We start from the raw sequence: 288,358 nt of genomic DNA, 5'->3' as shown, positions 1-288,358 counted from the left end.
GCTTCTTCTAACAATTCTACATAACGCATGGTGAAAATTTTTAAAGTTTTCCAAAAAAAGGGGTTTTTTTCCTCAATATTATACAATTTGGTCGTTCTTTTTTAGCTTGCATGATAGTATACTTGAAAATAGTAATATTTTTCAAATAAATTTTTTCAAAATTTTTAGTTATAAAGGAATAGTTTGTAATTTGCTAAAATTGCAAAAAGGTAGCGTAAAAATGAATATTTTCCGTCAAGATTCCCACGAAGTATTACCACCGCGTTAGTCCCGCCTCCTGCCGACTGAGCGGCGCTGACATCGACTCTCTTCATCGAAGCTCCTTGTTTTATCTATTACTTTTTAATGTGGTAGAGAAAATAATCATTTCCAAAAGTACGTTTTGAACTTTATTTTCCGTGATTTTCTACTAATGATTATGTAATTTAACAAAATTTTTGAATTTATAGTCAATAGTTGTTATTTTATTGTGTACTATAGTGTTAGTTTAATTTAGTTTGTGTAAAGTTTTTATAAACAATGGGTAAGTATGTTCATCTAAAAAACTACCCCTTAGCATTTGAAGATGTTCTCGAAAAAGGAGTAATAGACGGTAATAATTTACGATATAAATTTTTATAAAATCTAAAATTTCATATTTTATAGTCCGAGATTCAATTGAAAAATGTATTCATTCCGAAAGGTAAGTTAAATTTTATTAATTTTATTGTATAAACTGTGATACACATAAAAAGGACTTATTTAAAAAGAATAAACCATCACAGTAAAAATTAAAACGATACATTATTTGAAGCGATACCATAAGTTAAATAATACAAATGATGCAGAACCAAATACTGATGGTGGAGAATAATCCATTCAACTGCAACAAAACTCGCATTAAATTTATTAATGAGTCAAAAGAAGGGCTTAGCAGCTCATTTCTTTTATGTTTTATGTGCGGGATAAAAAAGAAGCTTTACACTGAAGAAAGCAAAAAGTCTATTGAGATAAACTCTGCTGTTGTTTCTGTTATCTGTCGGTACCGGATATACACAGGCTGAAGAATTATTGTTATGTGTGGATATACTATTTATGTTAACAAAAACATTCCAAAAATATCAAGAACCCGTAAGTGACATGGCATAGCAGTCTATGAAGAACGCAGGTAAAGAAGAATTAATTTAGTTACAGCTTCAGGAGAAGTAAATAAAGACTGAATAAAGACTGTAAACGCTAAACGCTCGAACAACATCAATTACGATGCATCATCCGGAGTGGTACTGCTATAAAATAATTGTATACAATAAAATAAAATACTCGTGTATACAGGGTAATTCAGGTAGGTAGCGAAAGCCGATCAGGGTAATGATAGCAATTCGGTTATAATTTATGAGTGACATTTCACACGAAGAATATAAAAGAAAGAAGAATTTATTGGAAACTTGCAAGATGGATGCATTAACAGAAATAAAATACAAATTCTTACCAGAAGCTAAAGTACCAATCAGATATGGATCCAAGAAAGGTATCTGTGCCTAACTGCATCGAGATTTGGTGATGTATGTAGGATGAGAAATGACACGTCTTGCTTAAATAAAGTTAAATCAATCTTGTACTCGAAATTTGCTAGAAATAATAACACTAAACATGGCCAAGACTATGAATGACTTGCATTAAAAAAATTTGAAAGTAAATATAACTTGCCAGCAAACTCTTGAGTTCTATTCATCCGTAGGATGTATGGATTCTTAGTTGCAAGTCCAAATGAAACAATAAAAAACGAAAATGCCATCGTCGAGGTGAAGTGTTCAGCGAATTTCAAGAGCTTACATCTATTCAACGATGGCAAATTAAAATTTCCTAAAGATTTTTCTAGTCAGGGCTGTTTTATTTATTACACTATTAGCCATATTTTGTATACTTCAATCATTATTTAATATTATTATTAATTAGGTATTACATATTATTTCATTTACTTATACAAGGTGATGCAGACCATGCAGTCCATTTTTTTAAACAGAAATATTAAAAAAGTTCGAATGAAAAGTAATAATATTCATAAAGGAACCACATTTATTCAGCTATTTTTTTGTTTAATTTTTGTAACTACCTGTTTTCAAATAAAATTACTTACACGGTTACTCTGAGACACCTGTATATCAAACGAACGCATAATAATACAACAAAGATATAATTTATAAATGTTGTACCGAACTTTTCACATTCCTGTATTGCAAATATATCTATTTTAATATAAAATGAAGTTATAAATGTTATTTTCGTTTCAAAATGATATAAATGTTTTATGCGTCGCAAAATTATTTATTGCATTTGAAATTGATTTTTGCCTTACATTCAATTGAATTATAAACCCATAATCTTAGATGTTCTCAACTTCTTTCTCTAATTTCTCTATTAAAAAATTAATATTCTATTCATATCGAAAAAAAGCATTAAAAAACTGATATTTGCGTAATGTAAATTGTTGTGAACCAAAATACTTAAAAAAAACAAACGTAGTAAAAAAGTGGGCTAAATAACTAAAATAATAAATAAATTGGAAAGTCAATAAAAAGATTGATTGTGATTCGTAATTAAGAAAAAGTGTTAATAAATAATAATATTTAGAAGAAGTCGTTTAATTTCTTCATTAACAACATCGACGAGAAAAAGAATCGTAATAAAATAAACACGATGTTTTTTTTATCTATAAAGGGTCGGGCCTAGTAGAAAATAAACTCCGCCTCGTTGCTTCCGAACGTCCGTCGTCTGCGCCCCTCAGAAACTGACCGACCTGGTAAAGTGGGCTCTTAACGTTTATATTAAAATTCCGGCCATTCCCGCGGTTCGGACTTCTAATCGCCGATAGCCACCGTCGAGGGTGCGCGTTCCTTCGCCGTTGTAAAAGAGAAATAATAAAGCTGACGACGGCGGCCGAAGCAGACCGGCGCGCCGTCTTCCAACGAAGGCTGGTATTAGCTCGCTGTGTGGCGACTGTCAATTGTTAACGACGGCGCCACCGCCTTGTTAACACGATATGTCCATTACCGGACAGGTAATTAAAAGGGCGAGCACTTTGTTTTGAAGATCCGGTCCGGTTACCATTGCTTGTTCTCTTTTCATTTTCTATCAACTTTTAACCAACAATGTACAGATTAAGAAAAAAAATTATCTTAACTTCATCAACTTCTTATTAAATCTAAAAGATTAAATCCGCCAAGAGAAACCCTATATTGTATATTGTCATCATGCAACTAATAACATCAGAAAACTTTCACGAAACTGTCAAAAAGTTTCGAGATCCAGCTTAAACAAGTACTAATCAAATTAATGGTCATTCACTTGTTTCTCGGCACTCTGTTTCGTGTCGGGTCCGTAATAACAAGCTAATAAATTGTCATTAAAATAGTCTTTTTTTTTTTGAATCACATTTGTATTAATTAATTTAATTTCCTGCCGTGTATCGTTAAAAGTTTTAAATAGCGAAAAACAAAGCAACTAGACGAATGCGTCTAATTAAAGAGAAACTTAGTTGGTTCTAAGCGCGTATCGAGTGGGGGCGCAATTAATGGAACCATTTAGGTATCGCTAAAGTGTCGCTCTCTAACGGCGCGGATGCGAACCGTGTCGGACACCGAATGACAATTAAGAGAGGCATGCATTCTTTACGATTACTACTTTTCACGATTTCTTCCTTTACATTTCCTCATTTAAATCTACATAACATATTTGATTTTAAATCCAACAAAACATGTTACATTATATCACTTCGAACCACTTTCTGAAGTAGGTTGCAACATGGCATCCGAAACGTCAAACCTTTTCTTAAAAAACGCACGAAAATTTCTAGTGTTAGTTCTAGTTTTAGTTCAATTAACTAAAAAATTTGATGTTTAGAGCCTGGAATGGCTATAATGTTCATTGGAAAGTTGTATTGGATGTTTGATATAGCTAGGACATGATTTGAGAAGCTCACACATTCTCTAACTGCTAAGTTCACGAACAGTCGACGCGGGAAGTTTGAATATTTAAGCGACCAAACACTAGACCTGTGTCTAGCTGCATTATTGAGTGAACTGTGCTGTCGCCGGTTGAATAATGCACGGGCTTTTAGGGTGTCAAAAGCGGCCGTCCCACGTGGACGTCGCCCGCACGTCACTTTACACTACGCCCGGACGTGTTCCCACGTGTTTCTCAGAGACTTCATCATTTTCGTCGAATCTTACAACAACAGTTTTTCTTCGAATTAGAATACACAAACTATATTTCTTTTTTTTTCTTATCATAAGATATCAGAAAAAAATGAGACTTCCAACATAAAAGTTTTATTAAGTAAATCCTTTTAGAGGTTTTATTTTATTGAACACGCACTATACTTCAAATACACATTTAAATTCCGATCAGTCTTTAAGAGAGCGGAACAAACTATTTCCGCCATTTAGTGCCAAAACATGTTCGCACTTTAATGCCATTAAGAGTATTACCGTGTTACAAACGAAACGTTACGGTATAAAGAATTCTAATCTTTTTTTCATTCGTTTTACAGACGCCAAACTGCCGAAGAAAGGGAAGCGGAAAGACAAGCGGCCAACAGACTAATGCTGTCGTTACAAGCAGAAGCTCTCAGCAAAGGATACATGCCGGAGAACTCTTCGCAACCTGCCGGTCCATCCGATACGGCTTTAAGCGCTTTACAAAACTTGCAACCTTGGGCCGGTCCATATAACACACCACAACCTGCTTTGGCAGAATCTATGTGCTAATAAACTGAACCAATGAGGACAATCAAGAAGAGAATGTGCTCTAAGTTTTGTGAAAAGACAAAAAAAAGACACGAAAAGCTGTGTAGTGCAATAGGTTGTTCTGTTTGTTCCCGTTAATATTAATTTTGCTTAACAAAAAATTAAAAAAAACTTTTTGTGAGATTTTAGTGTGATTACTGTATAAAATTATTATTATTACTTATTATTATTATTGTAGATAAATTAAGAAAAAAAAATAATTATAACGCTAAGAGTAGAACATGTTATTAAAGATAAAAAAATAAAGTATGTATTATGAAAAAAAAAAAGAATTTTTTTGGCAATAAAATCTTTTAAAGCTTCCAGTCTTAAAAAATCACAGGGGCACAACCTATTTCTTGTGCTACCTGTTTTTTGTTTTCCCATCATCACAAGACGATATTATACTTATAAAAATAACTTTAGGGGGGCCATTTTAACGATATATACTTATTCCTTCGGACAATAATCACCGGAAATTGCCATCGTGTTGAGTTCGAAATGATAGAGAGGGTCGCGATTATTACTGAGTTTTCTACTAAATTGGGGAAAGAAGTTATTTTTCAATGTCGATAAGTTTATAAACATATTAATCCTAATTTATTATATTTTGTTTTTAAAAAATTATTTTGTTCAAGAGCTCTATTTTATATAGTACCGATGATCAAAGCAGCTATTTTGTATTTTTCATTTTTCTTCCTATTTTTGATTCTTTTCTAATTTCCTGCACTGGAAATAAAATAGTAGTATACTTAGTATTAACTGGTTCAACTTGTGAAAACATGCTTTAAATGAGTCTTGTTGGTGCACTACATATTGTATGGTGGACAAATTAATATCAAGTGCTTTAGTGCATAATGAATAATCTATTTTTTTCTAAAATAGGCTATCTTAATTGTGGCAAGTAGAGGTATCGGACAATGATGACTATATTTTTGTGGTCTAAATCGGAAGCAACACAGAAATTCTATAGACTCAGCTTTCTCATATTTACAAAAAATTATGCAAATATTTATAACCACTCCAATAAGACAGCTAACAAAATCCTTTATAAAAATAATGAAAGAATTGCTCCACATGCCAGACTCCAAGATGAAATTTAACATTACACTCATAAATATTAGACCAATAGACATAGATTCCAAGAGCAGGCCAAGTAAATGTCGAGAACTGCACTGCATGGATTATATATACTCCTTATACAAAAGATTTCAGGCTTAAAGATGGTCTTTAAGATGTCTGGAATTGTACTGGCTTGGCTCCAAGAAGAAATTTAGGGTTACCCATAACTTCCACATTCAAATAAGAAGTTTGTAATATCAGAGGCAATTTATGCACCATTTAAGAATTGGTCTGAAATCGCATGTACTTACACGTAGTGAAGTTGGAATTGCAATATTGGTTGCATGATCCCAAAAATTACTGAAATTAGATGCACAGATTCTATAATTTAAGGCTTTTCTTAATGATTCCAAGAAAAAATAAACAATTACAACTTACAGATTAATGATATTTCCTACCAGCTGCAATAATTTTGCAATCTAGACAGCATTTCAGAATTAAGAAAAAACTTGGAGTTATATTACATGGATTTTAGACTCAAGGTCTCGAAGTAATTTTAGAGGGAAAAATAACATTGCTATTATAACATTCAAAGAGAAACAATAATTTTCGTAGATCGTAGATCAAAGTCTATAAGAAAGTTTTTTACTAGTTTGGAATTGTACTAAATAGATCTATTTAGAGGCTTTAATAAGAAGTCACACATCACAGATGACATATTGCTAGATCTAGTAAGAACAGAAATATACTCCACAGAAAGAAGAAGTTTCGAATTAAGTTGCATAGATTTCAAAATCTGAAGAAAATGTCTGAAATTGCACTGCATTGATGCTAAATTGCCAGAAAAATTAATGTTTGTTTCCAAGAGTTTATAAAGCCTTCTTTTACGCGACCCATTGAATTGTTCTTAGTAAACAAGGTCTAAAATTACACTAACCATGCCAATAGTAATGTTCTCATAAATATCACGTTGTAAGTTTATGGTACTATTGGTGTTAACCTATTCATTAATTTTGATTGTATTATATCTCACGCCATGCGTTAAATTTCATGGCAGTCGTTTGATTGCTCTGCAAACTTAGTCCAGAATATCTATTTTGTAACAAAAAGTTATAGGATAATACAAAAATATGGGGTATTTGGATTTGGACGAAGAACCATTTGAGGATAGCGGCAGAAAACGAAGATGAAATTGACATAGTAATGTTGGAAAAAATTAAGTATGAAAAACCTAGGTTTGTGTCTAGATAAAGTATCATTTCCTGTTATGCTTTGTCTGATATTAAAGATAATATAAATAGTATCAAAAATTTTTCTAATAATAATTTTTAATCAAAACCAAAACGTTTTATAATTTGCTATCGCATCATTAATCAATCACAAACTTTCTAGGGGAACCACTTGAGTGTACTCCCCAACCCGTTTGAAATTAAATATCCGTGAGAGGAAGCTCCGATCGCCAACACCGGGAATCATCGGGGGATCAATTAACCCGGAGATCCCGAGGGAGTCGTCGCCGGCACGTCGTCTATACCATTGTCCGTGTCCAACGTTCCCAATCGTACAGCAAAACTCAATGCATCTGCCTTCGACGCCAACGCCCATTGTAGTTTGTCGTATAGATAGAACTGTTCTGATTAAGTTAATCGATAACGAGATTTGAGAGATTCGGGGGCGTTGTTGTTACATTTGATATCGTCCTTTGGGATTTTCAAACGTAACTATTCTACTATCTATGTATGTACAGTGTGTTAATTAATTATCGTACCCGATGTCATCATTGCAAATATGCAACCAAATACGCAAATTGTGTATTGCAATACCAATACTGTAATATTGGTTGCATACTTGCAATAATGACGTCGGATACGATAATTAATTAACACATTGTATAATGAGATTTTTTAAAACTTGTTAGAAAAAAGAATGGTACTATTGTAATTAAAAAATGGTTTTTGTTTTATTGGAATTGTGTTGGAATAATCATAGCTTTTAGTTAATTAAATTTTAAATTTTTTATTAGGGTAACGATTTTAATCTATAAGCGCTTAATGGCTGCGATTGTCTATTCAGTGTAGCTACGCAACAAAAAAAATGAGCGTAACAGAACGCAACGTGGAGAGGGATACGATGGAAATTGAAAATAAATTGACATTAAAAGCACGGACCGGTGGGCACCGAACCGCGTAATTTTTCCATTTGGCATCTTGAATTATTTAGGAACTAACGCGCTTCACCTAAATATTCCAATAGCAATCGACTGCATCCGCCGTCGGACGCCAATGTTACCGTTCAAGAATTAAATTCGACCGATGTAAATACTTCCGGGACTTTAAATTCAATATCAAATATACCCTTAAAAAAACTTTGTTTTTGAAGAATAAGTTTGAATTTCGTTGTTTTAATAGGAACTTTAGAGAGGGGATTTAGAGAGCTCGATTGGTCAGTTCACAGCCTTTCAAGCTTTGACTTATTGGACAGGAAATTCTATCGGACAAGCGATTACAGCGTCGATCATCACGCCCTCATCTCGGATTAAGTTATTTGCCATCGTTGGGGTTCGATGAGGTAACAAAACTTTATCCCCCTTTAACCAAAAATAATATACTTTCCACTTCTTTCTTTATGTTTTCCAGTTACAAAATTACTGTGGATTCGATGAACAAATTTAAATATTTTATCGTGCACGAACAAAGACAACTCGATTAAATTAGAGTTTCTATGGATAGCTGACACGTGCAATGTGTGTATTTGGTTAAATTGCCACCGAGACAAGTTCGGGTGCAAATAGTAAAACTATGGAATAGAGAAGTGCACCAGTTTTGGTGTGCACTTCATGGAACATTAGGGTATTCTATAATGCAACTATTCAAATACATGTGGAGACTGTGAAAATGTGCACACGGTTTCAATGTTTCATAGACAATTACACTGGAAAAATATTTGAATAATGGATTATTTCGTTTCACGATCCATTCTCCCCACTTGCTCGTTCAGTTATTTAACCACATTCGTAAATCTATATTATACAAGAACATTTTTAAAATAGTTTGGAACAAAGATATAAATTTTATTGTAAAATAAGTAATGATTTTTAACAGATTATTATTTTTAAAAATTATGAAGAAAAAATCTTTTTAGAAAAGTGGTACTTTATTAAAGTAATATTATATGACAATTCAATTTGTATTACTTTTTAAAACTTTTTTAACTTTTAAGTAGCAGACCCAAGCATATCCCCAGTGGGCAATATGTATCACGCGCATGTTTAAGTTGACGAGGAGGAGGGTGTGTTGTTTAATAACCCTATATTCAAACTTACTTTCTGCCTGTCAAGTTAATATGTCAACTTGATACATATAGCACACTCGGGGTTACATCTTAATCCATAATCTTCAGATTCTTTGGATGTCCATATTTACAAAGTTCGAGGAAAGCTCTTTTCTTAATGGGGATCCATAAAATCAAAATTTATTTCTAAATTATTTACCTTGAAGGGACGACGCCATTAGAACGCGATAGGAGATATCAAAAATTGTCCCAGAAACGGTTGACCGGCAACCTTAACCTCGTCTCCAATGTACAGGAGAGTAGCTGTTTAGTATTGAAAAGATGGGTTATTAGGGGTGAAAATCGATGTTAACTGATTAGAATTGAAAAAGCTGTGGTGAATCCATGAGCCCCCTCAATACGTCAAATACACATTATGAAGTCTCCCGGCTTAATCACCTCTTCGGAATTACACCCCACTTGTCGGACCTTAATATATTGGACGATTTTGTGTTGAACGTTATGAATAGTAAAGCCTGCGCTATTCCCTAGTTCGATTTTCCTAAGACTGCCGTTAACAACACATATACCAAATTGAAGGATTTCCACTGTGTTAACCTAGTATTCTCTATGTCCACACTGGTTCAATACTATTAGCAAATGTGTTGTTTTCTTAATTTTTCTGAACCTCACTATCCATTGAAGAAGAATCAGGTTTCCAGTATTTTATTACTTCAAAAGTAGTCCTATTTTGTAGATCAACCAAATGTGATATGTTTTGGCTCATGGTGATATCTAAAATCATATTTAAACTGGATGCCCTATGAATTATCGTGGCATATGACGAGCACTATGTACACAGACATAATAGCTTTACTCAACATTAACAGGCCTTCCTCGGGCCAAAACAAATGTTACCAGTCTGTTCACAAATTGTCAGAAATTGAGCACCGTTTATAACCTTAGCCAATATTCTATCCTTGGTGTCATTAACCTTAATAAACATAACAGACCTTTCCCAATCCATCTGGCAATACACAATGACCATAACTTTACGAAACATTTTTTCAATCCAGCGATCTTCGTGGTCATAATGTGGTTAAGAATATGAAACGCTTGTTTTCCTGCAATCTTGATGAACACTAAAAGACGGAGTAATCTTGTAGTGTTATTTATCATAGCACTACTATCAAAAATAGGAGAAGATTCATCTATTCAACCAAATGATGATCCTGAACAGTTGGAAATACCAAAATTACTACCGCATGTGAACAATTTTTCATTTAGGCTCTTGATAAATTTTTACGATAGATAAATCCTGCTTTTAGCCAACGAGAGCACTTTAAACCGCTCAGGAGGATGGTAAAATCTTACAGACCATCAAAATCTATGTCTATTCTAAGTCTCTCCACCATTTCTTAAAATCTTGATTTTTGTTACGAAATCCGATAACTTATTGTAGAACCAAGCATAACATAAATGTAGAGCTACTGCCTTGGTCAATTGATCTAGAATTTCTTGATATAGCATATTCTTTACGAAAAGTGAGGAAAGAAGTGGAAAATACAAACGTGATGTGTGGAACATTTTTGTACACTGATATTATAGACTATGTAGATAATATTATATGATTGAATTGTTGTTTATGTATCTCAATTCAAAATCCTATCTAGGGTGACGTAGATTCGGCGATAACCGCAGATGTGGGGTTGTTTCGGAGCTACTAGCAGCCGTCGTTCGTGGGGCCGCACAGAGGGCGTAACAATTGGATTAGGCCTTTAGCGTCAAGTTTGAGTAATGGTCGGTAACCTGTTCGTAGCGGGCCATAGCAGCAGCTCTAGCGGCACCACCACCACCCCAATTCGTACATCGGACGGCGGTGGCGGCGGCGGACCGGGGCAGCCCCCGGTAGCAGCTGATTAAAATGTAATCTAATATTGCGAGCCGGAAAATATACGCCTGGGCGGGCGAAATATTTCCGCGTTTCAATTACCATTTTATTGCCTCCATTGTCTGCCAACCGGGGCGGCTTATCTGATTGCTCGGTGTTCTACGCTTTCCCCCGCGCTTCAGCTTTAGCCGGCGGTGGTGGTGGTCAGAAGCGTTCCCCCATCCTTTACTATCTCACTGCGATCACCGATAATTACTTTCCGATTGAAACACCCGAACCACCCGCGAATGTATTACTGTAGAAGCTTGATAGTACAACAACATTGATGATTTCAAAAAAAATTATGTTACAAAAAACATTGATTTATATTTTTAGGTTTAATTTTTTAGATTACAAACATTTTCATTTTATAAACATTTAGTATTATAACTCGACTATTTATATAGTCATCATACAAATGATCAAATTTAATCTTAACAATTAAGTATTCATTAAAAACAATATTAATTAATCGGTATATTTGTTACATTTTTTTTTAAACAAGTTGACGTCCTTTAAAGTAATTGTAAACTCTATAACTGATTAAAAAAATGATTGAAAAATATTTCTTATTAACATTTAATTAGATATATATTTTATAAATTTTTGTAGTACAGCGCCACCTTTAATTCACCAGTTCAAATTCATCAAAAAGTTCATGTAGATGACATTTTCTATAAGAAAACCGTTAGATTAAGAAAATTAGAACAATAAATAATCTTATTTGTTTAATGAATAAAACTAAATATTTAATATAACATCATTACAGTATTCTTTTGTGTACAGATTTGTATTAAATCGTACGCGCCATCTAACGGAACGATCAAGCGTTATGCATTACTTTGATTCCTGTCCAATAGAGGCACAAAACTTGTGAATTACGGACTAATATAATATTGAAAAAATATTGCGAAAGCAAATAAAGAAGTTTTTCATAAACAATTCCTCTCAATAAAAATTTTGTACAACCCAATTCTTTTCTGCCTTCTATTTTTTTGATCTAATACAACCCAACCTGCGTTTTTATAAGTCTATTCACTAGGTGTGACTACCACTATAGTTTATAATCCAACGTATTATCCATGTACGTCATTTGTTAGAACAGTACAGTCACACATATATTGACTACAGTTGGAAGAGACCAGTTAACAATGTCCAAATAAGCAAAATCACTTTGAGGCAATTATGAGTCATTTATGAAGCAACAAGTTTTACCACGATTTTTGCCTAATCATTAAACATTTCCTGAATGCGCTAGCTCTTGGGATAGCTTTTAAGGCTCAGCTTTCTCATCACCTCATGCCCGGTCCTTATCTACTTGATATGGTTAGATAGTGGTAATCTGCCAGTTAGAATCACAAAGTATCCTGTAGATAATGAGGTATGCAGGATTATTTTAGCTGGCACTGCAGAGAATGCCCAAACCACTTCTGAAATCTGGTAATCCTCCTCGCCGAGTTTCCCCAATAGATTAGAGCCACTATAAAAATTTTATTGCTGTATTCCAAATTATCGGAAAAAGGCGATGCTGTCACTCTGTATGTTGAAAGAATCATCTCGACCAAATTTTATCAAAAAAATTTTTTGTCCCATGTGTAACTTTTGTGATATGTGATTTAGTTTAGGTTACATGGAACATCCGGTATAAACAAACATTTAATTAGGTTATCCAGTTATGGTCTTTAATTCACTTGTCAGTGGCTATGTTGGTTTAAGAATTAACCCATCGCATTTTCTCTTGTATCAATATTTTTTGTATGAAGAAAAATTTCAACTAACCAAGACGTTAAAAATCTTATCTACCCTCACAATAAGACCGTTTTATATCTATCTTTTCTGTTAATACAATCTAATCTATAATATTTGAAAAAAGAAAAAATATATTAACTAAACCATAATTTAATTATTTAATTTTATTAACAAAGATTTTAAATGAACGATAATAATTTTATACTCAAAAATAATAAAACCATTAAAAAATCTTTTTAAATACTTAACCAAAAATAACCTATTCTTCACTAATCTCGATAAGGATAGAAAGACCATTATGTTTTTTGCTGTCGGTTCAATGTCCCACTCCCGAACCGTCTACTTTAGACCTTTTTTGGCCTGCCTTGACTAAATAAACTCAAACCCAAACAGTTTTCGGATGACCTTCTAGCCGAAAGCGTCGAAGATTGTGGCTTGTGGTACAAACGTTTAAAATGCTAAAAAGATTAACACGTAGTAACACAACAACGAGTCCTGATAAAATTCACGTTTTCAAACCGGGATCTTATGTTTGGGCGAAAATGGATAGAAAATTTTGGCCAGGTATGTTCAAATTATAATTGTTTATAACACCAAAATACTATTTTTATGTACAGAATATTCGCTTTGAAGATTTATAACATAAACAAAATTTAGAATTAAAGTAACTTATTCTGTTAGACTTTTTATAATTTTCAAAAAAGAAACAATCGTCCAAATCTTCATTTTTACTACTGAATAGAGCACAGCGTTGCCATATATTCACGATTTGGCAGTAGAATGTCACCAGCTTTGAAATACTAACTTAAACAGGTACCCGGTGACCCTCTTTTTTTTCTCCCTAAATGAGTACGCATTGTTGTATCAAATTTAGATGGGGTAATATCGCGGTGTTGTCGTGTATCGTCGTCTTTGATTGTAGGTCACAGTATGAACATGAAAATGCATAAAAAATTGGACGAAAGATGAGCGTTTCCGAAAATTTTTTGTTTTAAAATCGGAACTAGATTGAATATAAGCATGAGTTTTACATTGTATAATTTTTTAGGCGTCCATAAAGAATTTGCAATTAAACAAGATATATTTATAATCATATAACATTTCATATCTAATTATAGTTTCCGTGAAATAATTTTTTATGTTTCTGAATTATGTCTCCTATTGAAGGTATTATCGTATCTCATCGAGATATCGGTATGGAAACAGCTGAAACAGGAAAATGTTGGGTGTTTTGGTTTGGAGATCATCGTGTTTCTAACGTAAGTCGTTCATTAAATAATAGATAAGGTCCAATAAAAGTCATTGTTTTTATTTTATTTAAGAAACATTGTTTGTATTTGTTTTAGGTATCTTGCAAGATATTAAAAGATTTCTGTCAGGAATACTTTAGGTACATTACAATACCAGAAATGTATTGCAAAAAGTGGGTTCAAGGGATTGCTGAATGTCTTAGGGTAAGAAGCTAGTTTAACATATAAATATATTAGGGATTACCTCAATTAATCTGACAATCCCTAGACGGCGAAACAATTCGGACAATTTTGCAAGTTTATCTTTTAATGGTTTCTAACTTATTCCTAAATTCATATTGATGAAATAACTCACTGAAAGCTTGCATCTTGCTTTTACATAGGTCATAATAAGAACCATTTGCAAGGTTTTTTCCGCCATTTTTTCCAAGGATGCTCAAAACAGTAAATAATACTTCTCTGGTTAGTCCATCAAGATCTCAGTTCTCCACCAACAACAGCAAACTAGGCATGTAGTATTGATTGATATGAGGCAACAAGTTTTGCCACGATTTTTAGTCTAATCATTAGAAAGACATTTCTCTGAATGCCATAGTTGTCCCAAGCACATCAACTTTGAAGGCTCATCGCCTCATGCCCAGTTATTATCTACTTGATATTGTTTGATAGTGGTACAAATAGATCTATGTAGAGGAATCTGCCAGCTGAAATCACAACGTGATTATTTTGGCTGGGTGGTACTGGAGCGAATGCTCAGACCAGTTCTAAAATCTGGTAATTTTTATCATGGCACTTCCTCGGAGGAGACAAACCTCGTAGTACTTTGTACAGTTTCTCTACAAACCACAGGATGAGGTTGCTGTAGCTTTTGAAGTGTTTTTTGGGTTACTGGGATTTAGTTGTACGCTTGCAGCAAGTCTATATGATGACCAACACTGTGATATTTTAGCTAAAATGGGGTAATTTTTAATTTCTAAATTTTGACATCCGCTAATCTTTGGAGGTATAAGCATCGAAATCTGATCGCAACCGATTATCCAAGAGTCGTATGGATGTGATGTCTTCTTCATTGTTTCAACTTGATGCTCTGCAAAACTTTTGAAGTTTTTATAATTTCATAGTATTTGGTGAAGATGTTGTGGAAATTGAATACTCTCTCATAACCTGCATATTCGACAGCCGTATTGCGTCTCCAGATTTTCAACGACTCATAGTGTCTGATTAGTCACTAATTGTGCATTTCGAGCAGTATCTGTAATGGCACAAGAAGTCAACCGCAATGATATGTTGTCGTGGCGAAGTCTCAGATGGAGAGTAAGTCTATCAAGTAATCGTTTTGTCACTGGCCTCTATCATATCCTTCTGGTTCCAAAAGTTTCAATAAAAAAACTTTTCAATAACATCGAATACAAAAAGTATGTACTTTTTTAGTCATTCTTTTCAGAAAATTATATGAGTCATATCTGTATCACTTGCATATCGTTTGATTCCTCTCATTAAAGGGATTTCTTTAATTTATTTAACATCTATTTTAGGAAATCGGTTTACCAGATACACAAACGCTATCAATACCAGATTTAAAAACTTGGGCTAAATCGAATTTAGAGAATGCTTACCTCACTAAATACTGTACGTTTTGAAACTAATTTAAGATTATTTGTTTAATTATTTAGCCTCATCAATTTTTTTCAGTTGTAACTAATTTTGTCAAATCTAAATTGGATAAAATTCGTTCTGAAAACTTAAAGCCAGCAAATGATGAATATGACACTTTCACTAGTCGTTGCATTCCATCAATGGAAAGCACAATGGAAACAGAATTTTCAGTCGCGTTGCCTGTAGAGGTCTCAAATCTTGAAGATAACATCGATAGTGTGAAAGAGTGTGCAAATCACATAGTTCGCCAAATCATCGCAGATTATAATATGGGGAAAATATCGACTCTTCGTATTTGTATGGGTTGTTATAGCGACAAAATATCGGATGAGCACCCCATATTTAATGGTTACTTTTGTACAGATTGCAACGTAAATTATTACAACTCCATTAGAGTTCATTTTAATGTTAGTTTGTTTTAGAAACGATTTAAAAAAACGTATTGTAAAATAGTCCCAAATTTAAAGAAGGTGCTTACCAATTTGAGATATATTCAACAAAAATAAATTAATATTACTTATTTTAGGAATATTGTACCGTTTGTGGATTTGCTGGAGATATGCTTGTATGCATGAATATAAAATGTAAATTGTAATTATCAAATTTCAAATATCCTCGAGATTTTTTTTTTTATTTCTATATTTTCTTTCAGTGTTTATTGCACAATTTGTATTCAAGATTTAGCTGAGGTAGATGCTTACGCAGTTCTTTCAAAAAAAAAGAAGTGGTTCTGTTTTCTTTGCGCTCCTAACAGAACGTGTAGAGGAGTTTTAGTACCAAGAGATGGTTGGGAAGATAATGTGATTATTAGATAACGCAAATTTTTATTATAATACATTTTGTTGTTATTTTAGGAGAACATGATCGTCCCAACCCAAAAGCAAGTTCTTTTTTCAAACAAATATAGCAATCAATCATCAGCATTCAAAGATAAGGAAAAGAAAGAAAGAAGGTCTTCTAACATAAAATTGAGTAAAATTTATGAGATATTTTTAAATCATCAACTTTATTTATTATTTTGAGTTTATCTTATTTTACGTCGTTATTTTTCAGTTTTATCAATCATCGAAACTTTTAAAAACAAATCGGGATTTCACTATTCCGGAAATTCCAATGAATGCATAGAAATAACTAAAAGTAATTATCCCGAAATGATGCAATTATTAACTTCGAGAAAAGCACCAAAAGAAAATTTATTTCAGAATGTTATGCCTATAAATGTGTTAATATGCGACCAAAGATCTAGAAGTGAGAATATATGCCCTACTAAAATAATGTGCGAATTTTATCAATTGATTAAATGTCTTAATCAAATTCAAGATGATCCTTGCTATTGGATATTTGAGTGGAGTAAAAATATAGATGTGTGCCAACGCGTTAATGTCACAAGGTAAATAAATAAATTTGAATGAGAAGAATATTAAGGAAATCTGGGCGTATTTATTTTAGGTTTTTAAAAGAATATCCAGTATCACATTTAGAACAAAGATTAATTTGGTGCAATTTTCCATTAGACACAGAAAATATAGATTTATGTTTTCGAAACATTTTATTCACTGGTAAGTTTAAGTTATTGCAATGATAATTAATAATTATATATTTGTAGAACCATTTTGTTACAAAGAACAACCAAAAATAAGCAATTTTAATGGCGATACAACAACATAATTAAGCATCAAGTTTATATTGGTTAAAAGATAGTAAATATTTTATAGTTTTAATAAATAAATAAATGTTCTATCGTTTTAATACTTAATGTGTAATGTGGAAAAAGTATTTTAATCATGATATCAACGATTAAAAGATACTGGAGTAAATAAATACTCTTTGAAGCAATTTGTTCCAAATATTCTTCACAATTGTAATAACTATTCAAGATATTAGAGTCTCTGCCTGCAGTATCTAGTCTTTTGCAAACAGTATTTGGTCTTCTATTTGCAGTGTCTTATATTTGGATGCAGCGTCTAGTCTTTTGCTAGCAATATCTAATCATTTTCCAGCAGTATCTAGTCTTTTCCAAGCAATAAGTAGTATCTATACACTCAATAGAGATATTACTATTGGAGTCTTCTACATGATGCCATTAAGATTGTTCCAGCAACACAAAAGTTGTGTACTGAACGCCAAAAAAAGTCAAAAGCAAAAAAAAGTGTCAAGCTTCATAATTGCTATGATATATATTTATTTGGACTTCCAATACTGGGATTTTAATAAGTGGTATGAACTTCGTGCTTAAAAAGTACTTGAACCTTGAATTTGCACAGGAAAAGCTGTTTTTGTTTTAATTAACAAAATCTGTACAATCCATAAGAGTGCACGAAAAGGAAGAAATGTTGAATCTAAAAATAGTAAAGACAAGGTTATTTCAATACTTTGGAAAGAGAATTAATAAATATTTGAAAGCGTTACTACAAAATCAATTTTGCTTTATTAATATATTGATTCATGTTCTTCATATTAAATTGAAACTTGAACAACAACGTTACGCGTACTTGTTTTATAAACATTATTATTGCAAAAAATTAAATAAATTGATTCTAACAGTAATGTTAAATATTCGAACACGCATTTCAACAACGAAACCATAATCGCCGAGGTCAAATAAATTGAGCTATGTTGAAATACAATATTAAACATGTTGAGTATGAATATATCTTTTAAAATGCTAAATGAATTTGAGTGAAGGTCAAAAAATCCATAAATATTAATCAGTATAAAAATTGTTTAACATTTTTGGAATAAAATTAGAAAAATGAGCGCCATCTGTTGCTAAATAAATTTGTAAAGAAGAAAACGGTAAATTAAGAGATATATTTTTTTCTTTTTAATAAATAAAAAGTTACCCAGCTTCATATAAATTGAAAATGAAATATTGTAAAAGTAATAATAATAAAAAATGAGATTAATATTATCAAAAAAACTTATCTTGAAAGATAAGCAGCGACCTCTACAATAACTAAATGTAACTTGCCAATATCCCAAACGTCAACGAGTGAATCACATTTAATTCCATACGTCTCTTCCCATTTACACCAAAACGACAGAAAAAAGGCTCCGTTTAAATACACACCTCAATTCATCAAAACAAAGAAAATAATAATCAACAATGAAAAGATGTTTTAAAAAATGTCAGCAAATAGTTTGTACCAATTCGGTTATAAAATGTGCGTGTGCAACATGGTATAGTGAAGTAGGAAAGCTGTGAGCGTTTCGTTTCTTCTTTCTGTGTAATTCGCAAACTTAAGGTTAAAAAAATTCGTAAATGAAACGATAATTCATCCCTGTTATTACCAAACGCACTCTAAATATAAAAAAGATATGGATTCGTTAAGAAAATGGTTTTATAGACCCAAGGTAAGCTACTTTTCTCCTTTTAGAAACATTCAACTTCCGTCCCTCACTTTATCGCGTGTTTTGCAATACACGGAAAAACTACTAATACAGAGTGTTTTAAAATTGAGTAATTTTATAATAAAATTAAGTACTTTTTTAGTAAAGAATTTAACAAATGTTTGTTAAACATGACGATAATACGACCGAATTAGCAATTTTTTTCCCTTGCTCCAGTCTACATTATCGTGGCTATGATAACATGATGATAACGTTATTATATTGTTAAATAAAAGTCAAGGTTCCATGTAAATTAAAATAAAAACAAAAGGAACACCATAACCTCAATTCTTTAACTTTCTCTTTGAATCCACTGGTTAAAAATGTAAAACAGTTTTTTCTCTGCTCCTCGCGCGTGTCATCATTTAATTCAATTCCACTTTCTTTTTCTTTTCACATCACAACCATTTATTAACGCATTTCTATTAATTAAGTACACCTAATTGTTTTGTTCTAATTTAATAAATTTATTTTAGAGGGATGATAAATCACTTTTGGCCCAATTTTTCTTTGCTGATGAAGCTTTAAACATCATAGCTGGCGAACTAGATAGTTTTGATGGAAGGAAAGATCCCGAAAGATGTTCTGCACTTGTTAATCAACTACGTCAATCACAAGATAAAGTCCTTACCATTACTAATTGTATTATGGATGATTTAATTGGAGATGAAAGAGCTAATCGCGATTTTAGAGTCAAATTTCCTGAGGATGTTTTACAAGAAAATTTAGCTGGACAACTTTGGTTTGGAGCTGAGGTAATTTTTCCATTTTACCTTGTATGTTTAATAAAATAAACCTGTGTAGTACCATAATTTTATTTTTATCTATAATCAATACAAAGGAGTCATCAAAAATATGTTTGCATGGTTGGCACTTAGGGTTTGAGTCAGTAAGCAACTTTTTCAGAGTAAGGTGGTCTTCCAGAACTTACTCTAATGCAGTTTACGCCTTTAACCATTTAAGGATAGAATATTTTCCAGATTGTCATATCTTTTTGTCTCTTGATTTTCAAAATAAGTTAAAATTAGTGAAAAAAGAAATTCAAAGTTTGCCTGATACTTAATCACAAGTTAACTCATTCATAAGAAAATCAAGAAAAGTATCATTGCACTACAAACATTTATTTACTCTTTTTTTAACATATAACAAATACAAAGAATAAATATGTATAATAAAAACATACATTTTCCTGCGCGCCAGATCCTCAGAAAGTGTAAGTGAGCTTACACATAGAGACATCCTACTGCAACCCAAGGTTTATATATTATATAAGAGGTTGCCTAGACTCCTATACTGCAATACTTTGATTTTAGTTTGTGGGCGAGGATGAAGAGCGGGAGTGTTTCGTGACGTAAGTGGCAGTGGATTGCGCGCGCAACCTCAAGCTCATGTTTAGTGAGAGATGAGGTGTCTTCTCTAGTATAACATAAATCAATTACTACTTTAGTTTCCCTCAATTATTTTATCATAAGTAAATTTATATCAAAAATTAAGTAGAATTATTTTCCGTTTTACTACCACAGTTAATTATATACCACACTAAATAAATTAAAGGAATTCAATTACATTATTTTAAAAATTTGAATTATTTTCTGCCAATGACGTAATGCGCAGTATGGTTGCGTATAAACCTAGACAACCTCTTATATACAAACCTTGACTGCAACCCACACATTACCTCTGGTTCATAATTATAGTCAACTTGAAGAAAACCCTGAAGTTTTTACTTCTTTTAATATAAGACTTACTTATATCCACAAATTGTAAAACTGTTTACATATCTTCATATTCGGAATTTTATCCTTTCGTAATTAATAATGTATTGATTGAATACGTGATATATTTATTTCAAATTATATTTACATGCCTTTTTCATATTGTCATTAGTGTCTGGCTGCTGGTTCATCAATAATGAACCGCGAAGTGGAAAGTGAATCAATGCGTCCTTTGGCAAAAGCATTAACGAAAAGTTTAGAAAATGTAAGAAATCTGTTACGCGAAACCTGCCTTCGTTGTAACCAACCCAATGGTCCCCTAAAATTGAACACCAACGAAGTTGTAACAGAACTACTTTTAGAAAGTTTAAAAATTTTTGACCGACTCTTTGCCGAATTTGAGCTATGTTATGTAAGCGCAATGGTACCCGTGAAAAGTACCCAAGAATACGAATTACAGCAACTAATTGGGGTACTTTTTTCCGAAACGCTTCAAAGAGCGCTTAAAATGGGTTTGTTAACGCAAGAAATGGTCGACGATTGCGATCCGGCTTTGATGTTTACAATTCCTCGTTTGGCGATCGTCAGTGGTCTATTAGTGTTTCCAAACGGTCCATTATCGATAGATAAACCGGTGGAGGAGATGAGTGAGATGTTTCGGCCGTTCAGGACGTTATTGCGTAAAATACGAGAATTGCTTTGGACGTTTACGCGACGCGAATTGTTCGTTTTGGAGAAGATCTTGTGTGATAACGAGACGAGCGCGGACTTTAAAGTGGCCGACTGTAACGCATCGGATGAATTTCTAATGGCCAATTACGGTAATTTGTGTAAAAGTTTCGTGCCGGACTGTAGCGTTAAGTTAAAAAAGAAAGATTCCAAAGAGTACCAAAGAAACCGTGATTACGATCATTTCCAATCGGAGAAATCCAAACCATCCACGTCGGGTTATTTAATTTCAAACACAGTCGATCATGATAAAATCGTAGCGGCGATTTCTTCACAATCGGATTTAGAACAGGATCAGCAGCTTAAAGTCGAATCATTACCAGATGACGATTCATTAGAAATTATTACCGAAGCGGCTGCTACTTTAAATTCAATACTAACCATTACTGACACGACGAAACCGTCGAAAAAGACGAAAATTACCTGCGCCAAACTACATTTAGAATCCCCGGACGATTCCGGAATATGCACCGAAAATACCAGTTTGGATCGTTCGCCAACGTTCGATTCAAACGACGCAAATGCGTGTTGTAGTTGTGTTTTACCGTCGAAAGTGTGTAATAAATCGAAAAAACGCGTTAACAATAATAACAGTAATTCGTTTAATAACGGGAACGTTAGTCGGACTTGCTCTAAAAATGTGCCTGGTACTAGTAAAACTCAAAAGTGCGGCTGTTTTAATAAGGGATATCGGGAAAATTGTCGAATTTCGGAAGATGATAGTTCTAGCGTGGTTAGCAGCGATAGTACCTCTTCGTTTAATAGCAATTCGGCAGATGATGAAGAAATTGCTATGGCCGTTCAAGCTGCCGAAATTGCTACTAGAAATGAAGTGAGATCTAAATTTAGGTAAGTGACTCATTTACAGGTTACACGATACATTCACAATATCAGTTTCAAGTTATTACGTTCCTCATTAATGAATAATTGTATCTGTCAGCTCACGAAATTAAAATCTGCGCACGTGAAACGTTAATCTAATCGATTTGCGTTCAACTCGCTATTTTTGTAAAGAAGGAGGAGGAATACGATTCTGAATTTGAAGCCAAAGGTTATTATTATGATTAGACATAAACTGTTCGCAAATGTGTTATTATTGATCCTTGACGGAAATGGGACAATTAATCTACATATGTTTAAGGGCACTTTCAAATTAATTGATTTTATAATAAACTTTTTTACGGCGTGTCACAAAAGTCCGGTAGCACGGTATTTTTATTGATAAACACAGAACGGAAGCAGCTAGAGACGTGAAATTTGGCATAAATTTTATTCAAACATTAATAAACAACTATGTACTTTGTTTTCATACAGCCGTGCAGATGTTTGAGGAATGCAGCCACCGTGGCGGAGAGGTATTCGACGTAAAGATCGTCCTTTGTCTTCTGAAAGGCGCGCTTCAGACTGTCGAGATTATTGTAGGGGAGTAGTACAGGCACTTGCTCTCAAGAACCGACCACACGGAAAAGTCTAGGGAGTTCAAATCAGGCGAGTAGAGAAGCCACTCCGGAGGTGATAATGGAATATTGTCCAGGGGCGTTGGTTAAAGTGTGACTGGCTCCAAGGAAGCACTTCCTTCATCAGAATCTCATCAAGGTACTTCTGGGAGTTGATCTTGACTCCCTGTTCCATCAAAGTATAGGTCTTTTGGATTTTCAGCCACGAAGCCCCAAACGATGTTTGACAATCACATTCATGGCTGATATTCAGCTTCATAGCCATGGACATTATTCTGTATACGCTTGACCATGGTGGGAGTCACGGTAGTTTTTGGTCTTCCACTTCTGGGATTAACGGATTGTGCATTGGATAAAAAATCTAGGGGAAATCTAGCTGATTTTTTCGATCGCCTTCTGAGACACACCTACGACGGACAGCATTAACTGAAAACGCACAAAGGAATCCTGTGGATTTTTGCAGGAGTCTTTACTAGCCAAATATAACTAACAAAGTTCCCACATCGCACAGTTATGCTCCCGGACTTTTGTGACACCATGCAATATTGTGTACAATTTTTGATCAGAAAAATATGGAAAATCTCTTGAAATTGGCGCTCTTATAAATTTATATTCCTCTTTTTAACATCTACTTGCTTCATGTATAAAGCGTGTATCTGATCAATAATATCTGAATATATTAAGTATCACAAAGAGAAAACGTTTGTTTGCTTTTGGACGCTAATTGGTTAATAAAACATAGATATTTTTGCAATTATGGATGATTATATTTGTTACGCTTAGTTTCTTCCATCAGCTTCAACGCAAAACATGTGTCATCTTCGGGAAACGTGTTTTGCCCCCAAGGCTATTGTACAGATCAATTATTTTTTTATAGCTTTCATCATATCCTCCCGAGATCGCGTTAAACCTAAATAAACAAATTATGGTTCCATGATTAAAAAAAAAGAAATAATAATAAATAACTATTTCGCTGATTATTAGAAATTTAAATAGAATTAAATTTATATATATTTTTTTTTAATTTTAGATCAAGTGAAGATTTGATCCACCGCCTTTACGTTTGTATAGCAGGTGTAGCGGATCAACTTCAAACAAATTTCGCAAGCGACCTTCGCAACATCCTTAAATCGGTATTCTTAATGAACGTCTCCAACGATCCGGATCCATCGCGACAAACTGATTCCATAGAATATCACCCGACGGATAACGAAGTAATCGAAAACGAAGAGTTTTCCGTCGACCCAGACATCCTCGCCCAAGAAGCCCTTTTCGATACAGTTTATTTTCAAATAAACGACGATGGAAGCTATGACGGTAATGCTTTAACGGATCAAACGGTTGAAGATGTCGGTAGAAGTGCCGTCGTTGAGGGTATTATAGAAAACGGCGAAAGGAGCGTTGATGGAAGGAACGTTGTTCCGGTGGAAGCAGGGGTTGGTCCGGAAAGGCCGCCAATTTGGATACCGGATGTCGAAGCGCCGAAATGTATGAGTTGTGGGTCAAATTTCACCGTCGTTAAAAGACGACATCACTGCCGGAATTGCGGAAAGGTTTTTTGTTCGCGATGTTCGTCCAACAACGTTCCTCTGCCGAAATTCGGACATACAAAACCGGTTCGGGTCTGCAATAAGTGCTTTTTGTACCATCTGGCGCCTTTTACCATGTGAGATTAAAAACAAGTTAAGAGAAAGAAAGAAAGAAATCATAAAAAAAATAAAATGGGAGTAAGACATAATAAAAAAACCGGATGTTCTGCTATTTTTTGTAAATTTCTTTTATATTGTGCAATTTGTGAATGGATTTTGTGTTTATTTTAATTTCAAAGCTTTAAGTACTTAATGTGTTTGTGACATGTGCGTTTTTACAACGAAAAATCTTGATTTGCAACCACACAGAAAATAGCCCAAATCAATAAAAACTAAAAATTTCTTTTTGATATATTAATATTTCTCTAATACATATTAATATATTAAAAACATTTTTAGGTCCATTTCAACCTTCAGTATACATTAAGTGAAAACCATTGCACAATTAATATAAAATCTCATTTATAACGTAGAAATTTTTATTTAGAAAATTGTATATTTTCTTAACAAAAGAAAACAGTACTTAAAAAAAATCAAATTTGATTTGTTAAATTTACGATTATGTGCTTAAAGAAACGTACTTTGAACTTTGACAACAGAATAAGACTACAACACCTTTCTTAAAAGTTGTAAATAAATCTAATCCTTAAAAACGATAAAATAAAGAAAAACTTGAAAAAGTGATCGTGATTCAGCTAATGAAAAAACTAAGCTTTAAGGCAATTTCAAACAAAGTTCTTCTTCAATCTTCTTTTAACTTGAAAAAAACTTCTTAAATATAAATTACTGTACATAAAGCTATAGTGTGATTTAACCGTTAAATAAAATAAAAAAATATATAGGGTGTTTCAGATTATCACTATATTACAGAGAATTTGGAAACAATAAGAGATATTGATATACAAATCTTTCTTGTAACGAAATAGGTTTTTAATAAAATTATGCTAAAGCTTTTTGTATTGACAATCGCAAATCATTCATAAAGATATCATGCTTTGAAGTTAAATTTTTAAAGTTATCAACATATTATTTTTTGAATTTGGTATATTTATTCTATAGGGTTATGTTTCCAAATTTCCAATTCTGTAATCTCAGAGAAATGATCAATTTCGGTCCGATTTTTAAAATTGTTTTTGTACACATTATTGAAAAGAGTTACAAATATGTTTGTCGGTCATGTTCATCATGTACCACGAATATTGTTGCCTAATTATTCGCATCCAGCGGAAAAGCACAACTCAAACATTTCAAAATCGCATAGATATGTATGGAAATAATAATTTCAGAATTCTCAGCTAACGTTTCTGCGTTATGAAAGAACCATTTAATATTTTTTAATGGTAATCTAACACATCCAGTCACATCATGTACCATAACATTTTGGAAGTTACTCACAAGTTTTGACGCTATGATGAGTGGAGTATTCGACGACGAATTCTATAAATTCTGATAATTTCTGCAAAATCCTCTCCCATTCTGCAACCTCCATTGTCTAGACACCTTCAAGATTTTAAAATCATCCATGACATGATACTCTCAAGCGACTGTTCCATCAAGGGTCCGAAAATCTTTCTGAGGACATTACGTACTTTGACTTCTCCTGGTTCCTGACTTCTCTTTGCAACTTGTTCCAGTGCGATGAAGCATTCCTCCGCGTTTCTTTCTACAACTCATAATTTCAATATCATCGGCGTATTCCAGCAGTTCTTTCGATAAAAGATTGTGCCGTCCCATCTTATTCGAATTTCTCTGATTACCTTTTCCTGGATGGATTGTTAAGTGGAATTGAATTAGAATTATTTAAAATCGCTATCGTTTCAAAATTTTCTATAGTAAATCAATTATCTGAGACACCCTACGCAATAAATTAGATTAAATTCGAAAAAAAAACGTTTTTACGATATAAAATGTGTTTCTGATTTAACCGTTGGTTGTGAAAACATCCGTTGTACTTTAATAATTATTATATCTTTTGTTTAGCACTTACAAAGGACAAACACCAAAAAAAAAGAAAAAAGAAACATTCTAACAGTGAGATTTTTGGATGAATAAACTAATCTGTTTTTAAACCAAGTACTTAGCGATCTGTACGTAAAAAAATACCTTCAATAGAGCGTTTCTGCATTTAAAATGTATTTAAAAATTTGTGACAAACGATTAATGTCTAATTATTAGACAACGTTTTTCTTTTCCATCTTTTTTTGTGTTCTTAGGACGACGCAGTACAAAACATCCGAAAAATATTAAAAGGAAGGTTTTAGAATGATAATAAAAAAATAATGACCGAACGTTTCTCCTTGCCTTAGCCGATTATTGTTTAATTGTACTGAAATATTTTGTGATAAACGTGTATATTTTTATTTAAGGGTTTTGGGGATTATTCATATCTCTAATAAACTAATTTTTACTTAATTTTTTTCGTTTTAAAAAATATCTCCAACAAGTTATTGATCTAACTATCTAAGGAAACTCATTTCCCTTTATTTCCAAAACGTCACATTTTCCATCATTTATTTCCTTGTTCGCTGACGTTAATCTTGAACGTTTTGTATTAAACTTTTTAAACATCTTTTTTATTAGTAAAAAAAAATCATGGATGATCCTGACTTAGGAGAATTAAACGATGCTCAAGAAGAAGGTGAGGATGATTTGGATCCAACAGATCCAGATTATCCTTTTCTTGTTATTGAAAGACACTATAATAAGGTAAAAGAAAGATTTATTGTTTCAAATTTTTTTGTAATAAAATTTTTTATAATAGACTGTGACTGAACTTGAACAAAATCCGGAATTAATACAATACGCCGAAGAATTCACCAGAGTTTTTGAAGCTTTGTTTAGAACTCACGAAAGCGAAAAAGCTTTAACGGAAAAATGCGAAGAACTCGAGATGAAAATCGCTGATGATGAGAACCAAATCGAACTCGCTAAAGAATTAGCGAAAACCGATAGCAAAACGATTAATGACTTGAAAGATCAAATTAAATATGCTTGGAAAATGTGCGATGGTGCTCACTCAAGAGAACAAACCGCTCAAGAAATCATTGATAATTTAAGAAAGCAAATCGATGGGTTAAATGCTGAGATTGAATTTAAGAATCGGATGGGGCAAGAAGAAGAGTAAAAACTAAATATATATTTTTAAATTGAGCGATAAAGAAAAAATTTATTAATTTTCCAGACAAACGGAAGTAAGCAAACACAAAGATGGACTACAAAGAGAAAGAGATAAATTGCAATCTGAAGTCGCGAAAGTAACCGAAAAATTAACCCACGCTTTAAGTTATCAAGAAGAATTGGAAAGAAGAACTTCCCTCGCGGATTTAAAATTAAACGAATTTGCCGAACAAGTTGAAGTAATCAAGAAATTTTTAATCATTTTGGTTTAAACATATTAAAATAATTTTTTTTAAGGAACAAAACGTTGAAATAACACGTTTAAAAAAAAATAGAGATCAATTAGACAGTGATATACAAGAATATATGCAAACGATCGAAAAGAAAGATGGCGATATTAGTACCTTAAATGATACGATAACTTCTTTACAAAAATCTTTATCTAAAGCAGAGATGCATATAGCAACACAAAAAGTTAACACTGATAAAGCAATGAAAGAATACGATGAGATGTCAAAGAAAACGGCAAAAATGCAAGACGATTGGGATAATCTCTGTTTTAATCATGAAAAATTAAAAAAAGAGTTACTCCAAAAATCGACTGAAATTCGGGTATTTTACTTTTTTTGAAATTATTAAAAAATTGAAACATTATTAAAACCTTCCTTTTCAGATGAAAGACGATGAAACTGCAAAACAAAGAAACGAATTATGGAAATTAAGTAAATCAAAAGATCAAGCAGACCACAAACTACAAAAAATGGAACAAGATCGAGCTGATAGTAATATCGAAAAAGATAAACTTCGACAATCTATAGCGAATATGACGAGAGAAATCGAACTTATGAAACGATCTTCTGATCAAGACAAACGAACGTTAGATCAAACAATGCGAGAAAAAGATGTTATGACTAAGAATATAACGAGAATGCAAGGTTTAATTTTTGTTTTAATTTTAAAATTTGATTCGTTAAATTATTTCATTCTTCTCATTAGCCGTTGCAAAGGATCATGTTAAATTAATTAAAATTCAAGAACAAGCCAGAAGAAAATTAGCAGAAGAAATCGATAATCACATCATGGAAGGGAATAAAAGACTTAAACAAATCGGTTATTTGGAGAACGAACGCGATCGTATGGTAGACGAGCAATTAGATTTAACGAAACAAATTGAAGATTTTATGGACGAACAAAAAATGAAAAAGGTAGAGGTTTATGAATTAAAGAAAAATATTGCCGAACAAGAAAATAAAATGCGGATGCAATTGAATCTTTTTGATGCCGTTCGTGCGGAAAGAAACGCTTTGATAAAAACTTTACAAGAATCGAACGCAGAAACTGCAGAGTTAAAGGGAAAACTTAAAATAAGTACTCATCAAACCGAACAGCTTAAAGAAGATATTTCTATGAAGGAACAACTGTTTATAAAAGAAGAGATGATTTTAAGGAAAGTCAATAAAGAAAAAGAAAATTTGAGGTAAATATTAATTTGTTTCTAGTTAAAAAAAAATATATTGAAGTGTTTAAATCAGAGTTGACTTGGATAATGCTAACGAAGCAGTAAGAAGCTTAAAACAAGAGATTGCTGAGATGAAAGCTGAAGAAAAACGACTCCATAAAGTCATTATGGTAACTTAATAATTTGCGATAATCATATAATTAATATTAACTTCAAACAATTTCTTTTAAGACTGCCGATAGATTAACACGCCAACAAGCTAAAGATTTAGACCAATTAATGAACGAACGAGATATTTTAGGTTCCCAACTCGTAAGAAGAAATGACGAATTAGCTTTATTATACGAAAAAGTAAAAATTCTCGAAACCACTTTACACAGAGGTAAGATAAGTTTAATTAAAAAGATCAGATTGACATTCAAATCTTATTAGGGGAAGCCCAATACGATCAAAGATTGGAAGATATTCGACTTTTAAAAACAGAAATTCGTCGGTTGCGTCAAGATAAGGGCTTACTGACTAAAAGCATTTCGAACATGACCGATTTACGCCAAGAAGTGTTCCATTTGCAAAGGGATTTAGTCAAAGAACGTTTAAAGTGTAAAGCTCTTGAAGAAGAATTACAAAATCCTATGAATATTCATCGATGGAGGAAACTTGAAGGTTCCGATCCGGAACTATATGAATTATTACAAAGATTACAATTACTTCAAAAGTAAGTTATTAAAACATATTGTATAAGTTAATGAACCAGTTTGGTAACACTGTACTATATTATATGGTGTAGAGAAAGGTTTGTAAATTTCGAAGGGGTTCAATACTATTGTAAATTTGTTAAACTTTGTTGTAAAAAGTAATGAGACTGAATTTTTTTCTTTGAAAAGAATTATAATTCAATTTTGTCTCCCTCAAAATAACTTCTTTCTGAAGTCAGACAGCGCTGGAGACGCTTTTTCCAATCCTCATAGCAGTGCTGGAACTCTGATACTGGAATAGCCTTCAGCTGGTCGGTTACAGCCGTTTAAATATTTTCACAAGGAAAAAGTCACAAGGACTCAAGTCAGGCGAATAAGGAGGATGAGGAACTACAGGAATGTTTTTACTTTCGTTTGTTGAAATTGCTGTGTGACAAGACGCATTATCGTGATGCAATACCCAGTTGTTCTTGACGTTTGGTCTCACGCAAATGATCCTTTTTCGTAGTTTTTCAAGAACCTCTCATTAAAAGTGTTAATTGACCATTTTGCCTTGAGGCACAAACTATTTGTGGATGATTCTCTGGTTATCGAAAAAACAAATCAGCATGCATTTGATCTTCGACTTGCTCATTCTTGCTTTTTTTGCAAAAAATTTAAATCTTTAGACTTGTTTCAGGGATTTTTCCATAAATCGTTTATTATGATTTTATCGCCTATATCCGTTACTTTACGGACCTACTGTATACTGTGTAATTACGGTGCCAGAGGCCGCCTAAGATACAAAATTTTCGGTAAAGCTCTTTTGACACCTATAGACATAAAGCAGTACTAAGGTTCATTAAGGATCTACATTTGGCCTATCTTTTGGAGGACTAAAGTTACAATAGATGTTATAGGTTGCGGCGACGAGAGGGGCCATTCTCCTCAGCCCCGTTGCAATGATAATAATATCACTAGAACTAAAAACATTCGTGTTTAGCCATATCTCTTTAGATGGCTAAACCCGAATATTTCTAGTTCTAGGTTTAGTGTTCTACTTTTAATTCAATAAAAATTTATAACTACATATTTTGACCATATCTTGACGTTGAATATGAGAATTGTTATTATTGCCTGTCAACAATATCGAATCTTTATACAGGGCTTCCCAAAACACCCGGGACGGAGCTATAAGTTTTGAACGAGTACAGAAAAAAATTTGGGAATCACTAAAGAGTCATAAAAACTACATTCTTAGATAGTTTAGAATTTCCATGCAATGTGGAGTTTTTTAAGGCGATGACATTTTTAAATAGCAACCCATGTTAAGTTTTACCTTATTTTAAAGGTAATGAAAAAAGAAACAGAACCCCATAAACCAAGACTGTTGATTTAGAAATCGGTGGTCGTTGACGAAAAGAATCATTGAAGACATGCCGCACTTCATCGTAAGATCTTGTTCTATCCCCAAAGCCATGAATCATTAAAAGAGCGATTCTTTCTTTTTCGGTCAGTTTTTGCGCCATTTTTTAGAGTTACTAAAAGTGAAATTTAGAAAACAAGTATGTTGAAAACAGTCGAAAGAAAACCTCATAATTCTTAAAAGAATTAAGATATCGGGTTTTGGATCATGGGGTTGTGTTTCTTTTTTCATTACTTTTAAAATAAGCTAAAACTCGACTATTTAAAAATGTAGGGGTGCTCGTCCCCTAAAAAAATTCCACATTGCATGAAGTTCTAAACTATCTAGGGGTGTAGTTTTTATTACTCTTTAGTGATCCCCAAATTTTCAAATTTTTTTCTTCACTCGTTCAAAACTTATAGCTCCGTCCCGCGAGTTTTGGGAAGCTCTGTATACATTTAAATGTTGTTTGAAACAGCTACCCAAAAAAAGATCGAGTTTGTGCGAAATTATAAATTTAAATTGCATGGACTGGTAGTGTGTTAAAAAAAAGTTTAATTCCAACAGAATTTGTAATTTGGGGTTATATTACCATAGTCCATATTATTCTAAATTCTTTTTTTATATTTAGGAGACTTTTAAGACAATCTGAACAAGCTATAGAACGTGAAAGACAATTAAAAGAAGTAGAAAGATTATATTTGAATTTAAGAAACGTAGTTGAGCGTCAACCAGGTCCTGAGGTTATGGATCAGCTGTCAAAAACACAACGAACGCTGACTATGAACTTAAACAAAATGAAGGTCGGTAAAGTAGAAATCAACATCTAAAACATTTAAAAAAGAAAATCCCTAAATAATCAATAAAATTTCTATTTTTTTTTTTAGTGTTTAGCATCCGAATTAAATATGACTGAATTACAAAATATGGAATATAAATTGGAAGTTGAAAAATTACGCGAAGATGTTAAAGATATAAAACGAAAATATTTAAAAGCAAAGAAATTAAAGTGTACATGTCGACGTACTGCGGCCATTGAAGAAACTAGTAAGACAAGTTGTTCGCAAGGCGACGAGGTGAAATTTGCCGGTGGTGGATTTCGAATGTCTGTAACAAGTGTGAATTAATTTGTTTTAACCAAAAAAAATAAAACAAGTAATCAATTTGAGTGCGGGATTTCAACAGTGTTCGGTGTTTTTATTTTACGTACGAAAAAATCGCGTCGTTTTTTTAGGTTAAAAATGCCAAAATCGTTGGAGGTTTGTGTTGATAATTTTGAGTCTGCGATGGCCGCTTTTGCCGGCGGTGCAGCACGCATTGAATTGTGTTCAGCACTATCAGAGGGCGGTTTAACACCAACTCCTGGACTTTTGATGCAAATCCAAAATGCAAATCCCACAAACATCCCCATCTTTTGTATGTTGAGGTGTCGCGGTGGAAATTTCATTTACACACCCGAAGAGATTGAAATTATGAGGGAAGATGCAAAAGTATTAAGAAAATACAAAACCGACGGTTTCGTTTTTGGGGCATTACTCGAAAACGGTGATGTCGATATGAAAACATCAAGGGAAATTATAAAAACTTGTTTTCCATTACCGGTTACGTTCCATCGTGCTTTTGATTTAGTAAGAAAGCCTACTATCGAAATAGAGGTTATTATCGATTTAGGATTTACAAGGATTTTGACGAGTGGGAAACAAGAAAATGCTCAAATAGGAGTCAAATTGATTAAGAAATTAATGGAACAAGTTGGAAATCGTATTATAATAATGCCAGGGGGTGGAATAACTGTAGATAACTTAAAATTTATTATTGATAACACCGAAGCTACTGAATATCATGGTTCATTTTCAAAACGCAAACCTTTGGGAGATGATCCTAACACTCAAAGTGAGGAGGAAAAAAAACCTTTGGAACCGTTATATTTAACTGATGAGCAATTAGTTGCTCAAGCTGTTGAAATTCTTCGACATAATTAAATGCTAAATTAATTCGCTCTAATCCTGTCTGTACAAATAAAAAAAAATATAACTGAATGTTGTTGTTGATAAAGTACGAAAAAATTATTTAATTAACAATAGTATTTGAACAATGCACAAAGTTGTTTAATAAATTAACTACAAAAATTCAACTGACATAACCTAACTGAATGTTTAAATGTTAACGTTTTGGTTAAATCTAAAAATAGGACCTAACATCATTCTAGTTTTTAAGTGGATATTAGAGTGTAAAGAGAGAACGAGTTTGTCGCGTCGCAATTCGATAAATTGCAGGATATATTTTTCGAATGTGTATGTACTAAAAATTGGATATGCATATTTTTAAATTAACTGTATTTTCGGAACTAACTATGTATATCACACGTATTAACTTACTAATTAAGAGATTAAGTTATATTGTTTATTTCGAGATGGATACTTATTGAGTATTAATGAAGTTTATATGGGGCTTATATTTCCAGTTTATGTGATCAAAAAATAAAATACAAATTGTTGTTCTAAGAATATATTTATTTGGCTTTGTTTTCAAAATCTTTTGATGACCCGTAATAATTTTAAGAAACTTTGAACTATGCAAAATTTGCCTGAAAGATTTGATTTTGAAGCTTGATATTACTGCAGTTTCCTTTGGTGATCTAATGAAAATGAGAATCTTTAAAAGAATTACAAGAACCAGAAAATGAAAAGGCATACAAATGTGTACTTAATCAATTAAGAAAGGATTTTTTGTAAGTAGTATAAAAAATTATTTGAACAAAATTTAAATGTTGGGTTGTAATGATATATTTTACAGGGATATGGCTGGAGAGAAATCCAACACAACAATTATTATACATCATTTTAAAGAGAAAGCTTTGAGCTTTAAGTTAGAACAAGTCCCATTGCTTAATTTCAATAAATACGGCTTCCAGGCGTTTTTAAATTAGCATCTTTTTTGACATTTTTAGGTTATGCGAAAATGTAAGTTTTGTTTCAACATTTTTTTTCTTAATATTTTTCCAATCCAACCCAACAATTATTATAGATCATTTTAAAGAGAAAGCTTTGAGCTTTAATTTAGAACAAGTCTCATTCCTTAATTTCAATAAATACGGCTTCCAGGAATGTTTAAATTAGCATCTTTTTTGACATTTTTACGTTATACGAAAATGTAAGTTTTGTTTCAACATTTTTTTTCTGAATATTTTTCCAATCCAACCCAACAATTATTATACAACATTTTAAAGAGAAAGCTTTGAGCTTTAAGTTAGAACAAGTCCCATTCCTTAATTTCAATAAATACGGCTTCCAGGAATTTTTAAATTAACATCTTTTTTGACACTTTTAGGTTATACGAAAATTTAAGTTTTGTTTCAACATTTTTTTTCTTAATATTTTTACAATCCAACCCAACAATTATTATACATCATTTTAAAAAGAAAGCTTTGAGCTTTAAGTTAGAACAAGTCCTATTCCTTAATTTCAATAAATACGGGTTCCAGGAATGTTTAAATTAGCATCTTTTTTGACACTTTTAGGTTATACGAAAATGTAAGTTTTGTTTCAACATTTTTTTTCTCAATATTTTTCCAATCCAACCCAACAATTATTAAACCTCATTTTAAAGAGAAAGCTTTGAGCTTTAAGTTAGAACAAGTCTCATTCCTTAATTTCAATAAATACGGCTTCCAGAAATGTTTAAATTAGCATCTTTTTTGACACTTTTAGGTTATATGAAAATGTGAGTTTTGTTTCAACTTTTTTTTTCTCAATATTTTTCCAATCCAACCCAACAATTATTATACATCATTTTAAAGAGAAAGCTTTGAGCTTTAAGTTAGAACAAGTCTCATTCCTTAATTTCAATAAATACGGCTTCCAGGAATTTTTAAATTAGCATCTTTTTTGATACTTAGGTTATACGAAAATGTAAGTTTTGTTTCAACATTTTCCGCTGATGCGCATTGAAGTTTTCGAAGCTCTACCTACGATCTGAGCAAAGAAGAACTTTTAACTAGGTGCATCGGAGGCTTTACTCAGAATAGCAACGAAAGCCTCAATGCAATGGTGCGGTAGATCGCACCGAAATCTGTTGCAGGTGGCAAAAAAGTCCTCGATCTAGACAGACTTAGCTACTTGCTACTATAATGATGGCTACAACAGTATAATGAAGATAATGAAGCTTCAAGCCTTGTTATAGGCCCAACCTGCCATAACTTTTGTGAAGAAGCCGATGCGTGCCGCGTTAAATTCGCTGAGCGGAACTTCATAGATATGGTTAAAGAAGCAAGAAGGGCTTTATTATCAGAACGCAAAGAATCGGATGAGGCCACTACGTTTGAGGAAGGGCTGCTTTACGGAGCAGGCATATGTGTCTACAAAAGGTAGATATAGTACATATTGTCTAAATGTGCTCCATTGTGCTGCACTCCTTGTGGAAGCCTGCCTGTTCCGGAGGCTGGTATTCTTCTAGTTCATTCATCAATCCATTCGTCAGTGGGTTGACGTCATCTGAGCGTTTTTCTAGCCTTCAGATATTTTGTTGTTATTATTATTAATAGAAGTTTCTATGAAATAGAGTAGGAAGGGGGAATAAAGAAAGGATAGTGGATAAAACCAGCAATTTGATACATAGAATAAAATAAATGATAATATAAAACTACAAAAACTTTATTTAATATACTCCTAATAAATTACTTATTGGTTTCCCAAATATTCTAACACGACTTAATCCACCATCTGGAGATATAATTATTTTAACATGCGTAAATGGACTTTCGTTGTTTAAAATATCAATATTCCCAAATTGATGGATTTTATGTGCCGATAATTTTGAACTTGGTAAAATCGTTTTCCATTCAAATTCATCACTATTTAAAATTCCTCCTTCAATTTTAACACAATCCGGATAATTTCCTTTAAAATGTGCTGTATCAATTTCTATTCGTTCAATTTTTCCGACACAACCCAAACCGAGTATCGCCCATTCATTTCCGGGTACTTTTAAAATGTTGTTTTCGTCGATTTTTAAAATTGGAGGACGATCAGCTCTTCTTGCCGTTTCCCAGCCGTCTCCCATGTCTTTACCCCTTCCGGGGCGAATTAAATTTTTTGGATGCCCATAATGGGCGTTCGAATAACTATGGCAATAACCTCCGTTTTTTAAAGCGATCAAATCGATTTCTTCTTTTTTATTCATGTCTATTGTGTAATGAACATCACCGTAAACTCTTAATCTTGCTATTCCACCATCCGGAAACATGTTTAATCGGATATGGGTGAAACATTTTTTGGTGTCAACTTTAAAAAAGTTGTGGCGAGATTCTAAATAACCAGGATTTAATGGTGTCATTGGAATAATTTCAGTCCAATCATCTGTGTGGAGTTGATTGATTTGATCTAAATGTTTTTGACTACATTCTGTACCAATGGAATTTAGAGGTCTTGAAGGAAACTTTTTTACTTCTAAAATAAATGTTAATATTTTTGTATATTAATTAATAATATGAATTGTGTGGGAACCAACCTTCTAATGTTAAATTAGCTGCTTGAACTGAAAATTGTGGTGCATAATTTCCCGTGAAGAAAGCAGTATCAACTTCCACGCCTCTTATAACACCTGGAAGTCCTAATTTAATAACGCACCAATCATGACCGGGTTTACGTTTTCTTCGAGTTTCCCACCCGTCCATCCATTTCCCGTAAGTTGTAAAAACGCCAACTTTAAAAACTGGATCTTCATTCAATAAAAGATTTTCAGCCGGTGCAAACCAATCGTCAGTTGCAAATACGATTTTTCCTCCATTCTAAATAAATAAAATTTTTTGCTTAATTAATATTTTTAATTTTTGATTTAAATAATTTTTGGTAGTACCTTCTCGCAAATTAAATCGGTTAAATTTTCAATTTCATAAAAGTCGTTTGAAGACATCGTTTTCTTTCAAAGTTTTTAATAATATTAAATATAATTGTCAGTTGGAAATCCTTTTATATACTCTGCACTGTTCGGCGATATCTGGTTTAAAGAATGTCTTATCGAAAACTTAATTGTTTACACGCCTAGTACGCTTTGACGAAATTTTCCTTATTTTAATGATAACAAAGACGATATTAAACGTTTATGGAAAGTTTACAGGTCAATAATGAGTCAACAGTGTTTGTTTGATTTTTAAGATTTTAGTTTTTCCACTTTCTTGGTTTTAAATGCGTCAATTACAACGCATTAAATAAATATAATTGAACCAAAAAAAGTGGATGAAGGTCAATGTTGTGTTATCTTAAAAGGCTTTAATTACAATTTTTTCGTTCTTGATTTCTGTCTCGTGGTCAAGGTACGAAGAGTCCAGTTCATATTTATTTAACTTTGTCCGGACGAATAAAAAATTTTGTTTCTATAAATATAAAGATGAAATTCTTTTTCTTAATTATGTCTGAGTTCAATGAGAAGGTTCTTTTTAAATATTATCTTTGTATATGTTTCGAAAAATAAACATTAACTGTCGTTGTGTAATGTAAAGATAATTCGGATCTTATTCTAGGTCGTTAACCAAAATAAATAGTAATGTGGAGTATCATGAATTGGTTTCAAAGATTACCGTTGATATATAATTTTATTTTTATAAAGTCCGTTATACTAAACTATTTTTGCTATATTAAATTGATTACAAAATGTTGATTTTTTAAACATTGCTATTTTGATTCAATAGTTTCGTTGAATTATTAGGAAACTTCAATGAAGTCTTGTTTATATGCTCTTTCATCGTAAGATTCCAATGATCCAAAACGACATTTAATGACATTTAATATTTCAATAGGCAAAATATTAATTAAATATTAAAAGTGACATGCGTAAGAAAATAATTGAAACCTCAATGAAACTCTTTGATTTTGTACTCTTCGCCTGTCTGTGACCTGGAAGTTCTTTTCAGCGTAAGGCTACCTTTGAGGCCTTCCAACTATTGATTGCCTGTTTTAAGTGGCTTTTTTTAGTCCATAGCTGGGTAATTAGTGGAATGGAAACATTATGTTACACTGCTGACATTTTGCAAAAACTAAGGATTTTAATCACATCTTCTGGCAGAATATATATAGAGGTAAAATAATGATCCATGTAAATTGAAGTGTCTACTGATAAGGTATTTTGCAACTTCAGTACCATTCTTTTACCTACCGTTCTATTATCTTTATTTTTTACAACTTTTCAGGTGTTGGATAGAAAGCCGATTCCGCTGAAGACCCTTTACCTTCAAACAAATATAAATCAAATTAATACGTCAGGATTCTCTGCAACAAAATTTTTTATCCCTTTCGGCTTTGTATTACTTTTCACAAGTTGTTTTGACACATCTTCCTGTGTGAGGTAAGAACTCTGAAATTATTAAATGTATTTTCCAGTCATTAGATCGTGTAATACTGGTATATGGTAGCCTATATAGGTAGTAATAGTATTTTTCTGTTCACGAGTAGAACGTGACATTTGTACAAAAAACACATATTTACAAAGAATTCTGCGTTTAAATAACGCTCAAAATATTGTATTGGGTTTTTGACATTAAGGTAGCCCTCTGAGATCTTCACTGCTGTTCGTCTTCTTCATCTGGTGTTGATGCGATCGATATGGGTCTAAAATCAGTTGAAACCTTCAGAGTTTCTGGCCTTTCTGCAGAAACATTCTTCGCCGAACTAGACAAACGTTGAAGCGTATCATCATTAGAGAAGCCCTTGATATTCATATGGTTCTGTAATCAGTAATCACCTCAATTTAAGTCAGAATTTTTCTTGTTATAATCAGAGACATTGAAGTCCAATAATATTTTCTATTTACGCATTGCAGAAATATAAAGCACAAAAAGCGTCCGTGGTTACTATACTCTGTTTTTAAACCAGGAGGAGTATTTTAAATTTGTCACCAGATTGACCTTGCACGTGATTGGTTGAATGCGAGGAAGGTTCACACACAGGCAATTTTGAATTTTGATTTTGAATTTGAAGGTTAGGTAATTGATAATTCGACAGTTTCGTGTCATTATTGTATATTTTGTGTTCTTAAACCCTTTTTTATTATATTTTGAAATAAATACACTCATAACTTCAATGTTAATTTGTATGTATAGTGTTGACGATAACAAACGAAAATAAATACAATAATTAGTAAATAAATAAATAATAATTATTAATTTAAATTTACCGCCAAAATATCTAGTGATATTTTCTGGTGATTTTTTCCAGTGTAAATCTGACTTTCGCGTTTACTCCTCCTGGTTTAAAAACAGAGTATAGTTCTAGTGCAAGTGTTAGTTCTAGTTTTAATTGTTATTCAGCGCTAAGTTGTATATTTTTAAGTTTCGGGTTTAGTCCTGTGTCTTCAGACGCTGAATGTTAGGTAAGGTTAGTTTTGTTTACAAACATTAATTATACCATGAAGTATTCTTTGGCAATTAGTAATGGCAATTAGTAGTGGCAATTATAGCGTGAAGTTTTCTTTTGTAATGTCAATTATAGCGTGAAGGAATGTTCGGTAAGGTTAGTTTTGTTTACAAACATTAATTATACCATGAAGTTTTCTTTGGCAATTAGTAATGGCAATTATAGCGTGAAGTTTTCTTTTGTAATGTCAATTATAGCGTGAAGGAATGTTCGGTAAGGTTAGTTTTGTTTACAAACATTAATTATACCATGAAGTTTTCTTTGGCAATTAGTAATGGCAATGGGGTCATACACGATTTTTTTTTTATTATATTTTCTGAAAATTTATATAAAAATATAGTTACCGTTATTTTTTTTTTAATATTTTCGAACAAAGTCATTGTTAAAAAAATTATTGAAAATTTATATACCCATTTGCGCTTTTAAAATTCCCGCGTTGATGACGTACGATTCTCACTTTTGCGTCCCCTGCTCCCCGCTCAAATGCGAGGAAGAGATGAACGTCATTTAGGTTGTATTGAAAAGAGATAGAGTGTTTGTAGGTTATGTTTATTATGTTTTGTTTATGGATGTAATAGAGACACTGTATTACATCCATGGTTTTATTTTGACACTGTCACACCGCAAGCGCTATCTAACGGACAATTTAACTTGTTTTAGGCAGTGCGGTTCCTACGTCACAGAAAAGCCGCGAAATTATTTCGTTTGAATATTTGCTATTTTTCACTTCAAATTGCGCAAAATATAAAATTGATCAAAATATTTCTTTTACTTTGTGTTCATGCATATACTTGCATATATCGTTTGACATAAAAATTTTCTCTAAATTTAATAAGTGTGTATGACCCCATTATAGCGTGAAGTTTTCTTTTGTAATGTCAATTATAGCGTGAAGGAATGTTCGGTAAGGTTAGTTTTGTTTACAAACATTAATTATACCATGAAGTATTCTTTGGCAATTAGTAATGGCAATTATAGCGTGAAGTTTTCTTTTGTAATGTCAATTATAGCGAGAAGGAATGTTCGGTAAGGTTAGTTTTGTTTACAAACATTAATTATACCTTGAAGTTTTCTTTGGCAATTAGTAATGGCAATTATAGCGTGAAGTTTTCTTTTGTAATGTCAATTATAACGTGAAGGAATGTTAGGTAAGGTTAGTTTTGTTTACAAACATTAATTATACCTTGAAGTTTTCTTTGGAAATTATACTCTGTTTTTAAACCAGGAGGAGTATTTTAAATTTGTCACCAGATTGACCTTGCACGTGATTGGTTGAATGCGAGGAAGGTTCACACACAGGCAATTTTGAATTTTGATTTTGAATTTGAAGGTTAGGTTATTGACAATTCGACAGTTTCGTGTCATTATTGTAAATTTTGTGTTCTTAAACCCTTCTTTATTATATTTTGAAATAAATACACTCATAACTTCAATGTTAATTTGTATGTTTAGTGTTGACGATAACAAACGAAAATAAATACAATAATAATTAAATAAATAAATAATAATAATTATTAATTTAAATTTACCGCCAAAATATGTAGTGATATTTTCTGGTGATTTTTCCTAGTGTAAATCTGACTTTCGCGTTTACTCCTCCTGGTTTAAAAACAGAGTATAGCAAAAACAACAAAAACAATTTTTAGTAACGATCTACATTTAATTTTTTTGTAGTGGATAGGCAACACATATTACACCTTTTCAAAAAGATCTTTATATTTATTTAAAATTCTTTATAAATTAGTACATATAATATATCATTTTATTTAAATGTGACGTTCTACATGAACACTAACAACAAATAGATATTAAATTTTTTTTCCATTCTAACAATCAATAATATATTTTTTAACGTTAAATTTAACACTCATTTTCTACACATTCTAGTACTTATTTTACAAATACGATGATATGTATCCTGAATATAAATGTGTGAATATATTAAGCTTACTTAATTACGTTTTATTCTTTCTTTTTAATAGCAGTCGCCAACCAACAAGCTAAAACGATTCCAATCACCTTAAATAAAAAAAATCATTAATCATAAGAGAAGAAATAGATTTAGTATTGTTTTTGTTTACTTCGATAAAAGCAATGCCGATTCCAACTCCGATTAAAATAGAAGCATTTGAAGAAGTTTTCATTTTCAATTTTTCCAAGCACCCGGTGGAGTACAAAATTGGATCAACATTTTGAGCATTTTGACATTGATTGAAATCCGGTGGAGTGTCGTCGGGATTCAAGGCGTGACAACAAGAATATGGACGTTGGCCTTTTGGCCAATCGTCTGCTCTCTCAATTCCGCAACATTCAAGCTAAAACGCATAAAAAGATAAGTTACAATTTAAATTAAAATTTTTGTTAATTTGCCTACTTCAGTTTGTATGTGATCCCAAGCCATTCTATCAGCTTTGTTACTCAAGTACTTATCCATAGAAGATTTTAAGGTGTCTTTCATTACGGTTTCAAAATCATTTTTGAAAACAGCCGCTGCTATTCCTACTGCGAGTTCGACGATAAGGATTAAGAGTAGACATAAAGCAAACTGAAAGAAAAATAGAAGATTATTATTATATACTAAATAATATAAAATAGTACATGATTTTTTTTGCAGACCGCGCACATTAATAATAGCAGTCATTAATTTAGACAGTAAAGGCAAAGAAGACGAGAGAATGTCTGAGATTTATTCTGGAGGAAAGGCTTGGAAAAGTGGCTGAACAATATTTAATACTTTAAATCGTTATTTATGTTGCTCTGTTATTCGTATTACACCATTCAAGACAATGGTTATAAAGTTATTTTCAGTTAGTTGTGAAAAATTAAGTCAAAGCCAGGAACCAGTTTTTAAGTTGATATCTTTCGTGTGAGTTGCAAAAAATGTTATATAGTACCTTCCTAAATCCAGCATTTTTATGGTATCACTGTACAACTTTTTCTTGCATTTATTTGTTTATTTGTTTTTCCATTTAGCAAGTTTTTGTTTTTGGTGTCATCTTTCATTACGACTCTAATATTTTCTGTCTACACCATTTTGCCATGCAATATCTTCATTAATCATTCACTTTTATGTCTAATTGTTTACATTTTCTGTCATCTAACATCCCATTCATTTTGGCATTGTTGATCTAGCATTTCTTCTTTGATTTTTGGTAAAAAATCTTTTTGCATCTAGTTGTCTTCTACATCTAGTCTTCACCATTGTCTGTTATTGTCTTCCAAACAACATCACATTCCTTCTGGCATCTTGTTCTTTATCCAACACATTTATTTATCAAGGTAACCAATCTTCCAGTGCATTTTTTTTCACATAACTACTTATCTTCCATCTACTAGGTTTCTCTTTCCGACATCTTACATGTAGTGCTAATGTTTTGGTATTTCCAAACTGTTCAAGTGTTTTGCATCTTCTTTCGCCCACTACATTTTTAGCAAGAATTTCATTCATTAAGGTTGACACTTTATCAGCTAGTGTGGAATTGTAAGTTTGTGTAGAGTTGAAAGGTTAAGAAAATAGATGTACATAATCTTGGGAATATCATATCACCAAAGTTCTGATAGAATCTCATCATTTTCGCGATAAATGTACCATGCATTAATTATTTCGAATTTTTCATGTTTCTATGTTTTGAATCTTTTGTAAAATCAATCAAAAATTGTTTTAAAAAGAAATTATTTTTTCAAACACATAATAAATGAGTCATGCGTTTATATATTTTTTCTTGGTAAGCATATAATCAATTTTTCAAAAAATCTAAATTAGATCATTATTATATCCTTTGTAAAAATGATTACACAACACATTTGTAACACCAAACATGACATTGTGTGGGGAGTGGGAGTCAACCTTTACCTTTATTGATATGCAAATTTAAGGTGGGGTGCTTTTGCGCAGCATTTTTACACCAAACCGATGGAAACGCACGATACGTTTTCCACAAAGGTCAACAGTAATTTTATTACATTAGACACGATAAAAATGTATTTCGGACACATAAATTATTACCCCGTGATATATTCAGGTTTTTGACCCTTTTTCGGGTCAAATCGCCACATTGAACTTTGACCCGAACGTCGCGCCATCTCCTTATCAGATCTGCAGAAGGGGTTAATCACGTTTTATTTTTAACTTATCACCTTAACGGTCGGTTAATGGGTTGTTTTATGAGTTACCATTAAAACGCGATCTATTATAGTTATGTTGTCACGTTTTGAATAAAATTATGCATTTCAAATGATCAAAAAAAAATACTTACTGCTATAAGAAGATAATAAGATTCTTTAATGGCTCCATAACAACCTAAGAAAGCTATAATAAAAATGATGGAACCAGCAACGATTAAAACGATGGGTGGTGCTAAAATTCTTCCTTCCATAAAATGACTAAACTCTCCAACATTGGCGTAAACAACTCCTCCAGCTATGATTAAACCTAATCCAGAAATCTATCAAGAAATAATAATAAATAACATAAATCTCATTTAATTAAATAAAATGAAATTTAAATCACTTACTGCAAATATTAAATTAAATAAAAATAGCACGTATTTAATGAAATTGCTTGAGCAAGTTTCCATCATATTTTTTAAAAGATTTTTATTTAATTTTTCGCACCTCTTTATTTCTTTATTCTTCGTTAACGTCTGCTGGTGGAAAGTTATTTGAAAACTGTGGTGGTTTAACAATTTCCGCGGTAGTTCAACGATTGGAGAAGAAATGTTTGTATTGGTATAGTTTCCATAGCTACCACTTCTTTGTGTAGTTTACTTTAAGGGTGAGAGTGCAGCGTAACACCCTTCGTTCTAGAACAGTTTTACTTTTGTCGATTAGATCAGACCTATATTTGGAATTTGCTTTATACTGAATTTAATTTTTCTTTGAGTTTTCTTTAAATAAATATAATAATCATTAGATTTGACACACAACTTATTTATTATTAAAACAACAACGTTATAATCAATTGAAGTGCATAACAAACAGAAAATTAGATTCAATCCAAACAACAAATGTCGATCGATACTTGAACATGCAAGACGCAGGGTTTGATGACTCCTGTTTCAGGTTGCATTATATGTAATATTTAGTGGTTTTAGTCTACATATAGAAATGAAACTTACGAAGTATTCTAAGGTTTTACGGAAATACAAGAAATACGATTGATTTGAATAATCTTTTTTTTAATTTTCCATCTAATCTGTAATTTTTAATCCCTATCCCATATCTTTACTGATATGATATTATATTAGACACACATTTTCAATTAGCAACTTCTCCACAATCATTTGAGTAACGCAAGATTAAGGTGTAGTTAATACAGAATAATTAGTTTATGAAACTTCTACTCTCTCCTAGTGCAGACGAGTTATCTCATATGCCATTAATGTTGTTCTGTTGTATTGATAAATATCTTATCTTTTCATCTTTATGCAGTAACTATTTTTTTCATCAGTAGTACTAAATTGTCTACTGCCAACAATCTTTACCCATCTGGAAGAAGTATCTAGTCCTCTGCCAGCAACATCTAATATTCCATCAGCAGTATCTAGTTTTCTGCCAGTATCATCTAGTCTTCCATTGGCAATATTTAGCCATTTATCAGCAGAATCTCCAAATCCAGCAGAATCTAGTCATCTACAAGCAGTGCCCAATCATCTGCAAGTAGTATCTACTCATCTTGAAGCAATATCTAATCTTCCATTAGCAGTATTTAGTCCTCTGCCAGCAGCATCCAATCATCCATCAGCAATATCTAGTTTTCCATTAGTAGTATCTAGTTAGAAACAAAAAAACTTCTACTACACCTCTGAAAAAGTTCTTTTAAATGAATAAATTGATCTATTTTGAGATTGTATAATTTAAAATTTTGACAATATTATAATAAATAAGTAAAATAAGAAAAAGACGAGCTTAGGAGAAAAACTTTATTTTTATAATTTATTTTAAAACTAAATAAAACACACAAACTTTAGAGTAAGTACAAGTAGGTCTTAAAATAGGTAAGAAAATACATTCAACTATTGTTATGACTAGGCACTGATTTATGTTAAAATTACACATATAATACAGTATCATATTTATAATTAATTAATTCTGTTATTATTTGGTAATGTTTAAAATTTGGGTAAAACGATGCATTCTTTTTTACTATAGATCCTCCATTAAACTTCACCAGTGCTTGAAGTATATTAAAAGTGATGCACCACACAACATTAAGATATTTGGCGATACATATCCCGATCCACTGAACTTGAAATCATCAGATCTAAAATATACACCAGTTTTAATAAAGTTGATTTACACTCACAACAAATAAGAACTAGGTAGCAACATACATTTTTTAAGCTTTTATTAGCACAAAACAGCAGAAATTGAAATAAATTGAAAACAGAAGGGATAAAAAAAGAAGGAAAGACGCAACAAACGTAGATTTATATTTACACGATACAAAGCACAAATAAGGCACTAAGAATAAAGTAAAAGATTTACAAGATGCCTATTATTCCGCATCCAACTCGTGAACCTGCAGAACCAGTGGTGTGCGATTCATCGGTATCTTGCAATCCAAGATCATCTTCCCCAGAATGGACCACAACAGCTCGTCCCAAAATTCCAGTTTCACCAGTCAAACAAATGATTTTATCGGTAATATCTACGGTGGCAATTCCATTTGCGCCCGCTTCAATATTTCCTAAATCACCAACGTGACGATGTTCAGCGTCAGGAGCACCATGAGTTTTCTGAATCAACAAAAAAATTATTTAATGTAAATAATGCTAAAAGTAATGCTCACGTTGTATGGATTGAAATGAGATCCTGTTGATCCACATCCGTCGGTTAAATCTCCCTTTGAATGGATATGGAACCCATGTTTACCGCGGGTTAATCCTTTGATAGTACCCACAATATGGACTCCTCCACCACTTAGTTCAGTGAAAGTAAGTGATCCGGATACTCCACTTACACCAGTTGTAATAATAGCAATACCTTTGTTCTGAAAAAAAAAAACAAAATAGTTTCAAGAAATGTATCATGTTTGTCCATATTCAAATATAACTAAAAAGTTTTTATTACGTTAATGGTAGATAATCAATTTTGCAACTCTAGTCTATCTTAGATACCTTTCGCATTAAACAAAAATTAGCAAATTCGAAGTACAAGTAGTCTTTAGTAATCAATATGTTGTTTTCTGCTTAACACTCAGAGCTTTTTTTTTGCATCAATCATGGACGATGGCCATCACATCTTTTGCGTCTTTTCCAACCACTTTGTTGTTCTGCCTGCCTCTATTACTATTTGTAAATCATCACCGTTTTCAGCAAGACTTTCATGGTCTTGTTGATTTTGTGGAGACCTATTGCTCTTATCACAGATGATTATCGCATATTCATTATTCCTTATTCCATAAAAAATCTGTGGAAGTTTTTTAGGAAGCCTGGAAACTGGCTCTCCATGTTTTCACTGTTTCTGATTAGCAAAGATTCTATTTTGTTGATTTAGACTCATTACCAGACAAGAAAAGATTCAAAATTGTCCAAGAAAAAAAATTGAGATATTGTCTAAACACAGTTTAGTGAATTATATTAATCTCATAGGTTGAGTACAGTTTTTGAATGACATTTAAGTGATTTAGAGATGTTGTCTAAACACGGTCTAGTGAATTATATTAATTTCATAGGTTGAGTACAGTTTTTGAATGACATCTAAATGATTTAAAAGTTGTCTAAACACAGTCTAGTGAATCATGTTAATCTCATAGGTTGAGTACAGTTTTTGAATGATATCTAAATGATTTAAATGTTGTCTAAACACAGTCTGGTGGATCATATTAATCTCATAGGTTGACCAGTGTTTTTCTACAACGTCTAAATCATTTGGATAGAGTCCAAAAACAGTACTCAAATTATGAGATTAGTATGAGTATAGATTACGCAGGGCCGATTCTTGTTTTGATCACTAAAGCTTGAAAATCTAAAACTACTAAAGTAAATAACTTAATTGCTTCACTTCGAAATTATCTCTGATCCTCTTACCATGCACATTGTTTAATCACATTTAGTAATAATGAAGACGTTGGATGTGTGTGGCGTATCTTTCGACAATATTAATGAGAGATCGTTCCGAGAGTTCCAGTTTAATTAAATTGATCGAGCAGAGATGTTTTTGGTCAGAAGTAATAGCGGGATTCTTTTGTTGTTTTTTTATTATATTTGCATTTATGTAGGTCAGGCACTTTCTTACATCATTCAACATATTATTGACCGTTTTGTACAATGCGGAACATGCGCAAGTGCGGACCTATAAATAAGCTACAGGTGGTTTTTTATTTTTTGAACAAAATTTTATTTTCATCCTAAACATTATTCTTTACAACAAGGAATAGATTAGATTATTATCAAAATGCCTCAAGCAATACGTGAATCGATAAGAAAGGAGTTTAATGTGTATACAAATAAGATTACAAATTATTCTTTTTATATAATTGTAAACTAACAGTAGCGATAACAAATTGTTAAAATCACAATCGCTAAATAATATAATTCTTTTTGTTTTGTAATTTGAAATTTAAATTATTTCATGAGTAGGGGGAACATGACGAAATAGGAAAATTCCTTCTGAATCATTAAAAATTCTATTTTAAATTAACAAAATAATAAGTTAAATTATAATATGAAAATTAAATTATGGTATAAATAAATTGAAATCAATAAAAATTTTATCAACAAATAAACTACATAAATCAAAATTAAAATATATCTTTTAGCCATCAATTACTTACCTCAGCAGCGCAAAAAGCAGCCAAAAACCCGAGCAAAACCACTAATTTCAACATCTTCTTAAATTATTCTTCTTATTAGTTCTTTAAAGGGATGTTTTTCGTATCAATGTCGAACGTCGTGTGAAGCTAAAGTTGATTTGAAAGAAAGTGAAAGTTATTGTGAGAGAGAGACTATAAACGGGCGATGTGTGAGATGTACGATTCGTTACGATAAAATGATAAAACAGGACCGTAAGCGCGTTTACTTATAGGTGTAATCAGTCGAACCGGTTCTGAACTTCTGGACAGATAGAATGTTTGTAGCCGTGGTTTTGTTGCATAAGTTGTACCCGAAGGCAACTACGATGTTGGTTTGATGAATTGATCTATAATAGAGTTCTAATAGAGAGAGGTAGTTGCGTTCGTTCTACGCATACGTCATAAAATCAGTACCGTAACAACCAAAAAAAAAATCAAATCAAATATTACCTATAACATTACAATTATTACTTAATCAACATTATTAAATTATAAATCGTAAAGATTAATTAACATAACCGAATTTATTAAACTTAGTAGATGATAAAAAAATAGTAGACATTCTTTTAGATAGGGCGAAAGTTCTAATCCAATCCTGGACTCTCTGTGTTATTATACACCGCTCTGGGTGTGTTAATTAAACATAGATGACCTACAGAGAGGGCTGTTTTCAAAACGATTCGTGTGGAAACGGGGACGCGATGGGTTAATAAAAAGTGGACGTATAAATAAACAATGCTTTTTCCCCAAAACGAATCAATAAACTATGAATTCAAGTTGTAATAATAGGTTTAGTGATACTGAGGGAAGGATGGATATAGTTAGTTAATCAATTATTTATGAAATTATTGATACATTTTTCTTCTAAACCAATTTAATACACCAGACTAAGATCTTTTATTCGTAAAACCATTCAAACTTGTCAATAAGGGTTTTTGGGCAATCATCTCTAAAAGACTAATGGTAAGAATACAGTAGTGAGGTTTCTTCATTATAAGTTGCGAAATTATTTTTGGAAAGGGCAAAGAAGATTCGTGAAAACAACAATAACACCGAATGTAATGTACAACTTTTCATGATAACTAAAGAAAGATCTTGACAGAAAGATCACAAATACATTTGATAAAATGTATCCGAATTATTCCCCAAATATTTTAGTTTGTTATATTTTGACAGAAATTTCCTCATGGTTGGTATCTGTCTTTGGATTCCTCACCTGGAAGAAGCAAATCTTGAAAATCAAGTCAACCCTAAATTAAATCCTTTGTTGTGTAGACATTTTGCACACTAATCAATAATATAATGACATAATGTTTTGTGCATCAATTTGGATCTGTTTAAAAATAACTGAATCTAACTGATGAGATCATCACTATTGCAAATTATGATTAGATTGGAAAAGTCTTGCAAAGTAGACAGTCTTGCAGAAGAAGATTGATGTGCCTTTCAAAATCGTTCAAATCACTTGAAGATTATGAATGCAGGAAAGAGCATTATTACAACAAGGAACGTTGTAATGATTACACATAAAGCTTCCGTGCCATTAGTTTAACGTCCCGAATCATTTGAGAAAGTTTCTTGATCTCTCTCCAGTATGCTACTGGCATACTGAAAGGCAAATATATTATCCAAAAGTGTCCAAGAAAAAAAAAAGCATGTTCAGAATACTATCCTTGGCTAGAATTGTGATTGACGGATAGCAGGAATAAAAATAAAAAGGGAAGTGCTTGTGCTTTTCTGTAGGAGAAGACATAAAATAACTTTTCAATCAAGCTAAGAAATCATGAAAAGGTGAATGGATGAGGTTCTGTAAGAGAGTAAAGTGGATGAAGAGTGAAAGTATCCACAAATTTCGCGCTATACATTTTATGGACTTCAATGATAATGTCAAGTATCTGGTTGCAAAGAATTTTCAACAAAGTGCATTCCCAGAATAAGTATTTTGTATTAACTTGGGTGCTAAAATCTGTCCAAATAAAGCAGTAAAACATTCTTTCTGCGTTGCAAGCCATGTAAAGGAAATGAATCAAGAACAAAGTAATTTCCGATGAAACATTTAACATTTCCTTTTAGTAAATAATTCGTAATTCCAATTAACGATTAGTTTATCATTCTTTAAAGGCCTTAACTGATTTCTAAACTTTATGAATTTTTATTAAATTTATGAAAATTCTTAAACATTTTTTAAATTTGATTTAAGCTTGGTTTTATTCATTAAGATGAATCACGTTATTTGGAAATTTGTTGGGTTGGACCGGAAATATCAAATAGCACAAGGATTTCCAATAACTAAGAAATCTTAGAATTTCATGCAAATTATGTAAATAATACTCGACAAACAACATTTACTTAAAATTGGGCGATTGTGAATCTTGATGTTTATTTTTTAAATGGAAAGATTATGTTTCTGCATTAATCTTGTATTGACTAAAATGAACTGTATCTCGTTACAAAATAGAATATTTCGTGTTTTTGTTATTTTTTAAAGATGTAATGTTATAGGTTTGTTTGTATAAAGTATAACGAAGGTTTTTTTTATCTGTATTTAAAAATACCTCGCATGTAATCTAGTTGTTATGTTGTTTGTTAGGCGTATTTTGAAAACAGATTTCAAAAATAATTAGGCAGATAGACATCATTAAAGAGGCATAAAAAACAAGAAATCGTTTGATTTTCACCTTGATTCCTACATCTTTACATATATGGCTTTTACGTACTACGATTAATTATATTGTTAGGACTTTGAAGGATTTTTCAAGGTAACTCGTAGAACACAATGGTGTGTTATTTTTTAATTGTAATGCCCGAAGAATGTTAGTTAAATTTAGTTTAGCGATAACATACTTTTCTCACACACACTCAAATTACGGTATTTAAAGCAACTTTTTTGACTCACCAAAGTCAATAATAATTACTATTTAAAAAAAAACTCTTTCTCTTACACAATCAAGCCGAGTACTGGTTAATGGGAAACGAGTCATCGTTATTATGCTGACATCATGTTGTTAATATGAATAAAAGGTTTGGGTGGGGTTCATATTCATGTTCTCCCTCATATTCTAATAATACATATTCTATCCTACTTGGACTACTGTATTGTTTTTTATGTTTAAACAAGATTTTGTTTACAAGACCATTTCTTGTTTTAAAATAAAAATAGAACTCGTAAAAAAATTCGTCCATGGTCAATCCACTTTCAGTCGCTTGAACCTTCTTAAGACGAGATGTCTTAAATTGGTGACGCCGGTTAAGATTTACGTAACTAGCACAATTAAAATTACGTGGAGAAAATTTTCATGAAGTTGGTATTTATTAAATACTTCTTGTGTTAATATTTTTTAAAGCTTCTGACTGTCAAGGTTAAATTATAATGCAAATTAATCCGGGTTATCCCCAGTTTACATAACAATTTTACAAAGAAAAACGCAACTTCTCCAATTAATTACTTTATTTAATCTAAAAACACAAATAATAGGAATAAAAGAACAATTTTTTTGTACGGTGCCTATTGAAGTGGAAATTTGCTGACCTACTCTAACATATTTAGCATTCCAATGGAACTGCGTTTAAACGTAATAAAATTATCAAGTATCATTCACATACAATACTACGATTGAGCAAGGACAAAGACTGAATAAATACACCTTATTCACGGCTCGTTCGGTTTTACTGTTAAAATAAGAAACGTACACAAAACGAACAATTTTCTCAACAACTCTCGTACGCATTACGACATCCTTACAAGTTTCTTGCTGTAGACGGACCAAGTCCGAACGGCGCGCATTAATTAGTATACTTAATTATACGTTTGTATACACCTTTCGATTCTCATAACCTCCTGATCCGAACGGTGATAACATCAAAAAGGAACAATGTAAAAAAGTTGATTTTGCACAAAAAAAAGGATAGATTGAATTAAAAAAGATTTAATGTTTAACGAATGTAAGTGATGGCAGCACAAGCGATTGGTTTCGATGTAGAACCGGTTGTGAAACTTTCAGCAGTTCCTCCTCTTCCTAAATCATCCATCTCTTCTGTTATTACTATTGATCTTCCAACAATTGATCTAGCTCCCACCAACGAAATTATTGGATCTATAAATGTAAATTCAGTTCTTTCAGCTCCTTCAGTTACTTCAATGTTGCCTAAATCTCCAGCGTGACGAAGTGGATCCATTGGACCACCATGTTGCATCTAAAACAAAATAGTTTAATGATAAGAAATTGTATAGATGTTTGTATGTTATGAAAATAGCTTGTAGTAACTAACGTCTGGAGAACATTTTGAAATGGTCTGTTCTAAAAATGGATCATCGATGGACTTAGAGGTATAGAGGTATAACTATGTCAGAATACATCAATTTATTTGATGGTATTGGTTTACGCAAAAACATTAATACCAACTTCGTTTACACGGTTACCTTCTTATTTTAGAGGACATCAATTTTATGCGTTGCCTTAGACTTGCTCCATATGAAATTTGGTTTGTAGCCTTCATTTAAGTTTACTATCAGTCGTTCCTGACAAAAGATGGCAAAACATACACAAAAAGATCAATAAGAAGATCTTCAAAGCGATGGAAAGACAACTGGACCTAAGTATCATAGGAAAAGTAGAACCAAGAATGACGAAACGACATAACAAGTCATAAGGTTTTCGATAAGAAAAAATAATTGCGATGTCTCGATTAGTTTTAGAGATACGAATTTTTAAATATAAACAAATTAACCTCTAAAAGCATGAATTACACGCAAAGATGTATTCAAAACATTGTGGCTTCTAAATTTCTTAGAATAAAGAAATGATTTTTGGAGTGTCAACTCTGGACTAAATTTGCGTTAAAATGCTTCTTATTTCATGGCGATATTTCAATTAGTTCTTGAGATACGATTTTTTAAACATTAAAAAATTACGAATTACACGCAAAGATGTATTCAAAACATTGTGGCTTCTAAATTTCTTAGAATAAAGAAATGATTTTTGGAGTGTCAACTCTGAACTAAATTTGCGTTAAAATGCTTGTTATCTTATGGCGATATCTCAATTAGTTCTTGAGATACGATTTTTTAAACATTAAAAAATTACCAATTACACGCAAAGATGTATTCAAAACATTGGGGCTTCTAAATTTCTTAGAATAAAGAAATGATTTTTGGAGTGTCAACTCTGGACTAAATTTGCGTTAAAATGCTTGTTATCTTATGGCGATATCTCAATTAGTTCTTGAGATACGATTTTTTAAACATTAAAAAATTACGAATTACACGCAAAGATGTATTCAAAACATTGTGGCTTCTAAACGTCTTAGAATAAAGAAATGATTTTTGGAGTGTCAACTCTGGACTAAATTTGCATTAAAATGCTTCTTATTTCATGGTGATATTTCAATTAGTTCTTGAGATACGATTTTTTAAACATTAAAAAATTACGAATTACACGCAAAGATGTATTCAAAATATTGGGGCTTCTAAATTTCTTAGAATAAAGAAATGATTTTTGGAGTGTCAACTCTGGACTAAATTTGCGTTAAAATGCTTGTTATCTTATGGCGATATCTCAATTAGTTCTTGAGATACGATTTTTTAAACATTAAAAAATTACGAATTACACGCAAAGATGCATTCAAAAAGTTATTACATCTAAATTTCTTAGAATAACGAAATGATTTTTGGAGTACTAATTTTGGATTAAATTTGCGTTAAAATGCTTGTTGTTTTATGACGATATCTCAATTAGTTCTTGAGATACGAATTTGAAAAATCTAACCATTTTTCTATCGCTGTGTGTAAAAATCGTGTACTTTGCAATAATTTGCTGATGCAAGTTTTAAACTTGATTAGATGTCATATAGATAAGTTAATTAAACTTACCATATATGGATTATAATGTTCCCCTAATTTTTCACAACCTTCTCTCATATATCCAGATCTATGGATATGTATTCCATGTTTACCCGATGGTAAACCAGTAATGTTCCCACTAATCATAACGGGACCACCAGGTGGTTCACTTTGATAGAAGAAAACTTCTCCTTTAATAGCATTTTCGCAATCTTTAAACATTGCGATTGCTGAATAAACTCCACTGTTCTAAAATCAAATACACATATAAATGAATGTTTATCAAAATAAAACAAAAAGAAACTTACAAAAACATACGGTTCCATAATGACTTCATACAAATCGCTTTGATAGTTTTCAACGGCCGGATAGGATTTGATGACTAAATTTCTAGGTACTCTAATTATTTCAGGATCAGCGCCGATAAACTTTCTGGGAGGGTTCAAAGGAACCGAAGAAATCGCAGAAAAGGCAATTAAAAACACTCCGACACCCCGCAACATAATGATTTAAGAAATCGAAATTGGTCTTGATCGATTCTCTTCCTGCCTGTAAATGGTTAAATGTTCTTGTGCCAACTCCTTTTAAATACTGGTGGGTGGAAGAACGGTTTTTCGAGACGTCTTTAGCTGGTATTAGGAGGAATAATACTGTTGAAACAAAACGTCGATAACCAATATGTACGATTTGACCATGGTTCGAAAATAACTAATCATTATTTGTAATGCCTTATGTTGTTTATTCGTGAACAGAAAAAATTACATGTATTAAGCTTTCGGTATGGATTACCTTGTATTAGACATGCTATCTTAATATGTAAGTAGAATATAACAAAAAAATATCAGCAAAAATTTTGCTTAAAAAGTTTTAATTATAGTTCTTAATCTTAATCGCTTCTAATTTATCAATAAACCATTTGAAACAATACACCTTTCATAACCTTCCATTACGATGAATCACCTTGTTAAGCGAGGACGATAAAACTCTTGGGAAGAATGTTATTGAAAATTTTATGAGCAACGTCTATTTTTGGCAAACACGTTTTAGTCTTTATAACAAAATTTTTTTTTTGGTTGTCTCCTCCTTTTAATATTTAGTTTCGCCAAAAGGATCTTCTTCAAAACTACAACGTCGATTAAGTATTCTTGTTGAAAGTTGGAAAATGTTAATTATTTCTTTTATCTAGGTAGGTATTACGTGAGTGCAATAAATAAGGGACGAACAGTGTCAAGTTGTCCGTCTACTTCAACTGTTATTTGAAACTCGATCGGACTCCTTAAAACAATAACGGTTCAGACCTCCATGTGACTGTCCCAGTGTAACAAATTGATAAATAATACAAATCTATTTATAAAACAAATAACCCATTTTTATTTACAAAATACAATACTTTAACAAAAAAAAACAATAAACTTAAAAATATTAACAATAACTAATAATTTTTTAATTTTCATCAGTAATTTTTGAACGTTTGTTTCGATTTAAACTAGAATTGGTACTCTTTTTATTGACAACTTTAATAGGTGGGCGTATTTTTGAAGGTTTCTTCTGCAAACTATATTTAACACCATTTTGGCAGTGGTTTGGATATTGATTCGTGTTACTGCACGATGCCAATTGGTATGGATTGGCTGCGTTACACATCGCTTGGTTTGTTTGATATCCGCAATTTCCGAACCAACATGCGTGTGGTGTAGTGGGAATTAATGTAGATTGTACTGTTGCATATGGATTAAGAGCAGTCATCGGAATTGGTATTCTTAACGTGCCTTCTGTGGCTATGATTCCAGGATTAAAGTTGCAAATCGTCTAACAAAAAGAAAATAATAAACCTACCATATAAATATATTATATATTTAACTTACTTCTTGTTTATTATCGGATTCTTCAGACGAAGACATCTCATCCCTAAAATCTTGAGGAGAATCCAAGTTTTCATTAATCATTTCACTTTCACTGGATGTATTTTTCATTTTATCAGATACAATCTAAAAATTAAAAAAGAATTTAAATAAATAAAGTCTGTTTTGCCCATCATTACTGGAGGACACCCCGGACGTCTTTTTTGTTTATTCTTGACCAAATTACAAATACTTTTTTTGACTTCCATTTGTGTTTTAGTAACTAATTCGTAATCCTCGACAGTTTCGATTAAAGTAACTGCCGCCATTCTGGCAACATCGAAAGCCCTGTTTCGTTCATCGATCAAAGCTGCGCGTTCATACACTCTGGTTTTTCTTTCGGAAGCTAATTCTTGTTCAAGATCGTCACATAATTTAGCGTATCGTTCTTTCTCGATTAATAAATCATTGCATGATCCTTCCAAATTAAACATCATTCCTTCAAGTTTTTCTTTTTTTAACGTTAATTTCTACATAAAAAAAAAGGGTTCAATCGTTTTAAATGATTTTTTATTTCTTATTAAATCAACACATACTTCTAATCCATTCACCATAACTTTGGAGTTTTCTTTTTCTCGGTCCAATTCTCTGATCGTCATTTCTAATTTTTGTTTGGATGCTTCAAGCGCTGAAGACATTTTTTTAATTTTTTCCGTGTCTTTTATACATTCTTTATCTATATCTTGTGGCGAATTTCGTCTTTCTTTCTCTAGAGTTGATCTATAAGAATAACTATAACATTATAACGAATTTTGTATTAGAACTCACTTTAATTCTTCAATTTTGGTTTCTAATTGACAAATTTTTTGGTAATTATTAGATTGGTTTTCATCTCTTGAGTCAAGTACATTCCGGACGATTTCTAATTGTTTATCTAATTGTAAACATTTTTCTTTGACAATATCGTTTTCTTGTTCTTGCAATTTAATTTGTTCATCCTGGAAATTTAAGGTATAATTTGAATTTTTTTTTGTAATTAAAAGATACTTTTGATAAAAGTTGTTCGTGTTGAGAATTAATCACAACGTCTTGATGTTGCCGAATAAATTCTAATTCTTCTATTTTTCTCCTTTGCTCATCCACCGTTTTTTGTAATTCGTTAGTTTTGTTTCGTAAAATAGTTGATGTTGTAACACACAATTGGTTTTGTTTTTTAATAGCCAAAGTTGAATCTTCATTTTCTTGATATTTCATTATTCTTTTCGTTGATTCTTCTACTTTTACACGTAAATTTTCGGCTTCACATCGCCAGCGCATTATTTCATTTTGGGATTGTTGTTCTTTTTCCTTTAAAATATTTAATTTTTCCGTAAGTTCTTTAGGAATCTTATTCATATTTTCTCGATTATCATCTAATTCTCGTTTTAATTTCTCAAGTTCTTCTTGTGATTTTTTCAATTTCAATTTGCATTGTCCTAATTCCTTTTCGCATTTACTATTTTTGTTTCTAAGAACGATAAAACTTTCGTGTTTAATTTTAATTGAATTTGATAATTTATGGTTAATTTCCGTTATTTTCTTTGTCATTTCTTTTTGTTTCTTTAATTTTAAATCTAATTTATCTTTTTGTTTTATTATATTTTGTTTTTCTTGGTCGTTTTCTTCTAATTTCTTTGATAACATAAACAGAGATTCTTTTAGGGATTTAATTTCTTCTTTATTCTCATCGTAACTGTTTGATTCTGTATCGTCAGTTACTTCGTTATTTTTTGTTCCTTTTCCTCTTTCTCTTTCTAAACATCTACATAAATAATCCTTTTCTTTTGTCATATCCAATAATTTACCGTTAATCTCATCGATTTGAAACTTCATCTTTTCGTTTTGCATTTTAAATTGATTAATCATTGATGTACACTCTTCGTTGTGTTCTAATACTGTAGACAGTTCTGATTTTAATTTCATCACTTCCTCTTCAAGAATACGTTTCCTTGTTTGTTCATACTCTGACTCCTAAATACGTATTTTATTAAAATACAATTTATGTTAATTTTAATAATATCTCACTAATCCTAACGGTGAACTTGAATGTGATTTTAAATTTTCAACATTCGATCCTGAACTGGATAATTTATCGTGAAAACTTGATGTATTTGAAAAATTTTGAGGTGGTTGAATTATATCAGGACATGTTAAGCGATTTGCGTCAAATTTCAAAACATTTCTTCTACCAACTGGTAAACTTTTCGTAGATTTTTCTGAAATGTATCTACAAAACCAATTTTTATTTAAAACATGCACTTCGATAGCAATAATAAAATGAAATACGATTTATCACAACTTAATTTTTTTTGCAAAACCACACTTTTCGAGTTCAAATCGATGTTAGATTTAGACGAATCACTACCACATTTTTGTAACATCATCATAAGACGAATGTCATTTTCGATCTGATCTAGGCGATTTGTAAGTCTCTATGAATCATAATCACATATTGTTTAAAATTAACTTTTAAAGCATGTTAAATCTTACCGAAGACATTGTTAAAATTAATAATCCAACAATACAAGACGTAAAATTTTAAACTTTTCAAATATATTTTTCATTTAACTGCTAATTTTCTTTAGTGCCCATTCTATAAAATGTATTCGTTTACATTGTATCCTACACAAATTTAAGCTTGACTTCAAAGTATTGATGACACAGAAACTTCTATTTTGACAATTTTGAAAAAGTACTATCAAATATACCGTTATTAATAAAGCTTTCTTGATGTAAATCTTGTATTGGTGTGACAGTAGTGAATGGAGATAATGAAGATAAAGAGAAGATGGGACCCAGAACGAGGTTGTTGATGGTGTTGAGAAAGATATTGAAAGGAGAAAGGTTTTCGAACGGGTGGAGGACGGCCATAATAAGTACCTTGTACAAAAAGGGAACAAAAAGGATAGTGGAGAATTATAGAGATATCAGCTTACTGAGTACGACGTACAAAATATACGCAAAGGAATTGCTAACGAAGCTAGGAGAGGGACCTTTTGGCAGATGATCTCTAGATTATGAAGTACAGGTGGTTCAAATTCGATTTATTAAATTCGTTATTGTTGTCTGATTACAAAAATATAGGGTTTGGCAGGTCTATTTCTTATTGTTTTAGAATAAAGCTAAAAATAAACTTTTTTAGTGTCGTCAAAGAAATTAATTTTACAGTTCCCTGTAAATCATAACTAAAAATTAAAAAAACATTTCTGATATTTGAAACAAATACATTTGTTGAACTATTTAATTTATATTTGTTTTGCACAAAAGTTGGAATAGATTGCATTATTTCACGTTTTTTTATTAATATTTAATATTATTATTAAATGACTTAATAAATTATTGATAGATGGCGCTCATATATTGCTTTAAATTCAAATAAACTTAGTATCCAAAAATTTTCTGAAGTGTCAAATTAAAAATCCTGTTTTTTAAGATAAATTACGAAAAGTTTAACATGTTAGAATGTTACATAGTAGAAAATATAGTAAATTTTATATAAATTTTTAATAGAATAATTTTTAGTTTTTAGTACCGTAATTTACAGGAAACTGTAAAATTAATTTTTTAACAACACAAAAAAAAATTATTTTTAGCTTTATTCTAAAACAATAAGAAATAGACTTATTATCATCAAATTCTCTGTAAAAAAGTGTCCATATAATGTCTTAGTTATAATACTCCACCTATAATAATAACCAAGATAATTGCACTTGCTGGTTTTACGATATTTTCAGCCTTGGCTCCTAGGGGAAAAACAAAAGATAATAGCGCTTTGAGGTTTTTGGCATTAGCAGTTTCCCAAAAAACAAGATCATGACATGTAAGCTACTTTTTTTCTAACTCATAGTTTCTGACAGTTTCGGATATCGAATTTGAACCACCCTGTACAAAGTACGAAAAATATAATTGCACTTTCAGATTTTATACTTTAAAGCACAATTTGTTATTATTTAATAAAATCATCGATAACTTGAACATTTATTCCAGAATAAATAATAAATCCAAATTAAATTTGAACTTCAATATTACTTTGAGTGCCATCTATATTTAAAAAGTAGAAACAAATATTTCTACGTGATTTAGAATTTTATAGGTTATGTTATGTTATACGCATGGGATATTTTAAACACAAATTTAATTTTATATCTCTAGTTTAATGAGAGAATTTACTGATAATGACTCTAATAAGCCTTTATAATAAAATCGAAGAATTATGTAATAAGTAATAAGATATATAATCGCTGATAACTCTTAGATTTTTGGGATTGTCAATATTACATCCCTCCTGTGAATTAGTACTTAAAAATAGCAATAATGTTTAGTAAAAGGTTAATAAACCGGAAACCGATCGTAAATGTAATAAAACTATCTTGTAGTTCCGTTCACGTAAGTTGTAATACATTAATTAATAATTTGTGTTGAAAATTAACAAAAGTTAGGTTAGATTATATTATGTAATAAATTATTTTTCTTATCTTTTAGAGTTTAAATACTAAACATTCTAATGTAAGATCACCGGAAGCTGTGTTTTTAGAGAAAACTGCTGAAGTACCCATAATTTCTGTAACAGAAAAAGAAAATGTTGACATGATCGGTCCACCTGATCCTATTTCCAATTTAAGACCCATCATTCGAAAACGATCCCTACATGAAACGATTTTACAACAAAAACTTAGAGAAATACAGGATAGTACTCAGGAATGGAACCAAAAATTTTGGAGCGAACATAATACTAAATTTGTTAAGGTTACTTAAGATTTTTTGTAATTTGAGTGTTATATGTAAATCATACACATTTTAGGAAAGGCAAGTTTATATAAAAGCTCATAGAGTATCACAGGAAGAAAATCGTGCTTTAACTGCCGATGAAATGAGCGAATTCTATAAAAAATTTCTTGATGAAAATTGGAAAACACATGTTACCTATAATTTTCAATGGTACAAGAAAAATTTTGAAATTCTTATTTTAGCGTTTAGAGTTTATTTGGAAACGCTATTAAGACATTCATAGCAGGTAAGAAAAAAAGGAAGCAATGAGCTTTCTTAAGTTTATTGAAACATTTCTCATTTATTTACCTTTTATTAATAAAAATCAATGCTGTATTCATTACTATGTTATATTGATACTTGGTTGTAATTAAGTTGCAAGTTTCTGCGTTTTAAAAGAATGACATTAGTCTAAAAAAGTTAAGGTATAATTCAAAAATCATCATGTCGCTTAAAAATCGTCATTTTGTTTTTATCGACGGGAAATCGAAAAAAAAAAGTGCGGAAAACTGTAAAACTTACCGAAAAATCACTTTAAAGTTTCGACGTGACGTCACCAACATATATTTTCGCAGCACATTTGGTTAAAACGCATATTTTCGGGTGAAATACCCGAAATATATATTTGTTTACCATCTATAAACTAAAGATAACCTAAAATCTGTAACTCTTTAAACGTTACATTCGGACCCACCTAATTTACCGATTTATTTTAGAATTTTGTGTAGAAATCCCACTTTGAGTTAGGTTAATTAACATTTAAACCAGTGCGAATTTCTCAAATGTCGGGTTGGGCTTGGAGCAGAGGGTGGGTTATAAATTCCGGATTGATACTTTCTAGTTCTAGTTTTTTACTAGTACAATCATTAGAACTAACATAAGACCTAGAACTAGAATCAATCGGGTTTAGCCGTCTTGAGAGACGTGCGGCTAAACCCGAATGTTTCTAGTTCTAGGTCTAGTGTTAGTTCTAGTATTAACACAGAGTCTACTGACACACAGTCTATTTATAGTCATTATGCATCGAAAGCCTAAGAAAAACAAGGGTGTTTCATCCGAAAATATACGTTGTAATCTCACCTAATTTAGTGAAAATAACTTTAATTATAAGTTTATCAGATTGATTTTGTGCTTGACTATAAAATAAACAATTCGTAGGTTAGGTGTTGACCGGTTTAATAGGAAAATGTATGGTTAACATTACTTGTGACGTCCCAGTAAACAAGAAACCTCTGTGAAACATTTCAATTTTAACGTACAGTGAATTAAATGAAACATCTTAGAAGTACGTTTCATATACGTGACAGATACGATTTTTACGAAACGTATCTAAAGATATGTATCAAATACATTTCAGTAGAAATATTTATGAAATATCATTAAAATATGTAGCAGAAACATTTCATTTGAAACATTTCGCTACAAATGTGTCTGAAACATGTCTGGAATATCTTCAGCACCGCCTGTGAACGTATGTACAAACATTAATTAATGTTTGTAAACAGAACTAACCTAAGGTAACATTCCTTCACGGTTTAATTGACAGTTCAAAAGAAAACTTCACGCTATGATTGGCATTACTAATTACTAAAGAAAACTTTACGCTATAATTAATGTTTGTAAACAAAACTAACCTTACGTAACATTCCTTCACGGTTTAATTGGCATTTCAAAAGAAAACTTCACGCTATGATTGGCATTACTAATTACTAAAGAAAACTTCACGCTATAATTAATGTTTGTAAACAGAACTAACCTTACCTAACATTCCTTCACGGTTTAATTGGCATTTCAAAAGAAAACTTCACGCTATAATTAATGTTTGTAAACAAAACTAACCTTACTTAACATACCTTCACGGTGTAATTGGCATTTCAAAAGAAAACTTCACGCTATAATTGGCATTACTAATTACTAAAGAAAACTTCACGCTATAATTAATGTTTGTAAACAGAACTAACCTTACGTAACATTCCTTAGTCACATCGAAACTTTAATGTGATTTTTCGGTATATTATATATATTGTATATAATATATTATACTAATACATAAATTAATATATTATATTATATATATTATACAATATTAAATTATTGTTTAAATCCGTAAGTAAGTTTTATCACAACAAAAATATAATTTAAAGTCAAATTACGAAATAAAAATTAAATCAAATTTATCAAAGTATGCTATCTTATTCAGCTAATTTCAGTAAATATAGTAAATTTGACATTTGTTGTGAAATACCTCTTTGAGTTCAAAGTGAAAATGTTTCCGCCAAAAATAATACTACTCTGGTTCTTAATAATTCCTTTTTGTGATTGCGTTGAAATCATAAATGAGAACGTTTATAAAAATATTACTTTAGAAAATCAAAATGTTATAATTATCGAGGATATCAAATTTGTGAACAATGGAGAAGATGGGGTAAATGACTACACTTACACGTTAGATCCTAGCGTTCAAAAAGCTAAAGTAACGTTTTCTCAAGATTACCTTAAATATGATAATCGTACCTATTTAATTAAACTACCGAAAGTGATTTTAAAAAACGAACGATTTACGCTTGAAGTGGTTATTGTTGTTTTGGATGAGCTGGTATTGATAGATTCGCATAGTACACAACGTTTTATTCATTATAAAGGAAACTTAGAATATTATTCCGTGTATAAAACGAAAAATTTCATGATTGTTTATGAATTACCGGAGAAAAGATGTGAATTTGTTGAAATTGAACCGAAAATTCACGGTAATAAAACTCGGGTTTCTAATCAGTTGTTCGATGTTCAGCCGTACAGTTTTTTTCCTTTACAAATTGTTTATATGAATAATTTGCCATTTTATTATGTTACTAATTTTGAAAGAAAAATTGATATTTCTCATTACGGATTTATTATAATTGAGGAAACCGTTACTGTTGTTAATAAAGGTAAATAAATTTTTAATTATATTAATTAACAAATTCGTGCATAACGTTTATTAATAATATATTTATTGTAATAGGATATAAATCCAAGCAACCATACCAACCAGTTCCGAACTACACCAGGACAAAATTACGTACGCTGTTACCAGAATTGGCCTTCAATATAAAACTATTCGACGGAATCGGGAATAACAGCAAATCTCAACTTTATTATTCCGATTATGGCACTCTCTTAGTTTTTGAATCTCGCTATGAACTTTTCATGGCTTGGAAAACGATTTATACACTAAAATACACCGTTCCTGCCTATCCATATCTACAAAAATCGGACGATATTTACGTTTTAGACATGGTTGTAGTGGACGATGTTCTTCCAAATGCTTTCATAAAAACTGCAAAAACCAAAGTGTATTTGCCAGAATCGTCGAGATTAATTTCTGCAAATATAACCGAGGATGCTGACGTGAAGATTGGGGACAAAGAAATTATAACAACCGCTTTAGCACCATCAAGAGAAATCGTTGTTTTTGAAAGTTTTGATTTGGTTAATGGTTTGGCACCGAATTTCCGTGTGGTTTATAAAAGGGGGCCGATTCATGTTTTTAAACCTGCCTTTTACATCATTACTTACGTAGAATCAATTTTTCTGTTTTACTTATTTGTTAGTTATGTAAAATCTGTTTTGGTTTTACAAAAGTCCTAGTTAATTGATTTTCATATACTAGTATTGCGTTCCAGTGAAATTATTATTTATTTTGTAGATAAATAAATTTATTAATTTTAAATCAATGTGTTTTAGTACTTTTCATTAAATAAAAATAAAAGTATATTCTCATATATGTATAGTCCATTATATTAGAAATAGGTAATAGTATATACAGAGAGAGAGTTTTGTATATGAATGGTGTAAACAATACATTACAGAACAATGATAGTAACAATTATAATAACAAGCTGTACAAACAAACATCAAAATTACAAATATAGTGAAGTATAGTGAAGGGTTGCTACTCTAGAACCTAATGGGCATTGCTCTACCAGGTGTTCAATAGTTTGTCTTTCAGTACCACAGTCGCAATTTGTGGAGAGTATTTTTCTCCACTTGAAGAGTACACCTGCCGCAATTCGTCCTCATTCTATTGAGTAATGCCCAGATTCGTGTTGGTTGGTCGAAACCCTCTAGCTTGCTTGAACACATGGCATAGTCCTGTTGGCAAGCGTTACACTCTTCTCTCCACCGCTCAATTATGTTGAAGTTATTTCCATCTAGCATTTTTGTAGTTTCTCTCTACCACGGGGTACACAAGATCCAATGCTATCGATGTAAGTTCAGGTTCAGGTTTTGCATGATGGTGTTTCTGAGTTTTACAGCTGTTTTCCCAAAGTGTTGTTTAAATCTTAGCGTTCCAGGTTCTTGGTGACATTGGGCAGCAGTCTCCAGTCGCTGAAATACATCCCCAGGGTAGCCAAGACACTTGCTAAAATTTTCTCAGCACTCCAATTTTTTATGGTTTGTAGCAAGCACCCAGGCATCTGCGTATTTGAACTTCTTTGATATGGCTTCGCGAATTTTTACTATGTAGAGACTAAAAAGCAGAGGAGCCAGCACCGTTTCTTGTGGAAAGCTATTGTCCAGTTTCATTTGGGTACTAGTCTTTTCGCTCATGATGATTTGCAAGCATCTGTTAGATAGCATTAAAAACAATACAACTTAATAATAGTAACAATAATGAAAAAAATAATAGTAACAAGAACGAAATATTAATTTACCACGACATTACTAATACCATAACCACAAGTTATTGAGAAATTAAATTAGAATTTATTGTTTTATTCTTTTATTTTCTTTTAAATTCTTTAATTCCAATTGGATATATATTTGTTATCTACATTTTTACAATATCAACCTTTAATCTGAGATAAATCCCCACCGAATGCTAATCAAATTTAAGAACAATTTGTATTACGGCGAATAATGTACAATTAAAAAAATCCATTATGGTAATTGGTAGATATATCTAATCAAAAACAAATATCGTCAAGATACAGCTTCGAAAAAATCCAGTGTTATTGAGGACAACAATAAAGGTGTTATAAATGTTATGGAATGTAAGTGTAAAGTGTTACAGCGAAAATTGTTAAAAAATAAAAAATTCCTACAAAATGATGAATAACGAAGAGATGGAACCTCTTAATCCCTTGTAAGATTTTTTGAAATCTTGAGTTTTAGGAAAAAATTAAGAAATATATTTTTAGACGTCCTGAACAAGAAAAAAAGAAATGGGACGTTTTTGAAGATCCACCAACTGCCGTGGAATCTGGTTCAACCGTTGAAACAAAATGGATTGATTTTGGTGAAAAATTCGGAAAATTTTTTTGTTATATCATAGGATTTATAGTGGTGTTAGGTGGAGCCGTTGTTTCGAAAGGATCATTATTATTTATGACATCACAATTAAGTGGTAAAACAAGACCGTATTGTAGAACACAATTAGGTAATTAAAATTGAATGCTTACCTGAGTACATGAGATGAAATTTTATGATAACATTAACAGATTAAATGTAGCCAATTCATTATTTCTTTTCTTAATTTAATTTAATTAAAGTCAAAACTGTGTATTTAGTTAGTACACTAATGTTTTTGTTCAATAGCACCCTGACAAAAAACGCATAACATCCTTTTTTGTCATAGGTGAGACCAAAAACGAATAATTAATGACAATGATGAGATAAATATCTTCCTAACATGTACAGTTATGATTAACCACTATTTTCAAATAACTGTTATATCATAACCGCCTTTTACAATTGTAATCCTGGTGCTCGCAGTGTTAGGAATTTCTATTGAATTAAATCCATGATGTTTAAAATAAATTTCGAGTTTACACTCACTTAAAATTTAAGTACCGTTGAGATACAAATCTCTTGAAACCATTAAGAAATTCGTTCCATCTCAAATCTGATTAAAATTTGATATGTATCACTCTTGATGAAAATACAAACAAATACACATATTTAATGAATAGGATGAAATTTATTATTTTGAATTATATCACGATTGTTGTATCATTTTACAATATTCTTTGAAAATCAATGTTAATGATCTCTGTGATATTTGTGCTCAGTCTGATAAGCTGAGCTAATAGTAATTCAACTTTAATGCATAGTACAAGTTAAAGTATTCTGCTGTAGTGCAGTTATTCTGCTCAATAAGCAAACTCAGTCATTTAATCCCCATAAGCGCAGTGCTATGTTGAATTACATATTGTGTCCTTACTACATTTGTTCTTTCAAATTCTAAGGTCTACCGCTGCCAAATTGTCGTAGCAATTCAGTTTTTGTTTTGTGGTACATATAAATCAAACTATAAAATATCTTATGTTTCCTCCTCAAAATTTATGCCATAAAACGCAAAAATTGTTTATTTTTAGCACATCATTTCCGATGAGATTATAAGCTACCAACTTTTGTTTGCATGTTTATAATTTTGTATATCTTATTTTTATTCAACTTTAAGCACCTTGTATTTTTCTTCCAAATTCTAAATGTTACATAAATACTTTTTGGGTCTACTGTAAAACCACTTTCTGGACATTATGAAAGAAGTTAGTCTTTTTCATTATCATACATTCTTTAATCACTATTTTTCCAAAATTTTGCATGTATCACATTGGTACGATATAAAGCTAAATGGACTTTAACCCAAGTCCATTTCTAATAGAAAAAGAAATGTCTTTTAGAGTAGCAATATAGTGGCGTGAACCCAAGCACCATGCAGAAGACTGGTAGTTCTGTTTGACAAACATTTAATGAAGGACTTCTCTAACAAGCCAAAATTCCGTAAAATATGCAGATGTCTATCAACACCAATTCTTTGAAATTTCGGCACCAAAGCAATCTTTGAGTCCATTAAGATTATCGAGTTCTATTGAAGAAGATGCCAAACTCGATTGTTCTAGTGAAGAGCAATTTCAAAACCCAAGATTCTGGAAAAAATATGCAGCGGTTAAATGGCAAATATGTGGAAATTTTAGGGTAGTGCAGAATCTGCCTAATGAAGTATTGTTGCTTCCTCCTCCTCTTGAGCATGGCGTGAGCTTGAGTTAAATAAATTTCCTAGGCTCAGTGATACCAAAATTAAAGAAGGAATATTTGTAGGTCCTGATATAAGACAATTGATCGATCTCTCACCATTCTGGACATATTGATTGATGATCCCTTTTTTTTTAGAATGGAGTTAATGTAAAGTTAAAAGAATTTTTGGTTTGTTAACAAAGTAAAGCAAAATACTGAAATTACTCCAATAAAGTATCATCTTCGGTTACAAAATGTGATTTTTATAATTGTAAAGGCACATAATAAATTTCCAATAATTTAATAAAAATCTAGAATAAAATACAATTCCGTTGTAAAAAATGAATCACAAAATCTAATTTATTATCAAGATATTAACTAATTACATCCTGTTTAATTCTAAGAAATACTGATCGTACAAAAATCTAGACTAATCTTATAATCAAAGACCATTAAAAAAATTACATCCTGTCGCATGATAACTTATCAATCATTCGGAATTATTTGTTACAGATGGCAATAAACAATTTACGGTAACTTTACCATTGGAAGAGAAGGCCGTTTGGATGTGGATGATAACGTTCGCATTTTTTGTACCGCAAGTCGGCACCTTTATAAGATCCGTACGAATTTTACTGTACAAAGACTGGAGAAAACCGACAACTGCGCAATTCCTTGGGGTTTTTATTAGCGAAACTTGTTCTACAATAGGAACAGCAATTTTAGTTTTCGTCATTTTACCTTCTTTAGATGTCGTCAAGGGCATTATGCTTACGAATGCTTTTAGTTTCGTGCCGGCTGTTTTAAGTAAGTAGGTGACGTACATTGATCGATATGATTTATCATGATTTATTACGCATTTCTATCATAAAAATATAACTATCTTTAGATTATTATCGTTGTTTAGCAACAGAGTTTTAAATCCTTTTTATTTTTCATTTACTTTCTAGAATTTTTTAACATTAAATTTATTAATAAAATGACACATGATTAAAAAAAATATTTATCATGGTTCATTCATAAATTAAATGAATGAATTAAGAACATTATTAGATTGTTTTGTTGTAAATTGTTATCTGGATGGCAAAAAACAATGTTATAAAACCTATCAAGTATTAATTTTTTCAGGTTTTTCATCAAAACTTTACGATAAATACAAATCGAAACGTCGACCATCATATGATTTCACAAATAACGTTTCTGATCCGGATGTTTTCTATAGATTAGGATTAGATTTACTTTGTATCCTCATCCAAGGAACGGTATTTTTCATGTGGCCAATTGTAGAAGATGATCCAGTTCTTTGGTGTATTCCAGTAGCTGCTATTTTTATATCTGCTGGATGGTGGGAAAATTATAGTTATGATAGCGATAATGTAAAGAAAAATGAAGATTCTAGAGAAAAAGAAAGTATAATACGACAAATTCTTAAGGCTAACAGAAAATTCTCCAATAGCAGATATTGCGTGTACACTTTTGTTTCATTATGGAAATGTTTTATCTTTTTTATGATGATGGTTTTTACTGAGTACAGTTATGAAGGTGATGTAACTCATTTATTTGCCAATGATGTTTTTGGAGAACATAACATAACAATTCGTGAAGTTAAACCGCTTCTGATGAATCAATTATCGATTAATGAAGCAGTCTCAATTGGACCTGGAATATTAATAAAATCTGATGTAATGACTCCGGTTTGGCTGTTTATAATTTGCGTATGCTCAACTTATTTATGTTATATATTTGGAAAATTCTGTTGTAAAGTCTTTATTCAAGGATTATCGTACGCATTTCCTATAAATCTTGTCGTTCCTGTTACAATATCCGGACTTGTGGCAATGTGTGGAGTTCACAACGAAGATGAATGTTCCTTCACAGACACCATCCCACCATATTTATTTTTTGACTCACCACCTATTCATTACTTAAAAGATTTCGTCGGACAACAACACTCATGGATGTGGCTACTTTGGTTGTTATCGCAAGTATGGATCACCTTGCATATTTGGTCACCAAGAAGTGAACGTTTAGCAAAAACTGAGAGACTGTTTGTGCGACCAATGTATGAACCATTCGTCATAGATCAAGATTTAGCGATGAACAGACGTATTCTTGATCAACCATTGAAAGAAAGTAAGAGACAAGAAGAGTTTGATAGAAGACAAGCTCTATTGAATTTGGAAATGAATAGGAGTGGGAGAAGAATGGTGCCGGTTGATGTGGAGGAAGATAGTATTTCGAGGATATATGCATGTGGAACCATGTGGCATGAAACGAAAGATGAGATGATGGAGTTCTTAAAATCAGTTATAAGATTAGATGAGGATCAATGCGCTAGAAGAATTATTAAGTCATATTTAGATTATCCAGTTCCGGATTATTACGAATTAGAAAGTGAGAATCAATTAATAGTTTTATGGAGTGGATGTGTGGTGTAAGTTGTTTACTAATTTATGTCTGTTTTTTTTCTCTTCGTGCTAATTTCCAGCTTTCATTTTGCTAAAATGACGTTTTTGTGCAAACAGATATAATATTGAAGCAGAAAACTAAACTTTTAAACGTGTAAAATATGGTCATTATCAACTTACACCCACGCAAACCAACCAATTGGTCTAATTATTATATTTAAAAAACACATTTTAAATGATTTTTCTTATAGCTCACGTATTTTTTGACGATGCTTTCGTAAGAGTAACTCAAGATGACCCAGACCCACAAATTAATTCATATGTGAAAGATTTAATAAATGCCGTTGATGATGCAGCATCAAAGGTTCACGAAATTAATATTAGAGTAAGACCGCCGGTACGATCAGTAACACCATACGGTGGAAGATTGGTGTGGACGCTTCCAGGAAGAACTAAATTAATCGCCCATTTAAAAGACAAGAAGAAAATTAGAGCTAAAAAACGATGGTCTCAAGTTATGTACATGTATTACCTTCTTGGGCACAAGTACTTAAAATTATGATGGTTAAATTTTTTATGATTGTTTCAAATATTTTGTTTTAGATTGATGGAGCGTGATGATTGGGATGAACACAAAAAAACTTTACGTTCAAACAACACTTTTATTTTAGCTTTAGACGGTGATATCGATTTTCAACCAAAAGCGGTTCGTCTTTTAGTCGATTTGATGAAAAAAGATATGAACGTAGGAGCAGCTTGTGGGAGAATTCATCCCATTGGGAGTGGTCCTATGGTGTGGTATCAAATGTTCGAATATGCTATCGGGCATTGGATGCAAAAAGCTACGGAGCATGTTATAGGATGCGTTCTTTGTAGCCCGGGTTGTTTTTCGTTGTTCAGAGGAAGCGCTTTGATGGATGCCAGTGTTATGCGAAGATACGCGGTGCAATCTTCCGAAGCGTTACATTACGTTCAATTCGATCAGGGTGAAGATAGATGGTTATGCACATTGTTGCTTCAGCGTGGATATAGAGTTGAGTACTCAGCTGCTTCGGATGCTTATACACATTGTCCTGAAGGATTTAATGAATTTTTCAATCAACGCAGAAGATGGATGCCTTCAACGACGGCAAATATTTTTGATTTGTTATTAAGTTCTGACAAAACTATTAAAGTAAATAATAATATATCGAGATTATATATTGGCTATCAGGTAATTATTTTATTATTTTGTATATGTATGTTATAATAATATAAATATTATTTTCTAGTTTGTCCTTATGATTGGAACAATTCTTGGACCGGGAACAATTTTCTTGATGTTGGTTGGTGCTTTCGTAGCTGCTTTTCAATTAGATCAATGGTCGAGCTTTATGTGGAACGTCGTTCCAATTATGATCTTCGTGATAATTTGTTCGATATTTACAAAAGATACCATTCAATTATTTGTCGCTGGCATATTAAGTGGAATTTATAGTCTAATTATGATGGCTGTACTTGTGGGTGTTATACTGCAAATAAACAGCGATGGTTTTCTTGCGCCATCCTCATTATTCTTCTTTTGCGTTGCTGGAGAAATGATAATAGCAGCGCTGCTACATCCAAAAGAATTTAATTGTTTAAAATATGGCGTGGTTTATTATGTAACTGTACCTTGCATGTATATGATATTGGTTATTTATTCAGTTTTTAATATGAACAATGTATCATGGGGTACTCGTGAAGTAACGGTTGCGCCGCAAGCTCAAGGGGCCCCACCTCCAAATCCTCAACCAGCTAAAAACGATAATAAGAGTACAAGTAAAGTCACGAATTTGTTAGGATCAAAGAACGACGATACAAAAGGAGGATTTGAATTTTCTTTGGGTAATATTTTTAAATGTTTATTCTTCACCACTCCGGATAACGCGGGAAATGAACAATTAAAAACGATTTTGGATAAACTTAACAGCATGCAAGAACCAAATACGATTGAAAAGAAAGAAGAAATTTACGACAAACCCCCGTCTATTGAATCGATTGAAAACTTCGAAGGTAGTTTTGTCGATACAAGCGTTGACGAGAACTTGGAAGGTAGTTGGATGTATGATGAAAATTTCAAACGGGGGTTTGTAGAGGTGCTTGCACACAATGAAGTTGAATTTTGGGAAGGTATATTGGAAAAGTATCTTCATCCCGTTGACGATTCCGAAGAAAAGAAACGTATTGCCGCCGACTTAAAAGCGTTAAGGGATAAAATGGTTTTAGCATTTTTCATGTTAAATGCTATATTTGTATTAATCGTGTTTTTATTGACTTTGAAAAAGGATTATATTAACGTTAAATGGCCATTGGAAGTTAAAGCTAATTTTACTTATTTGAATGATGCAAACGAGGTAATGATTAATAATGTATAGTAAAGTTTATTTCAATGTAAACCATTCACCCAGTTATATTCCTTCCAGTTTAATGAATAAAATTCAGTCAGTTTCATAGTAATATCTAGCTTAACTCATTAACTGTTTTATTATAATATAATTTTTTATTGTAGATTAGAATATACAAGGACTATTTAAAATTAGAACCGATTGGTGGTGTTTTTCTGATAGCTTTTGCATCTCTACTATTTATCCAATTTATCGCTATGTTAATTCATAGATTAAAAACGTTTGCTCAAATCGTTGCTAACACAAATATAAGATTATTTGACAGATCGGTTGATAATTTAACGGAAGAAGAAGTCGTTGCGATGAATCCAGTTGAGTATATCAAAAAATTACAAAAATTAAAAGGTGCTGATGACAGTGATGATGAAGATGATGCGTTTATGTTCGTTGCTCCAGAACGGAGGCCGACTGTTTTTCGATTACAAAAAAGTGCTCTTAAACAGCAACAACCAATAAATGATTTGGAGGAAGCGTTTACAAAAAGAACAGAATTAATTGATAGTAAGTTTTTAATGATAATTAAATGAAAGGTGTCTGAATATGATTTTTTTTAGATTACAAAGGACCATTACCTAGAAAAACTGTTGAAGTTATCGCGGATCGAAGAAGAACTATAATGGAAAAAAGAAAATCTGTTTATATACAACAACCTTCTGTAACGCTTAAAGATGGTGGCCATATGAATAGAGGATTTGTTAATGATGAATTCACCTCGTTCGCTTGATACTTTGTTGCGTGTTTGGTGCGTCTCGTAATAACACAAAATTTATTTATTTGAATACATACTGCACCTAATTATGAAAAAATGATACAAGAATCGTTTTTTTTTGTTTTCATTTACAATGTAGCATATTTTCTTAATCAGTAGGCAGATATATTTATTGTTCGAGTGTATTATCTATATCTATCAATAGGTATTTATCAAAGTAAATATTTCCAAGGAATTGCGGCGGTAATCTAAGTGAAATCTAAGGTCTGTTCAGTTTGTACTTCAAAGATAACATCAAAAAAATTGTCGATGATTGTTATAGTATTAAGTTTATCATTTATATTTTATTGGTAATTATCCTGTATTATAAAGCCCTTAAATAAAATTTTTAATAACAAGTTTAATACAATAATTTGTGTTAATCTTAATTTTTTAGATGATTTTTGAAAAACCCCTTTGTTTCGAATATACAGGGCGAACAAAATTTGCGACAGTAACAACATTTTATTATCAAAAAGTACATGTAAAGTTGCTCAATCTACAATAAATGTTCGAAATGACTTCCTCCAACCTGAATTCAAGATTCAATGTTCTCGTCATTGACTGTCGAACTCTTTCAAACACAACAGCAACCAAACTGAAATGTGGTGGTGCACCATCGTGCATAAACCACATTGCAATTCTTATCGCGCATCCTCCAGAAACTCAGGCAGCGTTTCTGCCAAAAAGTTGCGATACACCACGCCAGCAAATCTTCCTGGTAGAAATACTGGTCCAATTAGATAATCATCACCTATTCCAACACAAACATTCTTTGTTTATTATGAAAATTCTTTATTGTATTTCTTGAGAAACTGGCTTCATCGGTAAAAAGAATCTGTGTCGGGAATGGAAGGATGCGAACTAATGTTTGCAATATCCATTGACATAATGGATGATGAGGAAAATCCATTATGGATGGAGGAAAATCAGCAGATAGTAGTGCTTGAAGGCGTTGAATGGATACAACAAATTGTCCTCACGAAAAGTGGTTGTTTAGAAATCAGCTCTCTCATGTTGTAAAGTAATGCAAATAAATTTCAACATGTGGTGTGATAAGAAAGCGATTGCATATTAATTTAAGCTGATATTATGAATGTTTGGCAATGGGGTACCTCTAGCACAATAAGTTTTGATAGTTCGCAATACTTTGCAATGACTTTTTGTAGAAATAAAGTTACAAAAGATGTCTAAACATTTTTTCAGGTTCATGGTAAGAATTTGCATTGAATATCAGAATCCTAAATTGTATAAAGCATAATACCTCTGTAAAAAGGCACATATAGTGGAGAGCATTCAAAAGATCTTGCAATAATGAAAATCGGTTTTTTGATAAACTTGTTTATTGTCTATTTATTTATTTGAAACAAATATTTCTTTCTTAATATTTCTAGATTAGTGAAACAACACGTGACTTTATCTCAATTAGGAATCCTACTTACTCAAAAATTAAGCTAAAATTAATCATCCTGTCAATCAGTGCTAGATAGGTAATATAAAAATAATTACTTACAGGAGCAGATAATTGTCTAATTTTCAAGAGTTTAAGCCGAACAATAAATCCCGTTTCAAACTATAATTAATCTAATCTCTCTAATTTTTTTAAAGTTTTATTCTATTCAAAACTAACACTAATAAACTCGTCGAATCGAAATCATTGCAGTATTAGTAAATCCCTTTAATCAGTTATGATTGTTTATTAAAACTTACTTTACCTACTACGTTCATCTATTAAGAAGAGATCAATTTTCATAACTCATAAAATGAACGAAGAACAGATTCCTTTGATACGAGAGTAAGTTGCAAATATTAAAATATGTGTATTATTAAGGTTTTAACAAAAATTATAAAATTTTAAGAGTTGAAGAGCAACATAAATGGGATATATTTGAAGATCCTCCCGTAAATAAAGCAACCGGCTCTTCGGTTGAAACAAAATATGTTAATTTCGCGGAAAAATTAGGAAAATTTTGTACGTACATCGTAGTGTTTTTGGTGGTTCTTGGCGGCGCAGTTATATCGAAAGGATGTTTGTTATTTATGACATCGCAACTAAACATTAAAGAAATGCCGTATTGCAACGAAAAGCTGGGTAACAATTAAACACTCCTAAACATAAACTTGTATTTACTTTTATTTTCTAATTATAGACAGAACTAAAAACTTTTCGGTGGAAGTTCCTGAAGAAGAAAGATTAGTATGGGTGTGGATGTTAATTTTTGCATTTTTCGTTCCACAACTTGGAACTTTTATACGATCGTTGAGAATCATGCTATATAAGTCTTGGAAAATACCGTACTTATCACAATTTTTATCGGTTTTCATCAGTGAAACATGCTCAACAATTGGAAATGCGATTCTTGTGTTTGTAGTCTTACCGAAATTGGACGTACTAAAAGGAATTATGTTAACAAACGCATTTTGTTTTATTCCAGCAGTTCTCAGTAAGTACACAATGCAAAATTAAAAAATTAATTGCACGCGTCGTGATTGTTTCGTACGCAACACAACTACGTTTTTGACTTACGTTTGAAGTGACCAATTGTGAGATTAGCGATGATTTTTTCTTTATTCAAGTTCAAGTACTTCAAAACTATCAGGCGATTTCAATTGGTTTTGATGATATGACTTTTTTAAAGACGTTTTCTTCAAAAAGTTGTTTTAGGGACTTTTGGCTATAACGGATAATCCCGTTTCAAATCTGCTTGTAGATACTATATTAGAAAAAAATCCATCAAATATCTATGTGGCTAACATTATAAATTTGAATTGTTTCAGTTGTTGCATCAAAATTTTTGTTGGCTTACGAAGAAAATTACGTCATTAATAGTTACAGGAATGATTTAAAAAGTGCTGATGGTACGCAAAAATTAGCGTTGGATCTGCTCAGTGTTGTTATTCAAATATCATCTTTTTTTGTATTTCCGTTAATTAGTGATGATTCCGAAGTTAAGCTAATTCCTTTGGTGGGAATATTTATTTCGATAGGATGGTGGGAAAATTTTACTATGGATTATAAGAATTTGCGGAGGGGTTGGTTGAGGAATTTGGTAAAAGCCAATAAAAAATTCAGCAATAGTCGTTATTTTACTTACTCAATAGTATCAATTTATAAGTGTGCTTTGTTTCTTTTGTGTGCTGTATTGATAGAAAAAAATCATGGAAATGGTGCCGCAGCAATGTTTGACAATTTTATTAACGCATTTCATTCTCATAACATCACCGTGAAAGAAGTAAGATTTTTTATTTCTGCATATACAATCGTATTATTATCACCATTATTATTTATAGATAACTCCAATCGATGTATTGAAAGACCTTTACTTAGAAGATGCAATATCCCCCAGCATGTCAACAAAAATTTTAAGCGATGTCATGACTCCGGTTTGGGTTTTCTTAATTTTCATTGGCTCAACATATATTTGCTACGTTTTTGGAAAATTCGCATGTAAAACATACATTCAAGGTTTTGGACTTGCCTTCCCTATTAATCTTGCTGTCCCTGTTACAATAACTGGATTGATAACTATATGCGGTCTTTACATAAGTGATGATTGCGCATTTAGCAATAGTATTCCTCCGTATCTTTTTTTTAACTTACCACCACTTTATAACTTGGGCGATTTCCTTGCTAACGAATTCAGTTGGATTTGGATACTTTGGTTGTTTTCGCAAGTTTGGATAACTGCTCATCTTTGGACTCCCAAAGCAGAAAGACTTGCAAAAACTGAAAGATTATACGTCAGACCTATGTATGAACCGTTTTTAATAGACCAAGATGTAGCGATGAATAGAAGACGATTAGATGAGTTACCAAGAGAAGCTTTCACTCCAGGCGAAGTTTTGGACGCTCAGATCTTGGAATATTTATCAAAATCTAAAGATCCAAGCAATATAGTTCCGATATTAGAAGAGGATAGTATCACAAGGATTTATGGATGTGGAACTATGTGGCATGAAACTAAAGAGGAAATGATAACATTCTTAAAATCGATTATTAGAATGGACGAAGATCAATGCGCTAGAAGAATTGTAAAAAATTATTTACAGATTGAGATGCCAGATTATTATGAGTTTGAAAGTATGTTTTTATTTTTTTTTAAAATGAACTATATTAATTTATTATTTTATGCAGCGCACATTTTCTTTGACGATGCATTTGTAAGAAAATCACAAGACGACACAGATCCCAAATTGAATCGATTCGTAAAGGATTTAATCGAAGCTGTAGATGAAGCAACATCGATTGTACATGAGGTTCATATGAAAGTAAAGCCTCCTGTAAAATATGTTACACCTTACGGTGGAAGATTAGTGTGGACTTTACCAGGAAAAACCAAACTTATTGCTCATTTAAAAGATAAAAAGAAAATTAGACCTAAAAAAAGATGGTCACAAGTTATGTACATGTATTACATTCTAGGACACATGTAAGAATTCTAAATATAATAGTCTTATGTTCTTCATATTAATCTTTTATAGGATTGTTGAACGTGATGATATTGATGAATGCAAAAAAGCGTTAAGAGCTCACAATACTTACATATTAGCCTTAGATGGTGATATTGATTTCCAACCAAAAGCGGTAACTTTACTTGTGGATCTAATGAAAAAGGATGAATCATTAGGGGCTGCTTGCGGAAGAATTCATCCAATCGGAAACGGAATTATGGCATGGTATCAAATGTTTGAATATGCGATTGGTCATTGGCTTCAAAAAGCTACAGAACACGTTATTGGATGTGTACTTTGCAGCCCCGGTTGTTTTACTTTGTTTAGAGGAGGTGCTTTAATGGATGTAAGTGTAATGAGGAAATATGCAACAACATCTTCGGAAGCTTTACATTACGTGCAGTTTGATCAAGGTTTGTATTTTACTTGCTTAGGTTTATTTAGTGAAGGGTTGTGATAAAAAACAATTATATGTATATGATAAATTTACAGGTGAAGACAGATGGTTATCAACACTTTTATTACAAAGAGGATATCGTGTTGAATATTCAGCTGCATCAGATGCTTATACTCATTGTCCTGAGGGTTTCAACGAGTTCTTTAATCAACGTCGTAGATGGGTTCCATCAACCACTGCTAATATTCTTGATTTATTAATTAATTCTGATAGAACAGTGAAAGTTAACAATAACATCTCAAAATTATACATTGCTTACCAGGTACGATTTGGTATTTTTACGTTTCGTTAATTTTGTTAATAAAAAAAATATTTTTAGTCATTTTTGATGGTTGGAACAATTTTGGGACCAGGAACGATCTTTGTGATGTTAATAGGAGCGTTTGTAGCCGCATTTCAAATGGATCAATGGACGAGTTTTATATGGAATAGTATTCCCATTATGATATTTGTGATAACATGCACTTTTTACCAAAAGGACAAAACTCAGTTATTTATAGCGGGAATATTAAGCGGTGTTTATTGTCTAGTAATGATGGCGGTGTTGGTTGGAATAGTTCTCCAGATAAAAGACGACGGCTTTCTTGCTCCTTCATCGTTATTCTTTTTCTGCGTAGCTGGCCAAATGATTTCGGTTGCGATGCTACATCCAAAAGAATTTAATTGTTTAAAATTCGGCTTGGTTTATTATGTAACTGTACCTTGCATGTACATGATACTTATCATATACTCAGTTTTTAATATGAACAATGTATCATGGGGAACAAGAGAAGTAACGGTAGAATCATCCGCTGAACAAATCAAAAAGAAAGAAAAGAATGGCGCGAAAGGTGCAATAATTAATTTTCTGGATAACATTTCGAAAAAGCTCTTTGCTGAAAAAGAACTCGCCGAAAAAAGTAAACTTGACGCTGTATTAGATAAACTGGAGATGATAGAAAAAGGGAAGGAGCCAGAACCCGAACAAAATATTCAGGAAAGTGTTGAGAATGAAACTGCACCAAAATCTCCTTTGATTAAGAATTCTAAACATGTGCAACTTTTCGGTTCGGTGCCAGAACATAGCTGGACCAGAGATAATTGTTTAAAATATTCAGCGGCTTCTCGTTTACCAGAAAATGAACTGTTATTTTGGGAAAATCTCCTTCGTAAGTATTTGGAACCAATAGACGACAGCAAAGATAAAGCGAGAATAGCAGAAGACTTAAAGGATCTTCGCGATAAAGTCGTAATGTCTTTCTTTATGATAAATGCTATATTTGTGTTAGTTATATTTTTATTAACCGTAAAGAAAGACGACATTCATCTTAATTGGCCTTTCAATGCAAAATCAAATTTTACTTACAATACCGGCGAAAATGAGGTAAATATTAATTATTGATAACACTTAAAATTATTATACATTGTACATTTTCAGATTATAATTAACAAAAAATACCTTGAATTAGAACCGGTTGGAATTGTATTCTTAGCCATGTTCTTCCTCGTACTAATCGTTCAATATATTGCAATGTTAATTCATAGATTTGGTACCTTTTCACAAATTATGGCAAACACCACATTAGATTTTAATATCTTTACCAAATCGGTAAGTAATATAGAAAGTTATTTTAAATTGAGATTATGGTAACTAATTTCTAGACTGTCAAAATGAGCCAAAGCGATATTATGAAAATGAATCCAGTGAAATTCGTAAAAAAATTGCAATCAGTTAAAGACGTGGACGATGACGAAAATGAAGAATTCATTGGACCGTCTTATAGTCAAGCCGCTGCAATAAATAGGTTACAGAAAGCCAAAAAAGGTGGTGATAGAGTTAGTAATGATCTTGAGGAAAACTTTAGGCGACGAACAGAAATAAGAAGTAACTTATTTATTTAGCATGGTTTTATTTACTTATTTGATTATTTTTTTAGATTTTTCAAAGTCCTCTGTGGCAAAACTAGACACCAGCAAAATTAGTACTGTGTCAAATCTTAATTCAAACATACGTAGCAAAAGTATACTTAAAACCAGCAGAACTTACGCAAATTCTTGACGATTCGTGACGTAGTTGTATTAAATGTAATAAATAATTTATTAATTTACAATTAAGTTTAATTTTAAATAAAGTGTTTATTTTAAAATCATATAAATTTGTTTAATTTATTTGTAATAAAATATTTTCTGCATTATATGTGAAAATTTGTTTGTTTGAGTTGGTTGCTCATTTTAGTTGCCACTTCATACAATCATCGTGTGGTGTTGGGTCGTCATGGACATCAATTGCACTATCCGAAAAATCAAGATTTTTCTGCTTAAAGTCATGATGTTGCATTAGCAGAAAGTAATATTAAAAAGCAGAGTGTCAGAAAAGTTCGTATATGTTCATATCTGCAGAGTGGAATCACTGTGCCATTCATCGAGAAGCATTGGTTACCCAAAGAATTCCTGTGAATGTGCAGCATGCAAAGAACATTGTGCATAAAAATGGAAAATGCAAACTTTTAATGCATCATGGCTTACGAAAGATGAAGTACTAGAGCGATTTTGGAAGCAACCCAATTACGAGAAGATGTTCTTAATGGAGATCCATGTTTAGTTTTGAAAAGATATCTCCACAAAATGTATGCCATTTAATAGTCTTAATGATTTGAACATAATATTATAAGGAGGAAATATAAATTGTTTCCAGGTTTAATACAAAATTGAAGTAACTGAAATTTCTGCGTTTTTAGAAATACTTATTATTATAAATACTAATTATGAGCCGTTTACAAAATTTTCAGGCTCTCAGAAAAAACTTTCCTCTTCGTAATAAAAGTAAGGCATGAATACGGAATCCGTTTATTATAAAAGAATACCAAAAGAAACTAAAACAAACAATACTGCTTTAAGTGAAAAATAAGTCACAAAATTGACTTCTTAATGTGTATGCCGTAATTAAGTTCCAAATTGCTCATAACTTGATGATTTAGGGCTTTAGACCGAAACTATTGCTTCATCAGTCATTATCATTTTTGATCTAATAAAATATTTTTAGAAATTATGAAATAAAATTGAGAGTACTCGGCGTCCTTTGTCGTAGATCATGATACCTACGCGTGTTACTGTTTTATTTAAAATACGTTTACATAACAAAAAACGTTTGATCATTTAAGCTGTTCTAACACCACTTGTCTTCTTATCATTATTTTTCAGGCGTAATTTATTAATAAATAGTTCAAGGTGTTTATACAGATCAAGATTACCAGTTAGAATATTAGGGTATTGATTGATATACTTTTATTACTTTAGAATCGGATTTTATCAATTATTGATAGGATATATAAGTACAGAAATGTTATAGTGGTAGACAAATTGCGATTGGCTTTCTTGTTAGAAGATGACTTATCATTTTCATTCTTCAAATCAAGCGTAAGTGGGAACAATATTCTAACATAAAATAAATCTTTAAACAATATATCTTTTCGCAGTGGTCGAAATGATGATAAATGGGATGTATTTGAGGATCCCTTAGAAATATTGGATACCGATTCAGATCAAGGAAATGATAAATGGAAAGGGGTCCAAAAAGTTACCAAACTTTTGATATGTATCATTACGTTTTTTGTAGTTTTAATTGGCTGTGTAATATGTAAAGCAAGTTTACTTTTTGTAACAGCCCATCTTAATCGTAAACCAAAACTATATTGCCACGAAAATGGTAGTGGTATTTTTTTTTTTTTTAATTTATTTAATTTGATCCTTTTAATAATGTAGTAGCTGATGGTGAATTAGGTGAATTTGTTATTACACTCTCAGAAGAAGAGGTTGTAACCTGGATGTGGATTCTTGTTTTTATTTATTTTGTACCTCAATTGGCCACGTTTTTAAGATCGTCAAGAATTTTATTATTTAAAAAATGCCTGGTATGTTGGAATTTGTCTCCGTTTTCTTGGGCGAATCTTCATCAACTATCGGCAATTCGATTTTGGTATTTTACGTTTTACCTAGAATGGATTTTATTAGAGGATGCCTTATTATGAATTGTTTATGTTTAATACCAGCAATGCTATGTAAGTTTTTTTTCTATTTATATAACTCAGAATATCAAATGATTGATGTAACATTGTTCAATTTAAATTGCTTTCTTAATTAATCCATCTCATTACAGCACTTTGGTCAAAGTATACCGATAAAGAGGTAAACTCAAAATTGATTTGCTTAGATTCTTCTTGTGTTGCGATACAAATAATAGGAATAATATTGTTAACTGTTTTCTACGATGGACAAGATGTGTGGTATCTCCCACTATCCGTCATTTTTATATCATTTGGGTGGTGGGAAAATTATTTCAGACACAAAACGATTTATAAAACTAGTGTTTTTAACGATGTGGTTGTATCAAGTAAAACATTTCCAAACAGTCGATATTTTACTTACAGTATTGTTTCGTTATGGAAATGTATATTATTTTTTGGAATGATGTGTTTTATAGAGTGGATAATGCATGGGAAAGTAAACCACTTGTTTTTATTTTTCCAAAATGCTTTTGATGACTACAATATTGTTATTCAAAATGTATGAATTTTTAAGGAAAAAAAATCATTCAACAGTAATGTGCTTAACGAAAATCTCATACTCAATACCCACCTATATATTAGACTTCATTTCAGATTTTTTTAGATATTTGTAATTATTGTTCAGAAATATGCTTCTCTTTGACGCGAAAAAGTTGACATTTAGTATCACCCATTAGCATTTATGGAGCTTCATGCAAACAGCTACGAGCTATTAGAAGACTTTATCTCCCTCAAGCTTCGTTTGATGAATTGAACAATAGATTCATCAAGGTTTTATTAAATCCCATTTTCGGCGAATCAGGTTGTTTTACGGATTATGCAACATTTACAAATTTTAATTTTCGTGATTCCTATCCGCAATTTTGTGGTGCTCACAATCGATTTTGATGATTACGTAAAAGAGTCTGCGTTTAGGTAGTAGGGAACATTTGCTTGGGTTGGGTTGAGCAATGTGGTACTAATTAGTTGATCTGCTAGATTGCTGGACTTACCAAACCTCGATTTATTCAAATGACATTTGAAAGCAAGTTTAGGCCTTTCAGTATATCACTTTCTTTTTTCTTGATTCCAATATCTCCTGCTGAATACTAACATCTTTCATTGTTAGCAAACAATAGTATCAAAACTTAATATTTGTAGTAGATTTCAATATATCATACGCTTAAACCTGTTCAATTATTCCGGATGGCTACACTTCCACATCTTTTAGTGACTGGAGCAAAGGTTAAGGGAGGCGAGGGCCTAACATGGGATGTAGAGACGTAGAAGAAGAAGAAAAGATCGATGTCATCGGTAACTTAGAAAGGAAGTATGCTACCATGAAAAAAACTTTGGAGATATGAAAGGGAATAGCTGAATGATAAGCAGAAAAGAAAGAGTTAAGTTTAATCAGACTGGAAATGTTGGCAAAATTATTGAGAAATAAGTGAAGGGATCATAACAAGCAATTTTTGATCAATGACAGTTCAGCAAACCTCGAAAAGTATTCTTCACATTCATCATATTTCGTTTTTAAAGTTTCTCCTTAGCTCTTAATCGCTCCGAATACTTTGTAATTTGTTCCAAATTACTTCTGATCGGTTCCAATGATTTTCACTTGCTCATTTTCAAACGATGTTGAATGATTATCAGTTGCATATCTAAATGTTGGCTCCCAACATGCAACGTTAAATAATTATGTCTCTTTGTTATATTATTATAATGTTCTACATTTCTAGAAAAAATAAACGGAATTCAATTTTCGTTTAGCACACTACTCTTGGATAACTTTGTACAATAACAAAATAAAATAATTGATGATTTTTTAGATAAACGGAAATGTTACTAACACAACATCTAATATTACACTTACTAACAATTTAACACCAATTTGGATTTTAATATTAAGTGTTGTTACTACTTATTTAACATATATTTTTGGAAAATTTGCGTGTTAAATTAATATTCAGCGAATATCTTATGCGATTCCATTACATTTATCTGGAGTAGTAACAACACTAGGATTTTTGATACTCTCTTTAGAAAACAACAACAACATTAAGTGTGATTCCCTACAAACATTTCCTTCATATTTATTTTTGAATAACCCAAATGTTTTCGAAATAGAAGATATTTGGTTAATATTTATGGGATTATTTTTATTAGGGTCATACATTATGACAACTTGTCATATATACATACCACAAAATAAAGTGTTAGCGTCCACTGAAAAATTATACGTTAGACCGTATTACGATCCTTTTCTAATTGATCAAGATTTAGCAATGAATAGAAGGCTTTATAATAAGTTTCTTGATATCGAAAACGTTTCAAATAGTAAAGAAAATGTAGTACCTATGTTGTATGTTTGCGGAACTATGTGGCACGAAACTAAAGATGAAATGTTAACGTTCCTTAAATCGATTATAATTCTTGATGAACACCATTGCTTAACCCGAATTGGAAATTATTTTAATAAATCTATAAATTATTATAGATTAGAAAGTAAGAGTTAACTGCTTGATTAGTTTCTTTTTCAAATTTGAATTGGAAATTTTAGGTCACATTGTTTTTGATGATGCTTTCACAAAAACATCACAAAGAAATCAAGAAGCACAAATGAACGATTTTGTGAAAGAGTTAATAAATAGCGTGGATAATGTGGCTTCTTTAGTTTATAATAATGATATTAAGCTAAAAGATCCAGTTAAATACGTTACTCCTTATGGGGGTAAATTGGAATGGATTTTACCCGGAAAAACGAAATTAGTTGTTCATTTAAAAGATAATAATAAAGTAAGATCGAGGAAAAGGTGGTCACAAGTTATGTATATGTATTACATATTAGGTCATCGGTAAATATTGTATTAACAAACTTTAATTTAAAATTTAATGTTCGTTTTAGTATTATAGAAAGAAATGATTTAAACAACACTCAAAAAGAATTAGAAGCGGAGAATACTTATATTTTATCGGTTGACGGTGATATACATTTCAGGCCAAAAGGTGTTGAAATGTTATTGGAACAAATGAAACGGGATAAAACATTAGGTGCGGCTTGTGGGCGAGTTCACCCAGTTGGAAAAGGAATTTTTGCTTGGTATCAAAAATTTGAATATGCAATTAGTTATTGGCTGTATAAAGCATCTGAAAATATAACCGGCTGCGTTCTTTGTTGCCCCGGATGTTTTACAATCTACAGAGGGAGCGCTATCATGTCAATCTTAAAAAAACTGAAAATCAGATCTAGTAAAGCTGTTCATTTTATGAAGTTCGATCATGGTGAGAAACTAATTAAATGTGCGATAAATATAAAACAATTATATATTAGGTGAAGATAGATGGATATCGGTGTTATTAGCATTATGCGGATATAAAGTTGGATATGTTGCATCTGCTGATGCATGCACGAATTGTCCAGAAAGTTTTGGAGAACTTTACAATCAACGAAGAAGGTGGATTCCTTCTACAACAGCTAACATGTTGGACTTATTATCTCGAACAAAATTAGTAACGAAAATCAACGAAAATGTGTCTATTTTATTCATGATTTATCAGTACATATTTAACATTATAACTCTTCTAACACCATCGTTGATATTTTGGATCGTGGTTAACATGAACAAACACTTGTTTAACATCAGCCTCTCTTTGAGTTTAATAATAAACTTGATTCTAGTTTTGATATACATCGCAGTTTGCGCATATGTAAAAAGTGAAAAAGTTCAGGTTTGTATTATTAGATAATAATGGTGACTATTTGAGATTAAAATGATCTGGAGACTTAGCTCGCCAAGAGATAAGTTGTTAAGTAGAAATCTCAAGTAAAAATCTACCTATAAAGTTATTAAAATATAAAAAACTAATTGAACCTAATTTTTTTAAGATACAACTTGCTATTATTTTGTGTGGAATTTATTCACCATTAATGTGCGCATACTTTGTCAATGGGTTGTTTGAGTTATTGAGTATCGGATTTACAACTCCATGGACACTTTTCTTCTTTATCTTCCTAATTCAAATATTGATAATAACATTATGTCATCCACAAGAAATCTACTACTTGAAATATTTACCTATTTATTACATAATGATTCCGACGATGCTCATAATTTTATATATATACTCCGTATTTAATATGCACAAAGTATCGTGGGGAACGCGAGAAGTAAATAAAGAAACAATACTTGAAGATGTATCGGAAAAATCTTGGTTCGATGATCACGATTTAAAATATGGAGATTTAGGAAGTCTCTCAGACGAAGAAAATTTATTTTGGACTCAAATTCTTGAGAAATATCTTTATCCACTCGATAATACTAAAGATAAAGATAGAATCATAGATGATTTGAAAAATCTTCAAGAAAATGTTATTAGTACTCTTTTCATTGTAAATAGTATGTTTATATCGGTGGTGTTTCTATTGACATCACAAAATATAACCATACCATGGCCATTTAAATTTATCTCAAACGGGGAAAGCTACGAATTAGAACTTATTAATACTATTCTTGTAGTTTTTACGCTGTTACTTTTCACGATTCAAATAATTGCATTTTTTATCCATCGTTTTGGAACCTTCGCTCAAATTATGAGTAACACAAAATTAACACTATGCAAAGTAAGCGAATTAAATAATAAATAACAAATATATTTTGATCTTTATTATTTTCAGGATAATACGCAAACAGATCCAGTCAAATTAACGAAAAAATTCTTTCAAAAACATAATCATTCCCACAGAAAAAATAATGGACAAACAAATTATGCAAATAGTGTTTATACAGATCTGGAGGATGCAATTAATAACAGCAATAATAATATAAATTGTAATGGAATGAATAGTAGAAACGATCACGTAAATTTTGGGTTCATCGAAAACGTTTGATTAAAAATACAAATTCTATAAGTTCGTTGTGATATAATAAGAGAAGAGGATAAAATTTGTTATTCGAATTATTATAAATAATAATATTATTGTATTAATAAAAATAAATATGAACATTATAAACACATTTAGTTAAAATGATTAAAACACAAGCTAAAACTGTACACGGAAACAATAAGAAGACATTTGAATTTACATTAATGAAAATTTCTTCTTCAGTTCTTTTCATACAGTTATCATTGGAAGCTTATTTTGTAAGCATGTCTTACAAGTCCTACAAGTTGGTAGTCTTAATAAAAAGTAACATTAATCATTGCTATCTTGGAATGTCTATAAGTGACGACCAGTATTTTCAAATTGCTGGTATGTCGTTTTCTTTTGATTCTCATCATTTCTGGAGATCCAGACTCATAACCGCCAGACGATAGAATTTTTACATAACTATTTTGGATAATAAGGTGAACATGTTAGTCATCATGTTGGCTCTCGGACCTGGCAAAGTACCTAATCTTATCTCAAGTATAACAAGCCTGGGGTCCAGAAATACAAGTAAATTAAAAACAACTTCACGACAACTGAAAGAATCATTACAGACACATAAAACACAAGTACCCAAAAATTCTTAAAGAATCTGCACCTCACAGCTGGTAAAAATAACTCTATTTGAAACCACATAATCCACAAATATGGCTATAAGGAAGAAAGACGGCAAGAAACCAACTAGAAAAAGTATTAAATATCTTTGCTGAACATTAACAAAATATATTTATTCCAAATACTAAAATAGCAATTGCTCATAACCAATCATAAAATTATCTTCCAATCAAAAGAGAGAATATTTTCGAAATCAAGAACATTATTTATTGATTAAGACCAAAAAATGACCAAAATCAGCATAATACAGAAGCAAATTCTAGATGAACCTCATACGTAAATCCTTTACATCCTCAATGCTGTGGTAAAAGGTAACTCTGGGATATTGTACCGAGGAAGAAGTTAATACCAAATCATTTGAGAGCAGCATGGCACTATGGAAAAGATAGATGGTTAAAAGAACTATAATAGATAGCTTGCAATATAAAAACTACATCATTGCTGTTTTCTTGGATGTTTCTCAATGATGTTTTCTCAAGTCTGTGATAAGATGTGGCATGACGATCTCGTAACAAAAATAGAAATGGTATTCTGCATCTTCAGAGTTAATGATGTCCCTAGTCCCTTAAAGTTTCATATTAGATTTAATTACATCGTCATAATATCATTTTCTGAGATTGTTTTAGATTATCCTAAACGATTTATTTAATTAAGGGTTAATGTTTGATAATGTTCGTCCAACGCCTGATTTCTTAAACGTCCCAGAACATGTTTTTAAAATAATTGTTACAATGTTTAGAAATGTTAGACTGTACATAATTTTTTATTATTACGTGGCAAATCTTAGAGGACCATGCTTTTTAACAACAAAAACGATTGGACTACCTCAAGCTGAATAATTGACCATCATTTTTCAACTGTAGAGATTAGGATTTAATAAAAAAATGTGTGTAGCATCTGAATAATTACCATAAAGTGATTTTGAAATATTTTATCCCGTATAGAAATCAATCCTGAACTCTAATCAAAAATTATAAAGAAAAACTTATTCTTAATAAAACCTATTCTGACATCATCAAACATTCCTTTCTTTCTGTAATATAAGTATGAAGTAATAAAATATTGCTATCACAATTACAAATGTTTTTAAAAATTAAGTAATTAAAATATTACAACAGTCTTGCATATGTACGTTCATTTAATAAAACGCTCATAATTAATTCAGTTATTATCATGCAATTACATCCTGTAAATCGCTTATTTAAACATTAATTATTTTATTACTTATGGTTTTTTAAAAGTAATCTTCAATATTTAATTACGTGGTTCTTGTTTATTCATCTTTACGTTAAAACAATATATTGATCTAAAAGATGCAACTATACTTAGAAACTTCAATTAGCAACAGTTCTCAGGTAAAATTATATGTAATTTATAGTTTCCGGTGATTTGTTATTTATCTGTTTAACGTAGTCAAGAGTGTGGTTCCCAGTTACGTTGATAGCATATTAACGTAAATATTAAAAACTCAGACAACAAGTGTCTTATCAAGTACTTTTGTTAGAATATAAATTATCCATCTCGAACAACCTAATCTCATAGCATTTCAATTCATGCAATAGAACGTGTCCGATTAAACTTCTTGATACAACATGACTTTGAATCAAAATTATGAATCTTCAAATAAAACGTAAGTTAAAAAATTATTTTAATTCAAATAAGACATATATTCTTTTAGTGATCAAATCGATGATAAATGGGATATATTCGACGAACCCCCAGAATTATCAGATGAAAACCTGGATGAAGAAAACGAAAAATTGAAAACATTAGAAAGGTGTACCAAACTTTTAATATACATCATCACTTTTTTTATGGTTTTATTTGGTTCTGTAATATCAAAAGCAACATTACTCTTTGTAACTGCTCAAATTAGCCGTAAATCTAAACCGTATTGCAAAGAAAATGGTAATTAATGTTTTTATAGTTAAGATTTGCTTTTCTCAACCTCCATTATTAAATAGTCGGCAGTGAAGGAGAATTTATGGTCGAACTCCCAGAAGAAGAAATTGTAGCTTGGATGTGGATTTTGATTTTTATTTATTTCGTACCTCAATTAGCGACGTTTCTAAGATCATGGAGAATTTTGTTATTTAAAAAATGGAAAATGCCTGGTATCTTTGAATTTGTCTCCGTTTTCTTGGGGGAATCTTCATCAACTATCGGTAATTCGATTTTGGTGTTTTACGTTTTACCTAGATTGGATTTTGTAAGAGGATGTCTCATCATGAATTGTTTTTGTGTAATTCCAGCCATTTTATGTAAGTAGTTCTTTTATTATTGAGTTATTAAATAAGACAGATGGATGAAAAGATACATAAAAATTACAATAATGGATATCCCCCAATTGAAAATTAAATCCCATTGTTATAAAAATATAAGTGGGTACTTCATAAATATTCCTATTGTAATATTTATTCAATTATAATTTTACTTAAGTCCGGATGCTATAATCGGATTTTAAGAGATCAATAATGTTTATCTATCATGTTGTTGTTACGTGTTCCAGATAATTGATTTATTATAATACTTTTGTTTTATTTCAGCTCTTAGCTTCAATTTCTCCAGAAAAGATCGGCCAATTTCTAAGTTTGTTTATTTAGACACTTTGTGCGTCATTATCCAAGGAACGGGAATAATATTATTAACTATCTTTCATAACGGCCCAAACATTTGGTTCCTTCCTTTAGCAGCCGTTTTAATATCACTTGGATGGTGGGAGAATTATATCAGATTATACATTTATGAATCGACTCCTTTTAAAGACATAATAATATCCAGTAAAACATTTCCAAACAGCCGATACTTTACTTATTGTATTGTTTCGTTATGGAAATGTATCTTATTTTTCGGTATGATGTGTCTTATTGAATTGAGTCAATATGGAAAAATCGATCACCTATTTTCATCTTTCAAGAATGCTTTTGACCACCATGATATTATTATTAAAAATGTAAAGATATTTTTAGAAATGTGTATCGAACTGTTCAGAAATCAAAAACAATAGTCAGTTGCCAGACGATTTGTTGCATAACTTTGCTATCTTATTAAAATTTTGGATACTTATTATTATGGGAGATTACTGATTATGTTCTGTTCAAAAATTTCGGGTTACACTTAAGATAAATTAATGAAACACTATATACGAAAAAAATCGCTTTTAGGCAAATGTATTTTAGCTGTTCCCACTTGTTCTTGTGATGTTGTGTTTGATTCATGCCGCTGTTAATCTGATTCATGTACACTGATACGATAAAAACGCAATAAAAATGATCGAATTATGCGAAAATAAATGCTCAATATGATGGCTAACCAAGGATGAATTTACCAATCACTTAATCAATAAGTTGTTTTGTTCTCATATAGCAGAATTTTTAAATAGAAAAACCACAGGGATTTTTTATTGGAAATGTAACTATTCCATTTATATAATGTTAATACGTTCAACACCACAACAAAAACAAACTACTGCTTTAATACAGTAATTATAAAGAAAATTAACATAAAAACGTATGAGATAACACCTAAGAGGAGGCAAATTAGCGGAATAAAACTAACGTATCATTTGGTGGGGATAACGCTTGCGTGTCGAACGATATTATATCATTTAAGAATTATAGTAAAAGAAAATTATAATTTATGGATGATGATTAGTGGGATGAAGAAGTATTTTATCGAAGACCAAATCCGAATGTTGAATACGTTAAGAAAGTAGTTATAGATTCGTTGAGACATTCAAGATTTTTAAATTTGTCATCTCCAATAAAGTGTGTCTTATCATTTTTCCAGCTTCACTAATATAGATGGCGCTCCATGTTTCGCCCAACCTCGCTCTTGCTCAATTTGTTCATCTTATCTTTCCAATTTTGTATTTGATCAAATATGGTGTTATTTGTTTTGAAGGTTATATTTATTTTATATTTTCTAAATATGTTAATAATACTATTAGAGATGTCTCCTTGAATCTTGATTGATCTGTTTACAAAGATGTTCTATTAAATACAAAATGTCTAATTAAGATCATCTCCGTCATTTTTCTCAACTTGATGGATCAAATTGTATTCAGCAATAATTTTAATATATTTCAGACACAGTATTTCAAAATCTCTCTAATTTTTGTACCAGGCCACGCAAGCATGGTTAGCAATATAGTGGCAGATGCACAACCATTTGTGATAACCAAACAAAGAATTTGGTGTTTATACGAGATAAGGCTTCGTCTATTTTGAAGAAATTTTCAGGCATGAGATACTGAAGCAAGCAAACTTTTATTAGTTGATTTAATGTTTAAACTTTTTAATGTTTAATAAATGTAGACATGACACAACACACTGTGTCTCCACCTAAACCCAACCCAACCCAACTAGCTACATTGATATAACAAAATTAGAAGGAAATTATTAAAAGATGTTATGGACGATGTTGAAAAACGTCCAGGATATTAAGTATCAGGAACTATGCTAACACTGACCTCTCTAGCCGATTAGTGTACTTAGAAACAATGTAGTAGGTGACCAGAGAGTTTATAAATGTATAAACGAAAAGTGATACATTAGCCCACAACTTATAATTCAATAAGATATCCAAAAATCAACTAGTTTTGTACTTGACTGGCTTCAAAAGTTTAGTTGCATCACAAAATTTCTGAACAGTTCTGTACATAATAAAACATCAACATTAGTACTCAATCTTATCTTTTTAGACAAACGACGATTCTTACAATTCAGTAATTACTAATAGTTACTTGACACCAATTTGGGTTCTAACCTTAAGCATAATTGCAACTTATTTAACATACATTTTTGGAAAATTTGCTTGTAAAATTAATATTCAACGAATATCTTATGCGGCGCCATTGCATTTATCAGGAGTTGTAACAGTTCTAGGAATTTTAGTGCTCTCTATCGAATACACCAATAATAATAATTGTGCTTACTCCAGCATAATTCCTTCATATTTATTTTTCAATGACAGTATTAACTACGAAGCACAAGATATCTGGCTAATATTTATGGGACTATTATTATTGGTATCATTCATTTTGGTAACTTTTCATATACGAGCTCCTCAAAATGAATCGTTAGCTTCCACTGAAAAGTTATATGTTAGACCATATTACGAACCATTCTTTATTGACCAAGATTTAGCATTGAATAGAAGACGTAACGATGAGTTTGATTATCGTGAAGATAAAGAAACATTTTCAAACGATACAGAAAACGTGGAACCTATGTTGTACGTTTGTGGCACGATGTGGCACGAAACTAAAGAAGAAATGATAACTTTCCTTAAATCGATTGTGTATCTCGATGAAGATCATTGCTTAAGACGAATTGGAAACAATTATGTTAAATCTATCAATTGCTACAAATTAGAAAGTAAGCTTCAATTACCTACATATCATTTTTTAAAAACTAAACTACTTATTTTTTTAGGTCATATTGTTTTTGACGATGCTTTTACGAAAGCGTTGCAAAGAAATCAAAAAGCACAAATGAATGATTTTGTTAAAGACTTAATTAACAGCGTAGAGGAAGTTGTTGCTATGGTTCATAAATGTAACATTAAGTTAAAAGAACCAATCAAATACGTTACTCCTTACGGTGGTAAACTAGAATGGGTTTTACCCGGTAAAACAAAACTGATTGCTCATTTAAAAGATAATGATAAAATACGATCGAAAAAAAGATGGTCACAAGTTATGTATTTATATTACATATTAGGTCATCGGTAATATTAAATATTTCTTTCAAAAAATATCAATAACCTTAATTTAACTAATTCGTTTTCAGAATTATGGAAAGAAACGACTTAAACAACATTCAAAAACAGTTGGAAGCTAAAAATACGTTTATTTTATCGGTTGACGGTGATATACATTTCAGACCAAAAGCTGTTCATATGTTATTAGAACAGATGAAACGAGATAAAACGTTAGCAGCGGCTTGTGGAAGAGTTCACCCTGTTGGAAAAGGAATATTTTCTTGGTATCAAAAGTTTGAATACGCAATCAGTCATTGGATGTACAAAGCATCCGAAAATGTTGTCGGTTGCGTTCTCTGCTGTCCAGGATGTTTTACAATCTTTAGAGCTACTGCTGTTATGTCAATCATAAAAAAATTAACAACAAAGTCTACTAAAGCAGTTCACTTTATCAAATTCGATCACGGTGAGAATATAATTCTTAATTAATATAACTAATGATAAGGTTTATACTACAGGTGAAGATAGATGGATATCAACATTATTAGTATTGTGTGGATTTAAAGTTGGATATGTAGCTTCTTCCGATGCTTATACGAACTGCCCAGAAGGTTTTCGAGAATTATTTAATCAACGAAGGAGATGGATACCATCAACAACAGCTAACATACTCGATTTATTATCACGAACAAGTTTGGTAACAAAAGTGAACCAAACTGTATCTATTTTATTTATGATATATCAATACATATTCAACATTATGACCATAATTACTCCATCGATGATCTTTTGGATAGTGGTTAACATGTGCAAATTTGTGTTTGATATCAGCCTTTATTTAAGTTTTGTGATAAATCTCATTGTAATTTTGATATATATTGCAGTTTGTGGATACGTAAACAATGAAAAAATACAGGTAAATATACGTCGATATTTCTTTGTTGGAAAACTACCTCCAAAGCCACATTTGAACAGTCCACTGATAAAACAATTAGCTATTAACTTTGTGGTCTAATAAGTGGTAACAATAAATTAATAATTGATTTTTGTTTAAGATACAAATTGCTCTTATATTATGTGGAATTTACACACCATTAATGTGCACATTTTTCGTCAGTGGTTGGTTCGAATTATTGAGTACAGGATTTACATCTCCATGGACCCTTTTCTTTTGTATATTCTTACTTGAAATATTATTAGTAACACTATGTCATCCGCAAGAAATATACTACTTGAAATATTTTCCTATTTACTACGCAATGATCCCAACAATGCATATGATTTTATTTATATACTCGATATTTAATATGGATAAAGTTTCCTGGGGAACTCGAGAAATAAATAAAGAGTCAATATTTGAAGAAGTATCAGAAAAATCATGGATTAATGATAACGATTTGAGACATGGTAGTATTGGAAATATATCCGACGAAGAAAATATGTTTTGGATGAAATTGCTCAATAAATATCTTTATCCGCTTGATGATGCTAAAAATAAAAATAGAATGATAGACGACTTGAAAGATCTTCGGGAAAAAGTTGTCAGCACCCTTATTATTGTGAATGGTATGTTTATATCAGTTTTGTTTCTATTAACATCGAAAAACATCACCATTTCATGGCCATTTAATGATGATGGAGAAAACTTCGAATTAGAGCTCTTCAATACTATCCTTGTACTCGGCGCACTTTTACTATTTTTAATTCAACTAATCGCAATTTTTATTCATCGTTTTGGAACCTTCGCCCAAATAATGAGTAACACAAAACTAACACTATGCAAAGTAAGTGAATTAAGTAATAAATAACAAATATATTTTGATAATTATTATTTTCAGGATAATACGCAAACAGATCCAGTGAAATTAACGAAAAAATTTCTTCAAAAACACAATACACAACGTGCTAGAAAAAATAACGGACAAACAAATGATCCAAATAGTGTTTATACAGATCTGGAGGATGCAATTAATAATAGTAATAATAATATAAATTGTAATGGAATGAATAGTAGAAATGATCATGTAAATTATGAGTTTATCGAAAATGTTTGATTAAAAATGGATAAATTCTAAAAGTTCGGTGTGATATTCTGTTCCTTTTGTTGTTTCTTTCTTTGATTCTGCGCATTTATTTAACATTCTCTTAACGTTTGCCCTAAAAATACGTCTGGGTGTAATAACTTTCCTATTAAACTATTAAAAACTATCGATTGCAAAACATAAGGTAATCGTAATCACAACGTTGTAACAGTGTAAATTTTCGTTATCTTTAAGAGATTGATTTCTTAACCAGAAATTAATCGTATAAAACGTTTTATATTTACGCCCTGATGTTAGTCTATTTTAAACAACCAACAGTATTAAAACTGTTTAAATGTGATTTTAACCACACACCTTAAGCGATTTTTTCGGTTTGAAGTAACGCAGATTGTGTAAAACCTTGGGCATTGAGTTATACGAATCCTATCAAATCTGTGCTCCTGACGAAAATAATTCGATATTGTAGCAATTTGTTTCTACAGGAAATGGTGGTGGAAGTAATATAGAAGCGGCGAGGCAGGTCTAAGGATTTAAACATTTGGTAATTTTTTGGTAGATTTTAAATTTTTTCCACCATTTTTAAACAAGTTATGACGTCAGCGCTAATTTTTTCAAATAGCAAACCCAACTTCAAATCCTACTAGGAAAGTAAATGTCTTTGCAAAACATTTACAAAATTATACTCCAAATACTAGAACAGCAATTGCTCATAACGAGCTTATTCAGGAAACACTGGCAGCTCCCTATCAAATGGACCTTCCAATCAAAAGAGAGAATATGTGCGAAATCAGGGACATTATTGATGGACCTGATCACCAGCACACTTCAAAAGTAAATTCCAGATATGCTGTGGTAAAAGTGGAGTATTTTCCCATACACTGGAAGATGTCACAAATAATTATAATCTTCAAGCCGAATGAACTAATTGTAAGATGACGTCATATGGGCCCATTAGCCTTTGATGTCGAAGGCACTGGAGAGGGTTTTATTGAGTTACTGTGTATGAAACTCTATCAAGGAAGAAGTTAATACCACATAACCAGTTATTCATTAGAGGTCAACATAGCACCATGGAAAATGATACGTGGTCGTAGGAACTGTATAAGATACCTTGGAGAATAAAAAGTGCTGCACTACTGCTTGATGATATGGTTGCAAAATCAAAAAGGTGGTATTCTAGTTTCAGATTATATCGATTTATTAATATAAATCTTAATAATCAATACCATATTCAAAAATTATAAAGAAAAACTAATTCTCCATAAAACCTACTCGGACACCATCAAACATTCCTTTCTTTCTGTAATATAATTATGTAATAAAATATTACTATATTCTTCAATATTTAATTACGCGATTCCTCCTTTCATTTTTACGCTATAACAATGTATTAATCTAAAAGATACAACTATACTTGGAGTTGTCAGGTAGAATTATATATAATTTATAGTTTCCGGTTAGTTGATTTGTATCTATTTTAATGTAATCAAAAATGTGGTTTCCAATTAGGTTGATAACAAAGCATTGTAAAAACTCAGATAACAAGTGTGCCTATCAAGTACCTTTTGTAAGAATATAAATTAACCATCTCGAACTTCATAGCATTGAATGTAGCATGGCCGATTGAACTTCTTGATACAACATGACATTGATTCAAAATTATGAATCTTCAAATAAAACGTAAGTTAAAAAATTATTTTAATTCAAATAAGTCATATTTTCTTTTAGTGATCAAATCGATGATAAATGGGATATATTTGACGAACCCCCAGAATTATCGGATGAAAGCCCAGATGAAGAAGACGAGAAATGGAAAACATTAGAAAGGTTTACCAAACTTTTAATATACATCATCACATTTTTGATGGTTTTATTTGGTTCTGTAATATCAAAAGCAACGTTACTCTTTGTAACTGCTCAACTTAGCCGTAAATCTAAGCAATATTGCAAAGAAAATGGTAATTAATGTTTTTATAGTTAAGATTTGCTTTTCTCAACCTCCATTATTAAATAGTTGGCAGTGAAGGAGAATTTATTGTCGAACTCCCAGAAGAAGAAATTGTAGCTTGGATGTGGATTTTGATTTTTATTTATTTCGTACCTCAATTAGCGACGTTTTTAAGATCATGGAGAATTTTGTTATTTAAAAAATGGAAAATGCCTGGTATCCTTGAATTTGTCTCTGTTTTCTTGGGGGAATCTTCATCAACTATCGGCAATTCGATTTTGGTGTTTTACATTTTACCTAGATCGGATTTTGTAAGAGGATGTCTCATCATGAATTGTTTTTGTGTAATTCCAGCCATTTTATGTAAGTATTTTTTTTTATTATTAAGTTATTAAATAAGACAGTTATGATGGATTTAAAGACTATATAAAAATTACAATGAAATATGAATGAGAAATATAAGTAGGTACTTCATAAATATTCCTATTGCGGTATTGTCTAGTATTTGTTGTGATATTTATCCTATATAGTTCCTATTGTAGTATTTATTCAATTAGTATTTTTTGTAATATTTATCCAATATATTATATGATATCAATAATTTAATCAATCAATAATTTTTATCTATCATATTGTTTTTATGTGTTCAAGATAATTTATTTTTTATAATACTTCCGCTTTATTTCAGCGCTTAGCTTTAATGTCACCGGAAAAAATCAGCAAATTTCTAAGTTTGCTTATTTACATACTTTGTGCGTCATTATCCAAGGAACAGGAATAATATTATTAACTATCTTTCACAACGGCCCAAACATTTGGTTCCTTCCTTTAGCAGCCGTTCTAATATCGCTTGGATGGTGGGAGAATTATATCAGAAACATAAACATTTATAAATCGACTCATTTTAAAGACATGATAATATCTAGTAAAACATTTCCAAATAGCCGATACTTTACTTATTGTATTGTTTCGTTATGGAAATGTATCTTATTTTTCGGTACGATGTGTCTTATTGAATTGAGTCAATATGGAAAAATAGATCACCTATTTTCATCTTTCAAGAATGCTTTTGATCACCATGATATTATTATTAAAAATGTAAAGATATTTTTAGAAATGTGTATCGAGCTGTTCAGAAATCAAAAACAAAGGGTTTTATTGACCTTATAATTCAATAAGGTGGATGTTGTCTTCTTGATTCATTCCCATTAACGCACATACAAAAATTAACTAGCTCCGTACTTGACGCGCTTTAAAAGTTTAGTTGCGTCACATAATTTCTGAACAGTTCTGTACATAATAAAAACATCGACATTATTACTCAATCTTATTTTTTTAGAAAAACGACGATGCTTCAAATTTAGTAATTACTAACAATTATCTAACACCGATTTGGGTTCTAACCCTGAGCATAATTGCAACTTATTTAACATACATTTTTGGAAAATTTGCTTGTAAAATTAATATTCAACGAATATCATATGCGACGCCATTGCATTTATCAGGAGTTGTAACAGTTCTAGGAATTTTGGGGCTCTCTATCGAATACACCAATAATAATAATTGTGCTTACTCTAGCATAATTCCATCATATTTATTTTTCAATGATAGTATTAACTACGAAGCACAAGATATTTGGCTAATATTCATGGGCCTATTATTATTGGCGTCGTTCATTTTGGTAACTTTTCATATACGAGCTCCTCAAAATGAATCGTTAGCTTCCACTGAAAAGTTATATGTCAGACCGTATTATGAACCATTCTTTATTGATCAAGATTTAGCAATGAATAGAAGACGTAATGACGACTTTGATTATCGTGGAGATAAAGAAACATTTTCAAACGACACAGAAAACGTAGAACCTATGTTGTACGTTTGTGGCACGATGTGGCACGAAACTAAAGAAGAAATGATAACTTTCCTTAAATCGATTGTGTATCTCGATGAAGATCATTGCTTAAGACGAATTGGAAAGAATTATGTTAAATCTATCAATTACTACAAATTAGAAAGTAAATTTCAATTACCTACATATCATTTTTTAAAAACTAAAATACTTATTTTTTTAGGTCATATTGTTTTTGACCATGCTTTTACAAAAACATCGCAAGGAAATCAACAAGCACAAATGAATGATTTTGTGAAAGACTTAATTAATAGTGTAAAAGAAGTTGTTGCTATGGTTCATAAATGTAATATTAAGTTAAAAGAACCAATCAAATATGTTACTCCTTATGGTGGTAAACTAGAATGGGTTTTACCCGGCAAAACAAAATTGATTGCTCATTTAAAAGATAATGACAAAATAAGATCGAAGAAAAGATGGTCACAAGTTATGTATTTATATTACATATTAGGTCATCGGTAATATTAAATATTTCTTTCAAAAAATATCAATTATCTTAATTTAATTAATTCGTTTTCAGCATTATGGGAAGAAACGACTTAAACAACATCCAAAAAGAATTGGAAGCTGAAAATACGTTTATTTTATCGGTTGACGGTGATATACGTTTCAGGCCAAAAGCTGTTCACATGTTATTAGAATACATGAAACGAGATAAAACTTTAGCAGCGGCTTGTGGAAGAGTTCACCCAGTTGGAAAGGGAATATTTTCTTGGTATCAAAAGTTTGAATACGCAATCAGTCATTGGATGTACAAAGCATCCGAAAATGTTGTCGGTTGCATTCTCTGCTGTCCAGGATGTTTTACAATCTTTAGAGCTACTGCTGTTATGTCAATCATAAAAAAATTAACAACAAAGTCTACTAAGGCAGTTCACTTTATCAAATTCGATCACGGTGAGAATATAATTCTTAATTAATATAACTAATGATAAGGTTTATACTACAGGTGAAGATAGATGGATATCAACATTATTAGTATTGTGTGGATTTAAAGTTGGATATGTAGCATCTTCCGATGCTTATACGAACTGTCCTGAAGGTTTTCGAGAATTATTTAACCAACGAAGAAGATGGATACCATCAACAACAGCTAACATACTCGATTTATTATCACGAACAAGTTTGGTAACAAAAGTGAACCAAACTGTATCTATTTTATTTATGATATATCAATACATATTCAACATTATGACCATAATTACTCCATCGATGATCTTTTGGATAGTGGTTAACATGTGCAAATCTCTGTTTGATATCAGCCTTTATTTAAGTTTTGTGATAAATCTCGTTGTAATTTTGATATATATTGCAGTTTGTGGATACGTAAATAATGAAAAAATACAGGTAAATATATATCGGTATATCTGTTGGAGAACTGCTCCCAATCCCACATTTGAACAATCCACTGATAAAACAATTAGCTATTACCTTTGTGGTCTAATAAGTAGTAACAATAAATTAATAATTGATTTTTGTTTAAGATACAAATTGCTCTTATATTATGTGGAATTTACACGCCATTAATGTGCACATTTTTCGTCAGTGGTTGGTTCGAATTATTGAGTACAGGATTTACATCTCCATGGACCCTTTTCTTTTGTATATTCTTAGTTGAGCTGTTATTAGTAACACTATGTCATCCACAAGAAATATACTACTTGAAATATTTTCCTGTTTTCTACGCAATGATCCCAACAATGCATTTGATTTTATTTATATATTCAATATTTAATATGGATAAAGTTTCCTGGGGTACACGAGAAATAAATAAAGAGTCAATATTTGAAGAAGTAACAGAAAAATCTTGGATTAATGATAACGATTTGAGACATGGTAGTATTGGAAATATTTCCGAAGAAGAAAATGTGTTTTGGGTGAAATTGCTCAATAAATATCTTTATCCACTTGATGACGCTAAAAATAAAAGTAGAATGATAGACGACTTGAAAGATCTTCGGGAAAAAGTTATAAGCAGTTTAATTATTGTAAATGGTATGTTTATATCAGTTTTGTTTCTATTAACATCGAAAAACATCACCATTTCATGGCCATTTAATGATGACGGAGAAAACTTCGAATTAGAGCTCTTCAATACTATCCTTGTACTCGCTACACTTTTACTATTATTTATTCAACTCATCGCAATTTTTATCCATCGTTTTGGAACATTTGCTCAAATAATGAGTAATACTAAACTAACACTTCGTAAGGTAATCTAATTAGTTAAGTGATAAGATAAAGTATTAGACAGTGATTTTTTTAGGATAACACCCAATCAAACCCCGTAGAAATAATCAAAAAAATCCAACGAAACCAGAATACTCGACATACAAAAAATTTTACAACTAGAAGGCATGAAGAAATCGATTTACCGAAGAGTAATATTTACACAGATTTAGAAGATGCAATAATTGACCAAATGGGCAATGATAAAAATTGGTTTGATAATAATGATAATTTAAATTGCAATAGAGTGGAGAGAAGAACTGGTGATGTAAATTATGGTTTCATCGAAAATGTTTGAATGTAGTAAATAGATATATACATAATTTATTTTTTTAAATGTGTAGGTAATATAAAATTATCATATGTTTTGCATTTTCTTTGTATCATAATAAATCATAAACGAAATTTAATTTGTTTTAATTGAAGATAATGAAAAGATAAAGCAATAATTACAAATTAAAACTAATCAGATGTGTTTATCGATAAAGATATCTATCTATACTATTCAATTATATGCTGCCATGATGATAATTTGTATAAAAACACCATTATTAAATGTATTTTTTGAAGTACATATTTCCTAAAAAATCCGCAATTACGAATTCATTACAATTTAATTCTTAGAAACTTTCATATTTATCTTAATAGTTCAATTAGAAAAACTTTTAGCTCATGATTTTTTCATATATCCGTTAAGATCCATGTCTAATCTAATCTAAAACCCTGTATTTCCACAACAAGCTGTTTTTACCCAATCAGTTGTTCCAGTTAGAAAACAGAGGTAGCACATTGCTCACGAAAGTAACATGTATATGCCGATTGAATTATAGTACTTGTAGTTCGCGAATATAATAGTGCATAGATAACAGTGAAAATGATTCCAGAGGAGAAAGATCCTTTGCTTTCAGAGTTTACGTGAGTGCCCAAGAAAAATTATTGGAAATATTTGACTTGAATTTTTAATATTTTCAGTCGACGTGAACAAGAAAAGAAAGCATGGAATATATTCGAAGACCCACCGCGAATTACACCAACTGGTTCTATGGTGGAAACCAAATGGTTAGATTTTGCCGAAAAATCTGGAAAAGTTTTGGCTTATTTTATTACTTTCGTATTTGTGTTGGGTGGAGCTCTTATTTCAAAGGGGACGTTAATATTTATGACGTCACAATTAAGTGGAAATGAAAAACCATATTGTAATAGAGATATAGGTAATGTATTTTTTTTTCTCTTTGCATAATGTTCCTTAACCAATAAATTAGTGACAAATTTTATCCATGGGTTTAAAACCTTTAAATTTCGCCGCGTTGACATTATCAATCGAATACTTAGGCTTAGCATTTAACCTCCTCCGGTGAGATTAACTCTACATACTCGTGCATCAACTTCCAACCGTTTATCACATATTTCGCAGATTAAAACCAAGTTCAGAGAAATATTGGCTATGTAGTGGAAAATCTATATCTCCCTACAGGTCTCGAATTTTAGACCATTGCTTACGTTCCCCATGTAATACAGTAGTTCTTTCATCCGGAATTGCTTTTTGATCATCTAGCGTGGATGCAAGGTCTCCTTTACCTATAAAGCAAAGGATTGGATGACTATAATCTATTTGTATGGGTCAGGGGCGTGTGGTCTGGCTTGCCACCTCAAGCAAATGCCGTGTCCCAGCATAACCTTCAATCTATCAGAGCTCTCTTATACTCGGGGTATTCCATATCCATGACCAAATGTCTACTGTCTCTGTTATGGACCAATATGGACAAGCCCTTATTACATCTCAACATATAACAATATCATCTAAGTTCCCTTCTTATGCTTGCAGCATCTCCAACACCACGTTCCTCCTATCCCTGTTCCCAATAACCTCCATCAACCTCCTCCAACTTCATTCCCAGTTCCAGCAAATTCCTGCTTTGCTATTCCTTCAGACTCCTCGGTACTTATATACTTGGCGAGATTATAAACACGGCCCAGTTTTCGAATATTTTCGTATATATTCTTATAAGTCGTCTTTTATTTTACTATTTTTGTCAAATATTCTATATTATCTAGGTGCAATGTTACGAAAACAAAATAGCAATCAATTTAATTAGATTATAACGAAACATTACCGAAAATTGTACCTGCACATGCTTAAAATCATGTAAACAGGATGATTGATAAGATATAATAAAAAAAAATAATATTTTTTTAATGATCTATTATCAATAACCGATCGGTGATTAATTCATGGCATTTTGTTTTTTTTTTAATTTGTAGATAAAAATAGACAATTTTCCGTTATCTTGCCGGATGAAGAAAAAATTGCGTGGATGTGGATACTATTATTCACGTATTGCGTACCACAAATTGGAACTTTTCTAAGAGCAGTTCGGATGGTGTTGTACAAATCATGGAATAGACCAAAACTAGGCGAATTTTTAAAAGTATTTATTAGTGAAACATTATCAGCAGTTGGAAATGCAATTTTGGTATATCTTGTTCTTCCAAAAATGGATGCCGTTAAAGCGATTATGTTGACCAATGGTTTGGCATTTATTCCTTCGATACTAAACTTTCTATCAAAAATAAAAGGACCAGATATAAGTTTCAACATGATTGGGGATATATTAAGCATTATGTGTCAAGGAGTCGGCTTATTTCTTTTGCCTATAGCGTACTACGACAACGATATAAACATGTGGTTCATTCCAGTTGCTGCAATCTTAATTTCAATAGCATGGTGGGAAAATTACGCTTTAGCAACAACTTCTTGGTTGTTTATTAAAAACTTAACAAACACCAATAAAAAATTTACTTTAGAACGTTATTTCACATACACAATTGTTTCACTTTGGAAATGTTTAGCATTTTTCATAACAATGGTTGTAATTACGACCTTGAAAGATGAATTCCCTGTCCAACAACTATTTGATTTATTTCCTGAAGCATTCAGTCCACATTACATCAACGTTACCGAAGTGCCCAATTTTTTACGTAATGGAACATTGGGGGAAGCTATTGCAAGTGGATCTTATCAATTAATTGAAAGCAGTCATTTAACACCTGTTTGGATATTCCTCATTTCCATGTCTTTCACTTATCTAAGTTACATCTTTGGTAAATTTGCTTGTAAAACACATTTGCATCAATTTTCCTACGCAGTTCCCATCAATTTAACTATACCAGTAGCGGTATCTATTATTATTATTATGTGTGGAAAGTATAATACAGATCCATGCAGTTTCTACAGCACGATACCTCTATATCTATTCTTTAATAGCCCCGAACCAAGTGAAATTCAAGATTTTATTCAAAACGATTATCCTTATTTATGGCTATTTTGGATAATATCACAAGCGTGGATAACAGCCCACATATGGGTTCCAAAATGCGAAAAAATGGCAAAAACTGAAAGATTATATGTTCGACCTATGTACGAACCTTTCGTACTAGATCAAGATTTGGCGATGAATCGAAGAATCAACGACGAACCGATCAGATTAAAAGCAGATAAAAACGAAGTCGGAAATGCAATGTTAGATGATGATGATGATGAAGACTTCATTGAAGTGGAAACTAATCGAACGGAAGAATATCAAGAAGATATCATACCAAGAATTTACGCTTGTGGTACGATGTGGCACGAAACTACTGACGAAATGATGGAGTTTCTTAAATCGATATTACGAATGGACGCCGATCAAAATGCTAGAAGATTAGTAAAAGAATTTGGATATAAAATTGATGATTACTATGAAATGGAAAGTAAGTATAATAAAATTTTCCCATATTACTTTCCTTTGATTCTCGTGTCTTCTTATGTTTTGTCCTTTTCTGTTGCTCTATCTCTTGTGTAAATAGACTTCAATGTATAAAAATGTGTGCCATAATGTCCGCTAGATTTTCAAAGTTATATAACAGAGGTAATATTTGTTTATAGCACATGTATTTTTTGATGATGCTTTTCTAAGAAAGCATAACGATGATCCGGATCCTCAAATTAATTCTTGGGTGAGAGATTTAGTTCAATCAGTGGACGAAGCAGCAACATATGTACATAAAGTACAGGTGAAAGTGAAACCTCCTGTAAAATATACGACCCCTTACGGTGGTAGATTAGAGTGGACACTACCCGGTAATACAAAGATGATTGCGCATTTAAAAGACGCTAAAAAAATAAGGAAGAAGAAAAGATGGTCCCAAGTAATGTACATGTACTATCTGCTCGGTTATAAGTAAGTAATCAAAAAATCGTAATATAAAGATATTAAGATACATTTTTCTATAGATTAATGGCTTCTGATTTGGAACAACATCGGAAAGTTTTACGCGCTACCAACACCTACATAATGGCTCTCGATGGTGATATCGATTTTCAACCCAAGGCAGTACATCTGCTTATAGATTTAATGAAAAAAGACGTAACTTTAGGAGCTGCTTGTGGGCGAATTCACCCACTTGGATCTGGTGTTATGTATTGGTACCAAATGTTTGAATATGCCATTGGTCATTGGCTTCAAAAAGCGACAGAGCACGTTATTGGGTGTGTACTTTGTAGTCCCGGTTGTTTTTCCTTGTTCAGAGGAGAAGCCCTTATGGATGATAATGTGATGAGACGCTATGCTACTAAATCATCGGAAGCTTTGCATTACGTACAATTCGATCAGGGTGAAGATAGATGGTTATGTACCTTATTGTTACAAAGGGGGTATCGGGTTGAATATTCAGCTGCTTCTGATGCTTACACTCATTGTCCTGAGGGATTCAACGAATTCTTTAATCAAAGAAGACGATGGATGCCGTCCACTACAGCTAATATTCTTGATTTACTCATGACAGCCGGTCAAACAATTAAAGCCAACAATAATATTTCAAAACTTTATATTCTTTATCAGGTAACTATCTAATTTATAGATCACAAATTTATTTCTAAATATGTTTTGTTTTAGGGTGCTTTAATGGTCGGTACAATTTTAGGACCAGGAACGATTTTCCTCATGTTGGTAGGTGCTTTTGTGGCTGCTTTTCAAATGAGTCAATGGCAAAGTATGTTGTGGAATCTAGTTCCATTAATAATCTTGGTTGTTACTTGCTCATTAGTTTCCAACGACAAAGTGCAGGTTTGTTTAATAATAATACCATCGATTAAAATTACTAAAAGAAAAAATGAAGCTGTTTGTTGCAGCAATTCTAAGTGGAGTATACAGTTTAGTGATGATGGCAGTATTAGTGGGTATTCTTCTCCAAATTACCAGTGACGGTATATTAGCACCCTCATCACTGTTCTTCTTTTGTGTCGCGGGCGAAATGATATTTACGGCACTGATGCATCCCAAAGAATTAAATTGTTTGAAATTTGGTGTGGTATATTACGTTACAGTACCTTGTATGTACATGATACTCGTTATTTACTCAGTCTTCAACATGAATAACGTATCATGGGGTACGCGGGAAGTCACAGTTGTTCCAACACAATCTCCACAAGATGCAAAAAATCCAAAAAAACCAGAACCCCAGACTACAAGCAATAAAATTTTAAGATTTTTGGGAGCCGGCGAAGAAACAGCAGGCGGAATGGAATTATCTTTTGGAAATTTGTTTCGGTGCTTATGCTGCACACTGGCACAAAACACGCCTTTAAATATGATTTTGGAACGATTAGATAAAATGGAAGAAAGATTAAACATTCAAGACATTGAAGAGTGCAAAGAAGAAGAAATCGAAGAAGAAAATAGTGAAGATCAGTCAATATATTCAATGGATATAAGTAGGGAAGATTTTACTGAAGAAATATCTGGATGCACGTGGTTGGAAGACGAATCCATCCAAAGAGGCGAAGTCAATTTCCTTACTTCGAAAGAAGAAGCATTTTGGGAGGGAATTTTGGATGAGTATTTACATCCTATTGATGACACAGCTGATAAGGTACTTAACACTCGATAAACGTTTCATTAAATGTTCTAGCACTGATAATTATCAATTTTTACACTTATCTATTAAAATTATTTCAACACTATCTTTTTATTGATTGAATATTGTTTTTAGAAACGGATTGCAGCCGATTTAAAAAATCTTCGCGATAAAATGGTATTGGCATTTTTCATGATAAACGCAATATTTGTATTGGTTATTTTCTTGCTGACGTTAAAAAAGGATCTTATTCACGTCCCTTGGCCATTCGGTGTAAAATCCAACTTTACGTACCTGGAAAGCGGAAATGAAATTAGAATTATGAAAGAGTATCTTCAACTGGAACCTATTGGAATAGTTTTCTTGGCCGCTTACGCAATATTGCTCGTAGTACAATTCGTAGCCATGTTAATTCATAGATTACAAACCTTCTCTCAGATTATTTCAAATACTTCATTAAATATTTTCGAAACTCAAGTAAGTGCTTAATGAAGTTTTTATGAAACATCTTATTTAATTTCAATTTGTTTAGGTAAAACACGTCGATGCAGAAGAAAATTTAAGCATGGATCCGGTGGAATTCGTGAAAAAGATTCAAGAACAAAATGAGGAAGATAATGAGGAAATCAATCTTCCTCCAGGTCGACGACCAACCGTACGGCACCTGCTAAATCGCAGAAAAGGAAATTTAGTCCTAAATTTAGAGGAGCGATTTTTAAATAACCTAGATAGAATTGAAGATTTACCTGGATTACCTAAAAACACGTTGGCCGATTTGCAGAAACGCAGAGTAACCATTTTCCGAAAATCTAATATTCCAACGAGTCGAGTAACATTTGCAAACTTCGGCGAAGAAGTTCATAATTTCGATCCTAGTCCTAAAAATCGCAAATCGGCGATGAAAAGAGGAAGTAGCATATCCCCAGGAAGCCGTACTGATAGCAATGTTAACACACCGCGAAAGAGCACAATTTCAAATCCGAGTCAAGTTTTCTTTGGAGATAGATTCAATGACGAAATGTTTGGAAGGCCATCTACCACGGCAAGACCGAGCAGTATTGAAACTTTTAATCGTCCCGATGGTAGTATGACTTTTGATAATAATGCATTCGAACTTGGTGAAGACATAGATGTCTAGAATTATTTATCATTAATTTTATTGATATTATTGTTAGATTTAAAATAAATATAAGATTAAGAAAATACACTGTTTTTTTTTGTGGTCATAAACTTGGTTATCTATATTAATTTTAATCATCGTCTGATTTTTATTATAACCAATCTATCACAAATCAGATATGGAAAGAACTTATAAACAAAATCGTAGTGATAATATTAATACATCATAAACAGCATTGAGAGGAGTTGTGCATACATTCAGCGTTTTATTGAAAAGTTACCAAAGATAACTTTTTTGAGCAAATACCAAGATCATGCTATATAACTTACTCAACAGGAAGCTGGAAGAAGATGCCAAAGGGGATACCGCTACAGGCGCAAGAGACCCCCCTCCCGTGAGTCAAGTTGTTGTAAAAATGAATTAAGAAAGACGAGGGACCTAAATGAAGGATGAATCTTCCTACTTAACAGGAGGTTGAATGAATGTATCGGAATCTCCAACAAGTTCATGTGTTTCCCCCGAAGTATTACCCTAAAGGGTGGTCGCTTGAAAGAGAGGGGACGATTGGACAACAAATTTATATTAGTTTTTGACATCTTCAAAGATTTTTACTACATCAAACCTGGACATGAAGTGAGCACCACATATGATTATCTGGTCTTTGTTTCTTTCTTGTGACCAACAACCATGGCAACAACGATTTAACATAAAAATCAAAATGGCTTCAAACGTAGAAATTTTTTTTGATGAAATTGATAAAGTAAGAATAATTAATCCTGTTGTTGCAAAGCTATCAGAGAATTTAAAAGACGAGTCTCGATTTTTTATAGAAAGTAAGTTCTATAGTAGCTAAATGTTAGAAAAATAGTAATAAAAGAAATCAGTAATAAAATTTTTCAGAGTACGATAAATTTGAAGACATTTCAAATGAATTAATAACAAAATTAGAACACTTGGCATATGATGTGGAATCTGAAAAAATTAAAGCGATTAGTGCACAAAATATATTGCAAAACATACTGAAAGAGAAAGAAAATGAACAACAGGAAATACAAGTAAAAAAAAGCATCAAAAACCTAGTTAAGTCACTTAGTTTTAATAACTTTTAGAGCGTATTAACTGAAAGAAAATTAAAATTAGAAAGATTGAAGATCTTATTAGGATCTTTAAGGAAAACTGAGGATGGACAAAATGAAACCATAAACATATTTCGTAAACTATAAATACAATTATAAGAATATAAAATCTCGTTTTATTAACATGTTTTCAGTTTTTCTAAATTATTATTATAAATATGTGAAAAACTAATGATAACACATTTCCAGGAGAGAACAAAAAATAAACTTAAATCAAAGTGTTAAACTAACATTTATGCATATTTTGTTAAGTGTCATGTTGATGTAACAAAATAATAATTACTTTTGCAATGTATTACTTTTTGCTTTGTTGAAAAACGGCTTTTCGAAACGACTCTTGATCCCTCGTGTGATTCTCTTCGTTTTCCACAAGTGGACACGTGTATGTACATACATAATTACAAAACCATAATTTTCTATAACAAACACGTCTATCTATTTATAATAGTTTTAGCAGATAATTTCGATAGTGTTTTATGCTGATGTGATCTTTTTTAAATTAACGGAAGGCACCTCTACCGTGGTATAATACAAAAAAGGCTCCATCGTTGTACTTACAATATTTGGGCCTCATTTTTTTTTTAATAATTTTTTAATCAACTAATTTTTTAAAACTAATACCAAAAAAATCCTCTCATTTCCATTAATATATATATCGTTTAAACTTTACACCTTCGCACTAAACTTATGGAAATAAACAGTTATACCGTCGTTTCAACTGAAGTTGACATACTTTCACCATCAGTCTTAGCTTTTTTACACTGAGTTTGCACGTCCGAATCTGATGCGCACCTTTTCATTATGTTTGGCCTAAAGGCAACTATTATCGCAGTCATATTATCGCAACCTGTACCATCACCCATTGTATCAGGTGCTAAACAATGATCAAACATCTAAATAAATAAAAATTAAAGAGTGTTACAAAAAAATAAATATTTAAAACGTACCTCTTCGCATATTTGTGATATTTTATCTGGATTCTCCTGCAATCTTGGCCTTACAAAATCAACAACTTCTTGACTAGACATAAAATTCCAAATACCATCACAAGCCAATACCATAAACTCATCTTCAGCTGCGTTTATCGTCAATGTTTTTATATCTGGTAAAGCGGTAATCATTTGTTCACGATCAGAAACGTTTTTATTTTGTTTGTACTCATGATCTCCAATTGCTCGCGATAAATTCAACCCACCATTTACTCTACCATCAGAAGTAACTTCCCCGCCCGCTTTAATAATTCGATTTAATTCAGGGGGATCTTCCGGTTTGTGATCAATACTCATTTCTATCGCTTGACCATTTCTGCAAACTATACAGCGCGAATCACCCGCATTTGCTACGTACAATTCATTATCTTTGAGAAGAGCCACAACGGCGGTACATCCGCTATCAAAACCGGGACCATCACCCATCCCTCTAAAAAGGAGGTTACCAACGTTTTCATCATCATCGTCGTCATCCTCATCGTCATCATCGTCCTCATCTTCATCAGAAGTTTTATCGGAATTTTCATCTTCACCTTGAAGTTCGTTTTCATCGCCATCATCACTAGAATCAACTTAAAAGAAAAGTAGATTTTTGAAAAATTTTTGGTTCTTATTCTCTTACCATTTGGACCTTCAAAAGTTTTATCTTCTTCATCTTCTGAATCGTCATCCTCAGAATCTTCTTGCAGTAAAGTATTGTACAATTGTGTTACTGTTCTGCGAGTAGTTCGACTTCTCAATACAATAGTATTTTCCATTCCACGAGTCTTCATTAAAGCCTTACCTTTACCTAGAATTGAAACTAAAGTTAGAATTGAAATTTCATCATGTGTGGTAGCTTTATAGTAACACCTCAATTTAAATATATGCGAAAGATGGACAGAAATGAAGTGTTTAACTAGATACCTAATCAAATGATTAATAAATGACCAACAGTAAAGATTGTTGATTACAATCTAGAAGAGAATCTGAATTATGTTTATGAATCTTTTTAACATAGAATTCTTAAACAAAAAATTAAGAATGCTCTTTTTTAACAAAAGAAATATTAAGAAACTTGGGAAAAAATCAAGAATCATCATGTGGCTAAAAAATCGACGATTTTTTTTAATCAATGTGAAATGACCCAAAAAACACATTAAAAATAAAGAGAAAGTGCGGAAAAGTGACTAACAGTAGATTAACTTCAGTTATAAAACTTCTAAGATGATAACTAACTTCAAGTTTAAAATGTCAATCTCAATTTTAACATATTTTTAATCTTCATTAAAAATCCTTTAAAATGAGTACAAACACGACATATTTATCTTCAATGTTAATGAAGTTATGGTCAACTTCCGGTTAAGAATGTCAACGTCAATTTTGACATATTTGTAACCGTCGTGAAAAATCCTTTAAAATCACTCCAAACAAGATACGTTTAATTTCAAAATTACTCGAGATAAAGAATTTCCGGTTTGAAATGCAATGTAATTTTGACATATTCTTAATTTTTATAAAATATCTTAATATTTGTCACAAAAACAAAAATATAATAAAAAATCAAGGTTGGTATTAAAATTTAAAAATAAAATTGTTACCTTCATTGTTGCTAACTTAGGGTTTAATGCTTTTTATTCTAACTTTTTTGCTTTTTGAGATAAGTGCGTCATCTTTGGACTCATTTTAAAGATTTTTTAATGAAGATGAAAAATATGTCAAAATTGACGTAGACGTTTCAAACCGGAAGTGATTGATTTAATGATATTTTCATTAATATTAAAGTTAAATATGTCGAGTTTGGACTCATTTTAAGGAATTTTTTATGAAGTTGACAAATATGTCAAAATTAAAAGTTCGAATTTTTTGGTTTTTTGTCCAATTGTTTCCAAAAAATTCCAAAATGTTCAGCTCAACCCCAGAACCAACCATGGATACAGTAAAAACAGATCGAAAATAATTTGCAAATAAAGCGCAAATATCGTCAGGTTAGTAGCAACGCAGGAGCCAAGTGTCATTACTGTCGGTATCCTACCCACGCCTTTCCTATGTTTAAGAAAAAACCAATTTTTTTTTGGATTACGTGCAATATTAGACTCAGTACGATTAATATAGTTTTAGTTGTCAGTGCCAACAAGAAATTTAGGACGACCCCTTAATAGAGAAAACGTTAATAATCAATTAGGTTACCCTTCAGTTGACAGGCTGGGTCTGTCAGACTGGCCAAATTCATTTTTTTATTGTATCTTTCCAAATTTTCTTTTTATGTTTTTTCTTCTGGGTACCTTCTTATTTTTACTAAATAAAAACCCATGTGTTCATATAACTTTTTTATCATAAATTTTTTGTATTCAGGGAAAGTCTCTCACTCTCAAGCGCTCATTTCTTGGGTTGTTATTGAATAGGAAGGTAAATTTCGGTGAAAATAAAAAACCAGAAATAATAACATTCTATAATAGTATAAAGAGTGGTGTTGATGTACTTTATAGAATGCATCTAAAAACGTTGCACAAGCCGGTGGCCATTGGTGGTATTCTTGGGTAATAGCAGTAGCAATGCATAACCATGGCAACCAGTTGTTTTACATATTTTATTAAGACAATGATTAATTAATTAGCTACTGCTATTTTTCTACCTCAAATGAATGGAAAATCATGAAACATTAAGATAACTTTTCTCGAAAATTTTCTTATGTAACCAATATTAATATTGACTGTACTAGATTCAGAACAAAGTCCTCTTCCATATTTGGTAATAGAAATGGGGCATTGCTATTTGAAAAAAATATCGATAATGTCATTACTCGTTTAAAAATGGCGACAAAAATTTTAAATCTATACTAAACAATTGCAAATAATTTAAATTTTTAGACCCGTCACAGCGATTTTTCCATAAACTGTTCTTAACTGTTTTAATGAATTTTATATATATGAATTTGGGCAATTGCTTTTTGATAACTATTTCTGCTTTCAGCAGTACAAAATAAGACGGACTAACAGTAGAATACAATAAATTTAATATTTTATTGTGGGAGGAATAAGCATCAAACTTTGGGTCTGAGGGACCCAGCCCATCGAACAGTGTGATTTTTAAACCACCCATCAACTAGAGGGTTTAATGGCAAATGATAAGCCATACAAAATACGATTTTCTTCTTCAATCTATGGTCATTGATGGAAGTGTTAGAAATTTCAAAGAAAGACGACGCTGATTTTTGTGGATCAAGGGGTAAAGATCAACTCCCAGACCCTACCTTGATCAGATTGATGAAGGAAGTGCTTCCTTGGAGCCAGATACTTCGAATTTTGAATACATATTGTTCTTTGTTAATGTTTAAATAAAATTTATACCAAATTTCTTGTCTCTATGTGCTTCTGTTCTGTTTTTATCAACAGAAATACCATGCTACTAGACTTTTGTGACACCCTGTAATGGATATGCAATGAATTAAAGAAGTCATGAACGAAACGCTGTTTCTCTCTAATATTGGTTACATGCATGATAGAGCTCCAGCTCATTTTACTTGTAATGTGAGAGCTGGACATAGACATTTCAAGTTAAATTGGTTATGTAGGATCAATCAAATACCTGATAAGAGCTTATAATCTTAATTTTTTAAGCATTTTTGTAGAGTTCTTTAAAGATTTAAGTTTATGTAATAATATTTGATGAAGGTAATTAATATAAAATAAATTATAAATAATAAATAAAAAAATTCACTCGTCTCATCTGAAACAAAATCAAGTCAAAAAAATTAACTCAAAATAACTCACAATGAAAATATATTAAAAAATAAGTTTCAAACCTTTTTTTTTATCAACAATTTTTCCATTTTGTGGTGAAGAACTACTAACAGCATCCCCATTTTGATTAGAACTTTCACTTTCAATGATCTCCTCTTTTGTTGTAGTTTTCATATCTTCAGAACTATCAGGTTTATTACTTCCCTCACTAGTAACGACATTATCCGGTTGTTCTTTTTCAGTTTCTTCATTTCCATTACCGACAGCATCGCTAGATGTGATTTCTTCTATTTTAACACTACTTGTACTACTCACAACATCGCCTCGAGAAGATTCAGGAGGTTTCGATGTTAAATTACTTGCAGTGGATGATGTTCCAGGTGAATCGACCGGTTTTCTTGGTTTTAAAAGTGGAGATAAAGGTAATTTTTCGCTATCTTTTAAATTTTTCAATTTATTCGAGGTGTACTTCTCGATGACTTGCTCAATGGGCATAGTTGCTTCTTCGTATAAATGATTAACATTTTCATCGTCTTCATCGCTAACATCATCTTCGCCATCGTTTTGGACAATTTTTTTTAATGTAGCTTTAACTTCCGGTGTCGCTATTGTTGCATCAAAATTAAGGAAGGCTTCTTCAAGAGCTTCCTGGTAATTCCCCGATTTATATTTCTCTAGCGTTTTTAGAAATGCCGGTAATTCTTGTGAACAATATTGGGCGACTTCGCGTCCTCCATGACCATCATATACAGCAAAATATGAAGCATGATTATCAAAATCTAATATGCAATTATGGGCATCCTAAAAAATAAAAATAAAGGTTAAGAATTTGTATACAGGAAATAATGGTAAAAAAAAGGATGAGTAATTGCCTCAATAAAAGAATTGTAGTAAAATGATTCATGTTAAACAACATTAGAAAGAATTTGAAAGGATTTTTTGATTAAAAAAAAGTTGTTTGAGGTTAGTTTTTAATACACACTTCTGAAATGAATTATTAATCGAGTAATTGCAATAAAAATATCTTTTTTATATAAATTAAACGAATTCGAATGGAGATAGGTGAAATTAATGATCTAAACGAAAAAAAAGGGTATTTGAAGAATCTAGCCTAACCTAAAAAGTCAGTTATTAAATTAATGACGGTAAACAATTGTCAATTTCCATTTACCTCTTGACTCTCGCGCCAACCTTGCATCGAACTGGCCCCGCATCTTATTTTATCGTTGGCCTCGTCGGTGGATACCTTCTCTGTGATCGGTTCAGATAAATAAGCACCCATATTCTGCACTTTATGACGTCCCGTTCGACAGTTGACGCGGAATTATAAACACGTTTCGATCAACTAGTCTCAACCGGTACGAACGACGACAACTTGTGTTAATTTGCATCCATGCCGAACGTACTCCTACAGCAACTGACATCATCCGGTAGAGGCGCTGCACGCGATCGCGCCAAAACGTTGTAATATCCGGCCAAAACAAAGACCGGGAAATTTAAAATTTTATATTTAATTCTAAATATTTATATATACGTGTGTTATTAAATAATTGCATTTGTAGAACAAAAATGATTAGTAACCAAAATATTTTTATTTCAATTTAATTTAATTGTTTAAAACAGAAAAACTTTCCATGATTACTGGCGGCCTCTGTTATCACGATCAGGAAATAACGTAAATAATTGATTTTGCTTCAAGATGGCGCAAATCTATATCTGGTTATTTGAAATAAATAGTGAATGAACGTTTTTCGATTCTGGCAAATACACGATGCTCCAGTAAAAAGATACTAAGAAATAAAGGGAGAGGATAGAAGAGATATACTCGAAGACGGGTTGAAGGTGAGGATGAGTGCGGAAATGGGTGAAGAATTTTATACAGCTATAACCTAACTACATATGTCAACCAAGCTTGCAAATCGACCTTTTTAGATGTTGTTGTGGGAATTCTTTCAACTTCACGGCTGTGATATGAAGCATGACAATAACAGCATTGTCTGGTGGCACTGTTAATATTTGATCAAACCATCTTTCAAACACTTGAGCATTCATTTCTTAATGGTACTTAATAGGTTGTCTTTTTACTTTCGAAGAGTAATAAGCCATTCTCAACAAAACCTCAGATATGCAAAATAATAAGGCGTCTCTCTTTCCCTACAGGATTACGTAAACCTGTATTCAGTCCCTCTTTAAACGATTGTGGTCGATTTTTCATACTGTCATCTATAACACTGGTCTACAGTGGTTTTGTTGTCTTAGATATAAGATTGATTTTGGATATATTTATGCTCACAATTCATGAAACTATCAATGATTTTGTAAGATTTGATACATTACAAAAATCGGACAACAAGAAACAACATAACAGATATATTTATAATGTCAGTTTTGTTTTAAAAAATTAGGATACATCGAAGTAAGTAGAGAGGAAAATGTGGAAAACATGTTATATTTCCATAAAACACCTTTTACAATCTCCAATCCCATCGACCCTGATACCTTTTCTCCATCATTTTTAGATGCTGGTGGAACCGCTTTCCCTGTTCCTCACTATAATTTTCTAAATTATTCGGAAACTTTTCCAAGCTTTACTTTTCGGAACATTTCTTTTTTTTTTCTAACACTAATTTTACATTTTCATATTCTTCTTTGATGTTTGTTGAATGGGCAATTGGAATTGATGCAAATTTATTTCCATTGTGCAGTAAGACGCATTTTAAACTTCTTTTACGGTTTAGGTTTATATTCTTTTAAACCCATGTCTAGAAGTGTAATACGCATCATACGCAAATCGCGTATTGCAATAAAAATACTGTGATATTGGTTGCATACTTGCAGTGCTGACGTCGGGTACAATAATTAATTAACACACTGTACTCAACAGAGGAAATACAAAGAAGGAGAGTAGTGTGATTTAGGTCTAAAAAATTTTTTTTGCATTTTTGACTGATTTGGAATCTTGACTAAACAGGCCATCTTTTAAAATAACTTGCCAAGGGTGTTGTAATACTCCTTTTTTTAGAAATCGTGTGTCAAACTTAATAGACAAAAATTCTTTTAACCTAAACTCGATCAAACTAATAGTTTTTTTTTTGCAAAACTAACGACTTTTGTTGTTTGATTTGTGATTTCTATAGTAGCATGGTTCACAAGGAATACATTATTAAAAAAATCACTATTAAATTGGGAGAATTTCTGACCGTAGTACCTAAAGATATGATGTACGGGAACGATTTTTAACATTTTTAAAAATATGTCTATTACCACTTAACTAAGAGACATGGAATTTTGGTTGGCCTCTCACCCGGTGCCTGCTTGACGTTGAGTTTCAGGACACCTGTATACATTATATATATGATATAACATCATAATTATCTACATCGATGGCCTCAACACATTCAAGTTTATGTAAACGGCAAATACAAGGACATCAGATATCTCAACATACCCTACTGGTGAAGACGAGGATAAGCGAAGGGGCAGTTCGCGTGGTCAGGTTTTATAACTCCAATTTCAGATAAGCATCCGATTGTTGTACCGTAGGTGGTGAAAGACCGTCGGACCATCTAACTTCAATCCCATCCGAGGTAGATCGATTCGCACCATTCGCTAGAGGGGGTCCGTCGGCCTTGATGTTTGCTCGACCGACCCCCTCAACCAAGTCTTCACCGCCGCGAATCTTAAAAGCAAACCCTCCATATCTCCCCGAGGTAAGAAAGTGGCCATTGAAGCCGCCTCCACTTTTCAGTGTCGGCACTTACAAAGGCGCGCTTTCAGTCTATCGGTCCATATAACGGCCACGGGAAACGAAGTGCCTACTTTAATATAAGCAAAGAGATTCTGATCAAACGATAAGCTTCCGAGAACGTTATTTTGCGAATTTTACCGAATCATGTTATTGATATATAAAGAATTGTGCTGGCTTTTTCAAGAAGACAAATAACGTAACAAGATAAGACGAGAAGTATGTGAGACAATTGCCGGATGCTTTAGGAGTTATTCTCCCGTCGTTACATTATTAGATTTAGTAGTAACTAAATGATGTATCATGTAGCACCTCTTGGGTATCTCGTGCGCAAATAACGCGAAAAAAAAGACAGGAAACGAACCGTGAAATTAGAAAAGAACGGTCGCATTGCGTGGGTGTTGTGGAAATGTGACAGTTGTCGTGTTAATTGAGACTCTTTCATTAGTTTTCTGAGCTTGTAACGGATATTCCACGAATCTTATTCATCCGACGTCTACACGCAATCTAAAAGTAAATTTTATAATTAGGATTAGATATTTTAATTAAATTTCTTTTTATTTTAATTTTATTTAAGTAATAAGACTTGATAAAATCTATCAAAAACACCTATATATTACAAAATTAATCAATCCTTGACGGTCTTTGTATATGTGAATCGAGGGTTTGACCTTCCTTGAAATTCGTATTCGAGGAATGATTGCGTTTGAATGTCGCGAAAAATAGCGTTAAACACCTCACGTTGACACGTTGACAAGTAACTTTAAGCGAAAAGCTCCCCTTTATCCGATATATTGGCTTTATTTCTCGTTTATTGTTTTCTTCTATTGCGAAACAATGGAGGAGTGTATTTTACGATTTGAAGCAGTGGTTCTCAATCTTTTTCTGACTACGGAACGGACATAATATTAAGAAAATCTGTTAACTTGGTAAATTATTATTTAAATACATACGGGAGAGATTGTGTAAAACGAATTGCCGGAGATACAAAAAAAAAGATATTATTGTTTGATATAAATGTAAAAAATTAAGAATTTGTGTCATTTCCGTTTTTTATAGTCAAACTAACACTGATAAAATTAGCACTGATGGACAGTTACATAATTCATTTATTGAAGGAATTAGATATTGGAAGTGGTAAACTGAGGAAACTTTTGCCCAAGACCACAAGGGCTTATTTCAGAAGCATCTAATGCTTGGCATATGCCAATATAACGAAATGTTGTGATAAGAAGAAAGTGTGCTGGTATTGTACGACTAAAGGACAGGCAGATTGTCCCAGCAAAAGCAGAGGAACTACTCCCCATGACATCCGCATGTCCAGATCATATGAGAATGATTCAGGTTTGAACAGAAAAAAAACTGAGTACAGGGTTGGGTTGGGTTGGGTTGGGTTGACGACCGGTATACGATGGTTATTTTATCTTCGCTCGTGACACGGAATGTGGAAGAATCAATACATTGTCTGTGCAGAGAGAGAATTAAAAATTGTATTGGAATTATTGCAGTACTGAGCCAGACTTTGAATGATGGGAATATTAGTATTGGGAATGGATGCGAATTCAAAATCGCCTATGTACTGTGATAATTGCAATTTTAGTGAATAATTTGTATGTCATGACTTTGAGTGGGTGTCTTCTAATTTTTTTGGTCTGTGCGAAAATATCTAAGACATTGCAAAATTGATCATTGTCCTTCACCTTCTCTCGATAGACACTTGGTATGCAAAGTCAATTCAACCGTTGATCAGTTATTCTAGACCTGAGCCAGGTTTAAATCTTATTCATCATTTCACCTTATTCATCATGAAGAAGTTAAGTCTTCTATCTCGTATTCATTATTTGCAGACCACAAACTTCTAAAGCCACTTCCTTGACTGTTTCGTTCTTTTTCACATCTTCGTTCCAGAAGATGAGATGAATGGCATACGTAGCATGCCATTCATTGTTGTGTTGCATGCGGAAAGATAGGGAATAGTGAAGAGGCGTTATGACTCGTTGGTTTGTTGCATCAACTACCGGTGTTGCGAGACGCACGTTACAGCCGTCGAATAACTGTAGGATTTTGTAGGGGTGTGGGGGCGTCTGGGCGGTTTATCGATCGAATTTGGCGGCGGCGCCGTGACGTTTTGGTCGCTTTCGTGGCGGCCACCGTACGGACGTACGGGAGGCGGCATTTGACAGCTAAGTGTTCCGCTGTGCGGCGGCAGTTAAACATGGCACCAGCTCCGTGAATTCCGCGTTAGTGTTTTGCAAGAGTTCGGCGGTGTTTCCGACTGGTACATCGTTCCCGTTTGATTGTTTTGGTCATCCGATAGGACGTGACGATTGAGTACGACGCAACAACGACGATTCAATCTGGAATTTAGTCGCTAAAAGATTTAGAAAACAACATCTTGACGCGGATTTCGTTTGGAAACCGAAGGACTCAGGTAAGATTAAGTATTTTCATCTTCAATAATCTTCCTTTCGGGGATATTAACGTGTCAGAAAGATTTGCTTTTGTCGAGGATAAAAATAATCGTTGATATTTTGATTTGCCGTCCGTATTCGTTTTGGCGGGTAAATGGTTTGCTAGTGAAAGAGTTATATAATTTATAGTATAACATTATATATATCGTTATATTTATTTTATGAGTAATACTTTAACAGTTAATTAGAACAAAATAGTAAATTTTTAGTAGGTATGATAGAAATGTAAATATTCAACATAACAACCAACAAACATTTGACTTAAAATGCGAGATATTTTCCAAACGTATATTTAGGTATATTTTAACAGCATCCATTTTCATCAATCTGATTGATCGTTCGAAATATCAATTTAACTTTATCAAACATATTCACTTGATTGAATAATCGAGTTATATTCAGGAATTTACATTATTGATGCTTACAATAAACAGATTTTTGGTGAAGTTCAAAAAATCAACTGTATAGATATTAAAAAACTATTTTTAACACTTTCAACTAGTTAAAAATTTAATATAAGGTTAAACGTAATTAGGTAAGTATACTATAAAAAGTTAATAATACACTGTCGTATTATTTCAAATTGTCCGTTAGTTAGAGCCGGATGTCATCAATCATTTTGTTCTCCGTTTAACTGCAAGCGTTACGAACACTTTACATAAACTGTATACTTTATTTCCAATATTTTACAAAAAGGATTTTTTTTTACATTTTATTAAGCGTTTTATCGTCGCCGGATTTATGTACTGATAATAACAGCAACGCTTCGTAGTTGTTCCGTTTGCTGTAACATAACACACAAAAAAAAAGGCAATACGTCGGTGGCAGTTCAAATGAGGTGTAAAAGCCTCAATTTTCTTCAAAATTGCGAGACTTTTTTATGCGAGCGTTTATATGGCCAATAATTCACATTGTTTGCCTGAAAAAAACAACATGCTATTTTCTCATATCGTTGCTGTCAAATCAAAAATTGGTAACTGGAAATTAAAGGGAAATACGCTTATATTTAAAAATCTATCTGTAACGTGGATGATAACAATCGAAGGTTTCATTTGAATCTCGTAATTGTTTTATGATAATGCTTTGTCATTGTATCTCAGTTTCCTTTCAAAATCTTCCTCATTTACATGATTTATACTAATTAACGAACTGTTATAAATGTTATATTCCTAGTTGAAAAGCTTGCTTAAGTACTTCCATTCGATAAATCGCTATTATTGTTGTGGAACGGCGGCTAATATTAATGTTTTGAATATTATACTTGTATAATAACAAATTCTATGCAACGAACCCATTCAAGTGTAGGAGAATTTTAGGTCTGTACACAACATCAATGCATGCGCAGGATGAATAAGGTACTTCTAATCAGTGGATTCTAAATTATTAATGCGATACTGGATACGATACTGGGAATTAACCCAACTTCACACACAAAAGTAATATATATCATAACATATCACATTGATGCTGAAAGAAGTTCCTAAAATTTCGAGTATTATTTGATATTTCCATTTTCATTACCGTCATATCTAAATATTCTTATGTGAAGGGTAACCTAGGTTTCGTATTACTCTCGTTTTCTGAAAGCAAACCTTTACCGTGTTCCTTCACCATCCTCTCGTCTAACTCTTGCTTGCCTTTTAGTCAATACGCGATATTTCGTCTTCCTTCTAGCTGCTTTGGATACGAGGAAAATGTCCTTGATAATAAATTCTGCAGATAACCCAACAGGGACCGGTAAGGTTCTTTTTTGATCCACTTCCACTTTCAACTTTTTTAGTCTTAACGTCATATTTTAATCTTTTAATTTACGAGTTATCCCATTAATTCAAAAAAGGTCATTATCATCAATAGTTTCCAGTATTTTACATCTCCATTCCGTACTTTTTGAGGATTTGGAGTTTAAGTCCCTCCAATTAAAATTGCTGTATTGGCGAACTTTGAGGTGATTGACCTCATTAAACCTATTCTTGCCTATATCAATTAATGCGTGGTTAAAGATAATGGGACACTAATTCGGATTTATAAAAACTTTTCTATGTTAATGTAAGCTTAACATCGATAAATACACATTCATGATTTAATAACATCAATTCTGGATTAAATAAAGTTGTATTAAAGACCATTATTTGGTTATCTACTATACTTAATTACGACTGCGATTGATTAGGTTCCCTGAAATAACGACATCCCTTGGTCGAACACTCGATTAATGTCACGTTTAGCGTCCATTAGTTTATAATCACATCAATTGCTTGGTTAATTTAATTTTTGGAAATCTTAATTATAATTTCAATCGATTAACGTTTAATTAGCATAGAATTATAGATTAAAGACAGATTTTGTGTCAAAGTAGGAAATGATGTGGCTGAAAAACTGCTGAGAATACGATTTTGTCAAAATTATATTTCAAAGTAAGTCTGAATAAGATGGCCAATTTGTTAAAAGCTATGGATCTGAATTTGGTTTCCAGAACCAGAATTAACCTCATGGGCTGAAACCAACACCAGGTCGAATACGTTAGTGTTCTTGTAAATTCCTTGAGGATATCTATAGACTTATTGTTGAACGAAGCGACATAGATATCGTAGTGGCAACCATTCGAATAACCAATCGAATCATGTGAAAGCACGACTTGGTTCAATTGGAAATAGCATGGAAAGAAATAAAAAATTTAACATTGTGGGTAGGGACAACTTTTATAATCAAACAATACAGATTATGATAAAATGGTGATTAATGTGTTGTAAAGTCAGTATAATTAGTACCAATCTCTGAATCTTACGAATCGTCATTTACAGTCGCTGAGGAGTGCCCCTGTTGATGATTTCAATCCTCCCTATCGTATAATGGTCGTCAAATGTGCACCTGAATCTGCCAATAAAGATACCGACGATCGTCGAAAGCAGCGATGTGTAAATATACTTGCGCTTGGCATTTGTAAATAAGCAGCAAGTAGGTATCTGTAAAATTCTAATATTATTTCTATAAGTTCAATTGATTTTGTGTCATTCTGCTCATATTATATATATGTATAGAGTATTTTATATACTCTAGGAAAATGATACGTTAAAAAAAGTATTTCTTGTAAGAAAATCTTGGTGTTTATCTTTTCTTTAAATCCAAAACTATTAAGAAAGGTTAAAACTAGGATAACCCTAAAAGTTTGTATCCTGGAATCTAGAAGGGATTTAAACCAAAACTTTTACTTTCGGTTGATCCTAAGACGGATTTGTAACAAAAAACGTAAAAAAGGGTCGAAAATTCACGGCTTTTTGTTTCCCTTTTTTGATTTATTTAACAGTTTAAAGATTTTCACTCTTGAGAAGTTCAGTTGGACTCTTTATATTTGCTTAATCTTTGTAGGGTTGTGATATTAGATGTAATTAGTTTTAAATTCAATAAAAAATAATATTGTAAAATTTTATTTGTAGCAACGTTTTCGTAATGAATTCCTTTATAAGATGACAACGTTTTAATTAATTCTGGGAAAGGAAATTTTATGATTTTCAATTTTCAAGGCGGATCGCAAAGAGGAAAACACCCCCTCCGGGTATAAAACAACATCTTCAGAAGACGAATAAAAATTAAACGAGATTCTCAAAGGGGCACTCGGCTTCCTTCTTCCGTCTGGTTCTTGCTTAGAAAATTAGCGGTCTTCTGTAAAGCCGACAGGTCTACCTCTCACCCCATGGACGATTTCAGGCAAGCTAGGGAAATTACTTTTAATTAAAATCAACGTTCATAAGTATTAATTTTAGTGTGGCAATTGAATCTTTGACGTTACAATGACTTTTTTAAAGTATCCAGATGTTTATTTTGTGGTAAACTTTAATGAATCGTTTTGCAATGAAATTGTTTTTAATTGAATTAGACCGTTAAAGGATAACGTAGTCTGGATAATTCCCTAGATTGCCGTGGAGCCAAACGTACTGTTTGACTTTTTTATTAGTTCTTATCGGTTTTGTGGAGGGCGTTCCAGGATTCCAGGTGAGCTGCGAGAAAGAGGCAAAAATGCAAATGTATGGTAAAATTGGCGGCATGGCGCGAAATTAAAACGAGAAAGTTTCCGCCTGTGGGCAAATTTTTATTTCCCATAGCAACTGAAAATTCCTGCCCGGAGTTCATTTTTGGTCTCGCACCGAGGACTGCGTAATAACTTTCGTAAAATTGGAATTAAGCGGGATTTACGTTAGCCGAATACAACCAATGGGAATAATATGCATAATATTTATGTATTTGTATTCCATTTGCTCAATCTAGATCTAAAACCATAAATACTTTCCAATAACAGTAACATAATAAAAAATGTCTTTTTTTATGTATATTTCATGTGTAAAAGCTTCATAAATTGAAATCTAAATGTTATACGAGGAAAAAATGTTATTGATTCAAAAATTTAATGATGCTATAAAGCTCTTCTGGGAATTTTATGAAGTAACCCCTAAAAAGTCAGGTATAGCAAATTTACATTAAATTAAATATAGGTCGTATTTCACCGTGGTGGTGAGAAATACTCACTCCCCTGAAATTTGCTAAGGGGCCATTCAACCCCCCAAAAGTGCCCCTGTGTCCTGTGTTGGTAACTGGTTGTAATTTTAAGGGTCGTGCCACTCGGCAACGACCTCGTCGAACTCCTCAAATTCCACATCGACAAAGTTGAAAGCCTTTGGAACACCCAATACACCGGCATTAAGTGGAAATTTATAGGTTCCGTAAGGAGCGCCTTTGCAGACGGCGCTTCTGTAAAGCTCATTGTCATTCGGGTCCCACACGCGCGCTCAAACACCCACTTCCGGTTTATCTGGGGCTCTACCGAGGTCGCTGATGTAGGATTACGGTAGTACGAACTTTTAATCGAATGTGATAAATGTTTATTTTCCCTTACTCAGTTCTATCTTGAAAACAATTTGAGAAAAACTGAACAAATACAGAACAATTTTATAGAAAGAGTTTTTCTTAAATTCGAAATAGAAATGTATTACACATTCTTCAAAGAATTTAATAATAATTGAATATGGCCCACGTTATTGTTTAGAAAACACTTCGAAGAAACCTTCTATTCTTAGCATACGTGGGTCCGTGCATGTTTATCCTGAACGATTATCAACACGCGAACGGTTTTGTAGATGATTTGTCGAGCAACTTGCCATTATATTCTGAATTTCAATGTGAATGTAATTGACACCGGTAACAATTGAAGCGATACTGTAGCTAATAATTACAGCTTGGAGAATAATATATGTTGATGAATTGAGCCCTGATTACCAATAGGTATATGACGATTAGGATGAATAACAAAAAATTACACACAAGTAAAGAATAATGCAATTAAACATATTTCCGCCGATAACGGTACATGCTCAAATTAAAACGCAAGTGTAAGTACTTGTTTAGTTATCTCCTCGAGTTCGAATTAATCCTAAACATAGATTAATACTGCGAATTGAACTATATCACTACATGCAAATTTACTTCCAAGTGTATCATGAGAAGGACTAATATTTCAATGCATAAGGTGGCAGGAATACTGCAACAGCAACTTTCACGTGTACGAAGATTCCGTACACGTGGAAGTCTAATTTGTCTTTATAGAATGCGATGCCCCGTGCGATGATAGCAATAAACCTCTCAAAAACACTTTTACCCTTGTAGAGTTTATAGAATCTATATGTTTATAAGTAGCGTCATGGAAAATATTTTGGCAATATTTTCGTGGTTTTTGTTGCCACTCAACTCCTTTTCTCTCTCTCTTTCTACAGCTTTGTTTTTGTCCACTACTGGACCTAAATCATTATTGCATCGTCATTGCAAACTTTTTGGCCAAACTTTGGCTACTCAGCTAGATCATTTCAATTATCAAAACCCAGCACTTCAAAAAATCGTTTTTAAGCCAAGGTTTTTCAAAGTATCCAAAACATCTCACTCGGCAATAACCACCACAACTTTCAGGATAGCAATATTGTAAACTTTTAAAACAATAATAATGTTACAAACCTAATTAAACGCAGAAACATTGATTTTATATTATCTTTATATTATAGACTTATTACTAATAATGTAGCAAACACCGATTCTAAAATAGACTAAAATACTTTTTTTCTGAATGTTGATCGTTTGTGTCACGTAAGATCCACATCACTATTTATGCGGCTTATTGAATTATGTAATAAATAAGTTATACTCGTAGACATTGATAAAGAATGATTAGATCGTTTCCGAAGTGAAATTATCTACTGAATCAAATATTAATGACGCTTTCAATTTGCATGGTTAGAAAAGAATCATTATGTATCAATTTTTTATAGCTATAGCTTTATATGTTAAGTATATTTTATAATCAAAGTACATTAAATTAAAAACTAAACTCATTACTCATGAAAACTTGAAACTTTACGTTTAAAAAAAGCAAGTTACACTGGGAATCATAACATATCCTGTGAAAAAAATAAAGGGAACCTACTAACGAACTCGTGCTAATTTCTTGTGAATACACGAGAAATTAGAAAAATTGCCCACTGGTTGCCCTTAATTAAACAGCCGCGGGCACATAAATTAATAGGTTGCAAACCGATCGCGTTTTTCTTTTAGAATTTGCATACACAGAATTTTCTATGCAACTTGGTTTGCTACCGGAAGTGGAAGAACATTTTGCCGTTGGCAATTCTGAGTGCGGAGTTATCCGGATTCGGATGGAACAACGTGTGTCATGGCGCGGGAAAGCGCGGCTAGAGAACCAGATAAATCGAATCCTGTTTAACTTCCGTTCTGGTTCAATTGCAAGATACCGAGTTTCTCGAACAAGTTTCAATTGCCGGACCGCGCTCAGGAATGACATTTGTCCGATTTCTGCGATTGGAATTGTCTTGCTACAGGGTAAAGTTTCGCTCCCACTTGTGGATAAACGCTACAGATTGTATAGCGGAACTTTGTGGTTTCTGGTTTAGTTAAACTAGTTATGGTAAACTTTACCGTAAATATTTTAATAAACAGTTATAGTTTTCGAGTAACAAAGCTGTTAATTCAAAATTAATTATATATTATAAAATATCTACACACTATCATATGTTCAGTCGTTATACTAAATAATTTAAGATTTGAATTTAACATTTACTTTGGTTTCCTCTGCATATAGGTGGATTTCACATTATTTATTGAAGTAATATTCATATTATCAGCTCGACTAAAGCAATTATTCATTAATAACGAACAGGTATTGATCTATCGCATTTGTGTTTATGGAGTTTCGTACACCACTATGACAAATGATCTTCACGTTAAATATTACCAAATATGCAGGCTAAAAGAATAAACTCATAAATATCAGTTAATTTCGAATGTGAATGTGAAGTAACTATCAATCATACAATATCAAACCTCTCTACCAGATACGTGTTTATTCAACAACCGCTAGATGCAGGAGCGTTGGTGTTAAAGCTTTATTACCACGATAAAGTGGTAATTTAATCATTCTTCCTTAGACGTACTTTACTCGGTAATCGCTTCCACTATAATGTAAACAATTTATCGTTTGAACGGCACCTGTTGTCTTGGCACTATACTATTACCACCTGCGTCACAATGAAGAAATAATGGATTTAATTGTAAGTATTCGTACTTTTTTTACATATAATTTATTTATCTTCGTAATATAACGTATACTTTGAAAATATCAATCCTAATATTTGCCTTGCGGCCCTAGAATATTATGTTGACTGAAATAGGAGAACTGTACTTTATTTTTGGTGACCTTATTCAACCACTGCATATTTAATGTTATAACAAATTAAGTATAATCAATTTTATGGTTACAATGAAACAAAGAATTTTGAAATATTCAAGAAAAAATGTCTTACTTTATAATTTTGATTATATAATCCATCAGATTTTACTGCATTTGCTTTAGTAATTATTAGGTATACACTTTTTTAGGACAAAAAATTCAGGGACAAAACACGATACTGGAGTGATGCCAATCAGCATTAAAATTGTCAGCTTCACCGTAAATTTCCACCAATTGCCGCCAGTACGTGTTTATAAAATCAATTTTAACTCAAAATATCTTTTCTCAATTCTGGTAAATTTTATAAGCTGAAGTTATATGATTGATGGTATTAGTATAATCAACAAGATTACGACTGAAAGCAGATAATTGTTTTCTTAAGTCAGAATCCACACTTTTTAGTTAATCATTCATATTTTTAACAATCTTACTAATTACTCTTCAAACTACTCAATCTTACTCCGAATTGGGTATAATATGAAATAGTTGCAAGTTTCAAAATTAAATTGACATTTTATCTTGTTTCTGCTTTCTATTATTTTTGCACATGCATTATTTCCATTATTTATTTATTGTTAGTAATTCTTCTTAAAAATTTCTGCTAAAAAATGTCGTCACACGGAATTATATTATGCTTGTTTTCGCCATTTGCTTATTGGGAACTCCTCCATCTACACACTCTACTATGCACGTTTGTCAATGCTCTTTAGACACTTTCTGCATTTTACTCTATACTGCTACTATGCTACTTTACGTAAAAATAAGAGTGATGATATCAATGTATGCAGTGAGATGTACTGTGTACTGTGCACGCTATATGTTCTGCATTCTGTCAACACTTCCACATTATTGTTATTAATGCGTTTTCAATCATTCTGGTTTCTATTCTTCCATTTAGTTGTCGTTCCTAGGCCATTCTATTGCGGGCATTAATATTTTGTGATTTATTTATAATATTTGGTCAACCATGCATAATGTGACTCGCGGTCTTTGATTCTTCACTCTTCTAATACAATCTTCATTTCTATTTCGCGACGGCTTATCTTGTATAGATAGCTTTTGCATTTCCATTACGCATTTAATTTCAAGTATTTGATATGTTAAATAAAGATGCATTTAGAATGGGTTTAAAATTTGAAAATTGTTTTTGGTTTTTGGCGCAATATAATTAAACATACGTCAGTACATTTAATCTCGGTTATGATCGATATTATTGCGACCTCAATTCAATAGTTACAACAATAAATAATTAATAAACTTGTAATTACAGCGGGTAAATAGAAATATTGCCATAAATTCGTTTATTATCGCGCACGGCAAATTTTATTTTCTTCCTGTTTTCTATTTAATTATATTTTATCGAGCGCATTTATGTACTTGTCGCATCGCGTTAACGTTAATCCGAAACGTCTCGTTTCGCATTGGATTTACGTCGTAGACGCCAAATTGCGGATGAAGTTGTGACATTTCCCACGCATAGATAGAAAATGTATATTTTCATACCCTCGGTCTACGTTGCGGCTCGGTAATTGCTGATTCAAAATTAACCGCCGTTGTGCCGGCTTTCATACCCCAAACGCTAATTGTCTAGCAAGTGACACACACACACGCTAATTGTATGCAAATGTTCTTGCCTTGTCAACAACGTCTCTAACAAACTACCTAACGAATTAAATATGCGTGGTTGTGAGAAATGTTTCTTAACAGGTTTTAATTCATGTAAATTTGTCTTAAACAATCACATAAATCTATTTTAAAACATTCCGAAATCGTGTTAATTTAAAAATATCGTGTAAAAATTCGTGCTTTAAATCGTTTATACACCGGCACAAATTTTAAACAGATATTAACATTTATAAATACACGATTTGAATCACGTTTATGGACTTGTTCGGTAGTTATTTTTACGTCATTGAAATCGGTGGATTTCGTGACTTGATTGCACACCTACGAATTGCAAAACCGATTTAATTGTAATGTCATTTTTTTTTGTTACTATATCGGAAATAAAATAATCTCGATATAACGGACCTTGTCTGAGGATGCACGGCTAAAGTTCTAGGTTCTAGGTTCTAGAACTAGAACCTAGAACTTTAGCCTTTAATAACTTTTTATTAAACTAAAACTAAAACTAACACTAGACCTAGAACTAGAAACATTCGGGTTTAGCCGTCTTAAGAGACGCACGGCTAAACCCGAATGTTTCTGTTCTAGGTCTAGTGTTAGTTCTAATGCTAGTATTAGTTCTAGTTTTAGTTGTTATTTAGCGCTAGATTGTGGTATATTTTTACTGAAGTAAAAGTAGAACTAATTAATACAGAACACAACGATGGGATAGCTGTTCGAATTTGTGTGTATTAAAATTATACATTCAAACAGTTTAAAGTGCAAATTAAAAATTATTCATATCTTAGGACACACGTTTTACTGTATTTAGATTTTCATGTAAACTATTTCTTGAAACCTCTCTGTATTGTACTTTTGTGTGAGTTGCAATCATGGTGGAGGCGCCGGATCGTTGTTGCAACGACAAGCTGCATCTTCACATGGTGTGAGAATGAAGAGACGTGCCTAACAAGGAGAGAAGAAGAGATAAGGGTTAATGTTACATCGAGGCGGACTCATTGTTCGCACCGTGACATTCGGGGAAGGCTTCGTCGTCGCGACGCCCGTCTAACTCGCTGACGGGCTCATTGTATTCAGCACGAACCCCTATCGATTCCTTGAGGTCGACCTGTGCACGCCATTTCGCAGTCCGATTCTGGGTTTATTAATTCCACAGATAGGGTTTGAGCACCCTCGCTTCGATATCGGGTACGCGTTGCCATCGGAAAATCCCCGTTAAAGCCGGTTTAATTGGTCGGTAATTTATAGACGGTTCGTTCAAACAGCAGTTGTGTCGATTCTAGCTTGTGATAGTGACTTTTATTTTAGTTATTCCTATTAAAATCTGTGGCACCCATTAGAAAAATGGTTTTTTTTTTGTAATACCAATTTGTTTTGAAATAAATTAACCGAAATGTGTTAAAACCCCCGACGGTAAACGTCAAATCACCCCGATCAACGCAATGACAAGAACGATAACAATGTTTTGAAAACAGTTTTAATTTCGCATTGTAATTACATACAATCGCGTATAACATTTTATTTCGCTTTCTACCTGTTATAAACTCTACATGGTTCAAATTCTATACTTCGCTTGACGTTTCATTATTTTTCATCACGTATAGGTCTAGAAAAATAATAATCTAGCGTTTTATTTCAAGTCATATGAAATAAAATTTACCGATTTCTTTTTCTCGTCATTTGAAATTGTGGAGGGAAACTGTTTACCTAAACAGTTTCGAAACGACGGACTTATAAAATGAACGAAGGCAATTTTTCGTTCAAGCTTCACATTCGTACGTAGAAGTAAATATTTTGCATTTTTTACGCGACCTTCTTTATAACTTCCGACTTATATCCGGTAGCAAAACGATGGTAACGATCGGGGCAAAAAGCTCCTGAAGCGAGAGGAAGATTAAAAAACCCACGAGAGGGCGAGCGAGCCCTTGAAGGTTTACTCATATATCTCGTACTGTTCGTGATAGTCAGTCCTAAATAAATAACAATCTGTGTCGTGGGACAAGATTCACACATTTAAGTTTTTCTACCAGCTTTATGTGAATAAAGTAAATAGAAATGTTGTGTGATATCAAATAATATGTTATTTGATTTTCTAGGTTATATTCTTCATCAAGGAAAACTAATAGAAACTCTTGTTTTATGTTCTTATTGGACTAAGTCTATGAAGAAGTCATATCTAAAAGTTTATCTAGAGCTTAATAGAAAACCCTGAGCACGTGTGAGAGTAATACGTCATAGCAGCAGCGAAAAAGGAACACGTTCTTGTGATAACACTGCGTTCGAGTAATTGGTAGCGTGTTCGTAAAAATAATCATTTATTTCAGTTATCTAGCAATTAATCCAATAACGATTTATTGCTCGATATCCAAGCCCCACTCGCGGTTGCACTCGCCGTCGCGTCATTCACAACAGCGTAATGATACTTACAGGCAATTTATATCTGTTATTTTCCGTAGGTTATTTTTAAACGTGTTTGACGACTGCCATAAATCAAAGTTGTATTATCGTGGATCGTATTTCGACCCGGTTTTATTGCACTTTTTACAAGAAACTGTTCATCAGTTATATTTTATGATGATATTAATTTTCTTTACTAGACGTAAAATAGTTTTATATTTAATGAAAACACCTAAACATAAATGATATTTATTTGAAGTTCCGCCGCATCCACCATATTTTATATTTTTCAGTTTTAGACGTATAAAAGAAATTTAGTGTGTAATCAAATAAAGTACCACTTTCGGTTACACGACTTGATCAAAATTTTTTTTTGAATGTTTATGCGGCGATAAATGAATCGATTTCCACTATCATAATAGTAAATACTACATCAAGATTATGATGAATGTATATATTTTGATGGACTACACGAGCTTTTCTACTGCGGCTATTTAAATACTCATGTCCAAAGCACACTCGACATTTGATTGCTAACCTGAGCCTGTGATTAGAATGTCCTCACATTCCCTATGTATACGGATCTTCAGCTACCTTGAATAGTATCGGGTTATTCCAGAGCGACTAGCTTTGATGCAAGGCTTTACATTCCAATTGATCATGTGTTATTCACGGTCACATACCCTTTAGTACCATTTATCCAAGACAGGCATTATAGTTGCCATACTATTCAATTCAATGTAGACGATGTAAAGTCTATGAGTCTATAGCAACTCATATTAATGGGGAATTCATTATCTGCATACCAGTCTAGACTAATCACTTGATTAAACACATAAGAAGGATTCTGCAAACAATAATCTGTCACTATCCAACCCAACCCATCCCAGTTAATCTGAAAAGCACATTCAAATCTACCTCAACATGATCTTTAAATTGTACACTTACGGATATTTCTACAATTTAATAAGTAAGATTAAAAAGATATACTAGAGAATGCTCTAGTAATAAGAAAGACAAATTACATAATTGTCAAATGTTACATAAACAGGTCCAGTGGTTGTCCCAGTAGACTAATAAAGCTTTTCTTAGTTCACAATTCTGATCATGATTATGACAAAATAACACATTCCTTGTTAAGAACCACATCTTGCATAGCTAAGTGTGTAGTAATGAAGAGATGTTTCAGGAAGCTATTTGAGAAGGCTCTCGGAGAGGAAGTGACATTTATTTGCATCCATTTAATTAAGAAAGGTCAGAAAATAGCTGTATTCCTTATATTTGCAACATATGATAATATATTGATACCATTACTGTGTCAAATCAGGCATGATACATTGTGATATCACTACTACTATTTCTTATTGGGTTCCTACTGGTTTGTTCACTGAAGCCTGCGCAGAAGGACTCAATGAGGCAGTAAAATACTATAGTATTCAGTAATGATTTTTACCAATGAGATAAATACATGGTCTAGTTAAACTTAATCGCATTATTTAGCTATAGATTTTTATAGCCAATCCTCCTTTATTTGAAATTAACCACAGACCTACAAGTGCCCAATTGTAATTGTAGGTCTTAGAGAGTTGATGTAGTCTGAAACAAGTTCTTTATAAGACAACTTGTGTCTTCATTCACAGACAAATAATGACATTTCAGCCCTTTAATTACCAATGGTTTCTTCAATAGTGTACGAAGAATAAGCATGATTATAACCCCCTTTTGGAGACAATGCTACGTTATGAATGAAGCCATAACCGCGCACAAATTTAGCAAGCTCCACTTTTTGTTCAGGAACAATCGCTCGTATAGTTGGTATTAAAACCTTTTCTAGGAATGTAATATATCTTGAAGCTGTAAAGGCGGGAGGTGAAACCTTTACGAGAGCTCTTGGACCAGCGTCTTAACAATTTAAAATCCATTGTTGTGGAAAATAAAATAAGAATAGGACTGTGCATTCACCGTACTTTTAATCCGATAGAAGTTTGCAACATCCCCACCATTTACTTTTTTTTGAACATTATTTGATAAAGTAATAAAATTGATTTATTACCCCTTGTTAAGCACTTTTTTATAGACATCATCGGTTCTTGCCCGGCTCGAAACAGGTAAAGAAAAGGTTGTTTACAAAGGACCACACATAATGCTAAAAATAGTTACTACAATTTTCGATTCGGTATAAAACCGGATCATTCAAGTATAAAAGAAGTACAATAAAAACTTTAGCATCATCTAAAAATCGTTAAGTAGTCTCACATGTATTGAACAGATAATTAAGTGGAAATTAGATCGTCGTAATATTTTTATACCTATTTCATATTTTTAGCAAGCAATTACTAATAGGATTTAGTTTTGGCTAATCGTAGTTTAATATGATTTATTAAAGCACCATTTACCCTCCTACTCGTTTATAACCTATATCTTGTTAGGATGATCCGCCCCCTTCGAAAAGCTTAAGCAACGTGTCGTAATTACATCCCCGCCCATTCAATTAACGATATCAAATGTGACCGCAAGAACTAAATTGAAGTTCGACTGGGGTGACCTTTCGAACTTTCGAAAAAGACCCCATAATCTCCGGTGTCGAACTTTACGGCTTAATTGTTACAAGGGGCCTCGTCACGTTAGATCCCGCTAATGAATATACAACGGACATTAAGCGCTTTGTCCAGAATTATTCTGACACCGTCGAGGTTATCCTGCCCCGGGTATAAATCAAAGCTCTGGTTCGCCCGGGCTCTCTCTGTCTCTCCAGTCCCGGAACTCACCAGGACTTCTCGAACTTTGATGGTCGTTTTGCATCTATCTCTCGACGCCGCTTTGCCATTCAGGCTTTTGCATTCGGGGGATCTGACGTTTCTATATGAGTAATTGTATCCGCAATGAAAAAATGAACTATAATTTTAAAGCACTTTTTAAAGATGATAACTTTTAAAGTGAATTTATTTTAATATCCATATTGTCTATGCCATAATATGGATATTAAAATAAATTCAGTTATTCCATTTTGAGAGTTTACTTTTCGATCAACCTTTTCAGCGTTTAAAGATTGATATGGAAATGAGAGAAAGAACTTTTTGATAATCATCACCACTTCTCATCGAGTACGAAAGAGACGTCGTTTTAGCACTAAACAACTTCAAAAAGTCTACAAACACAATCAACTTGTTCACTTCTCATTGTAAAGTTGGTGAAGTTTCTTAGCTCCTTGTATACAACAAAGTAAGAGCATACCAATCTTAATTCAATCCATGGACAAGAGTAAAATTATTGAAGTCGCGTAAGAAATAACATCTCGGGCATTGCTCCACTATAGTTATGTTTTGCTGCTTTTATCATGTAATGTTCACTTCTAGAAAGTCAACTTTAGTAAATTGGAAGTTGGTTACACATATATCTTTGGAGTTTAGTCATTTTATTAATGATATAAGCTCATTATTTTCATTTATCGAAATCTTCAGTATTACAATTCAAAGCTTTAACCATGTAAATATAACAAAATCGTAGACATTCCGTGACCGGTACCATTACGTATTTATTGAAGCATCAACGCCGCAAATTATCTAATCATGTGACGTAGTAAGTGAACACGTTTCGTTAAACTGATATTCGTACCTCGGCCAACGAACACGAGCGAGCATGTTTCGTGTATCTGTTTCCGCTATTTGTTGAGGTTTCGTGAGGTCTTGCACTTATATCCGAGCTAACATTCGGGTCGACGATTTACTAGGGAATGGGTTGGGTGACGATATGAATGGGCTCTCGGTACGATAGAAGAAGATGGGAAAGCCACGTCCTTTGACAAATAAACGAAATTTGGCGTGCACATCTAGTGTAGTACAGCGAGAGATATACGACCGAAAGAAAGTCGTACGTTTTGTAATTGTATAGCAAAAGATAAAATGAAATTCTCTCCGAGCGAAGGTTCGGGATTTTTGTAAGACACGAAATGTGTTCATTTAAGTTCAATTTGGTCGAATCGTATTCGCGCGATTAAATTCAGTATGTTTTAGTTATTGATCTCGCTTTTGTAAAATTACTTTTTCTTGCTGTTGGAGGGTTGAGAAGGTTTTGTTAGTTTAAAAAGGAATGAAATAAGAAAAAAGTTGGACAACAATGCATCACGTTTGACATTTTCAAAGTGGCTACTCGGTATATGCTTATGAACTTTGAGAACACGACCGTTTGGATGATTTGTTGGTTCAGAGTAGAAAGTCGAGGAGCGCATGATACCAAATCAATGTCGGGTGAAAGATTGTGACAGTGCAAATTACCCTGATCGATCAACGGTCGTTAGCCCCCATAATAATCTAATTCAAGCCAACGCCTAAATTATCTTGCCACTAATATTTCAGGGATTACTTAACAGATTGCTTTCTCATGTTTTATTTCTCTGGTTAGAGAGTAAAATTAATGCAACAAACTTTAATATGTTTTATTAAGGCGTTAATATTAATTTATAAGACACAGGTATACATTACAATAGTTTATGAGCACAATTATCTCGACATTAATTATATCTTTTCAAATAAACTATATTTTCGAGTTATTTTCTTGTAATTTTAACCAAAAATAAAAGAAAACAAATTGAATTGGAAATATTTATAATAGGGTTATACGAAACTCTATTAAAACTTTTTGCTACTGTTTTCGTGGCTGAGATAAATTACAACACTGTCCAATTAGCTTTATTAGACACAAGAATAAACAGTATCAAAAATTCTTTTGGTCCTTTACGAGTAGTGAAAATAATACCTCCAGTAACGTTAACGTATTTCGGGGATCTAATTTCAGATAACGTAGCGTGCTGTAGCGTTTTTTTTTATTTACTCTTTCGGCGTGTTTAATTATTCAGGCAGTCTCTTGTATGTATGTTGTGCGCACATTTATGTTAAGTAGAAGCGTAAATATTAAGCTAGATAATTAGAATGGAGCGTTGTCATCATTTCGTATAAGCAGGAGGAAAATTTAATACTTCTCTTCCGCTTTTATGTTAAGCATTTAAAAATTAAGTATTAAAACAAAATGAATTAACACATTTTTCTTTATAGCGGTATAAAAATAATATCAAATTATAAAGTATATCCTCTTTGTTATATATTTCCCATTATTTTTCTTTTTGTTTGGCAATTATCCCGACGAGAGTTTCCGTATCCTCGTTTTTCGTGATGGGTTTTATGATGAGATCTGTAGACGTCAAAGTCATTGCATGTGCGGCAAAGGAAACGATGAACTTTTACGATGCAATTCCTTGGTTTTACTGCGCTTATTTAGGAGCCCTTTGGTTCCTTCCACTGGCTGCTCGTGAAATGGAGACAACGGACCATTACGACACCGAAATAGCGCCACTCGTCATTGAAAATGCAATAGACTTTCCGCCTAACACCTCTAATACATTTGCCGGATAATAATTAATTATTCGAATGGCGTACTTCGCTTTAGATTTATTTTATAGTTCTAAAAACCATTAAATTCTTAACCAATAATGTGCATTGAATTTAAAAATTCAGAAGTCATCCAGAATATAACGCAGATGTTTTCAATAAAAATGTTTTGCAACTTAATCATACCTCAGCAACTAATTTCGCAGCTTCATTCCAAACTCGAAATGTTGTGTTATTTTTTACACAATACATGGTTTCCATTTCTAAATGAATTTTGGTGGATGCGCATACAAACATGGATAGGGATGATTTGAATACTTTGGAAACTTGGTATCTGCGTATGTAGTGAAAAATGAGTTGCTGTAAATGAAAATGTGCTGGATAAGAACACTTAAGTTATCATGAAATTATTTAATAACATTTCTAGGAGATAAAGTCAGTACTAGATAAACGAGACGCTTTGAGCATAATAAATAGGTCTTGATATTGATTTAAGCGTTTTTCAATAAGCAATTATCTTTTTAATTAGTTACAAAGAAGTACTTAATGGTTACAGGAACTTGATTATGTAATGGTGCTGTCACAAAACATCCATTTTCGGTGCAACACCAAATGTTAAGGAATTTGGACTTACATGTGGTTTTCTCAAAGGTTCCCAGAACTTCTGCAACAATAACGATTAATAGCATGTTAAGCAATTAACGTTGTTAGCACAAAAAGTGATGCATCGATGGCATTAATGAGTTATTATTATTTAGTAGGTTAGGAGTAAGAAACCTATTTAGTAAGGTTACTATAACAAACAATAATAAATAAAAAGAAGAAAATACGATACGACACTGTAACGTCGTCATAACGTTATAGTAAATATAAACGTTAATTATTAAAAATTCTGTTGAGTATAACTCCCTAACAAAACCCAATAATAACATACATAAGTTATTACAGAATGATAAAGATGAGAAAATGAATAAAAAATATTTAATGAAAATTCGAACGAAGCATGGACAAAACAAATCCAAAACGAGGAAGAAGTCCTAATGCAATTCGTATCCCGAACATTAAAACCCAATAAAATATTCAATAATATCTAAAAAATTTAATACCTAATATTTTATGAACGTTTTAAAATTGAAACAGGTTACATTGCACTTATTGGTCGTGTTGAATGACACAAATTCATATTCGTTGAAATAATTTATGAATCTAGAAAAGAAATTATAACCTGACGTAATGTTTAAATGTTGTTTTTTAGAAAGTTTTTAAATTATATTTACATTGTTGTTGATTTTTATCTAACTTTTAAGTGATGAATGAGTCAACTTTAAATTCTTTTTATAATGTTATTTGTACATTTATTTGTAATAAAATTCTTTAAACCCCTTTTAATAGGCAATGTTGACGTAATCTGGCTTAAATTTAATCCTTGTACCTTAAAAAAAAATGCTAAAACCTCCACGTTTTTGACATATTAAAATTTACCAGTTTAATTACACGTTGGTTATCGTGTTTTTCAAACATTTTCGTGTCCATAAAACGGTCGTTCCTCCGACTGTTTCCACATAATTTTTAATAACCCCCGTAGCCGTCGATAGAAAGGACATTAAGTAAAACGGGCACGTCAACGCCAACCTCGGGCACCGTTATTAAACATCATAAATCCGGCGGACAAATCGCGTACTTCGTATTTACCGGGCTCATTAGCCAAACTTACGGAGGTTGGTTTCGTTGCGACCAGCACCATCGCGTTCATTTCCCCAAATGTTCGTGGAAAATTTAATAATAGCCCGACACGGTTTTTGGAGTTTAACGTCGCTTGGAATTTGCTCCTTGAGAGCTAGAGCGTTATCTTCTCGCCTTGGAACATTCAATAGACTCTTGTCTCTGGGCAAAACTACACTTACGGTACGATGTACAAACAAGATTAACCTTCTAATTTGATTATGAGGTGGTCGCGTTGAATGTGATATTGTCTCGCCTTGTGAATACATATTCCTTATTATGACGAACAAGATTAATATGGTGGTTTGGTTTTTCTGAAATGTTAATTTAATTATTAATGTTTTGACAGTGCCGTTGTCTTTTAGTAACAATAATGAATAGAGCTACTATCTACATATATGTGGTATTATCACAATATTCTATAGAATATAATATTTATTCCTTTATATTTGAATTTATTTGGTTAGTTCTCACCCTTTGCGCCATTTTAAGGATTTTATCCTTATCTGGGGTTGTGAAGTTTTATTGTTGCCAGTTGAAAGAGATTATAGCCGAGGTTAAATTGTAGCAACATCAAGATTGTTGGAAATAAAATGTGATGGAAGTTCACAGTTTGTGAATTTACTTAAAAAATTATAAAATTAAAGAAAAGGTCAACTTTTATTTCTCGTCCTTTATATTGATTTATAAAATTTTAATTATAAAAGGATTAAATGTTCTTATTCCAGTAATAATTTTATGACTAAAATATCCATAGCTAAATCAGATTCGGAATAATCTACAAATGCTAATTCAAACCGTTAATATCGAGTACAATTTATTGGGCCAACTATCCTGTAAGTTCTACTGATAATTTCCATGAGTATTCGCGTTTATCAATTTCCCGTCAGTATAAATTTGCGACAAGTTAAAATTGATTTACAGTTTCCGACGATACTAACAATAGAGATTGCACTATCGCATTAAATCGTGATCGCATAAAAGTATGTGAGTACTTAAGAATATTGAATCGATTTCTACTGAGGTGTAATTACCTTACAATTTTATTTATTTTTTAATGTGTTTGAATTATACATACAGTTAACAGGCAATTACTGTAAAAGGTGAAAGTAAATTCATACAGTTGTCCAAGTAAAAAGAGCAAGATTAGTTTTCTTTTAAAATTTTTTTACATCTAAATGATATTAAATTAGCATCACTTCTTATTGTCTCTCCTTAGGTTGTGTACACCATTATAAATAATTTATTTCTCATCCAACACAAGACGTGTCGTAATGAGACAACAGCTCAAGACGCGACATCAAATAATCTGCAAAAATCATAGAAAAATATCGCCGTCGCTTCGTGACGTTTAACTAGAACAGCAGTACTTTTTTTAACCACTTTCTACCTGTTCGTTTCAATTACTGCCGACATGATATCGGTTACATTTACATAAGCGACATTGCGACGTTCAGTCGTATAACCCTGGGGTTGCTGGTTTAACGTGCAAATTGAAGAACGGAATATTGTCTTTATTTTATGTCCAGGTTTTTTTAACTTATTTTTAAAAGAATAGTGGAATTGCAGCTAAAGGATATCCATCAAAACATAACAATCTAAAAATGAAAATAACATTTTATTTTAAACTGTTGCCAAATGCTTTCTACACATTCATGTTAGGTTTAGTTATTTCCACCGTCGGGTAATAACCAAGTTTTTTCTCAATAATAGAAAAAGTCATGGAAAATCTGTGAAAAGTCTTCAATATCTCACCTTATAAACCGCTTGGAAATTAAATAAAACATAGAATCACTGCAAAAATGCATAAAAACCCACTGAAATTGTTGCAGAAATTCCTGAAAATACTTCAAATTCTATGAAGTCTTCAATACTTCATGAACTGTTTGAAAATTTTATGGAAAGATGTTGGAAATACTTTGAAGATTTTTCACAATTCTTGAAGATAATCTAAAAATTCAGGAACATGCAGAATCCTCAGAAATTTGTGGCAATGGAAATCCTTAACATCACAAGAAAATGCATAAAAATCCACTGAAGGTGTTGCAGACATTTTTCATTCAAAAATAGTTCAAAGTTCTTGTAAATCTAGATCCATCTGCAATACAACTCAGTAACTCATCTCGTCTAAAATATTTGAAACTTCCTCAAACCTGTAGGAAATTTTTGTAACCTTTTAGAAACTTTTGAAAATAGTTTTTACTAATCCAAAGTCAATCATCAATCAGTCCTGAAAATAATAAGGAATTTCTTGAAACATTTTTGACAGTTCCTACAATAGCAAGGAAATTCCTGACAGCCCTGAAAGTCTTAGGGAATTCTTGAAAACTCCAGAAACATTCTTTGCAATTCTTCTAACGTTTAGAAATGCCTCAAATCTTTGGTAAACACTCGGACGTTCTAGAAATTTTTAAATAAATTTTTAATATTCACATGTTTCTCAAACAAATCTCAAGATTCATAGAAATTTTGAACACTCTTTGAAAATCTGCAACACTCCGAGAATCTTTAAAGTAATTGAAGATACAGTCGAATGCATATCAGAAACTTTGAGATATTCTTTGAAATCCTAAAATCCTCGGAAATCCTTCAATTTCTAAGTTATCGTCGTTCAAACATTTTTTGAGATGTTCTCGAGTAACTCCCAGATACTCTCATTTCACCGTTGGAAGTTATGAAACCAACTCAGGAAATGCTTCTAGGAACTCTCCAAATTATGATGCATCTAATTAAATCAAAAAAATTCTTGCGAAACCAAGCAATCATATTATTATCAAGAAACATTAATTTCTTAAACACAAAAGTTACTAAAAAACCTCACTTTAATTTTCCAAAAAGGTTTTAGATAAATGCAATACTAATACTATTGTGGTAAATATAAAGTAATACACAGTTACGTAGGTACAAACGCATTAATTATAGTTTGATTATTATTGACTCAACAATCCCTAATGGTAACATAGCGGTTGTACATGCAAGGGTAATTGGTATATAATTGGTATTAAAATTTGTATGATCAAAATGTTAATTGTGTTGACGTTTCCTAAACTAAAACTAAAACAACAATTATGTTTATTGCGTAATAGCGTGAACGTCGAAGGCGGTAATTATTTTCAGAATTTCCATATCCCGTAAAAGAACGATATCGATCAAGCCACTAGAAATATCTTTCAACAGGCTGCGGTTCTAAACTTAGCGAATACGTTTCCGTGAAGCGCGGAAATGTTGAAAATGCTGGAACGCTATTAACCCAGTACCTTATTTTAGCAAACAGTATCAGCCCCCTTTGGGCAATAAAAACTCGTTAATTGCCATTTTTATTACCTTGTTATTCATTTTGTTACGGTTAACGTCGAAGTTATGTACGCTTTATTTTGTTTGTCGAAACTTTTGAATCATTTGTACCTACCTGGGCTAGGTCATAAAGAATAAATTTCGAGCGTTCCAGCTGACGGTGCCGTACTCTTGTGCACACGGAGCTCGTCAGTTGGGCCGAGTCGTTTGTGCAAAAAGTGAAGGGTTTCGCAAGCTCTTTGCGTTGTAATTAACGACTTTGCAGCCTGTAAAACAAACCATTCTAGCATCAGCACGTTCATCGTAGACCTGTTATTTTGGAATATGCATTTCCTTTGCTATAGTTACCTTAGTTATTGCAGTAAGTACTACCTCACTACATAGTTTTTAGGTATAAATTATTTTTTCCGACTTATTTTTCATTCTCTTTCGTTGAACACCCTTATATTTGCGAAAAACACAAATAGCGGAGTACTTCAAAAACGCCAAGCAATGTTCCGTATAGTCCCAAGAGATTGTACTGTCGATTGCCTCCAGCAATTGAAGGTTCTTTGACGGTACAGTATCGTCCACCCTATCCAGAAAGGTGTACGTTTGCGACCGAAACATCCCATCCTCACTTCAGCCATTATCTGAAGCATCTCCGGGTCTCGGGAGATGTCGTTTCATGAGCGCAACCCTCTTCAATACATTCGATAACATTTCTCGCACGTTTTTCCTTTGAGACTTCTTCATGAGATAAATCAGTAACTCCACGGAGACGATATGGTCCGTTTCCAATTCAAATTGTTCGTACTTTTTATTATAAATAAATTAAGTATGCGTAATTATTACCAAGTATGTTTAAAGCTTTAAATCTAGGTTAGTTGAACATGAGTGACACTTTAATTAAACTGTCGAATATCTTACGTGTATTACTACGTGTAATTCAAGTTCTGTAACTTTGTATGTTTAAGTGTTAGCCGACGTGAGAGTTTGAATACTGTTGAAACGACCAAGTTTTGCTTTAACACTCACGCGTTTAAGCATTAGTGTATTTCAACAAAAGATTATTTGAATGTACTATAGTACTATAGAAATTAATATTAAAAATTGTTTATCTTGTAATTCTATTTTGCCGAATTTTCTTAATAAATTAGATAACAAGTTTCCTTTATCGCTATAATGTTGTTAATGTACCCGATCAATCATTAAGATAAATTACATTTTACTTTTAGTTGTAACCCACTATCGGGTTTAGTTATATTAATTATGGTTGCATGTTAAGTGAAAAATCTTATACGTAAGTGTTGGAGAGGTATTATTAACACATTTTTATCCGTCACAATATCAACGGTGTGAAAGTCTATTAGATTGGACTAAATAGCTCTCGATGCCAAATCCACTATTCGAGCTAACGAGAATTGTAGCTAACCATAAACTAATTACGCACGCACAGAACGTCACATGCACCTGTGATAATTCCTCATTACTGAAACATACCTTCACCTCATAGGTCACTGGTTTTAATATAGCCAGAACTACTAACATAGCTTAATATGTAATAATACGAATATAACGTAAATTAATATATTTTATCGATGGTAATTAGTCATTTATTTAGTTACAAATTGTATTTGACTTAATAAAAAAAGTTTCAAATACGGTTTGGAATTCAGAAATTACACTTTTTGAGTCTTTTTTTGGGGAGTTTGTCTTTATTATGATGAAATTTAATAATATTTAGAAGTAGAAGTGGGCCTCTTATGTAACCTCCCAATATATACTGTGGGTATGATACAGCTTAAAGATGTGTTTCTAACGCGGGCTATGTTTGATCATTCTTCTGCGAAGGCTTTTAATTGTCTTATAAGCGGGATAATGACACAGAAGCTGTTTGTTCATCTCATCACCTGTACAGCTCATCAAAGCTATAATGGAGAATACTGAAGTAACGGCACTAACAAAGAATGAACTAACAAATATTTTCATAAAAACACATGGACTGAATCGTTCTATTTTAGTTCCGCCTATTTTGGGTTGAACCAAACTCGGTTCGAGCTAACGCTTGAATTCATCATAAGACAATTGGACATCGGAAGCAGAATTTGCTGAACAAAATAGCACAACTGGCTGTGTATGCTGTCGATGTGAACATTATGAGTCGTACGAAAGCATTAGCAGAAGCTGCATATTCTCAACCATAAGGACATGCCAAGGGGATGGCTTTGGAGATAAACACAGAAGAAACAAAGGTATTAGATACATACTAGAGCAGATGGAAGATCAGAACAAGAAGAGTTCATCAGAACACAAAGTCTGAAATAGACCGGACATGGGGTGAGAATGGAGGAAGCTCCACTTAATGCATGAATGCAAATAAAGAAACCATTGGAACTCGGGGAAGACGCAGTAAGTGATGACATACGAAATCTTTTGAGCTTTCGAGGTTGGGGGAGCTGCATCGAACAGAAGGAATGGAGGTATAGGTTAAGAAAGGCCAGGGCGGGATTGGGTTGAGCCATAGACTTGGAGTAGAACCATAGAAGAAGAAGTCGGTAACCTGTAATTTTGTCTCACCAATCTAAAAACTGTATGGGTGTTAGATTTTTGATGATCTAAACATGATTTTGACAATCATAGACATTAAAGATTAAAAATGTAAATAGGCACTTTTATTCCTCTTTATAAAGAATTACATAAAATCAAGATCTTTCATTCTCTAAATTTTCCTTGAAAATAAAAAGTTCCGTATTTTAGGTCACGGCTTCTCGAACTTATTTACCTTCGGCGTATATTATTCAGATAAGAATTTTCCAACAGTTGATATAGAACCCCCCATCGTGTCGGTCGGTCGGTTATGTGGGTTAGGAAGCGAGCTCGTTGTTTCTGGGAAGTGCATTCCAACAGTTTTCGCTCCGAAAAGAATTCACCTATTGTTATTTTCCATTACTGTTATCATAGCAATGTTGGTGGTTGTTTGTTAAAGCAATTTGTTGAATTCAGCTTTTGGAAAATGTTGGGGTAATTAAAAATCATTGTGGAGATTTTTAAACAAGTATTGCATAAAAACAAACTGGGAGTTAAAAAATTCTGTTTCATTGAAAAAGGTATTCGCAAAAGAGATGATTTGCTTTATGAACTAAATCAAAGCACAAAAAAATTTTTTTTTAATGCATTGGTGGATTCGGCAGGAAAATTGAATATTTTCATTTTATTTATGCAATTAATAAATACAAATATCAAAAGCCTTTAATGAAAGAATAAAATTATATTTAAAATTGGCGCAATCAAAGCTTTTCCATAATTGCCACAAACAAAACCCTTTGTGTGCAAACGGAATTTTCAGGGACGCTTACGAAAGCACGTCATGGAGAAATCTGCCCGGATTCCGGATTCGTATTCACGGCGGGCAATTCGCGGCATGCATCGTCGCCGTGTAGGAATGGTAGGGATGGAAAAAGGGGGTTGCTTCGCTGCGCAGTCCCTCTCTTTGGTCGAGGTCATGCCGACCCCGAGACCTTGACTTGTTCTCGAGCACCTCGCGTCTCCGAAATCGCGATGACGTCACTTTTAGCGTCGCGACGCCGCCGCCGTCGTCGACAACGACGTCGCAACCGTTACGGCTGACCACGATCGACTGATCGAAATCTGTTCAGTCTGTTAGATGTCGCCGCAAGGTTATTGGATAAACGGTTCGAGGGTTTGCGAACGTATTGTCAACAGAAGCTCTACCTCTGGACAATCTTATAACCATTTGATTTTGCTTTCTCTGAGGACAACGATGATGTTGAAACATTTTTTATTTCCAATGATTGAAAATTTCAAGAACATAAATACTTAGTAATGCCTCTATTCCATATTCGTAGATAAACTCGGGGTATTCCCAGAGTTGTATATACGATATATAAATCAAGGACTGTAGTTCTAGATAGTGTGATAGTTCTACTTTTAGTTCAATAACAATGTACAAGAATCGAGTGCTGAATAATTATTAAAACTGGAACTAACACTAGAACTAGAAACATTCAGATTTAGCCGTGCTTCCCTTAAGCCGGGCTTTCATTAGTAAAATTAGCGGTAGAATATATTGGGTATGTACTAACTACCTATCTTGTGAACTCTCAAGATTGTGCATGTGTAAAACTAGAACTAACACTATATCTAGAACTAGAATAATTCGGGTTTAGCCGTCTTTAGAGACGTGCGGCTAAACCCAAATGATTCTAGTTCTAGGTATAGTGTTAGTTCTAGTTTTAATTGTTAGGTTGTTGTATATTTTTATTGAACTACAAATAGAACTAATACTGAACATAGGACTAGAAACATTCGGGTTTAGCCGTACGTCTCTTAAGACGGCTAATCTTGAATGTTTCTAGTTCTGGGTCTAGTGTTAGTTCTAATGCTAGTGTTAGTTGTAAAAAAGTAGTTTGTAGCTAACATAGAAATTTTCCTTTGTGGAAATGCACGCTTAAATGAATAATATGCCGAGTTGATTTATAAAAAAATCTATACGTTATAAATAGATCTGTAATCAGCATTAGCATTGAATTCCATCATTTTCTTTCTACGCTGAAAAGTGATCCTATCAATGTACATAAATAAGAAATATGCGAGGAAACTGGAAATTAATTATACATCAACCTAATAATGGTTGATCTAGATTGAAATAATTTGTGCTCATTTTCAACAATTTTCTTTTCTGAAATAAACTGAAAAATACGTAAATGTAACCAGTTAAAACCAAACTACTTAACTTGTATAAGTGCTTATATAACTTCCCTTCTTTTATTAATCATTAAATTTAAACTTTTTCATAACAACAGTTAAAACTTAGTTTTAAAATTAAGCGCATTTCTCAAAATCTTTTTAAACATTTTATTTTATCAACAAGACGTCTCATGGGAATCTGAGATACTATATAAGAAAATCATTATGACCTTTATTTAAGGTGAATTTGAGCTTTAATTTATGCGTAACTATATTTTATTACATTTTCTCGTTAGAAAACCTGAGATGAATATCGTTTAGTATTACCCAAGGTACTCATTTTTCATAAAATGTATTTAGTTGGTGCGCTTTAATCGAAATTGCATAGCTCTCGAGGGTAAAAAGGGCGCAAACTACGCGAAGAACTTATCCTTTGTTATATAATATTGGTCTTTGTTGCACAATTGTGTTACATTTTACTCCTCGAATCATTCCGCCCAATAAATTGAATAATAACTTAATTTTCTTCAATACATTTACGAAATTTTCGGCAAAATCTTTTAATTTATGAATTTATACGTAGCGTAACGATTCGAACATATAGGACAATGTTCCATAGAGCTGGTTAGTATAAATTGACAAACTTTCAATTCGAATCATTATTAATTTACCGCGACGGTGAATTACGACTGGGGAAATGGGATATTTCGTCTGGTCGTTCGTTTATTTGGGCCGTATTGTATTTAGGCAGTCGTCGGTCACGGTTGAAGCCCCAATTAAAAAGTGATTTATGCGCGTTTGCTTTTCGCGGACCCAACAAAGGTCGATTTGGATTTTTAATTCCGGCTCAAAATTGAATTGATTGCGCTTCTATTAACGCGAGCAACAAAAACGTTCGTCGATAATTCTGGGAAATAATTATCGTTCGGCTCTTTGAAGAAGTTATTATAGTTTTTGTAATCAACTAGGTGCCAATTAAATTTGTTTTTTACCCTTCAATTTACGCTTGTTAACAATGTAGAGTATTTAGATCGCAATAAAAGATACGGTTTAGCCCGGAAATAAAATGGGCGTACCTTAATTTAGATAATCGAGAAAACGTTGAGATTTTTGACGGTTAAAATGCTGGTTTAATTCTTGTTAAAGTACAAAGCAACCACTACGACATGCAATTATGGAAACTATAAGTGCACGCGACAGAATTTACATCTTGCTGGAAATGAATTTATGCACGTTCTTGTTTCGATTGGACTCATGATTTCTTGAATTGAATATTATCATGCTAGATAAAAAAAATATAATAAAGAAAATAATTTTAAATTTTGATCTGACTACAAGTGACTCTAAACAGTAAAGCTTTCTCTTAAACTTTATATCATAACACGATCGTATTTTGCCTTTTTGAAACTACGCTAACGAAAGTTGGCTCATGGATGACCGCTCGCCCTAAAAATTAACTCGTTCCTCTATGACAACAAACGCGCGCGCAAACTTTTGGTGAACAACACCAAAGTTCCAATTATTCCACTTAATAGATGTTGATCTCTTGTTGAAACTTTGGCCGCTACCCAAAACTTCGCCTACGTGTTAGTACGTTCCTATTTTACTTTTTGTTTTAATTTTTTAGTTACTCCGCGTCATTTCTCGGATCCCTCTCGTAGAGCAGACCTCCCGTCGTCAGAAGACAGAGAAGGAACATTAAGGATCTTGAACATTTACCCTCTAATACCTGTCTGAATGTTGTCGCGACATCCAAATTTTACCTTAAGTGTTATTGTTATGTTTGATGAGATCACGAAAGATCCCAACGACGAGACATTGTCATTATGAAGGAGTAATAGTGATGGTGCGGTGGTGCCCGTTTCAAAATGCAAATTAACTTATCATATCCATAACCTTACTTTGGTAAATGTGAAAATGTGCAGTTAATTTTATATACTTGTGTGTCAATTCTTTAAGATCTAGTTTGTGTGAACCATTTTCATATTTAATTATTTAACAGCTTCCGCTTTAACGTAATAATGTCGAGGTATTATAATAACTGAACTTATCTGCCAGATATATTTAGCAATAAGACGTAACGACCTCACGAATCGGTTATATTTGGTCTCTCAAATATTTTAATGACTAGTTGAGTAACAAAAGGTGCATGCAATCTGTCCATATTTATGGGATTGTTATAAAATGTTTTTTCTAAAAACCTTAATCATGTTATATAAATTACTGCATAGAAGAATATTTCAGATTTATTGTTTTATAGTTTGCATGATGTGGTTTTTGATGTCTTGAATTGATTTTCTTTTTTTTCTCAACATTTTTGTTATTCAACTCAAATGGTTTTCTATACTATTTTTTGATTCCATATTAAAGTAAATAATTAATTTACTTAATTTACATAAATAACACTCCGCAAGTTTTTTAAACTTTACCTTGAATTTCCACATTCCACATATTTGTATCATATTTGTTGCATAACCCCATAAGAAATGTGTATTGAAGCCAACGGGTAAAAAAGGATAAAATGTCTATGAATTTCGATGAATTTCAAGAGAAACTAAGACAACAACTAAAGAAAATGAAACAGATGGCGCGCCAGCAAAGGAACGCCGCATCAAGTCGGCAGAGAAGACTTTGTAAGCCAATAGATTACATATATTACGTATGTTCCTGAAAGATACAAACCCAGAGGAAGTGAGTACGTTTATAAAGATAGTTTAACAAGCTAAAATCGACAATACACCGTTAGATTTTGCAAAAAATAAAGGAGGTTCTTGATTTAGACTGTATGAGGACAATCTAAAATTTGGAAATACTGGCTTGGAATAAAGGCTGAACTCATATTTAGCGAGCAAAATATGGACGAGCTGTTGTAGATTACGGACGTCCATGGCAAAACAACCTTTTAGTTCCCAAATAATCGCATTCATGCAATCCAGAACCACGGAACTCAAGAAGGTTACGTCTAGCTTCAAGCGAATGAGACAATTTCCAACGAAATCTAAGCCTTTTTGAAGATACAATCTCTGATAGCAGTGGAAGAACTGTTGTCACTAGTCATTCTAAAACTATCGAATAGGATGAAAGCAAGCATTCTAAAATTGGTGTTAAGAGCTAATTTTACAATATCTCGTACGGTAAACAATTCTTGACCTAATCCTCGCATCGAAGCACAAAGCCCTATATATACCACTGAGAAATATTGAAAGACTTCACTGCTGACAGCGACATCTCATTGGATTCACTATAAACGATCACCACAAATAGCTGAGCACTAGCTGAGCTGAGCCTCAGTCGTCCTGACGATAGCAGGGCTTACTCAAAAAAAATGGGGTACTTAGAATTAGCAAGGTACAAACTTAGAAAATGCAGTCCTAGAGTTCGAAGAGCTTAAATACACTAAAACACTATTTAAAGCTGTCATTTATAAAAGTAAGAAGAAATGAGGTTAAGTGAGCGGCAACACCGTAATCTCGTGGCCCTGGTTGTTTGTAACAGCTAACAAATGGGTCAATAATGCTTTTTTGCTATCAATTATTAACGCGGCTGTTTATCTCACCTCTCTGAGCATGCGGCGATCTATTATTAATTTCAACCTGTTGATTATCGATTATTATCATTTGGTTTTGAAATTCATTATGTGATAAATTATTTAAAAGTCAAGGCATACATGAACCTGTTAAACGCGATTCTGTACTATGTAAAATGTTTATGTTGATTTTCAAGCAATCAATATTTCTGGATTTGGAATTACGTCCTACCTATAATCGAGATGCGCATATGTATAGCTGCTTACTGAGAATTAAGTAGATGTACAACTTGGCAATATTCTTAGTGACATAGCAGAAAATGATAAGTCAACTCTCCATCGATTAGTTTTTGACACAATCAAGCCAATACTTGAAGCCAACTTGTGTGGGCTTCAATACAACGATTTGGAATTTGGCTGAACGTCGTATCTAGTGGTGCTTTTATGTTTTTAATATATTATGCATTATTGGTGCATCCACAAGTGATGGTAATAATTGGTATCCATCAAAATCGTGATAAAATAAAGAAGAAAAAATAAGTTTTTATTTTATGACAACTCACGTAACAAATTATGATAAAATCAGAATGTTGTTATCTTACTATATAACGAATAAGATTTGTTGAATATGTTTTGTATCATCATCTAGATTGACACATATTTAAAGTAAATAATGGCTTTGCTGGAAACGTTGCTGCAGCATTTCTAGTCGTTGCAGAGCAAGTAAATTGGTTTCCCAGGATTTCCCCACTAAAATGTAGGTATCGAGGGACCTCGTATATATTTGATACTCGGCCCAGATTTCTGCTAGTATCAGAACAATATACGGCCTCTCTGGAACTAGGTGAAGGTCGGATCTGATTATTTGATGCAAATTCTCTCAATATATCGCGAAGTTTAAAATTTTATTAGACTGTAACTACGAAATGTGGCACGAATGGGAACATTAACCTATATTTTCTATCAATTTTCATCAAAATCAATTCTTTTAGACGTGTACAGGCTAATTTCCATTAATAATTCTCTTGTAGTAACATTCACTTTGCGACATGCAACGTCGATAAAGGTTAATGTTTAAAATAATGTTGGTTTCGGTGCAACCTAAAAATGATTAAAATTGTTTCTCTTTCGTTGTGTGTGTTAGTCGGTACTGTTTACATGGTTGTGTAACTATAAATGGAATGTTGTTGAATCTAATTTCTGATTGAATCCAATAATGACAACAAATACGCATTCTAAGTACAGTGAATTAGTATTTTATCATTAATTCTCATTTTATTTTGTGTGGAAAAATGGTGTATAAGCTACATCATTGATTACTAAGTTCCTAGTGTAATATATCACGATGTGTATTTCTGGGTCCTTTTCCGACAAATATCTCGTTTACCATATCGACTATGCGATTATGGCTCAGAAATGACACGCCCACTATTCGGTTGCTTTTAACCTACTTCATATATCCGTAATTTCCATCTTATCCATCTTTTTTAAAAAGAAAGTGGCTCAAACAGCGCCAGACGCCAAGACCATGATGGATTGGCATTACTTGGTGGCACTTTCAAACGTAAGCGATGGCTTAAGTGCATCTCGCACAGATGTGTTTGTTCGCAAAAGCGATTCTGGAGACGAAAATGGAGAGCTAAAGTCTGTTGGAAACGAAGTCACCACTATGTCGTCGTCGTCTTTGCAAGCGTTGCCTTGTACCAGCTTTTATCTTGAATTTGATCTAGAAAAGTAACGGAGATAGATCTGTATGTGTAGTTTGAACTCAATTTAAAACATATCATTTTTTAAATTATTTGTATTAAATATTCCGTGTATTAAATAAACTGTAAATATTTAATAGTAAACTATTAAAACCAAATGGTTATTTGATATAAATGTAGGTTGACTCGAATCGCACTTAAAACGTGCGACGGTTATCTTTTAAATTCCCATTGTGAAGGTTCTTGCAATTAAAGAAATTGTCCAGAACGTTTCCGTTATGATCTTTTTCTAGCAATCTTTTAATGGAGCTTAAGTAAACGACTTGCTATTACGTAAGTGAATAAAAAAGATATTTTCGCAATTATAACATTTCTAAAGCTACATGAAACTATGCTAATTTAATTAGATATATTTTCTATGTTCGCAAAGAACAATTTCATTTATAACTAGATATCCAACTTTATTAAACAAAGAGGAGCTCGGTGAACGTATAATAAAAGTTACACTAAACTACCGTCCTCACAGTATTTCAATACGAGGCCTTAGCACCTGGATATAGTTAGCCAAACAATAGCTCCGCAATTAACCTACTTATTCAATTCGAGTTTCATCGCTCCATTTTTCTGTTCATTCCGGAAGTTTGCGTTTTGTCAGACTGCTACCAAACTTTTTATTTCAATTGGGTTATTTAGTATAGTTTCTTTTGATGATTGTTGAAAGATATAAAAAATTAAATAAATTGAGTCAGAAAGAGTTGTAATAACGTAAAATGTTGTATTTTATAATTTGCTGGTTGAGGGTAGATTTAATTTGTACAAACTTAAGAAAAATTAATTTAAAAAGCTGAGGGTGGAGAAACAATTAAACCGCGCTACCGCTTTTTAATACTTTTTAGTTTAACCAACCCGAAGAAACCGCAGAAATGACGAAGCTTGCTCCAATTATCGGGGTTCACAATAAAATCCAAACTTCCGAGTAATAACGGACTGCCCGACAGCGGGCTATTCGTCGGAATTACGCCAGTGACTTCTTGCTTCCGACCGTTCGCTAATTGAATAAAACTTTTTGCCCTGCGAGCTCAGTCAGGTAGGTAAAGTTTAAAGGTTAATTTATCCGTCGAAGAAGTTGCGCCTGTAAGTGTCCGTCAATCTTCAAAGCGCGCGCACTTACCGAACGAAAATATTTACTTTTAATCCCGTCTGTTCTTGTTCCTTCTTGGCATAGACTGTACACCCAACAGCTGGTCACGTTTCCTTAGGGAAGATAAACAAGTATCTTTCGAACGTGATCCTGAAAATTTAAAGAAAACAGTTCTACTAAATCCTACTGCATATAACACAGGTTGATCTTTCTCGTATAGTTCTTTTAATATAACTAACTTATTTTAGACTATCAAATTTTCATATCATTATTTACTTTAAATATTCTTTGTTAGAATGGATTTCGGAATATAAATATAAATGTTAACCCTCATAGATATAATCAAATTCTAGTTATTCCCCAAGTTGCTCTATTCCATATACAAAATTAAACTAAACCGAATCTTTCCAGTTCTAGGTCTAATGTTAGTTCTAGTTTTAATTGTTATTCAGCGCTGTCATCACCAGATAAATATAAATTCGAAAGTACGCTAAAAAAATATTAAAACGAGGTATTTTACAAATATATTCCATATGCATATTTCTGTACTCTTATTTATATTTAATAAAGTATGATTAACGTTAACAATTAAATGAAAAACTCACAAAAATGCTTTATAAATGGAGTTAAACAAACAATATATTGTATAACCATTCATAACCATGAAATATATTTAGATATAAACGTTTAATCAATTCGTTGCACTTTAAATTGAAATAAACGATCTCATATACATATATCTATAAACATTCTCTCTATTCCTCAAAATTTCATGATTCACTAACATTAATAAATTCCTTTATTTCAAATGATGATAAAGTAATTTCGAAATTGATTGATCAAATCAAGTAGGAAAATTTGATCAGAACATAACCTTGTTGCATACATTAGTGTTGTTCTGTTGTCGAACAACCAGATCGTATTGATTTTTCATTGCGATAAGGTACTAGATTAGATTTGTAGTTCGGGGTCCGAATTATTGTTCTCGGTGGAATCGTAGGACCTGAGCAGGTCAGCCCTTCGGACCGTATCTCCGAAGAATTTATGGCCGCCGTAATGCCGACGGAAAGGCGGCGTTATCGAATCAAAAAAGCGGGAGACATGAAAGGGTGGATGGCGTACATAAATTTCAAGCTTTTACTTCAACCTAAAGCATTCGCCGTGAATCATGTTAAATCCTAATTTGCGTCTGAGGACAGATGGCGTGGAACGCTCCCATGGGGGCCGTTAAAATGCACTGGCAAATCGCGATGTGTTTTATTATTAATGCCTTCTGGAAGTACCCCGTATCTCATATAATCGCTTATATCACCATAAAACAACGTATGATTCGTATCTTTATGTATCTTGATAACGTCAAGACCAAAAACGCTTCATTATGGAAGTTTCCTTTCAAAAATGTGAATACATATCACGAATTGTTATCTAAACCCTTATTTATTTTATTGCGATGGTTATTAGTATACAAAAGCGGTTGCTGCAATAAACTCGCTTGAATTGCGAGTGGGAGAGACACGTCTATTCAACTATACCACGTGGAAAAGTCTTTGGGTCAGCGCACCGCGATAAGGGTCGACCACGAATCCAGCCTGCAGTGCAGCAGGACCCGATCCCTTTGGACCAATATTATCTTAAACTCAGGTCGCTAAACCCTGGATGGATGCGGGGGTGGTATCGGGGGCAGGCGTGGGATACCGTCGTCCTACTCAACTACTGCAGCTGCCAGGTTCCCGTAGACAACAAGTAGGTCCCCGGTACGTCGTCTTTACTGCTTTGCAGCGGGTTCTAAAGGGCGACGTGCGCATTCACTTCGATACGACCACATTATGCGACCTGGCTGGCGCAAAATGAATACTAATTTTGCAGTTTCGACTGGGATGTCGGAACGTATTCCTGTCACATTTTGGAAATACATTGGTCCTCGTCGTGTTCGGTGTTCTTGTCGATACCCTGCGACCGCTATTGTTGATAGCACCTACGAGTCTAAATAAAAGATTGGCTAGAATACGGCGTACGTGTTGCAGATATTATACTTCAACAGACTCAGGTTCAATACCTTTATTACTATATAAAGGATATCTACACATATAGTTTATACACAAACGATTTATTTTCAAACCGATTTCATGGTTTCAAATGACGACAGATAGGCCAAGAAAACCTTCAATGCTAGTAGCCTGCTATTTGCAGAATTTGTGAAATTAATAACGCCCCAATATAAATAACACACCATAACTCAACCCAACCCAATGCTACCCAACCCAACCCAACCAGAAAACATAAATAATGCTTTCATATCATTGTGAAAACTAACAATGATGAATAGCAAAATAGCTAGCACTGAACGACAAAGAAACAATGACAACTACACCAGAACTATGTATCTAGAGATTACATAGTTCGAGAGATACAATGTGGTGCAGTATTACTGAAGTTGGGCTTATAAACCTTATGACCAGAAACTTATCGTTTTTACGTGAAGCGTACTAGAAACAAAGTTGCAACACCATAGTTGACTCTACCCCTCTTTTAAGCGTGGCAAGGAAGTATGGTACTGCATTGTTAATTTCCTGCGTAATCTTGGATACTCTATCAACGCTTTGAACATTGCAAAATTTTTGAGTCAATTCGATTAAAGGTGCTTCAAAATGAACTATATTGGATTTTCACGTCATGTTCTTTGCCGTATTCATTAATAATTAAGTCAAATTGTTAATGATAACTATGTTAGTTTCAGTTTCTTTTTAAATTATTACAGTTCTGTTTCCAAGGTATTTCGTAAATATACAATTCTAAATATAATTTTAATCGAATCTATCTTTCACTTCCGGCAATAATTACCAGAAGTGAATTATAGACTTCGTTAGTTAGGACTAAACTAAAAATGTATTTTAATTCTGAGTTGTAATCGAATTGGTTAAGAAGATAATTATGGATTCTTTTTATTAAGAATATAAACTTAGCTAATTTATAGGTTAAAGTGTAGAAATGTTTTTTTAACAATGAAACATTATTCAAAAAAATTGTATGTTATGTTTTTTTAATTCCTCCCATTTAGCATAGTTAAGTTCACTTGGAAACGCGATATATCAAAAAGCTCAGTTTTTAAAGCAACCTATGCAAACACTGAAAATGAGCTTACCACGACAAAATTATTCACAGTTATTTTTTTCGTTATTACGAACCGACTCGTTGTTACGATTATAAACCCATTCGTGATGAAACGAAATGGGTCCATCACGTACAGTAGGGTTCGTAAAAATGTGCTGGGGCACAGTCACGTATCTACAAGGGTGCACTTGAACCCATCGCATCGAACAAGTTTTAATCGGTTTCTGGTTTTTGTTTTTTGTACCATTCCCGATTTTTTTTTACAACTTAGGACTTTTTTTTTGTTAAATTTCACTCGGTTGATTTGAAAAAACAATGTAACTCGTTCGATTGGGAAATAAAGAAAAGTTAATAAAAAATTGCTCACATATTTTTTACAAACTAAACTAGCGTAAAAATCCGGGATATTCCAATTTATTGCATTACAGTGTATTTAATAAAAAATTGTATAAACGTGGAATGTATAGAACACAAAAGGGTTTTAAAGTTCAATGGCTTCTAAACATAACATGACTGGGAATTTAAAACGTGCTCATCAGGGCGTATCACCTATAAAAAAATCAGCTGGTTTATTAATTAAATTAAATTGTATTTTCAGGGGTTTATGGCCTGTGAAGGTCGATCGTTCACCTTTTCAGCAATACGCCGTGTCGGTATTTTTAAACAAGTTTTGATTGAGTAATATGACACAATCAATATTGTTTTGCAAATTAGAAGTCCCGCATAATATTTAATTATTTATGGTAGTAAAATGTTTAACTTTTATACTTCTTTGTTTTGAAATATTCGAAGTCAAAAATGAGATTGAATCAATGTCAAGTAGAAGTATTATATTATCCCTCTTCTCGAGCAACTGTGTCGAGTGACTGTGATATATGGATTTCTGTCCAAGTTGAGTTAAGCATGATATATCCATAATTCAGATGGCATACATGCATTTAAAATGATACGTGTAGGTTGTTCTAGTTTTGGTGTAATTCGGTTAGTTTACATTATTGAATTACATAAATTAACATTAAATTATTGATGAATAATTTTATTTTAAATTTTAAATAAATTTGTTTTCAAATGTTAAATCCCTAAAAACTTTTTTCTCTGCGAATCCCCCATTTCGAAACATCCAAAACCATTGAACCCTAATTTTACGTCATCATAAATGCAATTTACCGATAATATTGGGTTTGTGAAAATAGGTTTTGGCTACCCAGCTACTATCCGATTTGGGATATTTTCGTATATTCCAAGGATATCCCATTTCAAATTATTTTAGTATGCGGTTCGCCTAACCTAGAAGGGACGAAAATTGCCGTTCTTAATGTAAACGACCATGTTTCATGGTAATTTTCTACGAACATTGTTTTCTAGCCTGTATTTCTACATTAAATTTATTACTTCGCTTACTTGGAAATAATTTAATAACATCAAAAACACACTTCTTTAATATTCTTACTCCTAAAAATTTTGAAACAACATAAAATTAAACGTCACCATTACCATACCTCTCGATATAGCGTGTTCGATTTGCCGTTTAATTGATTTTATTTAGCACACCTGCCGTGCATCGTGTGCTGCTAGGAAGTTAGTTGAAATTGCTGTAGAGGCATTGGGAACGATTCTGCACACCGTGTGTGTGTGTTTAGATTTAGCACGGTGAAATTGCTCAAGGCCATCAATCGATAATGAAGTGCACAACCTTAACAAGAGGTACAGTTAAGTACAGGATTATATCAAAACTCCAGCATAAATTATACATAATATCCTCACTGCAGTCTCCAAATTTATCCTCATATGTAATATCTTGTTGAATATAACTCATTATTGATCATTTAACATTAATGACGTAGAATAAAATTGCGTAAAAGCGTTATGAAACGAGATCGTTAATATATTTTAATTATCATTGCTAAACACTAATATTAACCAATATTCAGCCTTAGACAAGGTCTTATAATATTGAAAATTTATGCAAAATAAATTAATTTTCATTTTAAATAGAGCTGATTCCAACATGTTACTTTCTGCAACTGATATTTTGATTCAAGAATCATATGGGTAAGTTTCCCGATATTAATACAGTAATAATTCGTTTAGAAGAGAGTTTACTTCTGCACTGTATAGAATAGGAAAGAATGTGGATATTGACAGTGATGGAAATGATGTGATGGGCAAAATCGTTTGGCTTTACCAAACAACAAAACCGTACTTGAACGTTAGATCATTAGATATATCGTAGAGTAGTCCTAGATACAAGCTCTTTGTGGAGATCTTCAAAACTCTCATATCGATTTACTAAAATTCCACTCTGATCATTTATTAATTCTTTTGACTCGATTACATCTCCTACTGTATATGTATAGAAGATAGATCAATTTGTGTTAAACATTCTCTATTCTAATCCTGTAGAGATATGGTTTTAAACAATCTTTAAATTTATTCGATTTTAATTTTATTCAAAAATAAATGTTAAACCGTGATTAGTTTGTTTAGAATAAGCACATAAATTTTAGTTGCTAAATATTTGATCATTAGTATAATAATTTAAATTGGAATACAAAACATTAAAATAAAAACTTTGAATTATCAATGTATCGCATCGTAATCTCTCGATGACAACAACTATTTATACTCTTGTAATTGAGTGCATTTGCAGGTGGCATATGTGTACGAGTTGTTTTTCATTAAATGTAATCAATAACGATTCCACCGATCCAGAGACGATTTCGAATCTTGTGAAGCCATACGAATCCTGCTGTTCGTTACTGGCGACTAGAACAAAGATATCCTGTGCCTGACAGCTGACCAGCAACCCACCGCAGTAAAAACCGAATCGATAAGAGCGAACTTATCTGCACGTCAAAGCTGACGGTACATTTGTTAAAACGTTGAATGTAGGTTTCGCTTAGCTTAAACACACAAGGTTTTATTTAATTTTATGAATTAAATGTGGATTTGAATAATATTTATTATATCTTTACTATATTTTTTTTAACGTTATCATAACGTACGTCTTTCAGCTATTTAAATTCTAATTAGTATTCGTGTTTATATTTATACTCATTGCTTATACATTCAGCTATATAATTATATTTTTACACGAAACTAAATAAGATATTAATATTAATTTTTACACAATTAGACTTAGTAACCTATTAAAATATTAGGTACATTTCATGCTATCTACATTATTTAGGTCCAATAAAACAGTCACAAGCTATTTAATTAGGTACACGTTATTAAAGCATTGCAGATATTTCTGTTCAAATGTAAAATGAATACAAAATGCGCTTTAGGTTTGTTTCCTTTAATCTTTCTAATTACGGTTTCCATTATATAAATTGTCACGTTTTTTCCTACTGTTTATAGATTCTATAATAATTCCTATTTGCGTTTCATCTTTTAATTACTTCAGCATAAAAATGGTTATGAATATGTTAATAAGTAATTTAAAATCATAAATATTTACATGGGAAGTTAACAATCATCTTTGTTAATTTATTGCAATCGATATGGGTCAAAATCATTAAGAATTAAGAAAGTAATCTGTAATAATTTAATTATTCCCAAACCAAAAGTTTTGCTCGGAACATATCTTGTCTGTTTTCTGTTTCAACCTATGTAGTACATAACATAGTACTTAGAATGGTCTATTAGGCATTGGATATTGATTGCTTAATACTTCCACCTAAAAAATAACGGACACATGGCTAACCCGGAATATTTCCCCACTTCGAACTTGTTTACGAAGAAGGTTGCAAGATGGCATAACCCGAGAGTATCTAGTTCTAGGTCTAGTTTTAGTTTAAGGTACCATGTAATTTTGTAAAAGATCGAGTGCAGAAAATATATCAAAATTTTTTGTACGCATCAACTTGCTCATTACGTTAATAGAATTTAGTGTTTTATCCCAAATAGCTAATGAACACAGAATCTTAAATTGTTTAACACAATTTAATAAACCCAAGACCTCGTCCTTTATTAAATTATTTGGTTATCATCATTGCCTCGTATTCATCCCAAATCGAATCTCAAAGCTTTTAAAGCTCTCTTAACCTTATTCTCCCATTTTGTGACACTCAATGGTTTGATCTTCTAAGGTTGATTTTGTCATACAATTAACAACAAGATTAACTTGAACCTTTATGTTCAAGCACATTAGGAAACAATTATTATAATAATCTTATCCTCCTGATGATATTAGAGTTTCTGTAAAATTGTTAGAATTGAAGTGGTGTAATAAAAAGTGTTAGGGTAGTTAGATTTAAAGACAACTTTTTTCTTTCTCGTCACAAATATTTTCCGGTATAATAGCGACAAACTTTGAACATCCAATTTTAGGATTACGGCAATGGTCGATGGCGCAGTGGGATCACGACGGCGCGCCGCTTGTCGACGGTTTGGGTGGAAACTCGCGCATCTCCAGTGCGGACGCTTGCTTCCAATTAACTTTTCCCACGCGTACTACCGCCGCACCTTGTCTATTCTATGGAATACCCGCAGTGCAAGGCTCGATTCATGTTCGAGAACGCACCTGCTGCCTTCTCTTGACCGACCGTTTTCCATTTTACTTTTTCCTTCCTTTTATAGCTAATCCTCTACGAGTTCCTTCCACTTACTCGAAACGTTCCAGGAAATTGGTACCATAAAATTAATTACTTAATGAATTCGTACTGTTGTTGTATTTACTTTAAATTGGAAGCTACTGATGAATTTCAACTAACTTGGGAATTTACTATTCCACGTTAATTTAGATTACATTCAAAGTTTACGAACATCTTCTTAGTGTAAATATACGAATATTTATCTTTATATTATTGAAATTAAATTTATATGGATTTTCAGATCAATATTTTTTTTTTAACAGTTTTGTATTCACGTTCTAAACCGACCTTTAGTTTGTGATGTTTCAAAGGGAATATTGCGTGGGCTTTAGTCGTACGAGGGTTCAATAAAGGTCGACTGTGTAGGTTCATTCACAAGTTTCAACCCTCGTCCTCTGATCGCAGAGAGATATAAGCCTACGTTGGATTTTCTGTTGGCATTCGGTTTATGTTTAATCTGCCCCCAGGACAGAAAGTAATCGCATTCGATGCTTACTTTGCCTACCTGGATTTAGAATAATAGGATTGCGAAAATTAATCCTTAAGAAAATATTTTATATTTGTAAGCAATAAAGATTTAATTAAACCTGAAATTTTGGTGGATGCGCCGGTAATTAAGATAATTTGGAGAAAATTTTATTTTAATTAAATCTAAATCTTTATTATCAACGTATAATCAGAGATTGGCTCGCCTATTTTCCTCTTTTCGTCGTTCTTTTCCGTTTTTTTATGCCGCAATATGTCTTCGTGGACAGGCTGATTTACGGGAACCATTTTTCGAACACAGATAACCCTCAAAGCTACTTTTGACTTTCGTTCATCACGCCAAAATAACTTATTCTAACTAACCGACGAATTTATTTGCATGTTAAGTCTGAAACTTGTAACTGTTGACCTTTTCATCTTTTGTAATCGAGCTGGAACCAACACAGTTCTCTTCTATTTGTAAGATGATTAGTATTTTGAATAAATTTTAAAAGGGTGGTCGAGTAGTTCAACGACCAGCAACAGATTGCAGATATCCTGTTGGATTAGGGCCACTAAGGTCCACGTAATGTCGTCTGGAGTGGGGCCAGATTCAATTTCGGCAAGACCAAGGCACGTCCGTTCCAGTGATTGGCGTCCACATGCAATACACATAGTAATCCGGATTTGCAATCAATAATAAGATTGGAAATTAATACTACATAATGGGAGGAATGTATCATGTAAAACAAAATATGGTATAACATGAAACCCATCAGGTAAATGCCACTTTGATTAGGACATGTTAAATCTCGTTTAAGCTTCTGACAGGTTACTATGAATATGTTACCGTAAATTAGTAACACGAATAATTATTGTTTGTAAATATACAAAGTTGTGCTTGTATAATATCTTGAAAATACATGTTTCATTTTCTAACAATGAAACAAAATAAATGACTCTAACAACGTTAATAGCGTTAATGCTAATGACAATCGATATTCATTAATATTGCATCTATTAAACTTTCCTCCATTTTAGACCAATAAACCCGGGATTTGGTTTACCCAGATCAATTTACAGTTCACAGTTTCACATATCACCGCTAATAGTACTAAATTCTTGTCGAAACCTCCCTTTCGAAGTTCGTTTCAAATATTTATGATATCGTAATGGAACAAACATTGTTACGAAAGGTAAATGTATATAATTTAAATGTGTGTGATCAATATGTTGTAAATAAAAATAGGCTATTAACATTGAAAAAAAATAATTCGAAAGAGTTTGATCTTAAAACTGTAGATGAAGAATATCGATAGAAAAATTTACCTCAAGATGCACAGATCATAAAAAATTTATGTTTTAAAAGCTTAACTTATTATTATAGAATACTTTTTTCTGAAACCAATTGATTATAATCGAAACTGGAACATTTATCGTTACTTGGAGATTGGGATTGATTAGGTTAGATTACGTAACAATCTAAAGTAGATTAGGGTGCAAATGGAGAAAGAATTCATTGATAACGATAAGATCAATAAGATATAAGATATGTTTTAATGCAGAATGTAAATATTAGTTTCTTAATTCTGACTACTTATAATCAGAGGCCGGACAGTTTAGGAAAGTGACTTGAAGATATGACGTGGATAATATATACATTGCTTACAATGCATATGATTTGAAACTTAAATGAGATGTGCATATCAACAGAATAGCGTATTATTCACTATGTCAATGTGTTATAAACTATTCGATTTTCCACAATTACATAGAGACTCAGACACAGTAGTAATTGAGATCCCTCACTGAATTGGTTTAATACACCTAACAAATATATTTTATATATATAACTTAAAACTCATTTAACCGCGTAATTGCCATTTAAATTAGAACATATTAAACTGCGCTTAAACTTGCTGAAAGATCGGCATGAATAAATTATTTTAGTTTAGAGGTTGTCGTATATGATAATTGGTTATGAATTTTAGTAATGTTTGTGAAATATTCACAGCAAGTTCAATACTTATATCTTTTTAAGTAGAATACGATCATGAAATATTGTGACAGAAACGATTTTCTTTTCAGAGCACGTACTGAACCAATAAAATATTTACGATCACATATGAACTGTGAGTTTACCGTAAACATTCCAACTAACACTGTTTGTTATTCCCAATATGCTCGACGTACAACACCTGTTCACAACTTCCTTCTGCAAGCGTTCTGACAGTTCAAACTTTACATCAATTCGTGTAATCATTATGGACAGGAAACTAGGTAACCTTTCACGTAACAAGCTTTGACTTTCCGGGTTATCAATATTAAAGACGCAACTATTAATTTTTGTGGTTCACTTCTCTATAGAGTAATGGAATAATGTCACAAAAATAGACTATGTGTGCCTAATATAAATCACAAAGTTTATTTCTAAGTTTATGATGATTCTTAAATTTTGGATTATATTTAAAGGAAAAGGCAAATGGAGGTAACTTTACGTGAGCGAATGCAATTTATACGCCTGGTGCATGGAATCTCCGAACTTTAACGTCACCGACTGAAAAAAAGCAGTTGTAACGTTTGAATTGCAGAAAATAACTATTTAGGAAAGGTTCACGTCACGAAGGACGCAGATTTAAAACTTCGGGGTCGGTTTCTCTGTGGGGTGGAACTTTGAAAGTCGTTACGTGATTGGACCCTAGGTTGGATATAATTGGCATTTCTTGGGCCAAGGTTTCGCAACACAATTAAACTTGAAATTTTTATTTTAAAACCGCTATCGAACGACCGAAATAATACAAAGGGCGCCATGAAATATTTGACATGCAAAGTTACCGTCGTCACGATTCCCCCTTTTCAGACAAAACGCCTATCATAAATATATAAATTTTTATTTTCATGGACAACCGTGTCATAAATAATATTCTCGTTTATGGATATGATTATTAAGTGTTTTTATGTTTCCTGTAAATATAAACACACCGTTATATTTAAATAAATCAACATAATGGTCGCAATATATTAATTAGGGTTTAAATTTTAATTGGATCGATGCTAATTTAAAATACATTTTGAAAATTATTGTTGTGTTAATTATTAATTTTTGACGGTGGAAATGCCTTAACCATCGTAAATCATTTATATCAATTTCATTTACCTACTTTCACTTTCGTTATAAATTGAAAAACGACTGAAAAGACCTCAGCCACGGTAATTTATCGCCTATTTAACGCCTGGATATAATTAAGTCTCAATTTTCCGTTTAAATTTCACACCTACCACACGAGCTTTTATTTTTGCTATAACCTTTTTATTTTTAGCATATAAATTTGTTTCTCGTAAAGTTAAAACATTATTGTAAACCCACTAGAATATTTCCTCTATGCAGTTACGGTTTTATTTATGGAACGGTTTCCTATTGATCATTGTAAAATATGACCGATGTAAGAAGTTATAGGGTGCTAAACTTATAGTGCACATTTTCACAACAAACTATCGAAGAAATAGAAGATAATTCAAAAGACTTTTATTGAGGGATTTGTTTACAAGATGTTTAAGTTTAAAAATGTTTTATTTTATTTAATAGCTTTATAGATATTTATAAGATACATTATTTTTAATATCTAAACACTGCGAATCGTCTGTACAAGAAATTTGATTTATATCTCTCATGGCTGAAATATATTCAAAGGAGGTTACCTTGACAGTATTTTATATTTAACGACTTAGGTTGTAGCGCCACGGCCGCGAGCAACCTCGGCTGATATGTCGATAACCACTTACAGAAAAAACTTCGTAACTTCATTATATACATATTCTGTTTGTAGACCAATCCTACGAAGGATTAGTATTATAACTAAAAATAAAACCAGAAAGTAGTGTTATGGCAAGCACCTTCAATGTTAATGAGTTCTATTCATTAACAAGGCGGATTTTTTTAAATCCATGATCACACTGACATAAAAGACACCTTATGCACTCACAATATAAGGCAGTCGTTACGATATAACGATTTACTATGTAGATCCCTTATGTAATGATTGCCAAGTCGTCTAAATAGTCCTCGACCATTTCTATTAAAAATGAAGATAGATTCATCGAGTAAATGGATGTGTAGCTATACAGACTATTTATTAATACCATTTTTAATGGATTAATGAAATAATATATATAAGCGTGAGTTCTTAAATTTGAAATTATTATTGTTTCGAAAATCATTTCTTCTAAAATATTCAGAAACGTGATACCAATTTTCTATCTCAATTTTTTTTTACTTTTAGCATTCGATATCGTTATCCCATAAATGCGATAGACTGGTTCAGCTATACTTTCGTAAATTGATACCCATTATTCCTGTGCTCAAATCCTTTAGTAATTCGATCCACTTTATGGTTCTCAACTTGACATAATAGGGATTTTATTCGCAAAGAAAAATTATATCGCTGGAATAATTCGAGTTTCGTTAAAAAAAAACTACGCGATAGACCTCGCGTTGGATAATTTTCGTTATTTTTATTTCGTCCCCTTTTCGACCATATTTTTACCACGTCGGATGTAATATAATCCCTTTCTGGTGTTTTTATCCATTTAAACTTTCTTGTGTCTCCCTCGAAATCTTCGTTCTTTTGTCAGCGTTAAAAATATTGCTTCCGTGAGTTTGCCTTTTGAATTCTACCTAAAGTTAGCCTCAAAAAACTTTTTTTTTAGCAAAAAATAAACATTTTCTCAACTTTATCGATACACTTTCAGAATTTGTCAAATACCGGATGTATACAGTGTTGACACGGGTGCTTTAAACTATCTGTGCGTACGATGGATACGGTATCGGAAGTCGTATTTACATTTCCCAATGAAATGTAACCCGATTGTACTATTTGACCACGGCGTGATGTATATCCTGGGGCAAAATGTGGGCGCCCTACGAATAATTTTGGCTTTCCGTTCTATGCGAATTTACGTAATCCCTTAACATTGACCATAATCTCTTTTATCACTTTGACGTTCGCGCGGTTCCACGCTTAAATTAAATTACATGCAAATTGTGACTACAAAAGGTCCTTACTGTCACTATATCATGTATATTAACAATATATTCAGTATAATTTTAAACGAGCTTAAATAATTTCTGGTTTTTTAAATAAATTAAAATATTAATTTTGTTAATAATTAATTTCAGATGACTTGATGGCAGCATTACGACATCTACCATGAGCCCCACGAAGACGGAAAATAGGCGAAGTTGCGTGCGGCCACCGCACTTTGATATATTGTGAGTACCTTTACAAAAGTTTGTCTTGACACCTACCCGCAGAGTTTCTGATTTTATCCTTTGACGTGTTCATGAATTCACAGAAAATGAGTCACATTTTTATTTTAGCACACACACATACTACATATGCGGTCAGGGTAATTTCAAATTAAATTTATCCAACCGATTAGTTATCTGGTTAAATAGAGGCTGACTTGGGTTGCCTTGGTTATAAAATTAAATTAACGATCAATATCCAACTAACCCATTTATTGTAGTTCCATTAAGGTGATAATATTGGGCTAGTTAGAAACCGTTAGTGTGTCCGTATTGGTCAGTTAAATCTATTATAATAATGGATTACGTAAAACATATTCTCTATTTTCATTTCATATCCTTAATGAAAATTTAACTATACCCTTATCATAATAATAAACACATAAAGATCAGGAAAAATAAGTACAAGTAATTACGTTAACAAGTATTACAAGTGTTTGTCTAATTATATAACAATTAAAGTACAGTAACTTCGTTATAATGTTTCCTGTTCTAGGTCTAGTATTAGTTCTAGTTTTAGTTCAATAAAAAATATAGTCTAACGCTGAATAATAACTAAAACTAGAACTAACACTAGCATTAGAACTAACACTAAACCTAGAACTAGGAACATTCGGGTTTAGCCGTCTTAAAAGATGTATGGCTAGTTCTAGATCTAGTGTTGGTTCTAGTTTTAATTTGATGTAAAATATACAACTATCTAACGTTGAATAACAATTAAAACTAGAAGTACCGTCCTTGATTAAATTTTTAAATTTCATTATTATAAATATGAGGTACCAGACGAACATTATTCGGATTATCATACAAATTTATCCCTGTCGACCCGGACGAGTATGTTACATAAACTCGAACCCTCTTTGTTTAGGATTGTGTAACTTTTTGTGTACCCTTCCAGCTAATTCTTGATTAAACCCTCTGAAAATAGTGAGTTAATCAGTAATCATTTATTTATTTCTATGTATTTAATGAAATTTGTAACAAACTTTCAAAACAATTTTCGTTATAGGAAATGTTTCAATGTATCACGATAAACCTGTTTAGAGAAAACATATATTCCGTTTAAATTTACAAGCGCAATAAGTTACCAAACCGTAGAAACGTATCTGTGCTCAAGGTATTTTACGAGTTCAGGTAATAAGAAGCAAGTTTCATGAACTTTCGGAATTTACGTGTCGGGCAACTTTAACCGTCTAGACAATAACAATAAGTTGTAAACGAACGCCAGCTTCTAGACGGTGGCTGAAACAAAATTAACCTTATTACACCTAATGGAGACCTTCGTAAAAGCCGTAACCGAAGGTCCGTAAAGCTCTCACTTTATGGACCTCAAGTTTTTGTTAATGCTTATACGGAATCTTTTTAGGCACTGTTCTAAAATTTTTAAGTAACTTAATGAACTTAATAGTTTCAGTGCCATCGCATTAATTTGAGTAAAAATTCTTTTTCAGATGGCTACCAAGAGCAGCAATGAGATCCGTGGAAGGAGATCCATCCGATTGCATTCTTGTAGTCGGTGTTTCCAGACCAAAAATGGCAGCCTGCATCTTAGCCGTCATGCTCCTTTCAATATTCTTCACTCTTCACCTGATCTATGATAGTGCTTTACATACCTTTCAAGCAACTAACGAAAGTCCCGTCGGAGTGATAGCTGTCGACGCTTCTGTTGATATTGTTCCCGATCGTAATTCTCCACCGTTACTTTTACTGTCCAATAGACCTTACCCAAAACCTGCCCAAAGATTACCTCAAGCAATTATCATTGGGGTTAGAAAATGTGGCACTAGAGCCCTTCTGGAAATGCTTTACCTCCATCCGATGATTCAAAAAGCTGCCGGGGAAGTACATTTTTTCGACCGAGATGAAAATTACAATAGAGGATTGGATTGGTACAGAATGAAAATGCCACATTCTTACGATGGACAAATTACAATTGAGAAAAGTCCTAGTTATTTCGTGACACCAGAGGTGAGTTTCATTTTATAATGTGCAGCTTTTAAGTTTATGAGTAGCTATTAGTAATGATTAAAGAGATTACCGTTTCAGTATAATCTGTTTCTGGTGCATTAATAAATTAATAAATGATGTAGGTAGAGGATAAAGAAAAATTAAATGAAATTTATGATGCTTCGGGTGACACAATTTTTCATACATGAACTCTAACTAATCGTGAGTTTAAATTTTACATTCGGTCATATTAGATCGTTGAAATGACGTGGTTACCCAATAAACTACAGCTTCGGCACGAACTTCCTATAGCTTGACCCAGATTTCCGACCGCGATACATTTCGCCAATATTTTTAACATCGATGTGCCACGAACATACGTACCTACATCTCTCACAAAGAATTCATAGAGCTTTCCACTCGACTTTTGCTCTTGACAGCTTCAATCGTTTGAATGCAAACAGATTGTGACCTTGGTTCTATATAACGTGTGTCAAGCTTATACTGAAAATCGGTCAAATTTATATCTGTGCATGTAATCGACATCATATTATATTTATAAATCGGATTATTAAATTTAATTTAAAAACATTAATGTTCTTTTTATAATTAAAGTGCATCAAAGACTTCGATTGCAAAATGATTAACGTGTGGCTCAAAACTTTCTTCGATCTAGGAAGTTTGATTAAGCAATTTAAAATTTAAATTCACTTAAAGTTACGCTACTTTGTCTAACGGTGGAATACATTATGTAATAATGAACGGGTTAAGCGTCTTTTTCGTAGCCTCATAATTCTATAAAAAACTCTCATCTCCTTTACTTTAAAAAAAATTAATTTTCATAAATATGTTAGATCAGATATTTCGTTGTGATTTCGCCTTTTGGGTGAGCACATTTGACATTTTCTTTTATTTTGGTAATGTTTGTATCGCGGGTATGTGATTTATAGTCTATATGTTGTTCCGCTCCTACATCCATCTTCCTGAACGTTGAAGTAGCACAGACTACATATTCATGAAACAGGTACGGAGATAATCTCGATATTAAATTTTCCGATATAGTCGCTCGACTCCACCGGATGCAGCTTTCCTGCAATAATAGAAGAGTACGCTATTTCCAATGTTTCAATAGACAATCCTGTTTAATGGATCTCTGTCAGATTTAACGGAATAAATGAAGATATATGCCCCTTTGTGTGTATGAAATTTAATATTCGTATTCTATACAATCATTATTTGTATTTTGTTTTTGTTATTCGAAATGAACGACTTAATATTTCGGTTCATAACCATTTAAAAGAATTGTTTACAAAGATTTAGATGAGAATATTATACGATTACAGTAGATAATAGCTTTCTGTATATAAAAGGCCATTTAGAAAGTTTGTTTCATGCCGAAAAATAACTGTTTCTGCATCTCGTAACGTCAAGCATATTGTAATTTATGAGCTTGTACAGGATGTCCTACATTTTTCGAGAAACTACTATTATAGTATTGGGAATGTTAAGATAGGTTAGTTTTCTTTTTAAACCCCAATTATAGCGTGAAGGAATGTTGGTATAGGTCAGTTTTCTTTTGAAATCCCAATTATAGCCCGAAGGAATGTTATGATAGGTCAGTTTTCTATTGGAACCCCAATTATAGCGTGAAGGAATGTTATGATAGGTCAGTTTTCTTTTGAAGCCCCAATTATAGTCAAGAATATATATTTTTATAAACTCGATTTGAAAACTGGCCTCAGCGATAGCCCGTCTCCTGGTTTATCCCAATTAATTTCGAGAGGATTGTTCAAGTAGTGGTTAATCATAATAATCGTAAAAATAATCAAGGCTGGTTAATCCAAAGCAAACCAGTGCGATTTGGATGCTCATTTTGTTGTTAAGATTTCCTCCAAGCTTGATGTACATTGCCCGGTTGGACAAATTTGATCCATTTTGAATCAGAATTACTTATGAAGTATATAATAAGAACTCCTTATATAATAATCAGTTTTAAACTCAATTTGCCCAATAGTGTCAACACCTAATTCGTTCTGAATGTTTACTACTAGAGGAACGCGTACTAAAACTTATAGTCTCTATACTGCTATCTATACTGCTATTTAATATTCTTTTCTGAACTATGGTTAAACACTTTCTTTGCTGTTGCTGAATTATTTTATTGCAGTACCAACTGTGTCGTTGTGATTAATGTTATCGTGTATTTATATGATTATATTGCTCTTATTCGCCGTTATAACATCCGTAAAGCTATCTTAGCAACATTGTATTAATATAAATATACGACAAATTGGATTTTCATTCCTTGTGCTCTTACTGCTCTCTTCCCATGAGAAAGTTGCCAAATAATAATAATTTACCATTAAATTGAATAAACAAATAATTAAAATTTTCGTTATAGTCATTTTTGATACATTTTTTACTTTTAGAGAATACAGGAAATAATAATCAATAATAATACATATTGGATTTAAATATAAAACAAATAAATAAATAATTTAAATTTTAAATATTGTTAAATAAATGATTAACAATACATAGTTATATGGTAACGTTAGCGTTTTATAAAGCAATTTTTATTTTAAATAAAATTTTAAACAACGTTTCCATTGTGGTACAGATACTAGCTTCGTTCAAACAGAAAAATAAAATAAATTCAATAGTTTTTGCAGTAAAATTTAAACAGTTTTAAAAGCTTTTTGTCAAATAATGAGTTTTCACAACATTACTTAAAGATAAATTTAAGATAAAAAAAGTTATTTATACACGTATTTTAAAGAAATGATAAGATTGGTCTCAAATTGACGATAATTTCATGTAATGGAAGAAGAAGCGCGCATTGAGGTTGGGTATCAGAGTATTGAACAAGATGAGTTATTTTGTTATGTCTTTAAATACAATATGACGTCACACCTTATTCATATAGAGTGTCCTCTACTTTTACAACGGGTTTTAATCAAATTATCCAAATTTAATTCTCCTACATTGAGGGTACCTCAAATATCCAATTTGTGACCTGCTTTATTTCGTGCTTCTACAAGCTATCTTTTGAATTGAATTTTGATTTGATTCAGGTGCGGTGTCTTTCTAGTTGCCTGTTTTTAAACAATTAGTGTCTATCACTTAGCATCACTTCTACATTCACTTAGCAGCCGATTCATTTCTTGAAACACTTTCAAAGGTGGTTGGTGTGGATTGCTCCTGGTTACTTCTTTCTCTTCACAAGCGTACCCATAGGGGGATTCCCACTACGATAGCGTAGTGTTGGGGTATGGTTTCGGATTCAAAAACTTTTCACTCTCCCCAGCAAGACAACATTGTGTAAAAGATACATTATGTAAATAATAACCATTTTATACTTCGAAGCTACCGGATTCGTGTAATAGCTCGTTTCATTATGCAATGTAAACGCTATTATATTGGATCATTTAAAACTTTTTGTTTACATTCGTTTAATCATTACATTAAACTTATAACGATATGAGTAACTTTTACATCATTTTTTTCTATTGTTAAAATTGATAAATTTATTTGGTTTAAAGTACATTAAAACTAACTTTTAATTGCAAAACTCTTCCAATTTTAGTTTTACAAGTTTGGTTCTGTAACCTCGCTACATCATTATTTGTTGGAAATAGCCCAAAAGCTTTTTGCGATACTGCGCCATTTACACCTGCCCTACGATGCGATATTTAAGTCCTACATACTATATATAAACGATAGTGCAAGTAAGTGGAATGATGGGAGCTGGTGTAATTGCGTTAAGCCCGATGAAACCTGGGGGGAACCGCTCTCGGGTGGGATCCGATGTGCATGACCCCGCCAAATTCGACTTTGCAGTTAATTTGAACGAGCACGCTCGGATAATCAAAGCGGTCACATTTCGTTGTATCCGAGCGCCGATCGCGCGACTGATACCTACAACCGATAAACACGTCGACGGTGTACTTGTTCGTGCAAGTTCGCTGTGGTATACCGCCAACTACTTGTTACAAGCTGTGGCAAACAAATGTTACGCCGTTAATTTATTTGTTTACACCACTCCAAGATACGACCACCATTTATGTTACTATTTGTTAATGCTTCCCTACATTTACTACCTGAATAAACTGAAAAATCAGACCATTTACTACTTCATTTACTTCATCTGTTTTATTCACGTTGTTGATTAAATATGCAATGAATTAATTAATAATGTAGCATCACCAGGAAAACGTTTTGTTAAAAATGTTACTCTTTTCGTTTAGATACCATACATTCGTTAAGCTTATTAACTAACTTGTAGCTGTTTTATTATTGCTAGCTTTATGTGGTATTGATTTAATATTATAACTGCTATAGCTGATGTAATAAAAATCTAAATTGACGCATATTTTTTTGCGATGCGAACATCTACGTCTCTACAAGTAATCTCAATGTATATTTTCGGTTATGTCTCAATATTATTTTACCTACGTTATCAAGTGATTATGTACTTAACGTCAAAGCAATCTGTAGAGATATTGCCAAACAGTTCATAGAGCCCTATTCGTGGTATAACATGTCTTCTAGCTTACGTCTTAATTAATAGACCTATAACTACAAACGTAGCAACATATCCGATTGAAATGCTGTGAGAGCGTTACACGAAATTAAACATTTTCCTTTCACAGTTCTTGAACTTGCATCTCTTGGTGAACAAAGGTATAATTAATAAAATTAAACGGTTAAGATGAACAGATTTAATGATCAACAAACTAACTAATTTTGTCAACATAAAAGCATCATTGACTATATTAAAATTGTAATTACATTAAACTATATTAAATTGTAATTTATTTCTCTTTTAGGTTCCCGAAAGAATAAGGGCAATGAACGCAAGTGTAAGATTATTGTTAATTGTACGAGAACCAGTCACGAGAGCCATCTCGGATTATACCCAGTTACGTGCCCATGCTGCCTCATCAACTCCTGCCAGCATTTTACCAACACCTTCACCTAAAACTTTCGAACAACTTTCTCTACACTCAAACGGAACAATAAACGAAGCTTATAAACCTTTAGCGATTTCAGTTTATCACAATTACGTTCATCGATGGTTGGAAGTGTTTTCCAGGGAACAGATTTTAGTGGTAAATGGTGACTCTCTAATTGAAGATCCGGTTCCTCAATTACAAAGAATAGAAAAGTTTCTGGGTCTTGAGCCGCATATTGGCAATCATAACTTCTACTTCAACGAAACAAAGGGGTTTTATTGTCTGCGGAACGAGACCAGTGACAGGTGTTTGAGGGAAACAAAGGGGAGAAGACATCCGAGAGTCGATCCGAATATCGTAGCGAAATTGCGGAAGTACTATGGGGAACACAACCAGAAGTTCTACGAACTTATCGGCGAGGACTTAGGCTGGCCCGAAGAGTAGTAGATTATGATGGAATATAGTTTTAGGGCTTTGTTTCATCCTAGCGGGATTACGCGAGTTTGACGACGTAATGTATACTACTTTTAAAACCGGGTCGAATGATTTATTTTGTTTATTTTCGCGTTTCGTCGCCGGCAACCGGCACAGAAAACTTTGGGGCTGTAGTAATACAGATTTTCACGTAATCCAGTTTGTGTCTTAACCTTTACAGAAACTTGGAGCTTTGGAAACTTTTCAGTTTAGTTTCGACGATTTCATGAAAGTTGAACACAAAATACCAAAACTTTTAATTAATTAACTTGAAATATTTTTCATGAAATATAATTTCGTATATTTTATATAAAAATCAATAATACGACTTAAAATGTAAAAGTTTCTAAGAAATGTATTTTAATCTACGCTATTTTACTGAAATGGAATTGCGCTAATTTTCACGCCTAGCAAATCTATTAACATTTTAGATCGTTTCCACGTATCTTTCATGTATTATGTATTCATGGAAACCAAGGGGTTTCATAGAAAACGTCCATATTCTAGCAAAAATGTACGCCTTCTTACTATTTGTTTCCTTTTTCGAGAATTTGTCGTCGTGCTATACAAAAGGAACGTATATAAATTTATTTTATGGGTACCCAAAGCTCCTTAATCTTTTGCAATTTTACACTGGAAAAATTTCTTGGAAACATTGAATTTTACTAAACAGCAACGACACAATCGATTTAATTTTTAAAACATATTTTGTTGTTGGTTATGATCTGATCAGATAAAACGTGATAAAAGACCTCTAAATTCTTTGTGCCGGATAGCCGAAGCGTCGATCTGCCTTTCAACTTTTCCCCAAGCTTTAGTAGTTTTATTTCGGATATCTCTCTTCTGTCCGTGTGTGCTTAGGAAAGCCTCCTGAGCGATGCCCGCCTTGCGTACGTGAATGTGCTGAATTTCGAGCGCATTTCCTCCGGGCAAACTTCGGAGGGTTTATTCTGTTTGCGAGATTTCAACTGAAAAGGGGGATGAAAATGAAATTGTATTACAATGGGCGATATGACAAATTTAGTTTTGGGACGTGAACAAGATATAAAACCATACAGTTATTAAACTGTTCAAATAATTTCTTAAAGCTGATGTCGTTCAGGATAGATACATTTTATTTCATTACTTTAAAATTAAATTAACTCAATAGTGAGAGAAGCACAACGGTGCACTATTTGCTCAATCCTACAGAAACTGTTTAAAAAAAATGTGTGATGACACGTCGTTGTGTAGGTTAACTATTTGCCCCAACTTCTGGGCGCACAAGAATACCAAATACATATCATCGTACATATCAAAAATGAGCTGTTAATCGTAGAACAAAATTTAAAAAAAAACGATACTAAACACGTTATTTTAAGAGATGTTATAAAAACTTCTATATAAAATCTACGACGTATACAAATAAAGACGAATTTGTTTATACAATATAGTCATATTATACAAAAAAAAACAGTGTACGTGAAAAAGAAAGTGACGTTTTTGTATGTATCTTTACCAAAGTCTTTTAACTTAATTAATGAAAAAAAAAATTGTGGACCCGGTATTTCGTTAGATCATATTGATCGTGCCTTGAAGTTTATTTTACAATTCGGTAATCCACATTGGAGGTTGTTGATATTATGGCATTTCTGCGATATGTACCGCCCACACTTTGAATTGTTATTTCAAGATATCCTCGTCTAAACACTTTTTTTTCGCCACTTGTGGTTTATATTGCTGTGTATTAAACCCGGCGTGTGCTGAATTGCGCCAGTATCGCAAAGTTTTTATTCAAATTACGTATGTTTTATGCATTCGCCGGATTTGCACGAATACATTTAGGCCGCGGGCAAAAATCGCTCGCGAGCTTTCAATGCAAATAGGTCTGTTTTTCAAAGGAAATGCAAAGGTCAATTTGGAAACTCACGAAACTAAATCCGTAAAAATAACCCCAACAACACAAAAAACCAACACTTTAAATAACACTGACTACGAAATGACAATAACTCCTAATAAAATTATTAACCTGTCGTTTTGAATATTTTCAAATTGACTTTTGTTGATTAAAATAACTAATTGGATCTAATTTTTTAACTTAATACTTGAATTTGTAGTAATAATTTAGTAAGACCAATATATTGAATAACACCAAGAAAGACATCGAAGACGTATATAGCTCAAAATCTTACACCATCTTGGTCTATCATTAATGAATCAATATATAATCTACCTAATATTTATTACATATCGCAGAAATTGCATTCATATACTTAAATCTCCCTTAAGATACCACAGAGATAATTACAACGACAAGCCATAGCTTGTCAGCAAACAATTTTATAAACCATTTCTAAAGGATTATATTAGACGTTACACTATACAAACATTTATAAATTTAAATGAAGCAATAGATTCATTTTTAAAATCCCAATTAGTGAAATTAGTTAATATTATACGCGACCCATCGGTAGATAAATGATATATCATTTCGAAGGGTGTAGTAGACAAATGAATCTGAAATGAACACAGGTTTAAAAAATCAGACACGAGAAGATTAGAGTTCTTGTTTTATACATTTTGTTCTAAATTTTATAGGCGATTTTAATTCAGTATCAGTTCAAATATTTAATTGTTTTGTGATAATAATAACTCTAGAAACCATGATGAATATAGATTTTGATGAAATCAACCATGATTTTTACAATAAAAGGATACGAAACATATCATCTTTTTCACTGCAATAAATTTTATCATAAATCAACTCTACATTTCTTTTAGTAACAGCATTAATACTTGTACAAAATTTAAAAATGATACTTGTTGATAATCTGGTATTTCAGATATCTGCGAAATATAACCTAGTTAAATCTCTTCTCGTAAGAAAATTCCATCTTGATGAAAAGATGGAGAACTTAGTGCTGATCATCACACTTCTCATCTTTGTAGCTTTTCCAAATTATGTTCTATTCTTCTAATTCTATTCTTCTGTTTTGTTCTAATTCTATTTTACAGAATTCTAACATTCCACACGCTAAGTTTCAAAACTTATATTTGTCTGCACTTCCTTGCTTTTGTAATTTAATAGACACCAAACTGAATAATATCTAAACATTGCAAATATCTTGAATAAGAAGTCTTGTAATAAAAAATGAGCAGTCTAGCGAAAGATGTTTAATTATTCAATTGAAATCTAAATAATAATAAACACAATTGCACTATAGTCCATAGTGAGTTTTGGCCCTATTCGATTTTGGGCTAAATTGCCCCAGTTCTGCAGGGCGCTCAAATCCTCCCTAACATTGTCCATTCATCATCCTCTTGGTCGATGACCCTTTGGTGATTGAGTGAGTACCCTGCGCGCCACTCTCTCTGCCAGCATTCTCCACACGTGTCCCAGCCACTAGTTGTAGTCATTCCTGCTGTTATCTTATCTTATAGTTCATTAATTGTCTCTAACCTCCAAGGTTTGTATCATATTTTGGCCTATATATCCTTCGTAAGATATTTCTTTCAAACCTGTTTAATAACTCTAGGTGAAGATTATTGAGTGCCCATGTTTCAGATCTTTAGCTGACTATTGTTCAGCTCTTGTTACAATTAGTTTTCCCAGCGCAAAAATTGTTCTATTCCCTGCTAGTATTCGGACTTTTATTTCATTATCGATGTTGTTGCTTTGATTTATGATGAAGCCTAGATATTTATTAATAAATATTATAAATAAATATTTATTGCTATATTGCAAATTTGAGCTGATACTGAAAATTATCATCAAATATTGACTAAAAAAGTATCCTCTATCAATTCGTGTCTTAAATCGAATAAACTTGTGTTATCATTAAACATATCAAGAAAACCTCTGCAAAAAGGCTGGTTTGTGATCAAGAAAGGATAACTATTAAGAAAAAAAATGTATATTGTAAAGAAAATGAAAATACAATTTGAAAAGGCTGCATAGTTAGTATATTAAGATTATGGAACTTCATGCATATCAAATTCGATAATGGTCGAACATATCAACATTGTGATTTATAAAATATATATAAATATATGTAAATATGTTTTTATTTTTGTACACAAGGAATGTTTGTTTTTTAACACTCCATTTTTAGTGTTTTAGTTTAGTAAAGTCATAACGAACATTCCTTGTACGTGTAGATAGAAATATACCAGGTCTACTACTCGTTAAGTTTTTTCGTGTGTCCTATGTGATTTTTCCGTGAATATGTGCGTGTGTATGTACTTCCTCTAACATCTTCGCTTCTATTTCTTATTGTTCATAGATGTAAAGTGTTAAATTTTTCTTTATCAGTTAAAGATGAAAACGATTTAAACAAAAAAAAATGAAAATCTATGTCTAGTTCTAATAGTTAACAATTACATTTTCTCAATGTTGTATACATGTCTAGAAAAACAAATAATTTAAACAAAATTTCTACAAAACCTTTCCTGCTTGTATGCTAGTTACCTTATTTGTTTTACTATAACAAAGAAAATTAAGTGTTAAAATGACAGTATTTGATTGTTTAGTGTAAAGAGAAGATATTTGTGGTACGTAGGTAAATTTTTATAGGTAGATAAGTATTAGAGGAAATTTAGACATGTTTGAGTACGTTATTTATTATGAAAAATATAAAATTTGTTTTTTAATATTAATTATATTTATACGATTCGTTGTAAAAAACCAAACATTACGTTATTTGCTTTAAATAAAAAATAATTTTAGTTTCGATTTAAATGTATCGTTGAATCGACAAAAACCTCACTGTTAATATTCGCACAGAACTAAGTACTAATTATTGAAAAACTAAGATAAGATTTAACTTATTTCTTTTTTATATATAAAAAGAGGGTTTGTAGAATCTAATTTTACAAAATGAACAGAAACTAACGGAAATAGTGTATTCGCACACACACTTGCTCTTGATTTTGTTTAGTAATTTATTAATTAAAGTAAATGGCAATAAATTTATTATGTAGTGGGTGTGCGAATGGTGTTTTAAAACTGATTTCTACCTAAAAGATATGTATTTGTGGATAATAAATGTATTGAAAATTCTGTTTATTCGCATTTTATTACAAGAATCCTCGTAAAATTAAAGCGGATGTGAAACGGATGCAAAAAATTATATATGATAACCTTCAGGAGATTTATTAAATTTTGTATTTATTGACTCCTTGCAAAACAAAAACATCGATATTTGCATTAAAACGTCAGGTTATAATATATGATAACCTTCAGGAAGTTTATTGAATCATTAAATAGATGATCTATAAATATTATTATGTTGTCTTCAGATTCAGTAATCATAATGTTGGTTAAAGGTAAAGTTGTTCTTGTATCTGGTGGAGCTTCAGGAATTGGATTAGCTTGTATAAAAGAGCTATTACAAAATGAAGTTTCGGTACGTTTAATGTTGTGAAAAAATCACGTTTTATATCAAATTATTTATTGATAATATTTTAAAGGGAATCGCTTTGGTTGATATAAACGAACAAAGAGGAATTTCAATTACGGATGATTTAAATAACAAATACGGACAAGGAAAAGTAATATACATCAAAGCAAATCTAATAAATAAAAACGAATACGAAGATGCTTTTAAGAAAACCGTTCAATGTTTTAAACAATTAGATATTTTCTTCAACAACGTTGGGTTATTTGAGGAACATGATTACGAAAATTGTTTAAAAATAAATTTGGTAAATCTACATTACTTTCTTAAATTTGTATTTTTTAATTGTTTTTTTTTGTTTTAGCTTGGTTGTATTCATGGATTAAAGTTAGCTATAGACGAATATCTTCCAAAGTATAAAAGTGAATCCACAGCAATTATAATTAACACATCTTCGGTAGCCGGACTGATGCCTTTTGCAGGAATTGAAATTTATAGCACAACCAAATTCGCCTTAATAGGTTTGACCAGAAATTTTGGGTGTGATTATCACTATAAAAGAACAGGAGTCAAAGTAATGGCTTTATGCCCTGGAGCAACAGATACAGCTATATTTAATCAATTGCCTACAAGGATGGTTTATGATGATAATTTAGAAAATCTTCTAAAATATACAGTAGATATGCAAAAGTAATTTCTATGTTTTTTAATTAATGATCATAAAAAATGCATGTTTTTATTGATTTCTAGACCTGAAGAATTAGCAAAGTGCTTTATTCGGGTTATCGAAAAAGAACATAATGGTTCTGCTTGGTTTATTAATGCGGGAAAAGAAATTGAGGTTGAATATCCAAAATTGGTATCTTTCTAAGTAATTAATCTTGTATTATTCTATAAAGGTATTGTGTATTTTCATGGATTAAACTAACGAAAAGAAGTGTTTTATTTTTTACATATCCTTTACTTAATATATCTGCAAGAAAGATATACAAAGCGATTAGATAGTAACTTAATACCAATAAATAGTTTTTATTGAATTTCTAAGAGTATCGACGTCAAATTGTTGAAACGAGGCGAAGCGTCTGGATAATATGTAATAATTTAGTTATGCCTTATAAAATATTAGATAATAAAGAAGATATGATCAAATTATATGGTTGTATAAAGATACAGGAAATTCTGGATTGACGGATATTCTTATTAAATTTATATTCCCTAATAGATACACTAAAATAATTGCCAGCCAAGCTTTTTCTTGGCTGCCTTAAGCTGCCCACTTACTCAGACAGGTCAGATATGTTATAGTTGGAGTGCTGGTTTATTTCGTGTGACATTGAAATGTTCTTAATGTCAGCATATCATGTTGTAAAAGTAATTCAAATTCTAAACAAAGCTACCTTTATAGATTGAAACAGGTAAGTACGCAACTGCTAATATTCCAAAACTAGGCGGAATTAGATAAGTGGACTTAAGATCATTTCTGTTTAATTTGGATTATAAAATGACACAAGAATGGTATACACAGGTATAGGTCAGTGTAGTATGCTACGCTGATAATCATGGCACAAATGGAAAATGATTGCTAAAACAGCGTGATATATTGATAAAATAAAAGTTTAAATAAGAAATCCGTGTTAGAGAGAAAAGCAGGTATTCCAACACCAATAGATCAACAGACCAATAGATCTAAATCAAGTTTACTAATCTTTTGACTTTTTCAATTTTGGAGGTCTCTTTTGTTTGTGGTTCTGCCACTTCCTCATCTTTAGTATCTAAGATAATCATGATGAAGTGCAAACACATTTAGTCAAATACATATCAAAACTAAGACTTTTTTGAAACAGCTTTCATATTTTGACAAATTCACTATCTGATCTGATTTGCAAATGGTGACCATGTAAAACCACCATTGATCAAATATTTGTATTTACAACATTATATGATGTCAACGTTCGATCAACATTTCTTCCATTTTTTTGGTGCTATTATAAAAAGTGATTATTTCGGAGTTTTCAGATCGTCACAATTCTTATTGAAAGTCGTCTCTACATTTTATTTGGATCTGTTAACCTATTCTTTCCTCCTTCTATGTAAATAGTGATATATTTGGTTATACGTGATTTAAGAATAAAAATATGATTTAACGTAAATTTAAAATATGATCGACTTAATAACAATAAAACTCGTTGTTGTACTTGATTTAAACTTTATTGTAAGTTTATATTAAGTGGAAACACACAGTTTAACAATCTAGAGTACATTCATTTAATCGTGTTCACTGCGGATGGTAATTAGCAGTAGAAAAGAAATACAAAGAGAAAAATATAATCAACAGCATACATCAATAATTTATATACACAGTGTTATACTTAACAATAATTATCTAAGCGGTGATTCTGATAGAATAGAAACATAAATAAATAGTAACACAATTTGCTCTACAATCAAAGTACACTTTAAGTAAGCGATTGAGATTTTTTTTTCATAAAAAGAAATTAGAAAGGTCAAGAAAAATTAGCTCTAATAAGAAGTATTTATGTAGCTAGGAACTATTTTAACTATAAACTCTTTCTTTCATCTAAAACAGATTCAATATTATTTTTACATGTTTAATATAAATGCAAAATTACAGTGAGAGATCGACATATTTAAATTAACATATAGAGATATACTAAAACGTATGTACAACCAAATTGTTTAAAAAAAAACAATTTCCAATCAGTATAAATTTTTAATTAATTACATAATATCCGTAATTCGATTACATTATTGAGAACAAATGCATTAGTATCTTTGGTAATAATCCCTTTAAAGTGTTATTAGTAAATTACAATAATCGCTATATTAATTATGGTGCCGTGTACTAAGTATAAGCAACAACAATGTTCAATTTTCTACAATAAAATGGATCTACCATCTTTCTACATCTATTAACAAAGAGAGAATACTATTAGATAACGTCCTCTGTGCGGAGATTTTTTCTTTAATATTTATATACAATTTGTTCGGGCGGTACACATAATAATATAAAGATTTTTCACCTAAAAATTTATAAAAAATAAAATAAAACAATTTCACTAAAACTTACCGATTAAGTAAGTACACAAACAAATAAATAAATTAAATCTATGGGCATATATTACTTCTTTTCGTTGTTTCGTTAAAAATTACTAGTTAAATCCGCAAATCTATAAAAAAACAAACTACACATATATTTAATTTCGATTTTTTTTTCTAACACCCTGTAGCCTATTTGAGATCTCTTATGAAAGATATATAATCGATTTTGTAAGATCACGCTTTTTTTTTCGTTTTTCTTATAATACAAAAGTCGTATTAATGATTAACACAATAAGGGGTTAGTTAGTTCAGAGGTGGTCAGTTTTAAAAACCGTGACGTTAGCTGATTTGGATTACAACTTAAATCTAAAACAAAACGACAAATGGTAAAAAGATTGCGCCGGTATAATATACTTAAAAGAGAAAACAATGTTTGGTCACGTTAATGTAATACTTTTTTTCTTTCCCTTGCGATTGTTTCGACGATTTTATACATACTAATATATATATATAGCACATCATTTTCGTCATCAACTACTACGTATTAACACCTAATAAAATACTGTCTATTTATTTTTTTTAATTATTTATTTTTTTTTTTTGACTAGGTTTTTTTTTTGAGGGTGGATCTACTCAGGTGATAATGGAATCATTTTACTGTTCCTGACTTTATTTGGAAAATACCGGGCGTAAGTAATATTGCTATTGCTAAATTGCTTTTTACTTTTTATCGTGTTTAACAAATGATTTAATTTATGATTTTTCCGTGGTCGTTTTTGCATAAATTTTCGTTGGGTTCTATTAAAAGATTCACAATTACACGCTTTCTGCCAACCACTAACGTCGATATTTAACCTCTTGCATTCTTGAGCGTAGGCCATAAGACTTTCACAGTAACATTTACCATCCGGACAATCACACATATCCATTAAACAAGCGCTATAAAATTGTTCCAAATTGTTTTTGGTGCGGCATCTTTCGAAGCTACTCGAGCTGTTAAAGAAATCGCAATATTTTCTATCATGTTTTCGCTTATTTGTGCAGGTTTTCGGTTGATGGGCGTGATTAGAACAACTTTTCCCTACGCACCAGGCGTTTCCAAAGTGTTGAATAGCATGTTCGGAAAAATTACGTCCTCTACGATCTTTTAGATCATCTTGTGAGTTTACGTTGAAATTTCCACATAATCCACAAAGCTTATTCTTGTACCTTGGAGGTACGGTAACTTCCAAAAAACTTCTTCCATTCCATACAATCTTTATCTCGTCGCGTAATCGCAGCTGCAATGTATCGTTAAGCTTGTCGATTACAACTTTATCCTTTTCGTACGGGAACGGGATTTTCACACCATCTATTTTAGCTACAAGCTTTTGGCCTAAGTTGATTCGTAAACCAGAAACTTTTATGGATACTCGTTTTGTAGTGGCTGAACTGCTTGATTTTGTTTGATAAGCGTTCGCCACACGTATTGAAAAGCTATGATCTTTACAGTCAGCTGTTAATTGATATTTTCCGTTTCCTTTAAAAGTATAAAATTGGCCGTCGAATGTCTTGTAGTGAGGATCGCCAAAAACTACACATGTGCCGGGTTCTAAAAAAATTAAAAAAAAATTGATTAATAAATAAAAATACATTAATAGTAGGAGATAAGATTAACAATCCACGTGATGTTAACCAATTAAAAGCAAACGAAGTTGAAGATTGCGATCCAAACTACCGGACAGTTTTACGATCCAGTTTCAAAGTTTTAATGAACTATTTTTCTCTGACGCGAAAACGTAATTTACGCCCTCCCAAGAACTAGATAAACAGAGCACAGTTAAGCGTGAGTTATTCAACAAAAATATCAGGTTTCTGTGGCACATAAATCTTCATTTTCGCCACTCCACCGGCTCAGTTTCTAGTCGCTACCTTCAGGTGTTCTTTAATGCGAGATAGAAAACGCTTATTCGCCGTCGTTTATTACATACACGCGTTCAGGTTGACAATTTACTAATCCAGTTTAATAGGCACACTTCCATTGCAATAAACATGGTGAACGGTAAATATATCGCAGCGAAATCACAACAAAACTTTATCGCATGTTCAATTACATTATTAAAGTTAACAGCGTTCGCAAGCACAACAGAATAATTTCGTACAAAATTTGTTGGTGCTTTATGTAAACCTGTTATAGTTCGACTCAAATAACTTTGCAGATAAAGTTGAAAAAGTGAGAGCTACGCAGGTAAGTCAGGAATATAACATTACATTTAAGTCATTGCAGAAGTTTGACGAGCAAAATCTTCTCTTTATTATCTCGCTGCCACAATTCACCAAGTTATAAGTGTCAACCAGTCTAATCTTCATGTTCCACATTTTAATATAGTTTGCGTTAGTTTTACCCGAGTGTTTTAGTTTAAATATGATCACGAAATAATTCAGTCAAAATTGTAATTCAACTATAAAAAGTTGATAAACTTTTGGTGGAGGAGCCGGGTTTCATAAAATTCGAACAATTAGATACTTACTTTCAATGCATTTAGAACAACATTCCTTAGGTTCGTGAACTTTAAACGATCCAAATGGGCACTCCATACTTTCGTTACACATAATTCTATCGCAAGTGATGAGTCCCCCGCTGCATTTACACATTGTGCAATCATCTAACTCTTTCACCTCATCTTCCTGGAAAGAAAGAAAAATCCATTCAAACAAACAATTTAGTTTCTATTCAAATACTTACTTCAAGCGTTTGACCGTGGAACGTGCACTGCAGGGTTCTTTCTTCGTAAGATTCGAGTTCCTCTAGATTTCGACATTCCTTACAACAACTATTCGGCGGTAATTTTTGGTAGATAGGCGGACAATCGAGTACAGGACAGGTTTTTCTGTTGCATATCATGGTGCCGTTTTTGCACGTACATTTCGTGCAATGATCCAAGACAATAGTTTCGTCTTCTTTAAAAAATTTCTTGAATGCTAAACAAGTGTTAGGGACCGGAAACGAGGTTACTTCGTTTTTGCCGGAGCATTTTGGACAACATTCGCCTTCGTTACGCCACAATTTAGATTCGGGACAATCCAAAACAGGGCACGCTTTCTTTGTGCACATCATCATTCCACTTGATTGACTGCAAGGACATTTTAGACAAGGATCCGATAACATTATTTGACGACCTGATAATCCTCTATGATTCTTGAGTTTTGGACAATCTAAAAGTAATTAAATTCAAAAATATAGAATATAATGTAAATTGTGCAAGTATAAAAAGGCGAGTTATGAAATTAGTAGCTAAAACATATAAATCGTATATAGCCTCCAGCAAAACCTGTCCATTATTTATAGCACAGGTTTGGAAACGTGCGCACTTGCTCCGGCTAGAAAGTAAAATGTGTCAAATTACATACGCGTAATCGCGCCTCTGACAAAAAAATGTATACAAATTAGGTGAAAGTGCGAGAGGCTTAAGGTGTAGCCACAATCTCGATCCTGCTGCCACTTGGGTGCGAGAAAGTATGGAAATCGGCACACGTCTCCAATCGGCGCTTAATTTGCGGTATTTATTATTGTGAACGATGTACATAATGCGAAGGATACGTAGCTACGTATGTGGCGCTTAAACGAACACCTGCGGTACTTGGCAGAGATGGAGTACATAGCATTAAGTGTGGGAGTTACGGCCGTAATAAACGTATAAAATATCAACCTGCGTACTGTGTAACTCACTGATTGTAATAAAGATAAAAATGTAACGATATGCATTAATATAAAAAGATATTTACTTTGTTGCAGAGTAGTGCTTGGTACAAATTGTATGTAATAAAAGTTAGATTTAAACACAGCATAAACAATAAAAATGTTTAAACATAAAACGTTATAGCTAAAAAACTAAACTTTTTGCTGTGTTTTTTAAATTGCTGTTATATAGATCTCAAGTCAACTAGATATTTCAGAACCACTTGTGTTTACAAGTACATTCAAGTTCAAAATAGCAGAATCAATATAACAAGAAGCAGTCTGGAATTATACTGAACAGAATACAAACTCTAGATTCTGGACTATAAAAAATTGTCTTCGACATGATTTAAGCCGTTTAGTATGCTGCACATTTATGGACATCAAAAGCTTTAGAAAATAAAATACAAGAATACATAAAATACAAAATTGAATACAAGAATGTGATTCACAATATCCTATATCGAACATAATACATCGTTGTGATAGAGCATCAACAGTGTCTATTAAACAAGATGGTGAAGTAGTTAGGTTTTCATGTTATACCTTTGAAGAGTATGTTTACCTTCTTTCTAACACTGAAGAGCCACTAAATAAATATAGTGGACATACAATACCTAGATCTGTCACATGATTTAGAAATGAAATAGAAACTTCAAGAATTGTATTAGTATAATATATCTTGATTTGTCAACAGTGAGCTTATGGCTGCGTAATATGAAACCTTATTCATGGTCTATCGTGGTCTCATTGAAGCTATTCAACGTTGCTTTATATATTGCTTGGCATGTAATGTTCACCACATAATTTATTGTTGTTGCAGCATCTACGGGGTTTTCAAACCAAATTGAATTTCAATGTAACAACATGTAATAACGCCATCAACCACTAAGCTTTATCAAAATTCGCTCGAATTCTGAGATATCTTGAGATATCGTTACGCTCATTTAGGCCTATTTATTTTGATTTGTCGTAAAGTATAATACTTTTATGTTAAAATATGTTAATACATATTAACTACGATATCGTTTAATTAGTTCTTTTTATAGAACAGCAGTTCGATGTGAATAAATTTTAATGGTTTTCACTATATAAAATATGCTTGAATTTCATTCAACATAAATAAGATAGAGGGATTCATATTTAATGGTATAACGTACCAGGACAGGTTCCACAACATTGTCCTGGTTTTGGAGGTGATGGATTTTTGCACGGTGTCCTACATTGCACCTCGATCTGCGTGACAACACCGGCGTGACAGTGATACACCATACAAGGATTGTTTGGATCCTTCCACTCTGTATTGCTGGCATAGTAAATCCCTTCGTACATGCATCCTGCAAAATAGATCGACGTTACTCATCTCGAACCCGGATATATCAGTCGTATCACCGACCTTTGCATTTCGGGCAGCATGAATTTGCAGTCTTTTCCAATGCATAACATCCATCGATCGGTTCGCATTTTGATTTACATTGGACGAAACCATGCTGAAATAAATAAAGTAAAATTAATACGTGTCAACATTTCTATGTGGTCGTAACTATATTTTTATATTATGTTTTACCCGATAAATTTTATTTTAAGTTTGAAAGGTCTCATAAACGCGTGATGTATGTTATGCGTGTGGGGTCATTTTAGGGATGTTAAAACTGGCGCGCATCATATCGAAAGCGAAGATAAAATTTATTGCGCAATCTACAGACTGGATGGGTTACAATAAATACGTCCAGTTGTGGAATTTACGATTATAGTAAACCATCGGAATGTCTTGATTTCGAATGTTCTATTTGACTGTATTAATTAACCCTCTTTTAGTAGCCATTAAATTGACTCTAAAACCATACGCACTTGAATTTACAGTTACAAAAAAACAAAGAACCAAATAATTAATTTAGTGTTTTAGTTATCTAACTACTAAATAACGAAACTTAAATCGGCTGTAATAATAAATCGATTCCGTTTTTTTTATAATTAATTTGTTTTTTTTACCTAGAAATTTGCAATATTTTTTATTCTCTACACTTTATGTTATTATGCCATGTATTTACAGTTTATTCAATAAATCGTATCAATGCTATTTTGGATAATTGTAAAACTATCAAAAAGCGCGTATTCACTACATCAGTAACATAAATATTTAGGTAGCGCGTATACTAAAACGCAAATTTTATGACAAATCGACAAAATACATAGGGTATTATTTTACAATAAACGTAAACAATTACCTCAAAATAATACTTTTTATCTTCATCATTTAACCGGTAATGTTAATTTGTAACCAAATTGCTTTTAAAATGTGATAATACTGAAACATTCAATTTTACATCGAGATGTTTGCAATAAATATCAAGGTTTTAAATGTGAAAAGACCCTTTTACAATAGAGTTTATTTTAGCAAAAAGTGTGTATTGGGATGTATTTTACGACAATATCGATTTTCTTGCAAATAAACAACCCATAAATTACCCCTCTTAACTGTTGATAGTCCAGTGTGTTGTTCCTTCGATTTACGTTAAAAGCTTTCGCTAAAAATAAATATTTAGCTTTAAAATTTTTTTATCTAAAAATATATAAAATATTGAGTAATTATTCAATACATAAGAAATTGATTTAATTTTTATTAAAATTATGTATGTTGGTTATTTTCAATAAATAAAATGATACAACCCAAAATATTTAATCGACCGTGGAATGTGGTTTTAAAAGGTAACTTGTCGTATTTAAATATTTACATTGCCAATACTGGGGACCGTGCTGTTGGCCGTTGATGCGATCTGGTTGAAATTCCTAACTTTTAGCGAGTCAGTGTCACCTCTACGGTCGACTGACAGTGCTTTTAATGCTGATTTATGCGAAATAAATCAATACGAAGTCTCGTATAACTTCATCACTGATATTCCATTGCAAATTTCGTCTATATTACAAAAAAAGTATATTGATTATATTACGATAATAAAACTGCAATATGCAAAAATATTTTAAGATAAACATTATTAAAAGGAAGAATTTACCCAGGAAGTTCTTATTAAAGAAGTAGCAAAACGCATTGTTTTAATATTAGCTCAAAAAGAAATTAAGTAAGAAAGGAATGGAAAAAACAACGCGGAAACGAAGCAAAATAGAATCTTTTTTTAAGAAAGAGATTTAATTTCAAAATCAGACATATAAAAAGTTGATCCTGCTTGCTCTACAAAATAATGCCATAATTAACATTTTACTCAACACCTAATTCTTGTATTGCCTCTATAAATAAGGGTAACCTGATAGCGTTCTATAAGAAGACGCGATTCCAATGACCAACCTTCTATTTTTGCTCTGTAGCCACTATTGTTTCTTTATGGCGAAAAAGTGTTCTCTGGGCTTTTCCAAACCTCTAAAGTACTGTTATAAAAGATCACCATATCTTAGTATTATGAATATGTTTCTTCAATATACTTCGCCCAAAAATGGCACCAACCCAACGACAAAGAAGAAATTTAAAGATAACTGTGTAACAGGATAGAAAGGAGACTCATATTTGTTGTTCAATCAACTTAGCATCAGATATCATTCGCATTGCTTTATATGATAATGACATATTCCAGATTATAGTAAATAAAACTAATTTGCCTAAGCTGCTATCGCTTCAATTGCTGAAGAGCATAAGAAGTCAAGCCGATTTTTTTGATGTTTTGATGTATACCAGCTCACACACTTTTGAGCCAAATAATTGTTTTTAAATAAACACCTTCTCCGACTCCGAGATGTCTCTAACGTGATAAATGTCTATTACAAAAAAGACGAGTGGCAGATACCGAATGCGTGAGATACAAGAAAGTTGAGTGTAATTATGACAAGAACACTTTCTAAGGTAGTTTACCGATGTATTGATATTTACTTCCTACCGCGACACGTGAAAGTTACTCTTAATGTTCTCTTGGGAGATAGCGATGAAGTTATTTCAAATTATGCACAAATCTTTTTGGTAGAATATTTTACTTTCATCTATATATTCAGATTTTGCAACCAAAAATATGGAATGCCATTTAAAACATTGGTCATGACCTTCAAATTCGAATTTCTTCTTGTTATTCAGGGTTTTGTTCTGCCTTCTATTAAACCATGAGATTATTTAAAAGTTTATGCAATACGTTTTCATTCCCCCATTCCCCATTTATGTATTCTAATGTATATCTATGTAATCTTTCCTGAACTTGATAATACAACATCTATCCAAGATCTCCTTCATGTTTATCGTATGCAAATAACGTTGTCAATCTGTTGCAAAAGCTGCAAGTTTTTCTTGTGGATGTAAGTTTTTAAACTTTATCTTCATAAAGAATGTGTTGATGAGAATAAAACATTGTTGTACATCTCCTATGTTTTCTACAAGACACTAAATTACATTAAGTAGTGTTTCATTTATCTTCATTGGTTTTATAATAAACTCTTCCTCCACCCTTGCTATTCTGTCATAAACACATCCTCTTCTATTCCTATCATAAGAACAGCACTAGCAATCAACTCTATTTATTATAAACGACAACACTGGTGGCCCTTATTTAAAAATCCTGCCATAGCCCAGCATTCTCTCCTTAATCCTGCCTCACATTTCACAGCAATCGTATTTATAATTATTTAAGATCAGTTTCTGTGAAGTTTCAGTACCAACATTTATTTTCACAAATGTAAGTAATAAGATACGAATATGGATGTTCGTAGATGTATATATATAGTTCTGATGACGTGCAATAATGAATCTCGATCTGTGCCAATTCATTTGAATATCAATTGGTGTTCATAGTTACAACCAACCAGCTATAGTACAATGTGTTTGCCTAACTCGATAGTATTGTAGTTATAGAAAGCTTATTGTAGTGGTGGTTGCCAACCGGAGCGTGTAGTTGAAGCATGTTATTAATGGCAGAGAGTTGAACCTAATATTATTGATTTTTGTTACGTTATTGATTTAATGCAATACAACAAACTTTTATGTAAATCATTACTACATCTAAATTATTCTTAGTTTTAAACATCTAAAGTGATTTTAATCATAAATATTACAACAAAAGATATAAAAGATCGTCCCACTTTTTTAACCGACTGCACATACATCAAATTTTTTTCTAGTAATTCCCCTTACGAAATCAATCATTACGTAACTAATCGTTTTTTTCAAACGTAAAACCATAGTCACGAATTCCCGGGCGACACCGATTCAAATTGACAGGCGAAATAGACATACGCGTTATGCAATAACGCTTCGCCTACATTTTTGTGACCTACGACAAGTCGAAAAAAATTAATCAACTCTCGGGTTTTAACGTAATAAAATTTTCGAGACCTGCCAACCTTGTGACATTTTAGATTTCAATCGATAATAATCTGAGCCAGGTTTTAATCTACCGCTGCAAGACTATGACGAATGGATGTTGAGAGGATAATTACGACATTGATTATACGCATGCATAAATATCAAGCTTTCGAGAACGTATTGATGTCGTATTTCGTAATTTGAGAATGATTACACTTTACAATGGTAGTTAGTTGTCTTAGTTAAAATCCTTGAGGTGTTTTTTTTCTGTCAATAAAGAGGCATCTTAATTTGAAAAGTAATCTTCATTTTTTATATTATAGCGTAAAAATGTAATGATAATAAAGAAAGTGTGAATTTAAAATTTATGCATATTTCCATATATATATATTATAAATAAGAAAGAATTAACATTTGGTTGAAAACAGGGACAAGCAGCATGCCATAAATACCAATATCGGATCGTAACTGTTAGCGCTAACGACATCGAAGTGTTTGGCCACCTGTTCATAGCCATTCGATCTCCTATAATCGTTAAATGGCCCATTAAAATTTATTATAATTTCCAATGAGACGAAAAACGAAACTTATGGCTACGGAGAATCACTACTTTGTTTGATTACCATATTATCATTTTCTACGCTAAATTGATCTGTGTTGGTTATCTTAGGAATTTTTATTATCCACACACATTAACATTACAAAAGAATAACTGGTCCGAAAATATTTCCATTAGAATGATTCAAAAAGAATCAGTTAAATAAAAATAAGAATGTCGAAGTACTTAATACGAATATTGTTAATACTCCCAAATCAAGTTTTCAAGTTAAATTGAAATTCCAACAAGTAAACTATTACCTAACATCTGGTGTTGACGTGCTCGAACTAAATTAATTTCACTAAAGCAATAACAATCACCAATATTATTGGTATTGTAGATACCTGCGGTACACCACGAAATTACATTATAAATGTTTATGTATGATATGGAATAGGGCGTACAATTAGCATATGACCTATATCGAGAGCTAAATTGGCCGTTAACTATTAATGACTTCGGTATAATAATTTATGGTCAGATATTACCATCAAATTGTCAATTCCGTAGCGATCATTGAATTACCGACACTACGTCGCGGAACATTAGGGGAAAATTACTCGAGTCGGTTGATGTTATGCAATCACGTTAAGATGATGACGAAGTTCTAAATACAATGGGTTCTATTAAGCCCGTAAACTATTAAAGTCGTTTATTTAATATACGCAAAACTTTGTCCTTTCAATAAAAATTAATACGAGACTTTCTATAACAACACCTTTCTTGTAAAGGTATCATTTTAGTAAATTGAGGAATGAAATCTATCTTAAGTGTAACGATTTTATGTCATTGCATCACTTGAAGCGAGGGAGAAACATCGAAACAAGTTCCCAATCGAGAACAAAAGAATTGCCGACTTTGTTATAATAGCTTCCAATCACTGCGTGTACAGTAGTTGGAAAACTATCAATATATCCGGCGGACGGTATCTGAACTTCAGTTCCGGTTTATCGGGAACGAATCGTGCAATTCCGTTTCGTTTTGTTTTCCTTGTGTATCGACACCGGTCTTTGAAGCTGATGCGCAGTGATTCTTTGTTTCGCTCTAGCTGCGTTCGAAACGGAAGCAATAATCGGGAGGAAGCCAAGGGACGTTTATCAATTTTGCGCGTGCCACCAAAAGACTAGACATATTCTAGTTCTCTTATTATGACAACAAATTGATTTATTACTCTAATATCATACAATTTCATATATAAGTGAGATTATATTGCCACACAAGATGGATTTTATCCACGTGTTCTAAGTGCGACGTAATATACTTGGAGTAGCTCATAAAAATGACCGGAGGTTCGGTCCTATTCCAGCTTGCATACAAATTGCCTCAGAAGCAACGTTACACGTTTCAATTCTTCGTAATTAGGCGTTGGAGCTCTATCGGGAACACACTCGAACTATCGAAGCTGCTATGGTCAACTGGTAGTGTTCCCGCGTTTCCAACTCTATTTTATGTTTATTGTTTCCAAATTAGGACGGTCTTAAGTGTCGACGCACGTGTGAACTATAAAGCGGAAAGTATTAATGACGGGAACTATTTTTAGGTGTGCGTTACCTCGACGAGTTATATCGATAATCTGGGCATGTATAATTAATAGAAATATCTTAAAATGCAAATTATCAAACGTTATAAGTGTTAAACCATTTACATTCGTAATGTTTACATAATAAATTAATCTGATTAGATTGGATAACAACTAAACATTTAACAACTTTTCTCGTAACATAATATATTATTCTTTTGTAATACTTTATTTGCACAAACATTAGAATTAGAAGAATTTTTCAATTGATGGGAGTCCTTCAGAGAGGCCTGGATGATATTGACGGTAATTAAATATGTTTTTGATGGCACAGTTTATGCCGCTTATATAATTCCAACTTCCAAATCTGTGCTTTACTTGTATTTTAAGTTATAGTGGAAAATGGGAAAGCGTAGTTTTCTCGTGCACCTATTGTTAAGAATAATGGTAGATGAGTTTGGTAAGACGAACATGGCTTAACAAGTCGGGAGCACTAAATCCCTAATGGAAAAGTTAGAAAAGTATAAGTTTAAAATGGCCGCATTGTAAGAAACCAGATGCCTTGAGAAGGGAATTACAGACTTGAAGACTCAAACCATCTGCTATAGCGGGAAGACTGAAGGAATAAAAACTTTGGAGTGGTATTCGTTATAAGAGGATAGTTTGAAAGCTAGATGGGTAGGTGCTATGGACGAAGACACGAAAAGGGTTGTGGATGTGAGGTGTTAGAAGTGGAGGGCTAGGGATAGGCAGGAATAAGGATAGTCAGGAAGAAGATTGTTAAAGATAAGAGTATGAATTTGACATGGATATAGAAAGAATCTAATAAAAATCTGTTGAGAAAATATAATATATAATTCAGGAGGACTCGCAGTCGGGGCGATTGGGATTACTACAAATCTCTGCGTAACTACACCACTGAAGAGGGTGAGGAACAAAAAACGTGCTTATTATGCTTATTTGACAGAACAAGGAAGTTGCATGTCAATATCAATTTGTGTTTAAAAATGTAAGTGAGGCAGAGGTGCGGTCTATTCTGTCTTCTATCACATCCGCTTCAGTTGGGTGTGATGGTATTTATTATTGAATATCATTTCTTTAATATATCTTTGATGATTTTGAGATCCTGGCAACACATTTCTGTGACAAATTTGAATTATGCTACTAAAATATAAGAAAACTGATTCATTCTCTCTTTATGAAATAAAACTTATAATACATGATTACTCCAGTTAGGCTCCAAAGATCAGCGATCCATATATATCAAGGAATTTAATGTCCCATTATATAAATCGGCACTATCTTTATGGTAGACGAAGGAAGAGATTGAGGTTGTAAAAGTTTACAAGACGGGATTACATGGACGTCTATGCGAGGTAGAGAATAGAGCTAGACGTAATTGATAGTAGATGTGGGAAGTCCTCTTCAAATATCTCCGATTAACCTGATTGCTTTAAAAGAATTATGCAATAATACCTGGATTAAAATGAATTACCCAGCTAAAAATGTCTCCTAATGTCTCCTCTCATAGTAAATAAACTAATTGGATTTTTATCATAAAAACACCCCGAAGCTAAAAAAAATTGATGCAAGATGATAGAGTTTTCTATTAGATGTACGTTTTCTCTTTTAAGCAGCATTTAGCATTCTTTATTTTAGTTTATATATCTTTGTATTCGTATCAACTAGAAACTATAAACTGCATTTGTAGATAACTAACAACATAAAATAATTTACAAAACATATTTTTAAACGTCAAAGCTATTAGTAAGGAAAATATTTACATGAAAGTTTAGATTAGTTCCCAACAAGTTGGATGTGTTTTCGAAGGCGTGTTAAACATAATTTGTTTACTATCTGATGTAAATATAGGTGAATACTCTTTCGGATAATGCACTCTTCGCAACAAAGTTAAGTGATATATCACGTAATGTTTGATTGTAACACCTCGATGTCAATTAAACAAATTAGATTAAATTTCTTCATGATAGTAACATTATAACTAATGGTTGAGTACATAATACTCAGACGTGCCCGTATTTATATACGTGTCGTTGCACCGTTAAAGGTTTATATATTCAAATCCCCAACTTTAGTATTCGTGATTTATAATCAACGTTGGGCGTCGTTGTAGAATTTGCAATTCATACTTCAATGCTAAAAGCACTTCATGGCTTAATTCTCGCCCGCAAGATATTGTTGCAAACGAAGATGGCGGTTTATAAAATCTTATATGAAAATGCATAAAATAATTTTCTTGGCATTGTTCTTAATTTACATTGATTTAATTTTTTTATGATACCATCTACAAACTTCATACAACATCATAAGTAAAAAATGTTCAAAATCATTTCAGTAATATTATTTTACGAAATTCCGTATGAAAATATTTCCTGGTGACTATATTGAGCCAAAATAATATACACAAAAGCTAAAGTTTGCAGAGGAATGCCCTCCTATAACAAAGTTGCTCTATGTATCTGACGTGGTTTACTTTCATCATAAGGATGTGAATAATATAGCCAAAGAAAACAAACATATGAGCAGGTATAGAGGTGGACTCTAGTTGAAACCCCTACCACCCTTACTATATCCATTCATACATAAACCAACGTAGGTAAAATAAACCATACTAATTATAGAGGTCCAACCTAAATAATTGCAACATTTGGCATTAGCGGTTTCTGTTAAAGTGTACATAAAATTTCGGCTAGACGTTTGAGTGAATAGTTGTTGCGTTCTCTAAAAATAACGAAATTAAAACGAGATTGTTTGGCTCGGTGTGTATCGTATCACGTCGAAAGCAGTAAAAGTGTAAATCTACCGAGAACTCCACAAAACATATATACAAATAAGTCGCACCTATTTGAACTCGTTTCAATAACACAGAGAACCTGTCATTCTTGCGAGATTATTTGGCAATTGCTATTTCACCATCAAATTGATCGCTTGTTTATTTACGTTTACTTTGAACTTTTGAGTAAAGTTAAATTACAACTATTTATTATAGCAATGATGAACGTATCCAATTGTCACCAAAATCCTCTTCGATGACTCGAATATAATTTGATAGGGATGCTACGGTTGCTCGGGCAGCAGTTGAATTACGACCTGCGTTTACTGCGCCATCTCCAACAGGAAAATCAAGCGTGATCGTAGCGAAGCAACGAGAAATGTTCCAACGAACCGTATCAGATTTCCAGTTCGCTCTGGGTCCTTCTAATTATTATTACCCCTCGTTAGTAATATTGCTCCTATTGAGCGCTTACCAAGAAACCCGACTCTGCGCCGCATAACGGTGGTAGTTCGTTATTGCGAGCAAAACGGTGTCGAGGATTTTTCTGGCAGCATAAAATTAATGAGATTTTATCCCGAACGTCGCAACGCTAGCATAAACAAACCCACCTCAACTAGAAAGATTCAAAAAAAACATATTCAAGACATTGAAGGAACTAAATTACGAAAAATTCTACTGAAATCTTTTTTAATATAACAACCATCTTATGTAGGCGTTTTATAGAACGGAAATGTATAGCTACAATGGTTGTGAAAAGAAAGCAACTCTTTCAGGTGGAATACACATCTGAACTAATGTACTATGACGTGTAGGGTGTAGGTGGCATTCAGCGATATCAACGACGTTCCTGAAGGCCTGAAAGCGGTCCCCTGAAAGGCATCGTTCACATTATAGCGCTGCACCACTTCACGTTACGCAGAAACGGGTCACCGATTTGGCGCCTCTAGAACTCAATTAACGCAGAGAGACTCTATGTAATTATTCTGTGTTACATCGATACTAATAGGTATCGAGTACAGTATTTAATGATCGATACTTATCATATAACAACAGGTTTATAATCACATATTGTATCAGAAATTGGAAATAAGACTATACTGAAAAGTTATACCACACTAATTAACATCAAAGTGAGTAAAACGAATATGTGCTTTTTAAAAACAAGTCTTATTCTGTAGCGATCTTTTGATAACTACTTCATAAAAAGTTTCCCCTTAGTTCCGAAGCTGCTTTAATGTTCGGGAAATTTTTTTTGCCGGGCTTTAAAAAGCAAAAACGTGTAGTGATGAAAAAGTATTTCAGTTTTGAAGCTATTTCGGTTCAGCTTTGCAAACATCTGGATAATTTATCGACGAAGTGGAACTTAATTCGTAGGCAGTAAACATAAAAAAGGCAGGGAAAAAATCGAATTGATTTGATCTTGATTTAATTATAGACTAAATCTCAATAAGTACGTATAATAACTAAAATCTCAAAGATTAAGATTATTTGTATATATTAACTAAAGCAGATAAGATTGAGATAATCATGGAAACATTATGTCGTATTACAAGCTTTAAACTTAATCTTAAAAATTAATCTAAACTAGAAATAAAATGGAGTAGCAAAATATGTCTTTCCTAGACCCATATAATCCAATCCAATCACATCAATGTATTCAGATTAAATCAAAAGGATACTGAAATGGAGCAAATCGTCGCAACCCAATACATTTTTCAAATCAAATTAATCTAGATCGGGTAAAATTGATTGAAATAGGTTTTAATTTAATTTGTAAAGTGGATTTGCATGAGCTGTTTTGAAAAATAATTATTTGATACAGTCGTATAATTTTTAATTAAATTGTAACAGTAATCGTTAACAAGGTGTGACGAAACCTTGTATCAAAATACAAAATCAATACTAAAACTACATAAACTTCTTTTTGATTTCTATGTACATGAATAATCTTATACAACACTTTAACGAGATATAGCCCTTTCTGTATTCCATTTCTATTATTTCAATTTTTAGTGCGATAGGTCTTAAAACATTCTCCAACTAGAACTCCGTGATATGGACTTGAGTTGATAAATAGCCAACATTTCTTTTTTTTAGTTTTGTCTTACCAATAATAAGTCTTGATCTTTATGGCTGTTGCATTTGGTGTTTGAGAAATCGACGGAGCGAGGTCTTCATGAAATCTCATCTTTCTGTTCACTGCTACTACTCTCATGATCATTGTCTACATTTGATATCTCTAAGTTTTATGCATCTAATAGTAAGATTTTTTCGACAGCACTTTGTGATAATTAGACGATCAAAATCTGTAGTTCAAGATCTTTGTGACATTAATTGTCCTGGCCGCAATATTGTCTTAATCTCAACCCATGAGATTCCTTCTTCAGGGGCAACATTACAGAGTTTTAATCATCGATGTGATTGTACATTAGATGTGCCTTTTTAATCTGAATATGGAGTTTTCAAAAATCCTTTTCTGTTACAAACTTTTTACCAGGAAAATGTTTTTTAGTAGATAGAATATATTAATAAAGAGGTTGTGGTGGTGCAACTTGTGTATTTTATTTTAGTAAGCAGTACATTTTCCTGGTTAGGTTGTGTTGAGTTGGATGATAATAATAAGAATTTACCAGATGTTAAACGCAAGGCAAATTAATTTTTCAGAAGCAATTCAAATAAAGAAAAAATATAACCTAATGCATACCTAGATTATAAATGTAATCAATATAGCATAAAAATTATAGAGTTAATTTGAATCCCTAAAACCAATTTAGTGTCTGCAAGTAACTAAAATCCGTATGAACATCTAAAATAAGATTCTATATGTTGTTACAAACGCCCGATGGGGGTCTTACTACTTTAGGAAAAGAGCTTCCGATACTAGACAGCTGTCAATACCAGAATCTTCGTTGTTCATTTTCGTACTTGTAAAGCTTTTGGTTTATTTTAAATAAAATGGAAATTGCTAAAACGTAGAGCAAAAGCAAAGTCTTTTTTCTACTATTATAGTTATTTTTTTCTAAATATAGTGTTTTCAAGAAAAATAGAAAAATTACTTACGACACACATACACGAGAAGCAATTCGGAGTTAATATATCCACCTCCACTGGGGTTCCTTCTCTTCCACATCCAATCAAATCGCCCGCTGAAAATAACAGAAAAAAATTCATGTCAAAACTCTATGAAATAATGAAATTAGCGTATTATTAAATAAATTGTTTGAAAATTTACATACCCTACCCACGTGTTCAAGTGAATAGTGTCAACAGTAACTTTTTCAACGTTTCCGTTTTAATCACATTTACATAGTGTCACGAAGTTGCGTGAGCGGACTATTTTTGTTTTGTTCGTTGTCCCTTTTCTGGGAATGCACGTCGAACTGATATAAATGTCTGGTAATTAAAGTATAAGTCATGCTCGGGTTTACTTCAATTACATGGGAGAAGTTTGTTGGCTTACCGAGTGTTGTACAAGAAATTGTTTCGCAATTTGCGTCTAATTGCGTTTTCTGTGTGTAGGTGTAAGACTGGAAGCCGGTCAACTCTAAATGCATTTAGCTCATAATGGAAGATTAATGACGAGAAATTCACGTTTAGTTACCTATATTATTTCTAAGTTTCGTGTAATTTCAGTACGAATTAGCGATTGTCTCGAGTAATCTCAGTAATATTTTATTACGCTATGTGGTACCTGTTTTCCTGATAGATCAATACTGTATACTCAAATAATAAACAGAAACATATTATTTTTCATAAATATTTACATTATTGTATAAAACGTTTTGATAAATATTGAATAACAAGTGGATGATGTAAAGTAAATATTTATGTAATTAATGACGTAATTCTCTTAACTACCGACGTCAGATTTATGTACTTTGTGATAGAACCCGTCATAGATAGCGCTATATTGCGAATAGCTGATGAAAAACATCAATCAATATGATGTATCTCTTGATTTCCTGTATTTCGCGCACCAATGCCAAAAATCTAACTAAGAATGATCTCTATATAGACGTCAATCGTTACGACTCTATGATTCTTTATAATGATAATAAGGCGGTGTAGGTAGGGATCGAAATTCGGAAATTCACGCCCAGTGTTTAAAAAAGTAGCTCACGCAAATTTCAATTTACATAACACGAAATGGCGTAAACACGTGCTATTTTTGCTTCGTTCTCGAGAATGCAGAAAGGTGAACACACGAAACCCGCTCGAGTCCAAAGCAAAAATCGTATATACAACGATAAATGGACGTCGGTACAGTCCTTGACCCATTTGAACGGACAAACTCGTTAGGAGTTCACCATCTAGGAATTCCCAAACATTCTTTATTAGCAGCCGTCGGCGATGAATTTCGCCGTTAAAAAGTGAGTCCAATAAAAAGTTTTTGCTTTTGGAATGTTAAAAATGTTGTGCTACAGGTTAACTGAATCACAAAATTTGATTACTGAACGTTTTTTTCTTGTTTATTCATTGACCTTAGTACTACGTCAATGTCATCCAGTTAATAAATCCCGATAAAAAGGCTACTAAATCAACAGGTCGATTGTCTTCTAGAGGCTACAGGTGCGTGTATAGTCTCTAGCATCAAAAGAAAAAAAATACATACATCATATTTATTTACTTGCTTCGGGCGATTCTTTACTGTTCGGTATCCCATCGCAGGTATAATTCAGAATGGTACTAGACCGTATGGTTATACAGCATTCAATGCCCCTTTTATAATTTATTATTCCTACACCACGGCTATTGTTCTCTAAGGATAATTAAATAAGTCATAATAAGACACACCCACTTGATACAAACGGTTCGACCGGCACGGTTCTTCAACCTCGCCGATGGGCTGCACCTATGTACACCTGTTTAATGTAGGGCGTCGACCAACCCATCCCAATGAAGGTGACCACACACTCTGACTATCTTAATCGCAAATCAAGAATTAGTTGAAATAAGAAATTTTGTAGTTTATTTTAATTAGTCTTTCTATAACATACAAATTAATACATCATTTTGTAATTGCGAAATTCAATTAATTGAAGACAAAACCAGTTAAACTGGCAAATCGGAACTCTTCTTCAAATGAAGTTCTACGTGCCAATTGTATCCAGTTTTCTTGCATAGTGTTAATACAGGCAAATATGGTGACATAATAAATCTAGACTTTGACATAGTAAAGTTTTCCTTTGAAAGTTGCAAGTGTTATCTTGCCCTTTTGGATACATGGGGTTTCATTCGACACTCTATTTCTTGTCCCAAACTCTGATTTCGATATATACACCGTTATGGCTAATGCATAAATATAATTGTAGTTTATTCTGGACAACGTCTACATCGATATTATCCACTACGCTTAACCCTGTATTTAACTTGACAACTGCTCATATAGTTCACGATTAAAGCCATCAAAGACAGTTGTGTTTCTTTTTTGGACACGAGGGTTTATCTTGATGTAGTTGGCTCAATTGACAAACTCAGTTCCCTTCAAAGGTAGCAGCTTTGCAGGTTCAACCTTTTGCACAAAAGATATTTTACTGTCATGGTCAACAAAAGTTAAACCTGCAAAACCTCACAAATCCTAAATTTCAACCCTAACATGGAAAGACTTAGTTCAACCTATTCTCAAATTTTAAGTATGTTTAGACAAATAAATTTTATACAACTTTTTAGAATACATACAATAGCTTTTATGGTTATGGATTGTCAGCACAGACTAAGATGCTGCATCTAACAATAGATCTTGTATTCCACATCTCTATGCCACAAGTGACATTCAATATTTGTGTCAATTATCTCTGATATTGTTGCAATAAAACGAAAATTTCGGAAATAGGCAATATTTTCAAGACGATATTTATACCATCACGACAGGTTTAGCATACCTGGGAAGAATTAAAGTATCTTTCAGAATCCGTATTAAATTCACAAGCATCTAGGCTGTCTTAAGCAATCAATACTTTCACAATGATTATGATATAATTCACAATAATTCTCTATAACCAGTTTCTATGCACTATAACATGTTTACTTAATACAAATTTCATAGAATTAAATTAATTAACAAAAAATCAATAAAGATTTCCAAAACTTGATAAACTCATAAATAAAAAGTAATAGTTGTGGTTATCTGCATTGCTGCAAACGAATCGTTTCATTATATGGTGCAATAACCCACACTGACTCTTATGCTATTTTCTTTTCGCAATAAATTTATTTGGGAGAACGGTGGCCAGTGAGACAATTTATCGACGGAGTTCACGGCTCGATATTTACAACAGTGCGGCGTGTTACTGATACCGTATTGGCTCAGGTCCAAATTCCTTTTTCTATCACAAGTTCATGTGTATAATAAATTTATTTTGGGCTATTAATAGAAAATTGGACATATCAGCTTATTGTAATCGAAGGGCGCGATTTATATACCAATCATAATTTTTTTTTAATCTACCCCCATTTTGGATTTAAAAGCAAATGGCTAGGAGGTTTTGCTAATAAATTATTTAAAGTGCGTTTTTATCTTTTTAGCATGCCCCGCAACTTTCCACATTAACAAAATCTACTTCCCTCTGCTCGCAATAAATTCTCAAGCGCTTCCACTGACAGCCACGTGGTACACTGAAAACCAAGGAAATTAACATAGGGATAGAAACGAACTTTGGTAATTTATTTCGAAACGAAACCAACGCGCATCGGCCTCGATTTTTATCACGGAAAGTTCGCATAGTAATAGATCAGCGCATACAAACACATCCCGACGTGAATTGTAAACCTGAACTAACGACGGCAATCTTTTCCCGTCGCTATGTTTATTGACGAGGGCCAATTTAGTACACCATTTCCTATCTCGGCAGAAAATGCCAATCCTGTATGTAACCTAGGTCCTGGCTTTTACGTAATAGTTCCGATAATGGATGATGTATCGGCTTGATGGTCTGTTGGCGAGAAATTTTTGTTCTATATACAGAGAAGAATTTTGTAAACAGACGTTTTTTATCTACACAAAAAGTAACCAACATCTTAAGTGTATTAGTGCTTTAACAGCACTTGATATGTATATCGATTTTGGGCCTATTTATTATTTAGTTTTTTTCGTCGTTAAAACTATTGATGTGAGTAATCACGAAGCAGTAAAGGCGAATGTCGATGGTTCGGACAAACAGTTCTCTGTGAGATCTACTAGTGGGTCACGTGAAAAGAGCCACACGTGCGCCAACTGCCGGTGTGTAAATTTATCGGTTAGATGGAGATTTCCTGAGGCGTGTGGAGTGCGGTAGGGTTAGACACTCCCTCTTGGCCTCCTCTAGATTCAATATAGATCGAACGTTAGACAGATTTACCGGAGAACTCTTGATTCCGTGGTCGGCTTGCGCCATTACCTGTTACACTCTCGGAGACAAACGACTCGCCTGAATCTAACCGAAGAATGCTTAGACAATGCGAGGAGGGACGTTGATAAATCGGCCGGTTGGGAATTTTATTGCCCAACTAAGGATCGTGATGGTGGAAGAAGAAGCAATTTTCGGTCATAAACAGTAACTCTTAAAAGAACTTAAGATCCGTAACTTCCTCTTAATGGTGGGGTAATCTGATATTTTCGCGGTCGATTTTGGCGCCTTTCTGTCTAGTCTGGTGTTTTCCATCTCACTATGGATAGGAAACTGGATGTAGATTATATCATAAATTCTTCAAAATTGTTAGCTTACTATTCGCGATAAAATTTTTTTAAATAATTACGTCATCAATGGAACGACCAAGGAAAACGAAACGCAAACATAACTATAAAGTTATATTCTTGCTGTGTAATTAAAAAGCTATTTCTGTTCTGATTTTCCTTGAACGGGATCGCCTTACCATTAATTGTCAGCAAGTGAGGTAATTAATGGTTGCTCACGGACCGCGCGATTGGTGCGTAGACGACGTCGTGCTTAACGCGTAAATCCTTAACCTTTCAACGATGACCTTTGACCGTATTGGCCCGCGGGCTTCATAAATTGCACGCCACTTTGTAAATTAATTCTGAGAGCACCAACGGAGTTTGAGCGTTTACCGTCCAGTACACTACCACTAAAAATCACCATAAAACGAACCGGAGAGCGTATCACCATGCTCGTAAAACACGACGGCTGAATTTCAATCTTTATTCCGGAAATAAACTACCATACAATTGATTTTCGCGGTTCGAAACGATACATTTTCTTAGAACTATAACCAGTTGTGTTTCCTTGGGATTTTCATCATCCTATTATGAGTCTTAAAAGTAATAACAAGGTTGACTTATTTTCCAAAACTCTCGATGATTCTTACAAATACATAATTCTAAATACCTAATTTAATTCCATTGTTTATAAATCGATACAGTAAATAAATCCTTCTAAGGCGATTTTAATTGTAGAATACGGATTGTTCTAAGCCGATTATTCCGTATTCGATGTCATAATAAATTTTGCAGAAAATGATATTCCCTGCTTACATTGAAGGATAAACGCGAAGCCACGTTAAAACCGTCATTATTTTATTGCGAGATTTGCTTGTGTTCATGTGTCGACAGATCAATTAATTTATAAAATTAAGTGGCTCATAATTGTCGATAATTGCCGTGAGCGCCAGTATGTGGTTATCATCTATGCTAAAAAAAGTCATTAATTGCGTAATAGACCATTGATAAATAGACATGTAACCGCATCAAACTAGTTTAGACGACGATATATTTAACTTCTAACAACATTTTAGTATTTTAAGAAGAAATTTTGAAATTAGAATAAAATATACTAGAACTAGCAGCAATGTGGCGCTAACCAAGTCCTTCTACTACCGTACAAGTATGAAATAATAATCAAGATAATAAGCCAATTTATATGCCAAGCAGCAGGACAGTGAATAGCGGCTAAGTATTCCGCACAGGTTCCTTCCAATTAAGAACTGATATTTTATTATAATCACTATGTACTTTAACACGCGTCGACGATCGGGTTTATAGCATTAATCCGACCAACAATACGTCTTATTTCTAGAGAATTATAGCGTTCGTAACTGAAAAACTCTAGCTGAATTTATCGCTCAATCCTTCACTCGCACAACGAACGCGGATAAACGGCGTTTCAACGACCATTTTTGGCTTGGCGCCTTGTCTTGTCCTAAAACGGCTGGTGCCGCGTACAAGTTGCACTTTTCTGCTATCTATAACTACAAATTGCGAGTAAAAGGAGATATATTACGACTACTTATCTTAATGCCGCTTGATCTTACACCTGAATACAAGTTGCTTAATAAATCTATAAGTTGAACTTGCAGATAATCGATGTTAATCTGAACATTTCCTTTTTCGATGCGACGCAAGCAATTTTTCGCCAAAATAAATAAATCAATAAAATAGAAAAAGAAAATAAACCAAACATATAATAAATTATTTCGAATGGGGAGTTAATTTTTGATAGGGTTCCAAAAAATATGAAACTCCACTATTTGACAGAACTATTCCCAACGCGTATAAAACATTTTTAATAAAGGACATGAACGAACTTTGTACTTGTTTTATTTTTTATATTTTTATATAGTAAAACAAAATTGTACAAAAGCAGAAATATACCTACTAATTATTTTTCAAAAAATGAAAGCGTTACCGATTTCATCAATCTGAAAATACCTCACCCATCGCTCGTATTTACCTAGTCAGTCTCCTACAGAAAAAGATTTTTGGCAATCTCTATCAGCCAATCTTCCGAATCATCATCACACAAGTGATCAATAGTCAACATGGATGTGATTAACAATCCTCAAACTGTACCTGTGTAGTCATATCAGTTTTAGGGTGTTCAAGCCTGATGCCACTCATAGCAGCTTTATGCTCGGCTATTTCTCAGAGTCGACCATGGCATAGTGAGGCTAGATAAGGGATGCTTTATGAGACTACCCAGAAGTTTGCACATTGTTTTTATAACTTCATTCTGACATGATTATTTTGGTAAACGGTGATCAAGATGGAAAATAGAATTTCGGTTTTGCAAAATCAAATAATTGATTTCGGCAAACAAGTATTGAAATTCTGAAAGCATTAACTCTTTACTTCTTAGCCACATTTTGTTATGCGTGAAAAATCCCTATCACTTCAACTTTACTTATGAAGGTAAAATGATGTATAAGGATTGATACGCTAATTATAAGACGCTTAATAATCACAAATTACTAAGATTGATGTATAAATTTAAAATTTCAATAAATAAGTGCGAACTTTGTAATGAAGTCTATTTATCGCGAAGATATAATTTCCACTACTGAATTAATATGATATTTCTACATGAAAAGGTGTTGATATGAAGTAATTTAAAAACAAATTATTTAATAATTAGAGTGAATGGAGCTTTCAATGATGTAATGGTAGAGTACTCTGTTTTATCCAACCTTGGATTAGTTTTACTTTGTTTATGATCATATTAACGTAAACCTATCACTTATTGTTTTGAAACCTAGATTGCACCAATTACCTCTAATTCTTGTTGCGCACTACTTAAGTCGGTCGAGCATTATCAAATCGCCGCCGTCGTGCCGTTCAAGGCGAACACCTGTGAGTACTCGAGCACCCGGCAAAAATTTCCTCAAATTACAAGTTAACCGGTATCTTTGATCTTAACATTGGAGTATCAGGCGAAACACAACCAGTAGAATGCGACGGCGTAATCTAAGACGGCGCCTCGGCGCCGCTGTAACTCTCTCGAAAGGTGCACAATTGTGTCTGTAACATGATCCAAAGCCGGATCCAGAACGTGAGCACAGCGGGAACGCCGTCGTTGGAGACCAACGATTCAGGGAACAACAGAACGAAAGGGAGAACCTACAAAAAGGACGTCAGTGGATGGGGACAACGACGTTGCCAAATATTCACAATGGGTACCAACTTGTTAATGGCCACTAACGTTGCTTAGCTGGTGTTAACCACCCTCCATTTTATCACTCTCCACAAACTCAGCAGCAAATTGTATCCTATTTCGGAGAAAATTTATGACGACAAACTTTAACTCAAAAGACATTTACAAAATATGAGTTTAATTTTAATATTCACGTCATTAGAATTTCTAATTGTTTGAAAAGTTTTATAACATACATATACTATAAATTTAGTGTCCATTACCTAAAAAGCAACTCAAGCATACTTTATAATAATGGAAATAAATTGGCCAGATCAACTAAGTCCGGAGGAACTGGAATTGTGTCCTTTGTTACGATTCCAGTACTCGTAAAAGCTTCGAGTAGTCCGTAAGTGTCGAACTTCACTAACAATGAAAGTAATTGTCCATAGTTACGGTAAATTGGAACTACTCGTATTCGTCTCAAAAAATATGTCAAAAATTAATTTTTTAGAAATTGATGATATAAAGTTATTTCTTGATAATCTCTGTCGTGTATATATAAAATGAAAAACAATTTCAAGAAACAGGTGCTAGATTACGAATTTTAATTAAATTAAAAAATACGTTGATTAAATCACCAGAAAGATAATGAAATGAAAAGAAAATTGCGTCAATGGGAAATAAGGTAATAATAAATTTAATGCAAATACATTGACGTTGTTAAAGAGTGACTTGTTTTTTTAAATCAGAAATTTGAGATATGCAGATTCCCACATATCGGAAAGCTAGGATATGAAGTAGAACCTGTCTGTAACCTGGAAGAACATAAGTGTGGCTGACATAATCAAACTTCTGCAAACTAATGTAAATGCTGATATGGGCCTATCCATCTGGTACTCCTGCAGGCGTCATGTATACTTAAGAGAGAAGTTTATAGATTACGGTTAACCAATAATTGGGTCCCTCGAATTATAAAATTCTCAATTTAATTAAATAAAACCATTACTTCCAAAGGGAAACGCCTATATGTAGCACGTGAACGTTTCGCAGAAAAACATGTATTCAGATCGAATGAAACTTGAATAATTCAACAGTTGTAAAGATGATAGTTTATTTTAAAGAATCAGTGCTAAAATAAACTAGCATCTTTACAACTGTTGAATTATTCAATTTTCATTCGCTGCATCCCTATAAGATGAACCAGGAGAGAAACATTGCTAATGTATACGAATGATTTTAAGAAGAATCATAATTCCGCTTGTCAATCTGCATGAATTCAATCCTACATTGCTACGTTGTTGTATAAATAACGTTTCATCCACAACTTTTTATCCACAATAATTTACAAGACTCTACATCTTACATTTCTTACCTGCCTTACTTGTTATGACAATAAATTTTTTAGACTGTCTGACATCCTGTCTGAGCATATCATCATTCTTACTCTTTTGAAAAGAGGAGATTGAATAGCTTGTTAAATGAAGAGAAGAATGAATAAAACTTACAGGCTGAGTCTTTGATTTTCATGATATGCACACCGGCTACTGGACGAATAGTACTTCAGATTTGACATTGCACCTTAACGTTTTTAGAAACTCATTTGATCAGTAGTATCAAGTCCTAGAACCTTGGAAATGTTATGGAAATTATAATGTATTGTGTTTTGTATACAACTTCTCTAAATAGTGATTGGCCCATTTACACCAAAGCGTATGTAGGTTTATCTTACGTAATAATTTGCCGTTACACTCACAATCAGTGTAGTTAAGATATCTTAATGAAATACCTTACACTTATAAAGGAAAGTAGGTGCTTTCGCATGAGATAATAATTATTTAATACAACCTAAATTTTTATGGTTTTATGAAAATAGCAAATGTCTATAATCATCTTTAAAAAATTGCCAAAAATTGAATTCTTAAGATATCTACCCACTTATAAAGGAAAGTATTTATATTTTCATGAATAAAACCGTATTTAAAAATCTTTTTTTGTTCCCGAGATAATAATTATAAAACTCAACCTTAATTTTTATTACTTTTACGATAATCTGCTATAATCCTCGCCTTAAAGTAGTCTTTCTGCTTCCAAATATAGCTAGTTTACTTCTACCGATGGTTCAAGGTGATTTTAAAACATTTAAGACTTATTATTGATTAGTTGAGGATTTTTAGAATAACTTCAATGTTCTCTGTTAAAGTCATAATCGTGAATATTATTAAAATTATTTAATATTAAATCAAGTATGTATTTAATAAAGTAGAATATAATATCAATGTGGTGCTTAGGTTACAGAAGGGAGTGATGTGAGCGTTGATTAAGGAGAGGGCCAAGGTAATTTGTCATTTTCCCGATAATTGATTGTCTATCTGCGAGGAGTCACCGCAACCGGTACGTAATTTATCACTCGCACACTGCACTCCGGTTTCTAGTTACCTTAAATAGTGAACACAAGCACGTTCTTAGATAAACCGAAGACAGATGGTATCGCGACGCTTTAATAGCACGCCGAGAGAAACCTTAAATTACCGAGAGCCGAGTCGAGCCAATCTAGTAGGTTTCGTGTACCGCTGATTGCTTTAGGTATTTGTTAAGCACGGTTTCTTGGAACGACAAATTATATTCAATTTACCAAATATTCGTTGCGGAAAGCACAACTTAATTAAACTTAAACATTATCATATAGTAAATGAAACGTATTTGAAAGGATACCGTTCTATACTATTAGATAGAATAGATAAATAGATAGCGTAAATAAACGACTGGTTTTCATAACGCCGGAGAGCCAAACCATGTCGACGATTCCGTTATATGTATTCAATTCAGATGTAACCCAATCCGCACCGCTTGTTCCGAAGGAATCTGGTCCCTGAAAATTGATAATTGCAATTACGCGTCAATCCACATGGCGTGCAGATCCTTTACGTTGATATGGGTGCTTCCAGAGATCGACTTAATAACTGTAATCCTGACACCTTTCAGTTATTTCAAATGGCATCGATATAATTGCTGATGCAGAATCATCTTGAACTAAAATTTAAACGATACAATTATATTTTAAAAACAATATTTTTAACTGTTATAAGTATAATGTTGCGTGAATAATATATATGTTGCATCTTAATTTATCGCTTTTCCATTTTCTGTCTTGGTCGTAAACGAACATGATCTTATCTCCGTTTCGAACGACCGCAATTACAGCTTCCGAAGAATGAATGCTTTACTTGTAGCTTCCCGCCTCTTCCCCTAGCAGCAGTAAACAGGAGGGCATCGAGCGACAACATTTGGATACCTCTATCTTTGGACCTGGGGCATGTCAGAGATTACCGTAAATTTACAGCCGAGCGTCTGCCCGGTTTCGTTTTTAAATAAATTCGACCCGACGACGACGAGAACCTACTAAATTCTGAAAGATGCAAATTACTTGACCCGAACGAGTAGCGCGGAAGCTGAAACATGCAGTTACGTATTAACCACGTGCTCGCTATACGGTAGTTGTAATAAATATACGACAAGGAATTAACCAAAAGTACTGTTGGATATGATGCTCATGACGTTTTGATAAATGGAGCAGATCTCACAAACCCAGGTGCGATGATTAACGTTGACGTTGCTTGATCCAACGTTAAACACGGTTATGGAATTCTCGCGGTAATGGTACATACCAATATCGTGTTATCGCTGTCGGAAGTGTACTCGTATAAGTGGGTGTTATTAGGGAGACTGTAAACATTCCTCCAAGATTAGCACCACAAACGTTACTAATTGATGTGCCGAAACTACATACATACGCTATGTACATCTCCGTTCCTAATTGCTCGTCGTGAACACGTTAATCTGGGCAAATTTAGGTAAAATTATGAACTTTCCCTCCTTGTACACTTAATAGTACTTTAATAGCACAACCTGCTATATTCAGTAAATCAAAATCAATTCCTTTCCTTTTAGACATCATCTAAATAGGAGTATAACGAGCACCAACAAATCTACATTTAACCGTCATATAAAACGTGTTTCCGATAAGGATTTATATACTCGAAATGAAATCGATGGTGTGGATGGGAGACCATTAGCGATACAAATTTGCTGGTAATTTAAAGGATGCCGTAAACACGAAATGACTGATATATTGAACCGGAACGTGCATAACTTAACGACGAATTTATAAGCGATAACGTTTTATCGACTGGTTATGAAATCCATGTAAAGTTTTCACATTAACTGGTGTACGCAATTTACTAGAATTAGAATATTAATTTATGTTGTATAATAAAAAAAACTCTAGAAAAAATATATTAGAATATTCCGAAATTTTCTATCAATATTGATTAATATTATGAAAGTGTAGTTAGTAAACTGCATCATGTTGATGATTATTTTAGTTCTTAGGTTTTGTTAATAATATGATGTTTTGATTTGATTGAAATTGTTTTGGTTTAAAAAATTGTAGTTCAAAATATCGTCCTAAATATCTAGATTCAATTTGCATTAATGGTATGAAATCTGTGTTATAAATCACAGACCGTATGCAATTAAAGATTTGACCTTAAATGTTATCATTTTGTTATCTTTCATGACCTTCATGTCGGGTGGTAATTAATTTAAATTATCAGTATATATTTGTGCCAAACAAAGTAGAACTATAACGGCATATACATTTTTTACCTTAATTTACACACATTTTTTTCTGTTAAACATAGCTTTTCTTAATATATGTAATGTGTTATTTTTGCTAATAAAAAATAAATTAAAACTTTTTATTAGCATATTTAAAAGTTTCTTATCAATTTATTTATATGACATCTAACTTGAAAAAAAAAAGTACTTCACCACTTGATTGTTATTGCTATTTACAACATCTACAATCATTCCTTTTACGCATGTTATGTTGTGATATACTTTACCTCATTCATAAAGGAATTAGTGAAGCAAGATTATTTTAATAAAAGTAGCAAGAAAAATCTGAGTACGTGGAATATCATTGTTGCCAAATTGTTCATCAATTTGTGATTTGCTGTGGTTGGGTTGGTTTCTGTGGGTAAGGATTCCGATCCGACAAATCAATCAATCAATTAACAGACAAATCCATAGAGTTCTATTAGCTCCTCTACCTCTGCTTCGGCAACTTCGCCCAACCAGTCGATAGATGTACCCGACGATGTACCCAACATGATCTGCAATAGTCATTTCCAAAGCCCCAACACGATGTAAATTGGAGATCGATGGAAAGTCGATTCAACAGTTTATGCAGTTTAAATATCTTGGAGTCGATATATCAAGTAATAACAACACCAGACATGAAGTGAAATCACAGGCAACCAATGCCTCAGTAATATCTTACGCCTGGTATATCTATGCTGATATGTCTGGTAAATAGCAAAGTAAGGATCTATAAAACCTGCTAACATACGCAGCCAAGACAACAACCAAACAAGTCATTAGAGTTGATAACTCTAAGAACTATTCCCAAGACATGCGAGGTACAGGATAAGGTGGAATGGATATTGACAGGATGAGTGAGGAAAGATTAGCGAAGAAAATTCAAATGCAAAAACCAGACGCTAGGCAACTTTGAGGGCGACCACATAAACGCAGCAATCATGGAAAGTTGGACGTGGTCATCACAAGATAACAACTCATAGGAACGGAAGTGGGAAGAAGAAAAAGGAGAGAAGAGGAAGGAAGAGGAGAAATGGAAAAAAACAGGGCTTGTTCCTAAAGTAAGAAGAAGAAAAAGATAAAACATTTTATCAAAGATGGGACTAACACATCTGAGACAACTTCAACTCGTTTTAACTGTCATGTAAGATCAATGTCAATTTCTTTAAAAAATGTCATCCAGCTTTCACATTGCTCAAAAGAAAGTTATCATTATTTGTATTTATAGCTGCACAGTTTTTTTAACAAAATCCCATTATTGCACTTAAGTACAAATAATATCATCTCTATTAATCATATTAATAAATAAAATAAAAATATGAATTTTAATAACACTTGTAATAAGATTATGAACATCACGTTACTAAACAAATTAATAATATTATTCTAACAACAAAATTGTAACCAAATGACTCATACTAGTGACATGCAAAACTTCTGGGAAAGGAATATCGGTCAAGAACAATTAAAGGCGTCAGAAACAGGCTTTACACCGGATGACGCATTCGTTATCTTTTGCATTGCTAAAATCGCATGGCGTTTTTCATAATTCTTTATGACTAATTATACGTAAGTATTACTAATCATACCCATAAAAAATGTAAAAACAAAATAAATCGATTACAAAAAATATCCTTAGTTTTATTCAACATCTATTTGTTGAAAAGCAATGACATAAATTCCTTAAAGCAGGTGCCGAATATCCATTCGTGAATTCCATTAGGTCCGGGGGGAAATTATTTAAAAGATGCTAAGACAAGATAAGCTCGCTCGCAAACGGCTGACATAAATCATAGGAATGTTGATTTAAAGCAGATTTTCCCCTCCGGACAGAAACAATCCATAATATTTTATGACAGCGTGCGTTCTTCTTGACTTGTCCACTAAAATCGGAACGATTTATTTTAAATTCGACAAGTTGACAAAGGGGACAAGCAGCGAATGACGACAGACGGAGGGCATAAAACGTACAAATTTATTCAAGAATTTAGCGAAACGGAAATTTACTAGGAAATTAAAAAGCGGAGAGAATGAGTGCTGTTCTTAATTTCCTTCCTTGATTAACCCTTTTAAAACTTCTCTGTAAAAAAAGAATCGAAAAATGACGACTTTTGTCTTTATAAATCTCTCTCCTTTAAAAAGTCTTAGAACTTTAACTTCAGAATAACGCAACTCAATCTATTAACGGTTCCAATGTGCTAACGAATTTAAATATACAGCTTTGTTTATAGGAACTAAATATACGGTATAAATAAAATTTGTAAACACAACAATAGATTGCTTAAATCTGAATATAAATTAAAGTAAAAAAGAACCAGATATAATTTCAAGATGTTGTATAATAATTTTCTGTTGTATAGAAATCTGGAAGAAAAGATGGTGGAGGTGAAGGTTTAGGCAACACAGCGTCCGGACATAAACTCCATCAGCTGACATCATTATGTAACAATAACAGAGCCGAGTGTGTTACACACATACGAAAGAGGAGGAGAAGGCATTGAGTCCTTCGTTGTATGTCGTGCATCTGTCCGTGTGGGAGGAAGTTGGCACCACGCTCAAGGTCACGGCTTACTCCAAGGTCATACAACGACTCGGTTAGGTCAGCTTGGCTAACGGTCGTTCAACTCCCCATCGCAATTTGTACGGTAACCGGAGTGCCGTTCTCAATTGAAAAATGAATTAAGAATAAAAAAAATTAAAAATTTTAAAATTAACCCATATTATATCAGAATGGGGAAATGTATTGAAAATTATTGAGAACGAAATGTTGATGCACAACATAATGATATAATATAATATCATAACTTATTAAAAAGTCTAAAAATCGATTAAGTTTATTGAATCAAAGTTGTATAAAGCAGCAAAATTAGTTAATTCCCGCTCGGTTGAGTAGTAACGTATTGGCAAACTCGGATTAACACGAACCAAATTAGAGTTCCCTATGGCTACTATGTTTGATTTGTACGTTTGGCGATTTGATTTCTAGCAATTGATTAATTGTTTGTACACATCGGTTTTAGAGTTTGATCACCCCTTATATTTGAATTTGATTTCTGTTCATTAGCTTTCGCTAATTTCTAAAAGCAGATATGAAATAAAATGTGCTTAGTAAAACTTTTTTGGATACAATCTTTCATGATCAACTGCTTTAAAATTGATTGGTTTGGGTGTAATATCTACTGCATAAGTCGAAAAACATTTTTTGATAAACTTTGACAACACGGCAGACGAACTTATCGGTCTGGTGTTATTTTCTTGTTCATGTTTACTGATTGTGTATTGCCTAAGTGTGCTGTAGTTGTGAGTCACTGGTGTTCTGTAAGCTCTCATTGCACTTTTTGTGCTTTGGTTTGAATTTTTGACCATTTGGGATTTTTTTTGGAATACAAATCTTCATTATGGTGTTATTTTTTTTGAGATTTAGGCATTTAGATCGTTATGTCACATAGGCATTTCTCAAAATTAAATCATATAAAGTCTTCTTTCAAGGAATAGTAAGCAGTAATAACGATTTTTCTAATATTGAATCCAAAAAACAATTTAATTTGCATATAACAGTTATTGATTGATGTTTTGAGGCAAACTTTTGATTAGTCCCATATTTGTCGTGTTTACTAATAATTAATAGAAACGTTTCCTGCGGCAGTTAATTGTCACAAAACTTTCGAGTTTGCGCTAAATTTAGTCGCCACTGACCTCCGACAACAGTGACATTGAATAGTTAGCCGGAAAAACAAACTGGGTCGACGACGGCGCCATATAAACGCGTTGTCGCCCTTCCGTTTCTGCGCCATCGCGATTCTAAATCCATTCCGGCTATTTTTACTACCATCGGCATAATCAAAATAAACCAACGATTTACCCTATATTATTAAAACTTTTTTTTGAGATGTATAACAATAAAGGTTTTACTTTCACAGACATACAATAAAATAATAAATGGGTTGTTATTGTTTATGTTACGGCTGGCTATTGTGCGTTAGTGAGACTGAGGTTATCTAAATAGTTACATCAATCAATACGTAATAGTCCCATAAAGGCGCATAATTGACGTTCTTATCATGTTTAAGAGAGCATAAACCACGAAATATAGCTATTTAATAACGACAGCAGACAGAAGATATGAATAAGTAATAGCGATTGTGCCGGAGGCTGAGAAAATTTACGGCTCCCGGTGTTAATGAAACGCGAGTATGGAAAATTTGAAATGCACAATTAGAGAACATCTGGGCCGCTTAAGTAATCGAGTGAGATGATTTGAAAGTTAAATTACGTTCCTTAAAGTCGCATAAATAAACATCGTGCGGTTGTTAATACTTTCCAAGTTTCAAGTGTTGATCCGTTTTATGGATTGGTCGAAAATAGCAGCTTTGAGTTACAGTTCGAAAGTATAACGAAGGTTTTGCCGCGAAAACTTCGAAAACCGTGTTTATGACAGCAAAAGTTGTTAATTTAAAGTTTCTTATTGAAAATTTTCAAAGAATTACTAAAAGGAACTAAATATAAACGACATAAAAGAAATTTTAATCAAAATTGTTTGTTTTGGGAGTTTTCTATTAATTAACATTTATTTTTATTTTATACGAAACTTTTCATAAACTGTTCAGTTTGCGTGTTCAAACAATAAATTCAACTTTTTAAATTCGTCCGGCCCGAGTAGATAACCGCCCATGCTCCGTAATAAATTCGTCGTCACCTTGAATTAATTATCGCCAGACAACGAGAGGCAAATTAAAGGCCTTAATGCGTCGATAAATTTAAGATTACAGGCACCGACTGACGCAACCGCCTATCCTGGACATCAAACAGATATCCCAAAACTACCTTAATAGCGTTATGTTGCCCACAATCGATTCGATTTTAGACGCGTTTCATATCATATTTAATATCTTCACGGGGATCAAAGGAATTTAAATTAAGAATGTATTAGAAATCGAAACAAGTAAGCAAACTATCTTATATGTATGTACTATTAATAGTTCTTTTATGGTTTTTAAAGTTTCAAGAAAAAATAAATAATTTAAGAGTATTACATGTTCAATAAAATTTCTTTACAGGTATAGTAAAGAATCATGAAAAAATATGCAAAATAACGAAAAACTAGTGGAAATTATATCAAAATTTCAACAACATTATATATAAATTCATTAAACTATGTAACTACAGTCCTAGGATGGACTATGTTGTAATTGTAATTCGCAGTAATACCTAGGTAAACATCTCACTACGATTAGATTCAATAGGTTCACGAGTCTTAGTCGACCTCCGCCCATACCGGATGAATACAATTAAATCCAGGTGTTTCAAGAATAACAACTTAACATGACCTAGAATACCAAACTTAAAAAATTTGTAAGAATTGGACCATCTGCACATCAAGTTGTAATTCATAAATCTGAAATGTTCTTCAACTTTGAAATTTAATTTTGGAAACTTTACATTAGTTTACGTACAACGGCTTTTACGGCTGGTGTTTCAGCCTTTATGTTGTTATCAGCTTTTAGGGGGAAGATATTAACGAAGCAGAGTGGTCTTCCTACGAAGATCCAGAGAGAAGAAAATAACGTTAATCGTCAAGGTTGAAGCACCACATCGACTCTGCTGTGGTCGGTAGGATCTTGATTGGGACAGAATAAGCACTAATGCGAGAAAGAATTCGCAAGACCTTCAAAGATCTGCATTTGTTGCAGATCTGAGAGATTACTACGATTCCATTTCGCACTTTCCAATTCTATGGTAGAGAAGACTGGGTTAAAATAGACAGAATAACCACGGAGAAAGCCGGAAGGGAATTCCAAAGGCGTCGTGATTTAACATCGAAACGGTCATCATCAGAGGAAACTAGAGGAAACCATCTGCGAAGTAGAAGCAGCTATTTGTAGAATGCCTGTAATGAAACCGAAAGGCATCCGACAAGATATAGCCAGGGCTTAAATCATTTATGTACAGTCATTTCAGAATGGTCAAGCATATCTTAAATTACAAACTCTCTACGAAAATTTTTCTTAGAAATTTGATTGATAAATTTGACTTCCACACAGGATTTTCCCAACCTAAAATAATCACAATGCAAGAAAAGCTATTTAACAATATGTATATTTCCAAACAGCTAAAATTCACAAGACGAAATCGCGAAGAAAATACGATTGTTGGTCAAAATGGATCCTATGATGATGATAGTCAAAATGTGAGGATAATTCTGACAGGCTAGAACAAATACAGCTAGATAATTTTCGGCTAAGGACTTTAGACAGAATCATAGAAGGATTCTAGAAACAAGGAAGTCATACTTTTTCGATATTATGCCATAGGAACAATTTACTTCCTCTTCCCCTATTATGGTTAACAAAGAAAACTTATGAATGAAAAATGAAGTTATTTGTGACTTCTCAACCGCTTTATGGATTCAAATCGCACTAAAATATAATGTAATGTAGTTTATTACAGTTTCCCTAATATGATTACAGATTATATGAATGCTACAGTGAACCGAAACGCAAATTCTAACATAAGATTTTAAGAAGAAGTTTGAAAGCTAATATTTCACAATTTTCGCCTTAAGCTTGAAGATAAACGAAAACGTCAGGGCCAATCTTAAAACTTTGCGTAAAGTGTACCAATTTGTACTTTAAGTCCTTTAACATTATACTAAATAGTTTATCATAAGCATAATCACAAATCAGCTTTATTTATCTCCATGCATAAATAAACACTTCATGTATTCACATTTCTTGTTTATAATTTAAAAAATATGTGAAACAATTTTTTGTTAATTTAAATAGGAGAATTCTAGACTCTTATCACATTCAATAATTAAATTTTGTACCCTATTATAAACACAATTTGCATCATATCATCCCTATCGCTGACTCACGTTAACATAATCCGTAGCTCGTGACTAACCCGTTCATGGAATTAATTACAAACTAGATTAAATAGCCGATAGCATTCGAGATTGTTTCCAAAAACGGTCGAGTCTGATTCATTCACAATTTCGAGCATACACAGCGCCGCGTAATTAACGTTACAATTTAATTCAAACTATAGCAATTCCGAGTTTCATCCCCAATGCCACTAGGATACATACAAAATGAATATAAGCGATTCGGCTGGAATCGTCGAATCAATGTCGCATCCGATCCCATATCCGATCCCTTCCCAATTCTATTAAACTGCACCTTATACATAAGCAATTGTGGCGTTAATTATTATCAACAGACGGAACCGAAGCTTGTATTCACTTCCTCCCCCATGGCGAACATGTCAGGAATGTGAACGCTTCAACAAGAGGCTTGTAATGGCATACACGCTCATATCGCCCCTGTCAACCCCAGGTTGACGAATGCATACTGCGTGGCAACCTCTTCATATGCACAGTGTCTGACGACGCATTAATCTCTAAAATTAGTACGGTTGACGGTATAATTGATACGGTTCGTGTAGTTGCGAACGTCGCCTAAAATTACCGTCTCGTATTCATGGTGAAATCCCGTTGAGATTTCTGAAGAGGACCTCGAACGACTAAAAGAGAGAGATGGAACGTAATCAACGCCATTCGAAATGACATAAATACACAAGACAAGACTGCGAAATACGTGTTCGTTGTTTAGTAACTGGGATTTTTGATGATTTTAGTCTTCTCGTTGCCAAATTTATATTTATACACTTCAATAACACTTACAGCTAATGTCTTTAATAAAATAAAACTATAAAAACTATTTATAATACGTTTAAGAAATAAAGTAAAATGCGTTAAAATATGATTTGATATTGTTTTCTTTGTTTGTGGAATTAAATTTACATAAAACTAGAATATATTAAATGTTTTAGCTGGAACTAATCGTTTAATCATCAAGTAACATCTTGTCAGCCCGCCCTAATGTAATTCGCACTTTTTCACGATGCTTTTTTTAATGTCAATATGCATTCACTACTAATTAGATTCAAGTGCAATAGAGCTTGTGCTAATTCGTATCGATTTGTATAATATCTCACTCAGTCTTCTAGGGAATGCGATAGGTAACCCGATAATTATCGATAAGACCGGAAAATAAAAATAGAGAACAAGCCGGTTAAGGTGTCCGGGGACAGAATTGTTAATCACACCTTCGCGCGCTTATAATTAAACCGGCATTTACATTGCAATTACAGAGCTTATGATACACAATCGGGACAGTTTACATTCAATTATATACATTCAGTTAACTTTGCTTGATTTATAGCTGCAACTATTTGCGCCCACGCAATTCACACCTATATACTCCCATATTCTTATTATTCCTATTATTATTGGAGTAAACTAGAGCAAAATAAGGAAGATTTTTTTTAACACAGGAAACAAAGAACTTGGTAGCTACGGTTCTCGGAGCGCAGCGACATTCCTTTGGCCGAATAGTAGTTCATGGGAAAGACTTCACTGAGGTGTTTTCATTCCGCGAGAAAACAAAAACAACTTGTAATTCCTTTGGTTAGGTGTTTAAAGGTTGAATTGTTTGAACGCTTTAGTGTTCAGAGAGAAAAGTAAATGAAAATGGAAATTAACCATTACGAAATTACTTTTCGTGGTTACTGGTGTTTTAGTAACTGTTTTAAATTACTTTACCATCATGTCAACGTATATTTAACAGTTATAAATATTATTTTATATTTTCGCGCTTATTCATTAAACATTTCGACTTGAATAACTTAAATAACTTATTTTGATAATGTAATTTCTGTTAATAATTACTTTCTATGTAACGGTGCTTTATTTTATTTTGTTTTAACGATTTTGTATTTACTTTTTCAAGTTATTAATTGTTACACATGAGAATCGGAGTATGTTATAAAAGTACTTTAAAATAAAAGTTATTGTAAATGTTGTTCTTAAAACAATATTGCTATCTCGCACTTTTGCTCTTAGATGCATAGATATCGAGAAATATACGAAAAGTTTTTTAGAAAACAATATTTGATGTTTTGATAAAATATTCGATGTTGCAATTTTCAACGATAATTTTCAAAATTCGCTATAAAATTAATTTCTTGAAGAATCCTTGTGGAAATATCACCAATTATTAATGAAAGTATCCTCTTTTTAATGCAACAAGCCGTTTTGAAAAACCACTTTTAATTTTTGAGAAATAAATTTTTTAAATAATCGACAATTTTTTCGAATCTTGCAATTTTAGCCGATTAAGTTTTAAAAATTCGTATAAAATCCAGTTCTTGGAATATAAGTATGAAAACTTTCCAAAGTGTTTTTAAAAGTTTCTTCTTTCCAATGAACCAACCCGTTTTGAAAAATAGCTTTAGTTTTTGAGAAAACAATATTTGAAGTTTTGATAAAATTTTCGATGTTGCAATTTTCATCGATAATTTTCAAAATTCGCTATAAAATTGATTTCTTGAAGGATCCTTATGGAAATAACACCAATTATTAACTAAAGTATCCTCTTTTTAATGCAACAAGCCGTTTTGAAAATACACTTTTAGTTCTAGAGTAATAAATTTTTGAAATAATCGACAATTTTTTCGAATTTTGCAATTTTCACCGATTAAGTTTTAAAAATTCGTATAAAATCCAGTTCTTGGAATATGAGTATGAAAATTTCCCAAAATGTTAATGAAAGTGTCCTCTTTCCAATGAACCAACCCATTTTGACAAATTACTTTTAGTTTCTGAGAGAACAATATTTAAAGTTTTGATAAAAATTCGATGATGCAATTTTGATCGATAATTTTCAAAATTCGCTATAAAATTGATTTCTTGAAGGATCCTTGTGGAAATAACACCAATTATTAACTAAAGTATCCTCTTTTTAATGCAAAAAGCCGTTTTGAAAAATCACTTTTAGTTTTTGAGAAATAAATTTTTGAAATGATCGACAATTTTTTCGATTTTTTGCAATTTTCGCCGATTAAATTTTAATAATTCGTATAAAATCGATTTCTTCGAATATGAGTATGAAAATATCCCAAAGCGTTAATAAGACTGTCCTCTTTCCAATGAACCAACACGATTTGAAAAATAACTTTTAGTTTTTGAGAAAACAATGTTTGAAGTTTTGATAAAATTTTCGATGTTGCAATTTTCATCGATAACTTTCAAAATTCGTTATGAAATTCATTTCTTGAAGGATCCTTATGGAAATATCGCCAATTATTAATTAAAGTATCTTCTTTTTAGAGTTGCTTCGTGAGTTAAATCAGCATAAGTTGACATATCTTATCAGCTTTTTTATTAATTTCATTTTTATTCAAATATCGCAATAATGTGGCCAAAGGGGATGCCGAATATCCGGTATTCGGCTTTTCGCAAAATCATTATCCGGTTCCATCACTATTCTATATCGATAAATCAGTAAGGTTGGCAATGCTGCTTTAAAGTGTTAACTAAACAAAATTGCTACATCTTTTAAATATGAACGCAGCAAACAGTAGAGCTTTTGAAAGTTATTCAATTCATCTTAAGAAATAAAATTGTTAAAATAAAAAGAATTAAAGGAAAGTTTTATCGTAAAATTATATAACTCTAAATGTAATGGTAAAGCAACATTCCAATTTGAACAGTCCATAAATTAAGTAAATTTTACAATAGATATATTAGCATAATGATACTAAAAGTGTCACCATTGCACAATAGGTAGGTTACTATAATTATTATGGATAACGGCTGTGAAGTGATATTTTATAAAGCCTTTTATGGTGGAGTATACGGTGTAATCAGTCACGATTGGCCAATTAGACGTGGTAAGATACGACGTCCGTTCCGAATTTATCACGACAGAATAAGTTCCGTAAATAACGGGGTCCGATAGGCGCACAACGACCGGTAAATCTCGCCTTCTTATTAATGCGTATATCACAGGTTATTTAAGAAACCGCGGCGGCGTCTCGTTTGCATATCCATTCCCCTTTGCAACGAGGTTAACAGTTTAGAAATTCTACAATTATTCAGCGTGCAACAGTCTCCGCAATGGAATTTACGGTTACATTTGCATCACATTTTCGACTGACAGGGTTCCTTATTTCATCTAGACATACAAGCCTTCAGCAAACAACAAGACGTAAAATAGTGCGTTGTATGACATAGAAAGTGACTAATGTGACTGATATATTGATCTGTCATAAACCTTACACACAAAATGGTTTCTCCATGTAAGCGAATTTAGAATTAAAATACATCGTTTCCTGGAAACAGCTGAGCTTAAATTTTTAGACAATATATCAGTTCGACTTTGTCTGTAAGTTTTCACGGGGCTTATACTAGAAACAAGCCTTGAGATGGGAACCGTATTTCCTTGTTTACACCAATTTTAAAGTTGGCTCATTTTATGACTTGCCAAAGTGGTAAATCACACAGACTTTCCAAACAAGAAAGAATGGCCTTTCGGCAAGTCATCTTGTAAACATAATTTTAAATCTAAAAAAGTTCTAGCCTAAAATAAGTTAAAACTAAAACAAATAGAACACGATATAATATTTTTAATCAAGTTAATAGTTATTTCTCCACGTGCATTGCTATACGATCTGCACACGTGCAATACGTATAGTCTAGGTTTGAATGGCAACAGAAATAAATCCTTCCCTCCCAAAACAATAGTTCCATCTGGTTCATGCCGGACACTATTTAATCCGATGACTTGTGTAACAAAAGGTCACGTTCGTTTGCAAGTAGGAAAATGAGTTTTGCAAGGAGTTTCGGGTGACGAGTGAATGCCACAATGCGAGACGCCAGTTGCTTCTAAAAGGACCCCGAGGGCAAATTCTACGTGAGTTTTCTAGAAAATGAAAACTGTCTGAGCTGCGAAGTCGGAACAGCGAAAAGTGGAGCTTCGCTGAAAAGTCCGCTAATGAGAGTTGCCCTTTGTCGCGGACCGTTCCATAAAAAGAAGGGTGGGGAGGACGGAAGTGGCCGCCACCAAATTTGATTATCCCCTTGACGGCACAATCCCACCTCCAAAGCCACTCCGCCTCGTTCTCTCTCTTTACGAAAACAAAGTCGAAATGAAAGTGGTATCGCGTTACGTTTTTGCGTCGTAGCCGGGATGAAATTTGTCTCGAGTAGATGAGAGCTCCGAACTCACGAAAACTTTCGAGATGGAGTTTTCGGGGGTTATACGCTTCTAAGTGGATTCGTATTCAACGTGGGTAGATATTCTTATCATGTAAAATAGTTTTATGGATCTAGATCTCATATCGAAAAGTAAGTGATCTAAAGGAAGTCTACACTGATAATTGGTCTATATTGATATACTTTTCACAGGATTAGTGTTTAATCAATTAAAATACGTATGAAGAAGAAATAAAACAAGTCATGATAATCATTAAACATAATCGATTCGCGAATTATAAAATTTATGCGATGAAAAGTGAAAGTTGATGTTGGTCAAGAGACCTTGTCGCTTCTTGGTCGTACCACAACTGTCAACGGTAATAAATCGAGATTCAGCGAGTGTCCGTCATCGCGGATCTTATTCCTGTCCTGAAGAGTGGCAGGTGAGCGTGTTACGGATTGCGGCGAACATCGACCGGTCGCATTCCCTTATTAAACCTTAGATAATTAACCGGTTCTCGCTTACTCGGACAATAATAAACCTCCGCCTCGTCCCCCATCGCCATTGGAATCCTTGCGTCTTCGTTCAGAACGTAGTAGGTAGAGTACGGTGCCACGCAATTATACGGGTTTCGATTTTACGTTGAGAAATTGATAATTTGTTCTTGGCAGCTTGACGTCGTCGTCGTCAGTTACCAATTAACATTTTTACAATTCGCGAACAGGTTAAAGTAGCCATTCTGAAAGGTAATCTGTGTGAATCGAGTGCGATGAATTTGCATATTATTATTTTGAGTTTAGGTACTACTTTCGGTGATGATGGTGACAAAATTCTTCTTTGTATTTGTTTCGGGAGCGATCTAACTTTAAAAATTAACTCTCAAAAAAAAATTATACGGAACGATTTAGAGGACAACTAGCACTTAACATGATTTATTGGTTTGGCATCAAATCAAAACGTGAAGTGAAAGGTTTGTGTATGTATATTCGAGCTCGTTTCAGAAACAATCGGATCTCGTTATAACGTCCGATAACTTCAGACAGTTGGCATTGCTTCTACATGTCGTAAAACACAGTTGTTTCGGACTTTATTATGCGAGTTGTGAATAAAACGCTTAGAGGGAATTAAAACTACAATCTAAAAACAAGATGGGCTTTATTATTGAAGATTGAAATAGATCTTTGAATGATATTGTTAAATACGACTTGTTCGTAATAATCTCTGGTTTTAAAGGGTGCATTACCTAGTATGGCAGACAGCTGTCTTAAGAGAGAAGTAAGGATATCTGCATGATTACCCATCTTGCTGGCACGCGTCCATCACGATTTTAACACAAGACCAGACGCTAATAACACAGATACAGGTGCTAGAGATGATTTACAGGCCGCACTCAGTGTCTCAATTTCTCTTGGAAATCCGCAATGAAAAATCAACTCTGTGCACGACCACTCCTTCTGGCAACAGGATCAAGATGTCGTCTGCTGTCTGCGCATTTGTATCGTCACGCTTTTATACACTTAGCCTCTAACTGCAACGGTAACGTTTAAATTTTACTTTTTCTTGGATCACTTTGCTTCCCCTTTCAACGAATGAATGAAATATTACCCACATGGAAGGTTTCTACACTTAAATACAAAGCGAGATTCAAGATAAATTAGGGGGAGTGCCTTTTACTGTTTCCTACCATCAAATTGTTCCAATTTTCAGAAACAAGGAACATTTCCTTTGTGTATATTTAAACAACTTTATATTTGGTCGTTTCATCTGGTAATATAAATTTCTTTACGGTTGGCAAATATTTAAGTCCTACATGTGTCAATCACAGTTAATAGTACGGCAATTATTACTCGGGCATCTCAATTAAACATTTAAGCGAACCGTGCTGAATATTTAAGGAGCATGAAAGAAACGATGCTTAATAATTCCTATTCAAATTACCGCGGACACCGAAGTCATTAATATTCATAAAGGAGTTATTGATTTTGTAAACGGCACATGCACACAATTAGACCAATTTATCCCTTGAAACGGGGGCGGTAGGATTGTCGACGCCAAAAGAGGTCAATCTTTTACACATTGGCTGTGCTTTTAACGACTCAATACAATGAAAATAGAAGCAAGCATACGATCGAAATTGGTAGGTTAATGAATTAATTAAAAACCGGTTGATAAACTTGCAGACTATGCAATAAATAAAATTAAATCAACATTAAATTCGGTAGCCGTGGAACAAGTACGAATCGTCGACCTTCCGATAAAATCGAAAATTCAACATAGTTTTGAGATTACGTCAGCGAAAACAAGTCTGACTGTATACTTAACTCTTGATGTAGTTTCAAGTGTGGCAGGTGTGTTAAGAGTGTTTGTTGAAAAACCGAATATTTATAGAGGAAGACTTTTTTTCAGTTCTCTTCGAGATTCGCATAGGTAACAAAGAATTTTTAGTTTAGAAAAAAATATTTTAGCAGGTGTGTGTTTATAATAAATATGTTAAATATTTGAAAGGCTACTGAACTGTCGTGAATTCTTCCCAATAATTACTTGTTCTAGCCTGTTGAACATTTAATAAATAGACGTACCTTTACTTGGTACACTTACATTACATAGATTAAATTTACTTGTTTGTGGTTTATAAACAATAAATTTCACACTTCCTCTATAATCCTAGCAATCATTAAACTACCTAGGTTTAATCCAACGTTTTACTAAATACGATTAGTCTATTACATTCCCAACTTTATTACTGCACTTACCCATAATATTTATAAGATTACGTGATATTTATGAATGTTACGGTAATGAATGCGCCGTGTCCATTAAGTTCGTGTCATAAAGTTTTTTCTTTTCATACTAGTCGCGGCGTATGAGTATATGTATAATAAATCACATACTAAAGTAATGTGTGTTTTATCAACTTGTGAATCTGTACACCATCACCTGATATTATTCATAAAGGAACTTGTAAATAAATTGAATGAGTACACACTTACTCATTTTATTATTCTTTTCTTCCTCTAATCAGACCAAATACGGAAAATATGAAACGAAACATTGTATCTTTAAAAGTACAGATTGATTTACTAAAGTATGAGTGCATAGATGTTTAAACGTCACATTATTTCTGAGACGTTGATTCACACAAAACAAATTATCTTCTTGGCAAAAGGGGCAATAAGGAAAGAATAAAAAAATCTGGAATAAACAATAAGATCCTTGGATTCTTCTTAGTCTTGTTGAATTAAGAGATGAAATAATAAATGAATCAAGCAACTTTACACATCAGTCAATAACTGCTATAAAAGATGTTGCAAAAGATTTGGCTGGACGGCTAGTATGATTTAAACAAATTGAAAATGAAGCCTTTTCCAAAAGATGAAGTAGTTAAGAAAGTAGCTAAAATAGTATTTGTTTATTTCCTTGAAATATTTTTTCCTGTGGAACAGAAATGTAGATATGGTGTATATTAATATTAGCAGTGAATGAATAGTTTCTCCGCAACAAGCAATGTAGTTGATGAAAGACTAGTAGAGCGATAGTCAGCTCACTTATCTACGATTCCACATACATAGAGTCTATTTATCTCACCTAGAAATGTTATCACTACTTTGCTAAAAAAATAGATTCCAACAAACTACTATTTTATAGTTTTCAGAGAGAGATGATTGGAACCTTAGTATTTCCTCCTTGCATATAGAGCAAAGATAAGGGAAAGGAAAGACGGTTTACAAAAAAATAGAAAGAGAATCTGCAGCAAGTTATAGGGGAATAAACTATTCTAATATCTTAACATACGGAATATTATTTGGCCAAAATTTTGACAAGCTAGTTTTCGTACCAAAGAATCTAACTGATAACGTCGCTGATAAGGATGGGTATAATTTACCTAAAATCTTTGGCCATCGAATTTCAACCCAATCCAACATAATATTGTATCCCAATGTATTCTCGAAATGAAATAGTTTTCATATGCATATTACCTTCAAGATCATTGAAGCAAAGCGCATTATGGAAAAATAAATAGAAATACGAAAACATCAATATTTTTGACTACTCTTCCGATATTTTGTTAGTTTACATTCGTTTCAACAAGATATTTACATGCTATTTTGACTGGCAATCACTACAATACTTTAAAAACATTTTTGTGTTGTAATTATGTAATATCATCATTATAGGAATTCATACAAGTACCATTATATATAGGTATAATTCATTATAAAAAAACGTAACTAACGTTTAAAATCGCAAACTTCGATTTATATGTTAATTTTAATTAGGTTTTCCTTGTGAAGAGGATGCTTGATGAGTAGCGATCAAATGTTGAGGATGTTAGATCTCCCCTAAGCATATTTAATTAAGATTAAATGATGAAATTTATTTAAAGCTCGATTTTCATTTAATATTTATATGGAAACTGTTTATAATAATTATAAGTGGGATATTATTTAACACCATATATAAGGAAGGGATGAAATTGTAAACAGTTACAACTTTGAATATATAATTATACTAGCAAAAACCGGTATTGATCCAAATGACGATAACATAATTAAGGTTGTATTAATTAGTTTAATTCAGAAATTATAGACAGCAGATTGACATCGTAGAATTAAGTTATATTTTTCTGGGTCACACTTTGCATTTGATGACCGAGCACTCATTCGTAAGCATTTTAGAACTCGTCAACGTATGCTGTAGACAAAAGCGCTCGTTTAGCCGGACTTGTCATGACGTTAATTAGGAAACCATCTGACATACCTGACAGTCAAATGGCGCGGTCCGAGTGTTCGTCTGTCAGAGAATCAGAAGCGCCCACCAGCCTACAGGGACGTTCCAGGAATGACCCAAAGGGAGATAGCGACGAGGCACAATTGGACATGGTTTTTACATTTGAGCGAACATACCTGAAATTCTGCAGATTCGCCGTTCGCTATTGCGGTCTGCGTTACGCGCATGGAAGCGCTTTACTTTTGTCTTCGATTGTAGCGCTTTTTTAAAGTTAGACGGAGAATTTTCGAGGTGCGCAATTAGCGGAATTGCACAAGCTTTCAGTTATTCAAACAGTGGGGAATCAAAAAGTGTCGCAGCTTTAATCTGGTTAATTAAAGAAAAATATAATGTCTATAATATATATTTTTCAACATCAAAGAATTAATTTACTTTGAACATAACGATTAGTCTTCCGCAATTGCGACATTACATCGAAGCATTTGTTCTAATTTATTCAGGTAAATTAACCGACAGTTACCGACCGTACGAATTAATCACCTGGACCGGACCGCTGAACACGAGGAAGTAATTGTACGGCATACACCCATCCTGAGGATTACTTACGTTTGATTATGCGCGAGTACGTCCTATGTAGCCCATTAATTCGCTGCTTGTAAAGATTTCAATTACGTCATACTCTTTTCGTTAGGCATTAATAGCCGGCATATCAATTTATTCTGCGCGGCGTTTCATTATGGAGTAATTAAAACCTTGTAATAGAATCATTAACTTAAAGGAATTAAACTGGATCATTAATTATACGCATTCGCGGCATAGAACTCAAGCTGGCGGTTTTAAATCATTTCAACTTTTCTGGAATTCAAGCTAAAATTGTTATTGCTGAAGATAAAATCTTCTGCCACTGAAAGCAATTACTTCTACTTCATTTGCAGCAAGTTAAAAGCTCTCTTAATAAAATGAATCGACCAAATAACGTTCACAGTCAGTAAAAGATCGTGTTGTAACAGGAAATTCAGGGAGATTGCGTCGTTACATTTTTTAACGTGAGTAGAGGAAAACAAATTCATTACATCTCCATCTGTCGGGTGCAGTAGTCGAGATGCCAAGGACTGTTTACGCTACAGTTTACTGGAAACACCACCTAATTTGAATTGCAAGTTAATTTCTTGTCTTTCGCTGACCTGGTACGCTTGTTTACTTACGTTATTTTTCCTATTTTTGAACTGTAATTAATTAGAAAGACGGGTTTACAAAAAGATAATGGTCATATCTGAACGCTTAAAAATCGTAAACTTGTTAGTTAACTAGTTTATGTTATAAATTATAGTTTTATTCAAATAAAAGGTACAATTGAATTTAAATTATTAGATATTCGTAAATCTTCGTCGAAATGATAAATGTAGTTTGATAGAATTATGACGGATTAAGCTAGAGGCTACGATTCCTCGTTTCTTCTCTGCATATATGCATATTCAAGACCATCCCGACTACAGAAATATCGATAAATATACCACAAAACGCAAATTCATGTCCTCCTATTCGCTGTTCTATTCCTAGGATATGCCAAACCCATAAAATTAAATGAGCAGTCAACTATATTATATAAATTTACAACATATGGATAATATTGAAGTGATTTGAATACATTTATAATTCAATCCAAGAATATTGATTACATAAATGGTATTATGAAATGTTAATGAATAGCTAAAAAGATTTTCTAAAGTATTATAAAATATTTATATAAATTCTATTAAAATTTACTAAGTTTAGAGAGATTTTGATTCGAGATGGTCGATATCAACCCCGAGGGTTTGACCCAAACCATGTTCAGAAAGATGTACAAGGAAATATTTCGAACTTGTTTAAATCTTCGCTACTTCCAAGATATTTTCAGTATTTCTCAAACTTGCTGCCATTAGCAACTACAAGCTACACGTCTCTTGTTTTAATATTAAAATTAAATATTTAAAAGTATTAAAATCCCCATCAAGTGTATAAAAAACTCATGGTATCTTGACTTATTTGACTTATTTCTTGTCGCTTCTGATTTTTCATGTTTCGCACCCACACAGGAGCACTGACTTTACATTGCTGTTGCACAAGCGAAGTTTTGTTCTGTTTGAAATGATTTTATATCGTTTTTTAACTCTGCTCATATAGATATTTCCATAAGAATTGAAGAGAGCAAATTTGGTTATAATTGATATGCCTGTACTTGATATCTGACAAACAAAAAAGTATAAATTCATTTGCTTAATCGAATCTGCGTTAAAATATTGGAAAAATTGGAAGTGGACACTTATCGATTCTCCTTATTAGTTCTTCTTATTCTCCTTATGGATCTCTTCCCTCTGATTTTTCCTTGCATAATAACTTGGAGTACTTGATACTTTTCCCCTCTCATGATGTATCCCTATTTATAAATCTAAATCTTGTCATGCAGAAATCTTCTAAGTTTCTTGTTACATTCTCAACACCTCTTCTTTTTTAGAAGGGCCATAAAGAAAACTGAATCTTTCGTGGATTTATTTACTTATTTTATTATAATATACATTTGTAAAACCTATCATTTAACTTATAGTAAAAGTTATGTACATGTTGCATAGAAGAAATAATTTTTGAGAGAAGTTGAGAAACAGTGGCTTAAAAAGCTTGAATTAACTAAAAAAAATCTTTTCACCCTAAAGTTTGGAATTAGAGTATAACTCTGAATATGTTATTTTAGTTAGATCCTTCAGTTTTAAACAAGTGAAAATGTAAAATAAATAGATTTACACGTATGTGTATACTTACTATATATACTTGGTTTCTTATTTATACCAATTCTGCATAGCAAGATTACTCAAATCCCACGCACGTAGTTGAGAGCGATAGTAGGAAACCATAAAGCACATAAATTTCAGATCATAATTGCGCAGTCAAGGCGTGGCGACGCCCATTTCCAGAAACTCGAAATCCGACATAAACACCGCCACTACTTCATTCTGTATCTGTAGATCGTGTGTATAGATTTGTATCCATCGTTGTAGGAAGGTGTATTTTTTTAAGTTGTGTTTAGAATTAAAACCTAACGATCATTATGTTTATAATAATTGGGTCTCTTATCCAGCGATATATTCGATATTTATATGAATATCATGAAGATAGAAAATGTAATCGTTATGCAAAGAACTAGTGTGTAAATCAGTTACCCGATCCATGATAAATATCTATCACATCTATCTTTAACTTTTAATTAGCTATCACATAAATTACGATAAAATCAACAATCATGTTAATGATCCGCGAGCTTATTCAAACAGAAAAGATTAACCCTGCATACCGTTCGTATACAGGTTCTTGGTTAGTAAATTTGGGATTAGACAACGTCGAGCATCTGTACGTCGTGGCAAGGAATTTGATAAATCTTCTGGATTGTTCCTACTGGAGCTAAGAGGTATTTAGGCTCCTGCGCTTGTTTTGGCTGGATGTAATCCTCGCAATGTGTCAAGATTTGTTCACTAAGTAAGACGCATGTTTCGGTGATATAGCACGTCTCCAGCCATATTCCTGTATAATCTACGCAATGACCATTTTTCATATTATAATATTTTTATCCCCTTTACCGATACTAAGCATTAGCAGGAATAAATTTTCAAAACTAATTAATTTATCGTCGCTTTCAAAACTGATAATAACATTTCTTGAAATTATAGGCCTTAGGTGTATTATTTCACCCGTTTCTCCACTCGTGCGTTTCCATTAGATTATGAAGTGGGGCCGATGGAAAAAGTTAAACGACAACCCCAAACTCGATATATCCCGAAATTCAAGTTATGAACTTTCCTGTTCAAAAGTTTCGTTAACTAAACCGAGATGAGATTGCTCTTGTAATGAAATGGGTTTGCGTTTACACACTTAGAAGGATCCTATGGTGGCGGAATAACTGTTATTGGATCGAAGTAGATAAGTTAACAACTAGTAAAAGAAGACCCTTTGGATACAGAAAAGAGCGTATATATTTTTTTTCTCTTAAGATGGATTACAATGGTAGTAAAAAATGTTAAAAATGGTGGACGAAAGAGGCTTTTTAGTGCGCGTTCTGAATGCACTTTAGACTTCAGCACAGCAGTCCATTTGTTGACCGAAAATCGATTATTTTATGGAAACAAAACTTAAGTTCAACAATGAATGATTTAAAAATTTGAAGTATTATAACGTGTATATAAACTTTCTTTAAAGCGTCTGGTCCGAGGAAAAATTGCGAAAGTAGCTCTTTATACGGTTTTAAGATAGTAAAATACCGGCTTTGTGTGTTACCAACTGCTCCGTAATATCGTTAGGGAATTTAGCAATAAATTTTCCTTAGCTACGATATTGGCCCGGACACCACAGAGCGGTTGAACAATATTTCGAGGCAACTACGTCGAAATATTGGCTTACCGTCTCGTAGACTAATCAAGGGAACGGTATAATAAGGAAACTAATAGCGCTGTTTAGCATTTTCCCGCCGGGTTACTTAATGCCAGTAATTTCCTGAGAGCTCTCTCTTTTTTGTGCCCCGTGATCGCTCCACAGGTGTACTGTTATTTCGTCGGTTAATTGGATTCTGCAAAATTCGTCCTGCTGCACTCCTTTCCATACTAATCGATGATTACTTTTCACCACTTTGCCCAACGTCTCGCCGTAATGTTATCAAGAAAAGCTTCCGGATATCGGATGTCCTAGCTTCTTCGGTAATTAATGACCTAGCTGAAGCTAAGAATGTAACTTTCTGCAGCTTTCCTTAATGAGGATCATTAGACTGTCGTTAAAAGGTGCGTTAAACCTGAACTTTGTGGTTAATGGAAGTGGAAGAATAGGATAAGCTGGTTTTATGCTCCGATTAGTACACCAAGAAATTATTATCTGCATTTAAAAAAGGATCTTAAAATTAACGGAAATTTATTTTGTATAAAAAATATACAACATAGAGCGCTTAGAAATTCATATAAATTCTTAAGCAAGAAAAAATAATAATAAACTCGCATTGTTTCACCGTGTATAGGGAACAACTGGTATAACCAGATAGTGACGGGACAAATAAAACAACACGCTTAAGCATCTTAAGTGTCGGTTGATTTGTGTATAATGGGCGCCGCAATAAAACCGAAACGAATTTAAGCACACCTGGCCGCTTCTGGCCGGGCCAAATCTCTGTGCTTGTTTTCGTGTATTTTATGTAAGTGCCCGGATCGTCAAATTTGCATAGCGGCACTAAGGGTCCTAATCTGGACTTTATCTCGCTCTCTGCCTTAACTTGTGGCAGGTCGCATTCAACGTAGTACGTGTGCGAATCGGGGCTGCATAAATCTCACGCGTGTATCTGGTTATAACATATTCGCTTGGCTTAAGTGCTGTGGGATTTTTATACGTCTTGCATTAAACCTTTTCTTTTATAATACAACTTATGGATAGTCATAAATTTAATCAAGTTATTTTTGCCTTATAAAACATTTTCGGGAAGCATTTCCATATAAAAGTAGCAATATAAAATAGAAATTGAGTTCAATTCAATTTGTTACAATATATGTTTGATATGCAACTTATGCGCCTTCGGGAGACGTCTCTGAGCACATCTTGGGAAATCACTCGCTGTTGGGAAATGTAATGCGATTTTCAAAGAAGAGAGAAATGATATTTTTTACCATAAGAAATGCATTTATAATATAAAAAATAAATACAAAAAAATAATCATCGATTTAATTGAGATCAGAAAGATAGAGTCCCATTTAAATAAACACCGTTATTAGGGAGGATTGAAAGAATTCGAGAAACAGTGATTACAAAGCATTAAGAATCGTAAAACAAACGTTGCCGAACGTTTTCTTTCATCCGAGTAAATTAGTACCACCACCGAATATTGCCTTGTGGGAACACCATCTTAAGTAGCCGTCGATTTTATCTGCTCAACCATTATTGGGCGGCAACCCAAAGAAGTATAGAAGACCCGAAGAGCTGGCTGTGAGGTCTCAATCCGTCGTCGTCGTCGTACCCTTTCTGCGGCTCGCGTAATCGCCAATCTTCCCCATAATCAGCGGAAAGTTTAAAAAAGGTTGAAAAACAATGGGCCCTCAAACCGGCCGGTCACAAGAGTTGGTATTGGGTGGTCCGGCCCATTTCCATGGCTCGACGACCGCCCATTAGACGCATGATTTACGGGCCCGTCAACCGCGGCCCGGTAATGTTTTAATTTTCGTTCGTCCGAACTCTCGAAGGAGCTTCGATCTCCCGAATACCTGGGACCCAACGAGAAAACAGATTGCCAGCCGGCGTGTTTGTTTTATGCGTCTCACGGTGTGATTATCTTTTAATGGGCGACCCGAAGGATGAGTCACAACAGCCGCTTCCATCGATTCACACACTTGTTCTTCGAGAACCATTAGGGCGATATCGTATAAGTGAAGAGGATAATTCTGAAACTCGTAAAACATCGACAGCAGGAACGACGAAAATTCGTTTCAGCACGTTCGATCATCCTTTATATCATCCACTAAAATACCTCAGCAAAATTTCCCATCAATTTATTCCCATCAAACGCACTACTCAAAACTTTTCCAATTTCATCAGATACATGATATCTGAAAAATAAACAAAAAAATAATGGAGGCATTTAAAACCTATTATTATTCCTTATAAAATGAAGTAAACTTTATAATAAATTTCCGTTCAAACTTTTCTATCGTCTTGGAAAGACTGTCTCCCAGTCGTAGTTTGAAAGAACGATTTATAATTGGTAAGGCTTAGCGAGGGGATAACAAACTTCCGGTCGTAGTTTTCCGTTTTTCGCCCAACAAAAAGCTCATTAATAAACGGCGAACGACTGGGACTTTCTGCAGGCGATTGTGTCCGCGACTCTGTCTGTAAACTTAAAGCTTTATCTGAATTCGAACCCAGGCGGCGCTTAATTTCGACCTCACTCTCTATGGATGCAGCAAAGACTACTACACAAAAGCAAACAAAGATCGGCGAGACATAAAATTGGGATTTAAATTGAAAAATAGACAAGATCTATAGAGATATTTTCTTGGACGTATAAAGGAATATTAAAAACACCAATTTTTGATAAAATGATGTGTTAGAAATATGTTAGAGTATACTGGCTAATATGATAGAGAAGATTTTGAAGGAAGTAAGTATATTGATAATTAATTAACATATTAATTAGATTGATAATGAGCAAGATTTTGGATGTTGCGAGCTATCAGAAATGATATATAGGGAGACCAGCGATATTATTGAGGACAATATTGAAGGATATACAGAAGGATATCGAGAGATATAGACTAGAGTCGATAGGATATCAGGTATAATATTTAATGATATCGATAGATGATGACAAATATGTTGAGGGATGCTATGGTAGAATTGAAACATCTCAAGAATCTCTGTATTGAGATTTTGATGCAGCGATTTTGATACCATAGACAGTATTCTAAAACATTTGGAAAACTATTGAAAGATATCATTTCTGAGGTTGAGAGATATGATAGACGATTTTAGAGGTGTGAAGGTGGATATTGATATCTAATGGACTGCGCTGGGATGTGTCACCATCATTTTGATGCCACCGATGATGTTGGAAGACTTTAGAGATGGCGTTTAAAAAACAAAGATGATGTTGACCGATGTTGGGAACGATAATTAGTAATACCATTAATCATCGATACATGATGGAGGTGTTGTGTGAAGCAAGTGGTGCTGATGAAAGATATGAACTACTATGTGGAGAAAAGTCAGGGACAATGTTAGGAGAGAAAAGAAACGATATTCGAAAAAAAGTTTTGAACTTGTTTCTGAACAAGGTTGCAACATGACATCCAAAACATTCTAGCTACTCAGAATATAGTTGATCACTCCAGTACATAGTGGATGACAGTTATGTCTTAGCCACTTGTGAATCAATCGATTGAAATTGAATCTAAGAAACACTCTCAATTCGAAAACGTATCAGCAGAAAAAAATAATCGCTTTGCTTAGCACCATATTATTGATATAATGATACAATCAAACACTTCAATATCTATAATTAATGTAAATATCGGAATTTGAATGGGTATTTTTATTCGACAACTTCCACATCAAAAGACTATACACCGGTGTACAAGATTGTGCAGAACAATGAGTTATATTATCATTATTGTTGTTATTATCGGTAATGGTTATTTAAGCCGATCGATAAATAACGAAACAGCGGTTTTAATGAGGCTGCCTTTACCCCGACATCGACGCTCTCACGAAACCGAAGCCGCGTTGTTGGTAGCCGGCTCCGGTGGTCATCGCTTCAGAACCCGCAGGCTCCAGGATTTACGCTGCCATAATCGTACCCCTTTAATTAACCTCCATTTCCGAACCTGCGTGTACATCGCGTTATCTCACTATTTCAATGGTGGGACGTTTATGGTTACTGATTAGGGATGTTAGCAAGCACTGGATTTCAACCAGATTGCGACGACCGGAAAATTACACAATACACGTCGTCCATGCTTATATCTAAAATTTACTAATCAATTTTGGAATATTATTGGTGGTCATACTATGAATATTATCTATTTAATAGATCGGTATATTTAAATATAAATGTAACGCTCATAGATAGAATCCAACTCGGATATTCCTCAAGTTGCTCTACCTATTCCATGTTCATACATAAACACGGGGTATTCCCCGAGTTATCTATACTATGTGTAAATCTCAGACGCTAGTTCTAGTTTTAATTGTTATTCAGTGTTAGATTGTTGTATATTTTTTATTGAACTAAAACTAGAACTAACACTAGATCTAGAACTAGAAAAATTCGGGTTTAGCCGTTCGTCTCTCAAGACGGCTAAACCCGAATGATTTTAGTTCTAGGTGTTGTGTTAGTTCTAGTGATAGTGCTAATGTAAAACTAGAACTAACACAGACTTAGAACTAGAAACATTCGGGTTTAGCCGCACGTCGCTCAAGACGGCTAAACCCTAATGATTTAAGTTCTAGGTCTTGTGTTAGCTCTAGTGATAGTGCTAGTGCAAAACTAGAACTAACACTAGATCTAGAACTAGAAACATTTGGGTTTATCAATTCGTCTTCAGACGGCTAAACCCGAAACTTTTTAGTTCTAGGTCTAGTGTTAGTTCTAGTTTTAATTGTTATTCAGCGCTAGGTTGTTGAATATTTTTCATTGAACTAAATACAAAGATAACACAATTTTTATAAATACAATCCGTTATATCGAAATTTTACCTAATACAACATAAACGTTTTATCTGTAGTAATATCTATATAATAAATTTATTACGATCAAGATTTAATATAACGCATTCCTATGTTTAAAATACGAAACGTTAAAACACACAGGTGTTTAGAGAAATCGCTTCGGTCACGGTTTAGGCCAACAGGTTCACGATTTCGTGCGTACTCTCCGACGAAGTGGCGGTAAAGAGACGACGTTTAAGAGTGTGTTGGCTATATTTCGCAACACGATTACAATTGACAATCACTTCTTCTACCAACAACGAACACCTAAGCTTACTAAATCAACCTAGACGGGTTAAACGACGCGAGCAATGGAACGACCGTCCGGAATTTTATTTATAAGATGACGATGGTGCGACCAAAAATTTACAATTACCACACCAAAGAGAACTGCAACGAAGTCGTAGTAGTATAAGAGATTTTGTTCTTTGGCTGGAGTTTTGCTGGAAAACTGCGTCCAGAATTAACGCTGTATAAGAAGTTTGAAATTTACGGTTAGTTTTACGGCTTCATCTCGTCGGCTTGTCGACAACGAGTTTCTGTTTCTTAAAAACTTTGATTGGATTTTATTACTTTTGGAAGTGAAGGGGGAAGTTAAAAGGGATTTCTGGACATTAAACATAATTTTAGATTTAACTACTGCTAGTGGGTTTCTAGAAGGAAATGATTTCGCGGTTGTTGTGAATTAAATTGAGATAAAGTTATAAAAAAGAAAGATTAAAAAATTAACTAACCAACCTTGACACGGTTATCACCTTATAGGAATTTCGGATCGCAATTATTGAGTTTGCGTTCGAGAAAGTCTCTTCATTCTCTATTGAGTTACACTTCAATGGCATCCCGGTTAGACGTAAAGATATTACGAACTTTATAATTAGACGCGAAGTTACGAAAGGAGGCGCAAGTCATTCTGACATTATCACGATTTAGTATAGTACTTTATAATTGCCGGATAGTTAAATTGTTCGTTTTAATAATTACAAAAGCTTACTAAGATACGAGGAAGTAACAAAACATCTTGCCATTTATTACCTAGAAAATTACTCGTACAAATTTATTTCTTTCAAAGTAACATCGGAATAGAGGGTGTGATAATAAATGACTCAGAGGAAAAGTTATTACCCTCATAAATTTTGTTTTAAAATGAAGTCAATAGTTTCTTCCTTCCGGCTAACATTCAATATTCATAAGCTTATACCGCGTCACCGAGCAAATTGCACATTTGGCCGCTTCCCAACAAAAAGAGAAGCCGCTATCTCGTTCACCGACAACGTTACGGATTAAAATATCTTAACCGCAGACGCGCCATTCTCTGAGAATAAAATGTCCCGCGAAATCCGGGCAAATTGCATCAAGCCCTGCGAACAAGTCCCAAGTTCGAGCCAGGAAATTCCGGCAATATCACGGGAAATAAACTCTAGGAGCCGCTTCGCGTTCGTCTACCGTTCTCGCTTTCCCCATCTTCCACTCTCTCTCTTTCCCTTTCTCGCTAATCCGCAGTTTTCAATTCTCCCGTATACGTTCCAAATTTCACGGTCCACGTGGCCACCTACACCGAAAACCTAGTGCGGTCTCTGAAACGACTCGACCGTTCTGAAAGTAGAGCACGACGTTAATGCTAAAAGCGTTGAGGTAGGTTTTCGAACGAGGCGACACGACTGCCTCCGTGGTCTCCTCTCTTTCAAACGTTTATTTGCTTGAACATTGGCCTATACATTCGTGAAACATTAAACGTTCTAACCCGTCAAGAAATACGTTCGTTCTAAATACTATTACGCCCACTATAATAGCTACTGAAATTCCATAGCATATAACTTAAATCGAATAATAAAGAAAGTTTATGCTTATTGGTAAATCTACAGATAGGTTACATAACGCAAAATATAATAGTAGAAGATCTATCTTATTAAGTTATTGATAACCAACTTAGGTTTAAAGCCAAGGACGTTAAGTACAAACATCGAAATATTCAACTAAATTAATTGAACCATTTAAAAGTCCTTTAAGTTAATATCATAGACATGTGACATTCTTTCGTTGTTAAGTGCAGGTGTATCCGTGAATGTATTAAAAGCAATACGCCCACAACTAGAGGTACTAGAATTCCATAGTATATAAGTTACGTTGATATAATGGACTAATACGGGGAAGGGAGTGTCTGTTATAGCCAAAAATCGGTTATATAAAAATTATTAATTTGCGCTTTAAACGTGCGAATGTCTGAAGATGCACAGATAAACCCGAAACTTTCTAGTTCTAGTTTTAGTTCAATGAAAAATATACAACTATCTAACGCAAAATAACAATTAAAATTAGAATTAGCACTAGATCTAGAACTAGAAAGTTTCGGATTTAGCCATCTTAGAAATAATTTCCAGGATTTTTTCTTAGCCACTTTAACTATTAAGTTTTTTTACCGCAAGTCTCTACAATGAGTAGATTCCGAGATAAGTACTTTGCACGCTTATTTGGCCATTCTGTACATAAAAAAAATATTGGAATAACTTTCTTTAAAAAATCCTATAAGTGTTGTGGTAAATGATTTCTGTCGTCGTTAAGAACAATTGTGTTGTGGTAGCCTAAAGAACGCGTTCCAGATTTCGTAACAACGACCGCGAGGTAAACCACCGAAATTTCATCGCATAGTTTTGCGAACAATAGTACAGGCTTTGTGGGCGTTGTTTTTTGCTTGCCGGAACAAGTCGGATTTTAGGTCGACGTGTTATGGTCGTTATGTCACCGCAACCGTAACGTCGTGACTCGCAATCCTTACACATTGTACGACGTATATTATCCTAACGAATAACAGAGAGAGAACTTACAAACTCAACTTTCAGACGTATTCAAAATTTGTGTAGTCAATACATACATCAAAAACCCTTGTACCAATTTGAAAAGTTGTAATACATGAATTTGTTTGAGATTTACAAAAGGTTGACTTTATCCATTGGAGGATTAAAATAAACGTGAAAGGATGAAGTTTCTCTTATCAATTTTCCTCGCATCCTTGTTTGAATAGAGAAATTCAAGTGCGACCTCGAAGAAGTTGAATTAGCGGGGGAAAGGGACATTTCGAAGTCAATTAAGCGGACGTTACGCCATCTCCGTCCCCGAATGTGGCCGAAAAGAAAGGCTTGCGGAGTGTTCATTAACGCCGCTTTTCTTGTCCGGTGCACGCTTAATTAAGCGTTATTCCGTCGGCGTGATTGCTTGTCCCTTGATGCAAGAAACCGAACCAAAAGATGGGCGCGAAGCACAATGGGTTTAATTTCAATTTCAAAACACACCTGTCGGCAATATTCCCAACAATTTACATGTTTAATCGCGGCATAATTTATCTCCAATTCAATGCAACTGTGGATAATGTCACCATCAAGATGAATATTATACCGAGAACAATACACAATGTACACATAAAAGTATTCTAAAAGAATATAGTTTATTAACAAATTTCTTATACATTTTTTTATGGTGAGTTTAAAAATATATATGTTATGTTCTTTAGGTTTGTTATTGTTTTAGTGTTCATTACTGTTGAAATACTTTGTTGTCTGTAAACTGTAGCTCGCTCAAGGTTGCTCAATATACGACTTTTACATAATCCATGATCGGCAGCCGAGCATACCACACATTGTTCGGGTACAATGCGTGCCAGATCGAACAGGTATTTGGGTAATTGCGAGAAGAATGTTTCTTGTGGCGTAAAACAATATCATTATCGTACATCGCCGGCACTTTCTAGATAAATACAATGAGGGCGAACAATAACCTGTCCAGAATTACGTGTTTATAAGAAAAACAAATATCAACTTGTTGCCGTAACTACTTAGACTGTATATTTTTTATTTAAAATATATAATTTTGTACAAACATAAAGTCTAAAGTTACGGTAATATTCAAAATGTAAATTTGTAATTTCTGGAAAATGTATGCAGCTGGAAAAGCATCATTATTTTTTCGTAATTTACATTTTTTGCGAATGTTAGGTGTTTTATTACAGTTGTTTATTAAAGTTGGCTCGCAAAAATTTACATTTGAAATGTTGCAAATTTTAATTGAAAACAGAAAATCAAAACAATTGTAAAAATTCAATGGAATGTTAGCGAGTTGTTTTTCTAATTAGTAGTAAACAAACTAAAACAAACTTTGTTATGAATGGGTACTGAATTATTTTGTGCAACACATTTGTGCAAGATTTTTTTGCAAGGTTTTTGTAACTGTTGGAAGTAAGTTCTTAGCTCTCATGTAAAATCCATTGCTCTTGCAATTAGCTAACACGTGCATGTTTTAGGCGGCGGGGAAGTTCTCTATAAATTCGTTCTGCTGTCGTTGTTAAGACGTTATATTACCATGCTACTCTGTCACAACACAAGATCATTGATATCAACTCACTTTTCTATAATCTGATATCTTGCACTGTCAGTGAAATATCTCCACAAAGCTGTTAGCAGCAGGCGAGCATGATATTCAGTTTCGTGAAAAGTTAGGATTGGAATTATTCCATGAGAGTTTGCGTGATGCTGGATTTCTCTATATTCGTTTTGGGGATCACCTCGGCTCGCCGCAACTATCAATATGAATCCGACTAGATTGATCTAACTAGATCGATGTCGAAGTTCTTGAATCTAGTAATATAATGTTCCCGAATGCAATGAATTGAATGTACAGCAGAATGTACTTTAACAAAGAACCACAGATGTTCCTGATACTTTTTAAAATATCATCGATTAACTATTGATGAGATTATGGCATATTATGAAGACCAAAATACACGAAATGTTATGAATAGTGGCGTCAAACTCCTAAATCGAGACTTGCCGAATCGAGTCGTCTGAGTTTGTCCATACCACTCGAATACGATAATCATCCACACAACCCGAGGATGACTCGAAGAGGGTGATTGGAGGCTCATTGATTCCAGTTTTCTCGATTTCTTCTATACGCCCTGAAAAAACTCATTTGTTCACCGGAACCGCCTCCCCAAGATTACTCAAAAACTGTAACAGTTTCTTGCCTCCGATCTTCTCATGGTCCAATCTTTGCCTGTTGGTAAGGTGTTGCACTTAATCTCACAACGTCTTGTACATAAAATAGTTATCGACCTAAATTTTACGAAACATCCAAGACCGAACCTGTCTCATGATTGATAGGCATCATTAACTCGAGAGAGAAGATTAAGAAATTAATTGCATGGATTAATGATTAACGATTGCAAATTTGTAGAAAAGAGTAATAAAGGGCAATACATCACTATATAATACTAACACAAAAGTAGCTATATAACTAATTAATTAAAATTCAAAAATTACCATTATTATTAAAATTAATGGGAAATTCCTGCGGTGTGTGCAAATATCCATAACGTGATCTATTTGTTATAGAGCTAAACATAAACATACATTTCCTTCATGGTCGTTAATTTTTATCTAGATTTATGATCTACATTCCGTTCCGTTTACTATTGCTGTTTTTCATATATTTTATATTCAATTTTAAAACATTAAATGGTACGCGATTTTAAAAAAGGAAACTGTTTGTACATAACGTTGATCATTTAACTCCTGTCAACGTAGCAATAAAATTTTAATTTACTACGCTTTTATTTGCAATAAACACGGGGATAACTATTGTTGAAGCTTAACGATATACACAATAGCTTGTCGTGTCGTCACAAGGCTCACCTTTACAATATGGTTTTAATGAATTTCAACAAAGTATTAAAAAAAAAATAAACTTTCCTTTTATTTCATCAACTTTTAACATCTCACATCGTAAATTTTTGATAAAAAACATACACCGATAAAAAAGAAATATTCAAAACAATTTCTCAGTGTGTAAGTCTCGTGGAATCTATAATAACAACATCAAGAATCATTAATAGCTACAACGCGATTAAATTATTAGAAATAATTATTGGGTGCGTATAGGAGAACAAACCGGTAAATTCACACATCGACCTCCAGTTACTACATAGTATCGTAGATAAATTATGATCGGGTACCTGTCGAGAAGCCAACAAGTGTATCGTCGAACGCGTAACTTTCAAATTGTGTAATTACCTCAACATGTAGACCTCAAATGATTATATAGTGTGATTCACATATATAATACATGTACAAAACACAAACGTTGTCAGGTTGTTAAAGTGTTTAGAATGTAAATTTTCGTATCTTTATCTTCATACATATCTCTTAGAAAGTGGCAATTCCTTGAAGATAATGTAAGAAGTCATTTTCTTTGATTTAACTATTAGTTGTTTGTATTTTAACAGATATCATTATAACTGTAGAATATAAAATGACTGTTAATTGCAACGTAATAAATCTTACTGTAACAAAAAAATTTTGTTGGAACTACTTGGACTCATACAATAATGATATGAGATACGATATATCAATTTTTCTGGTGTTACCGCAGTTGTGATCAATCATTGTGAAAAATAGTTGTAGAAATATGAGATCAGTTGGGACCATATTGACGAAGTAACTGATGACATAGTGGAAATTGGAGCAGCCTGGTTTCGAAGAGTTTATAGGGGATCACATAGACATAACGAATCAACGACTATCAAAAATGATTGAAAACGCGTCAAAATATACTATGAATATTATGGATGTTAGGTTGGAGAAAATAGTAATTTTTTGGTTAATTTTTCCTACTTGCTCACCTTGTATATCCTTATATTTAAGTACACGAATAAATTTTGCTTAATAAATAACTACAATGTTGTTTTTGAATGAAAATTATCATTTCCTCGCTGTAATATCGATAGCCAATTACAGTAAAACGGCTCGTGTCGGTACAATTTAATGCGACAAAACATATCCAAAAGGAATAAGAGGTTCCGCAGACCGCTTAGCAGCCGATCGAAAGCAATAAATCAATTAATTACTCTCTAAACGGTCCGAAAGGAATAGCGGTGCCGTTCTTGATGTTCTTGATTAACAGTCCGCGTTTCCGTAGAAGAGAGTCGCGTTTTGCACACAACTCGCAGCAGGCGGTTTGTTTAAATTAGAAATTAATAATCTGCGAGTATACGACCGCTCCTAGATGTCGCGTTGGAGTTTATGCATATCGTCGTAATTAAGTGGCAGTTCGCGAACTGTTGCGTAATAATCATCTTATCTAAATGGGAATCGCGACGGTTTTGCATTGATTTACGTCCATATACTTTGAATACTTAATTCCCATCTTGATATTTACGCCATAAGCAGCTATTGCAGTTGAACATTTCCTTAGGATGAACATACCAATAATATTTCAGCCATTCACCACATTCATGCAATATCGACTACCTTCCATTTATAGTGATTCTTAATCTAAATATTTTTTGAAATCAAGTTTCAAGAAAGATTTACCAGTATGAACAAGTTCACTTGTAACCGTTATTTGGGCCCATAGATCTCATTAACGCGATTTCTAGACTAAACATAAATATAGATGGCGACTGAGACCATAAAATCGCATCGATGTACACGTCAAAACGAACCGTGTTTATCAATTTAGCGAGTTCAGGACGTCTTTAAAACGACCTTAATGTATATAAAGTTCTGTCAAAACTCAAAGTAACCAAATTAATAACTGCCCTACTAAATAAACGTGTTAAATGCCAAGAATACGCGACAAACCGCCACAAAATGTGTCCCACTTCCTTGCATTTAACCGGACCACGAGGTTCACACCAAGTCGTGAGATGCTTGAGAAGTAATAAATGGTTGGGATATGAACGTACTTTAGAACGTCGTCGTTGCGAATTATATGTGGAAAACACACCGTCGGAGATTTACTGTTTTAAAGATCGCCAAATTGCTCGTATTATTTCATCCGAGCTATAATGGAAATGTTTGGGATTCTAGAATTAACTAAAATAACAGATATTAATATTGTGTTAAACTAAGTTTTGTATATAAAGTAATTATTATAACTTGTTGCCAAAAAAATATGGATCAATTATTACCACTACTAACAAACATAGTGTTTACCTAATTAAGGCAATACAGGTGAACCGCAACGTTTTATTGAATCATTTACAACAATGATAATACAATAGACTACTTTACGACGTAGTCTACAAAAGGACTTTACCGTCTCATTATCTACAAATAATTACTTGGTATCCCTAATGACACCTCTAAACCTCTTCACACTCAATTCCTCGATTAACACGTCGTAAACGCGAGATATTTTATAACGTATCGTGTACCCCATTGGAGCACGGTGCTAAAACATTCCTTGAACCGACCAACAACAACATGGGATTATCCAGACTAATTATAGCAGCTATCGCTTAATAAGATTAATAATTAGATAAATGTTTTAGTCTCAGGGAGTTCCAAAGTTAATTTGCATAATTTTATCGTGGGAACGTTTATAAATAGAAACCATAGAATTTCCCTTTAAAGAATCTTCGACGTACACATGAATGATCGAACACCAAAGATAGTAAATTTAATATTTAATTAAAAACTTACTTATAGTTCCTTGAATATGATGTACATTCTGAATAAAGATAAATAGCACAAATGTACTAAGTCGTCCCTTGCTCTTGAGTTCCATTCCCTGCAACAAAATATTTTTATATAAATATGTAACTAAGTATTTGATAGTATATAATAATCAAAGATACTTTTATTAAATAAACCCTTCCCTATTAATTTCATTTGCTGACAGTAATCCAGGGTCAGAATGGTATAAAAGGAATATCGAAGTGTATAAAGCTTTCATGAAAGTACCAGATGTCCGTAGTTGCCTCGAAACGTTCGTTTTACTACTTAGTTATAACTCATTTCTTTAGAGAACACGTCGCTGATTAGCCAATGATTATTGCTACAAAAACGGCTCATAAAAGAGATTCATTAATCTAGCGGCAAGGCGGCATTAACCGCCATTTATTTCCAATACGGAGTTTCTTCACTCTAAGCCCCTGTACTTTGCTTTTTATACCGCGACTGTCGTAATTGTCGTTTCCTCTTAACGAGAGGGAATTCCTTTTAACTCGCGCTCAAACAGTTCCTTCGAACAATTAGAAGTCCTGGCGTCGAAGAAAACACTCCCTGCTGAACGCTTTCCATAGAACTGAAGGAGAAGTAAGATGTGTATAGATACGGTTTCGGTAACAAGACGGCTTTAGATAGTTCCTCTATAGAAATAACTTTTATTTGAAGTGTTTTCTTCCATTTCTAATGGTTGGAAAGTAATCGAATAAAATTTCTTAGTGTTTCACCAATTTCTTTAGATAATTTATTTTATTACAAAGACTTATTTTCATTTAACTGAAAAAAAGAATAATGAAAGGGTACCTAATAAAATATAAAAATCTGTTTTCGAATTCATGTAAATAGAATATATGATAAACCAGCAATTCGAACTGCTAAATGATGTAAATAATAGGGCAGAGAAATATGATGGGTGACTCATTTATTGTGACACAGTTTGTTACAGTACTCCTCCTACAGGGTTACTCTAGCACGACGAGAGATCTCGTAGGTGCTTTGGCAATCAGTAGTTGTCATCAGTGGAATCATGAGAGATGGTCTAGATTGGCAGAGCTACCTGGGGTGAAACATAGCCCTTCAGCTGCGTTGGCAAAACGTGTTTAGATATTGATAGATTAAGGATGATTATGTGGTTAATCGCTGGAAGAGATGCACGAGAATATTGAAATAGCTTTACTAAAGAAGGTTATGTGTATTCCGTTGATACTTCGATTGGAAAGTTAAGTTCTTGCGTGTGTAACTCTATCTTCACATCAGTGTATAAAGAAGATTTTGTTCACATTTCTTCTAGCGACATTAAGCAGAGCACTTTTTGTCATTAGGCATCTCAGACCGTCATCCATTCGGGTAACCTATTTATTATAGTGTTGCCACATGTAAAATGTAATATAATAAATAAATAAATTGAGATATGTACAATTCCTAGATTGAAATTGAGATGGATCTTTTCACTTATTTTTTCAAATTCAGCTCAACGCTAATGAACAGGTCCAATAACATCATATGAATAAAAATCGTCTAAATGGAGTCCGCGTTAATCCTAAAAATACTGCATTTCATTAACAATTTTCAAAAAGGAACATGTTATAGTGTTGTCACACAGTTTGGTCCTTTATCGCACATCTATATCTTGTTTTACTACGACAATTTCCTTTGAAGTACCTTGAAACTACTAATTACAATTGTTGCATATTCAAACGCTGAAATGAGCTATATTGTGTTTGGAGACTATCGTGCAAATAGGAAAGTTCCAGAACTACGTCGTCTTTATCTGACATGTTTTCCGGTCACCAACTAACTTGGCACGTGTTATTTTAGAAACACGATGAAAGCAAATTAGATTACTTGAGAAACTATCTTATGATATTGAAAAAATTAACATATACATCGGAGGTAGAAGAACAACTTTTATTTATTAATGAGGGAGTATTAATCGGTCTAATTATTAAGTATTTTAATTTAATAAGTTTGAATGTGTACAGGAATTTCAGTTTTATTTAGTGTGCCTTATTTCCAACAATGCATGTTGTGAAAATTACCTAATTATACCTAATTACCTAATTACTTAAGCGAAATTTTCGCGTTTAATTTGATTACTGCACCGTGCAGTAATATTAGAAAACCGCAAGAATTTGATTATCCAGCATGAAAGTTCCATGCAGCATTCCAATTTGTAAACTTTGTAAATTAATTACAGATTTCAACCACCATCAATAAAAATCTGTTAAATGTGTTTTAGTGGTTTCTTTTTTATATAAGTGTGAATAAAACTATTATTGCTCTCCAAATTGGAAATATTTGTAGTTTTTTTTTCCGTATAAATCAAAAAGTAATAAAACTAAAACACACACAATCTGTTAAAGAAATATTTATGCAACGTATAACGTTTTGATGGAGAAATTTAAGGAGAACGTTAGCAAACAACGTTTAATGTGTGCTCTCCGTTAAAAGCTGCCGACGCAAAAGCTCTCACCATTAAAAATTGTTTGCCAATATTCGTTCAAACAAACGTCTCTTCGCGATCTCCAGGTATGATACATCCACTAATGTGTCTTCCTGCTATGCACCAGGAGAAGCAGATTTGCTTAGTCACCATGTTCTCCCGTTAATATAATAATCGTAAATATTAATGAAAATTATGTGTAAAAATTATTTTAAAGATAAATCTTAGGAAAAGATAATTAGCTTTCTCTACTATGGTGTATATAGAGATTGTAAAGTTCAGTTCGTGCAGAATCGGTGTTTACAATTAATTTCGCGTGTGTTGAACGATACAATGCCGAGCTGCGGAAGTTTGTGGTCGATTTGGCGAAAACGGTTTATGTACGTATGTGTGCGGCGCGGTCGTGTTCTTTTAATTGTGTTTAGGGGACCCGGCCGCGTATATTGGTGCTGAGGTTAATTTGCGGTTTTAAGTACACAGAAACGTAATTACATCTATAGGGCGGCTTGCTTTCCTGTAATTGGAAAACGCGTTACTGCGAACCGCGAAGCCATGCGGATTTATTGTTTCAACAAGGCTGACCTTTAAACCTTATATTCTATCGAATTCGTATTTGTTTGTTTCAAATGTTTCAAATTGGATTATATATTTAGATTTAAACAATATTTATTTATAATGTTAGAATTAATTTAAAATAATTTAAATAAATTAAGTAAAAAAGTTAATGAATAAAAAATCTAATAACCTATTAGTAACTTGTGCTAGAGTATTAAAAAGTTAAACGTTTACGGCTCGTACTCAGTTTTGATTTATATTAAGATCTTTTCTCATAATCCAGCAATAAACGACGACATAAAAACACGAAATAAACTTCATATTAAAAGATCGCGTCTTTAAAATGTTGTTCTTTACGAGCGCCATATCATTTGTTGATGGACGACGTGTCGGACGTTTTATAAATGTTAAGTAATTGTTATCATCTCGTAAAAACGTTACAACCTCCAAGTTAGAGGACGTTTTAAAAAATATTGGTATTGTTGAGCTATAGCCATAAATTTTCAACTAAATGTTCGATTTTATTTTAATTTAACTAATGCTTCTAAATTAGAGACCATTGATTCTCATGAGCTGAGTTGAGAGATTCGTATCTTCCAAAATTGCGTTCAAAGGCAGAAAATTTACGAAAGAATTTAAAATCCTATGAGTTGGAGTGATAATTGATAAAATCCGGGTATTAAAGCTATGCGAAGTCTGCCAACAGTTTTTATTGGTGTTGGCTGTAGTTTTCATAACACCATCAACGGATTACCTCCTCTGGTCAAAATTAACTCTACATCCCCGTACACAAACTTCCAGCGATTAATCACATGCAAAGTCCAACCACACCCAAAGACAATTCGGTAACATAGTCTCGCCAACTTCTCCTGCTTCCCAGTTAACACAGTACTTTGGTATTCCATGATTGTTTTGTTATGATATAGAGTGGATGTAACGAAGTCATGTATGGTGTTAGCTTATAGTTTCAAACTATATGTCAAAATAGGTGTCGATGCAAGTACTACCAGACGCATCTGATATAGGCGGAAAGGCGCCGGAGTTTGATTTTCGAAATTAGAAAATTAAGGCTCTAAGCTTTATTAATTATTCCACATAAAATTCGAATTGGGCAAGTGTACAGAAATTGAAGCATTGTATGTCACGACGCACCGCGGCTAACAATTGTTTGGTAAAACTATGACTGACAATGAGAGTGATGCCAAAATTATTTTTCACATAAACTCTACAATTAGCGCAACGATCAAGTTCAGCAATCAATAAATAATCAACTGAAAAAAGTATTAGAATAGATCCATGTTTCCGACATACCAAAGATTATGCCACTTGGTTAATGTTTCATTTTTAATAACAGCGAAAAGGTAAAAGAGATAGGATTAAATAAGCTACTTTCACGAGTGCACTAATAATAATTACAGTAAACAGCGGAATTAATAAAAAATAAGCAAGTTACAGGAAACTCGTGTAAATAACATTAAAAGAAAAACAATGCATAATTGAATTAAATAAATCTAAATAAAAAAAAAATCAATGAAAAAATTTATATTTCAAGACAACAAAGAGAACCCTTCAAAACTAAGTTCTTTACTCATTTAGTATGCAGCTCTCGTGAAAAATGTTAGTTGTTTCATCTTTCGTGAATTGTAAATTCAGTCGCAAAGATTTTTCAGTACGGTATTCCAAAAATGTAACTTGGCCACGGTCACGTACCTCAGACTGCGATGCACCAATTGCGTGTAGTAGTCTCTCGAGACATATGTCGTCCTCAATGATGGACCATAGCAACCAACGTCAGCGTGGGAAGACACTATTTTTGAGGGTCGCAAAATTGTTCATTCACTCAGATTTACGTGTCGCGAGCCCGTCTCTCCATCCAAAACTCAGGTTGTAAATCAAATTTGCCGCGCGAGACGAATTCGAAGCTGCAAACGCGATTACGTAACTCGACTGAGTGATTCGGATTTACCATTCACTGGTGCCGTCTCAATTTCTATTGCCCTGGGAGTACGAGTATTTATTACGACGTGGACACCACCGGATGATTAATATTACTAACGCGTTATTTGTGTGGAAATACGTGTTTAAATAAGATCATTTATGGCAATTTACGATCAATGAAAGTTTCTACCACTTAATATTAAAAGCCTATTACAAAGTTAAGCATATAGCTTTCTTAAAGTAACTCTTTGGCGGCAGAGATTTTAATAATGGTTATATGGATTTATAATTATAATAAATATTAATACGATGTATAATTTTACTTACATTCGACAAATTTCACTTAACATTCACTTTCTAATGATACATAAGTATCGAATCAAATTTAATTTATGCAGTGTAAACGTTAACTTTGTGAGTTTTTTATGTATTTTTACTCAAAAAGTGTTGGATTTGTATGGTTTCGAAACTTTCACTAGGTACCTAAAGTAAACATAGTTTTAAAAGAAATTAGTAACTTACATACTATGTAGTTATTATGTAGTTATGTACAAAGTGATGCGGGATATTCTCGATATAGAATTTAAAAATAAATCATTATTGGGTCGTTATACCAGTAAATTATGCATGTGGAATTAGAATTAAATGATAGATTTTGAAATAACGAGTGCACGAGATAATTGTGTTGTATATCTAGGTTAATTTTATTAGATTTTTGTTTGGGGGTTAAAACAAACATATATCTAATTAGAATTAAAACATGATCTAATCATCAAAACTGTTATCGTCGATAACTAAAAACATTTGATTTTGGTTTATGTTTATTAGGATTTGATTGTTATCGATTAAAGCGTGCTATTAAGTGTTATGCAATCGTCGTGGAACATTTCATATATATTATGATTGCATATATTTGAATACATTGAATAAAAATTACTGAAATATGTACATGTTTACACAAGAAATGTAAAACGACGAAAATTAAGTAGTGTAAGAAGTGTACCCGAAATAAATTACTGTTAACGACATAGTTCTGAAAGTCGTACGCAGAGATTCCGTATCTATTCAACGGTTACAAGTTTCAGAATCTGTGTCTATGGCTTTTGAGATAATAGAAATTCGACAATCTAGCACAAGCACCACCAGGATCCACTAAAACCATACAGTAAGAAAATCGTCGTATTAATATCGTACTTTACTAATATCTAGCCCCAGTAAATTTAAGATATAGGTTAGTTTTGTGTTAAATAATTATTATTGTCTTAAAACTAAACCTGATTAGAGAAATTCGCTACCACTAGGAAAAGTTTCATTAATATAACTAAATGAGAGATATGATGAAAATCAAATGTTATTCATGTGTACCAAAGTTTGTTAATATGTTATTAATGTCACTCAAAGGGATGTAGAATCAGCGAGGGATTTAAGTCATCTAACAAAGTCTAAATGTACTAAATGTTCTCTAAAAGTTATCATCAAGAGGTGGAAATTATATTGAACCAAACCTGAGTTGAGTAGAAATCTTTTATGTTAAATTGAGTGAATATAATGGATAAGAGGTGTACTTTGAAAGCAGTCTAATTTTTAATTTATATCATGAAATACCCCTCAAAATCTAATCTGCCTGGAATATCTGGATTTTGCTATATTATCCGCGCTTTGTGTATAACAGTTTTAGACATCCACTTATCTCAGTGTTACAACAATCATTCTCTATTACAATGTATATCAATGTCAAGGTCATTGTATCGGTTTTTACACCGACACAAATTGAGGCCGGGTATGAAAGTTTGTCAGTAGAGTTCTTCATCAAACTATTTCGATTTAAAATATTTTCACGATATCTACTACTTTCAGTTTACGGAAGTAGACTCGAAAGTAAATCATTATTCCAAATGCAATGTTACAGATTTTTAGTTAAGCATTGTTTATATCGTATCTTAAATGATTTTAATTTAAAAATATATTTAAAACTTAATTGCGAAGTAGAACAGCACCGCCTTCAATATACTCAATTTATATATGTGCATAAATTCATATTTTTCAACTATGTTATATTTTTTCGTCTCTAACCAGATTTCGTAATTTTGTCAATTTCGTAAATGGAATGGAATTCGCAGATTCGTCGCAATCTTTATTTGGAATCAAGCTTCTGGTGAAACCCACTTCATTAAAAAAGCGTCCAAAGAGATACTATTCACTTAAAAGTTATAATTGGGCCCTGAGATGTATGATTGTCGAACGACCTTACTGCTTTGTTATTACAAATAATAACCATCATTCACGGCGCTTCACTACAGCGCCAGCGTGTACCTTCAATTCGTGGTACAGTCAATATGATGTAACACACCAGACGTGTTAGCTTTACTTGTTTGTACATTATTACGTTATAAAGTTTGATAGCACTTCTCCCATTATGTATAAACGTGAGCTTTATGCAACAAGATGATCCGGACTTTGAGTAAACTTTTAGCTATCCATGATTTATATTACCTTTTGATAAAAGATCTCTCAAAATGTTTAGGAACTAGGTCTCATCACTTACAGCGATGAGATATTGCTTCCTTATAAGGGTAGGTGTAAGTTTAAGGACAACATGGCGGAGTTTTCCAAGTATTATCTAAAAATTTCTTGTAAAATTCTTTTTATTTTATATTGCATGATTTTTTTTCAAAAGATATTGATTAAGTATTAATGATTATTTATGAACTAATTATTCGAACTTTGATAACTTCGTTGTATGAAATATGATACATTTTAACCATAAGTTATTTTAACATCATTCAACTTATCCGTCTAAGATCCAAAATAAAGTGTGTTACAAAACATAATAATCTGCTTTTTCCAATATGGGAAATAACTTTAGATTTATCTATCTCAATCGTTTCAGGCTTAAATGTCTGGAAATGTTTGCCTGGTTGCCTAATTACTGCTTCTTCCAATGTTCCACACACCGTATTAAGTGCTTTGGGGCTGAAATTTTTATGATTTTTTAGCCATACATGGTATTGTGATTTTATAGATTTAGAACGGTTTGATAAACACAGTACACTTCAACTGTGGGGCTTCAGTAAGAGATGAAGTTTATTATTATAAACAATTAATTTTCAAAATTTTTCGTTTTCACTTTTACTTAATCACGGATGATAATTAACATGTCTAAATTCATCATCAAAGTATTATTGGGTGTTTTTGACAGATGACCAACCTCGGAGAAGTAATTAACTAATGACGACCTTAATTAACTCACGTTAATATCTTTGCTATTTCGAATCGTTAGCAAACTCATTCAACGTTGGTTTCTATACAATTCTAACCTTTTTATTCGATTTTATTCGTTCTACGACCCTTAATTCCGCATTATATAAAATGATGGTGCAACGAAAGTGGCTCCTTAAACTGAAGAGACGATTGAACACCACGTAGAAAGATGCGGTTGAACAGTAAGGAGATATTGTTAATCTTCACTATTTTTTATACTTCATATATTTTAATAAATGCGAAGTTACAAATTAAAATTTTAACCTTTAAAAAACGTTTACAATACAATAGCGTCTTAAAAAGTGAATTAAAACAATACGATAATAACAATTTCCATTAATTTACACAACTTAAAGAAGTTGTTAAATGGAACAACCCCACTTCAACTCGTAACAAGAAAAACTATTGCAACATGTTAATTATTCATATTTGCAGTGTTCGATCGCAATTAAGCGATTGTATAACCGTGCACAATGTGCTATCTGCGCCGTGATTTTGCCTCTGCAACCTTTTTAAATGGCCGCGCAGATCGGAGGAGAGTAGCAAAAAAAAAATTTAACATCCGATCGTTTTTAATATTCATGGGCGGCCATTATTTTTATTGTTAGCGGTGTTGCGATCGCTCCTTAACGACGTTATTAGATCGAAATTGCTGAGATAATGTCTCCGGACTCAGAAGCGGCAACCAATCCGAGAGTTTTTTTTTACCGCAACCAAGCGTATCGCATAATTTATTTTGTTTTTAATTGTCCCCGACAATAAAATTAATATGGATGCGGAATTGCCGTATATGATCCGTAGAGACAAGAATAAAAACGTACCTTTTTAATTCATCATTTTAATTAATGTTATTGTGTGTGTATATGAAATAGCAAATGCGAATCATAAAGGAGCAAGCATCGGTTATTTTCTCCTTATTGTTCCATGAAATGGTGCCCCTATATGCACTTCGGATTGTCATGACCCATATTAAACAGACGCAGGGGACGCCCAATTCATGAGATCGTAAAGCAAAGGCAATAAACTCACTGCGCAAACATGCATAGATACGTTGATAATGTACTGATTGGTGACCTCAAATCCTATGTAATTAGTACACGAACCAAATAGCATTGAGATAGCATTGATTAGTATAACTATTAGAACTACCTAATTAAATTTGCACAATCAATTTATGTTAGATTTAATGCAATTTAATGCATTTAAATATTAAAATAAGGAATAAAAAATTCTCTTTTGCAGTTTTATTTTTATTTTAGAAAATGTCAGTTACCACTCAAGATCTGACGAACGAATACAGAGATATTTTGGAACGTCGCCCGATTCATATTTCATTGCTCGTTTTAGGGCCCACAAAGAAATTGTAAATCGACTATCAAAACGCGGATTTCATCGACCCGAGACGTCTGTGTTTACGTTTACCGCAGCCGGCTGTTTTCACTGCGGTTCCTTATAGTTTCGCAGATGAATAAATCTTAAATTTAGAAAACGTCCGTTTGCAGGCGGAAACCGAGCACGATGAGAAGGGGTTTCTTTGTCTTTTATCGTGGTGTTTAAGGATGTTTCCGTTTTAGTGAAATGGCTGAAATGGCGAACGGGGAATGTTTCGTAAATGCGCGGTTGTAAAACTCAACGAGGTAAAATGAACACGCTCCTATGAAAGATATAAAGAGCAGAATTGGAAAAGACGATGAATATTTATTTGTATTTATCTAGAGATATTTATATCCGCTGACGTGGAGAGAGCAGAATCAATCGGAACGTTGAATAGGAATTGGGACGTTAATGTGAAAAGAGAACTAAAGTAATGTCCTCCACTAAACTAATCCACCCTACTAAAATAATATGACCGAACACAAACGAACACTTAAGTTATTGTAGTGAGATGTACTCCGATTCTTGTTTTGTTCATCCAATCGTATAAAACTCGAAGTAACAATTTTATGGTTCTAGTTTTTATGATACCTTTATAACTATTTACTAAGCCTTTTTTATTACTTCGGAAGACATCAAATTTTTACGACATTTTGCAAAGATACTATGAATTAATTTCTATTACAATTTATCAATCTATAAATATGTCAAATATGTAACAAACTAAAAAATGAAAAACAACATAAAAGTGAATTTTCTCATAACATCTCAGCCGATACATTCGTTGCCAGCTGAATAGAGCTTTATGTTATTGATAACATTTGTTGCTATTGTGATGTTAATATCAGCAGTAAAACAACGATGGTTGTTTAAGAATTGAGTATTAAATGTGTTAAGAATGATTGGGAAAAAAATGTAAGTATCGTCAATTCTTAAGTATAACCTTGGAGTCATCGTGGCATAAATTCTTTCCAACACCCTTTTTGATCAGTCATTGGCGAATCAACTCAGGGTCAAGATGTTTGTATCCCAAAAGAAGAGCTATATAGCGTTGCTCAAAAATAGTAAGAATTGTTGTAGATATCATGTATAGTGACAACTATTTTGCATTTTTAGTTATAAATCATAAAATAATTAATTGGAGTATTCTAGACTTAACATTTGGAAAACGTCCATTGATGTTTTCTGGTTAAAATACTGGAGGAATTCTGCAGATTCCTGATCTTTCTAGTTCTTTGTCTGCAATGTTCATACAATTTGTAACATTTCTCTGTAAGCGTTCTGTAATCATCATCGGAAGGAGAACGGTTCGACAAACTTGTAAAGGTTTAGAAGATATTTCACTGTAGTGGTTTGACGAAGATTTAGATGGCAGCGGTGAACATGATTTTTTGGAGCACACAACCTCAAATATCAACTCTGAAAGCAATGATACTACAGGTAATAGGAGATCAGCGTGAGCGCAACATACAGTATTGTGTCATGGATAAAATAAAGTGGTCGGAAAGATAAGAGATAATTGTGACAACTGATAATTATATTACAAGCCTTGGCCTAGCTGTAGAATTGAAAAACAAAAATATTAAAGTGCTTGGTACAATTCGAAGTCCGCATGTGCATTCAACAAAATTTTGTTTTCTAGATAAAGCCATATTAGAATCTTTTTCTGGCATCAACTATGCACAAATAAGGGTGAAATTTGTGAAAATGAAAAAGCAACAAATCATTATTGATACCAATAGAACTAAGTCAGGTCAGGCTCTCAAAGACAATCAAGAACATGGTGCACCAGTGCCGGTTGTTTATAATATGACAGATTAATGTACTGTATGCTTAGTGACATGGATACATTTAAATGAAGACTGGAAAACTATAGAAGGTTACAGAAGGCAAGAATTTCTCAAGCAGCTAGGAAACGAATTGATTAGTAAAAATGCTCCAAGTTTTGACAAAAGTATTCAACATTGACAATTAAAAATTCTAATCGATTTGTTTGTAATAATCACCAACTAATTACTTGCATTGAAGACAAAAGCAATTATAAATTGTTATAAAATACAATGTATTTTAATGTATTCATTTTGTCACTATTTCTTAATAGACGCAAATTAAATATTCACAGCAAATTTCTAATAAGTTCATATCTCCAAAACAAAAAAAATCTGGTAATGTAAGTGTTAATGCAAATAAGAAAACAATTATTTCTGAATTAAAAATTTTAACATTTAATATATTAATATCAATAGAAAAATGAAAACATTAAAAAATAAATTCTAAGTTTTATAAAGAAACGGGTTTATATCACAGTTCTCAATTATGTACCTTGGGTTGAAGGTAGCAATAATTCCTTCACGTACGGAATGCACTCTGGATTGTGATGGTCCACTCAAACCTATAGATCTTGGTGAATGTCAGCCCCTTTAGGTTGGTAGACTACTGATTTTCGCTGGACGAGACGTGTTAATTGCCCTAATTGGTGTCATTTGCGTCTTTAGGATTTCTCCGGGAACTGATTTGCTTTAATTTGCGTTAATTGCAGGCCGACGTCGTAATGTCGCCCGCAACGAACCGCCCGTAAATTGTCGTAATTTCATTCATTAACTTCGTTTTAACGCCGGTAACACTCGGCACGATTATGAATAATAATAGAAGCGGTAAGCTTTGATTTATACATCAATTGTTGAACCGTTTGTGGAATTTGCATTCATCAGATTATATTGCCCATGATCTTTGGGTGGTAATAACGTTTAATGGAGGGTCCACTTCCTGTATGCATTTAATGATCTGTGCAGGTTACATTGTATATTAATTTCCTTCATGACTTTTCTCTATAATAAATTTATACCGTTTCGAGGTAATAAACAGACGGAAGTTTTGAAAATATGGTCACGATATAAATGTGTTTGTGATTTTGTACGTTACATAAATTTCACAAACGGATATGTAATTTTGAAATGGTTATAAATTTTTTTTGACTTAAACTGATTGGATTAAATAAATTTAATTTAAAAATTTGAACTTTGTACTAGTAAATATGAATTTCTGACTTCATATTTCATCTTATTTAGTTGACAAGAAATGATTCTAATATACAAAGCTTGTAAATCATGCCAAACATCAAAAGAGCAGTACCTTGTAACAACGCAAAACACAAACTCCAAAAATAAATCATTCTCTGCAATTTGTTAGTGTGGTGACGTCCTCTTTTCATTACAGATCCGTGCATTTCTTGAAGATTTATCGCTTGACCGAACGAACCAGTTTCATTCGCCTGCGGGGTATTCGCTTATTAATTTTATTCTTTACCTAAATACAAATTTTAAAGCATTAAAAACAATACCACACCTAACCATATCGCTTGTTATTTAAATTATTTATTAGAAGTAATCGAGTTTAAAACATTAAGTATGCAACGATAATTTCATTTCATTATTAATCAATTCGTTTTTATTGAATATATTATTTCCTAACAGAAAGAATGTTTATTGAACAAATTGAATAACTCAACATATAATCAAATAACTTCATTTAATATTCCAGTTCGTTTCTCGACCAAAAAGGAATACAAATAAAAGAAAATTGGTGATTTGATTTTTTTTTTATCGAACATAAAGGCAGCTGTAAAATTGGTGTATTAAATCGTTTCAACGGGGTGGAAAATAAGAGAAAAAAGATTGTCATAAACACTAACATAAACGTTTTAGTGTTTATCGAACTATAACGAGCCGGCAGCTAAAAGCTCACAATGTTTAAAGCGAAATGTTCAGGTTGCGAATGAAATATAAAAATAATGTGTGGAACAAACAGGTTATAAGTTATAGAACAACGTTATAGGTAATTTCACAACAAACCGTAAAAATTTTGCAATAAACGCTACCATAAATATTATGCGGTTTTGAAGTGTGACATTTCTTAAAGATCTTTTGTGTTAAGCTTTGTCGAAATCAACTTTAATCATAATCATAAAATATAGCTTTTAGACATATAAAACACGTTTCATTTCCTAAAAACAATCTTTTTTGCTTTTATTTTTAATTTGCGTAGTTTCTAAAAGCATTTTTGGCTGAAAAATTGACATAATACTGGGTTACTAGGTTGCAGCAACGAGCTATAAATCTAGCGATAAAACGTTTGCGGCAAAACTTCTCCCGCGGAAACTAGTTGCAATTTTGTTAAAAGCACCGTCGCCATCAGATCAGTGCTTTTATCCGCCCACATAGTGTATAGCACACGGTTTATCTAGTCCAATTACCAAACTACGCACACTGTCTGCTGCATGTTAAATCCCGGGTGGTCCAACAGACCGTGTTAGCGTCGTTCAAATACTTGTGGGTTTACGGACCTCGTCCACAGAAGTGGGGGCACCATAATCGAATACCGATCCACCGTGTCACGATTGTCGAACTTCGACAAGTCGGTGGTAATTCTATGCAAATTTCAACCGCCGTTGATTGCCGTAACTCCCCACGTTCCTCTTTGCCTTCGAACTTTGTACGATAATTCCGGGTTAAGGCAGTTACGCCCCAACGTAACACGGGCCTTCCGACTTGATTGAACAAAATTATTACCCGAAGGTCGTGGTGCATCGCACGCTTTCCATTGTACGCTCCCACCAAATCTAATATGCCAAGCCAGAAAGCTGCTTAACCTGCTGGTAAATTGTGGGTTCCGAACAAAATTTTCTATCTGCACGAGATCGATTTAAATTTCATTAGAGAAAACGTGAGCAAACTCCAAATGAACACCAAGAAAGAAAATTAACCAAGTAAAAGAATTTAATGATTTTTTTTCACTTTAATAAAACAAACCGAATTATCTCCGCGCCTCCACCAAAATTTATCGAAAGAATTTAAACGTTTAAACCATCAAGATTTATTCTATCACCGGTCGCGTTTTTAGTTATTGTATGTATAGTTTAGTGCACTTTTAAAGATGATTTTAACACACGACTCATTTTTGTTGTTCTCTACGTTAAATACGGTCCATTTCTTCAAGACGATTTAACAGATTTGGCGTTTCTCCAAATGAATTTACTGCGACATATTACTTGGCTTTCTTTAATATCCAGAATAAATGGATACTTAAGACGTCCTGTAACATTAATTTTCACAAATACAAAGAAATTTTGGAAATGATAAATTTATTTGATAAAATTTTTTTTGCATAGTTAATTTTTGAGCATTGTGATCAATAAATAGAAATTTTAATATTAATTTCAAGTCAGGTTAATTAAATAAGGACATAAATACGACTTCAAAATTTTTTAACTTAAATGCAAATGGCAAAAAAGTTTTCAAACTGTTAGTTTTTTAGTTATTTCCACATTATTGAGACAAATATGATTTGGTTGGTATAACAGTGGACGCATTGTGAGGTATGTTTGCTTATTGCACTTATTAGGCACACATCTTACTTATAATTTCTACCACAAAAGTATTTCTTTGGCTATACCTTTGTCTGTACACATTAACGCCTTCAATTTTAGTTTAGCCATGTTCAATGAGATTCATTACATTTGCTTGGAAATTTTCTACAATCATAAATTCATTTTGCATGCAACTAACAAACAAATTCTTCACTGTCTTACATGACGGTGCCAAAAATGAAATTGCAAGTACTTTATTAGTGGTCTAAAAATATTAGATACCGAATTTCCAAATGTCATCTTTGGTTAATGGTTCATACTTTGCTCTTTTTGTTCCGCTTTGTTTCCACAACAAAATTTTCAGTTGCCTTGTCATTCTTATCGTGCTCATGATACTATATGAGAGCTCTCTGACTCACATCGAAGTCAAAAAAGCATTAAATAAGCATATCGCTGAATTAACAGCGAATACAAACGCTGCTAGTGTCAGATGATGAATTTTTTCAAAGCTATTTCTTATCTAAATATGTCCCACCAGATAAATTGAAATGTAATGAAAATAAAAGCAAATAGAAAGACTACAAACTCCGCATGCGTCTTCTAGAAAGTTAAGATATTAGCTAGGAAGATAGTCGCTTGATAGTATTGTGCTGCTATTAGAGAAGTGTATGGAATGTGTTATCGTATAAAATTGGCCAATTTTTTTGGCCTCAAGCTAATGTTATGGACATAGACGATCTTCGTTTCAACACCACACCCATGTCGTACAAAAAGTGTCTTGACCACATTATTGTGCTCAAAATGTTGCTGGTCATGTCAGTTCTCGTAATGAAAGCTTCAAGTTACCAAGATTTTGCAATTTAATTAATTAATTAATTTCTTCCTTCTGCATTATTTTTCCAGAAATTTTTTATGTTACAACTTCAATTTCAACGACAATATTCAGATTCAATATACGTTTGAGTACATTTAGATTTATGATTATGTTATGTTAATTTAATCACAATTCACGGATCAGAACAGGGTATGTTTTGAGTTAAAGTATTATAAACTGTAATCGACACTAATTGATCGAAATATGATTGCGATATATTATGGACGAATTAAGAGTTGCATATGTTCCATATTAATTTTTAGAATTATGTTTATTATATGTAAGTGCAAGAACAACCGATATAATATATATTATAAGGTAAACAGCATATTCAATTCAGTAGTTCAATTTCAACGTCAAGATTCTTTGCGATTCGCCGTTAAGACCGTCAACTCAAACACCTGCGTTCTGGGCAATCTAACCAGTGAAGAAACGACGAAGGAAACCTTCGCAGCCAATCTTCGACAGTGAGTGGCAGTAGCCTTTAGCATGCGGAGTGCGTGAGCCTCATTTGAAACGATGTTACATAAAAGATGGACGGCGGGCTACCGCTGGCGCACATCGACTTCTTGTTTTCTTATTACGATGATGGTTTTTCTCGTTTTTCAACGCTCAGGTGTGCTGCGCAACGTGTGCCGAAGGCCGACGGAACAACGAGCACCGCCAGAGGCCGTTTATGGGTTCTTTACGGTAGCACCCTGCGTGCCCTTTTTTCTTTCTTCTTCTCTTTTAAACCGTCCCGTGGCAATTGAACATTTTTTCTCGGTTACGCTGTGCCGCGGAGATCGCTCACCGAGATTTTAAGTACCTTGTGTACTTACTTATTAAAGAAACTCTGCGTTCTCTTTCCCTTTCTAGTTTAAGATAAGAGGCAATTTGAGGTGTGGATAATGGAGCATTAAAGTGACGAGTTGCTTATTTTTTATTTTATCTCTTAATGTTTGTCCCCTTAGTAGTTTAGGAATTAACTTTAATTAATCCATTTTTCTCAATAAAATTTTCATTTTGATGTTTAATGTTTGCTTCCTCTATTCCTTTAACTTAAGATTACGGAACTTTGAAAACCACTTTAAATTTTCGTTACTGAAAATCTACATAGAATCACATTAAACTATTTAATCCGTAAAACCGGCGAACGAAATCACATTAAACATACATAAATCGTGTTCAGACCGCGAAGAAAAATTAATGGTCCTGATGAAAACTCCAAGTAAACGAAAGATGTTCTTGCCATAACGTTTGGAAAAGCGTCGTCAGTCGCATTCATTCCCTGGTAATATACCCTAGACTACCGTTTGAATATCACTGCAGTGCGCATTACTTATTAAATTCAATTCCAAACCGTCTCGGCTGCTTTGTTCGCCGCTGTTATCTATTCAACATGGCATTACTTATCACAAATTTCATTGTTGGAGAAATGGGAAGAAGGAGGCGGCAGAATGAAAAGTTCGTCTGCTATGCCGACCTGATAATTTAGTTATAATTGAACTATCTCATTTACATGCAATGAATTTTTTCAATATATTTTACAACAGAAATTCTTTTTTGTTAACACTTATATTGTGTATAACCACTTTATAAGATATTAATTAATTTGGCATTATTTCTCTGTAAAATATAAATTATAGAATTACTTATAATAAATAAACCTTGAGGTATTTTACAATCGGTAATCGATCTATAGTACCGTTCTTTTATGTCGCTTAAGATCGCACATGTTCACGTTGTTGTGGTTAAGTAGTAGTGGCAAGCGCATTCTTCTCAAGCTGCAACCGTTTTCATTCGACCGAATCGGATTTTCTCCTCGAGTCTCGCAAACTGTACACTTTAAAAGATCGTGTCTAGCGACGTCTCACGCTAACGTGCAGAACACGCCGCAAGAGACCATCGGTTCTAATTAACACTTATTACCGGCCGTAAACAATCAATATACCTCATTAATATTCAACGGTTCTAGTGAACCGATCAATATGAATATTGATGTGGCACTTTTCTGTAACACGGGCGACCCGTGGCAATAACCGGACAAAGCCATTGTTTCCGTTCGAAATTTATTTAGAAAATTACTACATATAGTAGGTAAGTAAAAATAATAGCAACGAGACCATTTGAACGACGAGATGGAGCAGATCTATTACTTAACACCTAATTAAGTTGGCCTCATTCTGTCTGTACTCTGATTGGACGTCAATAACTTTTATGTAAATATACGTTTACGACCTCCATTTTGCACACGCAACATGTGTGTATGTCTCTTGTAATACAATTAGATACCTTATTGAATCCCACCCACTTTGTATCTACATCAATAACAGGCAAAATATTTTTAACATGCATTATGTAAGCTAGACCATCAAAAATCCAATATAGATAATCTTTATTATATATTTATAGTATAAAAACTTGTCGAATATCATGTTTAAAGCAATCGTTACAACAAAAATTTATGCTCAACTACCTACATGCTTCCTAATTGAGTTCTCGCACATTTAAAGTGAATTTGCGATGTGGAAATATCGAAAACAAGTTTGAACACATTGACTTAAGCGAACGCTTCAAGTTTTGTACAAATTAATAACCATTAGCCCCAAAGGCCGAGAAACTCAACACATAATTTATACGGTTATAAACTGTTGGTGAATTATTTTACTCAAAATTGCGCCAATGATGTGCAAAATACATTCTAATTATGCTATTAACTCTATTGATTTCGATATCGAGTTAAGTCATATCTTAGTTTATATTAACTAATTAGTTGTGATAAAATTATCATTTTTAAACAAATTAAAGACGATTCTGAATATACTTCACATATTTTGCGAATAATTTTAATTCGACTAAATTGGCATCGATTAAAATGAATAAACTTCGTAAAACGATTAACAAATTTGTCTAAATTAATCACAGTAATTTACTTAATTAAATAAACTTTAAGCATAATCACTACAAGTAAAACCAAGTCAGTTTTTTATTGCTTCCCAAGAAACACAAAAGAAGAGGAATTGCATCGTTTACAAGAAGCGATGCAATTTTTTGTTGCATTATAAAGATAAGCCGAAGCACGTCAAAGAATCAAAGGTATGTTTTAATTGTTTACGTACAGGTAACATAGCTGAGAATTTCCAATCTAAGGAATGTTAGAGATGCAACGTTTGAGAAAATGCTTTCTTATACATTGAGAGAAATCATTTAAACCACAGTTACGACATGAAAATTCAGTGAATTTCAAAATAGAATTTAAATTTCATAAATGCAAATCGAAATTATCAAAAATTAAGTTCAAATAAAGAGTTAATAAAGTCTTCGAAGTAACAAGATTAATAATTGGAATTGTATTATAAATTGTCAATAAAAGGAAAACTTAATAATTTTTTCAATTAAAAATATTAAGAAATTTGCTCACTATACATATAGAGCTCACTATACATCCTAATTGAATGAATTTTTATTCTAAAAGCAGTTATTATCAGCTATGTTTTTGAAGTTATTGCTGGGATAATTTTAAATTCGTTTATAATTTATTAGATTTTCTACCATATCGAATTGTCATTAGGGCTCAAAAATTGTATTTAAAATTCTATACACAATATCAACTACACGATAATTATTGTGCGTGATGATCATCTACATATAAATACATAGAGTAATACGGAGCTTGATTTATTCGAAATTGAGTAGTAAATTACTACGGTATCCAATAAAATTCAATGTGATGACATTGATTTTGAGCGCCACCCCATTGCGTTATCTAAATAACTCTATTATTACGTTGATTTCACGGTTGATTTCATAAATGTAAATATTTCAAAGGGCGTGGACGTTGTTGCAACGCCGACGGACATCGTTTGGTATTGTTCCAATAACATGCTTTAATGAGAAGTTACTCTCTCTAAACCAAAAAGGTGAATGTATGCAAATTTTAAAACGGGGTCGTAAATAAAATACTCCGTGTTATTTGCTGTAAAATATTCCGTAAGGACATATTACGGAATAACGCAATTTGCCGCGCTTTCCGTGTACTTTAAAAACAAATATGGCATGAATAAAAATTGCCGGCGAGAACAAAAAAAGACAAAGAAAAAAAAACGAAAATTTAAAAAGGTTTGTATGACGGAGTAAAGTACTGGCGTAACGCCAGTTATGCACGACTAACAGTAAAACGCGTAACAAATTAGATGTAGGGTACGAATTACATCCTGTACAAATGTTTAGAAACGCGAAGGATTTCGTATGTATACAATATATAAAAGGTCACTAGAAATTTTTTTTCTTAAAACACGATCTGTTTATTATTCCCTTATTAAAACGGTTGCCGCTGTTTATCAGTGACGCAAGTAATTTATTCTTAGCTCTTAATAACCCCAAACCCACTTAACATTGAAATCAGCAATAACATATCCGTATATTGAAACTATATGTTTATTTGAATAACTTTACTTTCAGATAATAATTAACTATTGTATTTAATAGAAAAAAGATAAACATTTACTTAAAAAATAAAGTTTCAAATAAAATTCTTACCTACGTCAATGGATAATCTCTAATTTTCTGAGTAAATAAATTTACTTTTCGGTTTTAACCTAGAAATTTTCGTAAATAATAACTATTAAATTAATTCACTTCAAGATGATGATTTGATTTTAAAAGAAAATTAATAATATACGTTAACAAATAGCTTAAAGTTACAAATAAAGTATATGTTGGATGGAAACAAACAAAATCTTACATGAAATTGATTTTGGAGAATCTCCCTAATCGGACATATTAATTTGAAAATAGTCTTATCTAAGATTTTAGATTTAAACATAACAAATTAAAAAAGAAATATAACGGTTAAAAAATAACACACAAATTTAATCGACTTACCGATAACCTCTTGAAACAAATCTATCTGTTTCAATATGCATAAGCACTTCAAGCAAAATACAAAAAAAACAAACCTAAACTAAAACGACAGACTAACAACTTCGTATCACGTTGTATATATGAGCTTCACAGATTTACGTCGACTCTGATGAGCTAACGCCCAGAATGCGTGTAAACACCGGTCTCAATAATGTGTCAAGATAGATCTCTTACAAAACCCAAGTCTTTCGATTTCGATACAACTATTAACATTTGATAAAATTGCTGTGAAGTTCGTTTGTAATAACGTTTCCGCGTAATATTGGTTTACTAAATTTCGGGCATATTTTAGGATAACCGAAGTATTTCATGTTTCGGTCCAACCGATAACGTTTTAATGGATTGCAAACTATTCGAACTATTAAGCCAAACATGTTTCAATTTACATATTTTGGATGTTAAAACATCATTAATTCAACTAACCGTTGATTTTAACAAAATAGATCACTATTTGTTTATCGAATGGAATAATGGGATGCATATTTATAATTAGACCTATTAAAAAAAACATCGTTTTAGTAATAAATACTAAAATAAATATAAAAACATTCAATCCAACTCAAGAAATTTTAAATGAATCTAAAAAAGGTACTTTTTGCTGTAGATTATCTCTTGCCGTAGAGATTAAATTACAAGCAAAATAATATTCTCAACCTTAATGGTACTTCCGCTATCTTTTAACGCTTTATGAGACATAATATGACCACTTTTTCAACCTGTACGACCTGCGCGATAATGTAATGTGTACACTTTATTTATGGTATAAATGTGTGGTAAAATTTAAAACATTCACAATTTTAATTATTTATGCAACATAAACGCGATTTATGTAAAAACATTGTAATAAAATAGAGTAGGTAAAAATAACAGAATGTTAATGTTTTTTTTAATTATCTTTGCTATGATTTTAGAAATATAAGCAATTTTATGTGCAGTGTAAAAAATAACAACTTAAAACAAAAAGATTATTTTAAAATAATGAAAAAGGAAACACTTTAATTTAATTTAAAACAATCAAATCTATATGCAATTCAACATACTTTATTGGCAATAATAGTCTATGAATTGACAGATTTCTTAGGAATTCTCGGTCAATAACAAATTTGCGTCCTCTTCCAAGAAGACATTTGTACGGGAGTTCCGATCAAAATTTGAATCTCTGGTGATATTTTGCAATTATTTTTCCTTTTACTTTTACTTTTTTTATCTTACCAATAATTTTTCTCCTATTTTCCAAAAAATGAATAGGTACTACTTATTCTTGGATATTTTTTTGTCGTTGTAAAGTTGTTATCTCAACAATTGGATAAAATAAAAACTATTGTCCTAAAATGAGACCAGATAAAAAAAACATCTCATAATACCCTGAACTCTGCATTGGTCTCTAAAGTCTTAGGAGCTCTTAATTTCATCTCATCTGATTTTTTCTCAGATAAAAGAACTCAGAGATTGAACTCAGGGTCTTTACTTTTTCTTCTTTTCACATACCCTTAGTCATTATTGGACGGATTTTGTATATCCGTACTTTACTATCGATTACGCATGAATTGAGATTTTCAAGTAAGCAAATGTTATGACGTGTTCGATGGGTTTGACTCTCAGCATACATCTTGTTGGATCACTTGCTACCACCATGCATTTAACTTTTGAAGTAGAGACTTATAAAACTTATCACTTCCTCGATTACTTTGTCCATTAATAAGTTGAATAAAAATGGGCTGAGATTGTCGCCTTGTCGGATGCCACGTGGTATGAGGATGTCTTTTTATAGTTATTCTCTGGCCATTACTGTACTTGAGGTTACTTGCTCCTATAAGCAATCTCATGGATGTGTTTAGAAGAACTCTTCCTTCGTAATTGTCTATCCTAGTTTATTCGTCTTTTATGGTATAGAAATTGTTATACTGTTATGTCATTCCATTGGTATTTCTGGGCCGTTTTTTCTGTTAATTCTCTTCCTTCATATTTGAGCAATTCTTTGTTGTCTCAAAGTTTTTCTTTGAGTTCTATCTGGATAATATACTTTTCTTCATGTACATTAACATGTATTGCCTATGAGATAGTTGTTTAAGTATCACCTCATTAGAATTGTATTCACATTCATTGCAGAACTCAGTTCATAATATCAACAACTCATATCTATGATCAGTATAAACAACACTCAGATAAAAATAAAACTAAAATATTCCAGGATTAGTCATGCTGTTTAATCTAATAAAATACTGCCATATTGAAATCTTCTTCAAAAATATTTTTTAACTTATTTCAGGGTATAACTGCATGTCTATTAAAACGTTAACGTCACCCACTATTTTTGTGATTCCACTCGTAAACCCGGAAGATTCTTGTATTTGTATTTCTAATAATACCGGTCATGTAAGCGACTTCGAAATTATGGAGACTATCCATCTTGTTGACACAGATTGATAACATTGTAGTAATTGGAATAAAGAGAAACGTCTAAATTGTGATACGCCACCCGGAGCAGTGTCTTGAATATAAAGGGATTGGCAGGAATAAATTGGACAACTAATAATTTCTTACAAACTTTCAAGTTGCTTATACTTCTTGATATTGCCATGTTAGCCTCCTATTTTGCAAAAAATTGTGTGGATCGTTATTTTGCGATCAATTATGCATAATAGAGGTAAAATTTCTGATGATGACAAGAAAAATTATTGATTACCATAGAACTGAGTCTGGTGTCGGTGCTACCATCTTTTTCGAACCAATACTGTCAAAAGGCAATTAAGAAAATGGCCAGTAGTTTTATCTAAATGAAGGAAAAAAAGCTAAAAAAGTTATATATTATATATTTCTCTACTTCACTCGCAATGTTATTTTCATCAACCTGTGTGTATATAAACATGATAACTCGAATATGCAAGCAGTTACGTTGATGATAGCTTAGTTGTGACTAATTGAGAATTTATTTTAATATCGTTTTTGTCAAATACTAGATTTGACTTTAGTAGATTTGTTCTGGTTGACAATTTATACAAAAAATTTAAAAAAAATGTATTCAAAAAAAATTCATTATTACAGAGATTTCGAATAAGATAAAAATTAGATATCTTATGACAAAGTTATTTTAGCACCCGGAGATTTTTTTTTTGATACTCAAATTGAAACTATTATATTTCTTTTAAACAATAATTACGTGTTATATCATTTATAGAAATCGATAAAATGTTGCTTACGTCAATGAATAATCTCTAATTTCAGATTCGAATTAAAATGTTTAATAATTAATAAATTTATAAGAAAGTTTATCAAAGAAATTACTTACGTAAAAGCGGTATTGAAGCCACAACAAATGTTTCTTTACGTTTGTCATTCTTTAAAAGAGTTCTCCGCATTTAAACAAACTTAAAATTTCTTAGAAAACACGTAATCAGCATTACCAAAATGTAATTATCATTAATTTCCTTTCACTTCAAAATTTAAGTTAGCACCTTTACTTTTAGTACTTTTATACATTTAACTTTAAAATATTAAAATTCCAATTGACACAAATTTTCCGCTTTTAAATAAAAACATCAATATCATTTCTATGTATGTCAAATATCGTTCCCAATTTAGTTCTAATTAAAACTAGCAGTTACAAAATAATAAATGGGTCAAAAGTTCCGTTTGATATTGATTAGAAAATACATCGGATACGATATCTATTATTAATAATTAAATTATAAATCACCCTAAATTGATGAGATCACATACAAAGAGGCTTTAGCTTTAATTAAAAATAAAATCTACGGTTTTAAATTTTATTTGTGTTATTTGAATTGTTTTTAATTGGTAGTTACAACCCAAAAGGCAAATAGAATTAACTCAGTTAATGCAATGTTATTTATTTATCAATCAACCAGTTTAGCGAACAAATCGACTTTGTCATTGTTAAACATAATTATGTTTTCAAATTGTATAGTACCGAACGTTGCGAATAATGATTAATTATTAAATTGAAATCACCATCACACCAAAATGATTCAATTCCCATTTTTTGATAAATCCCATTTTGAGTTGATGAAATAATCGTGTTAAATTATATGAATATCACTCCTATTTGAATTTAAACGAAAATATATCTTCTACAATTTAGTTAAAGAACCATTAAAATACTTTTATAAAATATAATTTTCTTGGAATTCATAGATCTTTGAGTTTTAACGTAACAGTTGGGTTTAACGAACGCATGATAATAAGGTGTGTAAGCATAGAAAGGTTTATAATTAGAAGAGAATGTTAATTCTCGTATAGCTTCTCCTTTTTAGAGCTTCTTAAAGATTTAATAGAGGTATAAGCTCCAAAAAGAAGTTAATGTAATTTATATTTACAGAAGATTACCTACACATATATTTGCTCAAGAAAGATTTAGCTATATTAGGGTGATTCTAATTAATTGTTGGTTCTAATTGTATATAGTGAAAAAAATTAATAAGTATTAACCTTGACTCGATGTAATAAAAAAATTAGAAAGAGCAAAAAGAATTACTATAATAAGGAAGATAATAAGCAAAGGCAACAATCGGCGATAATAAATAATGAAGCAATATTCTGACTGGGAAGCGTTTATGCCATCAATTATTTTTGCTATCTGAAACAGCGCGTACAAATTAATTCTTAATGGTTGTTTTATTCATTTAAATATGTTTTGCGAAACGTTTCGGCAAGATAAACAGACTTGTCGCGTCTCTCCGATTGGAGAAAAAGCTGTAACAAACAACAAATAAGACGTGCTATATCGTTCCAAGTAATAAGAATGGGAATGATTTGATTTCCTTCGTTACAATACTACTACAACGATGATAGAGTATTTTGTTATCCGCTTCCTCAACGTATGTTATGACAAGACCCATTATCTCTCTAAAACATCCGCGAAATATACGCGCAATACAAAAACAAATCGGTTGTTGTTTAAAAAAAAATCATAAAAAACACCAATAAATTGGGCGCGTGGAAATGTCGGAATTTCTCTGCAAGATTTTTTTGGGTCCGGTTTTCTTATCAAGGTTACAAGGCTACATGTCATAGATTATAGCTGACTAGCACTGACCTCTCTTCCTCGTGCTGTGGTCCTCTGCTCCGAAAAACTCGACACCTTTTTGGAGAGTCGCGGAGTACGATAAAGCGGTGTCGAAAACGAATCGTCGAAAGAGAAGAACTAACTGCAGAAGAAGTACAAGAAGCACTGTTTAAAAAAGTAAACCGACCGAGGATAGCTACTAAAAATCGCGCTGCCGCTGGAGAGAGAGTCGCGAAACTTACGCGAAGAACATACTTCTTCTCGGCGCTGTTACTCTGGCTGATTGCGAGCTCTGTGCCACGCGTTTATTGACAAGAGTGCGAGGTCGTGGCCGACCTGTCTGTGCCGTAGAGAACTGAGTACTGGACGCGCAGATCTAGGCGGCCATGGATTCGGGTACGGGCCGATCGGTCCGATGGCTTTGGAGGAGGGATTGCGCTCTCTCGACGTGTTGTTCTCCCAGCTTTATACTCCAATCTCTCTTCTCAATAAATTTATGCCAATTTTTTATCCAAATCAACTAAAAGAAAATGAGTAAAACATTGTTTACTCTACTTCAAAACGAGGCAAATAACGTAACACGAGGCAAAATCCTATAAAACTCCTATGCAAAACTTCCTTCATCTTATGTTATGTCCACATGATTATCAAAATGAAATTTTAAATAACGTTATTATTTAATTTTATAATTTGTTTATGATATTCATATTCTTCATTACATTTTAATGGAAATTTAAAACCTTTAAGTAAATGTTAATAAATTCGCCGATCTCAGCAAATTGATCAGGAAATTTTTAGACTTTCAAGGAATTTGTTTATGTTTGAATTCGAAGAAACTGAAATGAGAATATAAACCATAACTTCCTTGCCTCCAATTACAATCACCAAGTGTACATCAAAAAATATGGCAATTATTCAAAAAAACAACGATATATCTGAGAGTCTGCATAACCAGAAAGAAAACTAAAGCAGTAATTATATCGCAGTATCAAGATCACAACATACAAAACTAGATGGAAAAAGCTTTTAAGGAACCTTAAGAGATAGACAACGATACGAAGACATCAGAAAGACATGTACATTGTTAGATGGGTCAGAAAGCGAAGAAGGGGTTGGAGAGACCATGTTGATAAATTGGCGAAACTTGAGAAAGAAAAGAAACGAGGTGCAATAAGAGGCTAGGAAAAACCACAGAAGAGAAGTTTTCCTGTGAGGAAAATGAGGTTGGGTTGAATTGAGTTGGGTTGGGTTGGATTGGATACACAGACAAAACAGGTCAGTGATGACAACGACAAAATGAAATCAGCTGCCAGAATCTGTCACGAAGTGGTACATGCACATCCACCTAGGTCTCAAACAGCGGGTATTGATCGTATTAGTATTTCTGCCGCTCGTGTATGTTTTGCTCACGAGCTGTTTTGATAGAGAAGGAAAATTGCCACTGTATAATCGACTCAGGATCAACTAGTACCAAATCTTGTTGTAGAATTCGTTGTTTTCTAGAACACATTGCTTTGTTTCCTTGATATGTGTTCCAACTCTCGACAATTTGAGCGTGGTGGTTATCTAGTTATACAGGGTGATTCAAAAACCGCTGACAGACTTCTAGGGCAGGTAATACATCAAAAATTAAGACGAAAAGTCTTAATTGCAAATGCCTCCTTAACGAGATATAGCGGGTCAAAGTTTCTTTAAAATTAAACATTATCTGCAATAAAAAGCCCTTTTTTAAAAAGTTCCTTCAATTTAGCAGTTGAACTCCTTCGGAACCCCAGAATATATTCTCTTAAGGCGGGAGTAAAAATCATTGTCAAATACGTGAAAGAAACTCTTCCCTGAACTTGAGGATTAAAATTTGTTTAACAACATGCCATGGTCCAATTATGAAACCTACCGATTTTTTACAGACATTTGGCCAACATAGGTTGGCAACGCCGCATATATGAACTATCTGAACCTAATTCTTATAATTCTCGCTCATTCTTATATATGATAATTTTAATTGCTGTTATTCTAACTGAAATAGCTATTTGATATTGCTTATAGAAATAAATAAATAAAAAAATATACACAAATTTTAAACACAGTCCAGTTTTTCATTTTAAATAAAAAATAATGAATTTACCTCGATCAGCAAATTAATTGGATAGTTTAGTTTTTACAAGGAATTTGTATATAGTTGGATACATTCTGTATTCCGAGAAACTTAAACACGCAAATAAGCACTTAATACTTTTTCCAAGAATGTAAACTTTGCCAAAATTATCGTTCTAAGATGAAAACAATATTTTCTTTTTAATGAAAGAGAAATTGATTACGAACTAAACTAAAATTACGTCATTTCTGATATAGAATTTGTGACCATAAATTATGGGATTTTTTAGGAAGTGTACGTAAATAGAAAAGATCTTTACAAAGGTGTAGCGCAGTGGGCGTAATGGTGTCATTAGTATGTGTAAATGGCTACATAAACACGAACTGGGAGTGAAAAATGAAGGGCAAACACAATGATGCTTTGAAGAAATACGACCATAGTAAATATAAAAGTATCTGTTTCGAAAGAAGTATTAAAAAAAAAGTGGATAACAAAATAAAGAAGAAATGTCCTGTGTGAAGTCTCCGACTATCCAGTATCGGACTAAGAACAAATGTTCATTAACGTGGTGCACACACGCAAAGGCATAATTAACATTATAATTAAAAGTACGTACCAGCGCCGACGCGTTAACTGTTTTTGAAAAGCTGTTTTTGTTGAATTTGACGTGGACAAGGGAGCGCTTATCACAAAAATTCGTATCACGCACCAAAAGCTTATGGAAATGTATGCAAAGCGCTATCCCATACGCATATACTTAAAAGTTCCGCAATATGTATTATCTGTGGTATAATTCCAAGGAATATTTCTATTAATACTCTATTTATTATTTATGTTAATGCAATTTTAACGTTTAATTAATATTATTAACTGAATATGTCAAATTTTAGAATTCCATTAAAATAATCTGTTAATAATGTTCAATACTTCTTAGCCTCAACGAGATAATTTTACCTTTAACCAGGTATTACCAATATTCGTACTCTAAATAAATTTACATATACTCGACATATAAATATTAACACCAGACACAGTGTACATAATCTACGCCACGCAATAACCCTATAATTATATGTTTGTGTTGCATGTTGTAGCAAAACAATTATACAGATGATCAGATACGACGGCTTAAACACGGAAATGGTATTTCAGAAACTTAGTGTCCAAAAAAAAATAAACAAACGCCGTATAATTTTCTACTTTCAGGAAAACGCCTCGCGTTAATTGTCGCCGATATGACGCAGTTTCAAGTTCCCAAGTTCAAATGTGTGTACAAATCGTTTTAGTATTGAAGCGGCGTAACTACTTTGCAGCGCTTGAATCGCGTGCGACTGTTTGTTTTCGCACGACGTACTGTTTGCTTACATTTCTTAATGTTTACTTCTCAATGCTTAACTGCCAGTTGTGCTATTCACTACCCTGTCTTCAAAGCGAAAATATACTACGCTTAGATGACAATTGGAGATTTCAAGTTTAAAACATAAAAGACAGATTTATCAAAGCTGTTTTGGAAACGATAAATCTCGGACAAAAATTTTAAAATTTACATGTACATGAATAATAAAAGAAAATTTTTATAAGATTGGATTGAAGCGATGTACTTCACAAAATAAAGTTCACGTGTTCCACCACGAAGGCTACGTCAATATTTTTGCACGACGTTTGTGTATTCGACAGGTCGGATGGAACGTTCCATATAAAAATACGGTTCATTGAGTCGAAGTGATCGCCAACATACCGCGAACTGCCCACAGGATCATATCTTTCATATCTATACATTGAAAAGAATAATTGTACAAAATGTCCAAAGCATTTTTTTACAAACATTGTATATAGGTGTTTCAAAAGTATACATGAAAAAAGCTTAACTTAAAACGAAATGAAGGATTAATCTTTTTTTTAATCGGTTCCACTTTTTTGGTTGTAACTTTTCTTTTTTTTATTTTCTATAGACACTCACTTTTCAGAAACGTTTTTGAAACACTTCGTTTTTATGCAAACAAAATTATATTCACCTAACATACATTGTGCGAAAGAATACTTAAATAATTGTAAACAAAAAGGGTTGGTTTTCATGGATCTTTTAAGAATAATGGGATAATACAGAAAACATCTATGGTTCAGATGTCTATCAATTAGTGGAGCAGTAGCGCATGAAGTAACATTTCTACCATCTGTATTTTGGGCTGATCTAATATCGCAGCTCCTCGGTCGTAAGCAACCTCAGTTAACCTGCAAGAACGTAAAAACAAATTACCAATAATAGGTAACAATATCTGGTTTCCCTCAAAATCAAGAACATCGCACCTTATTTTCATTATATATTTTCTTATAGTGTACTCATTTTTTTTTCCTGGCTTGCATATATTGAGTCTTTGACGCTTACCTTAAGCTTAATATCATTCACATTACCTTCCTCATAACCTTATTAATCTTTCTCGATGCCTTGCCTTTCCTTGTTGCGACCTGTGATGCTTTACTACAATTTTTTCATTCCCTTTCTCTCACATCTCTTCGTTTCTACTTCAACCAGTTGATAGATCCCAATGTATTTTTTTTCCAAACTTGTTTTACCAAATCAATTCTCTTGCTCCCCATAAATAGGGCAAGGATATCTCCTTGCCCTATTTATTCCGTATTCTTACAGGCACAAGGAAAATACTATTTTGGAATGTGGCGGTGATAATAAACAAGGAAATCTTTTTGGAGGTATGATGTGTTTGGTTTGGTTGAGAAAAGCTAGATGAGAAAGGTTGGGGAAGGATTAAGGGGCCAATACCAGACGGACATGAAAGAAATTGACAATTTTCCGAAAGAAAGGTTGCTTACAAACCTGAATAAAAGTTTCATCTTGTTTTCTCTCAGTAATATTCATCAAAATTTAAAATTTTGTATAGGTATATGCTAGCGTGATATGAACAGAACGAGATATTACGTTTTCGGGATTCTATACCTTCGCGAAAAACCATATTTTTTCCAAAACTACGCTACCTCAAATACGGATTTCAACGAGGCTTTGATGGAGTTACCTTGTGCGGTATCGAGTTGAGCCACTAAAAACTATTTTCAAAATAAAAATTTTTCATTTTTCGAAGCTTTCGATGGATTAGTCGAGTATTATTAATTAATTCTTGCGTAACGAATCAATAACGATTTTTTTTAACTTTGGATAACTTGCGCTAAATCGTAGTAACATGCATTTGCCACATAATAATCAGTACATACTCCATGTTTAAAATGAAATATGTCGTCGTTTATAAATAAATAACTTTGCACAGTTGTGACACATTTACATTGAAATTTACTTACCGTGTTTGAAGTTAATTTGTCGCCTATTAGTAAGTCTAGGAATTAGCAGTTGGTGAAACGTCTCGCTGGGTGGTTGAAGTTGGTACTTCCAGCTGACGTAACTTAGGTCGACCCAACATGGTCCGTATATACGAACGACGGCGTTAAAAGCAGCCCTCATACTTCGCCAAACTACACCGGATCTCCAAACCGCATAGAAGTTTAGAGGCGATACAAGTGAAAAGAGATTACCAAGCTCTTCCACTGCAAGCAGTTGAGACCTTTATTTACAAAAAGGACAATGTTTCGCAAAGTTTACAATGCTATTGATTTATATTAGGTTTTTCTTAATTATTAAAAAAAATAATTGCATGAAATACATATTGTTTGAATGCTTTATTTTAGAAAATTGTAAATAGATTGTCCGTGAACTTGTCCCTGAAACGACGCGTAGCAAGAATCCCATTTAAAATGAGCTCACATCGCTTGAATACAGTTTATCGATGTATTCCGGACTACTTTTCAAATCACTTTGCGCGGGATGTAATGGATAGATAAGAGAGATCGTATTTTTAAAAACGGAACGAAGTCGCTCGAGTGCGATAAAAGAGGTACACACAAGCTATGAAAAATGTTTCTGCGGATTTTCCTAACCTAGATCCACGGAAATGAATGCTCTCTGTCGACTTATCCATTGTTATTCAAATTCATATATACCGCGTACAGGCTTGAGACTCCACCAACAATTGGCATTTTAAAAAGCGATTAGGTAAATTGACGTGCATTTGCATGATACAAACGGCTTTCTGACCTTTAATTATGCCATTTTTTTCACAATACATTCGCATTAATCTGATAGGCGTAAGTTACTCCGATTTTAATCGTTTTAAAAACATCGAGCAGAATAAATTATCGGACCAATTGGTCACAATTGATAGTAAATGGATAATTGCGCCATTTACGATTGAGAAATTAAATGTAAATCTCCCAGCATGACTAACGTATTTTAATGGGTTGAATAATGACAATATTATTTTTAGCAAAGAAAATCGAAAGTGAATTTAAACCCATTAATACAAATAGATTAAATGGTAGGTATTGATATTAATTTTCAAGGTGTTTTTTCCTAATATGGTATCTCTTAGCTTATTAGAAATAATAATCTGTTATTTTTCAACCAAAGTGATAAGTCCTGTGGTTTTAATAATCTTGTTATTTCTAAACCAATACGTCAATAATAAACGATAAAGAAATAAAGGTGTTTGAGTTTTTACCGTATTGAAAAACCACAACAACAACTCAAGGTTTTGAAAACATGCATCGATTGTAATCGATCTGCAACAGATTTATTCCGGTTACTTTTTATAATTTACGAGCTTACACTAAAATTCTGTTGGATTGCCATAAAGTTTTCCTCCGTCAAACAAGAACACCCACATAAATGCGTCGTCGGTATAAATTCTAAAAGTCATCATAAAAATCCGCTTTGATGTCCATTTAATAATATACCGATGGATAATTAACGACAAAGATTTTTATTGCAAATAGACGAATCAAACGTTGCCAAACTAAAAATCAAAAGAATCTCGCAGTATGTGCGCAGCTTGTTTAGCAAATCCGTAATTATCAATCTACAACATTATTTATTGATGCTTATAGCCAAATGGTAAGATATAACCATCTAATGATTGTAAATGAATTAAGATCTTGAATTGTGACAGAAATATCTAACGCTCTGTGAAATTCTAATGATTCAATTCTATCAAGTAGAATTACTGTTTATGTATTTTCACCTCCGGGTTTTTAGAGAAGTTTTTCATTTCCAGAGATTTCAGTATTTCCACTTGATTTGATTCACTCTATTAACATTAGAAATAGAAACTTGATAGCTCCTCCAGCCCATAGGACAGCTTTGTTTGAGAGATCTTTTAGCTATAACATTTACTTTAAATATAATAACCTGCTGGTAGAAATTAAAACTAAGGGTGTAGTGGCGTTCAGACGTGCTGTTTTCCTCTTGCTCTTCAATGAGCAATAATTTAAGTTACTTTATGGCGTGGACTTCCCTTGCAATGAGTCCTTGTGAATTGAGTTGTGAATGATATGGAATTGATACGGAATTTTTTTTTTTTTCTTTTTTGTTCCTTTTCTTGCGGAATTAATTAGGCTTAAGTAGGTTTAGTAATAGTTTTAGGCCATTATTTTTACTGTTACTTTTAGTTTCTGTTCATTCTTCATCTTGGTTTCTTTTTTTTTTTTTTCTTTAATCTTCTTAATTTGCAAGGTTCAGTGTAAGAACAGGGAGTGTCATTGGCACTCATCTGAACTGCACCTTGAGGTTCTCCAATGATTAAGTATTTAGTTTTTTAATTAAGTATTTAGTTTTTTGATAAGTTGTATTACATTAACATATGGTTTATTTGTATTATTTGTATTATTTTATTGGAGAATAAAGGCGATTATTATTATTATTATTATTATTATTATTTGGACTGACTAGGCAGACTAGAATTAATTTAGAAGATCTCTTATTGACTTTCGCATTTGATAGGACTACCTCTTCCTTTTATATATTAACTAAGCGAATTGATGTATCAACATCGCTTGCCATTCTGCACATTTACTAATATAATTGGTAGAGTAATTTCTACTGGAATTCTATTAAGCTGCATCCTCATTTTCATTTTGTGAGTCTTAACGATACAAAACGCACTACTTTGGAAGATTTCGTTATTTGCCTTATAATATGCTGCTTGAAGCTATCATTATGGTGTTATGCTTTGTATATGTATATATGAAGTTGGCAAGTCCATGAAAAAACATACATACGTCACGAGATTCTGACTCTTTATGTTGAACACTTAATCTTGATATATTATCACCAACGAATTTGTCTCTAGAAATGTATTCCATTTTTATATCTAAATATTTTTTTATCAATCATAAAGAGCCGCCAAAGCCTATTGATCAGGGACTTCAATGTTAACAACCATCGACGTAATCTCGAAATCAGTGTCCAAACAACATCAAACGCTTCTCGATCCGTTGTTGAATCCGTTACACAATGAACGAAAGAAGTTGGATCCTGCCTGCATGATCAAATTATGTAAGACTCATAATGAACACATTATATGACCTGTTATCCAGCACGAATTGTTACCCATATGAGATCAAAACAGAAGATGATATGAGATTAGCTTTCTTAACATGCCTACAAATAACTACTACATCGCCATCTTCAGAAGAACGTACTACACGATAACCATCCCCTGAGATGCATTACTATTCCAATCGGGATAACAAACCTTGCCCAGAAAACTGGTGAATTGACTAAAAAGGAAGATAAATGCGTTTAGATCTACATCTTTAGTGTGTTTCCTTAGGTACTTTGACGTAGACATATAATCATTCTTCTCGAAGTTGTTCTCGACTTTTTTCATTTAATATTGTTATACATATACTGCAAAATTAAATGTATTAATAATAAAATTAAAATTATTTATATTCTGCTCTCGTTGCATTTCACTTCTATCTCTCCTCTTACCAGTTTTTTCTTTCCTTTCAAATACTTTCCTTTCAACATTTGATTTTTACATTCTTCAAGTTTACTTAGATCAAAACATTTTTTATACCGCCACTTTCTTGATCGTAAATGGCACTGCTAATAAACATACTAACTCACTATGCAACGTTACACATGAGTAGTATTAATATTGCCAACGTTGAACCACAAATTAATCGCAACTGACTTAGCAATCCACAGAGTATTAAAAGAGGATAAACTACGACATTATATAATAGATAATGTTAAGTCAAATTTAGATTTTTTCTATAAAAATCTCTTACCGCATATCTAACATCTCGTAGTTGATAACTAAAATCCCAAAGTTTTGATTTCATTAAAAATATCATCACATTAAAATCAATAATTATATTTGGTAATATAGTTTGATATGCTAAATATAAATCAATGAAAGCGATACGTCGTTGCAATTAAAATACGTTTAAAAGCAGCTGCATAGACTGAGAGATCTCGGTAATTTTTATATGGTTAACGGACAGATACGAAGCAGCTGGAATCCAATGAAAATATTATGTATGTTAATATCGCTTTATAAATAGCGCAATTATTTAAACTAACGTGCGACTCTTGAGTGTTTCTGGGCAGGCTCGATGTAGAGTGAATAATACACCGATAATTAGTACGGTCCACAGAGTATGGTCGCGACTGTTTTGCATGTGACCTTAAATCGTGCAAAGATATATCGCCGTGACGAGAATAATTTGCGTGATAAATTGCCCAGAATAAATTCACTTGTTCTTAATTAATTTCGTTACCGGTACGATTAAAATGTGTATAATGAATTGTTTATTACTTTCCTGATGGAATTGTTAAACACATTTTTGTCGTATTAAAAATTGAATTAATTAAAATTAATTTGTATTGTAATAAACTGTAGTGTAGGATGTGAATAGTAAAAAGAAAATATTAAATGAATATAAGTATCAGGTAAACAGAGAGATGTAGTTGGTAAAAAAGTTCTTTGTAAAAATTGGATAAGGGTTTTATCAAAGGGTAGTAGCAAACACGCAGGTGTGCAAGTTAACAGGATAGCAGGATATTCAAACGGTAAAAAGCTTTATACGAACATAGTTTTAATGAAATTAAAAAAAATTGGCAAAGTAAAAAATGATACGTGCTTTAATATTTGCATATTAACAATAGACATAACAAATTTATTGACTCAAGAAAAATTTATTAACAATACATCCAGCTTGTGTTAATAATACCACTATTAACGACAGACTAATTAGTAGTTCCACTTATCATCTTGCCATCGTTAAAATGACATGGTATTGACATATGACTTTAATTGGACACGCCTGACGGTTGATATTTACAACTGGTACAATTCTGCATTATGTACACCTTAGTTTCTTGCGAAACAACAACCAGTGAACTTACCAAGAAGCAACTACTTATTTCGCCAAAGAAAAATATCTTGTAATTTAATCTGTTATATGTTAAAATATGTATCTTTTAAAGTACAAGCATAAATCAATCGTTTGATTTATTTAAATAAAAGTTGAATTAAAAAAAGAACATCTAATTACCATATAAAATCAAGTTTTAATCGTTCAAATCGTATGCAATGCACATGGTAATAAAACTATTTCGTAATGACTCATTAATTATTCAAGACGTTATCGGTGTGTATCTAATTGTAAGTAAGTTTAGAGATAATTAAATGCGAAACTCGAACCATCGGAAAATCAACGAGTAATCGTTAAAATCGAATGGATTTGAAACCGAATGTTATCGGATATTATATCAACTACATACGAAAGCAAAGGAACTAACTCCTATTAAAGCAACAAGCAATGTGAACAAGTGGCGTTTTAGATCTGGCTGGCGATAGTTACAATGTAGTAACTTGTGCGCGCTTACAGGCGACTTTTATTATGGTCCTAATGCAATTTGTACGCGCTCTGTGGTCGGTCCGAACTCATGGTATACACGCCTGTAATTAACACATGTCGACCGATTGTGTGCTTAAACGCATTCGTCACATTGTTTGCCGTTTCCTCGACGGTCGTAAAGAGAAAATATTAAACGTCAAAACGGACAAATAACTGCACGTTTTGACCGTTGCGGTTTTCTCTCTCGATTCTTAGAAAACATACAGTACAGGATCGGGTTTAAATCTTAAATAAATTTAATCTTTTTGTTACTACCTATACTTTGATTAATACACAAAGATTAAAATCAATATTTAACTCGAATTATCTTCAAGCAATGTAACGTTACTTGCTTTTAAACATATTAGTATTCTCTTTCTTTTTAAGTTAAAATTATGACAGTTACAACTATATTTGAGTACGCACCTAAGTTCTAAGAGATGGATCGTGTTTCCAGAAACAATTATCAGCGATAAACGAATTCTGAATATTATGCTGCCGACTGTTTAAAGATCGTGTTTTATTATTTCTATGAAAATATATCTTTTCTAGGAGGTAAATGTATTAAAATTATTGAAATGTATATTAAAAAATTCTATCTACTTATAGAAGTAATTTGAAAAACGCAAAAATTTATTCTAATGTTTCTTGTTCTAGTATTAGTTCCACTTTTACTTCAATTAAAATATACAACAATCTAATGCTGAATAACCCGAAACTTTCTTGGTCTAGTGTTGGTTCTAGTTTTACTTCAATGAAAACTATACAACAATCTAATGCTGAATAACAACTAATACTAGAACTAACACTAGCATTAGAACCAACACTAGACCTAGAACTAGAAACATTCTGGTTTAGCCGTCTTAAAAGACGCTCGGCTAAACCCGAATGTTTCTACTTCTAGGTCTAGTGTTAGTTCTACTTTTCCTTCAATGACAACTATACAACAATCAAATGCTGAATAACAACTAATACTAGAACTAACACTAGCATTAGAACCAACACTAGACCTAGAACTAGAAGCATTCTGGTTTAGCCGTCTTAAGAGACGCTCGGCTAAACCCGAATGTTTCTACTTCTAGGTCTAGTGTTAGTTCTACTTTTCCTTCAATAAAAATCTGCAACAATCTAACGCTGAATAACAAATAAAATTAGAACTACCGTCCTTGATTTATACATTCTATAGACAACTCGAGGAATACCCCGAGTTTATCTATGAACATGGAATTTCGAGGTTTTACTGTATTTAAAAAATGGCTGGAATTTACTGACTGCGGAAAACTTGTTTATAAAATGCCTAAAGATTATAAAAAATCATTAATAAAAACACTATTTTGAAACTATAATACAATATTAACCCTAGAAAAGGATTTTTCTAACACTTTTTAATTCCCATCTACTAAATATGTCAGGAAAGCAAAATGATTAACGATATAGTCAAGCCAATCTCGTAGTTTGCCATTTTAAATCACCGCAATGCGCTTGACACAATCACACCTGTTTGATTTTCATGTCACGTGCTTCGCTGCGGTTCATAAGCAAAAAAAATGAATGACAAAAAATTTATCTGCTGACCGCTTATTAAAATATTTATCAACCCGTGAAAGCTACTGCATATGCGAGAGATTTTCGCCAGTGGACGCGAAAAACGAAAAACGATTTTCAGTCCGGAGACCGTTTCTGTTTCAGCGGTTTATTTTTAAACTGGGCGATAAACACTGTGATGCGCGAGTTTTTTTTTTGACGTAGTTACTACAACATCGTAACAGTAAAATGCGGAATCTAGCTGAGGAAACGGTATTAGTTTGGTTTTAACAACCCTCAAAGCGATTTTAGAGATATTTTTTTGGTTCATCGATGAAACCAAAATTGACGGTTTATTTATAAACACTTTCTCACTTAAAATTTCACTGTGAATAAGATAAATTTTGATTCTATACGTTATCTCGTATTTTAAAGTTATAGCCGATATTTGTTGGAAACTTTATTACGTTTGATACAAATCGATAAAAAAAAAACGATACCTTTCTTAGTCTATTTAAATAAAACGCGGTTTACGGTTTACACTTTGTGCTTTATATTTAAAGCATAATGAAAACAAATAATCCCCATTTTACGTGGACTACTTTCATTAAATGCGTAAATGCTGGGTTTCTCGTTCAACAAGATGCAGGTAAGTAAATACAATTGACAAATTTTGTTGTATACATTCTATCTTTGTTAATCCTAAAAAGAGTTAGCAGTTTAGTAGCAGTCATACATTCTTTACTTCACTGTTTAGGAGTGAAAAATGACACAACAATATGTATCGTAATGTATGCTTAGCAGAGTTACATATTTTTTCTTTTTGTAGGTATACTATCTTTTGTGGCATAATAAATTGGTGTAAAGAATATGAAAAAAGCTTCGAGTCGGATCTTTTTATAATTTATTGGTGCTTACCTGCAGCTGCGATGGTGGAGGTGCCGAGCTCACCGGCGGTAATATTAGCATTTGTAACTGTTGAGAAAATAACTAATTATACTAAACCTATTTACATCGTATCACCTTCCTAAATAAAGGTACTATTCGCAACCGTTTGATGAAAAAATAGCGGTAAAGTTCACTTAGAGGTCACTTGACGCTGAGGTTCGGTGATTAATATCATATCTACCTGAAACTGACATTTCTAAAGAAAACTGACTTTAGCCAACATTTTTTCACAAGATGATTGACATTTGTAAATAAAATTAACCTTACCCAACATGTGTTTTAATTGATGGTTTATTAATAAAAACTAATTAACTAATATTTTATTATGGGGTATCATTGGAATCGCATTTGTTATAAAAAAATAAAAATCGCTGTGTTTTGACTCATGACGACGAACCATTTCCAAATTATGTAGGAGAGCTGTTATATTTGACACGATCTGTATATCTATATTATTATTCAATTTATAAATAAAGACGCGACGTCCAGTCTACATTACATTACATTACATAGACTACATATCGAACAAAACTATCTTATTTCTTTTTGGCAAGTAATAAAGTAAGGATATCCCATCGGCAAGGCCTATCGCACTGTCTCGACAGCTGTTGTTTGTTAGAATAAGAATGGTGTTTTGGGATTGTTTTTTCATATCAAGTATTATTTATTAGTAATTGACCTTCATTTCCAAGAATTGAACAATATGAATCACTTGTTGTGTCTCCAGTTTTCTAAAATCCTCGATCAAAATAGATAGACTACATAAATTTGTTTATTTTTTTTTATAGAACCGAATTAATTCATTAAAAGACAGCCAAAACAATTACAAAGAAAAAAATCAATTGGATACAACAAATTTACTCCTTGTAGAGTAGATGCCGAGGAAAAGGCTCCTCCTTTCTTGGTATTTACAGAGTTAAAGCTTTAGAATTAAATATTTATCTTGAAAATTTAATTTTCTGTAAGAGCTGGATTATAAATGATTTAGTTTATTTGGAAATAAACGGGTTATATATTAAAATTTGCAAATTTCAAAAAATAAAAAACTTTTTTAATTATAAATTTTTTTTATCAATTTTCTTCATTACATTTTATATTCTCGTCGACAAAAAAAAATTCTTGGTTCACTTTATTCGTTACATTGAAGTAAAACGGAAAGGTATAGAAATTGCAAAAGCCGCCCTTAAGTTGACAGGCTTCCGTAATGTTCTATAAAAAGGTCGAATGGACTGGTGGCTCCAGGGGCAAACCCATTCTACCTACATGTGGCGCCACTGCGAAAGTGCGCCCCTTTGTTAACGGGACAAACGTCGAGACACGATGACACTTCCAGAGATTCTAACTTTTTACCCCATTTACGAGCACCCGCCCGCTTGTTGATATCCCCGAAATTCGGTGGTGAGTACCGCCTTTTGGAAGCACCGTGCAAGTGACGGGGAATGTAAAGTACCCGGAAAGGTGACGGCGATGTCCCAGATGTTCTCTAAAGTGTAGAAATATATATTACGGTCTCAGCTTGTCTCAAATGTTTTTACTAAAAAACCCATTTACAGAAATAATTACCCTTTTTAAAAGTAAAAAATTTACTAGATATAGGCGCGATGATTTAGATGTACAGTTAGAGAGAATGCACTTTAATGAAAATGTTTCGTTAAATCTATAAAATAGTTATTTGTGGCGTGATTAGAATTCTATGTTGGATGGATTAAGGAAAATTATGACGGTAATTACTTAAGTGAGAGATATCAGGAAATATCATCAGGTATATTTTATACCAGCATTCAATTTTTATTATTTATATTATTTCATTGCAATCACTTTAACAGTTACATACTTATCAATTTTAAATGTAAATAATTTGTGCATTTTTTGTAATTTGATTAATAATAGCAATTGTGGTTGTAGTAGTTGTGTTGACGTTGGCG

At 32.7% G+C, this 288,358-nt stretch overlaps 23 protein-coding genes and 2 long non-coding RNA genes across 28 annotated transcripts in view; 17 read left to right on the top strand and 8 right to left on the bottom strand.

Moving 5' to 3' along the window:
• The window catches only part of LOC111426045 (T-cell leukemia homeobox protein 3-like), a 25,007-nt gene extending 19,963 nt beyond the window's left edge, over nucleotides 1-5,044 (top strand). Inside the window, exon 3 of the mRNA XM_023060389.2 lies at nucleotides 4,529-5,044. Within this exon, the coding sequence (XP_022916157.2) occupies nucleotides 4,529-4,745 (217 nt within the window). The 3' untranslated portion in view covers nucleotides 4,746-5,044. The remainder of the gene's footprint in view (nucleotides 1-4,528) is intronic.
• Nucleotides 670-2,066, bottom strand: LOC139428995 (uncharacterized). Its single transcript, XR_011639702.1, has 2 exons — nucleotides 1,469-2,066; nucleotides 670-862 (listed from the first exon to the last, which is right to left on the bottom strand). It is a non-coding gene; the product is annotated as an uncharacterized lncRNA (long non-coding RNA).
• An 8,098-nt stretch (nucleotides 5,045-13,142) lies between the features above and the next one.
• LOC111426041 (DNA (cytosine-5)-methyltransferase 3B-like) lies at nucleotides 13,143-17,418 on the top strand. 2 transcript variants are annotated; one of them, XM_023060381.2, is made up of 12 exons: nucleotides 13,146-13,338; nucleotides 13,942-14,033; nucleotides 14,121-14,228; nucleotides 15,560-15,653; nucleotides 15,717-16,051; nucleotides 16,103-16,150; nucleotides 16,207-16,271; nucleotides 16,333-16,480; nucleotides 16,535-16,652; nucleotides 16,734-17,070; nucleotides 17,130-17,239; nucleotides 17,287-17,418. In XM_023060381.2, the coding sequence occupies exons 1-12, from the start codon at nucleotides 13,230-13,232 to the stop codon at nucleotides 17,346-17,348; spliced, it is 1,626 nt and encodes a 541-aa protein (XP_022916149.1). In that variant the 5' UTR covers nucleotides 13,146-13,229; the 3' UTR covers nucleotides 17,349-17,418. The 2 variants fall into 2 exon arrangements, with proteins under 2 accessions (XP_022916151.1, XP_022916149.1); XM_023060383.2 differs by lacking the exons at nucleotides 17,130-17,239; nucleotides 17,287-17,418 and having other exon boundaries at nucleotides 13,143-13,338; nucleotides 16,734-16,817; nucleotides 16,883-17,020.
• A 1,218-nt stretch (nucleotides 17,419-18,636) lies between these two features.
• LOC111425819 (lateral signaling target protein 2 homolog) lies at nucleotides 18,637-26,972 on the top strand. Its single transcript, XM_023060076.2, has 4 exons — nucleotides 18,637-19,034; nucleotides 19,547-19,825; nucleotides 20,958-22,363; nucleotides 24,002-26,972. Exons 1-4 carry the CDS (start codon nucleotides 18,999-19,001, stop codon nucleotides 24,639-24,641), a joined length of 2,361 nt encoding a protein of 786 aa, XP_022915844.1. The 5' UTR covers nucleotides 18,637-18,998; the 3' UTR covers nucleotides 24,642-26,972.
• Nucleotides 26,973-27,042: 70 nt separating this feature from the next.
• Nucleotides 27,043-32,402, top strand: LOC111425818 (cilia- and flagella-associated protein 58-like). Its single transcript, XM_023060075.2, has 11 exons — nucleotides 27,043-27,266; nucleotides 27,322-27,680; nucleotides 27,742-27,916; nucleotides 27,975-28,289; nucleotides 28,351-28,612; nucleotides 28,674-29,154; nucleotides 29,210-29,306; nucleotides 29,368-29,518; nucleotides 29,569-29,851; nucleotides 31,847-32,018; nucleotides 32,103-32,402. Exons 1-11 carry the CDS (start codon nucleotides 27,153-27,155, stop codon nucleotides 32,340-32,342), a joined length of 2,649 nt encoding a protein of 882 aa, XP_022915843.1. The 5' UTR covers nucleotides 27,043-27,152; the 3' UTR covers nucleotides 32,343-32,402.
• LOC111425820 (copper homeostasis protein cutC homolog) lies at nucleotides 32,307-33,726 on the top strand. Its single transcript, XM_023060078.2, has one exon. It carries the CDS (start codon nucleotides 32,457-32,459, stop codon nucleotides 33,195-33,197), a length of 741 nt encoding a protein of 246 aa, XP_022915846.2. The 5' UTR covers nucleotides 32,307-32,456; the 3' UTR covers nucleotides 33,198-33,726.
• A 460-nt stretch (nucleotides 33,727-34,186) lies between these two features.
• Nucleotides 34,187-55,181, top strand: LOC111426027 (uncharacterized). The gene is made up of 4 exons (XR_011639701.1): nucleotides 34,187-34,925; nucleotides 35,114-38,332; nucleotides 38,402-38,556; nucleotides 41,606-55,181. It is a non-coding gene; the product is annotated as an uncharacterized lncRNA (long non-coding RNA).
• Nucleotides 35,852-37,161, bottom strand: LOC111426025 (allantoicase-like). Its single transcript, XM_023060363.2, has 3 exons — nucleotides 37,072-37,161; nucleotides 36,724-37,003; nucleotides 35,852-36,662 (listed from the first exon to the last, which is right to left on the bottom strand). Exons 1-3 carry the CDS (start codon nucleotides 37,126-37,128, stop codon nucleotides 35,872-35,874), a joined length of 1,128 nt encoding a protein of 375 aa, XP_022916131.2. The 5' UTR covers nucleotides 37,129-37,161; the 3' UTR covers nucleotides 35,852-35,871.
• LOC111426026 (CD63 antigen-like) lies at nucleotides 41,322-44,223 on the bottom strand. The gene is made up of 5 exons (XM_023060365.2): nucleotides 44,138-44,223; nucleotides 43,880-44,068; nucleotides 41,998-42,168; nucleotides 41,705-41,938; nucleotides 41,322-41,642 (listed from the first exon to the last, which is right to left on the bottom strand). The coding sequence occupies exons 1-5, from the start codon at nucleotides 44,201-44,203 to the stop codon at nucleotides 41,586-41,588; spliced, it is 717 nt and encodes a 238-aa protein (XP_022916133.2). The 5' UTR covers nucleotides 44,204-44,223; the 3' UTR covers nucleotides 41,322-41,585.
• Nucleotides 46,034-48,491, bottom strand: LOC111425928 (superoxide dismutase [Cu-Zn]-like). Its single transcript, XM_023060218.2, has 3 exons — nucleotides 48,400-48,491; nucleotides 46,414-46,614; nucleotides 46,034-46,360 (listed from the first exon to the last, which is right to left on the bottom strand). Exons 1-3 carry the CDS (start codon nucleotides 48,451-48,453, stop codon nucleotides 46,106-46,108), a joined length of 510 nt encoding a protein of 169 aa, XP_022915986.2. The 5' UTR covers nucleotides 48,454-48,491; the 3' UTR covers nucleotides 46,034-46,105.
• On the bottom strand, nucleotides 51,848-54,759 carry LOC111425927 (superoxide dismutase [Cu-Zn]-like). Its single transcript, XM_023060217.2, has 3 exons — nucleotides 54,565-54,759; nucleotides 54,287-54,505; nucleotides 51,848-52,611 (listed from the first exon to the last, which is right to left on the bottom strand). Exons 1-3 carry the CDS (start codon nucleotides 54,757-54,759, stop codon nucleotides 52,351-52,353), a joined length of 675 nt encoding a protein of 224 aa, XP_022915985.2. The 3' UTR covers nucleotides 51,848-52,350.
• Nucleotides 55,182-55,603: 422 nt separating the features above from the next.
• On the bottom strand, nucleotides 55,604-59,018 carry LOC111426051 (putative leucine-rich repeat-containing protein DDB_G0290503). Its single transcript, XM_023060397.2, has 9 exons — nucleotides 58,627-59,018; nucleotides 58,423-58,568; nucleotides 58,162-58,363; nucleotides 57,145-58,107; nucleotides 56,926-57,095; nucleotides 56,694-56,877; nucleotides 56,298-56,627; nucleotides 56,122-56,244; nucleotides 55,604-56,065 (listed from the first exon to the last, which is right to left on the bottom strand). The coding sequence occupies exons 1-9, from the start codon at nucleotides 58,633-58,635 to the stop codon at nucleotides 55,700-55,702; spliced, it is 2,493 nt and encodes an 830-aa protein (XP_022916165.2). The 5' UTR covers nucleotides 58,636-59,018; the 3' UTR covers nucleotides 55,604-55,699.
• A 1,329-nt stretch (nucleotides 59,019-60,347) lies between these two features.
• Nucleotides 60,348-64,249, top strand: LOC111426035 (Cytochrome c oxidase assembly factor 8). Its single transcript, XM_023060377.2, has 4 exons — nucleotides 60,348-60,522; nucleotides 60,619-60,882; nucleotides 60,938-61,150; nucleotides 63,905-64,249. The coding sequence occupies exons 1-3, from the start codon at nucleotides 60,451-60,453 to the stop codon at nucleotides 61,145-61,147; spliced, it is 546 nt and encodes a 181-aa protein (XP_022916145.1). The 5' UTR covers nucleotides 60,348-60,450; the 3' UTR covers nucleotides 61,148-61,150; nucleotides 63,905-64,249.
• Nucleotides 63,170-64,530, top strand: LOC111425890 (dolichyl-diphosphooligosaccharide--protein glycosyltransferase subunit 1-like). Its single transcript, XM_071194660.1, has 2 exons — nucleotides 63,170-63,830; nucleotides 63,905-64,530. Exons 1-2 carry the CDS (start codon nucleotides 63,170-63,172, stop codon nucleotides 64,528-64,530), a joined length of 1,287 nt encoding a protein of 428 aa, XP_071050761.1.
• Nucleotides 64,531-65,890: 1,360 nt separating this feature from the next.
• Nucleotides 65,891-73,607, top strand: LOC111426021 (chitin synthase chs-2-like). Its single transcript, XM_023060358.2, has 9 exons — nucleotides 65,891-66,028; nucleotides 66,084-66,322; nucleotides 68,416-68,709; nucleotides 69,031-70,296; nucleotides 70,562-70,856; nucleotides 70,914-71,523; nucleotides 71,582-72,685; nucleotides 72,841-73,237; nucleotides 73,291-73,607. The coding sequence occupies exons 1-9, from the start codon at nucleotides 65,991-65,993 to the stop codon at nucleotides 73,458-73,460; spliced, it is 4,413 nt and encodes a 1,470-aa protein (XP_022916126.2). The 5' UTR covers nucleotides 65,891-65,990; the 3' UTR covers nucleotides 73,461-73,607.
• Nucleotides 73,608-75,129: 1,522 nt separating this feature from the next.
• LOC111426064 (chitin synthase chs-2-like) lies at nucleotides 75,130-80,519 on the top strand. The gene is made up of 12 exons (XM_071194261.1): nucleotides 75,130-75,279; nucleotides 75,344-75,576; nucleotides 75,635-75,928; nucleotides 76,263-76,717; nucleotides 76,776-77,565; nucleotides 77,620-77,914; nucleotides 77,967-78,349; nucleotides 78,429-78,655; nucleotides 78,713-79,756; nucleotides 79,811-79,981; nucleotides 80,035-80,257; nucleotides 80,310-80,519. Exons 1-12 carry the CDS (start codon nucleotides 75,248-75,250, stop codon nucleotides 80,429-80,431), a joined length of 4,269 nt encoding a protein of 1,422 aa, XP_071050362.1. The 5' UTR covers nucleotides 75,130-75,247; the 3' UTR covers nucleotides 80,432-80,519.
• A 1,238-nt stretch (nucleotides 80,520-81,757) lies between these two features.
• Nucleotides 81,758-85,992, top strand: LOC111423122 (chitin synthase chs-2-like). The gene is made up of 8 exons (XM_071194659.1): nucleotides 81,758-81,789; nucleotides 81,849-82,084; nucleotides 82,135-82,283; nucleotides 84,386-84,920; nucleotides 84,976-85,270; nucleotides 85,321-85,697; nucleotides 85,747-85,897; nucleotides 85,974-85,992. The coding sequence occupies exons 1-8, from the start codon at nucleotides 81,758-81,760 to the stop codon at nucleotides 85,990-85,992; spliced, it is 1,794 nt and encodes a 597-aa protein (XP_071050760.1).
• Nucleotides 85,993-89,379: 3,387 nt separating this feature from the next.
• Nucleotides 89,380-95,714, top strand: LOC139429161 (chitin synthase chs-2-like). The gene is made up of 10 exons (XM_071194658.1): nucleotides 89,380-89,587; nucleotides 89,636-89,865; nucleotides 89,922-90,218; nucleotides 90,504-90,910; nucleotides 92,660-93,335; nucleotides 93,393-93,687; nucleotides 93,750-94,126; nucleotides 94,179-94,576; nucleotides 94,716-95,444; nucleotides 95,499-95,714. The coding sequence occupies exons 1-10, from the start codon at nucleotides 89,550-89,552 to the stop codon at nucleotides 95,712-95,714; spliced, it is 3,663 nt and encodes a 1,220-aa protein (XP_071050759.1). The 5' UTR covers nucleotides 89,380-89,549.
• A 319-nt stretch (nucleotides 95,715-96,033) lies between these two features.
• LOC111425889 (chitin synthase chs-2-like) lies at nucleotides 96,034-102,163 on the top strand. Its single transcript, XM_071194260.1, has 11 exons — nucleotides 96,034-96,243; nucleotides 96,322-97,382; nucleotides 97,431-97,660; nucleotides 97,717-98,013; nucleotides 98,339-98,748; nucleotides 98,990-99,665; nucleotides 99,723-100,017; nucleotides 100,080-100,456; nucleotides 100,509-100,906; nucleotides 101,044-101,772; nucleotides 101,826-102,163. The coding sequence occupies exons 2-11, from the start codon at nucleotides 97,345-97,347 to the stop codon at nucleotides 102,084-102,086; spliced, it is 3,711 nt and encodes a 1,236-aa protein (XP_071050361.1). The 5' UTR covers nucleotides 96,034-96,243; nucleotides 96,322-97,344; the 3' UTR covers nucleotides 102,087-102,163.
• Nucleotides 102,164-102,557: 394 nt separating this feature from the next.
• LOC111426060 (chitin synthase chs-2-like) lies at nucleotides 102,558-108,886 on the top strand. The gene is made up of 9 exons (XM_023060407.2): nucleotides 102,558-102,703; nucleotides 102,761-102,999; nucleotides 104,051-105,538; nucleotides 105,714-106,008; nucleotides 106,062-106,668; nucleotides 106,723-106,893; nucleotides 106,946-107,698; nucleotides 107,819-108,160; nucleotides 108,216-108,886. The coding sequence occupies exons 1-9, from the start codon at nucleotides 102,663-102,665 to the stop codon at nucleotides 108,819-108,821; spliced, it is 4,542 nt and encodes a 1,513-aa protein (XP_022916175.2). The 5' UTR covers nucleotides 102,558-102,662; the 3' UTR covers nucleotides 108,822-108,886.
• A 635-nt stretch (nucleotides 108,887-109,521) lies between these two features.
• Nucleotides 109,522-110,026, top strand: LOC111425888 (intraflagellar transport protein 20 homolog). The gene is made up of 3 exons (XM_023060183.2): nucleotides 109,522-109,636; nucleotides 109,704-109,858; nucleotides 109,913-110,026. The coding sequence occupies exons 1-3, from the start codon at nucleotides 109,522-109,524 to the stop codon at nucleotides 110,024-110,026; spliced, it is 384 nt and encodes a 127-aa protein (XP_022915951.2).
• A 486-nt stretch (nucleotides 110,027-110,512) lies between these two features.
• LOC111425831 (probable protein phosphatase CG10417) lies at nucleotides 110,513-116,086 on the bottom strand. Its single transcript, XM_023060091.2, has 5 exons — nucleotides 115,822-116,086; nucleotides 114,713-115,451; nucleotides 111,551-111,718; nucleotides 110,887-111,500; nucleotides 110,513-110,832 (listed from the first exon to the last, which is right to left on the bottom strand). The coding sequence occupies exons 1-5, from the start codon at nucleotides 115,930-115,932 to the stop codon at nucleotides 110,641-110,643; spliced, it is 1,824 nt and encodes a 607-aa protein (XP_022915859.1). The 5' UTR covers nucleotides 115,933-116,086; the 3' UTR covers nucleotides 110,513-110,640.
• Nucleotides 116,087-119,796: 3,710 nt separating this feature from the next.
• On the top strand, nucleotides 119,797-180,027 carry LOC111425833 (Heparan sulfate 3-O sulfotransferase-A). Of its 2 annotated transcripts, none has more exons than XM_023060092.2 (4): nucleotides 119,797-120,826; nucleotides 167,485-167,577; nucleotides 169,065-169,581; nucleotides 174,390-180,027. In XM_023060092.2, exons 2-4 carry the CDS (start codon nucleotides 167,516-167,518, stop codon nucleotides 174,957-174,959), a joined length of 1,149 nt encoding a protein of 382 aa, XP_022915860.1. In that variant the 5' UTR covers nucleotides 119,797-120,826; nucleotides 167,485-167,515; the 3' UTR covers nucleotides 174,960-180,027. The 2 variants fall into 2 exon arrangements, with proteins under 2 accessions (XP_022915860.1, XP_071050359.1); XM_071194258.1 differs by lacking the exon at nucleotides 119,797-120,826 and adding an exon at nucleotides 149,502-149,666.
• Nucleotides 180,028-180,195: 168 nt separating this feature from the next.
• Nucleotides 180,196-181,301, top strand: LOC111425957 (15-hydroxyprostaglandin dehydrogenase [NAD(+)]-like). 2 transcript variants are annotated; one of them, XM_023060247.2, is made up of 4 exons: nucleotides 180,196-180,373; nucleotides 180,438-180,671; nucleotides 180,753-181,054; nucleotides 181,115-181,301. In XM_023060247.2, exons 1-4 carry the CDS (start codon nucleotides 180,254-180,256, stop codon nucleotides 181,233-181,235), a joined length of 777 nt encoding a protein of 258 aa, XP_022916015.2. In that variant the 5' UTR covers nucleotides 180,196-180,253; the 3' UTR covers nucleotides 181,236-181,301. The 2 variants fall into 2 exon arrangements, with proteins under 2 accessions (XP_022916015.2, XP_022916014.2); XM_023060246.2 differs by having other exon boundaries at nucleotides 180,197-180,373; nucleotides 180,729-181,054.
• Nucleotides 181,302-182,550: 1,249 nt separating this feature from the next.
• LOC111425878 (BMP-binding endothelial regulator protein-like) lies at nucleotides 182,551-273,468 on the bottom strand. The gene is made up of 8 exons (XM_023060168.2): nucleotides 273,149-273,468; nucleotides 247,354-247,441; nucleotides 200,413-200,498; nucleotides 188,539-188,632; nucleotides 188,303-188,479; nucleotides 186,150-186,619; nucleotides 185,935-186,091; nucleotides 182,551-185,015 (listed from the first exon to the last, which is right to left on the bottom strand). Exons 2-8 carry the CDS (start codon nucleotides 247,436-247,438, stop codon nucleotides 184,054-184,056), a joined length of 2,031 nt encoding a protein of 676 aa, XP_022915936.1. The 5' UTR covers nucleotides 247,439-247,441; nucleotides 273,149-273,468; the 3' UTR covers nucleotides 182,551-184,053.
• Nucleotides 273,469-288,358: the final 14,890 nt, after the last annotated feature.

This window comes from Onthophagus taurus, chromosome 2, assembly GCF_036711975.1.
Source record: "Onthophagus taurus isolate NC chromosome 2, IU_Otau_3.0, whole genome shotgun sequence".
NCBI lineage: Eukaryota > Metazoa > Arthropoda > Insecta > Coleoptera > Scarabaeidae > Onthophagus > Onthophagus taurus.
Note: the sequence above shows the minus strand (reverse complement) of the source record. Positions and strands in the feature narration are given on the sequence as shown.

Coding starts and splice junctions, on each gene's coding strand:
- LOC111425818 (XM_023060075.2), top strand. CDS start 27,153: ATGGATGATCCTGACTTAGGAGAATTAAACGATGCTCAAGAAGAAGGT. Junction 27,267..27,321: donor TTGAAAGACACTATAATAAG/GTAAAAGAAAGA, acceptor TTTTTATAATAG/ACTGTGACTGAACTTGAACA. Junction 28,613..28,673: donor GAATATAACGAGAATGCAAG/GTTTAATTTTTG, acceptor TCTTCTCATTAG/CCGTTGCAAAGGATCATGTT.
- LOC111425927 (XM_023060217.2), bottom strand. CDS start 54,759: ATGTTGCGGGGTGTCGGAGTGTTTTTAATTGCCTTTTCTGCGATTTCT. Junction 54,506..54,564: donor TTATGGAACCGTATGTTTTT/GTAAGTTTCTTT, acceptor ATTTGATTTTAG/AACAGTGGAGTTTATTCAGC. Junction 52,612..54,286: donor AACATTATAATCCATATATG/GTAAGTTTAATT, acceptor ATTTTGTTTTAG/ATGCAACATGGTGGTCCAAT.
- LOC139429161 (XM_071194658.1), top strand. CDS start 89,550: ATGACTTTGAATCAAAATTATGAATCTTCAAATAAAAC. Junction 89,866..89,921: donor ACCGTATTGCAAAGAAAATG/GTAATTAATGTT, acceptor ATTATTAAATAG/TCGGCAGTGAAGGAGAATTT. Junction 94,577..94,715: donor TAAACAATGAAAAAATACAG/GTAAATATACGT, acceptor TTTTTGTTTAAG/ATACAAATTGCTCTTATATT.
- LOC111425928 (XM_023060218.2), bottom strand. CDS start 48,453: ATGTTGAAATTAGTGGTTTTGCTCGGGTTTTTGGCTGCTTTTTGCGCT. Junction 46,615..48,399: donor CTGCTTTTTGCGCTGCTGAG/GTAAGTAATTGA, acceptor TTTTTTTTTCAG/AACAAAGGTATTGCTATTAT. Junction 46,361..46,413: donor CTCATTTCAATCCATACAAC/GTGAGCATTACT, acceptor TTGTTGATTCAG/AAAACTCATGGTGCTCCTGA.
- LOC111425889 (XM_071194260.1), top strand. CDS start 97,345: ATGACATTGATTCAAAATTATGAATCTTCAAATAAAAC. Junction 100,907..101,043: donor TAAATAATGAAAAAATACAG/GTAAATATATAT, acceptor TTTTTGTTTAAG/ATACAAATTGCTCTTATATT. Junction 101,773..101,825: donor CTAAACTAACACTTCGTAAG/GTAATCTAATTA, acceptor TGATTTTTTTAG/GATAACACCCAATCAAACCC.
- LOC111425890 (XM_071194660.1), top strand. CDS start 63,170: ATGTTTCCGCCAAAAATAATACTACTCTGGTTCTTAATAATTCCTTTT. Junction 63,831..63,904: donor CGTTACTGTTGTTAATAAAG/GTAAATAAATTT, acceptor TTATTGTAATAG/GATATAAATCCAAGCAACCA.
- LOC111426041 (XM_023060381.2), top strand. CDS start 13,230: ATGCTAAAAAGATTAACACGTAGTAACACAACAACGAGTCCTGATAAA. Junction 16,151..16,206: donor TAGTCCCAAATTTAAAGAAG/GTGCTTACCAAT, acceptor TACTTATTTTAG/GAATATTGTACCGTTTGTGG. Junction 17,240..17,286: donor TCGAAACATTTTATTCACTG/GTAAGTTTAAGT, acceptor ATATATTTGTAG/AACCATTTTGTTACAAAGAA.
- LOC111425833 (XM_023060092.2), top strand. CDS start 167,516: ATGAGCCCCACGAAGACGGAAAATAGGCGAAGTTGCGTGCGGCCACCG. Junction 167,578..169,064: donor CCACCGCACTTTGATATATT/GTGAGTACCTTT, acceptor ATTCTTTTTCAG/ATGGCTACCAAGAGCAGCAA. Junction 169,582..174,389: donor GTTATTTCGTGACACCAGAG/GTGAGTTTCATT, acceptor TTTCTCTTTTAG/GTTCCCGAAAGAATAAGGGC.
- LOC111426026 (XM_023060365.2), bottom strand. CDS start 44,203: ATGATGGAAACTTGCTCAAGCAATTTCATTAAATACGTGCTATTTTTA. Junction 44,069..44,137: donor TATTTAATTTAATATTTGCA/GTAAGTGATTTA, acceptor ATTTCTTGATAG/ATTTCTGGATTAGGTTTAAT. Junction 41,939..41,997: donor GGGATCACATACAAACTGAA/GTAGGCAAATTA, acceptor TATGCGTTTTAG/CTTGAATGTTGCGGAATTGA.
- LOC111425820 (XM_023060078.2), top strand. CDS start 32,457: ATGCCAAAATCGTTGGAGGTTTGTGTTGATAATTTTGAGTCTGCGATG.
- LOC111425819 (XM_023060076.2), top strand. CDS start 18,999: ATGGATTCGTTAAGAAAATGGTTTTATAGACCCAAG. Junction 19,035..19,546: donor AATGGTTTTATAGACCCAAG/GTAAGCTACTTT, acceptor AATTTATTTTAG/AGGGATGATAAATCACTTTT. Junction 22,364..24,001: donor GAAGTGAGATCTAAATTTAG/GTAAGTGACTCA, acceptor TTTTAATTTTAG/ATCAAGTGAAGATTTGATCC.
- LOC111425878 (XM_023060168.2), bottom strand. CDS start 247,438: ATGGAACTCAAGAGCAAGGGACGACTTAGTACATTTGTGCTATTTATC. Junction 200,499..247,353: donor TCATATTCAAGGAACTATAA/GTAAGTTTTTAA, acceptor TGTTATTTTCAG/CGGGCGATTTGATTGGATGT. Junction 188,633..200,412: donor GCTTCTCGTGTATGTGTGTC/GTAAGTAATTTT, acceptor TATTTATTTCAG/CATGGTTTCGTCCAATGTAA.
- LOC111423122 (XM_071194659.1), top strand. CDS start 81,758: ATGACTTATCATTTTCATTCTTCAAATCAAGC. Junction 81,790..81,848: donor TTTCATTCTTCAAATCAAGC/GTAAGTGGGAAC, acceptor ATCTTTTCGCAG/TGGTCGAAATGATGATAAAT. Junction 84,921..84,975: donor AAATTATTATAGATTAGAAA/GTAAGAGTTAAC, acceptor TGGAAATTTTAG/GTCACATTGTTTTTGATGAT.
- LOC111426051 (XM_023060397.2), bottom strand. Junction 56,878..56,925: donor ACCAAAATTGAAGAATTAAA/GTGAGTTCTAAT, acceptor TTATTCTTATAG/ATCAACTCTAGAGAAAGAAA. Junction 56,245..56,297: donor GACGTCCGGGGTGTCCTCCA/GTAATGATGGGC, acceptor TTTAATTTTTAG/ATTGTATCTGATAAAATGAA.
- LOC111425957 (XM_023060246.2), top strand. CDS start 180,254: ATGTTGTCTTCAGATTCAGTAATCATAATGTTGGTTAAAGGTAAAGTT. Junction 180,374..180,437: donor TATTACAAAATGAAGTTTCG/GTACGTTTAATG, acceptor AATATTTTAAAG/GGAATCGCTTTGGTTGATAT. Junction 181,055..181,114: donor TATACAGTAGATATGCAAAA/GTAATTTCTATG, acceptor ATTGATTTCTAG/ACCTGAAGAATTAGCAAAGT.
- LOC111426060 (XM_023060407.2), top strand. CDS start 102,663: ATGATTCCAGAGGAGAAAGATCCTTTGCTTTCAGAGTTTAC. Junction 103,000..104,050: donor ATATTGTAATAGAGATATAG/GTAATGTATTTT, acceptor TTTAATTTGTAG/ATAAAAATAGACAATTTTCC. Junction 107,699..107,818: donor TTGATGACACAGCTGATAAG/GTACTTAACACT, acceptor TATTGTTTTTAG/AAACGGATTGCAGCCGATTT.
- LOC111426035 (XM_023060377.2), top strand. CDS start 60,451: ATGTTTAGTAAAAGGTTAATAAACCGGAAACCGATCGTAAATGTAATA. Junction 60,523..60,618: donor TATCTTGTAGTTCCGTTCAC/GTAAGTTGTAAT, acceptor CTTATCTTTTAG/AGTTTAAATACTAAACATTC. Junction 60,883..60,937: donor ATAATACTAAATTTGTTAAG/GTTACTTAAGAT, acceptor TACACATTTTAG/GAAAGGCAAGTTTATATAAA.
- LOC111426021 (XM_023060358.2), top strand. CDS start 65,991: ATGATGAATAACGAAGAGATGGAACCTCTTAATCCCTT. Junction 70,857..70,913: donor TATTACCTTCTTGGGCACAA/GTACTTAAAATT, acceptor ATTTTGTTTTAG/ATTGATGGAGCGTGATGATT. Junction 72,686..72,840: donor ATTTGAATGATGCAAACGAG/GTAATGATTAAT, acceptor TTTTTATTGTAG/ATTAGAATATACAAGGACTA.
- LOC111426025 (XM_023060363.2), bottom strand. CDS start 37,128: ATGTCTTCAAACGACTTTTATGAAATTGAAAATTTAACCGATTTAATT. Junction 37,004..37,071: donor CCGATTTAATTTGCGAGAAG/GTACTACCAAAA, acceptor TTATTTATTTAG/AATGGAGGAAAAATCGTATT. Junction 36,663..36,723: donor AGCTAATTTAACATTAGAAG/GTTGGTTCCCAC, acceptor CATTTATTTTAG/AAGTAAAAAAGTTTCCTTCA.
- LOC111425831 (XM_023060091.2), bottom strand. CDS start 115,932: ATGGGTGCTTATTTATCTGAACCGATCACAGAGAAGGTATCCACCGAC. Junction 115,452..115,821: donor GTTGGCGCGAGAGTCAAGAG/GTAAATGGAAAT, acceptor TTTATTTTTTAG/GATGCCCATAATTGCATATT. Junction 111,501..111,550: donor AACTTTTGAAGGTCCAAATG/GTAAGAGAATAA, acceptor TTTTCTTTTAAG/TTGATTCTAGTGATGATGGC.
- LOC111425888 (XM_023060183.2), top strand. CDS start 109,522: ATGGCTTCAAACGTAGAAATTTTTTTTGATGAAATTGATAAAGTAAGA. Junction 109,637..109,703: donor GTCTCGATTTTTTATAGAAA/GTAAGTTCTATA, acceptor AAAATTTTTCAG/AGTACGATAAATTTGAAGAC. Junction 109,859..109,912: donor ATGAACAACAGGAAATACAA/GTAAAAAAAAGC, acceptor AATAACTTTTAG/AGCGTATTAACTGAAAGAAA.
- LOC111426064 (XM_071194261.1), top strand. CDS start 75,248: ATGAACGAAGAACAGATTCCTTTGATACGAGA. Junction 75,577..75,634: donor GTATTGCAACGAAAAGCTGG/GTAACAATTAAA, acceptor TTCTAATTATAG/ACAGAACTAAAAACTTTTCG. Junction 77,566..77,619: donor AGATTATTATGAGTTTGAAA/GTATGTTTTTAT, acceptor TATTTTATGCAG/CGCACATTTTCTTTGACGAT.